Raw genomic sequence first — 241,342 nt, forward strand, 5'->3', positions numbered from 1 at the left:
GCACGTTTTATCAGGGAGCGGGCTGGTGGACGGCGCTACCGCAGAGGGAGAGGTGGAAGGTTGCTGGGCTTATTAACTCTGCCACATTGGTACTGGAGTCCTGCAGCAGGCAGCGAGGCTCTTGTCCTGAGCCAGGTTATGCTTAGGAACACCGCTGTGCTGGCCAGGACCAGAGGCGGGACTGTCTTTTCCTTAAAATATGGCCTCTGAACAGCTGGACGGTGACAGTGCCTAGATTCCTGGGCAGCCAAGAAACCCTATGCCTGTCTTCCCGCAAAGCCTCCAACTCCTGCTTTCAGGATGCCTGGAGCAGGTGGCCTAGGTGGCGCACCTCCCCACACACACGTGCACACACGCCAAGTTTCAGGGTCAGGGCCTTCTTGCCTGGCGTGAGATCTCCCACGGAGCCGGGGATGTGGCTGAGTTTTCAGAGACGGTGGGTTCTCCAGTGCGCACGGGCATGGGTTGGACCACAGTGAGAGCCCATGTGGCCGCAGCCCCAGCGAAGGGCGCCCTCTGTCCTGGCCCGAGCGTTCAGCACCCGCTGCGTGGACAGCGCCAGCTCTGTACAGGGCGGGGACAGGGACCAGGGCGCTGTGCGCGAAGATCCCCGCCGCCAGAGGCTCTGGGACTCCCGGCTATCTGTCCTCCGCGTCCCCGTGGCCTATTGGAGGCAGCAGGACCCCGAGGAGGCATTGCACGCCGACCTGATGCCCCAGGTCCAGCCCGAGCTCGGCGGCGTTTTCCGCTGCCTGGAGGCCGCCGAGAGCTAGACGATCCTTGGTTGGTGAACCCTGCAGCCGGCCACGCAGCCGCTCGGAGGAATCAGCAGAGACGTCCTGGAGGCAGAGGCAAGTCCCGAGGGCGGCCCTTCGTAGCCCAGGTCCGTGGCCCACAGCAGGCGGTGGCCGCAGGGCGGGAGGCTCGAACGGCGCGGCTGGTCCAAGAGGGGCGCGGGTCCCAGGACCCCCGAGACGCCGCTCACCCACGCCGGGGAGACCGCGGGAGCGCGAATCGCCGGCTGGTCGTCTCCCCCGACTTCCCAGCTCCTCAGAGAAGACACGCGGCTGTACGGCGGGGCCTCGCTCTCCCTGACCCTCAGAGTCCCGGCCTTGGACTTCCCACTGCGCCTCGCATCCTCAGGCCCAACCTCGATGACTGCGTTCCTCTTGCCCTTGGCGGGATCCCTCTGTCCTGCCCTGTCTCTGGCTACCCCTCCCCGTTTTGTCTCTCTCTCGTTCTTCATGTCTCTTTCTATGTCTGTCTCTCTCGACGTGTCCCCTCCCTCCTGTCCCTGAGCTTCCCACCACGGCCGTGGAGCAGCCTCGAGCAGAGGCTCTGGGGAGGCTGGAGGGCGTCTCTACGGCCCGGCTTCGCAGCCCAGGACCTGGCCGGCGCTTCTGCAAGACGTCTTCCGGGACGGAAGCGGGGCTCTCGGAACGCCGGGGCCGGGGCAGATTACAAGTCCCCAGGGACTGGGCCGGGCGGAGGCGGAACCTGGCAAGACGCAGGAGACCTTCCTCACCCTCCACCCCGAGTACAGGATCCGCACACCCTGGCCGGACAGGTCGCACACCAGGCCCATCACCAGGACGCATCCCCCATCGGAGTCCGGCCCGAGGCACAGGGATTTGGGCCTGGGGCCGCGAGTGTGGCCCTCCCCAGTGTGCGCGTGTGTGTACAACCAGCGGGGAGGGGGAGAGGGCAGAGCCCACCGGGTCGGCGCAGGTAGGAGGGGCGGTGCGGCGGAGTGGGGGCAGGGGGCGGGGCCGGGGCGGGGCCTAGGGGCGGGGCCAGGGGCGGGGACGAGGACCTCGCGGCCCGGCGCGCTGCACTTGGCCTTCCGCACCCCTACGCGCACGTACTGGCTTCACTCGCCGCGCCCCGGCGGCGAACCCCAGCCCAATCCCGCAGAACCAGGCCGCGAGCTGATCCGAGTGCCGTGGCCGCTCGAGGAGCAGCATGTCTTTCCAAGGCAAGAAGAGCATCCCCCGGATCACGGTGAGCGCCCCCGGGCGGCCTGGCCTCCGGACCACCAGGCCGCTTGCGGTCCCCAGCCCTTCCGACCGGCCCCGGCGTGTCCCAGTCCCGGCCCGACCCTCTCCCCTCCCGGTTTCTTCCCTTGCCGCCGCCGAGGCGGGCTGTCCTTGCGGGTGCCGCGCCAGACCCCTCTACGGAGCTGGGCGCGCAGGCCCGGGGCCTGCTTGTTTCCCGGTGCCCTCGACGCACGGAGGCCTGGACCGGGGAGGCTGCTCCGAGAGCCGACGCGCCCTCCCTCCCGCGGACCCAGGCGGCGGTGGCCCGGCCTTTGTTAGTCCGCGGGCGGCCTGGGGCGCGGAGACGCGGTGCCCGGCGCAGCCCTCGGCCCTCTCTCCCGGGACGTGCCGCGCGCAGGGGTCTTTGTCCGAGACAAAGCAGTGCAGCCGGGCCGCCCAGACCCTCCACGAAGCCGGGGCGCGCAGTCTCCGGGGAGCCGGCGGGGCTAGCGCGCCAGCCAGCCTGTGCACCCAATCTCAGCTCGGGGAGCGGGCACCCAATACCCACCGGCGCGGCCGAACGGACGGTCACCTGCTCTGCAGGAGACAAAGCCACCAGGAGCGAGAGCGGGAGACAGGAGGCACCAGCTCCAGTGGTCCGAATCCGCGCCTGGTCTGGCTGGGGCTACCCTGAGCCTTGGGCTTTTCGGGCTTATTCCGGAGGAAGGAGCCCCCTCCCCGCACAGGAGGGGACCTGCCACAGTGGGACCGGTCACCGCCTTGGCCCGGGGCCTGATGCAGGAGGCCCCAGGCGCTGGCACGAGACAGGGGGCCCCATCCCAGGGTCAGAAAGGAACGAGAATTTGCTAGTGTGAGGAGGGAGCAGCTGGTTTTCCTACTTTCACTCTTATGCTGATGAGCCCCCAAAGGAGGCGTCGACCCATCCCAGCAGCCTGTCCCTCTTGGTTCGAAACCCAGGAATTTTTCCAGGGTCTGAGTCCAGGAGCTGAAAAAATTGGGGAGGTGGGGTAACAGGCAGACCTCAACCAGAAGTCTCTTCCTGCCCCAAGAAGAGCCTGGAGGCCGGGTACCCAGGGACAGGCAAGGGAGGAAGGCCAGGTTGGTAAACATAGGCAGCAGGAGGACCCAGGCCAGCGGTAATTGTGAGAGTCAGAGCTGGGTCAGTTGGGTCCAAGCTGGGCCTGGTACCCAGGGGGTGGGGCAGTGAGGGTGTGCAGGACCCAGGAGAGGTCAGGTGGTGAGTGTCCACAGGATCCCCAGGAGAGGCCCAGCAGCTGCGAACAGCAGTGTTGTAGACCAGGGGCACGCAGATGTCAGAGAACGCAGCAGTAGACAATAAACAAATGTGTTCCAAAAGAACGTTATTGACAGACACTGGGATTTTAATTTCATACAATTTTCACATATCATGAAATATTCTTTTGGTGTCCTTTCAACCAACTTAAAATGTAAAAACCATTCCTTGGTTCGGGGCTGTATCAAAATCATCAGCTGGGCACAGTAGTTTGCCAACCCCTCTGTGGACTGTGGGATGGTAGTTTTACATTTAGTGTACGGAATCTTGAATATTCAGTGCAGTTAGGGATCAGTGAGATTAGTGAAAATGTAACAAGCCTGGTAAATAACTACCTATTCATCCTCTCCATAACCTCCGGAGGCCTGGTGGGGCAGCAGTTAAGAGCTACGGCTGCTAACCAAAAGGTCGGCAGTAAAATCCACCAGCCATTTCTTGCAAACAGTGTGGTGTAGTTCTACCTTGTCCTATAGGGTTGTATGAGTCAGAGTTGACTGGCCAGCGGTGGGTTTGCTTTTTTGGTAGCCTCGTAGAGTCTGCAAGTTATACAGTTTATTCTGTTGACCTCAGTCTGATGATGTAAAGCAGCCAGAAGATTAGGCTGGTGGGTGGCCAGACTTCTCTGGAGTTATCCCTGCCCTGGTCAGTTCACAGGGTCGTGTCCAGGCGCAAACAAGGTACCGAAAGGGGCGTGTTGTGCAGCCTTATGACTTAGACACGTCGTCTATCACTGCCTTTCTGCTTCTCTCTTCCTGTAATTTCTCCCCGTTACCTCCAATGAGGTCATGTCATCCTCCTGACCGCCACTCAGAGCCCCATCGCATCACCTCCTGCTGACTCTTCTCCTTCCCAGCGATTTGGCAGGATTCTTAGGCGAGGTCCTACCTGGCCTGTGGCTGCTGAGCCCGAGCCACCCACGCACTGCCACGGCTCTGTGCTGCACCTGGTGACACACTGTTCACCCACCTGGGGAACCTCCCAACAGAATCAAACCTCGGACAACACTTTGATTCATCCTTGCCCTTCCTCCCCATGGCCTCTCCAGCAGCTCGCCTCCCCAGGATCTCTGGGACCTGTCTCTCATCCACCTCCCATAATCCTGGTTGGAGGCCCATCAGCTCTCACCGGCACACCCCAGAAACCACCTAATGAGGGCTCCATTCCCATTAAACACCACAGGTCACTTTCTACATGGCAGCCAGTGTGATCACGTAAACAGCCTAATGAGGGCCCTGTTCCCATTAAACACCACAATTCACCTTCTACACAGCAGCCAGTGTGATCACAAAAACACCAGCCAGGCCATGCTTCAACTCTGCCTCATCCCCATTCCCCAGAAGGTTCCGCCCCTCAGCCTCCACTGTGTTAAACGTCAGCTCGAGCTCTTTCCTGCCTCAGGACCTTTGCAATGGCTGCTCCCAACCCAGAACATGGCTCCCAGCTGCATCACCTCCAGTATTACCACCTCAGGCCCCTCTCATCCATGCAGCAGTCTGGCCTCCTCTCCCGTCACTCTGTCCTGTCACCTTTCCATGTTCTTCACCCTGTCTGTGACACTCTGTCATCATCTACCTCCCTGGGGACAAGGGACCTGGCTGCTGGGGTTCAGCTCTAGCCCCTTCCGGAGTGGACCATCACAGCCCATGGCCACGCAGGTGTGAGCGGGTCTGTTCCCGGCCCCCTCAGTGCAGGAGATCCAGCCCTTCTGAGGCCAAACAGAGGCAGGAGCTCATGAGCCTCAGGCTGGGGCTTCTAAAATGAAATAAAATAAAAGGAAGATTTAAAACTCTAAAGATAAACTATTTCATTGCTACACTTTCACCAAGCCCAGCTTTGTGTTTACGAAGCGAGAAGCTGTTTCCCCTGTTCAGCCCTCTGGGCTTTGTGCCTGGACAGGTGGCGTGCGGCTGTGGGGCTGGGCAGGGCTCTGGGTGAGGCCGCCGTGTGGGGACAGCTGTCTTCCCGCTCAGTCTGCTCTGTTCTTGAGGAACAGCAAGCACTGCAGGCTTTTGCCCCTTTGAGTCAGAATTGACTTGGCAACGGATTTGATTTTGGCTTTTTGGTTTTATGCACACACATTGTGCCCTGACGTCGCCTTTCGTTCGTAATTCCAGAGGAAGAGGTTGCACTAAAGATGTTGCTGAGTAACTCAGTTTGGAGAAGCATTCTCCATTTTTTGTTTCCCATAGAGTGACCGCCTTCTGATCAGAGGTGGGAAGATTGTGAATGACGACCAGTCATTTTATGCTGATTTGTACGTGGAAGATGGTTTGATAAAGTAAGTTTCTGCCAAAAATATTCTCATGGATCAATCATGTATGCATTGATTATGTATTATCCACGTGGCTTATTTTGGGGTGAAACTCACATAAATATGGTTTTCTTTTCCAAAATCCTGTTTTCTGGAAACACTAACTTGGTTACCACTAATATAGTCCAAGCCTTCAGCAGTACAGAAGCTCAGCAGTTAGACTGTAAGGTCTCAGAAAGCAGGACGATGGTTCCCATATTTCTTTTTGTTCATCACAGTGCCCAGTACATGCTGGGCTCATAACACATAGTATGTGCTTAATATTTATCGACCACGCCTGTTGGCTTCCCTGAGGTCCCTAGGTGGCACAAACCTTTAGGTCAGTGGTTGACTGTAAACCCACCCAGCAGTGCCATGGAACAAAGGCCTAGCAATCTGCTTCAGTGAAGATTACAGCCTAGGAAACTGTACCGAGCGGTTCTACTCTGTAACCTATGGTCGCTACGACTCACATCGCCTCGATGGCAACGGGTTTGGTCTTAGCTTCTCTGGTAGTATCTCTCAAGGAGCTGCAGCCACTAGTCAGTAATTGTCAAGTAGAAACATCATCGGGAAACCAGACGGAATGTACTGTTTGCCACAGGTCAGATCCTCCGTGTTTTCTTTTGTTTTTGTTTTGTTTTGTTTTTATAGGTAATATTTTATTGTGTTTTCTGTGAAAGTTTACACAGCAAATTGGGTTCCCACTTCACAATTTCCACATGAATTGTTCAGTGACATTAGTTACATTTTTTTACAATGTGTCAACGTTTGCTCGCGCTCTGGTTGTTCTGTCTCCAGTGCTCTAGTTTCCCTGCACCCTTATCTTCTCATCTTTGCTTTAGAGTAAATGTTGACTTTTTGGTCTGATATAGGTGGTTTTTTTGGTGACGCGCCATACTCATAGGTAACAACCTTTATTTTGTGTGCCAGTCTGTCATTTCACTAAAAGGTGACCTCAGGGAGTAGTTTCAGTTCAAGGTTTAAAGAGTATCTCAGGGCTATAGTCTCAGGGAGTCGTCTAGTCTCATCTGGTACAGTAAGTCTGGAGTTGTTAAGAATTTGAGTTCAGTTCCATGTTTTTCTCCCATTCTATCAGGGTCCATCTACTATGGCCCTGATCAGAATGGTTGGTAGTTGTAGCCGGGCACCACCTAGTTCTGGCTGGGTCCACCATGTTCACGGTTTGGATGAAACTGGTGTTGACCATCTTGAACAGCCTGGTGGAGGGCTGTGCCCTCTGCAGCCTCATGGTCAGAAGGTCAGGCACATGCTGTCAGCTGTAGCACCCTTTTTCATCTAGGACAGGAGCCCAGATGTAGGCTCACATCTCCACAGGGCTGCCAACAGCGTCGTTCAGGTTCCAATCTGTGCTCTTTATAACCAGTGAAATCTTTCCTTGTTGCTTTCAGACAAATTGGGGAAAACCTCATTGTCCCTGGGGGCATCAGAACTATTGATGCCCATGGCCTGATGGTCCTGCCAGGTGGAATTGACGTCCACACACGGCTGCAGATGCCCGCACTGGGCATGACCCCGGCGGACGACTTCTTCCAGGGCACCAAGGCAGCCTTAGCCGGAGGGACCACCATGATATGTGAGTTTCTCTCTAGGAGGGGGACAGCTCCATTCCTATACCTTGGTCTCCCACCAGGGTGGTGTCTTGCAGGAAGAATTTTACATAGTGGTGTTTTTCTCAGCCATATTTTCCTTTACCTCAATCTAAGGAAACTCTGACTCCCCTTTCTTTATTCCTATTGCTCATTCTGTGGCATTCTTCCATTGGCCAGATGCAAGAATATTCCTGGGTTTCTGTGGAAGCAAATGGGTGTTATGCCTAGCTGATATTTCCTGGAAAACCACTAGCTGGCCAAGGACTGGGGTTTAGAAAACCCAGATGCCTTGGACAAGAGAGGGGCTGTGTCATCTGAAATGTCAGATACAGCTCTGACTCAGCCTCACGCCTCTGAGGCTTGATCTGCAAAGAGTCAGTGCCCATGTCAAGGCAAGTTCAAGCTGGATGCTGTGTTTTTAGAACAAGGATGACAATTCTCATGATTATCACACCAGCACCACTTCCTCAGTGCTGACTGCCAGGCTCGAGCTCCAGCCCAGATGTGCTTTACTCACGTGCACTCACAAAGCCTTTGGAAGTCAGCAGACATGCCCTCTGAATAGAAGATGCTGAAGCTTGTTGACGTGAAGTCCCTTGCCCCCCACGAACTTACACATGGTAAGCTCAGGAGCCAGGGTGAGAAGCCAGCACCCAGCTCCGTCCCTGTCCGTGCTGCCATGAGCGAGCATCATCAGCTCAGCAACATCCAGTGCACACACCTCTGCTATGATGAAGACCTTGCCTGATGAGTCTCATCTGAACTTGGCTCCACCATTTTCTAGCCGTGTGACTTCAGGTAACTCAGCTGACTTCTCTAGGTCACACTTTGCAAACTCCTAGCATAGGAAGAATCATAATGCCCCCCTTACAAGGTGGTTGTGAGGATTAAATGAGTTAACACACGAGTTGCTCTGAGCAGTGCCTGGCACACAGTAAGTGCTCAATAAATGCTGCTGCCACCACCACCAGTGGAAACAACTCTTAGGACTCTGGGCTACATCGCAAGTAACACTTAGCTGTGGCCAAAATGGAGGCATGGCACGGTTTACTCAACTACACAGTGAAGAAAACCAGCTGCATCCATCATTCCTTTTGATGGGAGACTGGTCATGCTTGTTGCTGTGGTGGCCCAGGCAGGGCCTTGGCATCTTTGATGTCACCAAGGCATCAGACAAGCTGTGAGATATCACCATGAAGCTGAAGAAACACCAGCAGGCATGAGGCTGGCCTCTGTCCAGCATCCCTTTTCCTCCACCTGCCCAGCCCTAGGCTGGCACTGTGTCCTCGTGGCAGTCAGCTGCCCGTGGGAGGGTGGGTGGAGGTTCCCACAAGTCCACAGGGCCCTGGGCTCATGATTAGAGGGAGTGGGAAGTTCATCATTTGACAGTGTCCCTGGAGTGGCACCCTTTCCTATTTGGAGCTCTCTCCAGTGCCCCCAGGAGAGGCCACTTGTCCATGTGTTGGACCTGGGTGTGTGGGAAGGATGGCGACACCATGTGCTTACATGCACTCCCAGTTCTGCCAGGGGGGAGCTTGTCACTGCAGGGGATGGTGGTGCTGTTGAAGGCACTTGGGGTCAGTTAGGTACACGGGAAAAGCCAGCCCATGCCAGCTGCTGGGGGTGGGAGAGCAGAGCAGAGCAGGCCGGGCTTCAGCACCGCAGACAGGGCCCTGGCATCTCACTTAGGGTCACCTGTGTTGGAGGTTGGACAAAGGCCCTTAGCTCCCACCCCTGCTTCTTGGGTGGGATGTGCCCACTGGGGGGCGAGAGGTGGTTTGAACCAGACTTTGTCTCCCCTAGTCAGTTCAGAGGGAGGCTGGGCAGGTACCACTTTGGACCAAATGGATGAAGCAGGGTTTGCAGCAGAATCAGTCACCCTTAAGAAGCCCGTGGCCTCACCTTTGTCCTCCTCAAATGTGTTTTCTGATCTCTCGGGAGATGAAACCAAATCTCCTTTGGAGGCAGCGGTGGTACCCAGTGACCAGCAGTGGGGAAAGGACTGCTGGCTGACCGCACTTTCCCCTGCAGTGGACCACGTGTTCCCAGACACGGGCGTGAGCCTGCTGGCGGCCTACGAGCAGTGGCGGGAGCGGGCAGACAGCACGGCTTGCTGTGACTACTCCCTGCACGTGGACATTGCCCGCTGGCACGAGAGCATCAAGGAGGAGCTGGAGGCCCTGGTCAAGGACAAGGGTGAGGGCTGCAGCACCCACGGCCCTGGGGCTGAGGGGCAGCTGGAGAGTATGATGTGGCAGCTGGGTTTCCCTGATCCTGTGCTGCTCCCCGCCTGCACCTGGGGAAGGAAGGGGCTGACCTCTGACCCCCTGTCCATGCTGGACTCTGCCCAGCCTGACCACAGGGCAGTGTCCACGAATTGGGCAGAAGCTGGACAAGAGTCATGGGAGGCCCCTTATACTTCCAGGGAGTCTGGACGAAAAGGCCACCATTTCCTTTGGGCGTGCACATCCTGTGGCCTCCTTACAGAGGACACAAAGGTCACCTGTCATGGGGTCTCCTTGTTTCTTGGAGAAGAAACTGCCCCGGGTGGAGGGAATGCCGTGACCCATGTTCCAAGCATTCTAAGATCTCAGGAGGAGGGTGTTGTAACACCTTCACGTCTCTGTTGTTACCTGTCTTGAAACAGGCCAGCCTATGAACAAGGCTTCATTTTCTCCCGTAAAAAAGCACTGTAGCTAAAACCACAATTTCGGAGAGTGGCGGTGGGTGTGTGGGATGAGGCCCCCTCACCCACACAGCCACTGGGGAGCCACTTGGAGAAGGAGCAGCAGCCAGTGGGAGGCACTGGGGGGTGACCGCACAATCTCCTCTGGTTCTGGCTTGCTGAGGGGGTGCCCACAGGGTGGGCCATGACAGCTCCTGAAGCAGCCATGGGAATCAGCTGCCCCCACCCTCCTGGAGAGCAGGGAGCAGAGGAGGCCCTCAGGGCACCCAGCCAAGCCCTCTGACACACCCCCTCCCCCAGGCGTGAACTCCTTCTTGGTCTTCATGGCATACAAGGACAGGTGTCAGTGCACCGATGGCCAGGTGAGGCGGGGGCAGCCAGATGAGGAAGGGGCTGGCCATGTGAGGCGGGGGGCAGCCAGATGAGGAAGGGGCTGGCTAGGTGAGGCAGGAGCTGCCAAGCGAGGCAGGGGTTGGCCAGGTAGACAGGGGCTGGCCAGGTGAGGCAGGGGCGACCAGGTTAGGTGGGGGTGGCCAGGTGAGGTGGAGATGGGGGAGGGGAGAAGAGGAAGGTGTCCCACAGACATCCGGCAGATGCTGACAGAGGACCCGTTCACCCCCCTCTCCAGATGTACGAGATTTTCAGCATCATCCGAGACCTGGGGGCCCTGGCCCTTGTGCACGCAGAGAACGGGGACATTGTTGAGGAGGTGCTGGGGGCGCCTGCCCAGAGCTGGATGGGGTGGGGGGATGTCCTGGAGCCCCAGCCTCATCTATAAGTGAGGGAGCAGGAGGGCACCCCCTCAGGGCTCTCCTCTCAGCTCTGTGCGGTTGGGTGACTCTGGGGGCTGGCTCAGCTCAAACATGGTGCCTGAAGCCATGGGGCAGGGGGTCCGTGCGGTGGGGGGCTTTAGGGGGTCTGTGAGGCAGGGGCCTGTGAAGCAGAGAGCTGTGGGGGGTACTTCTGGGGCAGGGGTCCATGGGGCAGGTCCCAGGAAAGGGATCCGTGGGGTGGGGGGTCTGTGCGGCAGGAGATTTTGGTGGAGATCCATGGGGTGGGGGTCTGTGTAGGGAGGTCTGTGGGGTGGGGGATTATAGGAGGGATCTGTGGGGCAGGGGTCCATGAGGTGGTGGTCTGTGGGGCAGGGGTCCATGGGATGGGGCAGTGGGGTGGGGTTGGTGGCCTGGCCCTCCTCCACGCGGCTGGAGCGTGGCCTGGTGGTTGGTCTAGGAGCAGAGGCGGGTGCTGGAGCTCGGCATCACAGGGCCGGAGGGCCACGTACTCAGCCGCCCTGAGGAGGTAAGAATCTGCCTAGCAAGGACTCCCCTCCCCCCAACTCCTGGCCCCAGTGAGGCTGTGCTCCCCCCCCATCTGGGGGGTGTGAATCACACGATCCCCCCACCACTGTAGGCATGTGTCCTCCACAGTCACCCTCAAGACTGGACAGCCCTGGGTGTCACAAAGCCCCAGTTCCCAGTGGGCTCTCATGATCCAGGGTGCCCCCTCTCCTGTGCTCCCGTCCACCCAAGCGGGCAGGAATTGGGGTCCTCTCGAAGCCTGAGTGCTGGTTCCCCAGGTGGAGGCCGAGGCTGCCTACCGTGCGGTCACCATCGCCAAGCAGGCCAACTGTCCGCTGTATGTCACCAAGGTGATGAGCAAGGGTGCCGCAGACGTGGTCGCCCAGGCCAAGCGGCGAGGTGAGTACAGTGTGCCTGCCTCCTGGAGGTGGAGTCCCTGGGGGGGCACCCAGCCCTGGAGCTCGGGGAGGTGAGGAGGAGACCTGCATCCCTGCTGTCACCTTAGTGGGGAGGCAGGGTGTCGCCCCGAGGTCCCCAAGCCTTGTGGGAGCAGCAGAGAGGTGCTTATTCATGGTATCCCCAGAATGAGTGACATGACAGTGGGTGTGAAACAGGCCCCGAGTCCGGGTGCACAGGCCCTCCCTGACAGGCCTCCTGGAGACCCTCCTTACTACCATCATTGGTGTCTCCTGGGCACCCGGAACAACAGGCTCTCTGCCCTCTGCCGGCCAGGCCAGCTGGAAGGACACGGGTGTCCTGGGGGGGGCAGAGGCGGAGTCTCTGTCAGAGTCTGGGGATGGGGGCAGGTCACAGGGGCTGAGGCCTCTCCCCCAGGCAGAGGCTGCTGTGCTCAGGGGTGGGGCGGTGAGGCTGAGGTGGAGTGGGAGGGGCCGAGGTGGAGTAGGAGGGGCCAAGATGGAACAGGAGGGGCCGAGATGGAGGGGCAGGGCCAAGATGGAGGAGGTAGGGCTGAGATGGAGGGGTGGGCAGGCAAGGCAGAGAGCACACCCTCCCCCCTACCCATCTGTGCTTCCACCTCATTTTCCACATCTTGCTGCCCCCTGAGTGAGCCTTGTGTGAAGACGCCCTGTTTCTGGACCTGTCCCCCCAACTGTGCTGGGTCCTCAGGTGGGAGTGGGCGTTGCCCCTTGGATGCATTTTCTGCGTGAAGGGTTGAAACAAGCTGCCTGTCAGCCGGAAACATTGCTCCTGAGCTGGAGCTGGGGCTACATGGGCTCCACCTGCAGGGACCTGGGCTCCCCCTCTGGCACCTTCTCCTGCAGTGTCTCCCGCCACTGTGGGGAACTCCTGGCTCTCAAGCCAGGTCTCTGCAGGGAGGCTGCTGCCTCCCCACCAGACCAGGCAGGCTGGGGTAGGGAAGCGGGTGTGTCTTGCTGGGGCTGCCCCCATGGTGGCCCAGCTGGACCACCAGGTAGGCCTGACCGCCACTGTCAGCTCCTTCCGACCCTGGACAGAGCTCTGGGGCTATGTCTCCTGGTCTCCTGCTGGGGTCCCCAGGTTGGGGTGGGGAAGGCGTGGCCTGTGCAGGCTGTGGAGTCCCCCAGCTCTCATGGCCTCTTTGCAGGGATTGTCGTGTTTGGAGAGCCTGTCACTGCCAGCCTGGGCACCGACGGATCCCACTACTGGAGCAAGAACTGGGCGAAAGCTGCAGCCTTCGTCACCTCGCCCCCCATCAGCCCAGACCCCAGCACCCCAGACTACCTCACAGCCCTGCTATCCAGGTGAGGGCACCTCACGGTGGCTGGGGCTCAGCCCCCTCATAGACCCACTGTGGGGCCAGGCTCTAGTGCACAAACCTGCCCAGCAGGGCTAAGGGCTGCCTGGGAGCCAGAGCCCCAGCCTTGGGGTCTCCAACTGGGGCTTCCGTGTGGGAGTGTGCTCCCCTCCCTGACACTGGGGTGCCAGCCCAGCCCTGACCGCTCAGACAACCTCTGGGCCCTGGGGGCTGCACTGGCAGGCAGGGCCATGTGAAGCCCACCCAGCCACGTGGCCCCCCATCGGGCTGCCACTGACCCTGGTCTGTCCTTAGTGGGGACCTCCAAGTCACAGGCAGTGCCCACTGCACGTTCAGCACGGCCCAGAAGGCTGTCGGCAAGGACAACTTCACGCTGATCCCCGAGGGCACCAACGGTGTGGAGGAACGCATGGCTGTGGTCTGGGAGCGATGCGTGGTGGGTACGGGGCGGGTCCCCAGAGGCTCCAGGGGAGGGTCCTGCCTGTCTCTGCAGCATCCGGTGGCCCTGGACATGTCTGGTGGTGGCAGCATTGCCCCGTCTTCACGTGGCCATCCCTCCTCCTCTCTTTATGAGGACCCCACTCGTGTAGGGTTAGGGCCACCTGCTGCAGTGTGGCCTTGTGTTAACCTGACAGATTACCACTTCATACACACACACACACGCACACACACACATGCACACACACACACATGCTGCCGGCCGTGTGAAACACCGACAAAGACTTGGCGCCAGGAAGGCTAGCTCCAGGCCACTCAGGCCCGCTCCCTCAGGGTGGCCTTTTCACTTTGCAGGCCTCGGGGAAGATGGATGAGAATGAGTTTGTTGCGGTGACCAGTACAAACGCAGCCAAAGTCTTCAATCTTTACCCAAGGAAGGGCCGAGTGGCTGTGGGTTCTGATGCTGACCTGGTTATATGGAATCCCAAGACCACCAGGATCATCTCTGCCAAGAGCCACAACCTGGTAAAAACGCCTTCTCCCACAACAGGGGCAGGCAGCGGGTGGGCCGGGGTCCCTGCTCAGCTCTCCTGTGTGAGTCTCAGGGGCGGGGCCCACTGGCACCTTGCACACAGCAGCATGGCTGGAACTGTGGCTGGAACATGCTGTCCCCATTCACAGAGGAGGCACTTACACGCTTGCCCCGAGGCACACAGAGGCTCTGCCTGCTCTCCGAACCCACACAAAGTGCCCACCGACTTACCCTTTGTCCTTGAGAGAGGCGTGGGCCTGGGCTAGGGAGGTTGATGTGCCAGGTCCCCCTGAGCTCTGTCAGTGACGGCATGCTTGTCAGGGGTCGGAGGACAGAGCTGGCCGACCCACGGGGTGGCCCTGGGAGTGTTCCGGAGGCTGAACAGGGATGGGGGCTTAGTGGGCAGACACCATGGTGCTGGGCCCTCATTCTCCCCTCAGAACGTGGAGTACAACATTTTTGAAGGCATCGAGTGCCGAGGGGCCCCCACAGTGGTCATTAGTCAGGGCCGGGTTGTGCTGGAGGACGGGAACCTGTTTGTCATCCCTGGGGCCGGCCGCTTCATTCCCCGGAAGACGTTCCCTGACTTTGTCTACAAGAGGATAAAGGCGCGGAACAGGGTGAGAGCCTGCGCCTGTGGAGGGTCTCATACACGCTGACAAAGGTCGGGGAGTGCTAGGGTAGGGCAAGTTTCTACTTCCAGAAAGGAGCCCCCCCATGCAGGGCAGCCCTGCTCGGCCATTCTTCTCTCACTCAGAGCCCTGGGCACCAGAGGCGCCAGGGGAAGGAGGTGTCTGTGCACGCGAGTGTGTGTGCGCACACGTGTGTGCACGTGTGTGCACATATGTAGGTAGGAATACAGGGAAAGAGGTGTCTGCGTGTGTGTGTGTGTACGTGTGTGTATATGTAGGTAGGAATGCAGGGAAGGAGGTGTCTGCATGCGCATGTGTGTGCGTGTGTGCACACATGTAGGTAGGAATGCAGGGAAGTAGGTGTCTGCATGTGTGTGTGTGCGCATATGTGTATGTGCGTGAGCGCACATGTGCATGCGTGTGTGTGTGTGTATGTAGGTAGGAATGCAAGGAAGGTGTCTGCATGCGTGTGTACATGTGTGTATGCGTTTGTAGGTAGGAATGGAGGGAAGGAGGTGCGTGTGGATGTGTGTTAAGTGGAGTGCAGGGAGAGAGGTGTGTGCACACGTGTGGAGACATGGGAGCGTGCACATAGGTGGGGATGTAAGGCAGGTGGTGTCTGTGAGGAGGGTGCCCCACATGGGTGGAAGCGCCCCCAGGGTTCCCGAGTAGGGCAGAGCAGGGGCCCAGTGCCCTTACGCTGCCCCTGCACCTGCAGCTTGCAGAGATCCATGGTGTGCCCCGGGGCCTCTATGACGGGCTGGCCCATGAGGTGATGGTGCCTGCCAAGGCCACAAGTGGTACCCCCGCCCGTGCCTCCTGCCCAGGCAAGATCTCTGTGCCACCTGTGCGCAACCTGCACCAGTCAGGGTTCAGCCTCTCCGGTGAGTTGGGTCTGGGGTTGGGAGGGCCCCGAGGGGTGAGAAGCACTGGGGGCCCCTGGGCCTCAGGGACCATGGCCTGACTGTGCCCCGGGGGTCAGTGAGATCAGCTGAGGGCTGGGTGACCCGTCCACACCTGCTCGCCCCAGACAGAAGGCAGCCAGCGGGTACATCTTCTGGGCAAAGTGGGGACTGTGGGGTACCCTCCTCTTGCCTTCTGAGGGCCCAGGAACAGGACCCCCAGCTGAAAAGCCCCTTCCTGCCCCAGGGCTTGCCCCAGGGCAGTTGTGATAACCCACTTCCCCCTGTCAGCCAGCGGCGGGAGCAGGGCTGGTCACTTTGAGCCCAGAGATGGGCAGAGAAGGGGAGATGGACTCACAAGGAGTCCAGCCCCCACCCAAGCCCCTCTCTGGTCTGCTCAGCCACCCCTGAGCCCTTGGGGAGACAAGCTGGGATGCTTCAGAGGGCCCAGGGGCCCCACTGCAGCACAGCTGTGTCACGTGAGAAGGCTGGCCAAGATGGCTGGGACACTCAAGTGGGCACCAGACGTGGGCATGTGGCCAGTCTCCCCTCCGCTTGCAGCACGGTGTGGAGGGAGGCTCTCCCTGCAGACCGGAGCCAGCCCCTCTGTCCAGCCCTGGGGGCGCAGCCACACCACTAGGTGTCTGGTCTCCTCCTGTGGGAGCTGACCTCCTCTCCGGAGGTGATGACAGTCCCTGCTCACTTCCTGGGGACTTAGCACCAGGGACAGGTCCCCTTGGAAATCCAGCACCACCTTAACAGCTGAGGCACGTGGGTTCCCATGTGCAGCTGAGCCAAGCCTCATTGCAGGAAATCTGGCCTCTCCTGTGCTCATCTTGAGATGGGACGAGCTTCTGGAGGGATAACCTTGAACTCCCAGTCTCCTGCAGAACGCAAACACTGTGGCACCTTCCTGTCCATCAGAGAGGCCTCAGTGCTGGGAGCTCCTGCCCTGGTCTACCTAGTCACCTGGTCTACCCACCAAGGCCCTGAGAGTGTAACTGTCTTGTGGTGCAGGTTGCGTGGACCTCTGTAGTCCTGGCCTTCTGGATGGATAGAGGGGAGCCCCCACCCATATATCCACGCCCCTTTCCTGGCCCACTCTGTCTTTCTTCTCCTCCAGGGTCTCAGGCTGATGACCACATTGCCAGGCGCACAGCTCAGAAGATCATGGCTCCCCCTGGTGGCCGCTCCAACATCACCTCCCTCTCCTAGATGCCTGGCCTCAGATCCCAGCTCCCTTCCTTAGCCTCTCCCTTTCCTGAATGGTGCTCGGCCTTGCCTTCCCATCCCCCAGAGCTCCCCTCTGGGGCCCCTGGTCCTGCCACCCATGGGGAGCCCCAGCGAGGGGAGGGCTGAACTTGGGAGATTTCACTGCCAGGGCAAGGAGGCTGAACGCCCAGTGCTAGGTGCCCTTACACTGCTGAGCGTGAAGGTGAGGCTGCAGCCCGAGGGGCAAGGCCACCACCCAAGGGGCAAGGCCACCACCAGATGCTTCACAGAGTGCAGGGGACAGCTGGTGTGGCTGACAAGGGCTCCAGCTCCAAGCTCGGGAGCCTGGTGAAACTGCGTCCAGGCGACCCTGCCCCCTCCTGGTTTAAGTCACTGGCACCCATGCCTCAGGCTCCACCTGTCCCAGAGCCTTCTCAGCCTCCACTCAGGTGGCCCAGGTCCCCCTCGGGCCCAGGGGAGGGAGCAGCTGGCCCCCGGTGCCCAGAGCTGCTGCGACTTCAGGGATCCACCAGGGCTGCATGCGGCGAGTTTCCGGAGGACTTTGGCAAGGACTCCTTTGTGTTCATTCCCAAGGACCAAACCTCAACCTTCTTAGTAGCCCGACCCCAGGGGGTTTTCAGACCCTTTAGCTATGCTGCTTTCCTTTTTACTACGAGATGTGTGTGTTGTGGGTTTCTTAGACGCAGCGTTTGTACCTGAGGATAGCTGTAGCCAGAGTCTGCATGCCACCCCAGCCCATCTGCACGAGCCAGCATGAGCCGGGTCCATTAAAGACGGGTGGAAGCGGCCAGCGTGTGGACAGCCCACTTCTGTACCCTCAGCCCAGCCCACGAGTGCTTGTGTGGGGACCCTCAGGGACACTGCTGCTTGCCCTACTCCGCACTGTCCTGAAGCTGGGCCTGAAGACCCCCGTGGTGACAACTCACACCCTCAAGGTGGCACCAGGGGCAGGGCTGGGTCCCAATGGCAGGGAGGGGACAGGGACCATGGAGCTGCAACAACCCAAAGTCAGAGGATGCTGGCTGTGACCCCAGGACCAGGCGCTCAGCGGGACAGGGTGGGGGTCCGGAGTACCACTGCCCCACAATCTGAGCAGACGGGCCCAGAGCACCCCAGGAGAAGGTTAGGGGCCATGCAAGGGTCCACATGGAAGACACCCCCAGCAGGCAGCAGAGGACAGGTGGGGCCTGAGGCCGACACCCCATTTGCACAGACATGCCCAGCCTAGGCCCTGACCTCTCGGTGGCAAAGGACCCACAGGTGCTGTCCGGGCCCTCAGGCTCCTTTTCTGGAATCAGCGCCAGAAGCCCCAGAAGACAATTGCTGGTCTGCCCCCTTGGCCCCCAGAGTCCTTGGGGAGGTGCCCAGTGGCCACCTGGCCAGCTTTGGACATGTATGAGGTCAGAACAGTGTGGCTGTGAGCACAACCAGCGGCCCCAGAGCGGGGCAGAGGGAGAAACCAGCCCCAGGTGCACACGGCTGGCCTGCTGGAGCCGGGCGTGGACTGTGGACGGAGGGGCTCTGTTGGCAGCAGACAGTACCCTGCTCCATCTGCACCCCCCAGGGTGCCAGCCCCTTGGTCTGCTCTCACTTCTGTGCCTGCTGACCGGGAGAGAAGCAGTGGTCCTGTCATGCTGAGGACAGGCGGGGCGCTCCCAAAACACCCTGTCAGTGTCAGGGAGACACCCCCTGCATCCCACATCAGCCCCTCAGTGTGCGCAGAAGAGAAGGCAGCCAGGGGATGGGCAGCAAGTGTCAGAGGCAGGAGCTTGGCTATGGGATCCCACGCGCCTGCCCAGAAACCCTATTCTCAGCCCAGGAAGTGCTGGGCATGGAGCCAGGTGCTAGACAGGGGTGAAGAAAGCTGCTCCCACCCTAGGATGGCCACCAGGTGGGGCGGTGTAGCAGTCAGGTGCTGGGAGTGCCCAGGTGTCATTTGTTCACCCATTCATTCATTCACTCAGTCATTCCCCCATTTATCAGTCACAGATGTGCAAAGCACTGCTCCTGCATCCTGGCTCTGGGCCTGGCACTGGGAACCAGGAAGCCCAGTCAGACCCAGATGTCCCTTCCCAGGGGCGGCACTCAGACGTGCAGAAGAGTCAGGCAGTCACAGTGCTGTAATCTGGGGGTCGGGGTTGGGAGCTCAGGCCAGCGGAGTGGATGAGGCGGGCGTCATGGGGGAGGTATCCCCTCACCCAAGCAGGTGTCTAGGGCCTGCCTGCCCCTGCCTCATGCCCACCCAAGTGGTCAGTCCTGGATGGTGACCTCCTGCCAAGCTCGCTGTGGCTCCGGCACCAGGGTCCACCCAGGGATTGCTCTGTGTTGGTCCTCAGGGCTCCCTCTGGCCCAGACACACTCGTCCACCAGCAGGCTATGGTCAGAATACTGGCCTTGGAGCCAGCCCCTGACCTCTGCCGAGGCTGAGGTCTACTGTGCCCCATCCCCAGCCCACCCCTGCTTCCACCGCAGCTGCCCCCTGCTGCCATCCCGAGGGGAAGTGATAGGTGGGTGTCCTCCCTGCCCCTCCCAGGCCTCAAAACCTCACACCTGGATTCAGGCACTTACACAAAATGCCACCCTCAGGGCCCAGACAGACCCAATTCGACACAAGGCATTCGACACAATGTTTCTCGTATCATAATTCCCAGGGGTGAAAACTATACAGGAACAGCAGGAGCAGGTGGTTTCTCTATAAAACATCCTTTCTTTCCCTCCCACCCATGACCCTCCCCAACCCCTTTCCCTGATGTACAAGAAGGAAGCAATACCGGGGCCATGTCCACAATGCCGGGTAGCAAGAAGCCCTTGGGGTTTGTAGAGCCCAGTCACTCACCACAGCCCTGGGCCTTCCATGACCTGCTGCGAGCCAGCCTGAGGGCCCATGGGCGAGGCCAGGGCAGACGGCCCAGGTGGCATCAGCCCTCCTCGCCTGCCATGTCCCGTCTAGATGCCCACAGCACCTGCCCTTCAACACCACCATCCTGAGAAGACCTGAGGTTTGAAGCCCCCTCGCTGTGCCCTCTGAGAGCAAGGGTGGTGCACAGTCCAACATGCTGTGGAGACGGCCACAGCACGCTGCCCTCAGCTCTGCCTGGCCAGAGTGGCTGCCCCATGGGAATGTCCATGCAGCCCCGGCCTGCCACCGCCCCCACTCTGGCTGACACAGAATCTCTGCCACCTGAGTGTCCACGCCTTGCTGGATGCCTAGCTGCTCCCTGCTGAGGGACAGAGAGGGCCGCACATGGGTAGGGTGGACCCCACCACCTCACTGTCCGCCGGTGGCTCTGCCTCATCCCGGGGCTCGGGAACAGGGACTGGTTCGGCCATGGAGTCCTGGCTCCTCTTCAGCCTGGGGGGCACACAGGGAGGGGCTTGACATGCTGGGCCAGCACAGCCATTGGGCTCACTGCATATCGCTGGTGTCTCACCGGGCCCCACAACCTGTATGAGGATTCACAGGTTGCCTGAATGTGCCCCGGAGGAGGGTGAGTGTTGGGCCTCCCCGCCTCAGCCTCACTCCAGAGCAGGAGGGCAGGCAGGGGCCTGAGGGCCAGCATGGGGCAGGGCAGCCCACCTGCACCTCCCTCCAGCTGATGTCAAGCCCCGGGGCTGGGAGTGGTGGGGCTTCCACCCAGAGCTGACAGAGAGCCTGGCCTAGTGCTGTGGGTCCGTCTGCACAAAGCCTTTCAGAGAGCTGAGCCAAGTCTGTCCCTCACCCAGCCTGTTGGCCCTCAGAATGCTGTGTGGTGCCCCAAACCTGCCCCCACACATTTCCTGCCCCCGACATAGGACAGAGCGTTCAGGCCAGGGCTCAAGGCCCCCTCCTCCAGGAAGCCCTCCCTGCCCTCCTGCAAAGGGAGCCCCATAGCAGTTGGCATCCTCCCTCTATGGCCCAGGTGCCATAGCAGCTTGAAGGCTTGTCTAATCTTCCTGCAGGCCAGCTCTGCCCTTTCCTGCCCCACAGGACCTGGCATCAGTAAAGGTTTGCTGAGTGCATGAGTAAGTGTGTGGGTGAGTGAGCAGGTGAATGGCTGGTAGGGTTGACAGGACATCAACAGGCCACTCGCATGGACAAGAGGCCATCAGCCTGATGGGGGCAATCACTGAACGTCTCCCCGGGGATTCTGTCCACCAGTCCCAGTTTACAACCAAAAGGTCCCCAGGAGCCCCCTCCGACCAGAGTCTGCATGGCCCCCCAGTGCCACAGTGTGGACTCCCCCTAAGGCAGGAGGCATCATCTTGACCCATCGGTGCCAGGTGGCTGCTACAGTGTCTGAGGCCCGATTTCCCCACGCTCCCCTTGACCAGCCCATGCCCCACGCTCACGCACTCACTTTTCTCTGTTAAAAATCACAAAGTCCTGCTGGATTGCGTCAAGGCAGTCCTGAAGGTAGTCGTTCTCCTGTCGGACAGACAGACGTCTGCGTGAGCTGGTGCTGAATGTATTCTGGGTTCCAGCACTGCCTGCGCCTGCTCCCATGCCCCCCTGCACACCAGCCACCCTTAGCTCTCCAGCCCTGAGGCACTTTAACCCAGGTGTCTGTGCCTGGGTGACAGCAGGATGACCTGAGCTGCTCTGCACCACCCAGAGCCACGTCATTCCTCACTCGAGCCCCCCTCCCTGTTCATCTCCCCAGACCCATCAGGCTCTCCTGGTCACACTGCTGTGACAGGCCCCTTCCCACGAATTCCCATCCCAGGACCTGCTCCTGGGGACCCTGGCCTGAGAAGCAGACTCTCAGGACAGGCTCCTGGAGCTAGGTCCCCTCTGGCTGATGACAGGGACCCCATATCTGAAGGCCCCAGGCAGCCTAGAGTCTACCGACTAAGACTCTCGACAGGGTGGCTGGAAGGGTGCAGGAGAGAGAGGGGTGGCTGCTACAGTGGCTCTGGGGGTGGGGACATGTGGGGGGAGTTGTAAGGACTGGTGCAGAGGGGGCGGGGACTCTGGCAGCCTCAGGAGGGTGTGGCTGGCTCCAGGTGGGTGTCTAGACCCTCATCCGCAGCCCGAGGGCAGACGCTCACTGGGGCCAGCCACTCACAGAACCTCACAGGAGGCCGAGCTCACAGCCCTGGGCGGATTGTGTGGTCTGTGAATTGTACCTCAATAAAGCTGCTTAAAAAGCCCTCTGAGCCTCAAGTTTCTTAAACTCAAAGTAGAATACTTGGATCTTTCTGGTGGTGGTTACCTCAGAACCTCTCCCGCCTTCCAGCAAAAACATCCCCAACCAGGCCCAAGTACAGCTCTGTTCTTCCGCCTGTGGGTGTCTGACCTCTCCTGTTCCCATCCAAGCCCCATGATGAGGTGCGGTCCAGAGGGTTCCTCACTTGGCCCCTCCCCCACCCCAGACCCATTTTTACCAGAATGGAGAAGGCACCACAGGGCCGTTCTCCAGCAAACGGAACCTAACTCTCTAATTGTGTGGGTGCAGAGGGCGCCATGGAGAACCTCCAGCCCCTCTGGGGCTCTCTGGCAGTGTCCCACCCTGAAGCCAGCTCACCACCTGCACAGCAGTTCCACCTCCAGACAGCAGGGGTCGCCAGCGGCACTCCTGGGCAGGATGAGAACCAACCCGATGGGACTTTGCTCCCTGAGAAACTGGGGCACCCAGGGATGACACCCAACCCTAACCTCTCGTCCCAGTGAGGAGGGCTGTCGCCTACTTCTGCCAGGGCCTCTGTGTCCAGAGCAACATGGGCCTGCCAGGACTGAGGGGACCAGCAACCCCTTCACAAGCGCAGAGGCCCCCCAGAGGGTCCTCCCCAGCAGAGATGGGTCCAAGGCAAGAGGACAGCCATTGCGTCACAGGGTCACCCCGAAATCAACACCCACAGCCATCATCCCCCTTGTGAACATGGCTGTGCTTGGGCACCAGGGTCAGGGCCCCCCGCAGGCACACAGCGCATGTCTAATGGTCACCCCACCCCATTCAGAGAAAGAACCACCTAGAGGGTTTGGGGTGAGAGGGGTCGGGCCGAGAAGGTGGAAGAAGGGTCTGAAGGCCTCTCCCTGAGACTCCAGGAGACTGTCCTCCAGATTTCAGGATGTGTCCCCAGCCAAGGGCCTTACAGGATGCCTTGGGGGACCATTAACACGGGGAGCACAGGTGGTGGCGAGGGCACCTTCCCCCACATTCATGGACTGGGAGCCCCTCCCCCCCATTCACTGACTGAAAACTCTCCATCCCCATCCAGCCCCCTTCCCTGCAGTCACTAACTGGGAGCACCCCAACTCACAGACTGGGAGCACCTCCACCCCCTCCTGCACACTCACGGATGGGGAGCATCCCCTCTCTCACATGGACAGGGAGCACCCCTCCCACACATTCATGGGTGGGGAGCAAACCTCCCACAAACTCCCAAATGGCGAGCACCCCTCCTGCACACTCACTGACTGGGAGCACCCCTCTCGCATACTCGCGGTTGGGGAGCACTCCTCTCACACACTCACAGATGGGGAGCACTCCTCCCACAAACTCACTGAGGGGGGAGCACCCCTCCCGCACACTCACTGGGAGCACCCCTCCCACGAACTCACGGATGGGGAGCATCACTCATGCGTACTTACTGACTGGGAGCACCCCTCCTGCACACTCACGGATGGGGAGCCTTCTCTCACACACTCACGGAGGGGGAGCACCCTCTCACACACTCACAGACTGAGAGCTATCCCTGCTGTTGTCCCGTGACTTGTTCTTGGCCAGCCGCTTCTTCTTCTTGTGCAAGGGCCGAGACTCCAGGATCATCTCCTCCAGCTCAAAGGTGGGGTCGCAGTGCAGGCGGCCTTTCTGTGGAGGATAAGGTCTCAGCAGGGTCTGCAGCCGGTGTGGCCCGCCCTCCCCGGGGATGGCGGGGTCTCACTTACGTTGGGCACGAAGCCCGGCTCCACCTTCTTCTGGCTCAGGTCGTCCCATGGCACGTGGGCCAGCGAGGGGGCTGCCTGCATGTCCTGGAGGCTGGAGACGCGGTGCTCGGGGTTCACCGTGAGGAGCTGGAACAAGGCCCATCAGGCAGGACACCCCAGACCCAGCACTGCACCAGGACGTGCCACCGGGGCCTGAGGTCGGACCTGAGAGGCTCCAGGACCCGTGAGAAGACATGTGCCAAGTGCAGCTAAAGCAACTGGGTCAGCGTAGTGACCAGCCCAAGCCCAGCTTGGTCAAAGCGGGTCAGGCCAAGCCCCTGAGCCAGAGGATGCACCAGAGGCTGGTGCCAGGAGGCAGGCCCGCAGGGACACACTGCTGAGCGTCACTGGTAGGTGGCACCAGAAGCCTGGCACACCGGGTTTCACCTGCTCAGCTCTAAGTCTCCATAAACAAGGCTCATCCTGGGCCCACATCCTTTACTGGCCCATGGATCCCAGGAAAGAGGTGGAGGTGGGGGTTCCTGCTGGGTGCTGATGCTGGGGGATGATCAGGCCCCATTTCAGGGGTCTGGGCATGGGGGTCACTCCTCCCCAGGTCCCTGGGAGCCAAGGCCCACCTCCTGAACCACTTGGGCTAATGTGGGGTCCAGAGGTGTTCTCCTGTCAGCCTGGCTGGGCCCCCAAGAATGCCAGGTTGATCCTGCGTGGGGAGGGTATCCCCCTCCATGGGCAGGACATCCCAGCTCGAGAAGCCAATGTGGGGGTGGGCGTGTGTTGCCCTGGGTGGGGGACATGGACCCACCTTCCGCAGCAGGGCCACCGTGTCCTTGGACCAGGTTGGGGCGTACTGGACACTCACGGTGCTGAAGAGCTGCACCAGAGACTCCACCGCATTGCTTGAGTGGATGTCGTAGGGCCGCTGGGGGCAGGTGTGGCTGGTTAGGGCCATCATTACACCCAGAGCACAGCCAGCCAAGCAGCACCCCACCCCCCATTATACCCAGAGCACAGCCAGGCAGCATTCCCACTCCGCGTTATACCCAGAGGAAAGCCAGGCAGCACCCCTACAGTCATGACACTCAGAGCAGTGCCAGGCAGCACCCCCACCTCCATGGGCAGGCACAGAGTTGAGCACAGCCTGGGGAGAGCTGGGAGGCAGAGTCTGCCCCTGGGCCCCCACACCCAGCACTGTGCCAAGCTGGGCAGCAGGGGGTGGCCATCCTGCCTGCCCTTACCTCAGGGCCCTGTGGATCAGCCCACAGGGCAAAGGGATCTGCCTTCCTAAGGTGCAGGGTCCCACAGGGTGGCTGGGGGTACAGAGCCCAGGGCAGCTGCATTCCCCAGAGAGATGGGAAAGGGCAGTGCACCCCCACCCCTGAGCTCCCAGTCAGGATGGATGGAGGCCCCCAGGGAGAACACTGGGATCAATCCAGGAATCTCCCTGAAAGTTCCGAGGAGGCACGCCCTGCTCAGCTGCACGCAGACCTGCCCTGGCTGTGGGAGACCCAGCCAGCCAAGCGTCATTTACTTGTCAGAATTCTGGCCCGCCCAACAGCATGGTCACCCCTGAGCATGGTGGGTGTCTTGCTCACAGCTCCATACCCATCCACGCAGCAGCTCATAGGCCATCACCCCCACCGACCACCAGTCCACCTCGAAGGAGTAGCCGATCCCACCGCTGACGAAGGATTGGAAGATCTCAGGAGCTTTTGACAGACAGAGAAGGGGTGCTGAGCCAGTAGGGTCCAGCCCCGATCCCCGCCCGGCACTTGTACTCTGCCCTCCCAATGCCCTTCTAGAACCACCATGCGCAGGGCACGGACTCTGCCACTGGAGTACTGGCTCCCATGCATGCTGGTCCTGTGTGAAGTGGGCTCCCTCATGGCACAGCACACAGCTCTCACGGGCGTCACTGAGACTCTTGCCCAGTCCACACGACAGGATCTAGAGCCTGGCCCACCACTTACTGCCAGGCGGCTTTAGGGGAGTTTCAGGAAGTCTGGGGAGACCCATGGGCTGGCAGGAGGGGTGTGAGGGCAGGTGCAGTCCGAGCAGCGGGCACCTACCCATGTAGGGCTTGGTGCCAGCCAGCGCAGTCGCTCTTTCCCCGTCCTTTATGATGGTGGCGATGTTAAAGTCTGTCAGGTGAGCATGTCCTGCAGGAGGAGGAGAGGCTGGACGGCTGCCCCAGAAAGGGAGAGCACCCATGTGGTGAGACAGATGCCTGCCCCTACCTGCCCTCACACTGCCCAGCTCACCTTGCTCATCCAGGAGAATGTTGTCAGGCTTGACATCTCTGCACAAAGAGAGAGAGTGGGGTGAGGATCCCGAAACCACCCCTATTCCCATCTGGAATCCCCCGGCATGGCCTGCATGTCCCCAAGACATGCGCCTCAGCAAACGTATGCACACACCTGTGGATAATGTGCTGGCTGCGCAGGTAGTCGAGGGCCAGCGCCATCTCACAGATGTACAGCCTCACTGTGTCCTCAGAGAACTGAACGTTCTGCTGCAGGTGGTAGCGCAGGTCCCCACCCAGCAGCAGGTCCACCACCATGAACATGTCCTCCTCGTCCTGGAAGGAGTACCTGTGAGCACAGAGGGAGCAGGTGAAGAAGTGGCCACGTGGAGGGATGACGATGATGACAGCGGGGATGGGGATGATGATCATGAGGGAGATGATGATAATGACGTGGATAACTGTGACGTTGGGGATGACGATGATGATGGGAATGACGATGATGGTGGTGATGGGGATTATGAGGAGGAGGATGGTGAGGATGAAGAGGGGACGATGATGATGATGGAAATGGTGGTGGGAATGATGGTGATGATGGGGATGATGATGATGAGGAGGAGGAGGAGGGGATGGTGATGATAGGGATGGGGATGGTGATGGAGATGATGGTGGTAGAGATGATGATGATGGTGATAATGGTGATGACGGGGCTAGCCTTTGCACCTATTTTATGGAGTAAACCCAAAGTCAGGCCCCCAAAGCCTTCCCCATTGATTTTAGTGCCAGAAACACCATGGGTCGCAAGCCTCCTTTGTGGAAAAGCCCTGGGCTTCCTGCAGGCCCAAGGGAGGCACTGCATTAACCCCAGTATGCCCATGGACGCTGAATCCTGGTGCCCCAGGGCACAGAAAGGTCAGTGAATGGCAGGGGTGGGGGGAAGGGAGGGGCTGTAGGTGCCAAGGGGCATCCAGAGGCACGGAGTGCCAGGGAGCAGCCGGGAGGGGCACTCTAGGGGGATGCGAACACAGACTATGGAGCCAGGCTGAAGGAGACAGGCCTTTCCACAGTGAGCCCCTTGCTGGCTCAATCCCCCAACGGGCAAGCTTACCAGAGGTTGACCAGGAAGACGTGTTCAATCTCCTGCAGGATCTCCAGCTCCCGGAACACGTTGCGGACCTCATCACGCTCAATGCACTGCTGCTTGTTCATGTACTTCATGGCGTACATCTTCTCCGTGTCCCGCTTCTGCACAATGCACACCTGAGCAGCACAGACGACGTCTCAGCAAGGACACAGGGCGACACATGCTCCGCTGGCTGCAGCAGAGCTGATGCTGAAATGGCCAGGACTTCAAGTCTACTATGAGTAAGCTTCTTCCACAGAACAAGGACACCTAAGAACTCTCTGTCATGCAGACAGCCTAAGACCACCCCACGTGAGAAAAGAAGCACCTAGTGGGCAGAGCAGTGCAGGGATGGGACGGTGACCACGCTACTCGCCAGCCATGACCTGGGCCGGTCACATTACCTTCCTAACCCAGCATTCGTTCCCGGTCTTGGGGCAAGTGGCTTAGAGGGTTGTTGGGGGAACTGAGAACCCACGAGCACAGATCCTGCACCTAGGAAACCCCCATAAGCAAGAGCTACCATCCTTACCAGGATAACTGAACTTCTGCAACAGTTCAGCCACAGGGCATCCTTCCTGTTACAACAGGGAACCTCTGTGATGACGGATTCCCCACACAGTTCTTTGCAATAGCAATCAATGCCCTCGAGCACTGAAAGGTGGCTGACCTGAGGCAACCTACCAATGCTTGGCAGACAGGATTAGGGTGAGGAGAGGAGTGAGATGAAAGCAACCATGAGAATCATGTACTGGGTGCCCCTTTTGGCCAAAGGAAAATCCATCAGACTCCAGGACAAATGATTTCTGGGGGGGAGCCAGGATTTGATGTACAAAAACATGGGCTGTACAGCTATTCAGGTCACAGAAAACGTCTTGAGGGCAGATAACCCAGAGCTAGCTCTGAGGGGTTCCCACAGGCCTTTGGTCTCCTGGTTTCAAAGGAACAAATGCCCAGAGTCTGGAGAAGTGAAAGATTCCAGAACTCAGGATGGACAGGAGAATATACCAAAGGCATCACCCAAAGGCGGGTGGCCTGGAACTGACCTGACCCCTCAGTGGGCATCAGAGTCTCAAGCCAAACCTGCTGGATTCGGCTCTTGGGAGCATTCTAAGAAATGGAAGGCGCTTTATGTCTGAAGATGTTCATCACAGTGTTATTTATAACAAGAATTTCCAACAACCTTAACATCCAACAATCTTATGGACATGGATAAGTGAGCTCAATGGAATACCATGCAGCCATTGAAATATTTATAAAGAATTTTAATGGTATGTAACAGTTCTTACAACGTTAAGCAAAAGTGTGAAGCTAAACTATGTAATGACAACATAAAGATTAGATGCCCAATGCGGGCAGAAACTGGACTTGAACATGGACAAATGGAAATAGCTACATTTGAGGAGGGGAGTGAGCCTGCTTTGGTTTCTGTAATGATATTGTGGGGGTGTGGTAATAGAAGTTGATGTATCGCCGCAGACCCAGCCTTACTCCAGCAGGGCTGAGGCCATTCCAGCTGCTGAGGCCACATGGGAGGCCCATACCTGTCCAGGGGAGGGCCTTCAGGTGCCTTCACATACCTCATGGCTCATCTCCTGGTCCCTGTCCTCACTCCTAACGAACCTGGCTGCTCTTCACTGGCTATCTGGCTGACCCTCCCAGAGTGCGGGGGTCTGTGATGACCCCACCCACTCTTAGCCAGGCTCCAACTTGATTTCCAGGACCAAGTTACAGCACTGCCTCAGTGAACGCCTGCTGTGCATCGAGGCTCAGCCAAGCACCTCCACGCCTTAGCCCAGGCGCAGACCCTCAGCTTCCCACTGCGTGTTCTCAGCCAAGGGGGCACTCTGGTCCCCTGAGGAGTTCCCTCGGGGTCATCTGGGCCAGAGTTCCCAGAACCTGAACATATGAGTCAGAGAACACACAGGCACTGAGCTTCCTTGACCCATGGAAATGAAGGGCCACCAGGCAGAAAGGCAAAGGTACCTACAGCAGAGGACAGGATGGTAGAGCACCCACAGCAGTGGACAGGAGGGCAGAGGACCCACAACAGTGGACAGGAGGGCGGAGCACCCACAGCAGTGGACGGGAGGGTAGGGCACCCACAGCAGTGGACAGGAGGGTGGAGCACCCACAGCAGAGGACAGGAGGGTAGGGCACCCACAGCAGAGGACAGGAGGGTGAAGCACCCACAGGAGGGTGGAGCACCCACAGCAGTGGGGTCAGGCAGGTGGGGGATGAGTCTCCCATGGCTGCTGTAATTGCCACAAACTCCGTAACTTCAAGCAGCAGAAGCTTATTCTCTTATAGTTCTGAAGGTCAGAATTCCAGACGGGTCTCCCTGGGCTAAAGTCTGAGAAGCCCTGGTGGTGCAGTGGTTAAGAACTCAGCTGCTAACCAAAGTGTTAGCAGTTCAAATCCACCAGCCACTTCTTGGAAACCCTATGGAGCAGTTCTACCTATAGGGTTGCTGTGAGTTGGAATCGACTCAACAGCAATGGGTTTTTTGGATTTGGGCTAAAGTCCAGCTGTTGCAGGGCAGCTTCCTTCTGGAGGCTCCAGGAGAGAGTCCCTTTCCTTGCCTTTTCCAGTTTTTACAGGCCACCCACGTTCTTCGCCCATGGCCCCTTCTTCATCTTCAAAACCAACAGTGTAACTTCTTCAAGTCTCTCTCTCTGACCTCCTCTCTGCCTCTCACTTCCATTTACAAGGACTCTTGTGAGGACACTGAGCCCACCTGGATGACCCAGGATCATCCCCTGATTTCAGGTCAGCTGATTAGCAACCTGAATCCATCTGCAGCCGTAACTCCCTTTTGCCATGTTGCAGAGCAGAGTCACAGGTCCCGGGATTAGGATGGGACGTCTCTAGGAGCATCATTCTACCAGCCTCAGAGGTGCGTGCAGCAGTCAGCGTGTGGCCCTGGAGGCACCTGCCTGGGTTTGACCAAGCTCCATGACTTACTGGTTATGTGGCCTCAGCTTGTCACTGGAGCCCCTCCCTGAGACTTGGTCCTCCTGTGAGGTGAGGGTGATGTCCTCCCTGCCTCCTGGGCATTGGAGACACTCAGCAGGCCAGGGGCTGTCATGCAGCCAGTGCCCAGGCAGCATTTCTGAAGGTCAGATGAGCCCATCGGAGGACATGGCCTCTCCAGTGAGCCAGGCAACACGGTGGCCCCAGCGTCGCCTACCTTCGACGGACAGGGACCTGCAGCCATGGGAGAGAGAGCTGGGCTGGCAGGACAGCAGAGCCTCTGGCCCCCACCCACAGCCACCCAGCTGGCAAACGAGTGGTGACAGGTCCTCCCTGACAGGGACAGGAGCTGCTATAGGCCGAGGGCGGCCTTGCAGAGCAGGAGAAGCCCCAGAGGACAGCTAGATGATGAGTGACCTCTCCTCAACTCTCAGCACTCCCCACAGCAATTCCAAAAATTATTATTTTGCAAGCCAGCTGGAAAAATCAGAAGGAGAATGAGCGTGAGCCTCAGCAGGCGGCCAGCCCACCCACTCGTGCTCCCAGCCCTGCTCGACTGGCATCTCATTAAGCTCCAAACAAGTGTATTTCTGTCCTTCCATCCACAGTGCAGCTCGGAGGGAGGGCGGGGAAGGAGGCAGCCGCCCCTGTCCTGGGGACCCACTCTCTGCTGGGGAGCAGAGAAAGCCGGGGGCTTCAGATGGAAGTCGCAGGTTGTTTATCTGTGCATAGAAATGAAGGAGAAACGGTTTCCAGTGCTCAGCTCAGCCGTCCCCACTCTCCCGCCTTACAGCGCATTGTACACCCAGATGGACGGTGCACCAGGGCCTAACGCTGGGCTCCAAGAAGGTAGGTCCACTCCTGCCCCCAACCAGTGCTTCGGAACACCCTGCTCCCAGATCTCTGGCCAGCACACTAGTCCAGCCTCTGTCCCCACCCTCCACCTGGCCTGCCAAGCCACTTTCAGGCCCCACGGGGCCCCTCTCCCTCCTTCGCCAGTGTCCAAACCCAGGCAGCAGAGAGCACAGCCCAAGGCCAGCCCCGCCACCCTGACCACCTTCGGTGCCAGGCTTCCTTAAAACGGATTTGAGTAAATCATTGATCGGGCACAGAGTGCTCTGTGGAGGCTCCTGAGCAGTCTTCGGTTTGGGGCAGCGTTCCTGCCGGAAAGGCTGAGTAGCTGTCCCGTGGGCCTGCTCCCACCCATCAAAGAGGCTCCACCAGAGGCACCGGGAGCCTGGCTTGGCTGCTGCTCCTCCCAGGGATCTCAGGTGACCACGGTCAAACTGTGCAGCTGTCACACAAAGGAGGTAAGGGCCCGAAGTTGCTGAGATAGAACCTGGGCAGCAAGAGCGAGCTGGTTGGATTCACCCATCTCCCCAAACACAGCTGGCCTCGCTTTCCAAGCGGCTTCCTACGGCAGGCAGCTCCAGCCAGCAGCTCAGGAATCAGTGGGATGGAGCTGGTGAGGAACGGACCTCTGCGCCAGCCAGGAGGGCCTGGGCCTCCCTTCCAATGCCCTCGGCTGGCCAGGAGGGCCTGGGCCTCCATTCCAATGCCATCAGCCAGCCAGGCCCGCAGGAACCGCCCCAAAGAGCCTGGTGACTAACGCTTGTGTCATTGCCGCCTTCTCATGATGTTGTTTGTATATTTTGCAGTTTGAGTGATTCACCCCAAGCCCTTTTTCTTTCCAAGTAATTTCTGTTCCCCAGAAAGAAGAAGCTGACAACAGGTACTTAAGGCCTCCAAGCTGACAAGGAAGCAGCCTCCTAACCCACCTGGGACCTCGAGGGCTCTGGAGGAATCTGGACCTGAGTCGGCCTCTTGGGCAGCTCCGAGGAGTCCAGCACTGAGGCCAGGCTCCATCCAGAGGTTGTGGCTGCTGGCCGGCATGGGGGCAAGGCAGCCTCTCCCAGGGCCCCAGGCACCGAGCTCTGTGCTAGACAGCACAGAGGAGAAGGGGCTGGCGAGACATCTGGGGCAGTGTCCACTGGCAGAGGCAGACGACCTTGCAGGAAGATGGTCGGGTCAGCTCCGGAGCCAAGCAGCAGGGGGTGACCAGGAAAACTGAGGGCCCAAGGCCACCCTGCCGTCCAGACCACCAGTCCAGTGACCCCTCTGCTGTCCCCTCCTCCTGCCCCCCCGGGACAGCTTCCCCCCCCCCCCGCCAAAGGCCCCGAAAGCCCCTTGGGCCCTGTCCCTGGTGAGCTCGTGTGTGTCTTTCTGTAGTGACGACCGCCAGTGGGCGGCCTTGCCCTGCGATGACCGCCAGTGGGCGACCTTGCCCCATCCGGCCTTCAACCTGCACATGACACATTCCTCGTCTTTGCATGGGGGTGGAGGCACTGGGGGAGTCTATGCCCCTCAGCAGACGCCCACTGGAAACACACGGTAGCCCACAGAGAGGACGGAACCTGGGCAATCCTAATGGGGGACGGAAGGGCTGTGGGGAGGCAGGTGGGAGGAACAGGCCGGGGTCTCTGTGGTCCACACTAAGCGGATGCTCCCTGTGTGGGCTGTGCCGGGGGGGCCGCAGGAGCCCTGTGCAGCCATGCCAAGTGGCCCACACTCCTTGGACAGGCATAGTGAGTGGGCTGACCCAGGGACAATGGCCAGAGGTCCTGAGGGCGGTATGGCAGCAGTCACGTGGCCCAAAGCGGAGACTGTGGTCGTCTGTCGACTGATGTTCATGTACTGGGAGCCCCTACCCCAGAGATGCAGAGGGGCACAGGGCTGGCAGTGATGCCAGGAATTGGGAGGAGTGGGCCCCTGGAGTGGGGGTCAGCTGGGCACAGAGGCGGTGCCACAGCCTCAGGCAGCCCCACCCCTACCCCACCATCTGTCCCGACCTGTCGGACACACACTGCGCTGTCCCGTGCCAAGTAAGTCTGGAGGCCTGGGAGGGCATATGCCCGCACCTGGTGCTGGGCAAATGCCCTGTTTACCTAGCCACCCAGTAACACAGCCCACACTCGATCTCTGCTTTTAGTTGATCCTCCCTCTAACTTCGTTGCTTCAGGGGAAAATAATTTCCTGTGCTCAGTTGCACAGTAACTACGCGGTGGAATGGCCATTTCAGAAATGGCTTTCAGATATCACCTTCTTATTGCAGAAAGAGAGCCACCAAGTTCAAAAGCGCATATGGGATGGTGTATATTTCAAGTGTGTGAATATTGTAGGCATACATGGCGTACACATATGTGTGGGGTGGTGAATATCCTGAGTATATGAATGCTGTATATGGGGGGTGTGTATATGCAGGGTGGTATAATTCTGAGCGTGTGAATGTTGCATGTGTGTGTGAGGTGTGTGTGTATACAGGGTGGAGTCGGGTGGTGTATACTCCAAGTACATGGATGTTGTATGTATATGTGGGGTGTGTGTGTATGTGGTGTGGTGTATACTCCAAGTACATGAATGTTGTATATATATGTGGGGCGTGTGTGTATGTGTGATACGGTGTATATTCTGACTTCTCATACCTGTGAATATTTCATTTCCTGATCCACACACAGCACACAAGTTTGATGAGACGTGAAATTCTTTGCTAACAATATTTTTTTCATTGACCCTGGAGACGCTACTTCTTTGAGAGGCTGACGGCATGACATAACACCACTCTCCTCTCTTCTGCGTGATCTGCTTTTCCTGTCACTGGGCCTGGATGCTTACAGGACTTCTTGTCACCTGGCCTAGACACTCACAGGACTTCCTGTCACCTGGCCTAGATGCTCACAGAACTTCCTCTCACCCGGGAAGCCAGGCCTTCCCACAGGACGTGTGTTCACCTCTCCTGTCAACTCTGCCCAGAACTTGAGAGCATTTCCAGGTAGAGGTGAGGCCGGTCTGGTCCCGATGAGCTTCTCCCGCTATCTCTATGATTGTTTCATCCCCCGGATTCACCCAGCGCTCCCCTGAATCCTCCTGTACACCTGCATCAAGTCTCCTGGGCCATACCCTGTCCTGTCTCATCTGCCATGATTCCCATCCATTATTGCTCTGCCCCTCTGAACTCTGGGGAACTGCTCTAGCACAGTGCCCACTTTGGGGTATCTATCATGTCCTTTCTGCTACTCTGGGACTTTAGGAAATATCGGAGGCGGTCAACTTCAGGAACTCTCTTTTATCTATTCTGGTAAATAGACATGTAACATTTGCCATTTCTACAGTTTTCACATGCACAGCTCAGTAACGTTAACCATGTTCAGCATGTTGTCCAACCATCACCATGAACAATTCCCAAATCTTCCCACCACCCTCGACAGAAGCTCAGTGTCGCCTGAGCATTGGATCTTCCTGCCCCCCACCCACCCACCCATCACTGGTAACCACTAATAACTTTGATCTCTCTATACTTGCCTATTCAAAATAGTTCGTATAAGTGGGTTCACGCCATACTTGTCCCTTTGCGTCTGGCTTAGTTCATGCAGCATGATGTTTTCAAGGTCCATCCATGTCGTAGCATGCATCAGAACGTCATCTCTTTTTACGGCTGAGTAATATTCCACTGTATGGATGGACCCAGAGCCAACCCAGCAAACTTGCGCCCTGCTCTGATCATGGTCTGTAGCTCCCAACTCCACAGGGAGGCCCCCGGGCTGCAGGCAGGAAGAGAAAGCGTGCTGGGCAGAGGGCACCATGTGCACTGTGTTGTTGTTGTTGTTAGGTGCTGTTGAGTAAGTTTGGATTCATAGTGGCCCTATGCACAATAGAATGAAACACTGCCAGGTCTTGCACCATCCTCATAATCATTCATATGCTTGAGCCCATTATTGCAGTCACTGTGTCAATCCATCTCGTTGAGACTCTTCCTCTTTTTCGCTGGCCTTCTACTTTACCAAGCATGATGTCTCTCTCCAGGGACTGATCCCTCCTGATAACATGTCCAAAATATGTAAGACACGGTCTCGCCATCTTTGCTTCTAAGGAGCATTTTGGTTGTACTTCCTCCAAGACAGATTTATTTGTCCTTTTGGCAGTCCTTGGAAACCCTGGTGGTGCAGTGGTGAAGTACTACGGCTGCTAACCAAAGGCTCGGCAGTTCGAATCCTCCAGGTGCTCCTTGGAAACTCTGTGGGGCAGTTCTACTCTGTCCTACAGGGTCGCTATGAGTCAGAATCAACTTGACGGCACTGGGTTTGATTTGGGTTTTTTTTTTTTTTTTTGGCAGTCCGTGGTATATTCACTATTCTTTGCCAACACCACAACTCAAAGGCATCATTTCTTCTTTGGTCTTCCTTATTCATCCACATTTCACATGCATATGAGGTGACTGAAAACACCATGGCTTAGGTCAGGCACACCTTAGTCTTCAGGGTGACATCTTTGCTCTTCAACACCTTAAAGAGGTCTTTTGCAGCAGATTTGCCCAATGCAATGCGTCTTTTCATTTTTTTAACTGTTGCTGCCACAGGTGTTGATTGTGGATCCAAGTAAAATGAAATCCTTGACAACCTCAGTCTTTTCTCCGTTCATCATGGTGTTGTTTATTGGCCCAGTTGTGAGGATTTTTGTTTTCTTTATGTTGAGGTGTAACCCATACTGAAGGCTTTGGTCTTTGATCTTCTTCAGTAAGTGCTTCAAGTCCTCTTCACTTTCAGCAAGCAAGGTTGTGTCATCTGCATAACACAGGTTGTTAATGAGTCTTCCTCCAATCCTGATGCCCCTTCTTCGTATAGTCCAGCTTCTCGTATTATTTGCTCAGCATACAGATTGAATAGGTATGGTGATACAACCCTGATGCACACCTTTCCTGACTTTAAACCACACAGTATCCCCTTGTTCTGTTTGAATGACTGCCTATTGATCTATGTACAGGTTCAATAAAGTGTTCACAAGCACAATAAAGCGTTCTGGAATTCCCATTCTTTGCAATGTTAACCATAATTTGTTGTGATCCACACAATAGAATGCCTTTGCATAGTCAATAAAACACAGGTAAACATCTTTCTGGTATTCTCTGATTTCAGCCAGGATCCATGTGACATCAGCAATGCCACATGTGCTGTGGCAGCTGGGAAAGGCCCCCCATCAGGAGATCACCCCGCTCCCATCCTTGCCGCCAGTGTTCTTGCCCCCAGCGCCCTGTAACCTCCAGGCAGCCCTGCCCTCACTGGGATCAGTTTCCCTACTACTGGAAGAAGAGGCCAAGCCCCTGCCCCCATCCTGTCCAGGCTCAGCCCTTCTGGGACACCTTTTCTTCTGACCTTGCTGCCCAGCCCAGCTGCTTAGCACTCCCTCTGGTCCTTTGACCAGTACCCTCTCCCCTACTCCCACCCCCCAGGGCCTAGTCTTCTTAATCAGCATTTCCCTCCACTTCAAAGCCAGCACCCCTCCCCCAGGCCTACCAGCCCAGAGCTTCCTGGAAAAGTTGCCTGCAGGAAGTGGTGAACAACCAGGGAGCTGCCAGCAGCCTGGTGGGGCGGTAGTTCCTCCACAATAAGGAGGACAAGGGCAGCCCCCTGGGGAGGGGGCTTTTGTTACACTTTCCTTCTGCTTTATTCTTAGAAAGGATCACTGACAGAGGCAAGCCCAAGACCATTGGATCACAGTTCCAAGAAAGTTTGGGGGCCCATCACAGGAGCAACAAGTGCTGCCAAAGCTTGAAAGTAAACAATGTAAAACCTTCCTTAAAAGGCCCCAAAGGCTGAGTTCACCCATTAGGAAGCCCAGTCAGAGACACCAGCCTCAGGGGAAGAGGGAAGGAGCCAAGGGACATTAGGGCAAAAGGATCCCTGTCAGGGAATCCTAGGAGAAAAGATGGTGCTTTTTATTTTTATTTTTGATAAATACTGGGAAGCCAGTAGGGTCTGGGCATGGTGCCTGAGATGGAAGTTTCCAAATTCCCTGAAGGCATTGCAGAGGAAACCCTGGGACCTTGGTTTCTGCATCCTGCTGTGGCCAGGTCAGGTTCCAACATCTAAGCTCCTTTTCCTCCAGTGACCTGCAGGGATGCGGCCTCCCCATGGGACACTCCCAGGGGACCACCCCCATGGGACCTTCCCACAGGACCTCCCCGCTGTCGTTCATTCCCTCTGCTGCTGTCTTCCAGCTCGGTGAGGTGGATCCAGCAGAAGGTTCCAGAGAGGAGCCAGGAGATGTGGGAGCATGGGTCAGGACTGACCACAAAGAAGGCTGCCCACCCATCAGACGCTTGGGCTGGACTTTTCAGGAGCAGGAATTGTACTTTCCTGTGTAAGACCGAGGGCTGGGGTCTGTGTGAGAGGTTCACCTGCAATTTCTCAACCCCTCCCCACCATACACCCCCACGTGTCTGTCAGTTTGTCTATTATGCTGGGAATGACAACTTGAAGAGGAATGGTGTTGCATTCATCGTCAAAAAGAACATTTCTAGGTCTATCCTAGAGTACAACGCTGTCAGTGATAGGATAATATCCATACGCCTACAAGGAAGACCAGTTAATACGACTATTATTCAAATTTACACACAACCACTAGGGCCAAAGATGAAGAAATAGAAGATTTTTATCAGCTGCTGAAGTCTGAAATTGATCAAACATGCAATCAAGATGCATTGATAATTACTGGCGATTGGAATGCAAAAGTTGGAAACAAAGAAGAAGGATCAGTAGTTGGAAAACATGGCCTTGGTGACAGAAACAATGCTGGAGATAGAATGACAGAATTTTGCAAGACCAACGACTTCTTCATTGCAAATACCTTCTTTCACCAACATAAACAACGACTATACACATGGACCTTGCCAGATGGAACACACAGAAATCAAACTGACTACATCTGTGGAAAGAGACGATGGAAAAGCTCAATATCATCAGTCAGAACAAGGCCAGGGGCCGACTATTGCTCATATGCAAGTTCAAGCTGAAACTGAAGACAATCAGAGCAAGTCGACGAGAGCCAAAATATGACCTTGAGTATATCCCACCTGAATTTAGAGACCATCTGAAGAATAGATTTGATGCACTGAACACTGGTGACCCAAGACCAGACCAGACGAGTTATACATGACATCAAGGATGTTATACGTGAAGAAAGCAAGAGGTCATTGAAAAGACAGGAAAGAAAGAAAAGACCAAGATGGATGTCAGAGGAGACTCTGAAACTTGCTCTCGAAAGTCAAGCAACTAAAGCAAAAGGAAGAATTGATGAAGTAAAAGAACTGAACAGAAGATTTCAAAGGGCGGCTGGAGAAGACAAAGTACTATAACAACATGTGCAAAGAGCTGGAGATGGAAAACCAAAAGGGAAGAAAACGCTCAGCGTTTCTCAAGCTGAAAGAACTGAAGAAAAAATTCAAGCCTCGAGTTGCAGTAGTAAAGGATTCTATGAGGAAAATATTAGATGATGCAGGAAGCATCAAAAGAAGATGGAAGGAATACACAGAGTCATTATACCAAAAAGAATTAGTCGATGTTCAACCATTTCAAGAGGCAGCATATGATCAGGGACCGATGGTACTAAAGGAAGAAGTCCAAGCTGCTCTGAAGGCACTGGCGAAAAACAAGGCTCCAGGAATTGATGGAATATCAATTGAGATGTTTCAACAAAAGGATGCAGCGCTGGAGGTGCTCACTTGTCTATGCCAAGAATATGGAAGACAGCTTCCTGGCCAACTGACTGGAAGAGATCCATATTTATGCCTGTTCCAACTGAATGTGGAAATTATAGAACAATATCATTAATACCACACGCAAGCAAAATTTTGCTGAAGATCATTCAAAAATGGCTGCAGCAGTATATCGACAGGGAACTGTCAGAAATTCAGGCCGGTTTCAGAAGAGGACGTGGAACCAGGGATATCATTGCTGATGTCAGATGGACCCTGGCTGAAAGCAGAGAATACCAGAAGGATGTTTACCTGTGTTTTATTGACTATGCAAAGGCATTCAACTGTGTGGCTCATAACAAATTATAGATAACATTGTGAAGAATGGGAGTTCCAGAACACTTAATTGTGCTCATGAGGAACATTTACATAGATCAAGAGGCAGTTGCTCGGACAGATCAAGGGGATACTGATTGGTTTAAAGTCAGGAAAGGTGTGCGTCAGGATTGTATTCTTTCACTATACCTATTCAATCTGTATGCTGAGCAAATAATAAAAGAAGCTGGACTTCCTCAGGATTGGAGGAAGACGCATTAACAACCTGCTATATACAGATGACACAACCTTGCTTGCTGAAAGTGAAGAGGACTTGAAGCACTTATTGATGAAGATCAAAGACCACAGCCATCAGTATGGGTTACACCTCAACATAAAGAAAACAAAAATCTTCACAACTGGACCAATGAGCAACATCATGATAAATGGAGAAAAGATTGAAGTTGTGAAGGATTTCATTTTACTTGGATCCACAATCAACAGCCATGGAAGCAGCAGTCAAGAAATCAAAAGATGCATTGCATTGGGTAAACCCGCTGCAAAGGGCCTCTTTAAAGATGTTGAAGAGCAAAGATGTCACCTTGAAAACTAAGGTGTGCCTGACCCAAGCCATGGTATTTTCAATCACATCATATGCATGGGAAAGCTGGACAATGAATAAGGAAGACCGAAGAAGAACTGATGCCTTTGAATTGTGGTGCTGGCGAAGAATATTGAATATACCATGGACTGACAAAAGAATGGACAAATCTGTCTTAGAAGAAGTTACAACCAGAATGCTCCTTAGAAGCAAGGATGGCGAGACTGCGTCTTACATACTTTGAACATGTTGTCAGGAGGGACCAGTCTCTGGAGAAGGACATCATGCTTGGCAAAGTACAGGGTCAGCGGAAAAGAGGAAGACCCTCAACGAGGTGGATTGACAGTGGCTGCAATAATGAGCTCAAGCTTAACAACCATTTTAAGTATGGCACAGGAACAGGCACTGTTTCACTCTGTTGTGCATGGGGTCGCTATGAGTCGGAACCGACTCGGTGGCACCTAACAACAACAACAACCCCACCACACACACAACGGAATCAGGTCGCAAGCTTCCTGCCTCCCCAGGAAGAATTTAATGAAGCACTTGCAGAGGGGAAAGCTGGCATGGCCATCAGTACCATGCTGAACTACACACCGCATGCCACCCCATGCTCAAGGCACAATCATGTCTGTTGTCTCCAGAGACACCCAGAACCAGCCTGTGACCACAGAAGGGCATAGCCCATGTTACAGATAGAGACATGGAGGCTCTGAGAGGCTGGGTCCTTGGTACTCCTTCCACAGGAGTCCACCTCTCCATCACGGAACAGTCTAGTGGCTGGAAAGAAACCAGGCAAGCTCCAAAAGAAACAAGGCTGCAGGTAAGTAAACCCTTTTATTAAAATAAAAAGTATGCCTGGCCTCACCCTTGGTGCACTGGTTAAGCCCTCGCCTGCTAACCCACAGGTCAGTGGTTCTAAGCCACCAGCAACTCCGTGGGAGAAAGATGTGGCAGTCTGCTTCCATAAAGGTTTACAGCCCTGGAACCCTTCAGGGCAGTTCTACTCTGTCCTACAAGGTCAGTATGAGTTGGAATTGACTTGACAGCAGTGGATTTGGTTTGGTTTACCCTGACTGGTTCCTGTGTCTCCAGCTGACAGCTTTAGGGCGAGGCTCTGGGGAACGGATGGGTGGGTCTTTGTTGCTGGGAACAAAGACTCACCAGAAAGACTTGCTCTGCTTCAGGTTAAGAGCTCGTTCTATTTTCTATGCTATAATGTAACATCTCACAGAGGGTGTCTTGACCCAGTCGGGGGCCCTGACTGCACTCCCACCCAGTTTCCTTCTGGAGAGGCTGACCAAGTCCCAGCTTCATCACTCCCTTTATCGGTTCCTGGAACACTTTAGACCCACCCTCATGGCCCAGGCCAGGTACCCAATACCCAGGGACAGCCCCTATTTCCGGAGCCCCCACCTCGGCTGATGTCGTCCGAAGACAGCAGCCTCTGGGGGCAGTGACAACGCAGGGCCAGCCCCAAGCTGCAGCTTTGCCTCACCCTGAGGGTGGGACCTATTCATGGAGATTCCCAGAAAGGTCCTGTAGAGGAAGGCCCCGTTGGGGGGGCGGTGGTAGAGACGGAAGGAGGGAAGGTTGAAGGGAGTGGACTCCCCCAGTTGCAGGCTGCTTCGAGGGTGAAGTGGACCTTGGCTCAGACAGCTGCTGGGAAGCCGGGCCTGGGCCTTTTCTGCCCCCACACCCTCCCCACCGCCCCCGCCCCCCCCCACCAATCCTCACCCAGGAGGCCTCTCAGCCTCAGCTGGATCCACCGTGGGGTTCAGACTACTCCTGGGATTGCTGCAAGTGTAAAGCTGGAAGACAGGCCTCTGGGAGCTTGGGTTTTAGTGGACACTCTCTCCCCTTTGAGAGATGCCTGAAGCAGGACAGCGGGGGCAGGTGTGTACTCCAGCGCCAGTGGGAAGCTGTGGTTTAGAACCTGAGACCTGGTTTCCGAGGCTACTGCTATTGTGTAACACAGACCCAGGAGTCTGGACCGAGGTTCCCCACGGGCAGTGTAAGGCCCAGGAGCATCAGCAAACGGTGGTCCTGCCCAGGAGGCTTCCAGAGCATCCCAGGGATTCTCAGGGCTCTGGCTCAGGAGGAGAGCCACGCCATTGGAGGCCTGAGCCCTGAGTCAGGTCCGTGAGCAGCTCCCGCCTGCCTCCCCACACTCCAGGACCCCCAGCAACCTCTTTAGGCACAGTTGCTCCATCTGAAATAAAGCTTAGGCTAGACTGAGACACCATCCCCCTGTCACCCCACTCTGCAGAGCCCATTTCCTGGATGCCTTGCCCCCCCACCCCACACACTTTTCAGAGGTGAGGACTGTACAAAGGCCAAGATCCCTGCAGCTCTGCGGCCACTGGTAGGGGCTGTCCAGCTGTCCTTGTGAGGGGCATGGACAGCCCCCAGGCAGGGAGCAGGAGCCCAGGAGAGGTGGGGGTGGACAGTGGGGGACCCCAGGAGCCAGGGGCAGGTGGGGGAGGCAGGGACCAGGGAAATAGGCCCTGCCATGTGCCATGTCCGACAGCCTCACTCGCCCCACAGACATCCTCCTGGCCCTCTCCAGATGTGCAGATGCCCCTAGAGGCTTCCAGAGCCCCTGTGTGTCTACCTATATGGGTCACCCCCCTCCCCGGAACCCCATCACACTGGCATCTTCCATGCCAGACTCTGCCCCAGCCCCACCCTGCCTGCCCCTCGTCAGTCCCTGAACGCTCTGTGGCCCTGGGGGACAAAACAGACGCCTCATCTGTGAGCAGCCAGGAGAGCAGAGGAAGGCCCAGCACTTCGTCCTCCAGCAGGCTCTCCCAGGCTCTAGCACCAGGCCTTCGCACCCCACCTTTCCCACCGATAAAACCGCCATCAGCCCATCGGCTCTCCCCAACTCCAAGAAACATTAAACATACTGTTCAACGCACAGTGGTTTTCTCAACGAGTTCATGCCAAATGGCTAATTTACTCCGACTTATAATTACTCCCAGGCCTTAGACGGCATCCGCAGCAATCAGCTGGGACACAAAGCCTCGAGGTAATTAACGGCACTCAGGCACTGGGCATGAGGCTCAGGAACAGGGCAATTCCTGTAAAAGGCTGAAAGGGTGTCACAGACACAGTGTCCAGCCGCTGCACAAACAGGATGGCAGCCAGGGCAAAGGCGCCATCCGCTAAGCCAGAAGAAGCTGAAAAGAAGCTGTGCCCATTTAGAAGCAGTTCGTTTACAGCAGAGCCATTGAGGTAGTGCCCCAGGGGCTAATTTGAGCTCTTTATTGGCTCGTTAAGCCCTCTGCTAAGTTATAATTACCCGGTCTCTCTGGACACAGCCAAGAAAGAACAAAGGGGACATGAAGACATCAGCTCCAGTTCCCAAGGCCATGGGGGATTCGGGGAAGCATGAGGGGCTGTCTGGAGGACGGGGAGGCACAGGAGGCTCCTGCACCAGGCACATGGCACCTCCTCCGACCTTACACCGGCACGCCCTTGGAATCGCATGGGCTCCAGTGTCCTGGGTGCTGCCATCGCATCCGACAATGGCTCCAGGTATTTACTCGGCAGCCTGAGGCAGGGACACGGGATATCAGCCCCACCAACCACGGCTCTGGGCTGCCTTCTTCTCAGGCCTAAGAGCACGCTAGGAAAGAAAGCGGCTCCAGGTAAAGTGGCATTGGTGCTGAGGAGCCTTCGTGAACGGTGAGGAAGGCCCCACAGAACGGCGGCTGTTCGGCCCACACCCGCAGCTCCTGCTCAGCTGAGACCCCCAGAGACCTGGACTGTAAAAGGCCTTAGCGGTCGGAAGCTCCAGCTGTCACCCTTTGACCTTCTCCACATCATAGCCTGCTCAGTGCAGCTGCACTATGGGCGATGTACCCACAACCCCCATCCACAGGCTCTGGGTGGGTCCGCTTCCCAGAGAACTGGGCAGGGGGGCACCGCACAGCTTGTCCAACATGCACCATCCTCCACTGCCCTTGCTGGCCCCAGGCCCACAGGCTCCACCTTACCTTGCCAAAGCTGCCCTTCCCAATGGCCCGGAGGATCTGAAAGTGGTCGAAGTTCACTGCGGAGCAAACAGAGGGACGCCAAGTGAGACGGGCACAGTCCTTGGCCTTGGACAAGCCCCTCCACCACGGCAGGAAGCCCCGGTACCCTCCCTGCTGCTCTCCTGCCCTGCACACAGCTCCGTCATGGCCAAAGGCTAAACAAGGCTGCTCCAGGTTGAACTGTGCAACCAAAAATTATGCTTAAGTTCCAATCTCTGTACCTGTGAATGTGACTCTGTCTGGAATTAGGGTCTTTGAGATGTTATCAGTTAGGTTAACATGAGGTCACAGTGGAGTAGGGAGAGTCTTAACGCAATATGAGGCATGTCCTTGTAGCAGAGGAGAGGAGATGCAGACACAGAGGGGAGTCAGCCACGTGACAACAGAGGCCAAGAGTGGAGCAATGCGCCCACAAGCCAAGGAGCGCCCAGAGCCTCCAGAAGTCAGAGACTAGGCAGGATTTTCCCCTAGCATCTTCTGAGAGCACAACCCTGCCGATGCCCCAAATCTGGACTTTTGGCCCCAGAGCTGTGAGGGGATAAATTGCTGCTCTCATAAGCAACTGCTCTGTGGTCCTTGTCACAGCCACCCAGGACACACCCACAGGCTCATGTCACAGCAGGAAGAGCCCTGGCCAAGTCAGGGAGAGCTGGCTCCGGGGCTCTGGGCAGCACCCTCTTTTCAGGCTCATTTTGGGTGCCCACAGACCAGACAGTGCGAGAGCACCTAGATCAGCCAGCTTCAGCCCAGGCGCCTGCCACCCCTGCCTTTCCCCACCCTGGAGACTGAAGAGAGGCAGGACCAGGCCCAGTAGCTCTCAGCGCAGCCCTGGTCCCCTGACAAAGCCCTCTACCTGCCTGTACTGAGTCACCAGAGACAAGTGCTCCCCAGGCAGAAATTCAGGGGACAAGCCTGGGGGCCACATGGATCAACAATGGAGGGAAGGCACAGGACTTTGGGATGGGACACAGCTACAAGGAGGGCGACCTGGACTTGCTACAATGGAAACAGCTGCTCTCACGGCAGCCGAAGGCCTACAGACAACGGTACAGTGACATTCCTACAGCTTTGCCAACAGGCCACGCGAGTTAGCACCTCTGGGAGATGTCACAGAAGTGGCAGCTTTCCTAACTGTCCACCTTCCCTGGGAGACTCTGCCCCTCTGCACACCATGTCCACGCTCATCCACACATGAACAGAAAGAGGTCTGTATGCTTTGTAGGGCTTGCCTGTTGGCCACTGTAACCTGAGACGCTGGGGCTGGAGGGGGGTTTCCCAATGTCAGCGTGTATACTTCCCTCCCACCCTCCAGGTAGGATACCCCACCTCTGCTCTGGCTCAGGCCAAGCCCTCTATCTACCCAGCCCCCAACAGCTGCTGGATCCCAACCCCAGGCCTCCATCCAGCTGACCTCCAGCTGTTGGGTGGCTCAGCCTGTGTCCCGAGAGGGGACATCTTTACTAGGTCTACTGTTTGTGCCTGCAGCACCGGGTCCACAAACGCTGTGAGGGTACGTGCTCTGAAGCGGGACCCAGACACCCGTAGGTTCAGGGCATTTATCTGCATGTCCAGTTACATTTTGTTTACTTGTCCATCCATCCCCAGGAGCACAGGGGAGGAAAGCCCCCGCACCTTAGCAGGAGAGGAGAATCAGCCTAGGCAGCTTCCCTGACCCGCGGACCCCTGGGGACAAGAGTTGCCCAAGGGAGGAGATGGGATGGGGCTGCAGGCAGGGAGCCGGGTCTCCACCACCTCTCCCAGGGCTTTGCCCAGCGTCTGTGGGGTAAACAGCAGCCTCTGCTTTGGGCATAAGGGTGTGGAGGAGGAGAGGGAATGGTTTCTATGAAAACGAGTTCTCTGCCTTTCACTGAAATTACAAGATGCCCACTCCCATCCCCATGGCACTCCGCCACCCTCCAGCCCTCGTGGGCACCAGGGTGTGGGACAGACGTAAGTGGACAATGTGTCTATCCTCGGGGCCCCGAGTGTGCCGCCCAAGGGGACAGATCCACCCAGTCTGTTTCTGCATAAGCCGTGGACACGGGCTTGAAGGATGGGCAGGATGTGGCCAGAGATGTGGCAAAGGAGTCCTGCGGGGTGGAGGGGACACCTGGGCTGACCACTCAGTACCAGCAGGCACCAGCCAGGCCAAGAAACAGGGGAGGGGACCCAGGCATGCTCAAAGGCTGGAGAGAGACCGCCTCCTACCCCACCTCTGAGTCCAGGTGCATGGCTATGCGGGGTTAGCGGAGCGGGGGGGGGGATGTTAGGAAACAAGTCTGGGTGTAGTCCCAGACAGGCCCTGGGGATCTGTGTGCAGGGGAAGACCGTCCTCGTGGGAGTGGGTCCTGCAGGGCTGGGGTGAGGGCTCCATGTTAAACAAGGTGACGAGACAGAGCAGGCTTTGGAAAGGCACCTTCTGTGGCACACGTGCCAGGAGGGGGACAGCCAGGTCGTGGGGGGGCTCATTAGTGCAGGGGCTAGGGGAGTGGGGCGCAGGTTGGAGGAGGGCTGAGTGAAGCCTACAGCAGGGGCCCCAGGTCCACTACCTACAGGGCAATGCTCAAGGTCCCCTGTTACTGTTTTTGACAAGATCACCAGGAAGACATTTCTGAAGCTGACATTTGGGCAGAGTGGCGAGGGCACAGCAATAACTTCATGGATGAGAATCAGCATAAAGCTGGTCCCCAGACAACAAGATCAATCGTATCCTGCTTCCCTGCTTCTCCGCCATTTCTGACACCAGCCACCCACACGGCACTCTCTCTCTCTCTCTGTCCCTAGCCCCCGAGGGCCAGCTGAGTCCTCACTTGTTAAGAGGACACAGCCCTTGAGTGTGTTAATTCACTGGCATGACTCAAGAGAACTCACGAAACATATTACACTTACGGCTATCGGCTTTATTACAGTGAAAGGGTATTCCTCAGGGTCACCAGAAGGAGCTATGCACAAGCAAGCTCTGGGAAGGCGGCGGTTCCCTTGTGGGGACCGCCATGTCTCCGAGACCAGGAAGCTCTCCAAGCCTCCGTGGTGGGCCAGACCTGCATGATGGGCTAACTCATGCCTCCTGAGGCAGTTGACACTGGCTCCCAGGGGAGTCTTTTCTGGTCTGCCCAGCACAAATCCTCAAGTGTAGCCTGGAAGTCCCAGACCAGGGCACCCCCCATCACTCCAAGAGTCACTTTTTCCAGAGCCAAGGACAGAAGCCTCCTTACTTAGGGTAAAACAAGGTCCTTTATCCCACAAGGTATCTCTTAATGTGTTATCTTGTGGTGCCTCGCATGTCGCTGTGATGCTGGAAGCTATGCCACCAGTATTTCAAATACTAGCAGAGTCACCCATGGTGGACAAGTTTCGGTGGAGCTCCAGACTAAGATAGCCTAGGAGGAAAGGCCTGAAGATCTACTACCAAAAATCAGCCAACAAAAACCCTATGGACCACAATGGTCCAATCTGCAACTTATCAAGGGGATGGCACAGCACTGGGCAGTATTTCATTTTGTTGTGCGTGGGGTCTCCATGAGTTGGAGCCAACTCAACGGCAACTCACAACAACAAGTGAGGGCATGAGCCTGGGGTACCTGGGTTCCAGGTGACCAAGACTGATTTGCCACACTCCAAAATGTGGTTTATTGTGCACCTTCATGCTGCAGGTGCATTCTCCCTGTGTTATACACCTCCAAGATTATATAGGAGGAAAGTAGAAAATGCAATTCACCCTATCAGTCCTACCTAACATTCACGTATCTCTTTTCAAGGAATCAAGGTATTGCATTAAGGAAATGTGTATGTCCATCATGCCTTCGAGGAGACAGCAGAGCTGGAAGCTCAGAGCCCACTGGGACTGGATTCGCCTTCCTAGTAAAACCCAGCCAGATGGGTATGGTGCAGACGTTTCCTGTACAAATAAATATTTTAAAATGAAGGGTTCTTAAAATATTCATTCTTCAAGGAAGATTTTTATTGTGCAGAGCTGGCAAGCAGAAGCATGGCTGGCTGTTGCTATAAAAATAGGTCATCTTGATCCAACTGAAAGGCAATAGGTGGGAGGGGAGTTCAATCACAGGAGCAGCTTCTCATTCTGTGTTCACAAGGGTCAAGATGCCAATGCAAGCCTGTGTCATAAAACCAGAAACTTCAAGTGCGGCCTTGACACATTTGAGCCTCACAGGGCCCCAGAGGTCAAACCACCAGTTCCCATGCTCTCACCAGATATGTCCCCCACCCAGCAGAAAAGACTTCCCACCCTCCCAGTTTCCCTAACAGCCAGACCTGCTGCACCCAAGCTGTCCTCAACCTGAGGGGTATTGCCTCCCTGCCGGCCCTGGAATTATTCAGACAATGCAGTCACATCCTCCCATGGCAGCTAGAGAGCACTCCACCCTTTTGTTACTACAATGCCTGCCTCCCACAGCCCCTGCTGGTTCTCTCTGCTCCTGAGTGCGGCTCCTGAGTGTAGCTCCCTGGGTGGGGTGTGGTGTCCTCCTCCCCCAGGCTTTGGGTACCTGAAACCAGTAAACTACCATCTATCTCATCTGTCCAGTGTCCAGCCATTCCCAAAACCCTACAATGCAAATCCTCACTCACCAATGGGATAAAGACGAGGTGGTCAGAACAAAGCCCTCCTGCATATTCCATGACATTCTGACAAGCCCAAGCTGGGGGCTCTCCATGGGCCATTGGCTGGATTCATGGTCACTGAACTGAGTCCAACAATCACTGATGGGTTTACTCACAACTTGTCTGAGCGCTACACCCAGCTGCCCCGAGAGAATTTATGGGTGTCGGCCTCCCCATGGCATTTTAACAATGTTCTCAGGGATTTTCTCATCCAATCCCAAGGCCCCACTGAAGCAAAAAACCACTAAAGAAAAGGCCAGAAGCTCTTTTCCCATAAGAGTAATCAATGCTCCAATGGCCCTGTTTCCAATTGGACTAATGCACATTGCCTCTGCTTTCCCGACAACTAGTGCAGCGATGCTGCTGCAGCTGCCATGGGGCCATGAGGGGCTGTATTTTGAAGCAGGGGCCCACAGCACCATCACATTTGGCTGGTGCATCTGGCGGCCTCCTCCTCCTGCCCAGTCCAGGAGAGAACAGGCCACAGGAGACTCTTGGAGCGAAGATGGGCTCAAGAGAGCAGAGGGAGTGAGTCGCTCCCAAAGCATAGCGTCTGTCAAGGACTGGGGAAAGCAAAGCACACAAAAGCCCAGTGTGTGGACTCTGAGATAATAACCACAAAGCTCAGACCAAAAAAATTTGGTCATGTTTGAAGAAATTTTCCTTAAAAATAAGGCGATGACCTGGCCTCACTGTGTGGCCAATGCACGGGGCCTGGCCTGAGCCTCTTCTAGATGCTGGCCTCCAGTGTGGGAGGACCGCTCGACACTGGCCCTCCAAAGGTAGATGGTGGGCACTTCCCAACAGCAGACCAGCTCAGGGCAGCCTCGTATTTTCGAGAGTCAGGGTTTAAAGAGCAATCCTGCCAGCAATAGGCTTTCCTTAAAACAACCAAAGATGCCCTGATGAGGCGAGCAGGGAGAGAAGAGGGGCAGGAGAGTAAAAATAGACCTGCTCCCAGAGTGTCATGACTCACCCTATTGTCATCAAGACAATGAAGGCTCTGCAGGAGGCTCCCCTGTGCAATGGGGCAGCTCTGCCCCATCTCCCCCCTCCCCGCCCTGTCCCAAGGCCTTCAAGGCCAAGGAGGTGAGTGTAGAAGCCGGGTAGGTGAGCCCTTGCCCACAGGGCATGCTCTGGGTCTGGGCTGCATCAGGAAACCTGGCCAGGATGCTCCCTGCCCACCAATCATTGGACAGTGGCGCATCTAGGGAGACACAGGCCCTGGGTGCGTGGCACCACTGAGCAGTTTCTGTGAACCCAGCAGGGCCCGACGTCCTTCCTCAATCACAGTGGGTTAATTAAAAGATTAATAAGCTTGACCTGTATTTTTGAGTTGATATTATGGTAAAGTTCTCTAAAAAAGGGGTGTCAGATGTTTGGACAGGGGTGCAATTTCAGTGCTTGTCGTAGGCGCCATTTTCTGTAGATACACTGCTGGCCACACCAGGTTGATAGGAACTGCTCAGCGGGGCCACACTCCCAGGGCTGGTATAATATCTGCCACACCCTAGTTATGCCTCTCGAGCCCGGGACCCTGGAGGGTCCTCGGGTAGGACAAGCCCCTCTTCCACAGGAGAACTCCACTCTGGAACAGGAGTTTCTCTGGAAGTGTCATTGAAGTAGAACCCCACAAGTTGCTAAAATCCACACAGATGCCAATTCACCTTTGTGACACTGCCTCTAACCCACAAAACTCTCCTTTTGAAGAGAATCATCAGACCCAGTTCCCAAGGCTCTGCAGAGCTCCTATGGGCCTCTGCTGACAAGCTCTCCCTCCGCTCTTGGGCTGCCTGGCCCTTCACAGCTGCAGCATAGCGCAGAGGAAGGCCTGGGGCAAGCACCCGGCCCAGCAGAATGGGGGCCCGATGTGGCCCTTCTTCCTAAACAGGAGCCGCCCTGTCTTCCCAGGGAGAACTTGCCCAGAAAGTTACCCACTCACAGCGGGGAAGGTAGCCTCCCAGATGCACCCTTGGCCTTGGCCTGTTGGTCACGTGCCTGCCGAGGCCCCAGGTCACCAGTGTAAGAAGACCCAAGGACTGAGAGGCCAGGCGAGCAGGCAGGAAAAGGCACAGCAGGTGCCACAGCCAGCACTCTGCTAGCCTCTGGCAGCCCATGTGGCTTCTAGTTCCCACAGGAATGCCATGAGGGGCTTGTACTCCAGCCCTCCCCACCCCATGCTGCAGGCGCAGGGCCAACTGCAGACTCCTGGTAAGGAAGAGGGCAGAAGACAAACGACTGAGTTTCCTAACAAACACTTGACCCTTGTTATGGCTTGGACTGTGTCCCCCCAAAAAAAGTGCTCAAGTCCTAACCCTGGTACTTGTGAGCATGACCCTATTTGGAAAGGGGGTCTCAGAGACATTATCAGCTCACATGAGGTCATTCTGGTGTAGGGTGGGTCCTAACCCACCTGAGTGGTGTCCTTACAAAAGAGAGGAGACAGGGAGGAAGGATGGCCATGTGAAGATGGAGGCAGAGATGGAGTGATGCGGCCACAAGCCAAGGAACACAAAGGCAGCCACCCGAAGCTAGGAGAGAGGCCTAGAATGGATCCTCCCTCCAAGCCTCAGAACGAACGCCTGATTCAGGACTTCTAACCGCCAGAGCTATGAAGCTATACATTCCTGCTGTTTTAAGTCGCCTAGTTTTTGGCACTTTGGTATGGCAGCCACAGGAAACGAATACAGCCTCATGCGGGTTACAACAGGTTTCCCTGGGCCCTGGGGAAGTCTCAAGACCCCTGGGCAGGAAGACCCAGCCATGAGAAGGAGAGCAGCATTTGCTCTGGCCTCGGGTTCTAGACCCCTCGGCCAGAAGGGGGCGCTGAGTTACACTGCGACATCTGGCCCTCTGGGCAGAGCTGAGGTAGATGTGAGGCCCACAGGTCTCAGAACCTGGTCAGCAGGCCACGTGCTCTGCCTGGAGCACGTCCCCACCCCACTCCCTCCCGGCTACCCCTGCAGGAAGCTGAAGCCCCCAGCCCCAAGCCTGGTCCCCTAACCATGGGGCACCCCAGGGCCCCCTTCCCAACAAGGATGAACTGCCCTTCTCTCTTTTCTGAGAAACAGAAGCCAGGATGTGGCACCAGGTAAGACAGGGCTGAGGCCCTGTGCCCCTGGGTTCTGGAACATTCCTGGACTTTCGTGCCCAGGAACTCACCACCCCTCAGGCTGGGCCTTGTCCAGTGGTCAGACTCTGGGGGGGTCCACATTCTCTGCTGTGCCCTCCCCCACCTCACTCAGAGTAAAAGCGCCAGCCAATAGCTAGTACGCATTAAGTGGCAGCTTCCCAGACTCTACTGCAAGCCGGATGCTGTCTGAACTGCTGTGAGTGCGCTCAGTGTCTCCCATCGACAGCCTCAGCGGCACTGGAAACCTTCATGAATTAGTGATCAGGGCCCAGCCGATCGATAACGCACCTCTAGTCCTGCTGTCGCCAGCTCAGGCAGAGACCTGGTGGGCGGAGGGGGCGGGGGAGGTGGGTGGAGGCTCCAAGGTGCCCCCCTCCCCGCCTCAAGCTCCTGCTGCCTTTGGGCTCCTCAGTGCCTCGCCCCCACTCCAGGGATCCCAGCTGGGGACAGACCTCAAGGACCCTGGGGCTCACAGCCCAAATGTGTGACAGAAATAAGTACGCCAGGCAGAAATCTGAGACTGAGGCAGCCAGAACGGAGAAGGGAGGCGGTGCCACTTTCTATGCCACCCTGGCCAGCTCTGATCACCTCCAGACCAGGGATCCCAGGACAGGGTGCTCAGGGCAGGCAGGGCCTGGGCTGGGGGAGAGCCCACTGCGGGGGAGCAGGCCATATGAAAGGAGCCCCCCTCGCCCACTCCCACCATGGCCCAAACAAGCAGGTGCTGCCCAAACTCGAGCCCCAGCCCCCTCCAACTCCCGGCCTCAAAGCTCTGTAGCCAGGACATGGCAGTGTCCCCCAAGTCACCATACAGGCCCAGGCTAAAGGGCTGGGTCACTGCTACGGCGCCAGGCAGAGGGCAGGCGTCAGAGGCATCTGTGGAGGACGAGTGCATGTGTGCTCCCCATGCACACTCAACAGCGTGCGTGTTTTCATGTGTTCACACTCACACTCTCATATACTTGCACTTGCACACTCACATAACACATACTCAGACACATGCACACACTCATACACACACTCATATACTCACATACTCAGATGCTCACACATTCTTACACACTCACACACCCTCAGGTACTCATACTCAGACACAGATGCTCACACACTCTTACACTCACACACCCTCATATACTCACATAGTCAGATGCCCACACTCTTACATACACACACTCATATACACATACTCAGACACAGATGCCCACACTTACATTCATACACCCTCATATACTCACATACTCAGACACAGATGTTCACACACTCATACACACACACTCTCATATACTCACATACTCAGTCAGATGCCCACACACTCTTACACTCATACACACTCTCATATACTCACATACAGACACAGATGCTCACACACTCTTATACACACACTCATATACTCACATACACAGACACAGATGCTCACACACTCTTATACACACACACTCTCATATACTCACATACTCAGACATAGATGCACACACTCTTATACACACACACTCTCATATACTCACATACTCAGACAGATGCCCACACACTCTTATACACACACATTCTCATATACTCACATAGTCAGATGCCCACACACACACCCTCATATACTCACATACTCAGATACATGCTCACAAACTCTTACACTCATACACCCTCATATACTCACAGTCAGATGCCCACACACTTACACTCATACACACTCTCATATACTCACATACACAGACACAGATGCTCACACACTCTCATATACTCACATACTCAGACAGATGCACACACTCTTATACACACACTCTCATATACTCACATACTCAGATGCCCACACACTCTTATACACACACACTCTCATATACTCACATAGTCAGATGCCCACACACACACCCTCATATACTCACATACTCAGATGCCCACACACTCTTACACACACTCATATACTCGCATACTCAGACACAGATGCTCACACACTCTCACACAAAGACACCCTCATATACTCACATAGTCAGATGCTCACACACTCTTACACACACACACCCTCATATACTCACATACTCAGACACAGATGCTCACACTCTTACACACACACACCGTCATATACTCACATACTCAGACACAGATGCCCACACACTCTTACATTCACACACCCTCATATACTCACATACAGATGCTCACACTCTTACACACACACTCATATACTCACATAGTCAGGTGCTCACACACTCTTACACACACACCCTCATATACTCACATATTCAGACACAGATGCTGTCACACTCACACACACACACTCATACTCACATACTCAGATGCCCACACACTCTTACACACACACACACCCTCATATACTCACGTACTCAGACACAGATGCTCACACACTCTTACACATTCACACAGGCTCTCTCATGCACTTGCATACTCACTCACACACACAGAGGAGCCACAGGGCCTCAGCTCACCCACCTCTCAGATCCGGTCTGAGAAGCTCCCACATCAAACCGATGCAAATTCTGGTGACATGGACATGAACTACTAAAGCTAATAAAGGGGGTCTAGGCACAAGGACCCCAACTGGGCTGGAAGCTCACATGTCAGACTCGAGTCAGCTCTGAGCCACAGCTCCTGGGCCCACTGAAATCTACCAATCATCCTTCCTGTATAAATGGGGACAGTTGACAGAGGGGTGAAAGTGGTCGCAGAATTCTGGGAGCTCATCACATCATTAGATTATCTAAGTTGTTGGTATACGATCGTTTATAGTATTCTCTTATGATCTTTTTTGTTTCTGTAGGGTTGGTAATAATGTCCCCTCTTTCATTTCTGATTTTGTCTCTTTGTGTTTTCTCTCTCTTTTTGGTCAGTTTAGTTGAAGGTTTATTGATTTTATTGATCTTTTCAAAAAACAAATTTTTGTTTTCATTGATTCTCTCTACTGGTATTTATTCTCTATTTCATTTATCTCCATTCTAATCTTTATTATTTTCTTCCTTCTGCCAGCTTTGGCTTAGTTTGCTCTTTCTTTGCTAGTTCCCCGAGGTGTAAAGTTCGGTTATTGATTTGAGATCTTTCTTCTTTTTAATGTAGGTATTTACAACTATAAGCTTCCCTCTGAGCACTGCTTTTACTGCATCCCATAGGTTTTATGCTGTAATTTCATTTCATCTGTAAGTATTTTCTAATTTCCCTTGTGATTCCTTCTTTGACTCACTGGTTATTTAAGAGCATGTTGTTTAATTTCCAATGTTCCTTTTGTTATTCACTCCACTGCGGTGGAATTATCAGGAGGGGACAGGTACTCAGGTGAAGCACATGGGCTCTACCCACCTAGTTTTGGACCAGCTCCTGGGACATGCCCAGCTGAGGCCACCTCAGGCCTCATTCCTGTACCCGCCATCCCCTGTGATGCTCTTCCCTGGGGCTCTCCAAGTCCACTCTTTGAAACTGTCAGGCCCCCCAATCTGAGCAGCAGAGACAGGGGAGCTGTCAGGAGCTAAACGGGGGATGGTCGTCTGCACCAGGACCACCACGACCTGAGTGGTCCACGGTCTGGGTATCCTGAGGGAGGGGAAGGAAAGGGGCCATGAGCAGGGACGGGGCGGGGGCGCCTCTGATGTCAAGAGGAACTTCTGACACCTGCCCACCTGCCCACCAGCTCACCAGGGCCCAGTGGGGGTCTCATCTGGGCCCCCCACTACAGAAAAGCTGACAGCCCTAGCGTTAGCCAGAGTTGGACTAAATCCTGCTTTTGCCCTTTTCCGAGTAGGGACAGCGTCCTCACACCCACACTGGTCAGGAGGAAGTGGAGCCAGTGCGTCTTCCTCCATGAAGGGTACCAGGTCACTGATTATCTCAGTAAGCCACACGACCCATTTCAGGGATGCCCTGTGCCCAGCCTGCTATGTCTCGCCTTGTAAATGCTGACGTACATGTTCGGTCACTGGCGCCTAACAGACAGCTAACTTTAACGAAAGAAGCATGTGTTTTCAGCCAGCCTGATAAACCCCGGTCTCCACATGGCCACTTGTATAATATTAATCCCTCCCTGTGGCTGCTACATGTGAGAATTGCCATGGTTTCCTGGTCACAGATGCCCTGGGCCTCCAGACAGAGGTTCATCACCACGTGTGCTCACAGGCCCAAACGCTGTTAAGTTTGGCTGAGGGTGAAGCTCTCAGGCCAAGCTCGGCCCTGGTGAGGACAGTGCCACAGATTCAGGGTCTGCATCACGGCCATCCCTGGAAACAACCCTCTGATGTGGCACATCCTCTGAGCCTGTGCTGTGAGACCATGCATCTGACCCCAATCAGCTAAGACTGGGCCCAGCTGGTGAGCCAGAGAGAGCACCCAAGTCCCACCCCAGAGGGTCCCATAGGGGCCAAGCAAAGGCACCACTGTGCAGGTGGCAGCTTGAAGACAAGTGCATAGGTCCGCTATGGCTGACCCTGTGGACAGGGCAGGCAGATACCAACTCTGCTCACAGCCAAGCCAGGGCCACCACGAAAACTGCTTCCCCCGCCCCTGACCTCTCAGCCTCGTCAGCTCCTGCATGCAGGTGATAGGTGCCACCCCAAACTCCAACACCCCCCTCACACACACTCCTCCCCAGACACAGCACAGGCTCCGAAAGGCCTGGAGCACAGTCCTGGAAAGAGAAGGGGCTTCTAGGGCCTACACGGTGCTCCTGGGGCTGGCGCTGAGCTGAGCAAGGCAGGATCTGCCATGTGGAAACCCCCAGGTGGTAGGCAGGGCAGCCTTCACTGGGCCTTCTCAGTCTCCCTCTCTTCCCTTTACCCTCTTTTTGTCTCTCTCTCGTCTTCTCGGTCACATTTTTTTCTTGGGGGAAGAGGGGAAGAAACCACATGTGTAGTAAAGGCAGCTCTATCCTGATGCTCACTGCTGAATGTCTGAAGCTCTGCTAACTCCGCAGACACTCAGGCCCCATCCGTCGGACCTGTGCTGTATTTATACTCAGCCTGGTTTCTAAAAAGGACTCGAGGCAGCACTACAATTCCCGAACCACCACCGCGTCAGAGCAGCAGGTTCCACCTGGAGGACGCGGGTGCAGATGGGGCCGAAGTCTGGGCGCAGTGAGGCCCGTGCAGGCGAGCACCGCAGGTGGGCCTGAGGCCATGCTCAGCCCTGCTCGGGAACCTGCTCTCTTCTGACAAGAGCTTCGCTCTCCGTGGATAACCTGCCCCTCAAACAGGCCTGGCCTGGCCCACCAGCACCAAGGTGTCCGTCAGTCAGCCCTGGAGAAGTATCCAAGCCCAGGGGAGCCGCTGGGATGATCACCGCACTCTGGGGAGCTACTGGAGCCAGAAACTGCAGAGGGGACAGTCGGGCTGAGAGATGATGGAGAACACAGCCAGACAGTATCGCTTGGCCCTAGGTGCAGCTGCCTGGATCACGATGCCCCAGAGTCCCCGCTCGCCTGGCTGATGCGTCCCTTCCTACCAAAGCCACTTGGAGTTAGGCCTCCTCCAATCCTGACGCCACGTTCTCCATATAGTCCAGCTTCTTGGATTGTTTGTTCAGCATGCAGATTGAATAAGTAAGGCAAAAAGCAGGCTATGCTTGGGGGCCATTCGACTTGCTTGGGAGCACTGCTCGAGAGGCCAAGAGGCTTCCCAGTTCCCAGCAGAAACTTGGAACAGCCTCAGTCAGCAGCATCTCACTAGTTGCACAATTTCACGTGTGCTTGTGCGTGTGCTGGTTGGGGGAGGCCATATCAGACAGGGCCTGACGTTAGCCAGGTGAGAGCTCAGTGTGGGCAAGGACCCAGTGGCCTGAGGGCCCAAGACGTGCTGGGGAGGCAGTCCAAGGCTTGTGGGCCAGCATGAGCTCTCTACGTGCTGGGGATGTGGCTGGGGGCAGCCCTGTGCAGTGCTCCCACGGACAGCATGGCTCGGAGTCACAAATGAGCACGCTCCACATTTGGATAAACGGGAAGCCGTGTACTATTGCTCAGGAAAAGTTGCTGTTTTAAATTCTAGCTCAGGGTAAGTGCATGGTTTTATTTCAGACTTTTTCTTTTAAAGAAAATTTGCATATGTTTCAGATGGAAAGTCAATATTTAAAGATTAATAAACCACACAGTTGCTTCTTCTGCAGGAAATGTGGGTGGATGAAGCCTTTTATCAGGCCATGGGGGTGGCACCATCAGGTGACATTTACCCAAGCCTTGGAAATCCAGCGGAGCTTGCCCATGGAGCCCTGTGCCCCTCACCTGCACAGCCTCACTTAGCAGCTCCCCACCACCTGGATCTCTCAGGTGCAACCATCTGCAGAATGAGCCGCCCAACGCAGACCACAGCACCGTGGAAGCAGAGTGGAGGGCCTGTGGTCACCTGGTCCGGTACATCCCTCCCCCTGGGTTTCCCATCTCAGAGTCGCCACAGTCAGGACCACTTGGTCACCCTCACCGAGGAACACTGGCTCCGTGGAGCCCCCAGCAGCCCTCTGGAGGGAACCTCAGATCTGTCTGTCCTCCACTTTCTGAGCCTGTGATGTCCTGGGAATCTCAGCTCCAGAGAAGGAGGCCCCCACACTCAGAGGAAGGCAGCCACAAAGATGACGGTGATGACAGAGACCCCAAAGAATCAGTCTCGCCTTCCCCTGCCCTAAGGATCTTGCACCCCAAGCCAACAGGGTCATCTGAGCATCAAAGCTCCCCCAGGGGTGTGGCAGCAGGGGCAGGGGACACCACAGGAGCTTTCATGGTGCACTGGTTGCCGGTACCCCCAGCCTTGGCCCAGCTCCTGCCCCAGCCTTCACGGGCCTAAGCCTAGCATGGGGCTGGGTGGGGGGGTCAGGTTGCATTGCTGCATGTCCCTGGATGATGCACAGTCCCGCCAGGCACCCCACATTCCAGGGTGCTCCCAAAACGCTCACATCTATTTGTACCACAGTCCTTCAGCGTGGAATGGGGGGGTGAGGTGCTGGAACCCCCCAGGGACTGGACAGGCCACCCAGAGAAGACTGTGAAACAGGCACAAGGTTTGACAAGTGCAAAAGGGCACGTGAAGGGGCCCCAGGGGGCTGCAGGGTGAATTTTCTTTCTGCCCTTGAGGAGAGGTATGTCCAACCCTGGCCTTGGAGAAGTCTGACTTGGCGCCATGATCACATGGTAAGACCAAGTCCATTTATCACAAATCTGAGCAAGGGAGAGACCACTGAACTCCATGACTTGACTCCAAAACTGCACCAGAGTCTCAGAGTCCATGCCTTGACTTCCGACTCATTGTCCTTGACCATGTCTCCTCAATAACGCAATTCCACAGAACCAGGTGACCAAGGTCCTCAGCAGTCAGGAGCTCTATTCATCCTCGCCGTGATGACAAACCAGATGGTTTCTGGGCCACCAGACTTCCAGCACATTCTTCTCACTGGGTCAATCGACCCATCTCTTCCCCAGAGAATTTCCTGAGAATGTCTCCATTGCATCAGAGAATGCTGAAATACCAGCCTGCATCCCAAATCTCCTCAGTGGCTTAATTTCATTCCTCCCTCTCTTCCCTCCTTTGAGGAAGCAGATGTTCTAACTTTTGTGGGGAAGGGAGAGTTTATAGGAAATCCCATTTATCTACAAAATTCCATCTCTCTTGCCCACGCCCTTGGTTGTTTGTGACCTTCTCCCTCTAGGTGGAAGCAGTGAAGACCAGGGCCTGTAAGGATGGAAGAAAAACAAACTTCTACACAGCCAAGCAAGGCAGGCCGCCACGCACCAGCGCTCAGGCACACCGCCCCCGGGACGTCTCTTGGTCTTACTCTGATCCCTTTTACCATGAGTCCAGAAGCAATTTTGGATGACCGTCTAGGTCCTCAATTTTCCACAGAAAAGTAGAAGGTGCTGCACAGATAGGAAACAGCAAAAGGACAGCAGGGAAAAAAAAAAAAATCCAAGACAGATGCAAAAAGGTACGTTTTAAGGAGATGTGAGATGCCAAGAAACTCAGCAGGTTGAGATCTGCTTGTGTGAGCGTGCACAGCCCCACAAAACGCACTGTCCCTGCAGGTTTCCTGACGCATGGCACAGGCAGAAGTTCTGGACAGTCGCCCTGAGCTGGTGACCAGGCGTTAAAATTAGGTCCTGTGTGCTCTCGAAGAATGCCAGGAAAATATCCACCGAGTACACTTCAAGTACAAAACATCCTCCCTCCTGAAGAGGTCTCCTTGATGGTTCTGACACCACCAGGACCACCCCCCTCTCCAGAGGAGCCCCTGCAATCCCCAAGTCCCCCCACAGTCCCCTCCTCCCTACCCTCCCTCCTACTAGCTCAAGAGATTAAATTATCCTCACAGGAAAGAGTGGGTCTATTTTTGACCAAACTGAATTGAATTCAAGTGAGGCATTATTTCAAGACTAAGCATAAGACTGCTGTTCTCTTTTATGTATCCAAAAATACACATCAGAAGGACTGAGCAGTGCAGGAGCGCGTGCAGTTGCGGGGGCTCAGGCTGTGTTTCCCAGGACCGGAGTCTTAGCCGGGATATCAACCCCACTGAGGATGGGATGAGGGAGTCAGGGCCCACACACTCCATGAAAGGGGCTGGAAAGAGAGCCCCGGGCACAGCAGCAGTCAGAAACCTCAGGCCAGGGAGGTAGCCAGGCCAGCGGCTTACTGGGACCACACCTAGGGTTCTGACCTGGAGGATCAGGGCGTCCTGTCTTTCCTGCTGGCTCGAGCAGGTTCCCTTCTGCTGAGGAGTTCTCAGGAGCCTGGAAGAGCCAGCCTGGGCCCAGCAGGGGTTCCATGCCCTCTGTCTCTGAGGACAGCAAAAAAGGGGTGCTGCTGAGAAAGCAAAGCATCCCAATTTCCTGCTGGCCCAGTGAGCTCCCAGATGGCCCTGCAAGCCTCCAGGATGGCTCTGCAGGCACATCCCAGGCTTGGAGCCCAGCTGGTCAGGCGCAAAACTATGGAAGGAATAGGTTTCTCCTCCATATCCCTTGAACACCCAAGTGCGCGCGCACACACACACAAACACATGCACGCATTCAAGCATGCGTACACGCGCACACACACACGCACTCCTTTCCAAACCTCTGCCTTCAGACTTGAGCTGGCTTCTCACCCCAGGGACCCAACATGCCCTTCCCTGTCTCCCTCCTCCCTCAAAATTCACCAGCCCATCACCCCAGGGCTGGCCTGTGCTAGGCTGATAAGGATCTTTCTTCACCACTCAAAACACAGTAAAGCCTTAAGCACTCTTCCAGTGGAAGCCATTGCAAAGTGGAGTCTCTGCAACCCTCCTTTCTCCAGGACCAGCTGGGGGTGGTCTCGCTGAGGCAGCTCAGGGGCAGACTCACCTCCCACCACCCACTGCAGACCCCACCCTCTTCATGGTTCTCAACTGTCTTTTAAAGGGGGCCCTCCAATGGAAGCGGTTTGGAACAGGACAAGACAGAGGCAGAGAATCTATAAAGAGACCCAAATGCATTCGGAATTTAGAGTGTGACAGGGGAGGCATCTCAAATCAGGAGTGTAAAGAGGGAAAAAATTAAGTTTGATCCCTACCTCACACCTTACAACATTACCTCAAAGCATGGCAAACATTCACACACACTCTCTGAATCCAAAAAAGTTCGAGGATAAAAATGGGTGAATATGGTGAAGTATGTGTAACTCTGGAGCAAGAAAGGCCCTTCCAAGCAGGAAGCCACAAAGGAAAAGGTTTTATATCAGATGAATGAGCTTAATCATAAAAAAAAAAAAACTAAACAATGTTATAAAAATACCACAAACTGGAAAAAGATATTTGTGATAAATGTGACAAATCAGCAGCTAATTTCCTAAAATTACAAATTAATGAGGAAAAAATGACCCATCAGAGAGAGGTGCAGAGGCCATGACAGGCAGCTTACCAAAAGGCCCATAAGTCAAGCCGTGAGTCTCTGCCCTACCTCGTCCCTAACTTTAAAAATGTAAGTCAAAATAACCAGGAGATATCATCTTCACTTATCAGTCTCGAAAAGTCTGTTCACCCCCAGTACGGACGTGGTATGGGTAGACTGGCTTATCTGTATATATTGATAAATGTGAATGTGGCCAAGCCCTTCTACAAGCTATTGGCCATAGCCACGAGCAGTCAGAGGGGCCCACTCTTTAATGCGATAATGCTGCTGCTATACAGTCCCACAGTGGATAAACTCACAAAACTTCATCAAGATGAATGGGCAGTGACGTTCCTCAAGGCACAATTTACAAGGGCAAAATTTAAAAACCCTAAAATAACCAGTGTCCACCAACCACCCACTGTCCACTGTCATCCAGTCTATTCTCATGGCGACCCTATACAACAGAGTAGAGCTGCCCCGTAGTGTTTCCAAGGCTGTAAATCTTTACGGGAGCAGACTGCCACATCTTTCTCCTGAGGAGCAGCTGGTGGGTTCAGCAGCCTAGCACTTTTGGTCAGCAGCCTAGCACTTTAACCATGCACCACGAGGGCTCCTGTCCAACAGGTTATATTACTGTATCATGGCTATAAAAACTAGAAGACTGCGTAGTGTAAGGTTTCTTAAAATACAGAACCTTGGGTGTTATGATCCTTTCTGTGTAAACTGGAAGCCCTACATAACAAGCACACATGTGTGCACAGACACAAACATGCATGTGATGGGGTGCTTTCACTTTCCATTTTCTACCTTTCTAGCCTCTTGATTTTTGAACCTTGTACGTGAATTACTTTTTTGTGTCAACAGGATAATACAGGTCAAATTATGGGCCATTTCCTATGTTCTTCTTTATGCTTTCCTATTTCGTCATACTGTGGTGGCTTGTATATTGCTGCAATGCTGTGATGCTGGAAGCTATGCCACCAGTATTTCAAATACCAGCAGAGTCACCCATGGTGGCCAGGTTTCACTGTAGCTTCCAGACTAAGATAGCCTAGAAAGAAAAACCTAGTGATCTACTTCCAAAACAGTCAATGAAAATCCTAAGGATCACAACAGAATATTGTCCAATACAGTGTTGGAAAATGAGTCCCCTAGGTTGGAGGGCACTCAAAATACTCAGTGGTCACAACAGTGGACTTGAGCACATCAACAATTGTGAAGATGGTGCAGGAACCAAGCAATGTTTCGGTCTTGCTGTACATGGAGTCACCATGAGTCAGAGCCAGTTCAAGGGCAACTACCAACAAATTTATTAAAAAAGAAAAGCCTGCTAAATATTTATTTATTTTAACAGACCCTCTCCCACTGGATAAGTGGTAAATTATTCCATTTTGCCAACAAATTTCTTCATGGTCTGAGATGAGTGTTCGTTCCTCAAGCTTAATAATGAACGGCTTTTTGTCTTTAAAGAAAAAAAATATATACATTACATATATTCTCACACAGATCCAAGAGCGTGTTCATGGAACCCAGTCTGAAAACTGTCTTAAGAAATTAAAACATGACCATGAGAAAATGTTATTCAACTGAAAATTATCCGTGCAGATGAGAAGTTTCTGCTTTGCAGCTAGTAAGGTGGTTTGTGTGGGACACCACCAAATGAAAACATAAAAGTGCTTGTAGTACTTGGGGGCCCTTCAGAACTGGTTCAAGGACCTGCAGAAGCCTTCAGGCCCTGCAGGAGAATCACTGGTCAGAGATCTGAAATGACACAGAGCATCAGCTGGGGTCCTTCACATGCAGTAAGTACTTAAGACAAATGACAGGAAGGCCTATGTCTGGTCAGGTGAAGAGAGGGTTTTAGCGCTTTCCCTCAACCAGAAGGTGGCTCCTTTGCACCACTGTAAGTGGCCGTCTCCAGGAGAAGCTTCTGCTTGGCTGTCAGCCCTGTAAAGGCAGATCCTGGCCCTGAGGCAGAGCCCTGTAGTGCAGACAGGCGTTCCGTGCAGCCCCAGCGTGCGAGCAGCATCTGCTGGGTGTGGGGAGAAGTGCTAAGGTGGCGTAACACCCCAGTCACTGTGCTTAGAAAGAGTTTGGGCTGTGCTTAAAATATCCGAGAGCAGAACTTCAGAGGTGCCAAATGGTTCCTGCAGTGCTGCTGTATAGGGCTTCGCAGAACCACCCACTGCCAACTCCAGGAGAGAAAATTAAACACATGCAGCCCCCATTCCCCCCAACAGGCCACGTGTCCGCCAGCAGAGCCAGAAAGGCTTCCATGCCACCTTCCCTCTGTAGACAGCTCCTTGGTGGTCTCCTTCATGTAGTCTCTTTGTGGTCAATGAAGGGGTATTGATGCCCAACACGACCACACTTGTCTCCACTGTTAACTTGCACTGTTTATTTAACTGAGCACGCTGAAGCCCTGCTTGAGGTGAAAATAACAGTCAATTTACTGTTAGGATGGGGCCCTGGTGGCACACTGGTTAAGAGCTCGGCTACTAACCAAAAGGTTAGCAGTTCAAATCCACCAGCCACTCCCTGGAAACCCTTTGGGGTTGTTCTACCCTGTCCTGTAGGGGCACTGTGAGTCAGAGTTGACTGGACCGAAACGGGTTACTATAAGGAAAAGCAGCCCAGAGTGGTCTGCTGAGGCACACAGCTGCCCCGAGGAAACCAGAGGCAATCAGTTAAATGATTTGGCCACCAGCTCCCATTCTCTGTGAACTTCAGCCAGCCAAAGTGATGCTGCTGTGTCCTCTTTGCCACCGGGGGCAGGGAGGCGCAATGCCCTTGGAGGAGGTACAGGACAAGCAACTTGGCTGGTTTGTGAGAATGACTCAGGTAAGAGGAGAGCAGGCCTTTTCCAGTCCTGTCCCTGCCCTCTGAGCTGAGGCCTGAAGACTGAAGACTCTGGGTGAAGACTTCACTCTGCTTCAGGGGGTCGCCCCACAGAGGACCACCTAATGCCAATGTTGCTGCCACCGCAAAGACAGTGCTGGAAGGGATCAGATGCTTCTGGAGAGCATCCTGGAGACTGGTGTCCAGTCAAGGCCTGGGCAAGACCACAAGTGGGGCCATGGGGGCTGGGACACAGCCGGCATTGACTAAGGCCCCAAAGATTCCGGGTCACTGGCACATCACAGCCTGGAGACGGCCTGAGAGCTCAGTGGCTGGTAAGCATGGCCTGGAGGAGCCCCAGAAGTGCCTCTGCGCAGTGCTGAGGGGCGTACTGGGTGGCGGCTCCACCAGAGCTGGCACGCGGAAGGCCGGGGAGATCCAAGATGGCGGCGGGGACCCAGATGGTGGAGACTTAAGATGGGGGCGCCTCGGGTCTGACGTGTGAGAGCAAACGTGAGTGCCACCGTTACACTGAAGACCTCACTCTGTGACTGAGGTGTGGCATGGCTCCCCGTGGTGCACTGAAGCAGAGCAGAGGTGGAGAGAACCTAAGGATGCAGGCCTGCTGCTAGGGGGCCCGCTGCTGGGGCCCGAGGCTGCACGGGTGGGTGTGTAGACCCGGTGATGAGCCCAGTGGTGGGCGAGGGAGGGCCGGCCGTGGGAAGGGCTGCCATGCTCCTCCCACACAGGCGGGTGAGGGGCAGCTCTCCACCAGCGGCTCTGATGGGGGCAGGAAGCAGCAGATAGGCACACAGCTGGAAACACTGGAGGCCCTGCTTCCCCTCTGCCTAGAGCGTCTGATGCAGAGCCAGGAAAAGGGGGGCAGCCTCAGAGTGGCCGCCCACGAAGCAACTCTGGAGAGAGGAGATTCAGAAGGCTGTCATGGAGATGACCCCGCAGCTCAGGTTGACAGTGAGGAGCAGCATCGATGGTAGTGCGTAGTCTGGCTCTGCTCCTGGCAGTGACTGTATGAAACATGACCAGCTGTCGCCTCCCACCTCTCCTCCTCCACCCTCCCAGATGGCTTGCTGTGGCTCCCACTTCTTCCCACACTCTGAACAGGGAAAGCCAACCCCCCACTGTTAGGTGAGTCCAGCTAGCCCTGCCTGGCTCCCTCTCCCCCTCCCTGCCCCCACACATCCACAGCCCAGAGGTCCCAGGAAGAAAAGGGATGCAGCCACCACCAGATTGCTGTAGGAACGCTCAGCAAACAGCACAGAACCAGTGCCTGCTTGGCTATAGAATTTTCAAAATTCCTGGACTTGCTGCTGGGGCCATTAAATTTATTGCCTCTGAAGGAACATGCACTGGCCAAATGAAAGGAAGCAGCCCATGGACCACAGGGACAACTGTGAAAGAGGAAACTCTGATCAAAAACAATCCACTCGGATGGTTTTGCTGTTACTGCCAACTCGACCCCATGTGTGCAAAGTAGAACTACTCCATAGGGTTTTCAAGGCTGTGACCTTCCAGAAGCAGACTGTCAAGACTGTCTTCCAAGGCGCCTCTGTGTGGGCTTGAACCACCAACCTTTTTGTTAGTAGTGGAGCTTGTAACCATTTCCACCATGCAGGTGCTCCTTTCTCACCCAAACAGTGTGCCCGATATCAGAAGGGGTCTGCAGGGGGCTTGCTGGGCTATAAGGGGACGTCCCAGGGAGAGACAGCCATCCAGATTGCCATGTGAGGACCCAATCATCTAAAACCAAGGATTGCCAGAGACATCAGAAACTAGGAGAGAGGCCCATAGAAAGAATCAACATGTACCAGACCCTTATTTGGACTTTTAGCCTCCAGAACTGTGAGACAATAAATTTCTGTTCTTTAAAGCCACCCACTTGTGGTATTTCTGATGTGTCAGCACTAGGTAACTAAGACATCAGGTTAACAGCAAAGCCATCCCTTGGGCCAGAGTTGCTCCTTTACAGGGACTCTGAGAACCGTCGACTTCCACAGAGCCACCTTCAGCTGACTATGTGGGCCTCTCCCATCCAGATAATCATCCCGGAGATCTGCAGCCCTGCGGACTGCTTGTCACAGACACCAGGGATAAATTCAGTATATATATCCATAGTTCTGAGGTGTTGGAGTTCACAGTGAACAAAATTCCTCAAGGGGTCTATATTCTAATAAGGGGAGACTGATGATAAACAAAACAAAAACAAAGAACAGATGGTAAAATAGAGAAAATGGCAAAATTATAGATTTAAACCCAACCATATCAATAATTACATTAAATGCAAATGGATTAGACATTCCAGCTAAAAAGCAGATATTATTAGACTGGATAAAAAAGGCAAGACTTAACTGTTAACTGTTTATAAAAGACCCACTTCCTATTTAAAGGCACAGATATGTTAAAAGTAAAATGTCGAAAAATGATATACCATGCAAACACTAATCATAAAGAAGCTGGAGTGTCTCTGTTAATATTAGGCTTTAACACAAGGAATATTCTCAGTGATAAAGAGGGACATTTCATAATGATCAAAGGTTCAATCCATCAAGATGACCCAACAGCCCTAAATGTGTCTGTGTCCCTAGAACAACCCAAAATATATGAAGCAAACACAGTGAGAACTAAAGGAAAACATAGACTAACGGACTTAGCTGGAGGTTTTACCATTCCTCTCTCTATTACTGATAGATGAGAAAAAGAAAACACAAAGTATCAATATCAGGAATAAATGGGAAGTATCAGTACAGATATTAAAAGAAAAATAACAACTCTATGCCAACAGTGTGTTGTAACAATGGGTTCAAACACAGCAAGGATTGTGAGAATGTCACAGGACCAGGCAGTGGTTCATTCGGTTGTATGTAGGGCATCTAACAACAACATACCAAAAGACTCAACAATTTAGGTAAAATGGACAAATTCCATTTATTGAAAGGCACAAATAATCAAAACTAACACAAGAAGGTATATAAAAGATGAATAATCCTGAATCTATTAAGGAAATTAAATTTGTAATTAAAGCCTTCCCACAATGGAAAACTCCAGGCTCAAATGAGTTCATTGGCGAATTCTATCAAACATTTCACAAAGAAATACCACCAGTCTTACATAAACTCTTTCAGAAAATATAGAAGGAAGGGATACCTCCCAACTCATTTTATGAGGACTGTTATAAGCCTGGTACAAAAATCAGACGAAAAGATTACAAGAAAATCTAAACCAATGTTATCCGTGAATATAGACGCAAAAATCATTAATGGAATATTGAGACAGGCAAGAGATCGGGCTGGCTGAATTAAATAGCCTCTGACTCAGTATTCTTGGAATCTAAACCTAAGTGCAGACCACCATATAACTTTTGCTGCTGGCACCTGCAAACTACTTGCTGTTAACAAACTAGGTGCTTAGACAAGATAAGGGGCTGCATTTCAAGGCCCTGTCTGCTTGACCAGCTATAAATTACTGATAATTCTCCTGTGTTGTTTTCCAAGGCCTCACCAGGTGCAGAGCGTGTACAGTAAAGATCAACGTGGACTATGAGTGACCTTCCACGAGAGACAAACATGAAGAGGGACCCCTCACCGGGACTTGAACCAAGGTCCAGAGGCATCACGCATGCACAACATCCCAGAGTAAGTCCTGTTCAACATCCCAGCAGCCTTTGTGACAGACTCCATCTTAGTTCCACCACACTCTGAGAGGAGGTCCATCTTGAATTCTAACTGCACGCTCATTTGATTTTCATAACCCCTCCTCTTCTCCTAGAAATCTCCACCCATTTAATGAATAAAGATAATGCCTTTTTCCCACATAAAAACTTTTATAAACCCTAGAAAATCCTTTGTTTGGGGAGAGACTGGAGGCTAGCATAGGTGGAAGCCCCTCTCCATCCCTCCCTCACAAGCCTTTACTCTGTTTCTGTTGCGTGGAACCTCTGAGCCTCTCCTAGCCATTCTTGGTCAGTAGAAGGCAAGAACCTAGGCAGGGTTTAGTCCCAAGCTGGGAAGCCTTGCCCTGCAACAATATTAGCAAAGTGAATTCAGCAATATATAAAAATTAACCTAGAAATACAAGGTCAGTATGATATTCAAGAGTTGATCAATGTAATTAACCACATTGACAGAATGAAGGAAAAAAATCATATGATCATTTCCACAGATATGGAAAAAGTATCTGACAAAATTCAATGACCATTAATGATTTAAAAAAAAAAAAAAACCCTCAGCAAACTAGGAAAAGGTCATCTTTGAAAAAGTTCAGTTAACATTATATTTAACGGTGAAATATTGAACACTCTCCCCCCTAAGATCAGAAAGAAGGCACAGATGTCTGCTCTCACCACTTCTACTCAACATTGTGCCAGAGGTTCTAGAGAGTGTAGTAACCCACAAAGTTTTAAAAGGAAGAAGTAAAACTGTCTTTATCCCCACATGACATGATCGTGACATAGAAAACTCTTAGGGAATCTATAAATAAGATACTAGAAAGCGTTTAAGTTTAGCAAAGCTAGAGAACATAAAGTCAATATATAACAATTTTATTTCAGAAAAAATATGTAGGGGTAAATTTAGCTAAATGTGCAACACCTGCACACTGAAAGCTACAAGACAATGTGGACAGAAGGAAAACAATGCTGACAAAAGACCAGAGGAAGAGGCTTAATGTGGCATGTTCGTGAATTTGGGGAAAACTCAAAATGTTAAGTCCATTTTCCCCGAATTGGTCTATAGTTAAGTGTAATCTCAATCAATATTCCCCACCCTCATGGCTCACACAGCGCTGGAGAGAGACAAACTGTCTTGCAACAGGTAATTCCTACAGAAGATGTCTGTCCACAGTGTGCATGTGTGTGCGCATGTGTGTGCACTGTGTCTGTGAGGGTGGGTGTGTGTGCACGTGTGTGTGTGTGCATGTGTGCACTGTGTCTGCCAGGGTGGATGTGTGTGCACGTGTGTGTGCATGTGTGTGCACTGTGTCTGTGAGGGTGGATGGGTGTGCACATGTATGTGTGTGCATGTGTGCACTGTGTCTGCGAGGGTGGATGTGTGTGTGCATGCACATGAACACGTTTGTGCATGTGTCCGTGAGGGTGCATGTGTGCCCATGTGAGTGTGCATGTGTGTGCACATGTGTACACACATCTGAGTGTGCATCTACACATGTATGAATGGGTATTGCACGTGTGCATGTGTCTGTGAGGTTGCATGTGTGCACGTGTGTCTGTGTGCATGTATGTGTGCATGTGTGCACGTTTGTGCATGTGTGTCTGCATATGAGCATGTGACTGAGTGCATGTGCGCATGTGTGTCTGAGGGTACATGTGTTTGCATGTGTGCACACACATTTGTGCATGTGTGTCTGAGTATGCATGTGCACGTGTGTATGAAGCACGTGCAGAATAAGATTGTTGCCTCTCAGCAGGAAGCCAAATCCTCTTGCCCAGATCACCTGGCTCTTCTGACATTTGTGAAGATGGCTGCCAAGAGCTCCCTAAGAATCCAAAGCCTCTGGGAGTCCTTAAGCTGCCTGCCCTAGGCCGTGCCCCTGTCCAGCATGCTTTCTCCCCAGGCAGCCTCCTGTCCACAGTCCTGATGCGCTGGGCACAGCTGCTGTTCACGGGGCACTGCCACCCAGGAGCACCCAGGGGCACAGCAGCAGAGACACAGCCTCAGAACCAGCTCCTTCAGCCCCCCCGCCTTCATCCTGGTAACGACTCACTTGTCGTGGGAGCCGCTGTTTGTACATTGACAAAATAAACTCAAGAGAGCAACTGCACTTGGAAGAAGGAACCTGCTAAGTAGTGAGTGTAATTAAAGAAACCTCGGAACCTTTTCAATTAGCTCACGTCTGTAGAGGCACTGGCTTGACTCTCTGGAGCATTGCTTTTTTTTTTTTTTTTTTTCAATTAAAGGGAATTTGAGTTCATTTTGGTAAAGGTCTCCCAAGCACCCCACTGCACTGGTGAAACTGGCCAGGATGACCAGCTGACACTTCCACTCTCAGCCCAGGACACCCCCACTCCTGGTCGCCCATGTTAAGCATGTTATCCCAGCAAGGGGGCAAGCTCCTTTTCCAGGACAGGACACACCCCTTGTCACCCTTGGGGGTAACAACCCACAGTGGAGTCATGTTGAGCAGGGCCCATCACCTAGCCCCAAGGTATAGCAGTGTTGTTACCTAAGGAATGGAGGCCACCTGGCTGAACAGAGGCTGAGCCCCGTGAGGTGTGGGCAGGCCTGGAGCCTTCCAGAAGAGCCCTCTGCAGGCATGCATTTAGAATTACACCAGGCAACAGCACTGTCCTTCGCTCTTCTCGGGCCTCCTAGGGGATGCTGAGGCTGAGCCGTGCTGGGAGCATACTCCTTGCCCTGAGCACAGCAGTACACCTGGAACCAGGATCTGGGCCAGAGTACTTCACACATAGCACCACCTGGCCAGACTTAGGGCCACAGGACTCACTCACCAGCCTCAGGAGAGGGCCTGGATTGGGGGAGTTGCTCCCCAGGACCAGGTGGGGGCAATGCAGCAAGTCAACAGAGGCACCACATGCTTGGGGACCCCTCCCTACCCATGGCCCTGGACTGCACCCGCTGCACTCTTAGCCCCAGCAGCTAGGGGACACAGACACATGGGCTCCATCCCGCCTAGGTGAGAAAACAAGGTCCCAACCACCTGCCCAGCAAGCCTGGCAGGCCTCCACCTCCCTGACAATGGGCAGAGGAGGTTCTGAGGCAGAGCCTCCCAGTGAGGCCACATTAGAGTGGGTCGCTGGCCTCCCTTCCTCTCCCCATCACTAGGCCTCTCTCAGGATCCCAAGGCCTCCCCTGGGGGAGCCTTCCATTGGCAGTGGGGGCATGGGTCCTTGTTCTGTCAAGACCCACTTTGCAGCTAAATGCTACCCTGAGCCTTATTGTCTCATCTGCAGGTTGGGGTCCCCAACTGCACCACCTGGCCCCAGGAGGCTGCAGAACCTGGGAGCCCTGGCTGGGGGTGGGGACCAGCTCCTCGGGCCCTCAGCCACAGCCTCCATGCAGCCCCCAGCCTCAGTGTTCTCACGGTCTTGAGCAGCGGTTCTCACCAGGCAGTTCTGCCCCAGGGACGCTGAGGGATGTCAGGAGACATGGTGGGTTGTTGCTCTGGAGGAAGGAGGGGTCCCACTAGAATCTAGTGGGCTGAGGCCTAGGGTGTTGCTCAATTCCCCACACTGCCCAGGATGGCCCCCACAACAAAGAATGGCCCCACACTCCCACAGTGCCAAGGCTGCGGCAGCTGGGGTGAGAGGTTGCGTGGTGCCCCCGGCACAGGGCAGCCCCCAGCCCCGCAACCCCACCGTGGCTCAGCCTAGGGAAATCCAGGTGTCCTGCAGTTAAAGCCATGGCCAGTGAGGCTCAGAGCCATTGGCCACGCTCATCGGTGACCAACAAAGGGAGGTTTGCTTCCCCGGGAGGCTTCTGGCATGTTCTATCAGTAGGATTCTCAGCTCCCCGTTCAGACATAGGTTTTATAACAAGCCTCCAAAGGCTTTTCAGCCTGATTCATGGAAAGGGTGTTCAGGACGGTGATGCCTGTGCTGCCAAGGCAGGGCCATCACTGTCACCCTGCAGAAGGTGCCGGAAGAACCAGGCAGGCCCCGCACCTCCTGCTAGACTTCCCGGGTGGGTAGCCACCTCCTCCTAGCTCCCGACCTGGCCCCCGGCCAAGCAGCAGCTCCTGGGCCAGCTCCAGGGCCAGCTTTCTGGGCACTTCTCAGAGTGGGGAGGTGGCCCTACTGGTCCCAGCGTCCAGGGACAAGTCACGTCCATCAGAGAGGAAGGGGTAGAGTCGGCACGGCAGGGGGCCAGACTGCCAGCAGGGGGCAAACAGCTCTGCAGCCCTGGCCCTAAGGTAGAGGGCGGGCCCCTCAACTGATCCCCACCACTGGGGCCATTCCCCTCTGGACAGAACACTTTGCTGAAAGGGTGTGTCCCGAGGGCTCACGTCAGCTGAGTTGCCACACCCATCCCATGGGTGGTGAGCACCCCAGGAGGCTCTCTAAGGTCTAGCAACCACTGTCCTCTGCAGCTGGATCTGCTGAAGGAAAAGCAGGCAGGGCCCTGTTCCCTGAACTCTGCACTCCCTCCCCAGGTCAGACCGATGGCTCCCCCAACCCAGAAGCTGCACTGCTTGAGCCCACTGTGCCCAGGAGACGGCCACCCACACCCCTCCTGCCTCCTTCCTCCTCCCCACATGGCTCACCACCCTTCCCGTGTTTCCTGGGGGCTGCCCTGTTCCAGGGCTGTCCATGTCATCACGTGGGACACAAGAGTGGACAAGAGCTACAGATTCCCACCTCCTGGAAGGTGGTAAAGAGACAAACTGCCAGCAACAGATACAATAAATGAACAAAGTCATCATGAATCAGATTTGACTCCAGGGCAACTAACAACAACCCAGCTTGTTAAGAGGAGTCCCTGGGTAGTGCAAAATGGTTAATGTACTCCACCCAGAGGCACCTTGGAAGAAAGGTCTGGTAATCTATTTGCAAAAATTCGGCCATTGGAAACCCAGTGGAGCAAAGTTCTACCCTGATACACATGGGGTCACCATGAGTCAGAGTTGACTCGACAGCAACTGTTGTGTGTGTGTGTGTGTGTGTGTGTGTGTTGGGGGGTTAGATTAGTCATAAAAGTGGTGGTGTCAAGCCGGTGGCTGCAAAGAAAAGTCTAGAATGTGGGAAGTGGTCCCAGCTGGAGATAAGACTCACGAGTCCTTGGCATATAGCTGGTATTTGAAGCCATGAGATCACCAGTGTGTGAGCGTAGTGAGAAAGGCAAGGAGCAAGGGGCCAGCCTGGAGGCGTGCTGGCCTTACAGAGAAGGGGAGAGAGGGAGGATGGACAGGAGACAGGGAAAAAGCGGGCGGGGGTGAGTGCCCCAGGAGCTACAGGGAGAAGGGTATCGAAGAGGGGGGTCAAGAGTGTCAGATTCTGCCACTGGGCCAAGGACGTGAGTGCTGACCCCAAGTAGGCCTATGAGAAACGGAGAGAAGTGGACAGAGCAAGAGCAACAGTGTTCTCGTGGAGTTTTGCTGAATAAGAGTAACGGTGTTTTCATGGAGTTTTGCTGAAATGGGGAGCAAAAAAAAAAAAAAAAAAATGGACATGAAATTGGGGAAGTCTTCTTAACATGGGAAAATACAGCTTACCACTTATTCACTCACAGCCACAATGGAAGGCATTCAGAATGTCTGGCTCATGCCCTACTCTGGGGACTCGGAAGGCACCCTGAGACACTTGCGGACAGCAGGTCAACAGTTACAAACCATGAACTTAGCACAGCACAGGCTGACAGCTCAGCATGGAGCCACGGGGCCTGCAGAGGAGGCAACGACAGCCCCATGAGGAACGGAACAAGGACATTAGGGGAAAGGGAGGGCATCTGCACAAAGCACAGACTTCAGTGACGAACGATGCCCCAGTACTGGCTCATTGGCTGTGACAGCCGTACCATGCTAATGGGCTGCGCGAACGGTTATACCCTCGACTGAAAGTTCAGCTATTCAAACCCACCCGGGAGCGTCTGTCTCGGTCTCAGGATACAGGTCTGGCGATCTGCTTCCGAATGGTCACAGCCTTGGGGCACAGTCCTACTGTGTGCACATGGGGTCACCATGAGTTGGAATTGACTCAGCGACAACTAACGATGTAAGACGTTAACATCAGGGGAAACTTGGTGTAGGTTGGGAGCCCTGGTGGTGTGGTAGTTACAGTGCTTAGCTGCTAACTGTAAGGTCGGTGGTTCAAACCCACCAGCAGCTCCAAGGGAGAAAGATGTGGCTTCTGTAGAGATTTACAGTCTTGGAAACCTTATGGGGTCCCTATGAGTTGGAATCAGCTTCATGGCAGTGGGTTGGGGCACAGGTTATATGAAAGCTCTCTGTACTACCTTCACGACTTTTCTATAAACTCTCCTAAAATAAATTAGAAAAAAGTTTCAGAAAGTAGTATATTATATCCACTCAAGTGTGAACTGGAAAGTAATATGAAAAACTGGAAACGGTTGTTATATTAGTGCTGAGATGACACAAAATAGTGTATTTTTACATATCTTTTTTGTCATTTTTCATTATATAATAAAAACTATAAAGAAAAAACAAAAGGTGACTCTGGCAAGAGGGTCTGACGGTTGGACAGGGTAACCATATCATTTATCATCCAAACCAGGACACTTTATGAGTGAAAGGGGACACTAGTAATAATTAAGTCAGGTCAATAGGCGTGAAGTGGAACGCTCCAGGAACCCACAGAAGTGTGTACCCCACACGGATACGAAACTGCAGGACTGTGCCTTCTGCAAACTTTGAGGGACTGGACCCCAACGCTTTCTTCAACACATAAGTTTTATTCCCTATTCCTTGCACTTTATTTCCTTCCTGTTTTATCTGCTTCTCTCCCATTCTCAGTCCTGTGCTTACTTTACAAATTATCCTTTCCTCCTGTGCAGCTAAAATATGATTTCGGAAAGATGGCCTTGAGAGTTAGAAGAAAAAGAAAATACCTGGGGGCTAAACCGACCAACCAGCCCGAGGCCAGCCACAGGTGGTCCCCACGACATTGCACAGGAGCCCTCAACCAGGGTTTCTGAGCCTTTTCCGCAAAGTCCCCTTAAGGTGGGAATGACAGTGTGTGACTTCAGAGGCTGGATCACAGAATCTGTTGTGGCTTCAGCCTCTCTCTTCACTGGGGAACTAGCCACCATGTTGTGAGGACACTCAAGCAGCCCATAGAGAGGCTCACATGTGAGGGACTGAGGCCTCCTGCCACGAGCCATATGGGACCCTCCAGCCCCAGTCACACCTTCAGAGGACTGCAGCCCCCATTGATATTTAGCCTACCTCTACATGGGAGACCTTGAGCCAAACCACCCAGGTGAGCTGCTCCTGAATCCCTGACTCACAGAAACTAGGGATGGCATTTATTGTTTCAAGCCACTAAGTGTGGGGGCAATTTGTTGAACAGTAATAGATAACACACACTCCAGCCAACAGCAGGAACCGATGCCCTGGGCATCGACCCTGGCGAGCTCCCAGGCCTCTGAGCCATTCTAGCCAAGGCACCATACACGTGCACATGGACACTGACTTGGCAATGTTCTGTCCCCGCAGACATCACACAGAGCAGAGAACCCGTCCCGCTGAGCCCTGTCCAAATTCCCACTCCACAGAGTCATGAGAAACAACGGAAGTGGTTGCTGCCAAACAGTAAACCCTGGGTAGTTTACTACCAGCGATAGATAAAGACAGTGCCCCAGCTTGAGACACAGGCGCTGAGACGTCGGTCTCCCTTATCATGATCAGTGGCTCTGAGGTCAGATGTGGCAAGGACTCAGGGCACCGGGAGCGGGGGGGGGGGGGTAGAGGGGCCCCAAAGAAGGAGGCCCTAAAAGCCATCCCCACACCTGCCTCTGCCACCAGCTCTCTGCAGACAGCCATCCCACCAAGCATTTGTGCATCAGCACACCACGGTCGGGGCAAAACAGAACAACTGTACTTGCAAAGGCCAAAAGGTATGGACCATGCTGGTAAAAAACTCACACAGAAATGCCAACCCCAAACATCATTTATTTCTTGCCTTTGTAACAAGTTGCAACTTTTGCCCATAGTGCAGGAGTCTTGGTGTGAATTCTGAAAGCAGAGAGGGAAACCTTTTAAAGTCAACTTTTCAAACTTCTGTGAGACATGCAATGTGCTCAGCTCCTATTTTTAATGCATTGGGGGTGACTCTGAGTCCCACCTACACCAACTCCTCGGCTTCAGAACTTAAATAACGTCAAGTGAGTCTTCACAGCTCTATCACAGGCCTGAGGCATTGAGCTGAAAGAGCTTAAGAGACTCCTGAGCACTTCCCATACAACATCTGGGGAAACTGAGGACCCGGGATGGGTGACCATCTCACAGCTGGACAGAGCCAGGCAGCACAAGCTCCAAGGACCGCTCTCATAGGTCTCTGTACCCTCAGCCATGCTGATCTCCATCAGCTGCCTTGTTTTTTAAAATAATAGAGTCAATGAGAAAGTCAATGAGAAAAAAATTGATAAAGCAGGTATCCTAGTTTAAGAAAAAACAATAACTTTATTAATTACAGCCTCCCCCAAATTTGCTCCAAGTTGGACTATTAAAATCAATCAACGTGTTGGATGGGTCTGTGTTTGGGAGAAGGAGGGGAGGGAGGTGCTCTGGAGACCAGGACCCCACACCGTGGGTGGAAAAGCCTGCCCAGGCTCCCCCTTCAGAAACGGCGTCCTGAAATCACTTTTCACGTGTTCTGCAGTCTGGCTTCGGCTCCCATGGAGACGTTAATGGCTTCTCCTGGCAAGTTCAGCGCTGTGCGGTGTGTGGGGAGGGGCAGGGTGGGCCAGGGATAGGTGGGGAGGGCCTGGGTGGGCCGCGGATAGGTGGGCAGGGCCAGAGTGGGCGGGGGATAGGTGGGGTGGGCCGGGGATAGGTGGAAGGGCTGGCCCATTGGCACCCACGGTTAGTACCACGGGTCTGGGGTGGGGCTCAGGATGCTCTCAACACAGGCCGAAGGGGAGGCAAGTCTCCAAGACCCCGACAAGGAGCCCCTCCGGCAGCCCCCTCTGGATGGTGGTCTGACTGGACACAGGGAACTGTGACCAAAGGAGGAGGAGCGTCTGTACTCCCAGCAGCTCACCGTCAAAGCGTGGGAGTCAGAAGACAGATGCTAAGTCCCAGCTTAAACAAGTTTCCAGCTGTAGCTTTAAGTGCAAATACAGGATACGGAATGCTAGTTACATGTGGTTACATACATAAAGGGATGTCAGAGAAAACTGAGAGAACAATGAAATAAAAGCAAAACTAGACACAGTAACGACCCCGATGGCAGCTCCCTCGTTCTAACCAGCCAGGTGGCAGGAAGTGCAGCTTCCTGGCGGAACAGCAGACAGTATAAAATTCCAGGTGCCGTCAAGTCGACCCGACCAGGTGCCCCCATGTGTGTCGGAGCAGAACTGCACTCCATAGGCTTTCCAATGGCTGATTTTTCAAAAGCAGATAGCCAGGCCTTTCTTCTGAGACATCTCTGAATGGACCTGAACCTCTAACCTTTCAGCTGGCAGCACAGTGTATGAACCATTTCTACCAACCAGAGACTCCAAACAGCGGATACCAAAAAAACCAAACCCATTGCCGTCAAGTTGATTTCAATTCATAGTGCCCCTACAGGACAGAGTAGGTCTGCTCCGTAGGGTTCTAAGGCTGTAAATCTTTACAGAGAAGCACACTGCCACATCTTTCTCCCGCCGAGCCACTGGTAGGTTCAATTTGCCACCTTTTGATTAGCAGCCAAGCACTTTATCCACTGCACCACCAGGCCTCCTATCAAACAGCAGATAGGAGGTCTGTAATCTCATCACTACCCCCGCCCCAATGTCCACTCCTGGGCAGAGCGTCTCGGCAGGCAGCCAACATGGCCGCTCTGCCCGTGGTCGGGGCCAGCAGTCAGGGAACCATGCCCTTGGGCTTCCTGCCATCACTCAACAGTATACACCTGCTGTATACTCACTAAGCCCTCGCTACGCAGAGCTGGTGGACCAGCAGCATCAGCGTCTCCAGGAGCTGGTTAGAATGTGACATTCAGGCCCTGCCTGGACTGCCGAACCAAAATCTGCATCTCCACAGATCCTGTGACGCAGAGTCATCCGGGCTCCTGAAGCTGCCATGAGCTTTCCGACTCTGCTCCAAATAAATGCCTTCCCGCAGCTCAGACCAGCCTAGAATCTCCGTAGCTTCCTTCTTAGACAGAAGCCCTGGATGAAAATCACCTCCAACAAGGTCTTGGACGATTTCTAACTGGAAAGCTGGATGGTTACATTTTTTAAAGAAAAGCCAGCTTATTTTTAGCACTCTAACTGCACAAGCAGATGGATAACCCGGAAGAGTTGGTATTCGTTACATAAAAATACAACAGGAGGCCCAGGTCCATCCTAGACCAAGCTCAGCAGCCACAGGGAGAGACACACACAGACAGCTAGATGGCGGCCCACAGCCCCCCAAGACTCCCGGAGCTGGGCCGGGACCAGGGCCCAGGAACAAACACGCAGGCGCTGTCCAAAGGGAGAGCTGGCAGGGCCAGAGGACCAGGACCATTCTCCTAGCCCCTTTCACCAATCCCACTGCCCGCAGCAGAAGACACAAGTTCAAGGAAGGAGGCATCTGCCCACAGAAGGCTGCAGGTGGCGGTGCTGAGTGCTGCCCACACGTCCAACACCAGGGTCTTCCGACCATGGAGGCCTAAGCACACCCACACCCCCCCAAACTTCCGGGGGTGGGGCCCAGGCCTCTGGAAAGAGCGCTCAGAGTATCTGGTCCGCAGCCAGAGCTGAGAACTGCTGTTGTAAATTTAGCCATCTACATTAGAAGCCATCTGCAACATATGGTAAGTCAACAGGCAGATCACAACGCAACAGCACACAGAGTGTGATCCTGTTTCTGTTGGTTTTTTTTAAGGTGTGCTTCTATATGGCTGTGTGTGACTGCAGACCTAGAGTGGAGACGCACCAGAAGCCTCTGGAAGCCGACGCGTTGCAGATATCTTTGTTTTCCTGTTTTCAGGAAACAGTCAAGTGTGTTGTTGTTAGGTGCCATAGAGTTGGTTTCGACTTACAGCAACCCTGTGCACGACAGAACTAAACACTGCCAGGTCCTGCACCATCCTCACATCGTTGTTATGCTTGAGCCCATTGTTGCAGTCACGGTGTCAACCCATCTCGTTAAGGGTCTTCCTTTTTCACTCACACTCTACTTTACCAAGCATGATGTCCTTCTCCAGGGACTGATACCCTCCTGATAACATGTCCAAAGTATGTGAGACATAGTCTCACCAGCCTTGCTTCCAAGAAGCATTCTGGTTGTACTTCTTTTGGCAACCCATGATATATTCAATATTCTTCGCCAACACCACAATTAAAAGGCATCAACTCTTCTTTGGTTTTCCTTATTCATCGTCCAGCTTTCTCATGCATAGGAGGCGACTGAAAACATTATGGCTTGGGTCAGGCGTACCCTTCAAGGCGACATCTTCGCTCTTCAACACTTTAAGGAGGTCCTTTGCAGCAGATTTACCCAGTGCAATGCATCTTTTGATTTCTTGACTGCTGCTTCCATGGCTGTTGATTGTGGATCCAAGTAAAATGAAATCCTTGACAACTTCAACCTTTTCTCCGTTTATCATGATGTTGCTCATTGGTCCAGTTGTGAGGATTTTTGTTTTCTTTATGTTGAGGTGCAATCCATACTGAAGGCCGTGGTCTCTGATCTTCATCAGTAAGTGCTTCAAGTCCTCTTCACTTTCAGCAAGCAAGGTTGTGTCATTTACATAATGCAAGTTGTTAATGAGTCTTCCTCCAATCCTGATGCCCTGTTCTTCTTCATATAGTCCGGCTTCTCTGATTATTTGCTCAGCATACACACTGAATACATACGGACATACAGTGAAAGAATACAACCCTGACGCACACCTTTCCTGACTTTAAACCAAACACTATCCCCTTGGTCTGTTCAAACGACTACCCCCTTGATCTATGTACAGGTTCCTCATGTGCACGATGAAATGTTCTGGAATTCCCATTCTTCACAATGTTATCCATAATTTGTTATGATCTACACAGTCAAATGCCTTTGCATACTCAATAAAACACAGGTAAACATCTTTCTAGTATTCTCTGATTTCAGCCAGGATCCATCTGACAATCATATCCTTGGTTAACGTCCTCTTCTGAATCAAGCTTGAATTTCTGGCAGTTCACTGTCAATAAACAGCTGCAGCTGCTTTTAAATGATCTTCAGCAAAATTTTACTTGTGTGTGATATTAACGCAATATTGTTCGCTAATTTCCGCGTTCCATTGGATCACCTTCTTTGGAATGGGCACAGATGAGGATCTCTTCCAGTCAGCTGGCCAGGTAGCTGTCTTCCAGATTTCTTGGCATAGACAAATGAGTGCTTCCAGCATTGTATCTGTTTGCTGAAACATCTCAATTGGTATTCTGTCACCTCCTAGAGTCCTGTTTTTTGCCAAAGCCTTCGGTACACTGGATCCCTGATGACACAGTGGTTAAGAGCTACAGCTGCTAACCAAAAGGTTGGCAGTTCAAATCCACCAGCCACTTCTTGGAAACTATGGGGCAGTCCTACTTGGCAATAGGTTTGTTTGTTTGTTTTTGTACAGCTTGGACTTCTTCCTTCAGTACCATTGGTTCTTGATCATATGCCACCTCCTGAAATGGTTGAACATCAACCAACTCTTTTTGGTGCAGTGACTCTGTGTTCCTTCCATCTTCTTTTGATCCTTCCTGCGTCATTCAGCTTTTTGCCCATAGAAACCTGTAGTATCCCAACTGAGGGCTTGAATTTTTCTTCAGTTCTTTCAGCTTGAGAAATGCCAAGCATATTCTTTCATTTTGGTTTCCTAACTCCAGGTCTTTGCACACTCCCTGATAATACTGTCTTCTTGAGCTTCCCTTTTAATTCTTCTGTTCAGCTCTTTTACTTCCTCATCTCTTCCTTTCACTTTAGCTACATGTTCAACAGCAAGTTTCAGAGTCTCTTCTAACATCCATTTTGGAATTTTATTTTTTCAACTACCAATCCTTCTTCTTATGGATTAAATTGAGTCCACCCAAAATATGTGTTGGAATCCTAATGCCTACACTTGTGGGTGTGATCCTGTTTGGAAACAGGGTTTCTTTCTTACGGTAAGGATATCATACCAGTGTACAGTGGACCCTAAACCTAATCACTCCTGAGTTATAAAAAAAAGCAGAACAGATACAGAGACACACTGAAGAAGACAGACACCATGTGAGGCCCGTCTACAAGGCAAGAAACGCCAAGGAACCAAAGAACGCCCAGGGCTACCAACAAGGAAGGAATCTACATGGCCAAGACCCTGATTTGGACCTTAAATCTCCAGAACTGTGAGAAAATAAATTTCTGCTCTTTAAAGCAGCCCCTTATAGAATTTGTGTTATGGCAGCACTAGAAGACTAAAACAGTGCTCCACCAGGTCACAGAGCTGCTCTGAGGGAGTGTGCTGGAACCCCTCTCAGCACCACTCACCTTTCTCGTTTCACGTGGGGACGCCAAGACCCCGAGAAATGAAGGGGCTTGCCCAACACCACACAGCTCTGGGGCAGAGCAGCTGAGAAATTCTGGCTCCCTAACAAGTCCAATCCTTAACACAAATTTCTCACGGAGGTCAGGGAGGGGTCCGGAAGGGAGGAGGTGCAAGGTGAGGGAGGCAGAGAAGGAGCTCCTTGGTTCTGGTGTGTGGAAGAGGCGCACCAAGAACCTGCCAAATGCAGAAAACTGCTCTAGACTGCACAAGGTTAAAATACAGAAAACGGCTTTAGACTGCACAAGGTTAAAATACAGAAAGCTGCTCCAGACTGCACAAGGTTAAAAGGAACGGAGGGTATTTAAGATCTTATATGTCATGACTATATTTTTTAGTTGAAATTTACCTGGCACTTTGTTAAATTGCCTTCCTAGTTTCTTTTTTACTCTTCCCTGCGTACCAAATTTGATATATTAATTGGGTGTTTTAATCTAAAAAATTCATCAGAAGGTCTCACATCACCATAGCAACCGTGCAGTCCCGGTAAATGAAAGTCACCAGCACAACACAGAGCTTCTTCAAGCCTGCTGTGTGGTGGGCACCCTCTTGGGAGGCACTGATTCACATTGCTAGCCCGATAAAGAGGGGTGGGGTCCAGGAGCCATGCTCCCTCCCTCCTTTCCAAACAGCAGCCTTCCCGAGATGTGCGGGGAATATTCCTTCTGCAAAGACTGTGACTGTCTCCCTGCAATCACAGGCAAAAGTGGAGCAAAGTAGCCACCACCCAGAGGACGTCTGCGCCAGCCAATCTCACAGAACAAAGACAGTTAAGTCACTGCCCTGTGTCCGGTGGGGGGACATAGCCACTTTACCCAGTGATGGGCAAAGAAGGATCACACTTCATAAAGAGCAAGCACCTGGGAGCCTAACCCTGAACAGCTGGCACATACTGGGGCGAGTGGGGGCTGTGTAAACCATTCTTAAATCAGAGTGTAGGGAGCATAAACACGTCCAGCTCTTTCTGCGTTTTAATGATCCGTGAACTCTCAGACATAACACACTGTGAACAAGTAGAAACACTCACCCTTAAAACAATGCTCGCAGCCCCAGTGTTAGTCCACATCTCTGCAGCAGATGCTGTGGAGAGCCTGTAGCTGACAGAGAAGCGTGGCCACCACTCAGTTGACCCCAGCACCTGCCTAATCAGAGCAGCTTCTCAGACACTTTCTCATCCTACAGCCAGAAACGGTGCAAATCTGTTTCCTGATTAGCTCATCATTGACTCTGGGCTTTATTTACTGTGAAGAGCTTTGTTAGAGTACACACATATACACACACATATATGACAGATGGAAAATTCACAGCAAGGAGCTCTGCTAACCCAAAGTTCAGAACACTGTGATGGGCGCCTCAGAACATACTGCGCCATGGGACGAGTCCTGAGAGCCCCTCCATGGAGGTCCACTCCACTGCTGACCATGGCCATGCTCAGCAGCACCTGTGCACCTCCCGGGCAGCCAAAAGGCAGGTTTCCCCAATGTTTCTGTGCAGAATAGGTTGTGCGATCACCAGCACCAGCATTGTAATTTCCTATAACACTTAAATTATTTATTAGAAATAAATAGCTTAGGCTCATCCACTGAGCTGTGATGTAAAACGATAGAAGACGTGTCATACCTCTGCAGTCTGTCTACAAATGAAAATGCATATTTCAACTATTTTTAAAAAATGTCAAAAAGAATTTATCAAATGTGTCATCCCCACACCATTTAAATTATCTGCGGGCATCTGTGGAAAGGAGCTGAAAGTTTGCTTGCAGACTCATCGCAAGGCCCCAAGGCCCCGAGGTACAGCCGCCTTCCCCGAGTCCAAGGTCCCTCCAGGTGTGGCTGCAACCTGCGCCTCTCACCTGCCCTTCCCAACTTCCCACCAGGGCCCACGACACCACCCTCCACGCTGGTAGCTTTACCTGCTGGAGGGCCTGTGAGCAAACTACTTCACAAAGGGCCCGCCTCTCCACCGCACAGGCCAGTATCCAGGTTGGACAAGCCAGTGGGAGACGCATGTTCACACGAAGGGGCCGCGCCCAGCCCGCCCACCTGTGGTGGAGGTATCAGCCTTCTCAAACTCCACCCCGCAAGTGAGCACCTCCAGTACTGCAAAGGACTGACCGAGCAGGCACATCGTCCCGAAAATGAAGATGGCGAAATCAGATCCTCCCCATGGCGGGGGCTCCCGGACCCTCGCCTCAGAGGGCCCCTCAGCCTGCTCCACGCCGCTGCGTCGGCACTTGCCACGGAGGACACGGGTAGGCTCCCAAGACACGCGTGGGGACAACAGCAGCCTTTCGTGGGCCTCCTCGGAAACGGAGATGCCCCGGGACACAGTCCCACCGAGGTGGCCGCGGTGTCCAGGCCAACCGCCCACCGTCCCGCGACTCCCGGGCGCGAGACAATGTCCCGCCGCCCGTCCCTGCGAGAGCGCCGGTTCCCGGGACGGCCCAGCCCAGGCACCCCAGGCCGGCGGGTGGCCCTCGGTCTCACACTGTCCCGAACGGCGCGGGCGCGGCGGCCTCCGAGCGGCGGGGCGCAGGCTCAGCGCCGGCTCGAGCGCACCGGAGGCCGGGGCCGCACTCACCGTCCTCCTTCTCGTCAAACACCGGCCTCCGCGCCGAGGCCGCCGACATGGACGAGCCCACCCTTTTCTTCCACTTGCTCCAGGGGAACAAGGGGCGCGGCGGCCCGCGGGCATCACCGGCGTCCCGGGCCCGGGGCTGGCCAGCGGGCAGCGGGCCGGGGGGCGCGTCGGGGCCGGCGGAGCGCGCGCGGCCGGGGGGCGGCGAGCCCGAGGGCGCCGCGGCGCTGCTGCCCCTGCGCTCAGCGCCGCTTCTCATCGCCGGCCCTGGGTGCGCGCCGCGACCGGGGCCCCGGGCATGGCCGGCCGCGCGAACCGGCGGCAGCGGCGGGAGGGCCCGGCAGCGCGGGCCGTGCGCCCCAGCCTCGGCGCTCCCGGGGCTGCGAGCCGGCCCGGCGGACTGCGAGCGCGCGGGGCGGGGCCGGGGCGGGCGGAGACGGGCCTCGGGGCGGGGCCGGGGCGGAGCCGGGGCGGGGGGGTGGCCTGCGAGGGAGAGGTGCCCGGTGTCCCCGCCCGCTGCCAGCCTGGAGTGGGGCCTGGGCTCGCTGCATGGACTGGGCGGCGGACCAAGAACGAGGGAGACCCCCGCAAAAGACCGGGATTCGGGAACGGGAACACCTCTGCCCGGCCCCAAGGGGGTGGGGGTAGGGGGAATGGGGAGTTATTGCTTAAGGATACTGGATTTCTGTTTTGGAGCAAAAACTGTTCGGAAATGGACGATGGTGACGGTTGCACAATCGCTGAACGTCGCCTAAGACTGGTTCCAACAGCAAATTTTGTGATATATATTTTACTGCAATTAAAACAATTAATTTAGAATAACCTCATCCCCTCGCCCTCCCCCCCCCAAAAAAAAGTGCGTTGTGGTAAGCATCAACGCCAGGTCTTCAGGATGGGCTTGTCCGGCGTTCTGCAAACAGGTCCGCCTGAGACATTGCACAGGCCTGGTGGGCAGGGAGGAACGGGTCCATCCTGGGAAGCTTCTTCAGAAGCAGACACTGATCTAAATGAATCTGTCCACATCTTTTTCCTGGGGCACACCCTAGATTCAGAACTCTCTCAAGTTTGGCAGTTGTTATGGATTGAATTGTGTACCCCTAAGTTGTGCTCCTGAGGAACCTTTACATAGATCAAGAGGCAGTTGTTCAGACAGAACAAGGGGATACTGATTGGTTTAAAGTCAGGAAAGGTGTGCGTCAGGGTTGTACTCTTTCACCATACCTATTCAATCTGTATGCTGAACAAATAATCCGAGAACCTGGACTATATGAAGAAGAACGGAACATCAGGATTGGAGGAAGACTCACTAACAACCTGCATTATGCAGATGACACAACCTTGCTTGCTGAAACTGAAGAGGACTTGAACACTTACTAATGAAGATCGAAGACCACACCCTTCAGTATGGACTGCACCTCAACATAAAGAAAACAAAAATCCTCATAACTGGACCAATGAGCAACATCACGATAAAGGGAGAAAAGATTGAAGTTGTCAAGGAGTTCATTTTTCTTGGATCCACAATCAACAGCCATGGAAGCAGCAGTCAAGAAATCAAAAGACGCGTTGCATTGGGTAAGTCTGCTGCAAAGGACCTCTTTAAAGTGTTGAAGAGCAAAGATGTCACCTTGAAGACTAAGGTGCGCCTGACCCAAGCCATGGTATTTTCAATCGCATCATATGCATATGAAAGCTGGCCAATGAATAAGGAAGACTGAAGAAGAATTGACACCTTTGAGTTGTTGTGTTGGCGAAGTATATTGAATATACCATGGACTGCCAAAAGAACGAACAAATCTGTCTTGGAAGAAGTACAACCAGAATGCTTCTTAGAAGCAAGGATGGCGAGACTGCGTCTTACATACTTTGGACATGTTGTCAGGAGGGATCAGCCCCTGGAGAAGGACATCATGATTGGCGGAGTACAGGGTTAGCGGAAAAGAGGAAGACCCTCAAAGAGGTGGATTGACACAGTGGCTGCAACAATGAGCTCAAGCATAACAGTGATTGTAAGGATGGCTCAGGACTGGGCAGTGTTTCGTTCTGTTGTGCATAGGGTCACTATGAGTCGGAACCAACTCGACGGCACCTAACAACAACAACAACAAAGTGTGTGTTGGAATCCTAACTCCTATACCTGTGGACAGAACCCCTGGGTGGCACAAAGGGTTAAGTTCAAACCCACACAGAAGCTGCTGGGAAGACAGGCCTGGTGATCTGTTCCCGAAAGGTCACAGTCTTGACGACCCTTTGGAGCACAGTTCTACTCTGCACACAATCCATAACAACAGCAAGGTAACGTAATCACTTCCCATTATGTAATCTAATCAACCAATTAGTTGAAGTCAAATCAGCGTTGGGTGGATTCTAAAACTCAATCACTTCTGAGTTACATAAAGCCAGGCATAAACACAGAGATAAGCAAGCACATACTGGGGAAGACAGACAACACTACGTGAGGCTTGTCTAGGAACCCAGGGACCAAGGAAGCCCTGGGATAGCCAGCAAGGAGGAATCCACATGGCTGAGACCCTGACTTGAGCTTTTAGCCTCCAGAACTGTGAGACAATAAATTTCTGTTCTTTAAAGCCGCCCACCTGTGGTATTTCTGTTACAGCAGTACTAGAAAACGAAGACACCAATTTTACCTTTTCCAGCGAGAACATCTCTCCTGAGTGGTTGGGTGAGTGCCTGTCACTGGCCTGTGCTTCCCTCTAACCCTGGGCTGGTTGCGCTGCCCCACCGACCTCTGAGAGCTAGGCAAGTCTCTGACCCCACCCAGGGCAGAGGGGCTGGGTCCACAGCCGCACAGCCATCCACCGAGCAGTCCTCCACATCACTTCCCCATTGAAGCACCCAATGCTGCCTTGAAGCTGAAATGAAACTTCAAAAGCTGCCCCAAGGCTAGACAAGGGACAAGGGCCACTTGGGGAGGAGCGATTTTGGGGGAGAATCCTCCCACCTCCTTGCTTCAGAGGCCATTCTATTTAAGTCCCCTGAAATCTTCAGAAAAAAAAGAGCCAAGCCCATTTCCTGCAACCTTTTTTTTTCTAGTTGCTCTAGACCTCAATCCTCTTTTCAAAATGGGCTTATTACCTTCGTAGCAATTTGGCTCATTTTTGAAGCTATGAAACTAAGGCCAGGTCAGCAGCCCCATATCGGTCTTTTTCAGGTATTGGGAAAGTTTCTTTGGGGAAAATCCACCTGCCTGTGTTGGACGAGCATCAAGCAGAGGTCCCACCTTGCTGCTTAGTCTATCCAAGCAGAGACGCTTGCTGTTGTAATCTTCCCCAGGGAGGGCACCACCATGCTTCCAAGGTCAAGTGTGGGTCAGCTCCTGAGTTTGTGAGCTCGTTAGGCCTGCCCCTCTGTCGAAGTTCCAATGAACGCACCTGGATGGACACACGCAGATGGACACACCTGGCAGCAGTTTGAACCACGTCCTTACCAACTCATGGGTATTATCAGACTTATTAGTTTTTGCCAACTGAGTGAGAACAGTGTCTCATTTTGGATAAACTCATATTTCCTTGGTTGCTGGTAAAATGAGCATCTTTTTAGATTTTTATTGGCCATTTACTTTTCTTCCTGTGAGTTTTAGTTCACATCTTTCGCTTTTTTGTCTAGATTTTTTGACCTTTTTCTTATTAAGCTACAGGAGTCCTTTATATATATTCTGTATATTGAATATATGAATTGCCCATATCTTCTCTCATTTTTTGGCCCAACTTTTAATTTTCTTTATAGTGTTTTTGAAAAACAGAGTTCTTTTAATGTAGTGAATTTATCAATATTTGTTTTTATGGTTGGTGCTTTTATATTTTAAGAAATTCTTTTTCAGCTTAAGGACAAAATTCATGCATATTTCCCCCTAAGAATTTGTAGAGAATAACTCTTTTATTGACGCATAGTATGCATACGGAAAAATGTACAGCTCAAGGAATTTTTCACAAAGTAAACATACCTAGTGGCTCGCTGCAATTTGAAGCCCTTCCTAAGGCTACACCATCCCCACAGACAGAGGGAGGGACGTCCTTCTGCCTCTCTCTCTGGGTGGTCTGGGGTGGCCAGCCCTACATGCCTCAGTCCTGCTCTCTTTGGCTGGGAGTGGACATGCCCTGTGCCTCCGTCTCCTGAACATGGTCCATTAGTTACTGAGCTTGCAAAGAATGCTCTTATGAAACCAAATAGAATAGATTTGCGTTTGTGAAATGCAGAGCCCTCTAAAGGACAGAGCAGGGGCGGGTTATCCAACAAGCAAGGGAAGCCTGGGCTTACGTGTGCTTACTTACTAACCAGTAGTGAACAATTTCACATGGGTTTCACCACACCACATCAAAGTGAAACCCATGTGAAACTGCTCACTACTGGTTAGTAAGTAAGCACAGGTAAGTGTGGCCCTAATACCTCGCAGCATGTTTTCTCCTTTTCAAAATGTGCAGTAGAGAGCTGGACATAACTAACACCATAATGACACTGTAAGTAACCTGTAAGTTTTTTTCTTGGCGTTTTGTACACTCTACACTAAAGGGGTGCAGGGCCTTCTCGGCTCTTTCAGCCTTGTTCTCCCTCCTCTTCCTTGTTCTCTTGGGAGATGGCCTTCAGCCTGCAAGATGGCAGTTAGGAAGGCTGCCTGGCACTTTTGGTCTGCAACTTTCTTTGTTGTTTCCTATCTTGGTCAAAGTAAACTTGGCAGGCCAGTTCCACTAGCCGAGAGAGTTTTGTATAAGGTTTTTGTTTGTTTGTTTTTTGCCTGTTACATACAGATTAAAGCCCAGCTGTTCAGCATGAAGACTTTCTTGTAGTTGTTTTGTGATGTATACTCATCTGACCATCTGTGGGCTACATGCTTGAAAACATTATGCAATCCTTGCAAGAATGATATATAAGCTCTGGTGTAGAAATTGCTTTCGGAACCCCATAAAGACAGCCTGTATTGCTGCTGGACTTCCCATTGATGACACCTCCTAATAACCTTCCCCTCTCTTTCTGACTGGGAGTACGTTTCATTGGCGTGACTGCTCTGGGGCAGGGACCCCAATCGGGTAACGTAAGCCTGTGCTTACCTTGCTTACCGGGTCATCTGCCCCTGTCAGGGATTGTAAATTTGAAGAGGCTTTGATTCTGTAGGAAGGTGCTGTGGGGTTGGGAGAGAGACGGATGCCAGCCTTGCCTGGAAGCAGAATCTTCAATGTGAAAAATGAGAAATTGTTCACTACAGATTAGTAAGTGAGCACAAATAAGCCTTTTGGTGCCTTGCTTATTGGATAATCCACACCTGGGGCAGAGTCCAGGGCAGGAACCCATATGGCCAGGTAGAATGGGTGCACCGCATGAGGCTACTCAGCCTTCATTCTGAGTACTACGATGATTTTCTTTCTCACTTTTTGTCCTCACTGAAAAGAGTAATTGCTTTTTCAGTCGCTTAGCTTTCTTTGAACGTCCTGGCATTCCCGCACACCCTGCGATAGTCTCAGAGTGCAGTTCTGCACCAGGTCCGATCCGCCACCTCAGGGATCTTCTGCTCTAATGGCTATCAACTATCTGTGGAGACATCCCTCCCATCAACTTCCATGTCTCCCTCAGCCCTTCTCTCCAGACAAGCTGCACAGAGCTCCTCTGGGACTCCCCTTTGTTGCCACCCTTGGCGTTTCCTTGTCCTTCTCCTGGGTTGTCTTCTTGTTTTGACAGAGAAACGTTCCGGTATCTTGCATCACAGGCTCAGTCTACCCTGGCTGGCCTGTCCCTTGTGTGCAGCTGGAATCCCACCTTCTCCTTTGCCGTGTCCTGAAGGTTCTTTTTGCTTTACTTGGGGTTGGAGTCCTTTCCCCATACCCCATGTCTGCCTCTTTTCTAGGCTACACCTTTGTTTTGGTGGAGAATATCCTTCACTCACTTCCCACTACAGTACATGGGAGGCCATTATTTTTGAGGCCTTGGATGTCTGAAAATTATTTTTATTCAGGACAGTCAGAGAAGAAGATGTGTCAACCAAAGCAAAGGTTGGAGTGGAAGGGGCCACGAGCCAAGGAATGCATCAACCTGGCAAAGCAAGGAGCTATTCTCTCCTAGAGCCGCCAGAAGAAACGCAGCCCTGTTGGCACCTTGATTTCAGCCCTATGAAACTCATTTTGGACTTCTGACCCTTCAAGCTGTAGAATAGTAAATTCATGTTGTTGCATGCCACTAAGTTTGTGGTAATTTGTTGCAGCAACAATAGGAGACTAAAACAAGATAACGTTATTTTTACCCTACTATTTTTTTTATATGTACTAGTAGAAAAACCACACTTATATGTGTTTGGCACAGTAATGCAAGTCAGTCAGACACTGGCCTCAACCCTCATCTCACAAAGTAAATTTGTTCAAGGAAGAGTTTGTTTTTTGAAAGGTTTTAGCTTGACACTGAAAATAAAAGCACTCAATACACTTTATGGTATCTTAGAAATATTTGTCCTCTGTGTAATTTAGGTTTCTTAAGAAGTAGCTTCATCCGTTGTGCTCTCTCTTCAATGGATGAACGTGCTGTTTATCAGAAATTATTGTAATATGATGAGCTTGTGATGCAGAAGTGGAACAACAAAGAAGAGTTGGGGAGATGGAAAGAGATACTCATTCCTTTGTTAAAGTTTATTGACCTCCCACCTTGACCGACAGGGCACTATGCTGACACAGGGCACAGACTCAGCCCTTAGAAGTCCATGTGGCTCTCTGCTGGCAGAATCGCCAAGAAGACACCCTGAAGGGGGTTCCCACCAGATCCCCCATAGAGCAACACTCTCATTGCACTGATGGGCTTGCAGGAAGAAAGGGGCATCTGTAAGGGGCAAAAGGTAAGTCATGCCTGAGAGGAGAAGGTGGCCCAGATAGAGTCCAGGTCGTATAAGGGCATCACAGGACGCCATAGCCCAATGGGGAGAATGCTTTTCAACCTCAGAAAGGAGAAGAGAGGGGCGCCGAACAAGCAACCAGGAAGGTGAAGAGGGACTGTGGTTTGGGGAGGGAAGGGCCTGTGATGCTCCCTGTAGGATCTACCCTCTGCCTCACTCAAGGCTGTGGCTTTGCTGGGATATACACCCTCCTCCCCCAAACCTTCAGAAGGTCCTGCCATACTCAGGAGCACTGCCTAAGTGTGCTGCATGAGGAACTTGTAAATGGCTGAGTTTCAAGAGGGGTCACCATGGAGTAAGAGATGGGGCTTTGGCAGAAGGCAGAGGGGACCATGGGGAAGTCAGCCTTCCCTCCATGTCTGACCAGAAGCCTGGGGCGGGGGTCACTGAATGCCCACAATTCATGGAATTGGCACAGAGTGGGTCTGAGAGGGTTGCTGAAGTTTTGTACCCAAATCTCATGGCCAGGAAGACCGAGGCCCACAGCTGGGTGAATCCAAGGTCTCTCTGGGTCAGAGACAAGTTCACCACTTAGGCTCAGCTGAAAAGTTCATTACAGATTCATCACGCTTTCCCTCTGAAGTGCCACAGAACAGCTACCCCACCCACAGCTTTCCATGGCAGTCCAAAGGCTGTGGCTTCTTTTGTCTCTGCACACAATTCAGTGTCTTCCCAACAGTCCAACTCTCTAGTTTGTACTTGCAGAGGAAATTACATGAGGAGATGGAGGTCATCTTTTCTTCACAGCCTTAACTTTCTTCAAGGGAGGATTATGTACTTCAAGCTGCCACATTTTTATAAGGACGGCCACAAAAGGCACAGCAAAGCAGAAAATGGAACCAGCTGTTCAGGGGCATTCTGAACATTTTCCAAAAAAAAAAAAATTAGGCCACTGAGAAATTTGTGGAACTTATCTAGAGATGCTTATTGTCCTTATATTCAACTTTCTATAAAGGAGATTTCAAGTTTTGTATGAATTTGGTTGTTTCTTTGCTTTTTTTTGATGGAGAACACTAATTATTGGGAAAGTATCAAACAGTACCTTACAGAAAAAAGTAATAAAATAGAGCAAAATATTTTATTTTCCTTCATTTGAAAAACATGTATTTTCTATGGGCATGATGGTATTTAAGTTCATGCTTAGAGGACCTCCCATGACTCCCTCTACAATTGCCACAATGATCACTTTAAAAAGTTTTAATGAAATTAACATTGTAATGGACCAAAAATGAAACAGAAACACGAAACACATGGAGGACTGAGACATTGGGCCTGTGGGGTTCTGTATCAGAAGCAGTAGAGGTGGCTGGGAACTCTGTCCCTGAGAAGCAATTGTCTTCTAAAATTGCTTCAAGGGCAGTTAAGAACAGCCACCGAGAGCATCGCTTAAAACCTGGGGCTGGTACAAGTCTCCCGCCTTTATGAAGGGAGGCTACGGGAAAAAAAACAAAATTGTTGTGACAGTTATCTGAAGATCATGAAGGGAGGGACGTGAGCCCAGCTCCTTGCTGGCTCTAAACCTGGATCTACGATATTCTCAGTGGCATGGCGAGGCAAGCTCAAGCATCCAATGTAAAACACATCCCTACCTCAGAGCCCCAAGAGGCTGGATGAAGGCACCTGCAAGACCGCAATACATGGGAGGATGAGTAGAAAGGGAAAACTGAATACAAACCCCTCACTTAAGATGAGCCTGCGAGCCTAAATCCCAAAACACATGCCTCTTAAGAAGAAAGATAAAAATATTGGCAACCAGGAGATGAACTCAGCCTAGATGAAACAGAAACAATAGAGCAGTCTGAAGATTAAAATAATAGAGCAGACTAAAATAAGTATGTTTAGGATTCTCATGGTGGATAAAAGAAGGGAAAAAGTCCACAAAGTTAAAAAGCAATTATTAAGCAAAAACTGGAAAAAACAAAATAAGAGCAAGTAGATATATATATGTATATATATATATATATTTAGATATAAAAAAGAGAAATGGAGATAAAAAATATGGCCATAAAAAAATTCAATAGGCTTCTGGACCCCCAACATTCTACTGGCAGGAGGTAGGCTGAGAAAACTACTCGGCTGCAAACATATGCTACTTGTGATGGTTAAAATTATGTGCCAACTTGTCTGGGCCATGATCCTCAGAGTTTATATGTGATCACTGTCATGATTGAATCTGCTGTGAGTAGCCAACCAGCTGAAAGGGAGTTTCCTTGGGGGTATAGCCTGCATCCAAATATAAGCAGATGTTCTGGCTTTTTTGCTCACTCTGGACCCTGTGGCTGTTTCCTGTTCATCTGAACTCCGGTTCTTAGGACTCGAGCTATTAGTTTATCTGCGGGTTTTGGGATTCATCGATCTTCACAGCCTGCGAGCAAGAACCCTGCTTTCAGAACTGTCAGTCTTGGATTCGACAGCTTCTGCAGCTATGTAAATCAAGAGAAGCCTCTATCCTGATCCATGGGCTTGGGATGTTCCAGCATCTACAAATCTCTTGAACCGTTTCTTTGCTATGCATCTCTCTCTATATATATATATTTATAAGCTTTACTAGTTTTGCTTCTCTAAAGAACCCAGGAGTTGTTCTAGAGAAACAAAATTATAAAGATAAGTTTTCTAAATTAATTCTCAAGTCTGGTTAGTCTTAAAGAGCTTCCAGCAGTAAAGAGGACACTGCTAATCCATGGCGTGAGGTGATGATACATATACACAAAATATCACCACCAGTATATCAGGTATTGATGAAAGGTGAGGCTCTGGGTAAACACATGTGTGATATCTTTCTATAGTTTTGTCAGAATGAGAAGTATAAGGAAGCTGGTTGGTTGGTACTACTTTTGCTAGACAAACTGGTCAAAGAAAGAGATGTGCTCAGGGCTTCAGAGTCAAAGCTCAAGTGCTGCATAAACGACCTCAAAGCTTCCACTTGTGCTTTGAAAAAAAGCCTTGTTTCTTGTAGTAACAGAGCTGAAACTGCTGAAAACCAAACCCAGAGTCTTATTGTAAGAGTGGCTGAATTACACCACCAGCTCAATTGCCAAACTCAAGAGGTGTCTGCAGTTAAAGTAAGGGAATTGATTGGGAAGAAATGGGATCCTGAAACTTGGGGTGGGGACATATGGACAGAGAATCAGGAAGCTGGGGACATTGAACCCCTAAATTCTGTTGAATCACTTCTGCCAGCAGAACCATTCCCATCTGAAGAGATTACTTCATGTCTGTCTGCTAAACCATTCTGCCCAGAAAAACCGTTAGCCCCTCCACTCCCATCCAATGGATTAGCCTTAGCCCAGCTGCCTCTAAAGAGCCCTTGCCTGAGTCATTGCCTAAGGCAGAAGCTTTACCAGAAAATGCTGAATGCTCTCAAAACAATTCCACTTTGCTAATTGGAAACCCTGTGGCATGGTGGTTAAGGGCTACAGCTGCTAACCCAAGGGTCGGCAGTTTGAATCCACCAGGTACTCCTTGGAAACTCTACAGGGCAGTTCTACTCTGTCCTATAGGGTCACTATGAGTTGGAATCAACTTGACGGCACTGGGTTTGGTTTTTTTGTTTTGGCTTCTAGAACTATAACTAGACTTACATCCCAGTGAGCCCCAAAAGGTGAAGTACAAAGTGTGACCCAGGAGGAGGTATGCTACACTCCAAAAGAATTGACTTTTCTAATATGTATAATCAGAAACCTGGGGAATATGTATGGGAACGGCTATTAAGGGTGTGTGATAATGGTGCAAGGAACGTAAAGATGGATCAGTCTGAGTTTATTGATATGGGTCCACTAAACACAGATTCCTTATTCAATGTTTCATTCAGCCTGAGAAGTTAGGAAAGGATCTAGTAATTTATTTTTGGGGGGTTGCTGAAGCATGGATTACGAGGTGGTCTACATGAAATCAAGTTGAAGTACCAGACCTGCCTTGGTATACTGTAGAAGAAGGTGTCCAAAGGCTTAGGGAAGTTGGCATGCTGGAGTGGATTTACCAGGTTAGACCCACAGAGCCACACTTGGAGTGCCTAGAGGACACATCTTTTACCACAACTCTGAGGAACAAATTTGTGAAGAGAGCCCCAGCATCCTTGAAGACTGCTGTGATTGCTATTTTATGTAAGTTAGATTTGACAGTGGGAACTGCCCTAACTGAATGAAGAGACCTAACTACAATGGGACTGATTGGACCTTATGGTAGTAGGGGCCAAGTGGCTGCACTCGATCAACAAAGACATGGTGGGCATGGTTACAGTAATGGACAGTGGAGTCAAAGCGGTAATCAGAACAGTCTGACTGGTATGGACTTAGACGGTGTTGGCTACTTAGTCAGGGTGTTCCTAGGAGTGAAATAGATAGAAAATCTACTAAATATTTACTTAATCTGTACAAACGGATGAGTTCTAGGTCATGTGAACAGCAGTCTAACTCAAATTGCCAGAATAGAGGATCAGAGGCCCTCAATCAATTCCCAGATTTGAGCAAGTTTGAAGACCCACAGCCCCTTGAATGAAGGGGAGGCCGGGTCCCCTTGAGGAAGGATTCCAATAAACTGCCAAAAATTTTTACTGTTAGTCTTTCTCCCAGCCTTCTCCCTTTTACGAGAGTGACTGTTCACTGGGGAGAAGGAAATAATCAGACTTTTCAGGGATTACTGGATACTGGCTCTGAACTGACACTGATTCCAGGAGATCCAAAATGTCACTGTGGCCCACCAGCCAGAGTTAGGGGCATGTGGAGGTCAGGTTATTAATGGAGTCTTGCCTCACATCCTTCTCACAGCAGGTCCAGTGGGTCCCCAAACCCATCGTATAGTGGTTTCCCCAGTTCTAGAATGCATAATCAGCAACTGGCAGGACCCCCACATTGGATCTCTGACAAATACAGTAAGGGCTACTATGGTAGGAAAAGCCAAGTGGAGGCTATTAGAACTACCCTTACTTATGAAAACAGTAAACCAAAAGCAATACTGCATCCCTGGAGGGACTGCAAAGATTACTGCTACCATCAAGGACTTGAAGGATGCAAGGGTGGTGATTCCAACCACATCCTCACTCAACTCACCAATTTGACCTGTGCAGAAAATAGATGGATCTTGGAGAATGACGGTAGATTATCGAAAACTTAACCAGGTGGTGGCTTCAATTGCAGCTGCTGTTCCAGATGTAGTTTCATTGCTTGAGAAATTAATCCATCTCCTGGTACCTGGTGTGCAGCTATTGATCTGGCTAATGCCTTTTTCTTCATATCTCTTTTAAAGGACCATCAGAAGCAGTTTGCCTTCAGCTGGCAAGGCCAGCAATACCCTTTCACTTGCCTACCTCAGGGCTACATCAACTATCCAGCCCTATGTCATAATTTAGTTCTCAGGGAGCTTGATCAATTTTCCCTCCCACAAGACGTCACACTGGTCCATCACACTGATGACATTATGCTTACTGGACCTAGTAAGGAAGAAGTGTCAATGACTCTGGACTTATTGGTAAAACATTTGTGTTCTAGGAGGGCGGGAAATTAATCACACAAAAATTAAGGCGTCTTCCACCTCAGTGAAATTTCTGGAGGTCCAGTGGTGTGGAGAATGTCAAGATATTCCTTCTAAAGTGAAGGCTAAGTTATTGCATCTGGCTGCTCCACAACTAAAAAGAGGCACAACACCTAGTGGGTCTCTTTGGATTTTGGAGGCAACATATTCCTCATTTGGGTGTGCTACTCTGGCTTATTTAACAAGTGACTCGAAAAACTGCTAGTTTGGAGTGGGGCCCAGAATAAGAGAAGGCTCTGCAACAGATTCAGGCTGCTGTGCAAACCACTCTGCCACTTGGGCTATATGATCCGGCTGATCAGACGGTGGTTGAAGTGTCAGTGGCAGATGGAGATGCTGTTTGGAGCCTTTGGCAGGCCCCTATTGGTGAATCACAGCTCAGACCCTTAGGATTTTGGAGCAAAGCAATGCCATCCTCTGCAGGTAACTACTCTTCTTTTGAGAAACAGCTTTTGACTCGTTGCTGGGCCTTAGTAGAGACTGAACGCTTAACCATGGGACACCAAGTCACCATGCAACTTGAGCTGCCCATCATGAACTGGGTGTTGTCTGACCCACAGAGTCATAAAGTTGGATGTGCACAGCATCACTCCATCATTAAGTGGAAGTGGTATATACGAGATCGGGCCTGAGCAGGACCTGAAGGCACAAGTAAGTTGCATGAGAAAATGGCCCAAAAGCTTATGGTCTCTACTCCTGTCCATTACCTTCCATCTCCCAGTCTGCATCTATGGCCTCATGGGGAGTTCCTTATGATCAGTTGACTGAGGAAGAGAAAACTTGTGCCTGGTTTACAGATGGTTCTGCACCATATGCAGGCGCCACTTGAAAGTGGACAGTAACAGCACTACAGCCCCTTTCTGGGACCTCCCTGAAGGACAGTGGTGAAAGGAAATCTTTTCAATGGGCAGAGCTTTGAGCAGTGCACCTGGTTGTTCACTTTGCTTATAAGAGAAATGGCCAGATGTGCAACTATACACTGATTCATGGGCAGTGGCCAATGGTTTGCCTGGATATTCAGGGACATGAAAGGAATATGATTGGAAAATTGGAGACAAGGATTTATGGGGAAGAGATACGTGGATAAAGCGCTCTGAATGGTGCAAGGAAGTGAAGATATTCATGCCTCATGTGAATGCTCACCAAAGGGTGACCTCAGCAGAGGATGATTTTAACAATCAATTGGATAGAATGACATTCTGTGGAAACCAGTCATCCTCTTTCCCCAGTTACTCCTGTCATTGCTCAATGGGCTCATGAACAAAGTGGTCATGGTGGCAGGGATGGAGGTTGTGCAAAGGCCCAGCACCACAGGCTTCCACTCACCAAAGCTGACTTGGCTACAGCCACTGCTGAGTGCCCAGGATTAGGCCAGCAGTAGAGACCAATACTGAGTCCCCGATAGCCAGCAATTTGGTGGCAAGTTGATTACACTGGACCACTTCCATCATGGAAAGGACAGCATTTTTGTCTTTACTGGAATAGACACTCACTCTGAATACAGATTTGCCTTCCCTGCATGCAATGCTTCTGCCAAAACTACCACCTGTGGACTTACAGAAAGCCTTATCCACCATCATGGTATCCCACACAACATTGCCTTGGATCAAGAGGCTCACTTCACAGCAAGTGAAGTGTGGCAGTGGGCCCATGCTGATGGAATTCACTGGTCTTACCATGTTCCCCACCATCCTGAAGAAGCTGGCTTGATATAACTATGGAATGGCCTTCTAAAGACACAATTATGGTGCCAGCTAGGTGGCAATACCTTGCAGGGTTGGGCAATGTTCTCTAGGAGGCTGTATATGCTCTAAACCAGCATTCAATATATGGTGCTGTTTTTTCCATAGCCAGGATTCATGGGTCCAGGAATCAATGGGTAGAAATGGGAGTGGCACCACTCACTATTACCTCTAGTGACCCACTTGCAAGATTTTTGCTTCCTGTCCCCACGACCTTATGCTCTGCAGGTCTAGAGGTCCTATTTCCAAAGGGAAGAATGCTCCCACCTAGAGACACATCACTGATTCCATTGAACTGTAAGTGAAGAATGGCCACTTTGGGCTCCTTATGCCTCTGGATCAATAGGCAAAGAAGGGAGTTACCATACTGGTTGGGGTGATCCATTCTGATTACCAAGAGGAAATCAGACGTGTATTACCTAATGGAGGTAAAGAAGAGTATGTCTGGAACGCAGGAGCTCCCTTAGGGCCTCTCTGAGCACTACCATGCCCTGTGATTAAAGTCAATAGAACACTACAGCAACCCAATTCCCACATTACTACTAACGACCCAGGCCCTTCAGGAATGAAAGTTTGGGCTGCCCCACCAGGCACAGAGCTACACCCAGCTGAGGTGCTTGCTGAGGGCAAAGGGAATACGGAATAGGTGGTGGAAGAAGGTAGTTTTAAATGCCAGTTATGGCCACCTGACTAGTTGCAGAAAGGAGGACTGTAATTGTTCTGAGTATTTCTGCTTTGTATGTGTGCATCGAATATTTTTGTTTTCTTCACTTATGAAATATAAGATGTAAATAGGGCTAGTGCATTTTCCGTTGTACGCGTGTTAGTTGTATCATATTAGGCACAAGTATGACTTTATAATTGTCTTTATTCAGAGGTTATGTATGGTTTAAGGAGATGTGTACATACGCCAAGTTGACAAGGGGTGTACGGTGATGGTTAAGATTGTGTGTCAACTTGGCTGGGCCATGATTCTCAGTGTTTATATGGGATCACTCCCATGATTGAATCTGCTGTGAGTAGCCAATCAATTGAAAGGGATTTTCCTTGGGGTTGTAGCCTGCATCCTAATATAAGCAGACATTCCGGCTTTTTTGCTCTCTGGATCCTGTGGCCGTCTCCTCTTCATCTGACCTCTGGTTCTTGGGACTTAAGCTATTAGGTTATCTGCAGATTTTGGGATTCATTGATTTTCACAGCCTGAGAGCAAGAACCCTGCTTTCCGACCTGCTGATCTCGGGTTCGACAGCCCCTGCGCAGCTACGTAAATCAAGAGAAACCCTCTATCCTGATCCACGGACTTGGGACGTTCCAGATCTACAAACCTCGTGAGCCGTTTCCTTGATATAAATCTCTCTCTATATATATTTATCCACTTTACTGGTTTTGCTGCTCCAGAAAACCCAGCCTAAGATGCTACCTTTCAAGAAAAAGGAAAGATGCCTCAGAGGGTGGAACCAGAGGCCAGAAAATAGAGCCAAGAGCCATGGAGAATTATTCCAAGGTTTTGCAATCTAAAAGAACTTTACAACAAATGCCTGGCTAGATTTCAGTGATTCTTTTGTGCTTCCCAGTTTCCCTCTTTTTGAATATAAATATCTATAGCAATAATAGTATACCTGTCCCATCAATGTACGTCACTTGGAAATTGCTTTGAATCTCTCACCTGCCCTTCTATTTAGCCTGCCCTTCTCTTCTTCCTTCCAAATCTTATGCAAGTGCTTCACAGTGGCAAACTCCAACCAGACAGGAATCATTCAGAAAAGTATTCAGAGAAATCATTTCTGACTTCTTTGAAATGCAGATGAGACATTCAAAGGAAGTGCTGGTGTTGCTGAGTTGACCAGAGAGAATCCTGCCACGTGTAAGATTTGTTCACTGGGTCCCCTATGCCAGCTACACTCTGATCTGAATTTTCTAACCATTACCTCTTCTTGCTTTGTGGACATTTTCTTCTGATCTATTTTTCCAATTCACTAATCCTTTCTTCAGTTCTGGGTTATTTGTTAGTAAAACCAATCCAATGAGTTTTAAATTTCACTCATTGTATTTTTCAGTTCTAAAATTTCCATTTCATTCCTTTTTATAGTTTCCAGTATCATTCTTGCCTTTACACCCATGAACATGTTAAGCGTTATTGTTTTAAAGTGCATGGCTGATCACTATTTTAATTTGGACTTCCCATAAGTCAGTTTCTGTTGTTTGTTGTTTCTCTTGGTTTTTGGTGATGTGTCCATGTTGCTTTGTGTGTGACATAACATTATACATAAAAAAAAAAAAAAAAAAAACTTTGGAAATAATTTGAGATCTTAGATGGTATTTTCTTCCCCCAGAAAGGATCGATAACTCCTGGCAGGAAGTCAAGCACACTAACACTCTAGATCACTTTAATGCAATCAGGATTTGATGTCACTGCTGACCTTTAGTCCCTGCAAAGTTTAACCTCGCTTCACCCTTACTGCTAAAGTACAGCATTTTGGAGTCCCAACCCAGAGTGTGGGAATTTGCCCCTCCCCCTTGGTGGTCTCAGGCTAACAATTTTATCCCTTTGGTCATCAATCTGTTGAGAGCTTTGCTCAGTAGGTGAGCCTTCCAATGCCTCTTGCAGATAGGAGACGCCCATTCAGGAGGGGTGACCCCAGCATCCAAGCTCACCTTTCTGGAATTCCTCATCTTTGACCCTAGCCTCCTTATTCTTCACTCCTGTGTTAGCTACAGTGCCTTTGATTTTTGTTTGCCCAGGTTTTCTCGTTTCAGTGAAATGGTTGGCCTGAATGACCTGGATTGCCATTACAGGAGAAGTCCAGAATTACCTTTTTAAAACAAGGTGGATCTTGTTTTTAACACTGTGTAAAACTCTTCGGTGGCTCCTGTAGTTGATACCTTTGGTTGCCTCCTCAACAACCATTCACCCTCTTTCCTCGTTTCTAACAGAACCCCAATTTTTGTTCAAGTATTGTGGTGGCTTTATAATATACCAACTTGGCTAGGCTGAGCTATGTTGCCCGAAACCCCTTTCCTTGTATGTTTCCAGTTAGTGTGGGCCAGTGATGTTGCAGCTCATGCACGTTGTTGTCTAGCTGCTGACTCACCTCACTGGCATGAGATGGCAGCTGGGACGGCAGGTGCACCACCTTCCCCTCTTTCAGCTTCTCCAACTCCTGGGCTAGGTGGTATGTTGTTCTGTGATGAATAGTGCCAAGTTCTGCAGGACATCCACATTGCTAAAGTTGAGTCCTTCCTTGTGGGTTCCAGGTTGTGCTGGTTCTCGTTTGTCCTTGCTTCCTCCAACTTTACATCCAACTTCCGTTTCTGATTGCCTGCCCTGTGCACCTGAGGCTCCAGCCACAGCCTTCAGAGACTGTTTAGCCAGCTCCCGCAATTGCAGAAGGTCAAGACTCTGTAATAATTCCCTTATGAAAAGAATCCCCTAGTCGTTCTACTTCTCTGAATCCTGACTGATACAAGTATCCACAATCTTGTACCTGTGGGCTTGAGGGAGGTAGGCTCAGCCCAGGAGGGTGAGTCATGATTGGTCTAAGCAGATTATGGTGTTCTCATTTCCCTTGCCGAATTTGCTGGGGGTCCTCTGGGAAAGATGTTCCTTGCTGATAAAAGGAGGCAGTCAGGGAGAAACAGGTTCTCTTCTACTGGATAAAGGGTGTCCACATGATAACTGCAACTGGGACACCAATCCTGGGCTGAAAGAGGAGCCAGGTCCACTTGCTGAGGATGGAAAGGTTTAAAAAATGTTAAGAACCCTTGATGATGTTTTTAGACACTGAATCAGTCAACCTGGATCTGCCCCTAACTCCCGACTCCTGGTTATGTGAAGAACTCAGGGTGTCAAAGTCTCCAGACCCTAAAAATGGGCCTGCAATGCCGGTGCTCCTGACCTCTTCCATCTCAGAACCTTCTCGCTAGGCTCCTGCCTGCTTGCTGCAATCTAGTCCACATGCCTTCTGTGTCTCGCAGGTACTCCAGGCACACTCTCTCGCTGAGTCATCAACTGCCTGGCAGAAGGGGTCACAGGTCGGTGGCCAACGCTGCCCGGCCCCGGGCTGGACGTGGAAGACGCCGCTGAGCGCAGGCGCACGACGGCATTGCGTGCAGGCCCCTGCGTGCTCCGTTCGGCGGTGCGTCTCCATGGCAACCGCTTGGGGCCCCGCGGCCTGCTTTGTTGGCGGCTGCGTTGTCTGTTCCAGACCTGGGGCGCCACTGCTCTAGCGGGGCCGGGGCGCCGCAGGTAAGGTGGAGACGCCGGGATGGGGAAGAAGGCGCCAGGACGGGGGCTGGGGGGCGCTGTGATGGGGATCAAGGGGCGCCGGGGCGGAGATGGGGACGCCGGGACGGGAATCGGGGATGCTGCTGAAGGGAGACTGAGCCCCCGGGCCTCTTGGCTCCCCTGTGCCGGGTCCGGTAACTCCAGGGCCCCAGTCGCTGTCCCTCGTCAGGCCTGGAACGCAGGCCCCGAGCGTCTAGTCCAAAGCAGCCTGGCTGGGATGGGAAACTGAGGCAGGGCACGCTGGGGACCCTGGCGTCAGCTCCCTCAACCGCGTGGGGCCCGCACTGCCTGGCTCGTTTTAAGACCCGAACAGGTTTCACTTTTGAGTTAAGACATTTTCCCTGCTGAGAGAGTATAGAAAGTTGGAGCCCCATCCCAGCTCCAACTTCCGAGATTTACAGAAAAGGAGCCTCGAAAAGACCCAGAGGTCTCTGTAAAATGCAGATGGCCTCAGTCGAACCCTGTTTCCAAATCATACAGACCTAGGTTCCAATGTTGCCTCTGGCCCTCGCCCCCATTAATTGTGTGATTTGGGGGCAGTCTGTTAACTAAACTGAGTTTCCTTATCTCCGAAGACATCAGTCATTGGGTTAGCCAGTGGGCTGTGTTAACTGAAGGAGTGCATTTCAGTAAGTAAGCGTTCACATGTTGATTATTATTTCTGGATAAACCGGAAGTTAGGACTTGAAGTGTGCCTGAATGAGATTTTGGTGAGCAACAGTTCTTGAACTTTGTGTTGAGCAGAAGTATTACTGAACAACTAAAATTCAGAATTCCAATTTAACAATTTTTTTTTTAGCACCTAACAGCTAGTCAGACCCCGTGCTTGTCATCAAGTCAAAATGGTAAACAAAGCAGGTGGTGTTCTTGGACCCCTGGCCTCAAGGAGCTCAGAGGGTACTGTGAGTGGCCCAGAACCACAGCGGAAATAAGAAACTGTGCAAACTCAGGGACCCCCTCCATACTTTTTATGAAAGTGATACCATTGGTTTATAGACTTTAAAACGTTCCAATCTGTTTTCATTCTTAAAGTCACCCTATTTTGCATTTTTCAGTTCAGATTTATGATACCATTAATTGCAGAATTGGGTTGGTAAGCACGTTCAGTCACTGCATAGCAGAGCTGTTGCATTCTAGCTCTGTACTGTATGAGCACACTTAGTTGTTACTTTGCCACTCCTTCCCCTGTCCCAGGTGACTGCAGGCCAGGGAGAATGAGCATGAGTCTCTGCAGCACCCCTATCTCGTGGTGGACAGATGGAGAGGAGCTGCACTTACCAAGTTCCCCACAGGGCTGCCGATGACCTAGAGGAAGGTACTGGTAGAGTAAGGACCGAGTCTGCCTTCTCCTCCAGGGATGTGCATGGGAGCACAGCTGAGACGGTCGACTTCTCTTCCTTGCCGGTGTTAGACTTGAGTCAAAGTGGCCTCCACCACGTAGGAGAGGTCCTCAAAGTGCCCAACCTGAAAGTAAGTCAGCTGCTCCTCAGGAGCATAAGTTACACACTCAACCCTAGACCTTTTATGTGCAGGCTTCTCTTTAGGAGAGAGAAGTTCTGGAAACTCTCCTAGGAAGGAGAAAAATGGTTTTAAAAGCTTTGGGACTAGCTTTGGTGTCAGGGTAGGAGAAGTGTGGCGTGCACAGGGCTGGAGCCTGAGTTATTGGGCTGAAAGAGAAGCAGCCTGTCTGCAGGACACCACCTTCTGCTCCAAGTCTGCGCCTGCAGCCGGTGCTTCTCTCCTGGGCCTCAGCCCACTGCTCACACTCTGCATGGTGAAGCCTCATCTTTGTAACTGAGCATATGTGATTCAGTTGCTAGCCGTTCTTAAGGAGATCTTTTTTGGATATATCATGTGTTGAATTGAGTATTCCATGTTGGTTGACAAAACACTCTCTGATTTTCGTTTCTTTCCTCCCAAAGCAATTGCATCTTCAGAGAAATCTCCTCTGTGTGCTTCCTAAAGACTTCTTTCAGCTACTGCCGAACCTGACGTGGCTAGATCTTCGGTTTAATAGAATTAAAGCTCTTCCCTCAGGGATTGGATTGCACAAGTAAGCTTTATGTTGAAAGTCCCAGATTTTTTTTTGAAAAATCATGATTTATTTAAAATGTACAGAATATGTGTTTTTCTGCTGTCTCTACTTGTCATTGAATTTTGACTTCAGCGTAGAAACATTTAATAGTATTTTCAAAGCCAGCTAAGAGGTGCAGTGGCTAAATGTACCACATGCAGATCCTTCGGACATAACTTAGGAGATTAAATGCCACCACGAATGCCAGTAGCTAGGGCACATTTGTCGGGCAGTCCTCATTGGCTCTGGACCAGCTGGTTCCCCTCTGTATTGAACACTCGCACAGCCTCCTGTGAAGCGGCCTGGAGGATGGAGATGCACCTGGTACAGGTGAGTCCAGAAGCTTTACTCCCAAGAACCTGAGTGTGTCTTGTTTCCTGGTAAATCAAGAGAACTTCGTCCCATCGGGAGAAATCTGAACCCCCAGGCAAGTAGCATGTGATCCCTGTCTGCGCTTCTGCTGCTCCAATCCCAGACATTTCCTAGCTCCCCCCATACTAAAAAAAAACCATACTAGAACATACTAATTCCTGGTCACTGACATGCACCGCACCCTTCCTCCCATCACATGGTCCTCCCCAGCAGCCATGGGACTATCACCCCTGTTCTCTCTGAGAACCACACACACCGTGGAGCTGTCACCCCTGACCTTTCCTACGTGGGCCACAGCCTTCCCTTCCAGAGACGGACACACCCACTACTGCTTCTGATAACATTTCAGACCCTTTCTTAAGGTGTGTGAAGCTTAATGCCAGGTGATCGTGTTGGCTGGAAACACAGCAATGGCACAAGTGCTGCTCAGGCTCAGTCTGCCCTACCCCCGGATGAGGGCACAGCCTCCAGGGAGAACGCTACTTTCCTTTCTCCTAGAGCTGTGCGGAATTGTGAGGCAACAGAGGAGTAAAGCATTTGGGAGCCACTGTGGGGACACAGTAACTTATTCTTCTTCGGAAGGGCACCATCCTGTTCCCACTCCTCCACCTTGTCCACCTTCTCACCTGCTCATACCTAGGGTACCGACTCTAAGAGCTGCCTTCCTGCCCTCCACAGCCCCCTTGCTTCTCTGTGGGCTCAGAAACCTCCGATGCCTGGCGCATACTTGATCAAGGGCAGCTTTGTTAGATTCGTAAAAGCATCACCAAGATAAAGAATTCATCACAAATGTTCACTCAGCCAGCGTTGTTGAGCACCTGCTGTGTGCTGGCACTGACCCAGCCTGGGCACATGGAAGCCAAGTTCTTACATTCAGGGAGCTTTACTTCAGTGGGGACATAGAGACAGATGACAAACAAATGCCCAGTGTGTGATGGGTACCAAGAACAGTGGCAGGTTGAGGGCAGGGCAACGCTCCTCAAATAGGGAGGCTGGGGAAGGCCCCTCTCACGAGGTGACCTTTGATCCAGGGCTCAAATGGAAGGAAGGAGTCGTTGGGGGAGCACTGTTCCCGGCAGAGGAAAAGCCTGCACAGAAGCCCAGAGGTGGGAGTGGGCTGGGTAGGTGTGGGGGCTACGAGGAAGCCAATGTGACTGATTGGAGCAAGGTTTAGGGGGTGGTAAGAGACCTCCAGATGGTGGACAGAGCTTGTAGGCCAGGGATGCAACTTTGGATTTTATTTTGAACGAGATGGGAAGTCACAGGGTTTTGTATGGCATGTAATGGAATCACTGTAAGGAGGAGACTATCATGGCAAGGGTAGGGGACCAGCTAGGAGGCCACTGCAGTGGACAGAGGAACGGAGGAGACTGGGAGTGACAGGATGGTGGGGTTCTCAAGCTGGTGGGTGGATGTGGGGCCTGAGAGGAAGAGAGGTGTCCAAGTGTGGCTCCCCAATTCTTAAGCACATATTGTGTCCTCGGAGCCATGGTGGCCACCTTAAAACATCAGGGCAGCTATTGGCAATGTTGGGTATGTAGTGCAGGTTGCTTGCTGTGAGTTTTACCCCTGGTGTACAGGTGTGACAACTTGGAGAGCAGGGTTCTCGGGCTCCTACCAGGTGCCACGGGCATCTGCTGAGCCCTGACCAGCCAGCTAGTGGTGGGATAGGAGGCTAAGCCACCCTGTCCTGGGACTGCTGTGTCCCTTAACAGCTTGACCGGAGTGGTCTTGTGGGTCTTCTGAACTTGAGGCCCGGGGAGAAGGCCCGGAGAAGGCACAGTTCTTCACAAGTTGTGTGCTTAGAATAATGGAGTGTTTTTTGTCCATAAATTGTTTTACCTTAGCACCCAGTTCTGGAAAGTAACTGCTACTCAAAGGGTAAAGGTAAACTAAGGCACAATCCCTAAGTACTATGCGTGTTCCTAAAATAAGCACAGTTCTCAAATTTGGTAATTCTCTGACTTTGCCAGTCAAAGCCAGCTGCTTAATGAGCTTTAAGATATAGTTGTGCATGTGATTTATAACCCGATATATCATTAAATTAGATCGGCATGTGGAGGAGCTGAAACATATTAATTAGGAATTTTAAGTAATTATGGGCTTGTTAAACACCTTAAACTTTTCAAAAAGCATAATTTAAACAATGACAATATTAATATTCTCCCCTTCTCAATGTCTGGGATGTGTAAGCTTGCTAGCAGAGAGAGAACATGAAAAAAAACGTTGCTTCATATGCCTCCCTTGACAAGCAAATCCAATTCGATATATAAATTTGTATGTTCAGCTGAAACTCAGCAAAATGAAATGATCAGTGAGTAAACTTAGATTTACTGATAATTTTTAAGGGGTTAACGTTTATAAGTTTATCATTTAAACTGTACCCAAGAATATCTTACTGTATATAAATATAAAAGACAGGCAAAAAATCCCGTATATGCATTTATGTTAACTGTTGGTGAACATGCCTTCCTCCTTCCTTCCTTCTCGCCCTCTTTCTCTCCGATATATTTTGTGCTAAATTTTATATAAGAAATTAAAATAAGCAAAATGTATAGCCCGTCTTTAAGGACTTTACATTCTTAATTGAGATGTGAAGATATTCTTATACATACACGCACACACAGCCTATAAGATAGTGCCTAGAATTGTGTTACCAGTGTCCAGAGGGAGGAGTTGGTTACAGGTGGGCACTACTCAGTGAGGAGTTGAGAGGAGAATGGGGTGGAGATGAGCTGGAGTGCTCATAAGTGGCTCTACAGAGAGGGTGGAACTTGAGCTAACCCTTAAGAAATGAATGAAAAATAGGAGAATCCATAAAAACAAAAAAGCCAACAAAAATATAGTACTAGAGTCTTCTGATGAACGTACTGCGGAACATTAGTTCCTGGGATGTTAATAGCTGTTAAATGAGAGACAGGCTCTGTGGTCACATTCAGGCAGGAAATGCCACCTTCAGCAGTGCTCTCTGACTTTGAGGCTTTCGGGGTCCTTCCTGTGTGGATTATTAACCAATAAGCAGGCCACGATATTCCAGGCAGCAGGAGTCTCCCAGAGGTTTTCAACCACAGAAAACCTTCTTCACGGAGCATCTATAAAAACTGGACTTCCTCCCACCACATCCTCAGGAAACACTGGTACCTGCTGGGGTACACTAGCCTAGTTCAGGGGTGCTCAGCCAGGGGCAGTTTTGACCCCAAGAGGCTTTTGGCAATATCTGGAGACAGTCGTGGTTGTCACAGCTGGGGAGGTACTACTCACATCTAGTGAATGGAGACTAGGGGTGCTCCTACAAAAAAACCAAACCCAGTGCCGTCAAGTCGATTCTGACTCATAGCGACCCTATAGGACAGAGTAGAACTGCCCCATAAAGTTTCCAAGGAGCGCCTGGCAGATTTGAACTGCTGACTCTTTGGTTAACAGCCATAGCACTTAACCACTATGCCACCAGAGGATGTGTTGGGAGGAAGTCCAGTTTTTATAGATGCTCTGGTGTTGCTAAGCATCTTAAAATTCCCAAGACCACTCCTCCCCCTGCCCACAACTTTTTATTTTCTGGTCCCAAAAGTCAATAGTGCCGAGGTTGGGAAAGCCTGGCTTAGATCATCCAATTTAGGATCATATTTGCAAATGGCAATGGACAGTATATGTGTGTCTATATCTAGAAATATATAAATATATATATCTATGTTAAGATAAATAAGTGTATCTCTGTTAAAGCTGCCTCTTTAAAGAGAAGAAAAATGAAGACATTTCATGGTATATTTTAAGAGTTGTCATTTAATTTTCTGCTTTCAAAATTACATTTTTGTTTTGTTTTAAAGGCATTTGAAAACTTTGCTTTTAGAAAGAAATCCTATCAAAATGTTACCTGTTGAGCTGGGTAAGTATTACAACAAAAAAATAAAAGATGGTTTTTAAATGCTATCATTTGAAGTTACTGGAACCTGCAATGGAAATAATCAGCCATGACACAGAAGTGTAGTCTAAGCGACATTTAAAAATCACTTCTAATTCTGTTCTTCTAGGATTCTAAGATAATACAGCTCTCAAGAGTTGCTAATATTTTATTACAATGTGTACTAAACATGTAGGGGTATGACATAATAAGTGGTCACTGAGAATCAGAATCGACTTAATGGCATTGGGTTTAAGGAAGAATATAGATGAAGATCTTTGTACCCATAACACAGCTTAAGAAAAATTAACAATGTAGGCCTTGTATGAACACAGGAATTGTATTCCTGGAATAAATCCCACTTGGTCATAATGTGTAATTATTTTTTGTATGTTTCTGGATTTAGTTTGCTAGTTTTTTGTCTCTTTTTCAGCTTACATAATCTCTATTGATCTATCTTCAAAATTGTTAATTATTTCTTCTGCCAGTCCAAATCTACTGTTGAGCCCCTCTGGTAAATTTGTTATTTCAGTTTTTATACTTTCTAATTCCAGAATCTCCATTTGTTCTTTTTTTAATAATTTTTTATAGTGGCTACTCTTATTGATACTCTACTTGATATGACATTGTCATCATTCTTTGCTTATTTAATCGTGGTTTCCTTTAGTTCTTTGAACATATTTATAATGGCTATTTTGAAGCTTTTCCTGTTAAATCTAATATCTGGTCTCTCTCACAGGCAGTTCCCATTGCCTGCTTTTTTCCTCTGGTGTAGGGGCCGTACTTTCCTGCTTCTTTGCATGCCTCGTGATTTTTTGTTGGAACCTGGACATTTGTTGGACCTCAGGGCACTGATCTCACCCTTTCCCCCCCGGGTTTTGTTGTTATTGTTTATTTCTTAGCATCTGGTTGGATTATTTTAGTGAAATCCCCCCTCTCCCCCAGCATTAAGCCTCTGGTGTTGCTGCTTAGTGAGACACATCTTTAGATATGCCCGTGGTCACCTGGGATGACAGTGGTACTGGTAGGGCTCTCTTTCTCTCATTCCCTGACCACACACTCAGAAGGTAAACTCCACTAATTGTCAGCTGATTGCTCAGTTGTTTTCAACAATGCCCTGGGGCATAAATTGCTCTGCAGACTAATTCAAATTGTTATTCCTTTGATGGCATAGTTTCTCAGGTCCCTGTTTGACATTTTTTCTGGCCCCAGGAGGGTGCCTCCCAGGGATCTTATTTACTGGTTCTCTCCTGCAAACTAGCTGGCCTACAGTCTAGGCTGTATCTTCATTAAATCCACACATCTCCCAGTTGCCTTTCCCCACAATCCCTGTTGTTGACAGTACCCTGTAATCAAGTGTCTGAGCTCATCTGTATCCATGAGAGTGACAATTAGGATCAGCACAAAGCTGGTTTCTATGAGGTGTAAGTCAAACATACCTGCACTCTCCAACTTTTTCACCATTTCTGACACCAGCCATACCCACCACGGCACCCTGTACTTTTCTTCTGCTTTCGATAATTCATCGCAGTGGTCACACATAACTCACAGACCATACTCACAATTAGGAAGTTTGTTAGGGAAGTAACTCGCTACAACTCAGGATCAGGACCAACTTTGCCAACCAGGACAGCTTCCAACCAGAACAGCTCTCAGCTCCTTCTTGGCTGTGCCCTCTGAGGACCCTTCCTGGCTGGGCCCCTCTAGGCCTGCTTGGGCAAGTATTTCAGCTCTTTTAACTACACCAAGTGCCCACAGGCACCCCATTCCACTAGCAAGCCTCCTGCCCAAAGATGCTCAGCTCTCTTTCTCCAGGGGCTGGCAAGCCCACTGCAGCTGCCTCTCTTCATGGACTGGCAAGCCCACCACAACCATCTGCCAGCCTTGTAGTCCCTGACACTCGTACTGCTGTCGCTGTTTCTCTGCTTCTGGGCTTTTCTGTGCTTGCCACCATTTCTCTCTGTCTTGCACCATCTTCAGTGTTACAGCTCTCTCTTCTGGATCTAAGATTCTCAGCACAGGGACCCTGAGTCACACTTTGCTCCAGACTCTTCTTGATGGTATTGAGATCCCCCTTGAGCCTCTGTGGAATTGGCCCTTATAAAAGCCTAGCAGGATGACAAAACTGATCAAGCCCCTAGCTTAACATGAGTCAGTCAATTCTACTGGGTGGATTTTCAAGCCACCATTTGCCTAGCACACCGACCCAGCCCTGAAAGGGTCATAAAATAGATGAATCATAAGGCAGATTGTGGCCCAACCAATCATTTTTGGCAGAAGTATAAACCCAAGGCCAAAAAGGCCATATATAAAGAGAAACCCATTGCACTGCACACTCTTAAGGTTGAACCTCTCCATGCTCTGTTGCAAATGAAGTCAGTTCTTATGGGAAGCAATGAGGAGCCATTCTTATCAAGAAACCCTCCCAACACCTAAGTTTCCAGATACCAGTCAAGTGCCAATGTTGCAAGCAGGACTTTGTGCAGATAGCAGTTGCAGGCCTGCTCTCTTCTTTCCTTCACATATCATAAGAACTTTTTACTAGTATGTTTCCATTGTCACCCTCCTGGCATTTACATTGGAGCCCTGGTCGCGCGGTGGTTGAGAGCTACTACGGTGAGCTATGGCTGCTAACCAAAATGTTGGCAGTTCAAATCCACCAGCCACTCCTTGGAAACCCTATGGAGCAGTTCTGCTCTGTCCTGTAGGGTCACTGTGAGTCAGAATCAACTCGATGGCAATTTTTTTTGGCATTTATGTTATTGTGTATTTTATTTGTAAATATAAACCAAAAAAAACCCAAACCCAGTGCCGTTGAGTTGATTCCGACTCATATAAAAATGATTCTGACTCATATAAACCCTACCAAAACCAAACTAGTTATTGAGTTGATTCTCCTTCATGGCAACCCCATGTGTGTCAGAGTGGAACTGTGCTCCTAATGGTTTTCAGTGGCTGATTTTTGGGAAGTAGATCACCAGGCCTTCCTTCCAAGGCACCTCTGGGTGGACCTGAATCTCCAACTTTTAGTTAGCAGCTGAGCTCATTAACTGTTTACAGCACCTAGGGACTTCAAAATCCTGCAATGCATTGGTATTATTTTTGCTTTAAATAGTGAATTATATTTTAAAGAGATTTGTAAAATAATAAAATAGTCATTTATGTTCACCCACACATTTGCTGTTTCTGGTGTTCTTCTCTGCTCTATGTGGATCCATATTTCCATTTAGTATCATTTCCTTTTGCTAACAGACTTTAACATTTCTTTTAGTGCAAATCTGGGGTGAATTCTTGCAGCTTTTGTATGTCCGAAAATGTATTATTTCTTCTTTGTATTTGAAAGATATTTTTGCTGGGAATAGAATTCAACATTGACAGTTTTTTTTTTTTTTAATTTCTATTAGTTCTATAGGGGGTCGGCGCCACCATGGCACCTTGGCAACCTTGCACATATCCATGTAGGGAATGTAGGCAAGGCTTAACCAAAGGTGAACTGTGTCTTGGCAGAATGCTTTGTGATCTTCCCAGAACACGAGAGCTTGGGAGGTTTGTGTCCCACTTTCCTTCCTCTTTCTTGGGGAGGCTGTCATGAGACATTTCTCATCATCTCCCAGGTTGTAATGAGGTCTGAGGCTTTCTGCCTCGCCGTCTTGACTTATCTGTAGTCTAGAATCGGCTCCTCAGCAAGCGAGCGGCCCATCATTGGTGTTGCAGTCATCTGGCCCATTACATTTTGGTGTTGCCCTGTGCAAGGACCACAAGGAGCCGGCACTTTTGGCTACTCTTCCTTTCACTATCTATGGAAGTAATAAACTGTCTTAATCTTAAAAGGCATATTGTCTCTTTACTGCTTGAATTTGTCTGGCCTGGTTTTGTTCTTGTGCTTAAAAAGTACTTTAAAGATGTTGCTCCACAGCCTTCTGGCTGGGATTGTTTCGACAAGAAGTCTGCTGTTGTCTACTCTCTGTACATAATGTGTCTCTGCCCCCACCTCCCACCCTATCTGTTGTTAAGGTTTTTTATTTATCACTGTGTGCAAACCATTTCAGGGAGACTAAGATCATCTACTTTTGACGCCAAATTGTGTGGTTGATAACAAAGCCACTCCACATGCCAGCTGCATCCTGTGGAAATCCTTGTTTAGTTCAGATCCCAGCTGCCCATGCAGCTCTTCTCTTTCTCATCCCCATCCACCCAGGGCTAGGTAAAGGGGTACTGGCCACAAGCTCAGGAGTCCACATCACTCCATTCATTTAAGGACAGCTGGCCTTGTCTCTCTTTCATCCTTAGCCACCCAGGGCTAGGTCATCAGGTATCAGCTGCAATCTTGGGAGTCCATATGACTCCCTTCACTTTAGACTAGCTGCCCCCAAATTCAGGATTTTCTTCCACCCCCTCAGTGTACCAACTGCAATCCAAGTAGTCCACATGACTCCGTGTACTTCAGGCTGGCTGGCTCCCTCTGCTCCTTTTGGTCTAGTAATTTGCTGGACTGACGCATGGTGCTGACAGGAGACACCATACCTGCAATAACAACATTAGTATAACAAAAAAGGATAGAAATGAAAAGATGCACAGGGTGAGGTTTGGGATGGGTCACAGCATGAAGCTTCCATGTCCTAAGGGGTCGCACTACCCTCTTCTGTACATAGTCACCAACCAAGAAGCTCGAGTCTTCATCTTCCAAGACCTTATTGGCCTAACCACTTCGCCATGATAGATGGTCATATTTTCCTACTTGTTTATGTGCCTGGTAATTGTTGATCGAATATCAAGTTTGTGAATTATATCCTTGTTGAGTGCTGAATATTTTTGTATTTCTATAAATATGCCTGAGCTCTTATAAAATATTTAAAAAATTTTTTTAAATATATACATTTTAAAATATTCTTCTTCTGGGCTACATTTAAGTTGCTTGGGAACACTTTGGTCCTTTAAAGTCTTGTTTTTAAGCTTTGTTATGAGGGAACAAAGCAGCCTTTAAGCTAGGTCTAATTTTTTCCTACTACTGAGGGAATACTCTTCTGAGTACTTTACCCAATGCCGTAAAAATTATGATTTTTTTCTACTCTTATATCCTTGCAAAACTCATGTTTTTCTAGTATGTGTGTATGTATGTATTCTGTAGGAATTTTCTACATAGAGGATCATGTCACCTGTGAATAAAGACACTTTTACTTCTTATTTTCCAATCTGTACACTTTTTTTGTGTGTGTGTGTGGTCTTATTACACTGGCCAGAACCTCCAGTCTAATGTTGAGCGGAATTAATGAGAGTGGACATCCTTGCATTGTTCCCAGTTGCACTGTCAAGGAGTGTCTCTCTAGCTCACCCTGTGTGCCATGCTAATCATGTCAGACCAGTTCAGATAGGCCAAAATCACCCACTTCTGAAGCCAGATCTGTGGTGGATAACAAATCCCACTCCACATGCCAGTTATGTGCTGTGAGAGCCTCCGCTTCCCTTCCCTGGTCAGTCTAGTTCCCAGCTGCTGCACCAAGCCTTTTCTCTCTCATGCTCAGTCATCCAGGGCTAGGTCAGTGGGTACCAGCCCCTTTTCTCTCTCATCCCCATTCACCCAGGGCCAGGTCAGCAGGTACTGGCCTCTTCTCTGTTTCATAGGTCTAATAATCCATTGAAATGACTCATAAACCACTGAAAGGGCTGTCTTTAATTTAGCAGAAAAAAGGATACAAACACATAGGTGAGGTCCAGGAGGGGTCTCAGTGCAGAGCATCCATGTCCCCAGGGGGTGTGCTTACCCTCCTAAGAGCAGATGTTCACTCACACCACCCAGGAAGCTCCCTGACCTTCTGTCTTCAAGATCTTTTTTGGCCTAACTATGTGGCCAGGATAGATTACATCATGCCTTCTGAGTCTAGAGCCAGCATTGAACCTCTAGGTGATCCCTCTTGGTCTGGCCATCCCCCACTCATGGCCTCAGTTGTAATCTGGCTCTCAGGTACCAGGACCAAAGGCCAAATTGCTTACTGCAAGGAGGTTTCAAACCTCACGTTAATATTTTGGGGAAAGTCTTCAGTCTTTCATCAGTAAGTGTGATATTATCTGTAAGGTTTTTGTAAATACTTTTTATTAGGTTGAGTCTCTCCTATCCCCAATTTGTTGAGAATTGTTATCATGAATGGGTATTGGATTTTGTCAAATGGTTTTTTTAACCTCTATTGGAATGATCATGGGGTTTTTGTCCTTTTTTTCTATTACTACGATGCTTTTCATTAATTGATTCTTGGATGTTGAAATCACCTTTTATTCCTGGAATAAATCTCAATTTGTCACGGTGTGTAATTCTTCTTATATGCCGCTCTATTTGGTTTGTTAATGTTTTGTTAAAGACTGTGGCACTTATTTTCATGAGTGATATTGTCTGTAGTTTTCTTGTGATTATTTTTCTGGCTTTGGTATCCAAGTAATACTGGCCTCATAGAATAAGTTGGGAAGAGTTCCTGCCTTCACTCTTTTCAGGAAGAGTTTGTGTATGATTGATATTTTTCTCCTTTAAATATTTGATAGAATTCAACAGTGAAGCCATCTGAACTTGAAATTTTTGTAGAGGGATTTTAAATGACTAATTCATTTTTTAATTGTTATAGGTCAATTCAGATGGTATATTTCTACTTCTTTCAGTTTTGGCATGTCTACATTTCACCTGTGCTTTTTAAGAGTAGTATTGCTGGTTATAGAAGACTGTTGACAGTGTTTTGTTTTTTTTTTTTCAGCACTTTAAAAGAATATGTCATCCCACTATATTCTGACTACCATTGTTTGTGATGGAAAGTCAGCAGTAAATTGTATTGTTGTTCCCGTCTACAAAACAAATTGTGTGTTTTGATCCCTGCTTTCCAATATTTTTTTCTTTGTCTTTGAGTTGTTCAACTAAAACCAAAAAAAAAAAAAAAAAATTTTTTTTTTTTTTGTTTTAGTTGTACAACTCAAAGACAAAGAAAAAAATATTGGAATTTCTTTACTTTATGCTATTTGGGGCTTGTTGAGCTTCTTAGATTTATAGATTAATATTTATCATCAAATTTGGGATATTTTCATCCACGATATCTTCAGTTTTTTGTTTTGTTTTGCTTTGTTTTTTTTGCTCCTTTCTCTTCTTTATAAAACTCCCAATACTGTATGTTGGCATATTTGATGTTGTCCCACAGGCCTCTGAAGTTCTTTTTCTCTCTGATCTTCAGATTGGATAATTTTTATTGTTGTATCTTCAAGTTCACTTATTGTTTCTCCTGCCATCTCATATCTGCTGTTGTGTGCCCCGCCCCCCACCCATAAGTGAATTTTTCACTTTAGTCATTGTAGTTTTCAACTGTAAGATTGCTGTTTGGTTCTTTTTTAATGGTTTCTATTTCTTTATTGACATTACATATCTCTTCAGTCATTTACATCATCTTTTCCTTTAATTATTTAACCACAGTTTTCTTCAATTCTCTGAACATATTTAAAATGGCTGCTTTGATGTTTTTGTCTGATAAATCCAACACTGGGGCTCACTCAGAGACAGTGCCTGTCGATTGCCTTTTTCCTGAGTATATTTTAATTTTCTTTGTATGTTTTGTTGAAAATTAGACACTTTAGATAATATATTATAGCAGCTTTGTGTTCTGATTTTTACCTGAGGGCTGTTGCTGCCTTTTGTTTTGTTTCGTTTTTTGCTTGCTTTATTTTTTAAACTTATTTTTTGTAACTAGCCTGGCCTTAATCTTTGGAATTTGTCTCCACTGTGGAATTTTTAAAAGTAAGTCTCAGACTTATATTATTTTGACTCAAAATCCTCAGTAGGATTTTTTTTTTTTAATGTAAAAACAGTTATTATCACCTCTTCATTGTTTTCATTCCATAGAAGAATATGTAAAATGCTGATTGATTTTTTTTTTCCTCCCTTGCAGGGAACATAAGTACACTAAAAGCACTGAACTTAAGACACTGCCCTCTGGAATTCCCTCCTCAAATTATTTTGCAGAAAGGATTGGTGGCTATCCTGGCCTTCCTGCGGATCTGTGCAACGGAGAATGCCTCTACTAGGGATTTTACTTCTAAAGGTTTGTAGGACAATTATGAATGACAAATTGCCTTAAAATTGTGGCTTGTGCTTTTTAAACTCAGGAGTCCAGGGAACCTGTCTTCTCTTTAATAATGTCATAAAATATATGGGAGCCTTCCTGTCCTCTGCTGAACTCACACAGCACCTTGTTCCCACACTAACCTCCATGCTGACCACCGCTCTGTGTTGTGTCGCGGTTCTCTGTTCTCAGATTTACATCCCCTGTGCCCATTATAGAGCCCGTCTGGAGCAGATTTTTGATAAAAGCTCATTGGGATAAATTGGATAAAACTTTCATCACCACCATCAGATAACTGAATTAGTTGGTACTCCAATAGACAACTGTTCGAAAATAAGCACAGTGGAACGTCTCTTATTTCTAGTTTGGTATAAAAACCAAACTCATTACCGTCAAGTTGATTCCGACTCATAATGACCCTATAGGACAGAGTAGAGCTGCCCCATAGGGTTTCCAAGGAGCAGTGGATTCAAAATGGGTTTTATAAACATGTTGTGTATTACCACATTTTTGGTGGATTTTCACTAAACAGTTTTATTTTTTCAACATATTGACCAACCAGGCAAATATTTTCAAATGCTCATGATAAGTTCTGATCTCAAATAGGCATCGTAGTTACATTCAGAAGAAGTAACGAATAGATGATAGATGGCTCCATGGAGATTCTGTTATTAATGTGCAAGGCGCCTTTTGTGAACCACAGGCTTCAACTTGACAGTTTTTGTTTTTTTAATCAAGTGAAGCCTTCCATGGATGCCTTTAAAACAGATTCTCCTGTGACTTATTCTGTTTTTCAGTATCCCAAGGGGAAGTGGTTTAGGCTGATAGGGAATTTGAAGATACAGACCCAAGGAGACCACTAGCCCTGAAAGGGAGAGAGGAAAGAGACGCTGCACCTACATCTTTCCTGAGTAACGTTCTGGATTCTGATCCATATGTAAGAGGAATACCTAGTGTTTGTCTTCACTAGTAAGGAAGTTCCTGATTTCATGTAAAAAGTCAGCAGTGGATACAACGCACTGCACGGAGCCCTTAGTGGTACTCCGCCAGCAGGGAGGGAAGAGGAGAGGGAGGAGCATTGTGCTCACCATCCATTTGCTTTGTCCCCTGGGGCCTGTGGGGGACCCTGGAAGTAGGCGGCATCTGGAAGCCCATGATGGGAAGGATCATCCAGCGTGGTCAGGAAGCGATGTGTCAGTTTATCTTCATCCTCACCCCATAACAAAGGCTCCAGGAGGCCTGTTTAAAACATGGATGGTCCTGGTAATGTGTCTTCGTTGGGTCCCCAGGAGCAGCTCCTGAGACAGGGACTCAAGTGTCAGTCGTTGGTTTGGAGGTGAGCCAGGAAGCACCCGTGGAGGTGCGGGAAGGTGAAACAGGGGAGAGCAGGAAGCCTGTAAGGGTGAATTATCAAGCCGGTTAAGTCCTGGGCAACCTCATCATGCTGGGGAACTCTGGGAGACTAAGCCCACAGCCCGGCAGCATTGCTGGTGCCACCTGGTCCCGTGCAGCCCTCTGCCCCTGCCCCACCTCCACTGGGTCAGAATCTGCATCCTAACAAGATCCTGTAGGCACATTAAGTATGAACGCTTAAAAAGCATTGGTGCAGAGCACACCTTCGAGTTACCCAGGGACAAGGGAGCTGGCTGTTGTCCTCCCTGGGGTGGGCATCTTCACTCTCCAGCTCTCAGACCTGCCTTGCATGTGGCGGTGTGCCCTTAGGTAGAGATACAGGTGTTGGTCAGAGTCTGGCCAGCATGCCTGAACCTGAAGGCCAAGGGGCAGGGTGGAGCACGTCTCCCCATGTGGTCTGTGTGTCCACTTGCTGACCCACTGCTGTGAAAGCCAGAGGGAGACTGTCAGCAGGACCCAGTACTGTCCGGGGTGCACGTTGGGGGTGAGGGGCTTGGGACGAAGGGTTAGATTGCTCATTCAGGAAGGGCCATTGATCTCATGAGGGGACAGGTGAGCCTTGTCCTAAAAGCAAGAGCTTGCTGGCAGATGAGACAGCAGGTTCTAAGACCCCCCGATGGGGCCAGGCTGACGTGTGGAGAAGGAGGCTGCTGGACTGCAGCAGAGCAGATGGCGGGGAGGGTGGAAGCCGGTGAGCTGCAGTCAGAGCGTCCCTCCCCAGGACTTTACTCCAGGTGTGATGGGCAGCTTGAGCTGAAGAGGAGAGGATCTGGTTTGTGATGTGGAGAAGATTGATCCAGCTGCTCTGCAAGAAGGGGTCAACGAGGCTGGGGCAGAGGCCACCGGGGGACGGGGGCTCCCAGTCCCTGGGAGGGCTGTGGAGGGTAGACAGAGAGAGGGGCGTGGGGCACCTGTGTTCGGAGGTAGAGCCTGTGACGGGGGGGAGGGAGACTATGTGCGGAGGTAGAGCCAAGGCTTCCTGTGGGCACCACACTCTTTCTGGGGATCCGGCAACCCCGATGACAGTTTGTGTTTCACAAGGAAGGCTGAATCTAACTGTGTAAACATAACAGGTATGTAATTGAATTGAGAAAAGGTACAACATAGCTTAATAAATAAGTTGGCTTGAAAGGCTGGGAAAATGAATTCACTTTTGACAAGAAGGTTGACTGAGAATGGTCAAAACTGTTTTAAAATATGTGCAAGAAAACAAAGGGGTGGTGTGAGCCCCGTGGGCATTGAAGTGTGTGTGATGTGGTTTGAGTCTTCCCTTTCCCTCACCCCCACCCCAAGCAGCCCCTGGAAGCCCTTCTCTGGAACTCAGCTCCTGCCTTCTCTCCCCCTCTGCCAGCACCCCCACCTGCACCACCTCTGGCTCATACCCATCCAGCCCCCCTTCGGCCAGACCCTGTCCCTTGCAGCATGTCCTCTGAGGGCCTTCGAAATGGTCAGTCAGATCAGGTCACTCTGCTTAAAGCACTCGGCTCCCCGTTCCTGTGGCCCAAAGTCCCTGTGTGTCACATTAGCCCCGCGGTCTCCTCAGGCTCACTCTCTGGCCCATTTGCCCAAGTGCAGAGCTGGCCTTGAAGGGTCTGCCCAGCTACCCCCTCCAAGGGGTCTTGCCCGTCCCCGTGGCCTTGGTTCACCCCTCACGACTCTCGTTTCTGTGCATCTGTCTGTCTGTCAACTTGTGTGTGGTCTGTCTCCCTTGCTGGAACGTAAGCTGCCTTGTGCAGGGCTTGGAACCCACCACCTGAGGCACTATCTGGCACAAATATTCACGGAGTGAAAAATCTTTGGCCCGTTTTCTCTCAAATAACTTGCCTAGAGCTAAAGTATTGAAGTCAACAGAAGCATTGCCAAAAAGAAAATCTGGCATAATGGGCCAACAATTAACTAGAATTAAAAATACTAAAAAGTCTGGGGTGGAGGGGAAGCAGTGATGTAGATTAAATGCTGCAAGGTTGTCCCACGTACACACGCAAAAAATTACCCCAAAATGGCAAAAATCTTACAAGAAGGTCAAGTACTTTTCAATCAGTATGCGTTCATTCGGTTCACATCCAGCCTTAAACGTAACCATTGACATGCTTTTTAACTGCGGGGCGTCTGCCAGGGTCTGAGTTAACTCTCTGTTCACAAATAGGCCCTCTGTCTGAGGAGGGGGCACTGGCAGCCCCCTGCCTTGTCCCAGGCTTGTCTGCACATGGGGGTGCAGCGCGGGGCTTGATTTAAATCATTCTTCAGAGAGACAGTGTGTAAGAATAGACTATTAAAATAGCATTTTACTCTAATAGAGACCTCAACAGTTACAATGGCAAACGTACACGAGCCTCCAAATTTACCTGAAGAACGTGTGTCTAACGAAGAAACCCTTAGTTCCGGGGAGCCGAAGGAGACACTGTTGAAAGAAAAGACAGGTTTTTTCCCACCTGTTGAAAAGCTAGACTTGAGTGAACTCAGAAAGTCCAACGACTCCCCAGAAGATTGGCCGAGTGAGGAAGAAATACGGCGCTTCTGGAAGCTGAGGCAGGAGATTGTGGAGAACGAGGAGGCCGAGGTCCTCGCAAACCAACGGTTACAGGTTGAGCTGCCGCCCAACCTCAAGGCCGCACTCAAAACGAAGAGGAAAGAACACCCAAAATCCAGACACACTTTCAGGTAAAATTTAAAAGCAAAAGATACTTTTCTCAATCTTTGCAAGATTGTCATGTTATTTTGTAAAACATTGGGTAGGTGCCCTCATTGTTGTCATTTATTACGGGGTTAATAGCAGCCTTGTGTTCAGTAGGAAAGTTACACAGGTCACAGGTACCTGGGAAAACAAGCCCAGAGAAGGAGCCATGTGAGAAACCCTGTGTGTGCGCGTGTGCATGTACGCACGTGTGTGTGTAAGCTTCTGGGCCTTTCCATAGCAGTTTCCATCAGAGATTTCTATTTTGACTTCTGACAAAGTGACTCATAACTGGAAAGACAAGAGCTGGAAGTTTAAAGAGCCTTTTGGTTCTTAAGTTCTGATCTTATATTTTGCACTTAATGGTTTGTTCTCAACTACTAGTGGAAAGGTTGGTGGCTTGAAAGGCCTGGCAATCTGCTTCCATATAAGATCACAGCCATTGAAAACCCTGTGGAGCACAGTTCTACTCTGACACACATGAGGTCACCATGAGTCAGAATCAACTTGATGGCAACAGGTTTGGTTTTTTTTATAATGGATTTAAGATCTGATGAAAAGCGCCCTTGAAGTATAACTGAAATATAGTACCCAACAACTTCCTCCTCCTGTTAAAAAAAGAAAACCTCCAGCTATTTCTCCAAATCAGAGTGTTGCAGTTAGGTGCTTTTTATAGTCATAGAAAAAATGAATGAGTTTTAAACTGCTTACCTAAAAGTTAGTGGAAATATGAATCCCTTGGTAGTCTACATTTTACAGATGGCAGCCTTTTCGACAGGCCACAGGGTGGAAGGGTAAGTCCTTGCCACCCAACTCTCCTCAGATGTTTTCCTGACCATCCAGACTCTGATGGTAAGGTAGCCACCAGACATGCAGAAGAAGGTGGTGCCCTGGCGACCACAGCCACAGGCACAAGGGCAGAGCTCTCCTGATTAAAAGGCCCAGTGGCCAGAAACAGTGTCCAGACACTCCTGGGGGATGAGGGATTGAGCTGTAAAGACATTCTGAGACAGTTGGGGAAATTTGTGGACCGTATATCAGATGATGTGACTAAATTGAGGCTGATTTTTGTACACGTGATGATGGTTTTGTGGTTATGAAAATGTTCTTTGGATTTGCGTGTGGAAGTATTTAGAGGTGAAATGTCATGACATCTGTAATCTATTATTATCAAATAGTTCAGCTCTGTCAAGTGCAAGGAGTGTGTACATGCACACACACACACACGTGTGTAGAGAGAGCACACAAACATGGCACAGTAGTAACAGGTGGGTCTAGATCATGTGTTGTCAAGGATTCCATTTCTGAGGGGATGAAAGTCAGTTCTTGGGGGGATAAAATCTTAGCTATTAGCCTGTGGCCCTCCACACTCAACCCTGCTGGACAGCCTAAGCAAATGCCAGTGCAACCATGCTGTTGACATCTCACAGAGGGGAGTTAGGAAAAAAAAGTCCAAGAAGGCCCAGGGTGGGGGAAAGTACTGAACGAAAGGCTGAGAAACACTGAGCTAGATGAAGGGTGCTCGGTGTTGATCATGCTATTCTTTGAACTGTTCTGTAGGTTTGAAATTTTTCAAACCAAAAAAAATTTTAAAGTTATTGAAAAATTACAACCTTCGAAGTACTGACAGCATACACCCTAGGTTTCTAGCTGTCACATGTCACCCGAGGCTCTGGAGCTATTATACTATCTGAGTCCATACACTCACGTGTCAGGAACAGGAAGGTTTGAAGCCTGCTGTTTGGAAACCTCCCTCCCTTCCTCCTTCTCTGTTTTTGTTATGAACAATAATAATTTGTCCAGTTAAATTGTGGTGATCTTTTTAACAGAACTTTACAATTTAATTCAGTCTTTGGAATTTAGATGTCAGCCCCTGGCCTTCAGAGGCATGAGTGGCTTTGCTGTTTGTATGGAGAGTGGGGCCTGAAGGCGGCGGCACCCCCTGGTGGCGGGAGGCCCTGCACGTGGGGCCCAGCCCTGCTCCAGCTTTCCCCTCACTGCCTCTGCACCGGTCAGGTAAAGCCACTCTGGGCCTCATTTGCTCTGACTTCATCGGTTCATTTTGGGAATCACATGTATTAAAGAGAATGCTTTCAGGTGCTGGCACGTGGTCAGCACTCAGTGCAGATCAGCCCTTGCTGCTGGGGCCCCAGAAACTGAGGGGCAGGGGTGTCATGGGCACCACAGGTGGGTGCCCTGGCCCCATTTCCGCTCGTATGGTGTGGTGGATAAGTTACAGCAGCTCCAGCTCCTATGTCTCCAAACAGGGACCCCATCCCCGAGGTCCTTGTTAGGGTCACAGGGAGGCACCTGAGAGGTCACAGGTACAGGCTGGCTGAGTAGGCCTGCACCTGGCAGGAGGCACACATAAATGAATGAAATGACAGGCCAAACCTGAGCACCTCCACGCTGTGCCACACCAAATGCCAGACACAGTGGAGCAGCTCAGATAGAGTTTTGGGGGGAAGGTTGTAACCACCAAATTCCTTACCCAGCAGGTGCCATTTATACACAAAGGCAGAGGAGATGTGTCCTCAGATTAGCAGAGACAGAAACAGCATAGTCACAAGGTTTCAGAAAACATTCCTGGAAGATGTATCCCGGGGAATTAGCAGCTAAATCAGGGAACTCAAAAACAGAGCAGCGCATAGAAGAGCTGTCAGGGAACTCAGCTCAACTGGAATAACTGGCAAGAGTGTGCTTATGGAACTGAACGTGTATCTCAGAAGGGCGTGCAAGAAAAGCAATGTAACGTGAACATTTTGAGACTAAGTAATAGTGGTGTGCTCCTAAAATCCGAAATTGGATTGGTGAAGGGGAGGGATTGGAGTGTTGAATCCCCCCTCTGGAGCTGGGGTGGCCGATGCCAGCTCTCCTGCCTGAATCCGGGCTCTCCGACTGCAGAAGAGTGAAGATTTCAGGGCCTGAAGAACCTGCTTCTCCAAATGCTGCATGTTAGAGTTGCTGACCGTCGCTGTGACAGATTGAATGGTGTCCCACAGAAGTACGTATTGTAAACCCTAACCCTGATACCTGTGGACCTAATGCCATCTGGGAATGGGTTTTCTTTGTTGTTAGTGAGACCATATTAGTGTAGGGTGTGTCTTAAGCCAATCACTTCTGAGTTGTAAAAGGAGCAGCTTAGGTACAGAAGCAAGGAAGCACAGATGAGGGAAATAAAGATGCCACAAGATCTCCAAGGAATGCCAGGAAGAGGCTGACACAAGGATTTTCCCCCAGGGTGGAGAGAGAGAGCCTTCGCCTAGAGCCCGCACCCTGAACTCAGACTTCTAGCCTCCAGAACTGTGAGAAAATTAATGTGTTTGTTAAGGCTACCTGCTCGTGGTATTTCCGTGAGGCAGCACTAGAAACTAAGACAGCTGTGCTTTGGTCTCTGGCGCCGCATCGTGGGACACTAGCCACAGACAACTCCACTTCTTGCCCCCCGGGCCTGGGACATGGAGGCCAGTGGGGCCTCGAGGAGGTGCGGTGGCTGACCCTGGACAGAGACATGATTGGGACTCACTCTTAGGGATAAAGGTTTCTGTTACCATAGCCGGCACTTGGCAGCAGCCCTTTGGGGCTCAGGGTACTGCTGCAATCCCATTGATCTTACTGACATGTCCTAAAATTAGCATAGATCAACGCTCGTGATCACTGTGGGGCAGGCCCACATGCCCTGCTTTCACATCTGTGTCTGTCCTGGACCATTGTGTCTCCTGCACACAAGGGTGATGACCATGGCTAGCTGAAACCTTGTCCCATTTCAGAAGGAAGACACTCTCCTTCAAGAGCACATTGCCTGACCTCTCACCGTCGTACGAAACAGCGATTCGAGCAAAAAGAGCTGAAGAGGGTCGCGTAGCAGCCCTCAGAGAACTGAGGGAGAAGCAGACTCTGATGGAACAACGGAGAAGGTGAGGGTGAGCCAGAGCGCAGTGAGGATAGGGCAGGCTAATGTCTGAGGTAGAGGAGGGAGGGGCCGGCCTTCCACGCCTCGAGGGTCCTGTTGTTACTTCATCTGAAAATCAAGGCTGCCCCATCTCACCAGGGACTGCTGCTTCGAGGGTGCCCGATGCCCCTCTGTTGTGCCCCAGGGACAAGTGGCTCTTGTGGTGTGCGAGGCCCTGCTGCTTCGAGGGTCCCTGATGCCCCTCTGTTGTGTCCTGCCTGGCTACTTACCATGTCTGCTCCTTGCCCTCCTCCCGGATGTCTTCCTCTTCCTCACTCCCATCTCCCCTTCCTGTCACATTGACACCAGGAAGGTATGTCAGTGACCCCACTAACACTGTCCTGGCCCCATAGTTTATATTGCGTGCCATGTACCTGTCCTCACGTCTCCTCTTTGCCCCCCAGCTCCACCATCCACTCTTCACCACTCTGCCTGGGGCCCCTGGAGGACAATCGGCTCAGACATCGCCTGGGTTCCGTGCAACTCCTGGTGGGCTTCGGCCAATGGGGGCCTCCCGCCAGAGATTGGAGTGGAGAGGCCAGGGAAAGGCAGGGTGTGGGCCCCCAGGCCCGCCCTGGGAAGGCCGCCTGGGCTGGCTAAACCCCTCCCCTGAGGCTGTGGCCCAAAGGCCTCTCCTGCTTGGATTCCCTACCCACCCTCCCGTGTCCCTGGCCTGGTGCTGCAACCGCCCCTCTATGTCAGCCCAGGCCCTGCCCCACCCACTTTGTTAATAAACCCGCCTCAAACTGCCCCACCTGAGTGCCTGCCGTCTTTCTCTCTGGGCCCTACCTGCCGCCCGACAGGGATGAGGCTGCCAGTTGGAGCTTCAGTAGCAGCTGTGGCCATCCTGACAGCAAGACGTAGATTCCCTTTTACTGCAGGCACAGTGTGGGATCAGGACCTTGGGACCAGTCAGGCCAAGTCCATGTCCCCTACCTGGGGCCTTCGCTTTCACAGCCAGGGCGAGTGTGGCTCACCGCCACATCAGTCTTGCTGGGATGTCGGGGGGGGGGGGGGGGCGGCCACCCTGGGCACTAGTCACGGCTGCCAGGGCAGACCCCCAGGCCCAACTCCCAGACCCCTGCTGGGCTACCCCAGGTGAGAACACATGGTACCCCCGGGGCCCCTCCCCACAGAGCCTTTGGACAAAGTGCCTGTCAGCCGGCAGGGGCCAGGCAGACCTCAGTCACCTGTGAAATGAACACTTGTGGGATGGCCATCTGCGGGTGACCCCGACCCTGAGTGCGCTTAGCCCCTCTTCATGGCCCCCTCCCCCATCTCTGGAGCCAGGGCTGTCCTCCTCCATCTTTCTCCTCTTGCGCTCTTCCCTGGGGCGCTGGCGGCTGCACTGCCGTCCTTGGTTCCTATCCAACCCCATCCTGCCCCCCCAACCCCCTGCCGCCTCCTGTCATGCCCAGGCCATGAATGGGGGGCATCAGCAGGATGCACATCTGTCTGGGGTTGGGAAGTGCAGCCTGGCCAGTGTAGACACCTTTGTGGGAAGAAGGCTTTCAAGATGCAAGGACGTTTCTGCCTTGAGCCCCGAGACTGTTGTGCGGCCTCCATGGGTGACCCCTCCAGCCCCCCGGCCGCTTACCCACACCGGGCTCCTGAGAACCTCTCCCCTTCACTTCCTAAGGAGGGGGTCCCTCCTGCTGCGATTCACCAAGCAGGTAGCCCACACGCCAGCGAGGGGCCAGGGAGATGCAGACAGTCACAGCGAGGTGTGGAGGGGCTGCAGGGCAGGGAGGCCCCGCTCAGCTGGGGGCTGGGACTTCAGGCAGCCCCCCCAGTGACTCAGTGACATTGTGCCGAGGTGTGACGGGCATATCCAAGTAGGCGTGGGGGAAGAACTTACAGGCGGAGAGTGAAGGGCTCAGCCAGCGGGCCGCCCAGGGGCCATCCGAATAGCTGCCTCTAAGCCCGGCCTCCATCTGACTTTGCTGGGAATGCGAGGCTCACCCCCAGGCTCGGGCAGTGGCAAACGCAGGCCCAGCTAGGGTGTGGCTGCTGCGGGCAGAGGGTCGCCTGATATGGTACCGTCAGGCATGGGGACAGTCCGGCAGAGCACGGGAAGACTGGCAACCACCATGCAGATGGAGAGCTGGTGGCTGGGGGGGGGGGGGGGGGATGGGCAGGGGAGTCGGAGTGCTACCCAAGATGGAGAGCTGGCGGCTGGGGTGGCAAAGGAGTTGGGGTGCTGCCCAGGCCTCTGGGTAGGCAGACAAGGAGAGACAAGAAGGCCAGTTGGGGGTAGGCGGGAATTCTGTGAGGATCCTGGAATTGGCAGTTGGAAACATGGGCTGGTGAGGTATCTTGGACCTTGAATATGGGACAGTGGGACCCCCAATGACAGAACAAGGGGTTGGTTTATACCATCCGCTTGGAGACTCCCCGAGTATTAAGGGGCCACAGGCAGTCTGGTCCCTTTGGGCACCCTGTAAGCGAAGTTGTCATTTACTGGTGACCTGGTCCCTATGGTAAGCGTGGTAACAGGTCTGCGTAAAGTGCAGCCATAACACAGGTAAGGGGATTGGGGACTGAGGATCCGAAAGAAGCTGACTTGCCTACATTCTCCCAAATCTCCTTCCCGTGTAGACAAATGCTCCAGGGCTTCTGAGGCCAGCACTGGGTAGCCGCGACCTCAGACTTGGCTCTTCCCTGGAAGGGTTCCCTGGCCCGGAGAGGGACTGAGCCCACTGTTCCTAGCCCTGCCCCAAGGCGGGAAGAGAAAAGATACCAAGTCTAGGACCTCCCTCCCGCCCAGGCCCTGTGTGGTCTCTCCAGCCCTCCCCTCCTGGGACACTGCCTCAGGGGCTGGGGGAAAGGGCTGCTATCTGAAAAAAATCTGAAGCCTTGAAAAATTGCAAGGTAGACTCCACCAGGACTGTGCTTGAAGCTGCTTTTAACTTAGGGCATTAACGTTAGGACATGTTTCTTCCAGAGATAAACAAATACTGCAGGAATGGAGAGAGCAGGCCTGGAAGATGAAGAAGGAGAAGGAAGAACTCAGTAGACTCCAGCCTCCAAGGAGGAATCTGGTAGGAGGGGGTGGAGGGTGAGAGAGACCGTGGGTCCTGCACCGCTGGGTTACGACGGTGATTACAGTGGTAACCGTCCATTCATTCACGAGCTGACACGTCAGGGGAGAGGGTGCCATTGGCACAGGGTGGGGAAGGAGGAAGGAGGAAGGAACACAGTCTCCAGTGTGCTGGGCCAGGAAAGCCATCGTGGTCGTAAGGAGGTGGATGAGGAGTGTGTGCGAAGGTGACAAGGGGCTTTGTGAAGCATGAGCTGTGGACTGTTCGCCCCTCTCACTCCCTCAGGCCTGCCCTCCTACGTGGGGTGGTAGGGCCCCCCCCCCCAGCCTGCCCTGCACCCAGACCCTGTTGACAAAATTACACATCTCAACTTTCAAGCAACGCTTCTGCTGTTTCTCTCACTTCTGTCCTCTTTGATTATGACTAGTGGCGTTTTAAGCTGTATTAAGACCCCTTCCCTGGCGCAGCCTGCGTGCTCTTCTCACTGGGCAGCAGGGGTCGTACTGCCAGACCCTGGAGAGAACCCTGTGACCTGTGCTCCAAGCTCCCAGGGGCTCTGCCCCGTCACCCTATGCCTGTCTGGGGGCATTCACGGGCCACCAGCGAGATCGCCAAGCCCAGCGCCGGGACACAAGGGTGGTGGCTCCTGGGGGGCAGGCATTACCTTTCCTCCCGATTGTCTGCCATCAGTATAATTGTGATAGTTACACAAGCTGAGTTCTTTCCTCCCCGACAGGATCAGATGTTTTTTTTCTGGTTGAAAACACAGTTTCCGTGGTGCTCAACAGGAAGGTTCCTCCCATGGCGTCCGATGTGCACATTACCTGTGAATACTGTCTGCAGTCACCCCAAAGCAGACAACACTGGATTCTGAGGATTTTCATTTCACCTGGAATAGCACAGTGCTTCCTAAATTAGATAAGAAATCCAGAAGCTCCGAAACTAAAAATAGGAAAATTTTACTTCATGAAACTGAAATACGTTGTGTGGCCAAAAAACACTATAATCAAAGTCAAAAGATAGGTAAAAATATTTGTAACATAGCTGTGTGAAAACAAGTTTCTATCTAATATACAATTGATTTTGAAAAACATACAAATTGTTTTTAAAAAGTCAAAGAGTCAACAGGAAAATAGCAAAGGGTGTGAGAGGTTGTTCTGGAAGAGGAAGTGTGAGGGGCCCTTGGTGGGTGAAGAGACCCTCACCTCCTGTGGGGGTGGGCTTTCCAGGTTACCACCCGCTTACCAGTGAGGCTGGCCAGGCAGGTGGCTGTCAGCTTTTTGGACAGTAACTGTTTAAATAAAAAATATGTATTTCTTCAAACACTTTGGGGTGTCTGTCTTACAGAAATAAAAAGAATCCGGTCATTAGCATGTGTATGTGTAAAGCTGTGCTCGGTGTTATCTGTAGAGGCAGAAATAAGTAAGTGAAAACATTTGATATGCCTGTAATAGGAGACCTACCCAAACCTATTGCTGTCACGTGAATTCCAACTCAGAGCGACCCGATAGAACAGAACAGAACTGCCCCATTGGGTTTCCAAGACTAATCTTTACAGAAGCAGACTGCTCCGTCTTTCTCCCACAGAGCGGCTGGTGGATTCGAACCAGCGACCTTTCGATTAGCAGCCAAGCACTTAACCACTTTGCTGCCAGGAGGAGAAGGGACATCAATTGTAGTCTGCCCTCCAGGACTGAGGGTCGGCCCTGCAGTTGGCAGGAAGACACAAGAGGGCGCCATGGCTTTGCAGATGCATGGGGCGGGATTCCCCGGGGGACCCTGGGGGTGTGGCCTGGGGGTCTGCCCTAGGGGTGCGTGTTCCTCTGGGCTAGGCCTGGGGGTGCTGCGGCCTCCGGGGTTCTCCACAGGCCCATCTTTTCCACAGCGCATGGGTGGTGCGACCCGGGGCCCTGCCCCGACTTGCACTGAAATGGCCGCAGCATTGGGCGGAGGCCCCGGGCTGACACCGAGCACAGAAATGCATGTGTCTACTGGGTCTGGACACCGAGGATGAACCGTTTGGTTATCATCAGCTTTTTAAAAAGCCTTGAATGTTTCTGTTCCTGGTTCTCTGATACAGCAGCTCTGCCGTGGATGTGGACTTCTTTTTATCCGCCGGGAGGCTATCACCTGAGCGTATGGTGCCCCGTCATATAGAAGCCTGGAGGGAGAGCATCACCTGAGCACATCGCACCCTATCCTATAGAAGCCTGGAGGGAGAACATCACCTGAGCACATCGCACCCTATCCTATAGAAGCCTGGAGGGAGAAGAGCACACCTGCGGTGCTCGGTGCCTTGTGTTAGAAGCTTGGCTGGAGCCGCTGTGTGTCGTGTCTTGGCTGCTTTCTCACAAGAGAATTAGGTGTTTGGATCAGTTTACCTCCTGGGGAGCCTTCTTTCCAGATAATACACCTGTAACAAGAGTTCCTGAGTTGCAGGACTGGTTAAGCGCTAGGCTACTAGCTGAAAGGTTGGCGGTTCCACCCCACCCGGTGGTGCATCAGAAGACCGGCCTGGCAATCTCCCGAAAGGTCACAGCCTTGAAAAGGTCGCCGTGAGTTGGAGTTGACTTCATGACAACTAACAACTACAATGATTTTTTTTTTTAAATAAAGTTAAAATTCTAGCTTTAAAAGGAAACAAAAACCCCACCTACTAGATCTAGGTTCCTCTTTTTTTTCCATCAGAACAGTCTTAGAAACCCCGATTCACAGGCAGTGTGCCAGCAGCTGGACAGTGGGCAGCGTTTAGTGCTGCTGTGTCCTCAGCCCTGGGCAGGGCACGGGGGTTATAGGAGAGGTGAGTCACTGCTTCCTGCTCCCTCCCCCCCCCCACCCCTTCCGTTAAGCACCTTCTGAGCAGCAGGTGGCACAGTGGTTAAGAGCTATAGCTGCTAACCAAAAGGTCAGGAGTTCAAATCCACCAGCTGCTCCTTGGAAACCCTGTGGGGCAGTTCTACTCTGTCCTGTAGGGTCACTTTGAGTAGGAGTTGACAGCAATGGGTTTTGGTTTCAAGTATCAGACGGGGTGGTGGTGGTTCGGTGGCAGAATTCTTGACTCCCACGCGGAGGCTTGGTGTGATTCCCCACCGATGCACCTCGTGCACAGCCGCCACCCCACCTGTCTGGCAGTGGAGGCTTGCTGGTTGCCGTGATGCTGAACAGGTCTCAGCAGAGCTTACAGACTAGGAAGAAAAGCCTGGGACCTGCTTCCAATGATCAGCCAATGAAAACCCTGTGCATCACAATTGGGGATGGTGCACCATTTTGTTCTGTTGTACATGGGATCACCATGAGTCAGGGGCTGACTCGACGCCAACTAACAAGTGTCAGGCAGTTAACAAGTATCAGTTAATGTGCTCGGCTGTTAACGAAAGGTTGGAGTCCACCTCAAGGTGCCTCAGAAGAAAGACCTGGCAGCCTACTTATGAAAGATCAAACACTGAAAACCCTATGGAGCACGTTTCTACTCTGCCACATACAGAATTGCCAGGAGTTGAGGTCAACTTATCTAAACCAAGGTTTCTCAACAGAGACAGTACTGACTGTTGTGACTTAGACGCTTTAAGGAATTGGGTGTGCTTTCCAAAACAAATGTAAACAGTCTGTGATTCTTACAGAGAGCGTCCAGAAAAGAGATCAGCCTCTATCATGTTCTCTTCCTCTGTGGCCCTTTGCCAGCCCCCTCAGCACACATAACTCCCACTGCCCCTTGCACATCCAGTAAAAACCTGTAAACATCAGCCAGACAGCACTGCCGTGGGAAGGTTTAAGAAAATACCATTTAAGAGATACTTGAAAATAGAAGTGGGCTGTTGACATGTTTTAGATTTGCCATCTGGTCTCTTTGGTGCCTGAACTCTTGGGATCTAGGTTCGAACAGCCAAGTGGCTGCTGCTAATGTTTGTGGGAGGGGTGGGGACAGTTAATGGGATGCAAGGAAACTTGCAGTTGCAGGGCTGAGTGGTCTTTATCCAAAAAATGCTAACTATTCCTTATAAGTTCTCTAAGTTTATTTGTACTCATTCATCACGTCATTGACACAAGACCAGTGAACTGATAATGCAGGCTTTCAAAGTGTCATATTTTCTGCTTTCCTCCTTTGTCTGTGAGGTGTCCCCAGGTGTGTGTTGGTGTGAAAGTCAGTGATTTCGGTACAGTCCGTCTGTGTGAAGGTCTGGGGCTACTTGGGAATCTTTGATTTCACACCTGTTGTATCTACTACAGAGCTTCACACGGGGGTCACCCAGGTTATCTGCCAACCCCCTGTCCCCGGCATGCTGCCTGCCACGTCTCCTTAGCTAGGCCAGGGCCACTGAGGAAGGCGTAGAGTCCAGTCCAACAGCTGGGGTGGACAGAGTCAGCCAGGCCGGTAGTAATGCCCAAGTCAGTGGGGCATGCCCACTCAGGCAGCTGCTCACCAGTGTCACTGATGTCAAAATGCGTGAAAGCCACCTCAAGTGGGCAGGTTAGCTTGATTTCCTTGGGTTCCTGAAAACATCTTGTTGCATTTTCCTAGGTAGAATCAAAGATTCCCTTTGCCACGGATCTGACCAGTGATGAGAAAACACCAGTGAAGCCACCAGGAAAAACGAAACAAAACAAGGAGAAGCCATCACAAGCAAGTAAAGCACTGAGGTTGGTCACCAAGATGTTCGTTCAATTCCTCCAGGGCTTGGTCCTTGCTTGCGGGGCTGGGGGTAACTGGGTGACAGGGCTTGGTCCTGCCGCTCAGGGCTGGGGGTAACCTGGTGGCAGGGCTTGGTCCCACCGCTCAGGGCTGGGGTATCCTGGTGAGCAGAAGGATATTCACTGTTCACAGAGGCTCACACAGCTGACCAAACGCATCCCCTCTACCATCTGGACTGGTGTAGGCCTCCCTGCCAGGTGCTCTGGAGCGCTGGCATGAAGCACAGTGGTTAGCTGCCTCAGCAGCCCCATGGTCCCTCCACGTCCCTCTTCCCAGATGGGCTTGGTTCTGAGCCATTCCCCTGACAGCTCTCCCAGGAGCTCAATGCTTTGGCTGTGGGCTCAGACCCTCTGTTACTTGGCTATCCGCGACAACCTCTGTGTGTGTGCAGGGTGGCTTCTGAGACATTGGGCCTGTGCATCGCAATGTCCTGGGGTCAGTGATCTGCCCCATGCCCGCCTCTCTCCTGCCTCAAGGCCCAGTCCCCTCTGTATCATCGCCAGTCTGTGCCACATGGGGGCTGTGACTTTGGCAGGGCTTTCCCCCACCTGTACCCAGGTGAGATACCCCATGTACTGGGCTAAACCTGTCTCCACGTCCACCCCAGGCAGTCTGAAATGCAGTGACCCAGCTCCAGGTCCCAGCCTGGATCACTGTCTGGGGCCATCTGTCCAAGACCAGAACTTGGGTGTGGGGCAGTCAGAGGAGAGAGGAAGTGGGGTGGGAGGGGCCCTGCCAGGAAGGGTGTGAGAATGAGGGGGCACAGTGGAGCCAGCATGTCCACCGGGCCTCCACAGAGGGGACCCTGACTGAGGGCAGACCCTGGAGTTGTCACTCCCTGGTCCTGGTAGCCTGCTCCGCCCTGACATCTACAAGCCCTGGGATACAGCACTGCAGGGGAAGCAGGTGTGGGGTGCCATCCCCTGGGGTCAGACTCAAGGGACCTCAGGGCAAGGAGGCAGCATCTTCCCCAGCTTTGGGGATTTGCCATCCGACCCGTGAGCTGAGGAAGAGGGGGTGGTCAGGCAAGGCTGGGGAGAAACGGGGGACTTCCGAGACCATTCCAGGCCATTCTATGCCACAGCACCACCAGCCCAGAGAGGAGACAGGGTGTGGATGTCCGTGGGAGTGCTGAGAGCCCAAAAGACTGGACGGGGCATGGCTGCAGCCCCACGTGACACTGAGGAACGAATGTCAGCATGGAAAGATGGTCCTGACCGCAGGGCAGAGAGCAGCCGAGAGGGACAGGGCCGGGGCAGCAAGGCTGGGGCAGTGGGCGCAGGAGACGGCTAGGGTACAAAAATGGCGTGGTGGCGTCAGACCTCATATAACTTCAGGAAGGGAAGGGGAGAATCACCATCTGCATCAGCCCAAGGCTGATTCCTCTGAGGGGGAGGTCAAACACCTTCACCCTCCAACTTTTTACCCATTCTGACACCAGCTGTCCCTCCCATGGCACTCTCTACTTCTCTGCTGGGTTCAGTAATTCATTGCAAGAGCCACACACAACTCACAGACCATACTCATAGTTATGGGGTTTACTAGGGAATTAACAGTTACAATTAAGGATCAGGGATGACTCAGGATACAATTCTTCAGTCAGGACAGCTTCTCCACCATACCCGCAGACAGGCCTCTCTCTTGGCCCCTCAGCTCGGCCTCTGCCCTGCTTGGGCAAGTGTTACAAAGTTCTTTAGCTCACTCAGTTAATGCCCAGAGGCACCCCTCTTTGCCCATAAGCCTTGGCCCAAAGGTGCTCAGCTCTCTCGCTCGTGGATCGGCACACCCACTGTAGCTACTCTGTGGGCCAGGAAACACGCTGGTCTCTCACTGGTCTTCTGGCTCTGCTGGCACCGTTTCTCTGCCTCTGGACTCTGCTGTGCTTGGTGCTGCTTCCTGCCATCTCCAGGGTTACAGCTCTCTCTGTCTCCTGGATCTAGGAGATTCTCAGCTTAAGGACCCCAAAGCATGCTCTCTGCTCCTGGATCTTCTTCCTTGATGGTAGTGACGTCCCCTCCCCACTTCTGGGATTGGCCCATTTTAAGCCTAGAGGGATGGCGAAACTGACTAACCCCCTTGTAGGGTTCCATACACCTTATTTGCATAGTCCTACCCAATCATTTTGTGGGAATCACAAAACCATGAATGACTAGAAGGGCCATATTAAGTAGTTCACTGCACCGCAGCCAGAATTCAGAAGGCTCATAAGGTCAGCTCACCCGGGCTCAGGAGTTAGCAGTGCTGAGTGAGGGAGACAAGGCTCAAGTGGACGGCGTGGGGCCAGGCCACAGGGCAGGGAGGCGGAGGATGGTGGGCACAGGCCTGGAGCAGGAGCACGGGGCGGGGAGCAGGAGCTAGGGGAGACAGCTCCGAGTGTAGTGACCACAGTCAGGCAGTGCAGACGGACAGAGCCTGAGGAGAACCAGCCAGGGTCAGAGGGTGTGAGGACGGGCCAAGGGGAGCCCCCAGAGCAGGGTGCCTGGTGCTGCAGAGAAACTATTTAGCAGAGAGTGGGCGGGTACAGTGAGGGAAGGGGACATGGTGGGCAGGGAGGTGGGTGGAGCAGGTGGAGGAGGGGCAGCACAGCCAGGGCAGATGCTGGTGGGCTGCAAGGCAATTGGTGGATTGGCCAACAAAGCAGGTGGGCACCAAGTGAGGCTGGAGGATTTTGGGATCACAGGGACAAAGGAGAACCTGCCCCACGGGACACCATGCAAAGTGGGGCAGAGCCCAGAGGGGACATTTACGGGGATCAGGGTCGCCTGATCACAGCCGCAATGAGAACTGAGCTGTGAGCTGTGGCCAGCAGGGGGCACCAAGGGGCCTCCACTGGCTCCAAAGAACAGGAACATGGCGGTAATCCCCCATGGCAGCCCCATCCTGGGAGGACCTGGCCCTGGAGCCTGTGGCCACCCAGCCTGCAGCCTCACGCACTGCTCACTGCTACTTCTGCGTGCTCCAGGCCACATGCAACGAGGAAGCCTGGGCAGGGCATCAGGGCCTGAAGACTTGTGGCAGGGGGGTGTTCTGTGCCTGATGAACGTACCCCTCTCTGATGCCCCTCAGATCAACTTATGTCACAGCCACGTGGAAATGGCCAAATGAAAACTGGCAGCACTCAGGGTTTTGTGCCATCCTCCAGGAACTTTGAGGGGTCCTCCCTGGCTTCTAGAACCCCACTGCCTAATGTCCACGATTCCAGAATTCAGGGTCTGGAAGCTTGAGGCCTGCATTCTGAGGGTGAAGGGGTCAACGCTACTTTTCCAGCAAAACCAACCAAACCAGGCCTCTGGGTGGGGGGTAAGTATGGGGGGTCAGAACCGGGTTCTGGTTAGGCATCACTGGCCTCCACAGCTCCCCCTATAACCTGTGACCCCAGGCAGACGGCCGCCTCTTGGCGACCCACGTGGGACCTGAGCAGCAGTCTCTGTCTAGTGTCCCAGGCCATTATGTTTAAAACCAAAGAACACCAATCCTAAAGTCCTGGCCCCAGTACTAGCAGGACTGATGCATTTAAAATTTTAATATAATCGAATTTCCTGTTCCTCTATTTAAGGGTTTCTTAAAACTGTTTTTCTTTTTTCTCTTTTAAAACTGTGTATTTCATATGAAAACAAACACTTGCTTTTCTCCTTCCTGTGGCTCGAAATGTGCCATCTTAAGTATGCAAAATCATAAATGAATTTTAAAGTGTTTGAGAGTGTGTCTGTGTTCGAAGCCTTTAAATTAGTGAACGATTGCGGGAGGGCAGGCCCAACCCACCTGAGTTCGCCTGGAGGGAGCGGGGTCCCTGAAGGGCCCAGGGTGGCCAGCACACTCCTGCTGAGGCCGCCGGGGGCTCTAGGGCCATGGTGGGCCTGGGGAGAGAACTCAACAGACTGAATTCTGTGTGTAAACCCGTCTCCCTCTGCCTTCACCCGCAGGGCCTGCCTGGGACTGAATTCTGTGTGTAAACCCCTCTCCCTCTGCCTTCACCCGCAGGGCCCACCTGGGCGAGGATCTGGAGGAGAAGATCAAGCTGCACATTCAGCAAATCCGTGAGAGAAGGAAGCGCTTTGGAGGCGCAGCACCGCTGGAGGAGCTGCGGGCAGCCGTGCAGGACCTGGAGGTGGTGAGTGTCGTCCATGTTGTTAACATCAGAGGGGCCTCAGTGCCCGCCAGGCGTGTATGGGTGGTTTCCACATCCGCAGGGGGCTTGTGCCACCTCTGGGGACTGGGGCAGGCCAGGAGGGCAAGGCCCCTGTGCCCAGGTCTCCGCGCTGGGAGGAGGGTGTTCACGTGAATCCACACCTTCGCGGAGTCTGTGTCCCTCGTTGGGGCTGGGGGCTGGATTTTAACCATCTTCTCCCCTCAGGCTGATGGTCAGCACCATGACTCCCAGACACTGGTTAGCACCTGCTTCCGGTTCCACCACCCACTACAGGCCCCCTCTCTCCTGGGTGCAGATGGGGGGCCTGCAGAGACCCCTACAGCTCTCATCCGTTTACCCAACTCCTCTCTCCCTTGGTGGGGATGGGGGGCAGCTGTTCCAAAAAGAGACACTAGTTAGAGGGGGACGAATGAAGAGATCACAGGGAGCTTTTCAGAATGGAGTGTTTCCAGACTGGAAAAGCCCGGAAGTGCCCAGCCCGTGACTAAGCATCCTGAGCCAGAAGGCAGAGATCGAGGAGATTCAGAGAAGATGGGCCACACAGGGACCAGGAAGTAAGAGTGGACTTGGAGTCCTCAGTGGCAACTCAAACTAAGAGAGAAGCCAGGGGCCAGAAAGTGTGGGGACTCTACTCAGTTACGTGACAGAGGGTTGTGAGGTAGAATGAGGCATTTTCATGTGGGTGTGTGAGGAACAATGCATTTTCACGAGGGCGTGTGAGGAATAAGGCATTTTCACATGGTTGTGAGGTGGAATGAAGCATTTTCACATGGACATGAAGTAGAATTTAAGGCATTTCCACGCAGGTGTGAGGTAGAATGAGGCGCTTTCACAAGGGCATGTGAGGTAGAATAAAGCATTTTCACACGGGTGTATGAGGAACAATGCATTTTCAGGAGGGCGTGTGAGGTAGAATAAGGCATTTCACCCAGGAGCGAGGTAGAATGAGGCATTTTCACTTGGGTGCGTGGGGTAGAATGAGGTGGTTTTCATGCAGGCCTATGAGGAATAATGAGGCGGTTTCACAAGGGCATGTGAAGTAGAGTAGTGAAGTAGAATAACGCATTTTTCACAAGGGTGTGTGAGGTAGAATGAGGCATTTTCACAAGGGTGTGTGAGGTAGAATGAGGCATTTTCACAAGGGTGTGTGAGGTAGAATGAGGCATTTTCACAAGGGTGTGTGAGGTAGAATGAGGCATTTTCACAAGGGTGTGTGAGGTAGAACAAGGCATTTTCAGACATTTTGCTTCCCATGCACCTTTTCTCTGGAAGCTCTGTGGAATGCATTCTACCCAAACAAGGGAGTAGACCAAGAGAAGGGACAGTGAGGATTTCAGGAAAAGGACCTTGACCCCCCATGGGGCCCAAGGACCTCCAGGACTTCAGCTGTAAGGGTGGGTCTTCCCAGGGGACACAAGTAGTCCAGGGATTCAGCCATATGGGGACTAGAGGGACTTACAGTCTGGAAGGATTTAATGATAGTGATGAAGAAAACAGTTTTTTTTTTAAGGAGGCAGTTAATACCACAAAGAGTACATATTTCTACGGGAAAGAAAATGTAATCCATGAATACTTCTTGGATCAGTGGCAATGACATTTATCTAACTGCAATCATATAAACCCAGAATGTTGCTGTAACCAACAATCGTGTGTGTTAATGCAGAGGGGGAGCTTGTAGAGTCCTGGAGTGCCTGGGTTGGAGTGAGGCCCAGGTTATGCCCCCAGGAGGTATACCTGGGGAGGGGGGCATGGGAATGGAGGGACTGTGGAGAAGGGAGAGCGGAGGACCTGGGCCCCCACCCTTGGGTGCTGTAGAAGCCAGTGTCCTCTGGCTAACTCTTCACCACATCCGAGGCTGCCAGCAACTTGTTCCCATCTGAGGGTGTCACTCTGGTCCCTTTTTCTGGCCCAGGGCATTGGCTGAGGGGGATAGGGTTTGGAACAGAAAGCCTGCACCTGGTTCCCAGCTCTGTCCTGGGCTGTGGCCCCACCCACCTTTCAGGTGCGATGGTGACTGACAGAAGTGGTGCTGGGCTCAGGTGTGTCAGCAGGGCCAGCTCGGGGGGCTCCATGATTGCTCACTAGCCTGATGTTTATGCAGACAGCACACGTGCAAGTACCCTTGGCGGGCCATGTTGGGGACACCAGGTGGTCTGCCTACGTGTCTGCCTCGAGAGTCACTGCCCTTACAGGAGGGTCAGGCAAGCCCAGCGGCCCCTACGCAGGACTGAACCGAGGCCACTGTGGTTGCTGCAGATGGGGGAACATGCGCTGTGATGTGGCCTGAGTGAGCAGCACAGGAGAAGGAAGTGGGTGCTGTCACCTCCACACACAGGGCTGAGAGGTGCAGCACCCTACATCAGATCTGTCCGTCCAGGCAGATACTGACCTTCGAGTCCTGCAGACCTTCCTGACTTTTCTCCCTTCTTCTCCCCGAAGGCCAGAAAGCTACAGGATGAAGTAATGAAACCAAAACTGGGCTTGAACTTGAGCAAAGATCATCAGTTCACAACGTCCACTGGAAACCTTTCACTTCACTCACCGACATCACAGCCTCAGAATATATTTTTTAACATGAAATATTAAGAATCTGAAAATGTTCACAAACACTAATGATGAAGTATCAACTGTATTGGTGAAAACATCAAGTGTGAGGCGTTGGTTCAGCCTTTTTTCTTTCTCAGGTGTCATCTCTTGCGTGATGGAAGGGGAGCCAGGAATTGGACGTTGTTATGATTTATTTCACAGACAGCCGATTGTTTTTTAATATATTTAATGTTGCTTTTTTTGAGGCTGTGAAGGGTTTAAGCTGCATTAAAGGAAAGAGAATACTGTCAACAAGCCATGTCACTGTCATTTCTAGCCTGTCCCCTCCACCAGTCTGACAGTCTGTCTGCCCCTGGCCTGGCCGGCCCTGGTCACTGCTTTGGGGTGTCTTGCAGCTAGAAAAGCACCCCCAGACCAGGCCAAGCAGCACAGGGGCAGTGTTCAGTAGACTCCGCATGGCTGTGGCGTGGCCGAGGGGGCCAGAGGCTTTAGGGGCTTGGTTCAGGTAGTTTTCTGGGGCCAAGCCCAACATCCAAGAGAAGGCCCTTCTCTGCCCCTGGCCATGTTGGCTTTGGCCAGGGTCCCTCCTGAGCCCCTCTCTAGATTCAGCCAGGCAGCCCACAGTCAGCTTAAAGGGGGCCATGACCCAAGCCTGGGGCAGCCAGGTAGTTCTTCCCAGGACAGAGGGTGTGGGACAGCCTTGTTGGAACCAGGTTTGCAGAGCAGGCCTTTGAGGGAGATGCTCAGAGGAGCGAGCTCAGAACGGCACCACTCCTGACCCAGTCAGAAATGGGCAGTCGGTGGGGGGTGGGGGAGGGGACCAGTGGCAGGAGGTACCCAGGGCACTGGCCCACCACATCCTGGCTCATCAAGCCTGATGCATTTTAATCAGGCACTATGGAAACTCCCACAGCCTTGTAGAAAACAGCAGTGGTGGTGGGGAAGCTGGCAGGAGCAGGCAGGTGGGGCTGAGCTGGGTACAGCTGACCCTTATTCATGTTCTACCCTGTAGAGAAGGAGCCCTGGTTGTACAGTGGTTAAGCGCTCGGCTGCTAACCGAAAGGCTGGCAGTTCAAGTCTGCTTCTGTGAAGATTTGCAGCCTTGGAAACACTATGAGGCAATTCTACCCTGTCCTATAGGGTCGCTATGAGTCAGAATCAACTCGACAGCAATGGGAACCCTATAGAGAGGGAGTCCCTGGGTGACGCAAATGGCTGACACACTCTGTGGCTAACAAGAAGGCTGACGGTGCAGGTCTACCCAGAGGTGCTTCAGAAGAACGCCCTGGCCACCTACCTCTGAAAAATCAACCACTGAAGACCCTGTGGAGCACAGTTCCACTCTGACACACACGGGGTCACCATGAGTCAGAGTCCACGGCAACTACTGGGACTGGTTTCCTTGTGGATGACAGGCCATTAAAAAGGGCATCCAAGTTCCTGTAAAAAAAGATAACACATATTACATGGGGAGGAGAGAAAGCAGAGCAGGGCAGAAAGGGTCAATCTGGTGGGGCCTCTCCCACTGTTTGCTTCTGCACCCCAGGAATGGCAGGAGCTGCAGGGTAGGGTTTGGTGAGCTCTGCCCTGGTGCACACACCCAGGTAAACTCATCCACTGCCCATCCAACTTGTGCCCTGCCTCCACCTGCTCCCTCAGAGCTCAGTGAGTCCCTGGATGTATTGTCACCCCCTCCCCAAACTCTTCTTCCACCTGATGACAGGCCAGAGCCTGGGAGTTGCCCCTGAAGCCCCCTGCCCACCATAACACCCCAAACTTTCTGAGCTGCTCCCCCTTCTGTCACCTCACACCTACCACTTCAACCCTCCCCACCCAAAAGACCTGTGCTTCCCAGCCCTGCACTCACGGGGTGCCCCTTGGGGGACTGCAGGCTTCAGCATCCCCACCCTTCGCAGTCTTTGCAGACCACCCCTCCATTCACAGCCGCTGTACATGCTGATGCCCACGCCCACCGGCCTGGGAAGGCTCTGTGGTCTGTGGGGCTGTCCTCAGTGCCCAGCAGGGACCTCCTGTGCAAAGAGATTCTCACCTGGTGCCTGACTTCAGGTGAAACTGCTGCACTGGTGGCTGTCCCTGGCCACTCCCTCCCCCACTCAAGTGCTACCTGAGACAGGGCAGGGACGGGTCCCTGCTGCCTGGTATTTCTGAACCAAAGTCAGCCTCACCCAGCTCCTCCCGGGGCTGCAAGGATGGGCGGGTAGGTCAGAGATCAGGCCCTTCTGGGCGGGGCAGTCACCGAGGCCTCTGGGTGGGGCCCCTCCTGAGGAGGGGGAGGCCGGGCCTGCGGGAAGCCCCCACCACCCAGAGGACTGTCGCTAGCTGCGATCCCCAGGCCCCTTGACACCTGGCACGCACTCTACTCATTGGGCCTCTGTCCTCATCCCTGTAAAATCGGGGCGGTGATGCGCTCCCGGCCGTCCCTGCACAGCGCGGCCCCGGGAGGGCGAGGCGGAGGGTGGCCCAGACAGTCCGGGCGGTGCCTGGGGCAGTGGTCACCGCCGCTGGTCACGGCTGGGCTGGGCGGGGCGGGCGGCGTCCGGGTCGTCAGGACAACCCCCCCGCCAGACTGCTGGGCCTGGTCAACTGCAGCAAGCCGGGCTTAAAGGGGCCGGGCCCGGCTCGGAGCCAAGGTCACGGCCACGGGCAGCCCGTGGGGCGGTTACGGTCCCGAGCCGGGTGGAACGCGCAAGCGCTTCAGGAAGTCGGGAGCTTTTACTCCGCTCAAGGCGCCGGGGATCAGGGTGGGGATCCACGCCCCGCTCACCCACCCCCGCGGGCAGCTGCTGCGCCTGGGGAGCCCCGTTCTGGGGAGCCGGTTCTTTCCCTGTGAACTGGCCGCGAGGCGCCCTGGCGGGGCCGCACGCAACCCGCTCTTTCACCGGCGACTTCAAGCGGGATCACCCTTCCCGGCCCTGGTGCTGGCCAACCCCAGGCCCACAGGGAGGTCCCGAACCGGGCGCCGCCCTCCACGCCCCGCGTCTCCTCGGCCCGGCCTGACCGGCTTCCTGCGCGCGCCCGGGGACTTCCTCCCCGCAGTGCCGGGGAGCCGCCGGCGCCCTGCTTGGGGGCGCTGCCGAACCACGACACCCCTGGACCCCAGGGCGTTGGACCCGGGGCAGGGACCCGGAGGGGAGACCTCAGGGGAGGGGAAGCTGTGGAGGAGGTCCCAGGACAAGGGAGGTGCAGAGGGGCCCCAGAGAAGGAGCCGGGGGGAAGGGAACTGGGGCAGAGGGCCGGGGAGGGTGTCCCCGGCCGACCCTAGGCTCCTCGCTCTCAGACGGGGTCGTCCTCCTCAACCCTGGTGCCGGCTGCCCCAGGCGCACAGGGCGGAGCTGGCCGCCCGCGCAGTCCTAGGGTGGAACGCAGACCCTTCCCCGTCCCGACGGGGGCTCCGCAGTGCATTTGCAAACGGAGTTCTGGAAGCAGGCCGGGCGCGAGTCCGCGTTTGCGCTGCGGGCTTACAGGGGAACGGGTGCAGGCTAGGCGCGGCAGGCCTGGAGACTGGCCCCGCGTCCGCCCGGCGGCCGGCCCGGCCCGGAGCGCTGTGACGTAAGCCCGGCCGCCCGGCGGCGTCACGCGCGGGGCTGACCCGGCGGCGGCGGGCGGGGCGCGGAGGCCGAGCCCGCGCCGGGCCCGGGACGCGGCGGGAGCATGGAGCCGCGCGCCGGCTGCCGGCTGCCGGTGCTGGTGGAGCTGGTGGCCCCCGGCGCACTGGTGGTCACCTGGAGCTGCGGCGAGCGCCGCTTCACCGGGATCTTGCTGGACTGCACGCACAGGTGAGCTGCCCGGGGCCCCCGCGGCGCCGGCCGCTCCCGGGCTCCGAGCTCCGCGTCTAAGGCGCCGGGTTTCCGGGCGCTAGAGCGCAGCCGCCCCTGGGGGCGGGGGTGATGAAAGCGGCTCTCCAAGTGGGTGCGACTCTTCGGGGAGGGAGAACTGGTGCGGGGGGCCGGGCCGCGCCGAGCGCGGCGGGGGGGTGGCTGGGGGTGCCGAGTTGGAGCCTTAGGGCTCAGTGGAGGGGCGCAAGCCTTGGCGCCCCGCTGCGTGTCGCCAGGAGACCTATCTCCCCCACATCTGCCACAATTAGCGCACTTTTCTTTGTTCGCACGCACTGTTAACTCGGCTGTCTTCAGAAGTGTCGTGGCCGTTGTGGGGTGGGGGGGGTCAGGTGCGCGCTGGACCTCACCTGTCACTTGCCCACAAGTGGGAGTGTGGCGCCTAAAGTCACGTCCCCCACGGGGCTCGGAGAAGTGACCGGGGCTGAGGTTTGGATTCAGACAAGCAGTTGTGCCCAGCGTAGGACTAGAAAACAGCGTTTGGGTAAGAGCGTGGCTCTGAGGAGCACCAGGAGACAAGTTACACCAGAGGGGCGGCCACAGCCAGCCGGTCTGTGGGGGGAGTGCAGCACGTTAGGGGAAACCCGTCCAGCGCCCCTCCACACCTGTGCGCTGCTGCAATGGCTCCCTGAGGCAGATAAGTCTCCTGGATACCGGTCACGTGGGAATGAGCTGTCGCCTGGATAAATGATTAGGCATTAATCACACACAAACGGCCCTCCTCTTGCTGGTCTTTATTTTGAAATGGGACACAGTAATGGCCCCCTGGCAGAGGACCCCCCCTTCTCCGAGTGCCCAGGTTCTACCCCATGGGGGATGTGGTGGGGAGGCCCGTCCATGATCCTGCTGACATTATCTCTTCGTTAGATGTGCCAGGAGCCATTTATGCACAAGTCATGTGACTTAACATATGGCCTCCCCTGTGATGCTGCCCTGCTCTGGCAGTGACCACAGGGGGCACTTGGCAGAACAGAGTGGCCCTCAGGGACTACAGTGGAGGACCTGGTACTGGGGCACCATGGTCCCCATCCATCCACCCATGGCCTCAGCCTCCACCAGGCGGGCTTCACTGTGCCTACTCTGGGTGGTCGGCAGCCCCGTTGGGCAACTGTTCCCTCGGCCAGGGCAGCTCGGGCCTGTCCTCCCAGCCCCGCCTGTACAGTTTGCCTGGCCGCTCTTCCCTGGGGAGGGGGCACTTGCAGCAGAGGATTCCCTGTTTTCTGGGGAGGCCCTATGACTCAGGATAAGGAAGGCTGAGGAGCCCCCAACTTGTGGCCGGGGCGTCCGCATGGGCTGGAGGCTCTCCCTCCCCGCCCTCTCTGGGCCCCCAACTGGGCTTCCCTCCCTGAGGATTGCTGCTGGCCTGATCTGGGGATCCCCCACTCCCTCTGCGGGTGGAAGCAGGCCTGGGCCCAGCTGGGTTCCTCCTGTCGTGGGAACAGGCAGCCGTAGCACTTGTGGGTGGCAGCCCTGCCGTGGCCACACTCCACTGTAACCGGAGCAGCCCACAGAGCCAGGAGAGGCCGGGGTGTGTGCAGCCTACTCAGCCTCTGGAACTGACCCTTGTGTCCTTGTAGAGAATCCTGGATGAACCTGGCCCTGCCTGTTCTCCACGGCCCCCTCCCTGCCCCTGCCTGCAGCCACCTGCCCTCTTCCTTTTTGCCTGCCTGACCCTGGTTCTCCACCCACAGTGTTAGGAGTCACAGTGCTGACAGTGCTGGGGTGACAGCCCATTTGCTGGCAGGACCTTGGAGGCCTGGGTGTTCTGGGCAGCGGGAGGTGTCCCTGGGATCTGCTTCTCCTGTTGCCTGGGGGACTGCAGTGCCTGGCGCCTGCCTCGCCCCAGACATGTGGCAGTAGCAGGGCCCTGCAGTGGAGGCCTGGTCCCCGCGTGGGTGCGGGCTGGCACCGGGCAGCTGAAAGCTTAGATCTCATGTCCCCCCACCTCCCTCGGGGGACCGAGCGCCTCCATGTGGGGTGGGCTGAGTCTTTATGGGGCCGATGGTCATGGGGAGGAAGTATCACTGCGTGTCTCCCTCCCGGCTGGACTTAGCTGTCATGCCGTGGGGCCTGGTCACATACGCTGGGTCTCTGCTGGAAGTTGGCCCAGTGTTTGCCGTCGGGCCGGTTTGGGAGATGACTTTAGTCCCTTGGCGCCTTGTTGGCAGACGTCAGAGCTGAGGTCTCGGCATGTGAGCCGACTTGCCATGGCCAAGCCCTGAGTCCTCCACCAGTCCGTGTCTCAGCTTCTTGAGTGTCTGCTTGCTCTGCTCTTTGAGTGCCTGCTGTGTGCCAGGCAGTGGGCTGAGTCCTGGACATACTGCTGAGAGTGGCCTTCCAGTGCCCAGGAGCCCAGGGGTTCCTTCCAGAGCAGTGGATACAGATGACTAGGCCTGGCCAAGCCTGATGACCATCAACTCCCCATGGTGTGGATGTTGTTCTAGGTGATTTGATGGTGTGCCCAAGGACAACCGAGGCCAAGTGGTGAGGGGCTGGTCTCATGGAAGGCAGGTGGGAGGGCTTACAGGGGTCGGTGGATGCCAAGGGAGGGAGCCGGCCACCTTGGGTGGTCTCAGGAGCATCTCCGAGGAGGTGGCATCTGAGCAAGTGGGCAAGGGGGCTGGCCTTGTTGCTGGGGGAGATGTCAGAGAGCTCTTAGAGGGACTGGTTGGGCTGAGCTGACTGAGACGATGATGACGGTTTGTAAACCCTTGAGGCCAGGCCTCTGGGCCAGGTGCACTGGTGTCCGACCTGGGCATCCGCTGCTGTCTGTGGTTCCCTAGCCCCCTGAGCAGAGGTGGACTACCAGAGGCCCTGTCTTCCCTGCAGGGCTGTGCTGGCCCCGCCTGCCCTCTGTCTAGCCCGAGGCTGCCCTGGGAGCGCCCAGCCTGGGGTGCGCAGTGGCCAGCAGGACAGGCCGGGGGCTAGACTCGGGCCTGTTACGGGGCCACACAAAGAGCTTAACATGCCCCACTGGCTAGGCTGCAGACACACCTGAAGTCTCTGTTCCAGGACGCGGTGAGGGGTGGGGGGCCCAGAGGGATCACTGGCTGGAGGGAGGGCAGGCGGCTGTCGTGTGGGTGGGTGCCAGCGGCCTCCAGGACCTGGGTCTGCAGAACCCATGAGCAGACTGGGAGGCTGCAGGAGCCTGACCAGCTCAGGTTGAGGCCTCCAGGGTGGGCGGGGCCTTGGGGTAGGCACACCTGGAGGGTCAGGCAGGGGTGTGGAGGAGACTCCACCACCGTGTCTCACCTGGGTCTGTGGCCCCTTCTTCCTGGGCCTCCACCCTTCCTGGGACACCATGGCCTCTCTTGGGCAGAGGAGTGGCCTCAGTGTCCCTGGGGGTTCTGAGTCCCCAACCCCTTGAGGGGGTAATAGTCTTTGCTTTTGGATCTGTCCCCCCCATAGAGCCTCATCCCTGCCTCAGTTTTCCCAGCCTTTCCCCCCTCTTCCCTGGGGAGGGGGCACTTGCACCCCACCCCACCCCCTGGTCCTGAGTTGAGATTTGCTTCCTGGTCCCCTCAGCTTTCTGGGTAGAGACCTTGTCCAGCCTGGTGCTCTGGCCCTGAGGCTGGATCTGGCCCTAGCCCCACCCTGGGAGGGCCCCATCTCTCATCCTGGGACCCCTCCCACTTGCCTTCTTCCCACCCTGAATTGGGCCTGCCCCCAAGGCTACGGCCACCTCTGTGGGGCCCAGTGAGGTGCATGGGGCGACATGGGCCCCCACTCTGAGTCTGGCAGGGCCACACTTCTCCCCAGAGCCTTCTGAGGTCTGGAGGTCTCTCCTGGGGGGCACTGCTGAGTCGACCAGGGCCTCTGTCCCCAGGGGTGGACAAACATGGGTCTGGCAAGGGAGAGAGAGAACCACACCCTCTGCCCGGGGCCCCTGGGGACTCTGCATGTGTTGGGAGACAGCTGAGTCACCCAGTGAGACGGCAACAAGTCCCCCCAGGAGGCTGAGTGGTCAGAGGTCTGAGTGCCAAATGAAATGGACACTGAGGGCCACTTTGCCTGGGCAAGACCTCTGGCCTCACTTTCCTGTTGGTGAATGGATGTGAGGATAAATACCTTACAGGGTGGTTTCAGCCCCCAACTGCCTGCACTCCCTGTCTGAGACTCACAGAGGGCCTGGGGCTGGGCCACTGGCTTCTGGAAAGAAGTATGGCAGCCTCCTGGTGCCAGCATGGGTCACAGGGCATGCTGTGTCTAGGGCTGTCTCTGTGGAGCAGACGACCCCCTCCCCCACCCCAGAAGGCCACAACCCAGAGGGTCAGGGGGCAAAACCTGCTTCTCCAGGCCAGGGACGGTGCTGGCATAGGGTACGGCGGTGTGGCTCAGGGCTATGAAGGGGACCAGGTAAGGCTGAGGCCGTCCGAATCTGTGTCTGCCAGGACCAGAATGGAAGTCTAGGTCCTGGCCTGTGCCTCAGGGGGTAGGGTGGGGTAGTATAGGCCCCCACATGGCGCTCTGGCTCTGGTCAGGCCCAGGCCTCAGCAGGTGGGCCAGTGGGTGGGCAGGCTCCAACCCATGTCCCCGCCTGGCCACATTCTAGGGGCAGCGCCCCGGCCTTGGCAGCCTTCCTGGTCTGAGGTCTGAGGTGACGGCCACTAAGAGGCCGTCGGCTCCTCTTAGCCCCCCTAGAGTCTTGGGGAATAGAGTAAATGGAGAACTCATTTGGAAATTGAAAAAGCAGAAAAGCCCATTTTAGTTTTCTACTCTCTGACTAAATTAGAAAAGAAAAGTACACAATTCTAAACCTTTTTCACTTGGCTATTTTTTAAACAGAATATTTTTTAGGGCAGGTTTATGTTTACAGAAAAACTTCAGGAAGTGCAGAGCTCCCGTGTGCCCCCTGCGCACTGTCCCTCCCATTAACACCCTGTGTCCATGTGGCATGCTTGTTACCACGGATAGACCAACACTGATACGTTGTTACTAAAGTCTACAGCACACGTGAAGGTTCACTGTTTGTGTTGTTCAGTCCTTTGGGTTTTGTCAAATGCATGTCACATGTCCACCATGACAGTATCACACCGAACAGCTTCACTGCCCTAAAAATGCCTGTTCTCCACCATTCATCCCTCCCCACCAGCCCCTACAAGGACTGACATTCTCACTGCCGAGAAGCCTTCTTTTGGTCGGCAAAAGTAGAACGGGCACTTTTTGTTCATAACAGTGTTTTTAAATTTGTAATCCCGTTCCAGCCCGCTTATCCAATTCATTGTTTTTTAAACCAAGTGGTTCTCAACTGGGGGCCATCCCCCCACTCCCACCCACTCCCAAAGTGTTATTTGGCAAAGTTTGGAGACATTCTTGGTTGTCACAACTGGGAGACGGGTGTCACTGGCATTTAGTGGGCGGGGGCCAGGGTTGCTCCTGAGCATCCTGCAAAGAGTCATCCAGCCCAAAATATCAATGGTGTTAAAAGTCTATTTTTGTGCCTGAAAAATAACTGCTGTTAGCTGAAGCGGTCTTAAAAAGTAAAAGACGCTCACTATGAGTCGTAGGTGCCTGCTATTGAAGAGACAGGTAGAGTGGGGCTGGTTTCTCATTCTGTGACACAGCGTTGTGTCCCTGATTGTTTTTCTGGTGCATGAAGAGCTCACTGCTGGATGGCCTGGGGGACAGCCCTCTCCTGGAATGTAGGCCGCATGCCTGCTTTGGGGACAAATCCTCAGAAGTCGGCAGTGCTTCCAGCCTGCCTGTGGTTTAAGTGGAGGCCACCGGCCTGTGGTTGTAATCACGTTTCTGGGAGCCTTTACCTGGCTTATGTGTCTCGGGCCGGGGGGCCTGGGGGTGCTGGTGCACTGTGAACCCCTCCTGAGAGGGGGTGCTCTGTCTCCTGGTACCCCTTCCCCACCAATCATGTGGCCTTGGTGCCAGCCTGGGCCAGGTGAGGGCCTGTCTCTGCTCCCCAAGTCTGGTGCTGAGGAGCAGGGCCGTGGCTGGTGGGGCTTCCGGGGTCTCAGCCTCCTGCCTGAAGCCCCCTCTGGAGGCCCCTGTGGCAAGAGGCCTGGGGGTGCCAGGCAGGAGGGAGGGTCCTTGCAGGCCTGCTGGTGGGTGGTATGGACAGCACCCTCCCCAAATGTCTCCAAGGGCATGGGGGTGCTGGAAAGTGTTGGGCCACTCAGGATTCTGGGCCTTCGGGCACAGCGGTGCACACCCGCAGGCCAACCTCTGTTCTTGCTGGGCCTGGCCACGTGCAGCCCCTACCCTTGGCACACAGACGCATGTCAGGCCCTGGGTGGGGGCAGATGCCTGCCTGATACTCCCCTCTGGGAGTCTCCCTGGGCCTCCCAGCCCCCAGGAACCATTCCTTGGGATGGGCCTGTGAGCTAGAGGCCTGGGCATGGGACCTAGGGTGTCTTCTGGAAATGCCTCTGGCACACACCTGCTGGGTCAGGCCAAGTGTCTGATGCAGACTCCATGCTCTGGGCTTCCCAGGTCCTCACGCCCCAATTTGATGTCCTAGGAACCCCCCCGCTGTGACCCCATGCCCCCCTTATTGCCAAGGGCTGAGATGCAGGACACCATGTGCCTCTGTCAAAGGAGGGGGGCCTCGGTGTTAGTCACCTAATATAAAGTGCAGGGATTTGCCCGGGATGCCCGACGCTTGCGTGTGTGCACGCGCGCGCACGCACACACACACACACAAGAGGAGAGTCATTTGCATTTGCCTAGAAGCCCAGAAATCCTGCCAGGCACTCTGGGCTACCCTCCACCCAGCGGGGAGAGGGCTGGGCTGGGCGGAGGGAGGCAGGGAGGGCTGGTGGCTCTCTGCCGTCCTGATTCTCTGGTTTCTGTCTCCTACCCCTAGGTCCGGCCTCTCAGGCCTGCCCCCACCGGCTCTGCTGCCCAAGGCTCCGGACCCCCCTGCCAGCAGCCACCATGGCTGGGCCCCTGACGAGGAGGACAGAAAGGCAACACAGCTGGAGACGGACCCCCCGCCTCCCCACAGTGGGGATGGGCCCCCCAAGTTGCCCCCGCCACTGGTGCCGCCACCGCCTACTGGAAGCCTGCCCCCCTATCCACCATACTTTGAAGGTGCCCCCTTCCCGCAGCCCCTCTGGCTGAGACACACATATGGCCAGTGGGTGCCGCAGCCCCCACCCAGGGCCATCAAGCGGACTCGGAGGCGCCTGTCCCGAAACCAAGCCCCAGGACGGCTCATCCTGAGCACCATCCGCCTGCGGCCGCGCCGGGTACTGTGCGAGAAGTGCCAGAGCACGCTGAGCCCGGAGCAGGGCCGCCCCGGCCAGCCAGCCGCCCCAACAGCACCACGCAGGAGGCTGGGCAGTGGCCCTGACCGTGAGCCGCGGAGGCACGAGGTCCCCGTTGCCACTGCAGCCCCAGCAAGGAGGGGCAAGAGGGAGGAGGAGCGGCCACCGGGGGAGCTGGTGCCCCGGAGCCCTGTCATCACCATCTCCTACAGTACACCCCAGGGCACCGGCGAGGTGGTCAAGATCCCCTCCCGTGTGCACGGCTCCCTGAAGCCCTTCTGCCCCCCGCAGTTGCCACCTGGGGGCAGCCAGGACGCAGAGACACGAGATGCTGAGCCCAGGGCTGGTGGGGACAGGCAGCCTGGTGCACCCACAGCCTCTATCCCCAAGCTGAAGCTGACACGGCCAGCACCCCCTGGCCTGGATGCACCCCCTCCCAAGATCCGCCTGAAGCCACACCGCCCAGGGGCCGGTGAGCAGGAGCCTGTGTACAGGGCCGAGCTGGTAGAGGTGCTGAATGGCCACCCAGCCAGCACCCCCACGCTCTTTGCGAATGGCTCTTCCCACGACAGGCTGGCGGACATGTCTTCTGGAAGCTCTGGCGAAGAGGACGACTTCAAGCGGTTTCCCCGAGGTAAACCTGGGCGCGACGGCCTGGCCTTTCTCGCCAACTACCCGACAAGGAAGGCCGATTCCGCGAGTGAGTCCGTGTGCAGCAGCGACAGCCTCGATGAGTCCAAGTCATCCAGCTCAGAGGTGACATCAGCAGACACATGTGAGCTCTCACCTGGTGATGGTGCACCTATGCCTTCCTCCTCCAAAGACGCGCGCCCCACAGTCCCACCCCTAACGGTGAGGCTGCACACACACAGTGTCTCTACGTGCACGACTGAGGACGGCAGGACTGTGGCTGTGGGGGACGTCGTGTGGGGTAAGATTCATGGTTTCCCCTGGTGGCCAGCACGCATTCTTGACATCAGCCTTAGCCAGAAGGAGCACGGGGAGCCTGCTTGGCAAGAAGCGAAAGTCTCGTGGTTTGGTTCTCCAACTACATCATTCTTGCCTCTTTCGAAACTGGCCCCCTTCTCTGAATTTTTCAAGCTGAGGTTTAACCGTAAGAAGAAGGGGATGTATCGGAGAGCTATAACCGAGGCTGCAAACGCCGCAAAACACGTGGCCCCAGAGATCAGGGAGCTCTTGACCCAGTTTGAAACGTAACTCTGGTTCCCAGACCAGGTGAGTGTGTGCAGGTGGGTGGCCCCTTCCCCAAGCCAGCTGAGGTGGCAGAGCGGGTGCCTACATGGTGGTGGCCCTCTGCCTTGTGGCCCAGGGGCCAGTGGGGAGCCAGGGGAGTAGGGGTGCCCTCAGCTTGTTCACAGGGCTCCAGCCATCTGGCTCACTGCTCTGAGCGGGGCCACTGGAAAATTGTCCTTCCCACAGCAATGTCATTGGAGCTGTGTAGCTTAAAAGTGGTGTTCTAGAGCAGGTCAGCTGTCATTGGCTGCTGGTCCAAAGAACAAAGCTAGTTTGTCTTTTGCCACCATTTTTCAAAGGAAGCATAAAAGTTTTCAGTTGTTTTTTGGAAATGGATGTGTTTTAAAGTGCAGTTGGTGTTACAGACGGTGAACATGCTAGGCTGCTAACCAAAAGCTTGGAGGTTCGAGTCCACCCGTAGGCACTTTGGAAGAAAGGTCTGATGACGTACTTCTGAAAAAATCAGCCGTTGAAAACCCTGTGGAGCACAGTTCTACTGCGACACACGTGGGGTCACCATGAGAGGGAGTTGACTTGAGAGCAACTGATTTTGGGGCAAGGAGAACAGAGGGGTTGGCTTCCAGGCCTCTGGCTGAGAGACGCCCCCTCTTCCCAAAGACTTGAGTGGGGGCGGCCGCCACTCTCCGCTTCCAGCTGTGCCCTGCAGAGCCTTGGTGTGGGCATGAAGGGAAAAAGACTCTGCTTTCCTTGGTGAACCCCCCCGGCCTCAGCCCCCACGGGCCACAGACACCTGTCCTGAGCCCCTGGTGTGGCTCCTGGTGCCACGTTCTCTGGTCAAGGCAGCGGGTGCAGTGGCTCCTGGAGCAACACCTGCAGAGGCCATGTGCTCCAGGCTGGAAGGGCCCTGGCCTATCCCCGGGCAGCATCTGGCTCCCAGCCTCTCTCCCAAGGAGCTGCGTTGACCCTGCAGCCAGTGCGTTAGGCTGACTCTCTGAGGGGTTGTAGCAGGGCCGAGTCCCTCCCCTCCTCACCTGGCTGGTCCTGCGCAGTGCCTGGCGGTCTGTCCCTTCACTGCTGTGTCACATGGCATTGAACTCAGCAGGGGAGGGGTGCAGTGGGTGCCTCCGTCTAAGCCAGGTCACTACCAGGTGCTCTTGGATGACCATGTGTTCCTGGCACCCAGGCTATGGCTCTGTCCTGGCCCTCCAGCCCGCACACCTGTGGCCGTCCTGTGAATTTTCTCTTCTGAACCAGGCACAGTCAGCCATTCAGGGCTTTTGTGCTGGCAGGGTGCCTGGTGGGTATGAGTGGGTGTGGGGGTGCTCTGCCTCCAGCCAGCCTCTGTTGAGGTTTGGGGATGATTGTCAGGAGGGAGGGCACCAAGGGGAAAGGAGGGGATGTGGGGAAAGGGATAAGAGCACGGCCAGGAGCCTTGTGGCCCCCGGAGTTCTGCTGTGATCTGGCTTGGCAGGACCACTGGGCTGCAGCCACACAGGGGACCATCCCCTGGTTCCATGTCACCCAGTGTCCTCTCCCCTCTTTTCTCTGTGTCACCCTGGCTCACAGGACCCCATCTTTGCTTTGCCTGGTCCAGAGGCTGGCTTGGGGGCCTGGGCACTGTCCCTATACTCCCCCTCCGTGGGCCTGTGGGCTCTGCTCCTAGGAGAACAAACGGCTGATGCACCTCCAGGTCTTCAGGCGCCAGTTGTGGCGGCTCTGGGGAAGTTGGACAGTTAACAGGGGTGGGGGGGGCAGTGAACCCCATGGCATCAGGTCCAAACAACAACCCAGGGGGCTGGGCTAGTGCGGCCTGGGAGGCTGCAGGGCTGGCTTTGTTTATCAGGAAGCAGAGGGGAAAATCTCACCCAACGGGTTTGCCTGCACAGAGCAGGAGTGCGTGGCTCTGGGCTCAGGGCAGGTGTGGGGTGGGGGTGGGGGGGGAGGGCGGTGAGGGGGTGGGGGTGTTGGGGGTGGCACAGCACTGGGGCTTTCAGCACTGGTCTTTAGTCTTGTCCGTGTCATCAGAGCTGGCTGGAGGGGGCCAGATGCCCCTTCAGTGGGGTCTTGTAGATGTTTGCTCTTAAGAGGGGGACTGGGTGGGGCCTGCTTCTCTTGGGCAGGGGAGTCCCCTCAGTGGAGAGGGCCACCGTGGAGGAGGGCCACCGTGGAGGAGGGACCTGTAGAAGTCATGTGGGATGCTGAAGGGGCGGGGCAAGGATGGATCTGGGTTTGTCCTAGGGTGCACAGCAAGTGAATGCCTCCTGGAGGTGGGATCTGGCATGGCCCCTGGGCCCTAGTCTGGGATGGGACCTGGACCTGGCTGGGCAGGCCTGTGTGGGGAGCTGGCCTGCAGGTCCCGGCTGTCCCAGCCAGTGCCAGGAGCTACTCAAGGTTTGGGGGTGTGAATGCCACCTGCAGGTACATGGCAGGAAGCTAATTTCAAGGGACTTTGTGCAGTGTCTTGTTCCTAAGAGAGGCCAACCACCCCCCACCCCCCGGCCCTGCCTTGTCTTGGCTGCAGACTCAGCTGGTGGCTAGTGGTAGGCTCTGGCCTGGACTATGCCAACTAGGCATTTGTGACAGCACTGAGCACCATCTCCCCACACTCCCCGAAAATCCAGGATAATCTCATCTCAGACCCTTCCCTCAGCATGTCTGTAAAATCTCCCGTGTAAGGTAACCTCAGTCCCCTGCCTCCTCTCACCCATCATGACAGGTGTTGTTCTAGCACCTGCATGCACCTCAGAAGTCTGCTCCAAGCCTCCCATTTTACAGAATGGAAGACTGAGGCTCAGGGTGGCCAGGGGCCTACCTCCCAGTCTCACCTGCCTTGGGCCACTGTGTCACTCGTTGGTCTGAGCCAGCTGGGTTGTGCAGTGATGGAGGGACACACTGTTCCAGAAGGATCTGCCGCCACGTGAGGAAGGCTGGGAGTGGGTCCTCAGAGCATCACTGTCTATTTCCAGTTTCAAAACCTTTTATTTCTCCTGGGAAAATGAAGATATTAATCAGGAAAGCCAACCCTGGAAGCCTCGATATTGGCAATTGCATGAGATTTGGTGGGGTTGGCAGGAGAGATGGCCAGAATGCTGTGCTATCTGGGTGTGCTTGCTGGTGACTCGGGTTCCAGGTCTTGACTTTCTTATTATTTCCTCCTGGAACTGTATTCTTGAGCACCAAGCCCCAACTAGCTTTTCTCTTCCTTCCAACTTTAGGTAAAAAGGTCCTGTTTCTGAAGAAGGTTTTCAGCTGACTTCCCGAGTTGCTTCCAGCAAATTGGGTTCTATGTGAAATGTGTAATTATTTTGTTCTAGAAGGAAACAAGGCCTGTAATTCTGTGCCTGCTGTGGTACTCAGTCCCTGTCCCACCCCCTGATCCAGCGACCGGTCCCTGGGCCATGTTGGAGCGCTGGGTGGTTGAGGTGGGTGCCTGTGGGCACAGTGAGAACAGGGCCAAGGAAACGTGGGTGGGGTTCACTTGCTCTTCCAGGGTATCAGGAGCCTGGAATGGGGGTGTCTCCTAGCACGGTAGAGGGGCTCTGGCTGCCCCGCCCACCTATACCTTCCAGGCTGAGACCCAACCCCTTGCCAGCTGCCTTAACTTCACAGAAAAGCTGGGTGACTCCAGTGCCTACTTCGTCCCCCTCATCCCAAATATTTGTTCCTGACCCTCAGGGCTTTGGCGCTCTTGGATGGACCCAGAGCCAAGCAGACTGGGCAGCTCTCTGGGGTAGGCAGTCTATTAGCCCTCAGGGAGCACCTGAGTTCAGGTGGGCGGAGGACCTGGGTGGGACTTTCCTTCGTTGGTATTGGGTCCCTGGGACCACCTTAACAAAATACCATAGTGGGCGGCCTTAAAGACCAGGAGCAAGCTTCTCTGTGTGTTCTGGGGGCTAGGAGTCAAATTCATGGTGTCGGCTAGCTGTGTCGATTCCTTCTGAGGCTCTGAGAGAGGACAGGCTGCAAGCTTCTCTCCTGGTTTCTGAGGGCTGTCGGCCATCCTTGAAGTTCCACTCCTGCTTGTAGACATGCCTCCATATGGCCTCTTCCCTCTGTGTGTGACTGTCTCCGTGTCTCTTCTCGCTTTTATGAGACGCCACTCAGGAGGGACTAGGACTAGGACCCACCTGACTCCAATGCGACCTCATTAATTTAACTGATGACAAAAGAAAGACCCTCCCAAGGTCACATTACAGGTACAGGGATTAGGACTTATCACATTTTGGGGGGGGCCACAGTCCATAGCACCCCCATGCCTCCCCCGCCTCCAGGCTATTTCGATGTAGATCCACACACTCTGGGCAGTTCTGCCTGGGAAGCCCCAGGAAAATTAAGCCTTCGGAGCAGCCACCAGCAATGGCTGCTGGTGGGGTGGGGCTCTGGGGCTGTCAGGCTGGCCGTGCTCCAGGACAGGGGCCTCAGACCCATAATTAAAGAGGGTGGGGTGTCAGGCTGGCTGGACTGGAGGAGGGAGATGAGGTGGCGCAGAGGCTCTGTCTTATTCTGGGGAACACTTTCCTCCCTGGACAGTCAGCAGGAAAGGGAAGGGACGGTGCCTGTTCATCGTCAGGTTTCTGAGACGCCGGGTGTGCTCGTAGAGTCCAGAGGCTCAGAGCGCTCAGCTCAGGCTCTTCGGGGCCAGCCGGCAGCTCCATGGCAGTGAGGGAGGACCCAGCCTCCTGCCCTCCGTGGTTGTCTGAAAGCGGCATTTCTTTGGGGGCCGGGGGCTGAGTCAAAGGCTGTTGGGTGGACACTCTAGGTGCTCCATCTGTCCTGCTGAGGAAAGGGCCCAGTGCTCCACTGGCCTCTCCAGCTCCCCATGTGTTTGTCTAAGGAGGGGCCGGGCTGCGTTGTTGACGGGGACAGGCAGGGACAGCTTTCCTGGGCTCTGCTTTCTCTGTAGAGAAGCAATGTAGCCTTTGACTGGAACCCCTTTCCCAACCCCAGTTAACAAGGGTGAGATTAGCAGTTACCAGGTGGTGGCTGTTACCTCACTTGTGCCAGCAACACTGAGTTCCCACTAGGAGTGCTGTAGGACCTCCAGGTGGCTCCTCCCCCTGACCTCACTGGGCAGCAGCTCCTAGCAGCTCATCCAGGTTTTGAAGAGGCACCGCAGTAAGCACAGGGCTGCTTGGAGAGGGGGCCCTGCCCAGTGTGGGCAGCCTGCCCTGGACACGGGCTGCGACTGGGTTCTGGGGCCAGACTCTGCCTGGTGTGTGATTTTCGTTCGTATTTTCATTTTGCTCACCTTTAGGGGCTTGGAGAAGCAAGGTTCTCTTGATCTTTGGCTCCTGACTTCAGCCTATTGACCAGTATGCATGAATGTACTCCTGTGCGTGCACACAGACCCACCTGTGCACACACGCACATACAGGCATGCACGTGCACACACGTATGCACTACACCAGATACCCATGCGTGCACATGCACTCATAACGCACACACATCCATGCACGTGCACACACATGTATGCACTACACCAGATATGCATGCATATACAGCAGGTACACACACGTGCACATACACACACACGTGCTACACCAGACATATGCACATACACCCATACGTGCACACACATCCACGCACGTGTGCACACACGTATGCACTATGCCAGATATGCATGCAGATACAGCAGATACACACACGTGCACGTGCACACACGTACTACACCAGACACATGCACACGCACTGATAATGCACACACATGTACATGCACATACACCCATACATGCACACACATCCATGCATGTTTGCACACACGTATGCACTATGCCAGATATGCATGCAGATACAGCAGATACACACACATGCACATGTGCACACACATGCACTACACCAGACACATGCATACATACTGATAATGCACACACGTGTACATGCACACACATATGTATGCATTGCACCAGATACACATGCACATACACCCATACATGCACACACATCCATGCACGTGTGCACACATTTATGCACTATGCCAGATATGCACATATGCATGTGTGTCCATGCAAATGTGCACACTCACACTGCACCACATGCATGTAAATACATGTACACACTACACCAGATGTACGCATGTGCATACACCCACATACCTTGCACACTTACTGCACCACACGTATGCACATGCACACATGTGCACAGTCACACTGCACCACACACACATGCGCTTTCTCGGGGACCAGTTACGGCCTCCCTCTGGCAAGGGTGGGTGCTGGCCCCAGGGTTAGGGTGAGACCACTTGTGGGCACGTGTGGGTGGGATGTCTGCTGCAACCCCTCCCTCTTGCCCCCAGGGGACTGTAGCCCATGTGGAGGCAGCCAGCCCTCCTGGGGGTAGGGGTGGCTGGGCAGCGGAGGGATGGCCACCACCTCAGACACGTCACATCCCGATGCACAGCTCTCTGGGTGCTGTGTGGGAGCCCCTACCTGCAAGGATTTGTGGGATCCATGTCGCACACCCAGGCCACATGCCTGGCCTTTGGGAGCAGGACCTCCCGCAGTGCAGCATCTCATCTACCACAGATGCATAGGGCCCAGGCCGTCCTCTGGGGTGGAGGCCTCCCTGTCCTGCTCTGCCCACACGTGGTGGCCCTGGCTGCCTGCCCAGTGATTGCACCCTCTCTGCAGCCGGACACTGACTCGGGGCCACCCTCTTCTGGTACTGAGTGCACTGTGGGTGAGCGGGGTCTCACCACCCCCACAGCCAGTGCTGTGGCTGGGCTGCATGCCCACCCTGTCCCAGGATAGCTCCAGAGGGAAGACAACTTGGAGTATGTGGAAAGGCCGTCTCCGAGGGGCTGGCATTGACAGCAGGCCCAGGTTTCGTTTCATGGTCTGTGTTTCTCTTTGCAAAGGGCAGACATTGTCCCAGGAAACCACACATCAGCAGACATAGCATGGCCTGCCTGGAGCTGTTTGCCTCAGTGCTGGGGGGAGCAGGGCGGCTGGGTACCACAGGGAGCACCGCACAGCACCCCCACTCCAGGCCCTGGAACGGAACATGTTTCCAAGACCGGGAGGTCCTGAGTCCTGTTTTTCTGGGGTGGTTCCCTAGAGTTAACTTCTGATGGTGGAAGGACATTTCTGGAAGGATCCTTCCCAGGACCTCAGGTCTTGGCGGACAGTAGTGACCTGGCCAGCCCCACCCATAGAGACACTGCCAGGAGGGGCCACTCACCTGTGTCCACCATGTCTAGCTGTCCAGGGCCAGTGCAGCCTCACGTCAAGAATGACTGGGGAAGCTGGTGCCCTGTCTCCTCCCAGGGTTACGTGGACCCCCCTGGCGGGGCAGGCTCACGCCCTGAGTGCCTGTTGGACATGGGGGAGGTTTACGCTCCTGCTACCTACAGTCTGAACACCTCTTGTCTCCCATCATGGGTGCTGGGTGGGTCCCTGGGTATCCCCACCACCCCCTGGGCAGGTGAGATGTAGAAGGGGCTGGCCACTCTGGCTGGTCAGAAGTAACCAGCCCCCACCACCCAGTGTTGGCAGCTGACCAGGTGGGTAAACTGTGGACTTGAGTTTCCCTGTGAAGACAACCTGACTCCTGCGTTTTACTAGATGTAAATAGGAAAGGCCTGGCTTCTTATTTCACATCATAGTAAGATGGTCCTGATGGCATTGCTCTCATTTTCATTTGTATCAACATTATATGTGTTCAGTGTTTTTAAGTCCACTTGTCCTGGAGAGCTGGGGATGAAGGCAGTCTCTCCATATTCCTATGTGACGCACTTACCCTGCTGTTCCCTGATTTTTCGACTTAGACGTTATTTATGACCGTTTTTCTGTGGAAGGTAAAGATTTTATCATTTTATCATCCCCTGTCCCCTGCCATACATATGCATAAACATAAGTTTCAGTAAAATCAAGATCTCATGTTTATATTACTAACTGCAGCTTTTCCATGAAGATGGTAACGAATGTGTTTTGTTTTTGTTCAACTCTGCTTTTGCAGACTTGATATTTGTCCCATTTTTTTCTGCGTAGTTTTCTCTCCACTTACTCATGCTTGGCTCTCTCTCGGTGCCTCAGACACTTTACGTATTTGTTTCTGTTCCCTATTACTGTGTAAACTTCCCCAGAACAGAGTGGCCCAAAACAACACAAATTTATGATTTCTTAGGATTCCGTGTGTGGACTGGGTGGTTTTTCAGCACCACCTGGTCTCGGCCAGGCTGGAGCATCCAAATGCTTTACTCTAGTGACTGACTGGTCCTTGGCTGCGAGCACCAGAACGACCCAATGACCGGCTTCTCTCCCTCCTGGGGGGCCAGGTCTCACCCTCCACACAGCAGCTTGGGCTTCCTCACAGCATGGCAGCCTCCTGGTTGCTTCCTTCCGTGGCTGCTCAGAGCATCCAAGAATGCAAGCATGGAAGCTGCCAGCTGTCATGAGAGCTGGGACCTGCACAGTGTCCCTCTGATGCTCCTGTTGGTCATGGCCGTCCAGGAGAGAGTCTCTGCCTCCTGATGGAGACGTGGGGTAGTGGCCACCCTCAGCAGCCATGACACTGTCGGCTCCTCTTTTTCTCGGAGCCCTCCCTTTCTGCTCCCTAGGCCTGTGGTCCTCCACTCTCTCCTGTCATCCTGGAAATTCCCTGCCTGCCTCCAGCACCCAGTCTAGTTTCCTGTCTCATTTCTTCCCTCCTCCTGGTTTGCGTGGTTCCCCCAAGAGCTGTGACAGGAACCTGTGGTGTCTTCTTGGCCCTCAGCCCTCCTTGCTCTTGGAATGTCTGGTTGGGTGGAGAGTTCTGGTTGAGAACAATGCCTCCCCAGGTGGTTGGCTTCAGAGGCTCTCCCCCTAGGCCTGACTGCTTTCTGTGGAGGAGAGGCTTGGCCTTGAGACTCTGGGTGAAGTGATCTGCTGTCCCCCAGCCCGGTCTGTCCCCCCAGGGTGGCGTTGCAGGCTTGTATGAGCAGTGAGGGAGGGGAGAACATTGACAAGCAGGGCTGAAGACTCAGACTCCATCAGCCTGGGAAAGCATTTGCAGGGTTACCCCATACCCCTGAGGGATGACCTGTGCCAGCAGGGTGCCCTGGTAGGGGGCTCCAGGCTCCACCCCAGACTCAGGCACTGAGGGTGTGTCCTACAGAGGGAGTGTCAGTGCACCCTGAGGTTTCTCTGAGCTGTGATCCTGGGACGTGCACACAGCCACCCCCCAGCCCCACCGTGGGTGTCCCAGAAAAATCCCGAACAGAGGCCTCGGCACCCGTGTATAGCCTGGCCTGACCACTGGGCTTTATGCTCCCTCTCAGGTGGGGCCTGGAGTGCAGGGGTTAGATGGTCCTCCCATGAGGGGCACTGAGGGGCAGAAGACTCCCTAGATGGCCAGGGCCTATGGGGTAGGTTGGGGGTCCCCGACGAGCCACAAGCCTGGAAGGTGTGCTGGGGGACCTGGGTGGGGCCCCCCTCACAGTAACTGCCTGTTTCTGCTTTCTCCCAGGTCCCCAACGCTGAGGGCACAGCTACCTGCCTGTACCCCATCCTGTCTGTGGGATCAGCCACTGTGGAAATCATACAGGGCAGGTCAGCCCAGCAGGAGGCCCCTGGGGGATAAGGGTGAGCCAGGCACAGCTCCTCTCAGCTGAATGTATCTCCTCCTGGGACTCGGACTTTAGCTTTTCTCTCAGTGAACTAGCAGGATCAGTGACGCCTGCTGCTGCTGCTGCTGCTTCACATGTGGGCGCTGGGGGGGGGGGGCCCTCGGCACTCACTTGGCGGCTCGGCTCAGTGCCCCCAGCAGGCAGCACATAAGCCAGATCACATTTGGATTCTCCCTCCCCAAGCCAGGGCAACTGGGAGCCCGCCCACCCTGCCCACCACGTCCCCCTGAGAGCCTGGGTCCCTGGGGTGTCCAGCTGGGCCCCAGAGGCTGCTCCACCCCCAGATGCTGCTGAGTCCCAATGTGGGGTGGGGGTGTCCCTCCAAAACGGACTGAAACATTAACGTAAAGGAAACAGCACACTCTGTCGTCTGCAAGAGCGCATCCCTTTCCCCTTTGGTCTGAAGACCAAAAGGAAGAAATATAGAGAAAACAAATCTTCCACTCTTCCTTTGTTTAAATGTAAAAGAGGATAAATAAAGTCTGTGCTGGAGCTTTACGCTTACTGCTCCTGAGGCCTCACTTTCTGTGCTCCGTGACGGGTAAACTCCAGAGCTGGTGAGGCTACAGAAGGTTCCGGGTCACACGTGTACAGACGGGGGCTCTAAAAGGTGGCCTTGTGGCATATGGCATGTCTGGTTCCACTCTGGGGACGTGTACCTCACAGTCTGGGGCCTCTTGGGGTCTCTGGACAGCTGGGAGGGTGATGGACCAGTGTCCCGTGGTGTCACTGCAGGGGAAGCAGGCTTAGGGTGAGGTCACAACTGGGGGTTGTGGCCCCTCCTCCTGTTCCCCAGGAGTCAGGGTGAGCCCATAGTAGGGGCCAAGGGACGCTATGGCGGCTTTGCACCTGGCCATTTGCCAGCGCCCAGCCTCCACCCCTCTCTGCCTGGGCAGCCAGACAGCAGTGGGGTCCAGAGGCTGGGAGCCCCACCCACTGCACCACAGACTTCCTGGGGTACACCTTGCCCACAGGAGCCTCTGCAGGGTTCCCCCGGTGCGTATTGTGGCCTGGTGGCTTACACAGGTGAACTGCCATGCGGGACAGCCACCTGGAGGGCTGGGCCTAGGGGCATCCCTCCAAGTCAGCCCCCCTCTGCCCATTTCCCCAACTCCCAATACTCTGGCCACCACGAGAGCCTTGGGGTCTGCCACCTCCACCCAGAATGCCCGGCAGCTCCAGGTCCTCTTGGTCTCTGCTCAGCTGTCAGAGGCCTGCCCTGACCCCCTGGGCCTGGGCAGCTCCCTGCCATCAGCTCTGGAATCGCCAGGGGACATACACTTGTCCTTTAACATCTGTATCTGGCTCTCAGCATCTCGTCTGCTTCTTGAGGAAAGACAGCCAAAGGGATGGGGGAAGACGAGGCGGCCGGCCGAGGTGCCTGAGTGTGCAAGGACCAGCTTGCGTTCTGCTACACCTCGTCTTCACCAGCCTGCGAGAAACCATCCCTCCCTGCGCAGGCAGAGGCCATGGGGCAGAGGGCCGGCGGGGCGACGGTCCTCAGGGTGGCAGCAGGCAAGGGGCCACTTGTCCTGCCACCGTCCAAGTCCTGCTGCTTGGCCGAGGTCCTCGAGCCAGGGCTCTTTCTGCTGGCCTGCCCACTTCTGCTTGGAGGCCAGTGGGCAACAGGCAGCTCCAGGTGCCGCGAGGTCCATGGGCATCTGCTGTCTGCAGTGGTGGGGTCCCAAAAGGAAGCAGGCCCTGGGGCAGAGGTGGCTATAGGGAGGGGGTCATCCCTCTGTGGTGGGAGGAAGGGAAAAGGCCTGAGGAGAGGGGACCTGGAGAGACTCCTGCTGGAGATCCAGGTCAGAGCTGGAAGGGCCTGAGACAGTGTGTGGCCCCCCGGCCCCCCAGGGCAGGAGCTGTGGCCCTGGGCCAGGAGAACCGCCTGGGGATCTCACTTGGGGTCTGGAGTGGCCCGGGCTCATGATTCCAATACCACCCAGTGATCTGTAGCAGCAGAGAAGTTTGGGGTGCAGCTGTAGCCCGCAGAGCCGTCAGATAGCCTGGCCCCCTAGGCTCCCCTGGTACCCAGCCCAAGGGAGGAGACTCCGAAGGGGCGGGCAGGGAGCGGGCACAGGCGGAAGGGGCGGGGCTCAGGCGGGAGGAGGGGGCTCCCTCCGATGCAGGCCTGACCAGGTGCTTCTGGCGCCCCAGGAACTGGCACTGTCTAAATATCCTGGTCATGGTCCACCTTCCTGAGGCCGCTCCAGGCCTTCCCGCTGGTCCCTAACCAGCGTGCGGTGGTGGTGAGGGACCCACAGACGCCGGACAGAGGGGAAAGTCTCCCACAGACCAGAGCTGGGTCCACACTGGGGCGTCACGCCACTGACTGGGCCCTGCCTTCTCTACCTTCCCGGTCCAGCCCTCGCTTTGAGGGCCCGTTCTATCCCCATGGGCATCTGGGTGGCATGCCCACGCAGCCCCTGACCTGCTTCTCCGCCCTGTAATTTAATGATGTGTTTCCGGCCGGCTGGCTGTCAACTTTCAGATGGCGGGGCTGGCACTGCTGGGCAGCGTTTCCCAACACCTCTTCCAGGCTTAGTGCTCTGGGCCCTCTGTCTCTGGCACACGTATCGTGCGTTTTTCCCCTAAAACGCTTAATGTGTTAAGTCCCAAAGCTATGTTCTAAAGTGGACTGATCATTTAGCTGGATTTGGCTGAGATTTTAAATGGATAAAAAAAAAAATCATGTAGAACTACGCATCTAAGGCCGACCCAGAGTTGATCTTTTACTAGAAAATATATCGGTTTCTCTAGGGATTTGTGGTCGAGTTGGTATTTACCGGAAGTGGGAATTGTTTTACCTACCCACCAGGGCAGGACCTAGCGTGGTAAGCATGGAAACTGGAACTCCTTTGTGTGAATGTGTGGGTGTACAGGTGCGTGTGTGTGCGTGCCTATGTGTGTGAGTTGTGTTCTTCCTTGTAGGTGACCCGCAAAGATGTACTCTGTCCTGTGGCTGTGACTGGACGTCGAGCAGGGCCCTGTGGTGGTCCCAAGATGGTGCAGCCCTTTCACCACGTGCAGAGGTAAACAGTGCTCCTGCTTAGGTTGGGCATGGTGAAGGGGTCCTGCTGGCGAGGGGACTGGTGGGCCTGAAACAGGGCCAGCGTCTCGGGGCTTCCACAGCTCTCCAAGGAGCCCCTTCGGCAGCCTGGGGATAATTGTTTTTTCATAATAGTAGACTATATTTTAGAGCACTTTTAGGTTTACAGAAAAATTGTGCTGAAAGAACAGAGAGCTCCCTCCTGCCCCCCTCCCCCTGCACACTTCCTACTGGCGTCTGGAGTTCCTGTGGGACACGTTGCAAGGATGAGCCAGTACTGATACACTCTTACCAACTAGTCCACGTTCACACGAGGCTCCGACAGTCCTGTGGGTTTTGACAAAGGCATGATGTCACGTGTGCGCTGCTACAGTGTCCCACAGAATGGCTTCGCTGCCCTAAAAGTGCCCTGGGCTCCACCTATTCGTTAATGCTTTAAATGAATAAAAAATACACAGAATTACAAAGGAAACCACTTACTTTGAAATAGTTACCCAGCTATTAACAAGGCAGGCCTGTGAAATCGACCTGTGTGTGCCCCTCTTTGTACTCAGTATTGAGACGAGCACCCAGTAGTCCCTCCCTGTGTTCCTGAGGTTGAGGTGAGTGCAGACCCAGCCACTGTGGAGTGACATGAAAACACCTGTGCTCTGTTGGAGACAAAGTCCCAAGGACTGCTAACGCTCATAACAGGAGGAAAAGCCAAATTTCAGTTCAAGGTTAATGAAAATAAGGACACCCCAATTCACCACCCCCCTGAATTAAGGACCCCTGCACTAGGAGAACTTAAGCTTGCGAATCAAAAGAACGTAAGCCAGTGTGTTTTCAAACCGAATGTGTTGTTTCTGAAATTCTGCCATTGCCAGCGGCCAAGCAGGCATCTGGAGGCTCCATCTGCCAGCCGGTTAGAAGTGGATTCATGACCTCACATGGACAGAAAGCAGTTAATTAGGAGAAGCTGATTAGGCTTTGCACGAGGGGGTGTGTTTAACGCCCATTGCCATGACAGGCACCGTGGCTGCACTTCTCTAGCCTCCTCAGGACTGGCAGAGACATGTGGAGCTGCTGGGGGACAGGTTCCTCGGGGCCGGCTGCAGGCTGGAGGCCTGGAAAGTTCTCTGCAGGTGCACCTGCACCCCTATCATCTTGATCACCGTCTTCATCGTCATCACTCTCATCACCAGCCTCACCACTATCCATGTGATCATCACCGCCACCACCTGGCTCTGGTCCAAGGGGCCAGCTGGGGCAGGGTGCTGGAGATGCTCCCAGTGGGAAGGCTCAGGGGCTGTCCCCGCCGCTCCCCTACCTCCCATGTTGCTGCTCTGAGCACTGATCTGCCCTTCCCTGATGTCCAGGCCCTCTCAGGCACTGCCCCTGTGAGCCTCAAAGTCAGGCCCCACAGGCTCTGTTGAGCTCTGTCCCGCCTGTCCTCCAGTGTGTCCTGGCCAGCCAGGCTCCCAGGGTAGGGGCTGCCTGGGTGGGGGTCCTTCCCCACCAGGGCTTGGTCTGTGGCACCTCCAGGGTCTGCAGGGACAGTGGCAGGGTGGGGATCTGCCTTACTGGGCATTGTCCTATCCAGGGTCAGGTTCCGGGATGAATTTGCCACGTCCCGGCCGACACCCAACTCCCTGGTTTCTGAGAATCTGTTCAGAGCTAGGAGCTGACCTCTGATCCTCTGGCTGGTGAGGGGCACACGCACAATTGCCTGCTGATTTCGTCCTTGAGGGCCTGCCATCCCCCAGACAAACTGGCCAACCTATGTGGCCACTCCAGGCCCCTCCCCAGGAAGCCTCCCTGGCCCCCTAACCCTCAGCCCTCTGTGCAGAGCCAGGGGACCCACTCTGCGCCGTGAAGGGTGGAGAGCTCTGGAGTCTCCAGATCGGAGGATGGCTAACACGGCCCCAGAACCACAGAACAATCACTTAGACGCGATGTGAGCAGGATGAGGTTCTGAGTCGGCAGTCCCACCACGGCCCTGTGGGGCACAGGGTACTATTGATAATACCCCTATGCTATGCAAGGGGAGACGGAGTCACAAAGAAGTCTAGCATCTTGCTCAAGGATGGTGGGCTGGGTGAAGCTGGGCCACCTCCAGGCAGGCTGGCTCCAGACCTTGGCAGCGGCCCCTGCCCTCTGCCACCCACAGCCTGAACTCACACCGACCTGCTCCTGCCCCTGGCACGGGAAGTGGGTCAGCCAGGCTGCTGCCCCAAGTGGGCCCGCCACTTCACCTCTGCAGCCCAAGGTCATGGAGCAGGGGGCCCTCACCTCTACCCTCTCAAGGCTGGGTCTTGCCCTCCTGGCCCCACCTGGTCTCCATCAGCATGTGGGCACCTAGACCCACACCCCAGTAGGCTTGGGGGATGGGGGTGCTGCCCATGGACAACCTTGGGGCTGGTCCCCCATCTGGGCACACCAGCCTGGCTCCAGCGTGGCCCAACACAAACCCCTTGCCCAGGAAGCAAGGCTCCAGTCTTGACCCCTTGATTGCCAGAGTGACCCCTCCCCGTGGAAGCCAGCTCTTCTTGATGTCACAGGACTCCCTGCTCAGGGTCCCTGTCCCCACCCTTATCCTGGGCCAGCAGGACTCCAGTCTTATGTCCTACCCTGTTCTTTCCCTTCTTCCGGAGACTGTATTTTTCTCCCCAAGAGGCCCCATCCAGTAGGTACTGCTGCCTGAGGAGGCCAGGGCCTCCCAGCTGGTAAAGAGCAGAGAAGGGGCAGGCAGATCCTCTCCCCACATCAGGGTCTGGGCACCAGGTGCTACAATGGCAGAGCCTTGAGCTCACAGGGACAGCCCACCCCTGTCCTTCCCTCAGGGTCTGTCCCTGGTCCCAGCTGCCCCCCAGCCCCACTGGGCACCTCTTCTGTACCCAGATATGCCCACCTGCAGCCTGGACCCCAGGGTGATCTCTGGGGGGAAATGCTGGAGGCCCCAGAGGCTCTGAGATACCACATGGTGACAGGTGACAGCATTTCCTAGGCAACCGCAGCCAGCTGCCAGGCCTGCTTGTTCCCGGGGAGCTGCGTCTCTACGAGCAGGGACACTGGGCAGGAAGGCCGTATCCTGTGTGGAGGTGGGATGCAGTTGTGTGTGTGGGTGACGTGTGTCTGCAAGGGTATCTATGTCCATTTGTGGGGCACAAGTCTACTGCCATGGGTCTGTGTGTTCCAGGGCGTCTGTGTGTGGGTTTGTATGTGTGTGGTATATACCTTGGGTGTGTCTGTGTTGGGGGCGGGGGGGTTACTCACCTACTCAGGACCGAGCTTGCTGCGTCCACTCACCCCATGGCCCCCCACTCCCCATCTACCCAACCTAATCTTCCCCAGTGAACAGCAATGGGACCAGCCTGCCATGGTCCCTGGGACCTAGACTTGGCTTAGAGCCCTGAGGTGGCTGACCCTGAGAGGAGCCAGGCAGGATGGGGGCTGAGCGAGGCCCACTTCACACTGGCTCTCCTGGCCAAGGGATGCCCAGATTGCAAGCCCACTTCCCGTAGCCCAGCTGCCTGCTGGCACCCAACTCCTCCTCCTGCAGCTCTTTTCCCTCCTCCTCCCTAGATCTGCTGCCCCCCTTGTGTCCCCAAGGGGCCCCAGGTCCCCAGCCCTGCACACAGCCCCCACTTGTGTCCCCAAGGGCCCCCGGTCCCCAGCCCCACACAAGCCCCCCTTTGTCCCCAAGGAGCCCCCAGTCCTCAGCCCTACACACAGCTCCCACTTGTGCCCCATGGGGCCCCCAGTCCCCAGCCCCACACAGTCAATGCTTCCAAGCTCTGAGGGGCAGCCTGCTTTAGTCCTGAGATCTCCCCCTGTTTGTTTCTGCGACCCAGGAATTGGAGTGGCTTTGGGGTCATCATGGAGGTCACAGGCTGAGCTGAAGGCCACTGGGTGGGTGCTGGATTCGGGGCGGGGCCCTGAGCCGGCAGCTACCTCTGCTCTCCATCTCTGGGGAAACAGGGGCCCTGCCAGCTGTATGTGCTGTGTGAAGGTGGGGTAGAGGGGAGGTCCCCATCATGCCAGCTTCCCCTCCCCTGGCCACTGCCTCCGAGAGTCTGTCTGTGACTCACAGGAGGCAGTGTGTCACACTTGAAAGCCTGAGGCTGTGGGGAAGAAAAAGGGGAGCTATGAGAGCCGGGCCATCTGACCATCTATCGTCCCTGTCCATGGGGGGACACGGGCTCAAACTCTGTGCTTGTGGGGGATCTGCTGGGGCCTGGTGGGGGACCCCCCGGTGGGCTCTGGTGGTCCCCACATGCCCCCTCTTCCTGATGAAGCTGCTCACTCAGGCCAGCAACTAGGGGTTGTAGAGCCTGTGAAAAGGCCCAGTTGGCTGTGCAGCCCGCAAAGGCCAACTGACAGCAGTGAGCAGACCCTTCCTCAGCTGCAGGCCAGCCAGGGCGGCAACCCTGGGTCCTTGTCCACCAAAGCCCAGCGACCCCCAGGTGCCCTTCCTCTGGGCGGGCCCAAAGCAGTGCTCCCCGGGGCACAGTCTCATGCTGGCCCCACACCTGAGAGCTCCGGCGGTATACCAGGCCCTGGAAACAGACAGAGCCTCATGGGCACTGTCCCCTTGGCCTCTCAGCCTTGCGGGACATGGTGTGAGCAGAGCGGTGAGGGGACATGAGACAGCCCGCCCAGAAAGGACATCAGGAGGACTTCCTGGAGGAGCTGTCTCCGAGCTGATGCAGGAAGCGTGAGTGGGATTTGGCTTGCCGAGGCCAGCGCTAGAGGAGGCGGGGCTTCCTGGACAGGGAGGGCAGAGTTTGCATGGCCAGCCAGGTGCTGGGAGGGAAGGGGCTCTTCCTGTCCAGACATGGGGTCCCGAACTTGGCTCTGTGGTCCTCCTTGACCTGGGCCGCTGCCCCTGCTGCCCGCCCAGGCCCGAGGAGAAGCAGCCTGGCTCGGTCCCATCCCCTGGGACCCATGATGAGGCACAGAGCAAGGAGAGGAGGTCAGGAGAGATGGTGGGTTCAGAGCCCCCAAGGGGCGGGAAGCAGCCATCTGGTGCCAGGGCTGGACCTCAAGCCTGGAGGGGTCCATTATGCTGAGGGGGCAGATATACCCCTCCCTCAGAGAGCAAGGGGGCTGGGCCATGCTCTGCCCCATAGGACTCCAGGATCAGGCCCTGTGTGAGCAGCCCTGTGAGAAACGCAGGTTTCATCCAATATACAGATTTTGCCCTTTGTTAATTGGAAGGCCTGCCTTGGAGGCAATGAAAGAATGAAAACATGCAGGGTCCAGAGTTAACGTGCAGGCGAGAGCGTTCTCCCCTTTGAGATCACCTGCGACTAAAAACAGCAGGGGCTCACCCTGAGGCTGACACGCCCTGAGGCTGACAAAATGTGGCCATTCCAGCCAGGACAACTGTGCAGACGAGAAGGGGCCTGTGGGCGAGGAAAAGGCTTTCTTTGTGGCCCCAAAAGAGGCAAACCAGCACGGTAGGACCGGCAGATGTCTGCTGAAAACATGGACACCCTTTAACAGGCTGAGAGGGCTGAAGATAGAAAATACTGCCTTGGGAGACAGTGAGCACTTCATCACAGGAGACACTGCAGGGTCACCTTCCTGTGGCAGAAAATGTTCACAGGAGACTTCAGCTGACTGACGGAAGTAAGGGCTTGCAAGGTGTTCCACACCTGACTCTCCATGAGTCTACGGTAAGGAGGGGCTGGGCCATACAAATCTCTAGGAGCCCTTCATGAAAAATAATGTAATTTTTAACTGGTGTTTTCATCAGATCACGATGCATTACTCTGAATCCTTTGCTTAGTTCAGCAGAAGGTTAAAGAAATTCTCTTTTCATAGTAAGAAAAAATTATATGCCAAAAAAAAAAAAAGAGAAAGAGAAGAAGGCAGACCTTCCATCGGTCAGGGGCTGGGTGGGGGGCTGCACCCGGGAAGGCCCACCTGGGCAGTGAGGGTGCCGTCTCTAAATCCCTGGGACAGCTGTCTGTGGGTGGCCTGCACCCGCCTGCTCCCTCCCAAAGGGCCTTGTGGTACAGGGCCTGGGAAATCCACCCTCCTGCCACAGAAGGAGGCTCAGGCTTCACTTACGTGGGCATTGTCAGAGGAAGCGGGGAGGGGAGCGTTTTGACGTTGAGTCTAACTTAGCATGCATCCTGCCATCTGAAAGACAGAGGTAGCTGCAGAAAGATCCCTTCGATGGTGGAAACTGGCCTTTGTTGGGCAGAACCACGAAGCCAGGTGGAGGCTGACCAGCAAGGACTTGGGCCCAGAGTGCATGCGGCTCCTCCCAGGGATGGACGCCTGGTGGTGCCCGTGGGGCTGGGCAGGGTGGGGGCTCCCATCCTGGCTAGATCTGTGTTCCAGTACCCGCCTCATCAGGCCACTGCCAGGGGCAGACCCTTGCTCTCCAGCATCTCTGTGTGTTCCACCCCACACTGGCCACCCAAGTGACTGCCTCCGAAGCCTAACTCTGGCCACGTCCCCAAGGGATCGATAGATGGGCATCTCCTGCATGCGGAGTATAAAGGAGCAGGGCAGCCTTCTCTTATGTTGCTAGGACCTGACTTCTCTCCTAACTTCTGCCCTTGAGTCCCTGAAGCCATCCCTGAGATGGGGGGCAGCTGATCCCTACCTGGCAGATTGAGGGACTGGGGCGGGGAGTTGCCCTGTGTGCTGTCCCCCACACACATATTTCGGGGCCTCCGGGGGACTGAGTGAGACCCTGTTTGGGCTCTGTGGCCTGAGAGACTGAAGGGAGGGGACTGGGTGGCTGGCAGGGTATGGAAGCCCTCAGTCAGGCCTGCAGCTGCTGCCAGGGGGCACATGGGGCAGCCTGCCTGGTACCTCCTAGTACTTCTGTCTGATTTTCAGAGTTTTGGAGGTGCCCCACTTTTAATATTTATTGCTAATTCACACTTCTTCAATTTTTTTTTTTTACTTTTTAAATAGCTTCCTGGAGAAGGACATCATGCTTGGTAGAGGGCCTCAATGAGATGGATCGACACAGTGGCTGCAACAATGGGCTCAAGTATAACAATGATTGTGAGGATGGAGCAGGACTGGGCAATGTTTGTTCTGGCGTGCGTAGGGTCACTGTGAGTTGCAGCCGACTCAACAGCACCTAGCAACAACAACATTAAGATATGCAGCACTGGTGGCGCAGTGGTTAAGAGCTCAGCTGCTAACCAAGAGGTCAGCAGTTCGAATCCAGCAGTCACTCCTTGGAAACTCTATGGGGAAATTCTACTCTGTCCTGTAGACTTGCTACGCGTCGGAATCAAATTGACTTGACAGCAGCGGGTTTGGTTTTTTGGTTATTGAGATATAATTCACATTCTGTACCACACACCCATTTAAAGTGTACAATTCAGTGCTCTTAGTGTATTCGCGCAGATGCATCACCATCACCACGGTGTGTTTCAGAACATTGTCATGGCTCCATCCCCGCAGTCGGCTTCAGATCATTGTCAAGGCGCCATCGCCGCAGTTGGTTTTAGAACATTGTCATGGCGCCCTAAAATAACTCTTACGCTCTAGCTGTCACCCCCATCTCCCTGACCACCCCCACCCCTGCCCTAAGCAACCAGTAGTCGACTGTCTCTATAAATCTGGACCTTCCATATGGATTCTCGCAATAGACGGCCTGTGGTATCTGGCGTCTCATGTTTCAAGGTTCATTCAGGTTGTAATATGTTCAGTACTTTATTCCTTTTTATGGCCAAATAATGTTCCGTTGTGAGGATAGGCCACAGTGTGTCTATCCACTTATCCGTCAACCACATTTAGGTTGTTTCCACATTTGGACTATTATGAGTACTGTTGCTATAAATATTCACAAACAAGTTATTGTGTGGACGTATGTCCTCATTTCCCTTAGTGTACTCCCCTGTAGGAGTGAACTGCTGGCTCATACAGTAACTCCATGTTTAGTCATTTCAGGAACTGCCAGGCTGTTTTCCACGGTGGCTGCCATTGCACATTCCCACCAGGAGGGTTTTGCTCTCTCCCCAGCCTGACCTGCCTGAGAGCCTAGCAACACTTGCTGTTTCCTCCCCATGGTGGGAGGAACCCAGTGCTGCTGCAAGTACCAGGAGAGTTGAGACAGGTGAGTGCTCAGCAGGAAGGGATCAGATAAGTTAGCCCAGCAGGCCCAGACACCCAGGCCAGAGGAGGGAATCCAGAAAATGCGGACTGGTGGCTGCAAACATTTGTCTGAACAACTAAAAAGATCGTGGACTATTACCAAAAATTGAGGGCAGTCAGAGCTGGCAGAAACTAAAAATGAAACTGGCTAAAACCCCTAGTCCTCCCAACCCCAGATTTCTTTTTTTAAGCTTATTTTCTTATTACAAAAGCGATCCATGCTTCTGACAGAACATCACGAAATATTTACAGCCCTCCTCATCCTTCCATCCTGAGAGGGTTTCTAGACCCTGGTCTACTCTTCCAGAAATGTTCACGGATGCAGGCACGCGTGTGTGTGCATGTGTGTACACGTTTATGTGTACATGTGTCTGTGTGCGTACATATGTATGTATGTGTGTCTGTGTATGTCTGTGTGTATATGTATGTATTTGCATGTGTATCTGTGTGTATGTACGTATGTGTATATACATGTATGTGTGCCTGTGTGTCTGTACATGTGTATGTCTGTGTGTATGTGTATATACATGTATGTATGTCTGTGTGTCTATACACGTGTATGTCTGTGTGTATGTGTATATACATGTATGTCTCTGTGTATATATGTATGTGTGTGTTATATAGACATGTATGTGTGTCTGTGTGTCTGTACATGTGTATATCTGTACATATCTGTGTGTATCTCTGTGTCTATGTGTATATACATGTCTGTGTGTCTATGTGTTTATGTGTATATACATGTCTGTATCTCTGTGTATATGTGTATATACATGTCTGTGTGTATCTCTGTGTATATGTGTATATACATGTCTGTGTGTATCTCTGTGTATATGTGTATATACATGTCTGTGTGTCTATGTCTGTGTATATGTGTATATACATGTCTGTGTGTCTATGTCTGTGTATATGTGTATATACATGTCTGTGTGTCTGTGTCCGTGTGTCCCTGTATATATGCGTGAATGTATGTTATATGTCTATGTATTTTTTACCAAAATGAGTTCATAATATAACAAACGAGTTGTATCCTGATATTTAGCCAGTACCCGAAGGTTGAACATTCAGATTCTTTCCAAATGTCCCTATTACCGATAGCGCTAAGCAGGAAGAACTGGTGAAGAAGTGGAAATGAAAAAGCAAAGTAGCAGGGAATCTGTTGTCTTTTAGGGAGACATCCTGAAACATCTACGGACACGATGTTGGGGCGTCACAGTGGCCCAGTGGTGGGGGGGGTGGACAAGGTTGGCTGGGGGTGGGGGAAGGTACTGGGTTCCTTCTCTGCCGTGTATGTGATTGAGCGTCTCCTTAACAAACTGCTAAAAAGTGGGAGGGGAGGACTAGGAAAATTCTAGAAGAAAATAATTAAGGGGCTTTAACAAGGTTGCAAAACCACCCAGGGGTGCTCTGGACCTGAGAATGTAGGGCTGGGAATGTCTGGTTCAGCTAGGTTCCTTCTGAACCTTGGTCCTGCTGGGTCACTAGGGAGACCACAGGTCCAGGTGGCCAGGCCCGGGTGGTCACAGAAGCCCTGACCTGTGGCCTTGCCCCCGAGACCTCGCTGCAGACCCGCTGCCTAGGCGCCGGGACGCCCGCTGGCCCCATCCACACTACTTGGGCACCAGACTTCCTGCCTCGGTCCTGTAACTGCGAAATCTTTTCAGTACAAAAATAATGTGCAAGTATCAGCCTCAGTAAGCTCTTCATATGGGGCTTTAATTTTTAATGAATATTTATGAGCCATTGCCAAGTCAGCTGAGCCAGCTTGATGCTGCCTCAGAGCCTAGAAGTTCCCTGCGGCGCTGAGCTGCACAGCGGCCTGGAGATGGCTCCCCACCCCACCCTCACCTCCGAGCTGCAGGGAGCCTTGTTTCCTGGGCACCTGCACCCCACTTCCACCCTTCCCAACCCCAAGCTTGCTCTCCTCTCCTCTTACCCCTCAGCTCTTCCTCGTCACCCCTTGGTCGACTCCAGCCCTCAACAGCCCTTCTCTTCAGGGGTCACGGTTCACCAGTCACACTTCCTGGACCACTGTGTCTGCCTCCCCTGGCCCTCCTGCCCACTGGCTGGCCTGGGCTGAAATTGGCTCCCCCGAGGGAATGGGGATGGAGACATGGCCTGCTGGATTGTGAGAGCCTCCCTGTGGGGGACATGATACCAGGCCCAAGTGTGATCCCGCCTTCCACACTGCCCAGGCTGGGTGCCCCTCCTAGGGAAGGCCCTTTCTTCCAGGGCCTGGGGCTGGGCAGGAAGGATGGGAAGAATGCCCAGAGAGCCCTGGACCCTGTCCTCCTCCTAGCCCCTCTCCCCTCAGTTCTCCCCACGGTCCCCCCACCCACAGCCCATCCAAGGCTGCCCTGGAGCTGGGAGGACACAGATGCCCTGCGGCTCTCCACTTCTGGGAAACACAGGGGACTGGACACAGAAGGGGGCACAGAGCTGGATCTGACCTATGGTGCTGGGACAGGCAGCGTGAGGTGGAGGGCCTTAGGTCCTCTTCTCTGTCCTGCCAGTCCCCTCATCCCTCCCCCCCACCCCACCCAGGGAGGAGCTGAGCCTGCCTCTAGAACCAGCGCAGGGTCTGGAGGGATGGTGGCGGGCAGAGTCCCACACATGGCCGAACACTGAGGAAGTCTGGGGAGCAGAGAGAGCCTTTGGAGGAAGCAGGGACTGTGGGGCTGGCTGGACTGAGAGGCCTAGGGCTCCGTCCCTGCTGACTCACACCAGAGGAAATGCAGACACAGGGGCGGGGGGGGGGGGGGGCGGGTGCTGGAGGAGGCCCAGGGGAGGGGACAGGAGGAGGCCTGGAGGGGACGCTGGAGGGGGCCCAGGGGACAGGGTGTGTGGGGGAGGAGGGTCTGGGGTGGCAGGGGGCCAGCACCTCCCCTGCAGGGCTGGGTAGAGCAGTTCTACCACTTGCAGAGCCTGCCCATGGGAGGCTGGGCCTGAGGGACGACCCAGGGTGGGGGCAGGGCCTCAAGGAGGAGGGAATGGGCTCCTCCTCTGGGTCAGGGCCCCTGGGTCCACCTGACACTGGGGGCGGGGCTGGGGTTGACCCAGAGGTCTCCCTGCAGGTGCTCCAGCAGGATGCCATGGGGAGCTGAGCTGGGGTTCAGCTCTGGGACCTGATCTCAGGGGCACTGAGAAACTGGGCCCAGCCCTCACCAGCAAGTGGGTAACCCTGTGAGCCAGCCCGCCTCCCCCACTTCCCCTTCCTCCCCCTCAATCATCCTTCAATCAATCAATCCCACCTCCCTCCCTCTCTCCCTCCCTCCCCTCCTCCCACCTCTCCCCCTTCTTCTCTTTCTCTTCCTCCCACCCCCCTCAAACAATCTCTGCCCCCTCCCTTCCATCTCCCCTCCCCTCTCTCCCCTCCCCCCCATCCGTAGTTAGGACCCTGGTACCCCAGGGTCACCCCAGGATCACCCCAGGTCTGCAGCCTGGGAAGCAGCCTTGATTCTGGTTCTTACATGAACCACAGACAGGAAGCACATTTCCTATTTCTCTCCAAGGCCAACCCCAAACCAGAAGGACGCCTTCTCCTTGGCAGGCAGCCCCCCTCCTGCCTGCCACCCCCAGTGGACCTGGGGCGGTGGTTCTCCAGGGGCGCTCAGGCCTGGGTGTGGGCGGCAGGACGAGCCGGTTCTGTGGGGCCTGTGTGGACAGGTGGATTTTAATCAGGCCTTCAGGAATGCAACTTTAGAGGTGCCCCTGGAGAGGGAGGGGGCTCCTGGGCTGGGGGGGAACAAAGGGAGGGGAGTTTCTGAGCCTGGGAGAGGTCAGACCCTGAGGGAGGGAGAGGAGGACGTGGAGATGAGACTGGCTGTCACTAGCTCAGAACCAGGGGACCCAGGGGACGGGTGACCTCTGTGCTGGGGCTGCAGGCCTCCTGGGGCAGTCGCCCAGGCCTCAGCTGATCCCAGGCCTCTGGGTGGAGGATGGGCCCCAAGATGGGCTGTGCGGGATGGGGTGGGGGCAGCTGAGAGCCAAGGGAGGTCCCTTATCTCTGCCAGAGGCTGCTAGCCTACTCTCAGCAGAAGGAAACAAATCGCTGTCAGAATTCCTAATTAAAATATAACGTTAGTGATGGCAGGGAGAGGGAGAGAGAGCCAGCCAGGCACCCCAGCCTCTCGGGACTGTTAATTACAGCCCTAAATTAAACATTCTCTTGGGAGAGGTGGTGTTTCTAACCACAAAGGAGAGTGAACACCCTGTGAGAAGGGGGGGACCCCCCCAGATCTCCGTCTTTCCGGGAGCGCCCCTTCTTTTCTTCCTGTTAGGGATGCGGTGCTAGGAGCCGGCTCTCTGGGCCCTCACAGCTGAGAGAGGCTCTGCCACTCACGCTGGCTCCTCACCTGTTACTGACAGCTTCTTTTGGCTTGTGCTTTTTGTTTTTAAAATAAATTATACATTTTAATGAAATAAGGTATTGTAAAAGCTGTTTATTATAGAATATGTGAAAATACAAAAAGAAATGTCCATTTTGGAGGAAAATGGAGACGAGAGCACGGGGTGGCAGAAACTGGTGGAAGGCTACAGAATGTTCTAATTGCCCCCCAAGAGCCAGCTTCCAGTTTGCTCCCAGGAAGTGTGGGGGAGGCACTGAGAAGGCAGGTGCTGGGTGCTGTGGCGTGAGGCACATGGGCCTGTGCCGAGCGCCTGTCTCTACACAGGGAGGGTCAGTGGCTAAAGGCCCTCAGTCTGCGACAACCCAGACACAGGGCCCCCTGGGCCCCCAAGGAGGGAAGGGCGGTCTACCAAGTGGCAGGTGGTGGATGAGGCAGGGTAAGCAGTGGACACCAGGTATGGCCTGGGCAGGGCGGCAGGTCCAGCTGGGGCCCCAGCTTAGGCCTGCACTGCTGGACAGCCTGCCCTGACCCCCGGTGCTTGACCAGGAGGCACTTCCCCCAACTTGGGTTCCCTTTTCAAATGTGGCTGTGCTTCCGTGTATAAAACATTCTCCCTGTTTCTCTAAATGCGTGCGTTATTGGCTGTACCATCCCGGAAGGGTTCACGGTAAGCTTTGGTGAGCAATCCCCAGGCAGGCAGAGTGCAGCACACGAGGCCTTTCCCAGGGGACAGGACAAGCTGTGCTGGGACTGGTGTGCTTAGGAGTTGGTGTCCCACCCAGCTCCAGGACCCACCCCGGGGGTCACCTCAGAGGCCGCCTTCTCTGGTAGGAGCACCGAGTGGGTGGGTGGGCTAGGCAGCAGTGCCCAGGTAGGCCTGAGTGGTGACCACCAGGTCCCCAGGCCCTCCTCCAGCCTCCCACCGCCCAGAGTGGAGGGAGGGGGCATGGCTGAGCTTTTTGCAGGCTCCCTATGCTCAGAGGCAACCTCACCCCACTAGGGGGTTCCCTGCCAGTCGTCCCCTGACTATAGACCCCGAAAAGCACCAAGGAGATGAGAAGGTGCTGAGAGCCCTGGGGAGCGGTGTGAGGGCCCGAGTCCTCGGTTGTGGGAAGGGGTGGTGGCCCAGCAGAGCTGCAGCCTGGCCTTTCCTGTGATACCATGAGGCCGTGGGTGAAGGGAGGGTGTGGCCGGAGGGTCACCTGGGCATTGCTGAGAGGTGTCTATGCCGAGTCACCTGCTAGCCTACAGCCCAGGCCTGCTCCCCCACCTACCAGCCCCCATGCATCTTCCACTGTGGCCTCCACGGACACACACACACAGAGACACACATTCACACAGACACATACCCTCACACAGATACATTCACATAGACACACTCACAGACACATGCATAAAATCACACCACACGCAGACACACTCACACAGACACATATACTCAAACACACACACGCACTCACATAGACACACACATAAAATCACACACAGACACACATATACACATAGGCACACACACATACTTACATTTACACAGATACACACACATGCACATGCACACAAACACACATACACACGCACACCCACACACTCACACAAACACATACAATCACACAGATACACATTCACACATACACACAAACATACACATAAAATCACAGACAGACACATATGTACATATACACAGACTCATGTAGACACACATACACACAGACACACCCACTCACATTCACACACTCACATAGACACACACACACAGACACACACATACGCATAAAATCACACAGACACACATGCACATACACACACTCACACAGACACACTCATTTATACAGACACACACACCCAGAAACACATGCATACACACAGACACACAGTTGTGCACAGACACACACGCACTTTGCAAACATCACCCTCACACTCCCTTGCCTCTGCCCTACCAGGGCACCTCTTCCTCAGAGTCCGCTGCTACGGAACTCACAACCCATGAAGTGATGGTTTGAAGTGGAAGTGTGTGTGTGTGTGTGAGTTTGCACACGTGTGAGCACGTGTGTTGCATTTGCGAGTGCGTGTGTGTGTGGTGTGTGGGTGTGAGTTTCTGTGCATGCATGTGTGAGTGTGTCTGGTGTATGTGTCTCTGCCTGTGTGTGTGTGAATGCTTGTGTGTGTGTGTGTGCATCTGTGGGTGTACTGTAGTGCGTGAGTTTCTGTGAGCATATTTGTGTGTGTGTTTAGTGTATATGTCTCTGTGAGTGTGTGTGTGGTGTGTGTGTATCTGTGTCTGTGTGCCTGTGTCTGTGTCTGTGTGAGTGGATGCATCTGTCTCTGTGTATTCCTGTGTGTGTGCATGTTTGTGTGGTGAGTGTATGTCTGTGTGTGAGTGCCCCCTGCTGCCCACTGAGTGCCCAGCTCTGGGCCCTTCAATTCCCTGGGCAGCACCTGGAGCCTGGAGGGCATGATGCCTTCCGCTGGCTGCTGGGCAGAGGCGCATGGCATGGCCCAGCACTCAGCCCCTGGGCACCCGAAGCCCATGCCACAGCCTGGAGCCCACACCACACCTGGAAGCCCATCCTGCACCTGGACACCCACGCCACACCCAGGTCCTGGGCCACTTAGGCACGTGAACACCCCTCTGTGTCCTTCACAACCTGCTAAGGAAAGGCAGCCCGAAGGTCCCCACAGTTCCTGACAGGTCCTGGGGAGCATGGAAAGGCAGCAGCCTGTGTTGGGGCCTCTAGGAGGCAGTAGGGGTGGGAGATGGGAGGGCAGGTGGCAGGATGGACTGGACATTAGAGGGATCCAAGTGGCCAGCCTGGCTCTGGTTATGCTGGCCCAGGACTAAAGGGGCAGGCAGGAGAGGCCAAGTGGGCCAGTCCTTGAGGCCAGCTCTGAGGCTCCCCCCCCGGCCCCAGACTGACCCCAGCCCCTCACATTTCTCTGCAACAGCTGTGCCTGCCAGGGCCCACTCCCCTCCTCCCCCCCCCACCTCCTGGGGCCCCCACCTAAGACAGTGGCCCTGGCCAGGAGCCCCTGCAGGAGTTTTTTGTGCCCCTCCCTCACCCCTGTAGGCAGGTGCACCCTGTTGTCCAGGAGGCCAAGGACCACCTATGTGAGAGCACCTGGGGCAAGGTGAGCAGGAAAAGAGAGAGGAGGGTCGGAATGCCCTCCAGTAGGCCAGTCCCAAGGCAATGAAGCTCGGTTTCATTGACTGCCTGGGCTTCCTCTTCTGGACTCTGGGATCATATTGCCCTTCTAGGGTGTGCTGAGGATTCCAGGTGGACAAAGCTCCTGCAAACAGCAAGCCTTCAGCACATCTCAAAGGTTGGCACGTCTCCTGCTCTCTCACCGGCCTCTTTGGAGAACATCTCAGTGAGACGCAGCCTGAAACCCCGCACTAAGATTTCACGAGGGGTCACGGGGCCAGGCTCTGAAGGGGTCAGGGCAGTCAGTGGCCCCAGGAGCCCACAGGGTGCTATCAAGGACAGTGCAGCAGCGCCACCTGCTGATGCTTCTCGGCACTGCACCCCTAAGTGGCCTCCAGCTCAGGGGTGAGGTCCAGAGTCGGGATTCAGGAAAAGGAGATGGGCACAGACCTGGCTCATAAAATAAGTCAGAAGAGGTTAGCAGAGATGTGGGAACAATCATTTCTTCCTCAAATAAGCAGATTAAAAGTAAGTAACATCAGCTTACCTGCACAAACATTTGCTAAATGAGTGGCCAGACAAAACCTCACGGTAGGGTGTTCCCTTGGTGGGCTTCCTTCGAGGGGCAGGGTTTCAGAGTTGAAGCTGGAGGTGCTCCAGGCAGAGAAAAAAAGCCATGGGCAAAGACCAGGGTGGGACAGCAGATGACAACTGGGGATGGGGGACAGAGCGAGTGGACACGCCCTCCCCCACCCTGTCTGTCCCGGGTGAAGGGCAGGGTTTGTGTCCTGGATTTTGGCCTGACTTAACTACCATCCCAGACTGAAAACCTAATTCTTACTATTCATCTTGTCCTATTTCTAAGTCTAAAACATGCCAAATGGTCTTTGAACATTTGCCTCCACATACAAACTTACATACCTCCAGATGTTTTAAACTGCATTTAACATTGTTTCCTTTTTAAGTACTTTTTATTGTGTGGGTGAATGACCTCAACTCTGTTAAACGATGAATAATTTGTACAAATCAAGTACATTTGTGAAAGGATCATTTCTCAAAAAAGGTAACATGCAAACTCTCACACAGATATAAAAATCAATGTGTGGTAAAGATTGATTTACTCATTAATCAATGAGGGAACCAAATGGAGGTTTGTTGCTGTTAGGTGCTGTCGAGTCAGTACATAGTGACCCCACATACAACAGAATGAACCCTGCCTGGTCCTGTGCCATCCTCACAATCGTTGCTATGCTTGAGTCCATCTTTGCAGCCACCGTGTCAATCCATCCCGTTGAGGGTCTTCCTCTCTTTCACTGACTCTATACTTAGCCAAGCATGATGTCCTTCTCCAGGGACTGGTTCCTGTTGATAACATGTCCAAAGTATGTGAAATGAAGCCTCACCATCCTCGCTTCTAATAAATACTCTGGCTCTACTTCTTCTAAAACAGATCTGTTCATTCTTCTGGCAGTCCATGGTATATTCAATATTCTTCGCCAAGATCATAACTCAAAAGCATCAATTCTTCTGGGTCTTCCTTACTCATTGTCCAGCTTTTGCATGCATATGAGGTGATTGAAAACACCATGGCTTGGGGCAGGCACACCTTAGCCCTCAAAGTGACATCTCTACTCTTTAACAAGAGGTCTTTTGCAGCAGATTTGCCCAATGCAATACATCATTTGATTTCCTGACTGTTGCTTCCATGGGTGTTGATTGTGGATCCAAGTAAGATGAAATCCTTGACGACTTCAATCTTTTCTCCATTTATCAGTTGTGAGAATTTTTGTTTTCTTTTTATTAAGGTATGTTGCTATGCTTTGGAACTGACTTGATGGCAACGGGTTTGGTTTTTTGGTTTGGTAATCCATAATGAAGGCTGTGTAGTCTTTGCTCTTCATCAGTAAGTGCTTCAAGTCCTCTTCACTTTCAGCAAGCAAGGTTGTGTCATCTGCGTATCGCGGGTTGTTAATGAGTCTTCCTCCAATCTCGACGCCATGTTCTGCATGTAGTCCAGCTACTCAGATTGCTTGCTCAGCGTACGGGCTGAATAAGTATGGTGAAAAGAAACAATTTAGACATACTTCTTTCCTGATTTCAAACCACACAGCATCCCCTTGTTCTGTTCAAACAACTGCCTCTTGGTATACATACACGTTCCTCATGAGCACAATCAAATGCTCTGGATTCTGGTTCTTCCCAACGTTATCCATGATTTGTTACGATCCACAGGGTCAAATGTCTCTGCGTAGTCAATAAAGCACAGGGAAGCATCTTTCTGGTATTCTCTGCTTTCAGCCAGGATCCATAAGACATCGGCAATGATATCCTTGTTCCACATCCTGTTCTGAACCCAGCTCGAATTTCTGGCAGATTGAATTTCAAGCAGGTATTTAAAAAAAAAAAAAAAAAAAACCCATTCCCGCCCTGTTGACTCTGACTCTTAGCAGCCCCGTAGGACAGGGCAGAGCTGCCCCCAGGGTCTCCGAGGAGCGGCCGATGGATGTGAACCAGCCGGTGTTACCGTCAGCAGCTGAACGCTTAACCGCTGCACCGCAAGGGCCCGGCAGAGGTGTTAGAACCCGCTAAAATGCCCGGCAGAGGTGTTAGAACCCGCTAAAAAGAGAAGCGGAAGAACAGAGACGTTTATGGGCAAGGAATACTGAGATGTGCAAATGGCAGGAAAGCTGGCTTTTCCACTGAGTCTCCAGGGGACAGTTCAGAGTTGTGCAATCACCCCCAGACTGGGGGAGGCTATGCTCAGTGGAGGGTCTTAGCATTTGAGTCTCCCGGTGTTGCCATAACACAAATACCACCAGTGGGCAGCTGGAAGTCCACATCAGGACCTGGGCTCTGGGGGAGGATCACTCCTTGCCAGTAGCCCCAGGTGTTCCTTGGTTCCTTGGCTTGTAGCTGGGTCCTCACATGGTGCCTATCTCCCCCCTGTAGTGTCTCTCTGTATCTATTCTGCTGTTTTTGTTAGACACCACTCAGAAAGGAATGAGGGGGTAGCCCGGCGTCTGGTCAGGGGTCCCATGTGGAGCTGGAGAGGGGACTGGGGATCCACCTACTGAGGGCTGTTGGGGAAATGTAATCAAAACAAAAGCTGCTCCCAAACCAGAAAAACCCACGTTGATTCTGACTAATAGCAACCCTATAATGACCCTATAGGACAGAGTAGAACTGCCCCATAGGGACCTCTCCACAGAGGGAGAAGGAAAAAAAACCAGCATAGTACTGAATAAGCATTTGTCCAGAACAGATTGCACCGAGATTGCACAGAAGGGAATCCTGCAAAGGAATCCCGTTCTTATCTGGCTACCCACACACACCCTTCAAGACCTTGCACCTTCAAGGCCCAGGTAGGTCTGCAGTCAGGAGGTGGGACCCATCGCCTCGATTACATTTCAAAAGAGGTGGCTGTCAGGCCCTGGAGGAAACACTATGGCACCTCCCACCCGCCTCAGGCTCCTGGCTGCTTCTGGGCCTGTGTCCCTAGGGGTTGACTCCCTGTGGAGCCCAAGGGGACAGGATGGAGCCCAGAGCCTCCTTCGGAGCCTTGTACCTAGGCTCAGGGCCAGCCTCAGGTCAGGGCCCGTCTCTGTTCTGCTTCTGGCCTCACTCAGGCTTCTTCACCTAGGGCCTGGCTGTGCTGGCTCGGCCTCTCCTGGCCCTTGGAGGTGCCTGGGTGGAAGTAGCTGCACTCCAGTTTCTGGGTACAGGCCGGTGGGCTGTACCCTCTCCCCACGAGGGGTGGGACAAGGGCAGGCTCCTCCCTGATTAAAGCGGAGGCTGAGGCACTGAAGCAGAGTTGTTACCTAAAGCAGGTCCTGCTCGGTGTGGCTTCTCCTCAACAAAGACACACCAAGGTGAGGAGGGAGGAAGAGCGTTTATTGCGTGCGGGGAGGCAAGGAGCAAAGAGGTGTGCACTTCAAATCAAGCCCCCTGAACAAAGAAGGCAGGACCTTTTATACTGTCTCTCCCAGGGCAGTGCATACAGAGATTATGACTACACAGGTTATACACATGGCACCCAGTGGCAGAAAGACAAACTGCGTTTTTTTCTTCAGATGTAGGCTAGCAAACTGGGTTTGATTGGCTGGAGCCACCCTGTGCTTCTAGGACAATGGACAGGAGGGGCAGGTTCCGCTGGGTCTGAGCAACTCCCAGCTGAGCCATACCCAGTGCTATCACTTAAGGTTTTATTTGCTAATGGACAGGGAGCTCCTGGCTGTGTTGGCTATCAGAGTGACTCTTCTGGGGGGCCTGAGTCCTCAGTCAGGCTCCCTACAGGGACACCCTTCCCTGCTGCCCAGAACCCCCAGCCCCCACCCCAGCCCCCAGTACACAGCAACTCCAATACAGGCTCCTGGAAGCCTGGAGTGGGTGGACGGGGAGGCTGGGAGGTTGCTGCCCCTTGGCCCGGCTGTGGGCTCCAGGGGCAGGTGGTTTCATGCCTCGGGCAGCTAAGCAGTGTGGAGGTGTGCTGGTGGCACCCTGGATCCCTAGGCAGGGGTCGGGCTTGCCTGTGCTGCCCTGGGTCCCTAGGCAGGAGGGTGGGCTTGCCTGTGGCGCCTTGGGTCCCCAGGCAGGAGGGGCCATGCAGAGGGAGTGTCTGTGTTTACAAACCTGTATGTAAGCAGCAGCCCGCTTCACACTGGAGTATGATCCATAGGGCACTATGAAGACCTCCTCCACTTGGAGCCAGACCAGGGGCCAGTGGGCAGACTCGCAATCCCCCACCTCCTCCGCACACCTGGTGACAGCCAGCCCAGCCAGCGGGTGTGGCACACATGGGCCCCAGCAGGCCAGAAGTGGGTCTGCCCGGGGAACCTGAGCCACTGATCACAGGCCCCCATGGCTCCCACATCAGATACTCCTAGAAAGCTGTTCACAGTCAGGGCTCTGAGACAGATGAGATCAGCACTAGAAATGCTTCCTGACCCCAGGTGATAATGGCAAGGCCCTACGAATTGTTGGAAGGTGCTGGCAAGAGGGGGCAGCCCCCCAGGGGATAAGAGGGCCCAGGACGCCATGGAGAGTGGCCCTGTGGGGGGCAGAGACCAGTACCCGCAGCTTGTGTCCCTCAGGGTCTGTGGGGTGTGACCTGGGATCATGCAGCTGTCACTAACCTAAAGAAAAACGGGCCAGAAATGTTTGTGTTCTATGCCAAAAGTGCTCCCCACCTTTAAAGCCCCACTTTACCAAAGCCTCTGTGAGGGTCTCCTGCAGCGCCGTGCACAAGCACTGCCAGAGGTGGGCAGCAGAGGGCGCCTGAGCGCCCGCATCCCAGCGTAGCAATGCCCCCTCAGCGTTCCCGCGCCCCCCTCGCCTCCTGCAGAACCCACCCCAGAACCAAGCAGCACCGAACCATTGCTTCAAAAAAGGCCCTTTTGGCTACAAACACAGAGGCTGGTTGCTGAAAACTTGGCAGTTAAAGAAGAAAATAAATGCCACAACCCGAGATAGCAAGATAGCGCTTTCTGGAAAATTTCCTCCCTGGCTTTTTGAAACAAAAGGGCAGGGGTGTTTGTTTGCCTGCTTGCTGTGGGGCATCCAAACCTCTCCCCAAAGAACTCAGGTCCCTGTGGCTGCACTGCAGTGTAACCCGCTCCCTTGTTGGACACTCAGCTGCTGTTCAGTTTCCTCTATACCCGTCACCGTCCCCATCCCCATCTTCATCACCATCATCATCATCAATACCACCATCACTACCATCCCCATCATCACCATCTTCACCCCCGTCATGCCCATCATCACCACCATTACCATCGTCCCATCATCACCATCACCATCATCTTCAAAAGGGCCATCATGCCCTCATTACTGTCACCATCGTCATCAGGCCATTGCCTTTACCACCATCACCTTCATCCCCAGTCACCACCACCCCCACCATCATCACTCCCATCATCGCTCCTCCCAACAAATCCTGGAGCTGGGCTGAGTGTCCGAGGGTGGTGGCCCTTGCTTAGACTCAGGCATGGTGACAGTTCCAGAGGGACTCATCCTCCCTGCACTTGGAGGTGACACTGTTAGCTTTTAAGCAGGAGGGATTTGACCTAGGTGAGTCCCACAGTGCCCACTGTACTGGGTGGCTGGGCAGGTGGGCAGCTGGGCAGCAATAGGAGGGGAGAGGTGCTACCTGGTGACCTTAGCCCCCAGAAGGCCCCCTTGTGACTGCAGACAGGCTGTGCTCTTACTTGGGCTCTGGACTCCTCCTGTAAGGTGGAGCCTGACTCTCTGGTCTCTGAGGGCCAACCAGGCTGAATACCTGTGTTCATGGAAGCACAGGAATGATGGAGCTCAGGCTAAAGCCCAGGGGCTTGGGGGGGAAGCTGCATTGGAGGCACCTGCAGACAGTGCATGCCACCAGGTGAGGTCGGGACTCACACACAGACTTCCGTCTACACCACGGTCTCAGGCCCGATCACAGAGAGTGTGAGCACACTGTGCACGTCTTTGTGTCGGATGGAGCGTATGAGCTTCCTGTGGCTGCTATAACAGCACCACACACCTGTGGCTTACAATAACACCTATTACCTCACAGCTCTGGACATCTGGCATGGGTCTCCCTGGTGTCCTCGCCTTTTCCGTGTTCAAAGGCTGCCGTGCCCTCTAGCTTGTGGCACCTCCACCTTCAAAGCCCGTGATGTTGCGTCCCTCTGCCCTGTGTCTGAGGTCACGTCTTTCTCTGGCTCCAGCCAGGAAAGTGCCCCACTTTCAGGGACCCGTGTGATTACACCGGACCACCCACATGAGCCAGGATCATCTCCCATCTCAAGGGCGGGGACGCAACCACATCTGCAGAGCTCCTCCCACCATGTCAGGTGTCATAGTCCCAGGCCCAGGGATTAGAACATTGGCATCTCTGTTATCTCCACCGAGTGGGAGTCTCTTCCCAGGGGCCCATGTCTCCCAGCACACCCCAGAACAGCCTCGTGAAACCACTAAACCTAGTTCATAGAGTTGGAGTTCAGAGGTGGGCATGACCCGCCAGTCCACAGGCAGCTGGGGGTGATTGGCGTGCAATGGGAGGGCCAGGGGAGACCCACGGTGGGGCGCAGACCTGGGGCTCAGTGGCCGGTTGGCTGAGGAATGTCACCACTGGTGGTGGTTTATTAGGGGGAGCTGTGTGCTCTGCCTCGGGGTGCCAACTCAGGCCCTCTCCTCCCCACAGGAGTGAGGGCTGTGGAGTGCAGGAGCTCGGGGGCGAGCCACATCGCAGGCGGTTCTGCTTGGTGGTTTTGGCTTCATAGATGGTTTGGACCCAGTTCAAACCGCTTTAGTAGATGCTTCATGAGGGACAGGGCAGAACGACTTTTGTTTGGTTTGTGGTTCAGAAAAAACCATTAGTGTCCAGGCTCGCCCACACAGTGTGGCTGGGCTAGGACGTGTCTGTACCTTCCTAGGGGCCCCGGATGCAGGGAGTTGGACAGACAGTTGTGTGGAGGGGGGTTCCTCGCCTGCTGGGGCTATGCTGGCACAGCATGGCGTACAGAGACAGAGCAAACTTGATCTCTTTCTCCTGGTTGTCCTGTCCCCACCCAGCTTAGGAGTGGCTGCCCCACCGATCACATGTCTGGTCAGGCTCTGGGGAAGCGCCCATGATGCCTGCCTTACCTCCTCTACAGCCCTTGGCTGACCGGAAGGAGAACGCGTCCCCGTCCTCAGAGCCTGGGGGTGGGGGGTCCTCCCTAGAGTGGACACTGGAGGGAGGAGTGGGACCCACCAAAGCCCTCGTCCCCAGCCCAGCCTGGCCAACCCTTCATCTGCTCAGAGGGGGTGACCCCCCACCCCCAAATGAAGGGAGACAGTTGAGTCCCCCCCACCTTGGGGCTGCTCCCCAGGTGGCTTGGCTCTGCTCCCGTTGCCCCCTTACCAGGCCATTGTGCCTTCAGCTCAGGCACCCCCTCCCTGGGGAGCCCTCCCAATACCGCCCCCCTCCACTACCCAGAGGCCCCTTCTTGCCCTTTCCTAAGTACCCCAGTCCTCTCCCCTGCCACCTGCCTGGAACTCCCTCACTTGTACCTCCCAGGGGACAGTCCTCTGGGTGCGCACATATGAGCACTCAAAATGTCAAAGGAATGAGTGAGTGAATGAATGAATGAATGAGAGGCAGGGCCACTGCACAGGGAAAGGCCCAATAGGCCACCTGGTTCTGCCCGGATTTCACAGGTGGGGGTCCAAACCCAGAGAGGATGGCAGGCCAGGGGTGGGAGCTAGGCTCCTGAGGAGCAGCCAGCTACCACACAGGCCCTGGGACTCTGGTCTGGGGCCGACCTCTAGGCTCATTGCTGTTGAAAGGGGCTTGCATGAGCCCCTTCCTCCTGTGGCAAGTTGGTGCTGCACAATGCATGGGGAAAGGCCCTCTTCTGATCTCTGTGGGGTGTCTCCATGTCTAGGTCTGCCCTGTGGCTTGACTGCCCCATCAACAGAGGGGCAGCACAGACAGTGTCCCCTCATCACCTGGCATGGGTGGTTTATAGCAGGCTGAGGGGTGAGGAGCCCCACAGCCCTCTGCTCCAACCCCAGTCCGCACCTTACCGGGTGGTTTCTCCTCAGCTGGAACCTCAAAGGCACAACCACCTCTGTGGTGGCCGGTGGCTAGCAGGGCCTTCCTCCTTGGTGAAATCAGGTCAGCTTCAGCCTGGAACCGGGACAGGCAGGCTCCTAGGGGAGAGTGAAGGATGACATTCATTAGGTCGTCTCTAAATTAGAGCAGTAGTCCGGCCTCTCGGGCCAGGAACCACATGGAGTCATTATTCCCGCAGGCCAGGGATGCTTCACGCCTCCTCAGAGGCCACTGCCTGGGTGGGGTTATGTGGCCCCAAATCAGGACCCAAGGGTGGAGTTGGGAGCAGAACCAACTAGGGGGCTGGAGAGGGGCTTCAGGCCAATGCCAGGGGGAGTCGATGGAAGAGGGGGCCAGGGCGGAAAAGAAGGGGGGAGAAGCCTGCCCTCCAGGTGGCAAGGCCCCGTGGGCATGAGCCAGCCCCCCTGAGCCTGTGGGCCCTCAGGGGTGGGTTACCCAGTGACATGGCCAAGTGAACCTGAAGCTACTCTCTACCCAAGGACAAACATGGGCTCTGACCCAGGCAGGTGGAGGAGAGGGTGGGGTACCTGTGCATGTGAGGCAGCCCCTGTCTCTGCTACCAGGCCAAGGAGGGGAGTTGAGGGGAGAGGGCAGTCAGCCCCTACCCCACCAATTAAGGTTATGCCCCAGGCGAGAAGGACATTGAACTGTGGACAGAATGTAACAGCCTCGGGGAGATGGACAAGGGCTGGTGATGGTATGCCTTATTCTGGAGTGTTCCAAGTGCCCCCCATAGGGACACTCAGCATGGCAGGGTCAGCACTTGGACATGCCTGCTGTCCTCCCTAGGACCTCACATTCCTGTCCAGGTGGTCATCGTGTCCAGGTGGTCATCCTGTCCAGAAGATACACTTATGGGGACAGGTGAAGCAGGCTAGTGGACCCAGATCCTCTTGGGAGAAATGTCTGGAACGGGTCCCTGTGGAGGGGCAGACATGTCCATGGTCCTCGGTCACCTATGGCAACAGCAGCATTTACTGCCCAGGTTCCTTAGACGGAGCCCTGAGGAGCCCGCTGAGCCAGAACGCTGAAGTCCAAGGTCGGGAGGCCTAGGTGCCTACCCCATCTGTCTCCTCCTGTCCCCCCAGAACAGCTGTGGAAAGTGAGCAAGAGGGTGAGCAGGGGTCAGGTGAGAGGGGAGGACGGGAGACATGAGCCACTGGCCTGAGCAGGGGGGCCGCCCCCTTCTGTGAGCAAGTGATGGAGCGTTGGGCCTCTGCACAGGGGGCTGTGTGGGGAGACTTGGCTGTGGGGTTCAGGGAGGGCAGGTCTTCCTGCTGTGGTTGCCCACGCTGGGCTGCCAGCCAAGCACCTGAATCATTGCCCACTCTAATGACCCACGTTACAGATGAGGAGAGCAAGCCAGAGAGGCCGAGTTCACCCAGCCATGAATGGAGCTATGGGTCCGAGTGTCTGGGGCCCTGGTCCACCGCCCCACAGCTCCCAGCTCTGTCTCTGGCACTCAGACCCGGTGGCTCAGGTGGACAAGGCCACTGGCTCCCCAAGGAGAGTCGCCGGCCATGCCCTGTGGCCCTCCCTCGCTTCACCCCTGTTGGACGGCCCATGCCACCCAGCAAGCTCTCATGTTTTCTGTCTCTGTTGAACACCTGCTGGTTCCTTTGCAGCTGGGGTAGCCAGGCCTCGGAAGGAGCCAGGGCTCCGCTGCCCTTGGCCAGTCGCCAGCCTCTGCTTGGGCTTGTGTCTCTGGGTAGATGGGGTAGGGGCATCGTTGAGCAGACACAGGGTAGGCAGCTGTGGGCCAACAGGAAGGTCTGGGTAGCCCTTAGTGAGAGCCCCCCCCCAACCCCGCTCCCCCGCTGCTGCGGGAGGTTAGTGCCCGTTGGATGTACAGAGAAACTGAGGCCACGTGAGGTGAGTCCTCCTGGGTGGCCGAGCTAGACACCGGACCCCCTAGCTGTCTCTCCGTAGGCCTTGAGGTTCCAGACAAGCCCACAGCTGTGTTGGGGGGCCTGGAGCTGGGGGGTCGGGGGCGTGACTCTCCCAGAGGGCAGCACAGGCCAGGACAGACAAACTTGTGGTCTGCTCTCTGAGCACAGTGGCAGGTGTTCCCACCCCCCCATTCCTGGCAGCAGGCCCCCCATCCCCCCTCCCTTCCCATCTCAGCAGCAGGCGCCCCCTGGAGGCAGGACACCACAGCAGGTCTTGCTCAGAGTAGTAGCACTCAGGCTGAACTGTGGGAAAGGAAGTGGACGGAGCCAAGCCGGTCTGGAAGCCCATCTGGTTTTCTGGTTTTCTTCTCTGGCCCAGAGTCCAAAAGAGCCTGTGCCTGCCCAGCCCAGAAGCTTCCAGGACACCCTGACGGCCAAGCCAGGCCTTGACTGAGGTCAGAGAAGGTTGCCCACAAGAGGGTGGGCTCAGGACGAGAAATTGCTTCCCAGGTTGGCTGCTGCTTTGTTTTTTATTGTGATAAAAGACACATAACAAAAAATTGCCATTTTAACCATTTTTAAGTCACAATTCAGGGACATTAATTACATTCACCGTGTTGTGCAATTATCACCACTATCCATTTCCAAGTGTTTTTCATCACCCGAAACAGAAACTAAACACCCTTTAAGGCAGTAACTCCCCACTCTTCCCTTTCAGCCCCTAGCAATCACTTGTCTACTTCTGTCTCTATACATTTGTCTGTTCTAGGTGTTTCACGGAAGTGGGATCACACAATACTTGTCTCTTTGTGTCTGGCTGAGTTCACTTGGCATGATGCTTTCAAGGTCCATCCATGTTGTAGCATGTGTCAGAACTTCATCTGTCTTCATGGCTGAGTAATATTGCTCACTGTACGGATGGACCACAACTTGTTACCCATTCATCTGTTGATGAACGTTTAGGTTGTTTCCACATTTTGACTATTGTAAGCAATGCTGCACTGAACACTGGTGGACATGCATCTGTCTGCATCGTTGCTTGCAGTTCTCTTGGGTGCACTCCTAGGAGTGCCGTTGCTGGGTCACATGGTAGTATACGGTCGCTGTGAATCGGAATCGACTTGATGGCAATGGGTTTGCGTTTTTGTTTTTTTTCTTTTAATGGTAGTTCTGGAGCCCTGGTGGTGCAGTGGTTAAAAGCTCGGCTGCTACCCGAAAGGTCAGCAGTTGAAATCCACCAGCTGCTCCTTGGAAACCCTTTGGGGCAGTTCTACTCTGTCCTAATAGGGTTGCTATGACTTGGAATCAACTTGACAGCAACGGGCTTGGTTTTTTTAGGTTTATGGTGGTTCTATGTTTAACTTTTTGAGGAACCATCAAACTGTTTTCCATAGCAACTGCACCATTTCACATTCCCACCAGCAACGCCCGAGGGTTCTTGGGTGCTTCTTTGAAATAACAAATATTAAATCCTTTCCAAAAAGCCCTGCCCTGCTGATGCCCCAAGGACATGCCCAGCCCTGCTCCCCACCCCAGGCAGTTGGCACACCTGCCCCTCCAGGCCCCTCCAGGCCCCTCCAGGCCCCTCACACCCTACATCCTGCCAGGCCCAGGGGAAGAAAGCCTTGCTGGAATAGTGGGCTCATGCCTGGGGAGCCCTTGGGCAGCTTCCAGCTGGGGGTTCAGCGAGATCCTGCTGCCTTCCTCTGGTGCGGTCTCCCCTAGGCAGTAACGATGCCCTGTCTCTAAGGTTCCAGATCCAGACGCCCAGGGAGCCCTTTTGTGAGTAGCCTGTGTGGGCCGTCCCCACACTGAGCCAGGCCTGTGGCCGGATACAGGTCTGCGTGCAGGCCTGAGCCCAGGTCCACTCTGCCAGTCAAAGCCAAGGGGGCATAGTCGGGCCCTCCACTCGGAATGGGACCCACAGATGAGCTGGCGGGCAGAAGCCTGGGGGTGGGCGGCAGGCTCAGTGCCTCATGAAGTCCTGTCTAGAGGGGGCAGGGCTGAGCTAGGGGCTCTGCTGTTGCCTGAGTGGCCGCTGGGGCACAGTGGGTGACACTGCAGTGAAAACTCAGAAAGGGGGCTCCCCAGCACCCAGCCTTTGCCTAGGGACCCGGCAATCTAGGGCATGCTTGTATACTACCTGCAACGGCACAGTGAGCTGCCGGGGACTCTGGGTCAAGGGAGGGTGGAGGGGCCTGCAGGACACTGCCTTGGGGCTGGTCTCCTGGGCTGCTTTGCAGCAGGCCTGGGAAGTAGCTGTGAGTGGGGCTGGGCCAGCTGCAGGCCCCTCCACGAAGACAGCACCCACCAAGGCTGACCTCCCCGCCCACATCCACATGGGGCTGGGTGTTGGCAGGTGGTACTGGGATGCCAGGAGAGGAATGGCCTCAGCCCCCCCACAGCCTGGCCCCCCAACCCCCAGACCCGTGCTTATCACCGTGTCCCAGATTCTGCACCTGGAAATACACTCTCAATTAAATCGGAGCCCAGAGAGCTGCTGGGGAGGAAAGGAAAAACCTTATGCAACACCTCATTACCTGGGTGGGTGGTCCTGGGTAGGGAGGAGTCCTGGGAGGGGAGGGGTCCTGGGAGGGGAGGGGTCCTGAGAGGTGAGGATGGTCCTGGGAGGGGAGGGGTCCTGAGAGGGGAGGATGGTCCTGGGAGGGGAGGGGTCCTGAGAGGGGAGGATGGTCCTGGGAGGGGAGGGGTCCTGAGAGGGGAGGATGGTCCTGGGAGGGGAGGGTTCTTGGGAGGGGAGAGGTCATGGGAGGGGAGGGATCCTGGGAGAGGACAGTCTTGGGAGGGATGGATGGCCCTGGGAGGAATGGATGGTACTGGGAAGGGAAGGCGACCCCAAGGAGGGGAGGACAGTTCCGGGAGGGGAGGGTGCTGGGGAGGAGGACAGTTCTGGGAGGGGAGGATGGCGGGGGCGAGGACACTATGCTCAGTAAGGTGGAAGTTTCAGGGAGGTGGGCTCCACCCCAAGCATCGTCCTGGTTGGAAAGGGGGTGACAAGGCAGCCACAGGGTTGGCAGCTCTGTCCCCTGGCTTGGTCCCCCACCCCCGGCCCCAGCAGGTCTGGGGCCCTCAAGGTATCCCACAGAGGACTAGCACCCTGGCTGGCTGGTTACATTCAGTGAGGTACCTCGCCTGTGAAGCTGTTCTCCCCTTGGTCCTGTGGGTTGTCCATGAGAGCTGGTGGTCAGGAGGGTGGGCTCGGGGCTTAGGGGTAGACCTGGGCTGGAGTTTGAGTTCCCAGAGTCCCGGAATGCTCGGCAGCTCCCTGGGAGATACCTGGGTCTCCAGTGGGGGTAGCACAGAGGTACTTGGGATGCTGGAAAGGGGGGTGCAACCTAGGGAGTCAGGTGTTTGGACCCTCGGTGGGCAGGTGCTGGAGAGGGAGCTGATGTCTTGGTTCAGCTCTATTCCAGAGTTACTTTGTACCCAGTACTTGAAACAGAGTCACACTCCTCAGACTCCAGAAAAGAAAGGAAGGGGCTTGAGGTGGGGGGAGGGAGGGAGAGGAAGAGGAAGGGAGTGAAAAAGGTGGGAAGGTGGGAGGGAAGGAGGAAAAAGGGAGGGAGGGAAGAAGGGAGAGATGGAGAGATGGAGATGGGGGTAGGGGCCCCTGAGAAGTGCAGGTGGGGATATCCTGGCCTGGGGGCCAGAACAGAGGCACCAGCTCCCTCCCATGGTCCTGCTGCCCCTCCTGAGCACTGGAGGGTGTGTGTGTGGGGTGAGGGGACGGGTTGGCCGGCACAAAGCACATCCCAGCCCAGAGCTCTGAGCAGCCAGGGCTGAGCTGGCCTCTTGCCCCGGCAACCGGACGTGTCCTTCCGGCAGGAGGTGTTCATGGCTCCTTGGCCAGAAGGAGCCCAGCCAGGTCCTGCTCTGTGGTCTGAGCCCAGGGCCAGCCCCACTCCCTGCCTGTGAGCTCTCACTGGGAGCCCTCCCCGATCCTCAGCAGGAGGCTGGCTTTGCCTCTGCTGCAGTGGAAACTCGGGGGCTGCAGGGCTGCTTTGGGGTGTTTTCTCTTAAAATACTGCGTCCTGCTGTATTTAATGATGAAAGCAATTTATCAGTTTTGTAGAAAATTTGAGGAGTCCCTGGGTGGTGCAAACAGTGAACATGTCAGCTGCTAACCACAAGGCTGGAGGTTCGAGTCCACCGAGAAGCACCTCGGAAGAAAGACCTAGTGATCTACTTCTAAAAAATCAGCCGTTGACAGCCCTGTGGAGCACAATTGTACTCTAATGCCCATGGGGCACCATGACTCAGGATCTTCTCTGCAGCAACTGGCCTGGATACAGGAGGCAGCAGTATGAGGGTGGGAGACTGCTCCAGGCAGAAGGCAAAGCAAGTGCAAAGGCCCCCGAGACAGGAGTGCACAGAGGAGGCAGGAGGAGAGAGGAGGGGCAGGGTGGCTACTGGTGGAGAACGGAGCGCTGAGTCCAGGCAAGCTTGTGTGTGTGGCGGGCGTGGGGGGGCGGGGAGCTCCACAGGGCCTGGAGGCCTAGCTGTGCAGGGAGTCTGGGGGCTGTGGGAGCAGATGAGCAGGGCTTTGGGGTGGGCAGCAGCTGGAGGGGCAGGCCGAAGGCGAGGACTTCTGCAGCAGGGCAACCTGCTTTTGTCCTTTAACTTCCAGCTCCAGCTCTGACAGGGTTACTGAGTTCATCTCCAGGGGAAACTACTTGTTTGTTTAGGAAAATATGTTAATAGCCCTCTGAGTTCTGAGAGAAAACCCCAGGGCACGGTGTGGAACGTGTGGAAGGGCCAGGCAGAGTCACAGTGCCCCACAGTTAAGGAAGGGGTGCCCACTGGGGGGGCTGGAAACCATGAGGGGTGAACTCTGAGGGGCCCAGGGGGGCGAGGAGGGGGAGGGCTCCTAGAGGAGGGTCTGGGAGCCAAAGAGGGAGCCTACCTAGGAGTCCTGGCCTTGGGACCCCAACACCCAGGCCCCAGCTTTGAGTGGTTTCCTGCTTTGTGCTCAGATTGTTTCAAATTGCCCCCTGTCCACTGCGCAGTCCGAGTTGTCCTCCAGTCGGCTCCGACTCACGGTGACCCCACATACAACAGAATGAAACGCTGCCCAAGCCTGGTGCACCGTCTTCATGTTTGCTGGTATGTGTGAGCCCATTGTGTGGCTTTGTGTCAGTCCATCTCGTTGAGGGTCTCCCTCTTTTTCGTTGGCCTTCCACTAAACCAATGATGATGTCCTTCTCCAGAAGTCAGCCTCTCCTGACATGTGTCCAAAGGAAGCAAGTGCAATATCCTGTGATCCACAGGGTTTTCATTGGCTGATTTTCAGAAGGAGATCTCCAGGCCTTTCTTCCTAGTCGTCTTAGCCTGGAAGCTCTGAGTGAATCTCTGTTGCCACCAGCTGGTCAGCCTTAGGGCCGCTCAGGAGCACATTTGGGCTGAGGCAGGGAGAAGCACCCTGAGAGAACCCCAGAGAGGACTGGGGCAGATGCCCTGCCCAGAACCACCAGGGAGTGGCCTGAAGTCCCCAATCAGACTCAGAGGAGACGAGGTTTCTAGAGCCATGCCCAGACCAGCATCTGGGTCTCAGGTTTGCATGTTCATGTGACAGGTGAGTCCAGAAGAATGAAGAAGTTGGGGACATAAGGTTACCCACATCATAAAGGTGTGTTTGAGTGGCTCTTTTCTCACAAAATTGGAATCCTTGCGGCAAACACAGCATCTCCCATTATCCCTTGACATTGTTTCCATCTATCACCTCTGAATCCAAACAGTGTTTGGTATCGGAAACCACTACCTGACTGCTGAATTTTGGATGCTCTCCAATTTTTGCTCTTATAAGCACGCAATAAAGTTTTCTATGTTTAATTCTGGAGGAGCCCTGGTAGTGCAGTGGTTAAGTGCCTGGCTGCTAACCAAAAGATCTTCAGTTCGAACCTACAGCTGTTCTGCTGGAGAAAGATGTGGCAGTCTGCTTCAGTAAGGATTCACATCCTTGGGAACCCTGTGGGCCTGTTCTACTCTGTCCTGTAGGGTCACAATGAGTTGGAATTGACTCGATGCCAATGGGTGTTTTTGGGTTATGTTTAATTCTTGGTGGACGTATCTAATTAACACTCTAAAACAGAGGTTTCCAAGTTTTCTTGCTACACAGGCGAGCCCTTAGAGCCCCAGTGATTTTTTCATGACAGCCCAGAGTCAAAAAGAAAATCCTGAGCAGCCTGTTTATTAGAAGTCCCTGGGTGCTGCAAAGAGTTAACGTGCTCGGCTCCTAACTGAAGCAAGAATGGCCAGACTACGTCTCACCTACTTTGGGCTTGTTATCAGGAGGCAAAGTAGAGGGTCAGCGAAAAAGAGGAGTCCCTCAACGAGATGGATTGACACAGTGGCTACAACAATGGACTCAAACAGCAACAATTGTGAGGATGGCACAGGACCAGGCAGTGTTTCCTTCTGTTGTGCATGGGGTCACTATGAGTCAGAACCGACTTGACCACACCTGACAACAACAACGCTAACTGAAAGGTCAGAGGTTCAAGTCTACCCAGAGGCACCTTGGAACAAATGCCTGGCTGTCTACTTCTGAAAAACCAGCATTGAAAGCCCTGTGGAGCACAGCTCCGCTCTGACACAGGTGGGGTCACCACGAGTCAGAGTCCACTCCACGGCACCTGGTTCTGTTTATTAAGTAGGTGGGTCCAAATGACTTAACGAGTATTTACGTCCTAGCAATTTAGTGGCCATTTGAAAAAATAATGCACATAAACTGAAACAATATCACGCTTATTTCATTCTTAAATAACCGCATCTGTTGGGATGTGTGTGCTGCTGGAGCCACCCTCATTTACTGCTCCATATTGTTCCCGTTCCTTTACTTGCTTGTGAACACGGCAACCACTGGAACCCCAGCGTCTGGAGACAGGACACACCCAAAATCTAACCTTGACCTGGGAGCTACCCGGAGCCAGTATGTAGTTCACACGGTACCCAACAGATAGTTCTGTGTTTTTCTCAAAAAGTAAGCATCTCAGAGCCCCTGTGAGCTCAGTTTGGGGCCACAGCCTTAGGACAAACTAGAAATGGAATTATTGGCTTGAGGCGTGCAGTTTCCCAGAAGGTCTAGAGAAAGCTTCCCGTCCAGGAAGCTTAGAGCCATTGTCCTTTCTCCACATGCCCTAATCCCACCACCAGTACTGCAGTTTTTAAACATGCTGGCAATTTGGTAAGTGACATATAGTATCTAGTTTTAATTTAATTTCTCTGATTGCTGGAGAAGTTAGCAGTTTTACATTAGACATTTGATTTATGTTATTTAAATAGTTTCATCCTCCTCTTTCCCCATTTTTCATTGGGGCATTTTTTTTTTTTTTCTTATTAGTTTTTGTAGTTTTCATCTGTTAGAAATATTTTTTTCCCGTTTGTCACTTGTCTTTTAATTTCAATTAAGGTATTTTTATATATACAAATTTTAAATCTTTATGCACTCAAACTTACCCATATTTTCCTTTGAGTATTCTTCTTTGGGTTTAAGCTTTGAAAGGTCTTATCAGATTAAAAATTGGTACAATACTTACATATGCATACTTTTAAAAATTATAGTATAATCTTCCATTCGTTTAATTCTCTAATCCCTCTGGAATTCATGGATATGAATAGTTAACTAGGGATATAACTTCATTTTTTCTATAACAACACCTGTTGACTGTTCCACTATGAACAGCCGGAGCTCCAGAGTTTGATAGTTGAATAGAGGTTAACAGAGGGGCTATTCGCAGGTGTGGCAGGGCAGAAGGGAAGCCCAAGAGGACTATGGCATTCCCCAGGGCAAGGGGCTAACAGTGGTGTGGAGCTGTGACCATCCCAGGGCTAAAGGAGCAAGGGGAAGTAGTGGAGTTACAGGAACCCCAGAAGGCAAGCTGTTTATAGAAGACCCTCAGGAGGGCTATGGTCTTGGATTAGAGACACAGCCTACCTAGAGCCACCTGGCAGGAGGGAGTCAAAGAAAGAGGAAGCCTGACCTCCCTCCTCTCACCAGCTCCTGCCAGCAACTCCCTCTGCCAGACCCAATTTGTACATACTTGCATGTGTGCATGTGTGTCCACAAGCCTGTCCACACATTTGACAGTAGTGTGTCTATGTGTGCATGTATGCACCCACATGTTTTCTGTTTGTTCATCTTGGAGTGCCTAGAGGTCCATGCAGACCAGGGGGCTCCAGTCTGGGTTCCCTCACAGCTGACTTGCGTTTCCGGCATGAGCTGAATGCAGTCGGTGCACACAGCTGCGGACTCCTGTCGATGCTGCCAGCCACTGACTTCAGGCACACAAGGAGGAAAGCCACGCTAGATGGCGTGGTGCAGTTCTCTCCTCCCAGGCAGGGTGGACTCACTGGTAAGCAAGGTACGCAGGGGCTAACTTGTACTTACTATTCTGTAGTGTACAACTTCACGATGGGTGAAACTGTGCGCTACAGATCAGTAAGTGAGCACAAGTAAGCCCACACGTACCTTGCTTATGTAGTAATCCGTCCCTGCTCCCAAAGAGAGAGGCTGGAAGCCCTGGGTCAATGCCACCCTTGCTGCCACAAAACTTACAGCCACACTCGAGGCCTGATGCAGAGCACTCCCGTTTCCATGCCTGTCTCCATGGGCCACATCCTGGGGACCCAAGTGCCAGAATGAACAAGGGACTGCCCACTCACAAGGAGACCCAGATGTAGCATCTGCATGGCTCTTTAGAATTCTGCCAGCCTCCAGCCAAATCAATAAGCTGTTTGCAGCTGTAGAGAGAGGCCTGCTCGTATCTGAAGCCCTGTGGCATTTCAGTGAGAAGAACTAATCAGCATCGACCTTCGCGTCTGTCCATCAGCTGCCTGGCCTACAATCTGTTCTGAAAGTCTGGGCTCCTGGCCCATCATCAGAGCCAGCTCTCAGCCCTAGTCGTCCGTGCAGGGTCGGGATGGGGTGAGGTTGCCGTCTGAGTCTCTCCTGTCCCCAAGGACTGGCAGGTGGGTGGGTGGGGTGCTGAAGCCAGCATCAGGGCTGTGCCCAGCTCTGCACTGGATGGTGCTCAGGTCCCCACCACCCACCCTACACACTGCCACAGCAGTTCCCAGGTTGGAGGCAAGGGAGAGTCCAAGGAACAGGCCTGGGACGCTGGGGACTCCAGACCACCAGGTGACGAAGCAGTGGGCACCTGGGAGCCCCTCACATGCTTCTTGGCCCCCTCAGGGCCTGCCTAGCGAGGGGTCAGCTAGCCCTCCAATTGGAGCCCTGTACTCGGTGCTTGGGGTCAAGGGCATGGGGACAGAGGCTTGGAATGGGGCTTCCTTGCCACACCACCTCCACCCTGACCGCCAGCCCTCAAGCCAGAATGAAGGCCAGGCAGGCTGAGGGGCAAATTCACATACCACATTTCTCTCTAGGTTGTTGGAGTCTCCTAACTGTCCCACCCCCCTGCAGACTCGCACACCTGCAGACCCCACACCTGCAAATCTGTTTACCTGCAGAACCCACACCTGCAGAACTGCGTACCTGCAGACACCCATACCTGCAGACCCCATGCATGCAGACCCCACACCTGCAGATTCCACACCTTCAGGCCCCCACACCTGCAGACCACACACCTGCAGACCCCATACCTGCAGACCACACACCTGCAGACCCCATACCTGCAGACCCGCACACCTGTAGACCCCCACACCTGCAGACCCCACATCTTTAGATAAAGCCAGCCTCTAATGAGGGTAAGAGTGATAGAAACAGATGCAGGGAGACGCTTAGGCCTGCCTCCTCTTCCTGAGGAGCAGCGAGGACTCCTGAACCCGGCTGCTGCCCAGGAAGGGTAACGTGTTCAAGAAATGGTCAGGATCTCTTCCCCTGTCCTTTGAAGAATCCAGCTGCCACAGAAAGGTCAGATGACCAGGCCTCTGAGCTTGGTTCTTACAAACCTTCTCTGCACTCACAGGTAAAGAAACAAACCCCTGTCTGTCATTCTTCATACAAACGAGGTCCCATTGTAGCAACTGTTCTGCAACTCTCTCACGTAAAGTGTTCTGAAGCAGTTTCTTTGTCTGCACTTACAGCTCTGCCATATGCTTTTGGATTTCATTAAAAAATGGAAAATGGGGCGGAGCCAAGATGGCCGAATAGACAGCCGCTTCCGCCGGGCCCTCCTTACAACAAAGACCTGAAAAAAACAAGTGAAACGAGTATATTGTGACAAGCAGGGAGCTCTGAACATCAAAGGCAAGCTTAGACAATGAATTGAGTGGCAGGGGAAGAAAGAGACCTTTCAGGAGCGGAGGAGTTACTGGACCTGCATTGCGGGGAGCCCTCGGGCACCATCCCTGGAGCAGCAGCAGCAGCGGGTGGGTCCTAGCATTCCACTGCAGTTTCCTCAGGGAGAAGCAGCCAGCCACACAGCCCACTCACACCTCCGGAACCTGAGCAGAAGGGTGCTCCAGACAAAAGCTAAGTACTTGCATATATTTTACAGTGCCCCCCCCACCCCCAACCCAGCTTCAGCGGCTGAATCCCTAGGCCTGAGATAGACCCTGGTGAGAACCTGGAGCCATCCTCCCAGCCTTGGGGAAGGAAAAAATTTGCAACTGGGGGGAAAAGATACTTTGCTAGCTCCATTAACTGGGGGAGCTCAGGACAGAAGCAGCTGCTGTCCAGGCATAAACCGTCCGTGGACCTTGAGCACCTTTCCCTTCTCCATGGACCTGTGTAGGCCTATTTCAGGACAATAGGCCGTTGTTGGCAAACTCCAACCATTTCAGAGGTGTGGTGGAGAGGTGGATGTTTGACGTTTGACATTGCTTTGCCTATTAAACAAGGTCCTCACCTACCCACAACAGGGACCTAAGGACCGGTGGCTCCACTTGGGTCGCCCAGCCACCCTCGACAGGGGCCCAAGGATAACTGGTACCTCCCAGTCCTTACAACAAAATCTTTGGGTGCCCATGGCCCCTCTGCAGAGCCCACCCACCAGCACACTCTAGGGAACAAAGATGCGTTTTCCTCAGAGACACTTGGGGATTGGTTCTCAGCCCCCTGCCTTGTTCAGAGCGTGACCCCCTGCTACAATCAGATATGGGTATATACGCCAATCACCCCTGCCCCTCTAAGACTGTAGGACAGAGCCTGTACCACACACTTGATATCAGCTACCTGGAAACCTGAGCTGAATTCATACAAGAAAACTGAATGGACTTCTAGACTGATATACCTGATAACAGCTCTAGCCAGCTGGGGACAGGACACCAGAGCTCCAAAGGCAAAAATAATCAAGCTAGCTCACTCGAGCAACCCATAGGGGTATACCAAAACAAAGCAAAGCAAGCAGCTATGACACAGTAAGCAAGCATAAACTAATACAATAACTTATAGGTGGCTTGGAGACAACAGTCAATATCAAGTCACATAAAGAAACAGACCATGATCACCTCAACAAACTCTCAAAACAAAGAATCCAGGGATCTTTTAGATGAAAGTGCATTCCTGGAATTACCAGTGCCAGAATACAAAAGTTTAATGTACAGAACCCTTCAAGACATCAGAAAGGAAATGAGGCAATACACAGAACAAGCCAAGGAACACACAGATAAAGCAACTGAAGAAATTAGAAAGATTATTCAGGAAGATAATGAAAAGCTTAAAAAGCTGGAAAAATCCATAGACAGACAGCAATCAGAAATTCAGAAGATTAACAATAAAATTACACTAGTAGACAACTCAATAGAAAGTCAGAGGAGAAGAATTGAGCATGTAGAAGCTAGAATTTCTGAACTCAAGATAAATCACTTGGCACTAATATATTTGAAGAAAAATCAGATAAAACAGTTTAAAAAAATGATGAAACCTTAAGAATCACGTGGGATTCTATCAAGAGAAATAACCTACGAGTGATTGGAGTACCACAACAGGGAGAGATAACAGAAAATACAGAGAAAATTGTTGAAGATTTGTTGGCAGAAAACTTCCCTGATATTGTGAAAGATAAGAAGATATCTACACAAGATGCTCAATGAACTCCACATAAGGTAGATCTTAAAAGAAAGTAACCCAGACATAATCAAGCTTGCAAAACCAAAGATAAGGAGACAATTTTAAGAGCAGAGAGGGATAAAAGAAAAGTAACCCACAAGAGAGAGCCAATAAGAATAAGCTTGGACTACTCGGCAGAAACCATACAGGCAAGAAGGCAATGGGATGGCATATTTCAAAAATTGAAGGAAAAAAATTGCCTGCCAAGAATCATATATCCATCAAAACTGTCTCCTATATATGAAGGTGAAATTAAGACATCTGCAGATAAACACAAGTTGAGGGAATTTGTAAAAACCAAACCAAAACTACAAGAAATACTAAAGGGAGTTCTTTCGTTAGAAAATCAATAATATCAGGTATCGGCCCAAGACTAGAACACTGGGCAGAGCAACCAGAAGTGAACCCAGACAGGGAAATCCAAAAAAAAAAAAAAAAAAACACACACAAAGCAAGATTTAAAAAAAAAGCCCAACACAGGGTAACGGTGATGTTATTATACAAAAGAAGACAACATTAAAATAATAAAGAGGGACTAAGAAATGTAATCATACACCTTCTACATGGAGAGGAAGATACGGCGACACAAACAAATAAAAGTTAGTTATAAATTTAGAAAAATAGGGGTAAATAATGAGGTAACCACAAAGGGGACAAACTATCCTACTCATCAAAATAAAATACAAGGGAAAAATACAGACTCAGCAGAAACAAAATCAACAACAACAAATACGAGGAAAGGACAATATATAAAGAAAATCTACTCAGCACATAAAATCAAGTGGGAAAAAGAAGCTCTCGACACAAAAAAAAGACATCAAAATGATAGCACTAAATTCATGCCTATCCATAATTACCCTGAATGTAAATGGACTAAATGCACCAATAAAGAGACAGTGGCAGAATGGATTAAAAAACAAGATCCGTCTATATGCTGCCTACAAGAGACACACCTTAGACTTAGAGACACAAACAAACTAAAACTCAAAGGATGGAAAAAATATAACAAGCAAAGAACAATCAAAAAAGAGCAGGAGTGACAATATTAATTTCTGACAAAATAGACTTTGAAGTTAAATCCATCATAAAGGATAAGGAAGGACACTATATAATGATTAAAGGGACAATACACCAAGAAGATATAACCATATTAAATACTTATGCACCCAATGACAGGACTGCAAGTTACATAAAACAAACTATCAGCATTTAAAAGGGAGATAATAATAGTAGGAGACTTCAACACACCACTTTCGGTGAAGGGCAGGACATCCAGAAAGAAGCTGAATAAAGACACGGAAGATCTAAATGCTATAATCAACCAACCTGACCTCGTAGACATATACAGAACACTCCACCCAACAGCATCCAACTATACTTTCTTTTCTAGTGCACATGGAACATTCTCTAGAATAGACCACATATTAGGTCATAAAGCAAGCCTTAGCAGAATCCAAAACACTGAAATATTACAAAGCAGCTTCTCTGACCATAAGGCCATAAAAGTGGAAATTAATAACAGGAAAAGCAGGGAAAAGAAATCAAACACTTGGAAACTGAACAATACCCTGCTCAAAAAAGACTGGATTATAGAAGACATTAAGGATGGAATAAAGAAATTCATAGAATCCAATGAGAATGAAAACACTTCCTATCAGAGCCTTTGGGACACAGCAAAGCAGTGCTCAGAGGCCAATTTATATCAATAAATGCACACATCCAAAAAGAAGAAAGGGCCAAAATCAAAGAACTATCCCTACAACTTGAACAAATAGAAAGAGAACAAGAAAAGAAACCCACAGGCAGCAGAAGAAAACAGACAATAAAAATTAGAGCTGAACTAAATGAAATAGAAAACAGAAAAACAATTGAAAGAATTAACAAGACCAAAAGCAGGTTTTTTGAAAAAATCAACAAAATTGATAAACCACTGGCCAAACTGACAAAAGAAAAACAGGAGAAAAAGCAAATAACCTGAATAAGAAACGATATGGGCGATATTGCAAGAGACCCAACTGAAATTAAAAGAATCATATCAGATTACTATGAAAAACTATACTCAAACAAATTTGAAAACCTAGAAGAAATGCATGAATTCCTAGAAACACACTACTTACCTGAACTAACACAAACAGAGGTAGAAAAACTAAATAGACCCATAACAAAAGAAGAGATTGAAAAGGTAATCAAAAAACTCCCAACAAAAAAAAGCCCTGGTCTGGACAGCTTCACTGCAGAGTTCTACCAAACTTTCAGAGAAGAGTTAACACCACTACTACTGAAGGTATTTCAGAGCATAGAAAAGGATGGAATACTCTCAAACTCATTCTATGAAGCCACTATGTCCCTGATACCAAAACCAGGTAAAGACACCACAAGAAAAGAAAATTGTAGACCTATATCCCTCATGAATGTAGATGCAAAAATCTTCAACAAAATTCTAGCCAATAGAATTCAATAACATATCAAAAATATAATTCACCATGACCAAGTGGGATTCATACCAGGTATGTAGGGATGGTTCAACATTAGAAAAACAATTAATGTAATCCACCACATAAATAAAACAAAAGACAAGAATCACATGATTTTATCAATTGATGCAGAAAAGGCATTTGACAAAGTTCAACACTCATTCATGATAAAAACTCTCAGCAAAATACGAATAGAAGGAACATTTCTCAACATAATAAAGGGCATTTATACAAAGCCAACAGCCAACATCACCCTAAATGGAGAGAGCCTGAAAACATTCCCATGGAGATCGGGAACCAGATAAGGATGCCCTTTATCACCACTCTTATTCAACATCGTGCTGGAAGTCCTAGCCAGGGCAATTAGGCTAGATAAGGAAATAAAGGACATCCAGATTGGCAAGGAAGAAGTAAAAGCATCTCTATTTGCGGATGACATGATCTTATACACAGAAAACCCTAAGGAATCCTCCAGAAAACTGCTGAAACTAATAGAAGACTTCAGCAGAGCATCGGGATGCAAGAGAAACATACAAAAATCAGTTGGATTCCTCTACACCAACAAAAAGAACATCGAAGAGGAAATCACCAAATCAATGCCATTTACAGTAGCCCCAAGAAGATAAAATACTTAGGAATAAATCTTACCAGAGATGTAAAAGACTTATACAAAGAAAACTACAGCACGCTTCTGCAAGAAACAAGAAGAAACTTACATAAGTAGAAGAACATACCTTGCTCATGGATAGGAAGACTTAACATTATAAAAATGTCTATTCTACCAAAGGCGATCTATACATTTAATGCAATTCTGATCCAAACCCCAACGACATTCTTTAATGAGATGGAGAAACAAATCACCAGTTTCATATGGAAGGGAAAGAGGCCCCGGATAAATAAGGCATTACAAAGTTGGAGGCCTTTCTTTACCTGATTTTAGAACCTATTATACCGCCGCAGTAGTCAAAAGAACCTGGTACTGGTACAACAACAGATACATGGACCAATAGAATAGAATTGAGAATCCATACATAAATCCATCCACATATGAGCAGTTGATATTTGACAAAGGCCCCAAAACAGTTAAATGGGGAAAAGACAGTTTTTAACATATGGTGCTGGCATAACTGGATATCCATCTGCAAAAAATTAAACAAGACCCATACCTCACTCCATGCACAAAAACTAACTCAAAATGGATCAAAGACCTAAATATAAAATCTAAAATGATAAAGATCATGGAAGAGAAAATAGGGCAACGTTAGGAGCCCTAATACATGGCATAAACAGTATAGAAAACATTATAAAGAATGTAGAAGAAAAACTAGATAACTGGGAGCTCCTAAAAATCAAACACTTATGCTCATCCAAAGACTTCACCAAAAGAGTGAAAAGACTACCTACAGACTGGGAAAAAGTTTTTAGTTATGACATTTCTGATCAGTGCCTGATCTCTAAAATCTACACAATACTGCAAAAACTCAACTGCAAAAAGACAAATAACCCAATTAAAAAATGGGCACTAAAGAAGACATTCAGGCAGCTAACAGATATATGAGGAAATGTTCACGATCATTAGCCATTAGAGAAATGCAGATCAAAGCTACAATGAGATTTCATCTCACTCCATCAAGGCTGGCATTAATCCAAAAAACACAAAAGAATAAATATTGGAGAGGCTGTGGGCAGATTGGAACACTTCTACACTGCTGGTGGGAATGTCAAATGGTACATCCACTTCGGAAATCGATTTGGCGCTTCCTTAAAAAGCTAGAAATAGAACTACCATATTATCCAGCAATCCCACTCCTTGGAATATATCCTAGAGAAATAAGAGCCTTTACACGAACAGATATATGCACACCCATGTTTATTGCAGCACTGTTTACAATAGCAAAAACATGGAAGCAACCAAGGTGCCCATCAATGGATGAATGGATAAATAAATTATAGTATGTTCACACAATGGAATACTACACATCGATAAAGAACAGTGAGGAACCTGTGAAATATTTCATAACATGGAGGAACCTGGAAGGCATTATGCTGAGTGAGATTAGTTGCAAAAGGGCAAATATTGTATAAGACCACTATTATAAGAACTTGAGAAATAGGTTAAACTGAGAAGAAAACATTCTTTTGTGGTTACAAGAGGGTGGAGGGAGGGAGGGTGGGACAGGGGCATTCACTAATTAAATAGTAGATAAGAACCTCTTTAGGTGAAGGGAAAGACACCACACAGTACAGGGGAAGTCAGCACAATTGGACTAAACCAAAAGCAAATAAGTTTCCTGAATAAACTGAATGCTTCGAAGGCCAGCGTAGCAGGGGCAGAGGTCTGGGGACCATGGTTTCAGGGGACATCTAAGTCAATTGCATAATAAAATCTATTAACAAAACGTTTTGCATCCCACTTTGAAGAGTGGCGTCTGGGGTCTTAAATGCTAGCAAGCAGCCATCTAAGATGCATCAATGAGTCTTAACCCACCTGGGTCAAAGGAGAATGAAGAACACCAAGGACACGAGGTGATTACTAGCCGAAGAGACAGAAAGGGCCACATGAACCAGCGACTACATCATCAGGAGACCAGAAGAACTAGATGGTGCCCGGCTATAACCGATGACTGCCCTGATAGGGAACACAACAGAGAACCCCTGAGGGAGCAGGAGAGCAGTGGGATGCAGACCCCAAATTCTCATAAAAAGACCAGACTTAATGGTCTGACTGAGACGGGAAGGACCCCGGTGGTCATGGCCCCCAGACCTTCTATTGCCGCAGGACAGGAACCATTCCCGAAGCCAACTCTTCAGACATGGATTGGACTGGACAATGGGTTGGAGAGGGATGCTGGTGAGGAGTGAGCTTCCTGGATCAGGTGGACACCTGAGACTATGTTGGCATCTCCTGCCTGGAGGGGAGATGAGAGGGTGGAGGGGGTTAGAAGCTGGCGAAATGGACACGAAAAGAGAGAGTGGAGGGAGAGAGCAGGCTGTCTAATTAGGGGGAGAGTAATTGGGAGTGTGTAGCAAGGTGTATATGGGTTTTTGTGAGAGATTGACTTGATTTGTAAACTTTCACTTAAAGCGCAATAAAAATTATTAAAAAAAAATGGAAAATGGATATTCCAGCCTCGATTTAATCAACCACTTCCCTAATTAATGAATAAGTTGTCTCTGATTTTATAGTGTTGCCGACAACACTGCAGTGGACAACCTTGACCTGCTGCATTGTCATTACGAGCTAGTATTTCCTGTTTTAATCTTTGGATGCACCAGCTCCAGTGTGAAGAAGCCACAAAGGCCACGTGGAGGGCAAGGTGACCACCAAAACGCATGAACGAGAGTGCGTGAAAGCGCACTGGATGTGAGAAGAACGCCTACACTCACACAACAGAAACTATTAAATAGAGATGGCGGGGCAGATAAACCAGCTAACGAGGGTAGAAGGGGGCATTAAAAAAACAAAACAAAACAAAACTAGAAGGGGGCATAGAAATGGAAAAGCCAGCATCTTAGCCATCGTAGTGATGACGGTTCTGCCAAAGCGGAAACCCCAGGGGCTCTGTTGTGCTCTTGGCATCACTCCTCGATGCCCCCACAAAGCAATGGGGTGTAAATCTGACCTCTATTATGTTAATGTGAAATTGTGGTGGCATAGTAGTTAAGAGCTCCGGCTGCTAACCAAGAAGGTCAGCAGTTGGAATCCACCAAGGGCTCCTTGGAAACTCTATGGGGTAGTTCTACTCTGTCCTATAGGGTCGTTATGAGCTGGAATTGACTCATCAGCAATGGGTTTTGTTTTGTTTTTTTATGATGTTGATGAGGCAGGATTAGAGGCACTTATGTTAATGAGAGGGGACTGTATCTACAAGATTAGGTTGTATCTTGAGTCAATTTCTTTTGCGATATAAAAGAGAGAAACAAGCAGAGAGACGTGGGGATCTCATACCACCAAGAAACAAGAGCCAGGAGAATAGCAAGGTGTTTGGACCTGAGGTCCCTAAGCTGATGTCTTAGGCTGGGCTCTCTAGAGAAGCAAAACCAGTAATACATATAAATATATAGAGAGAGATTTATATTAAGGAAACATCTCACAAGATTGTAGGGGTTGGAACGTCCCAAGTCCTTGGATCAGGATAGAGTCCTTTCCCAATTCATGGAGCCACAGAAGCTGGTGAACCCAAGATGAGCAAGTCGGAGAGCAGGGATCCCACCCACAGGTTGTGACAGTCGAGGAATCCCCAAGGTCGGCAGACAAGACTGCAAGGTTTCTCCTGAGTCACTTAGCTGCAGGGGCTGGTGAACCCAAGAAAGACAGGTCGGGAAGCAGGACTCTTTCTCACAGGCCTTGAAGATCGGGGGATCCCAAGATGGACAGGTAAGCTGCTAGCTCAAGTCCCAAAACCAGAGGTCAGACAAGAGGCAGCTGCTGGATCCAGAACAAGCCAACAACCTTTGCAAGACAAGCAGAAAAGGAAGTAGGTGGCAGAAGGCAGAGAGATGAAGGCCGAGGGGGTGGTGACCCACCACAGGCCCCACCCCCGCTGGTACCACTCAGCAGGTTCCATCATGGGGGTGATCACATATCAAATTTCAACAGGAAAGTGATCACAACATTATACAACTGCCAAAACACTGAGAAACATGGCCTAGCCAAGTCGACACACAATCTTAACCATCACAGCTGAGGAGATCCTCGACCGGGGAGGGTTGATGACAAGGACTTTCCCCCAGAGCCGACAGAAGGAGAAAGCCTTCCCCTGGAGCTGGCACCCTGAATTTGAACTTCTAGGCTTTTAAACTGTGAGAGAATAAAATTTTCTTTGTTTAAGTCATCCACTTGTGGTATTTCTGTTATAGCAGCGCTAGATGACTAAGACACTCATCCTGCTCCAATTGTTAAGTTTTAAATGAAAATAACTTCCATTTTAAAATAATGCCAGTTTCTTATAGAATATATAGAAGATATATAAAACAGAAGGAAGAAAACTTTCCCACAGTCCTGTTGTCCTGTGGACACTTTGAAGGATTGCCTTGCAGACGCTTTGAAGCACTTCCTTGCAGTATTTTAAACACATGTGAGTGCTCATCCAGAGGTTATCAAAGGACACAACATCGAATTTACTCATTTAAATGTCCTTTTCTGATTGTGAAGGTAATACATGCTAATTATGGAAAACTTGCATACCCCAGAAAAGTACAAAGAAAGAAACAAAAGTTGCACAAAGTCCTAGAGCCCGCCACTCAGCTACCCCCCTGTTTCCTGGGTCTTCTTGCTTACAGCCTGAGGTTATCCTTAGGTGCTGGTTATAAAGCCAGATCTGTACAAAGGGGCCCATCGTCAGGGTGGAGGAGGAAATTGGGAGGACCTTGGTGTCAGGTAACCTGACCCTTGAGTCCTCTTTTTTTTTTGGTCCAGTTTTTTTTTTTTTTAAAACTTCAGATGAAGATTTACAGAACAAACTAGTTTCTCATTAAACAGTACACACATTGTTGTATGACATTGGTTAACAACCCCACGACATGTCAACACTCTCCTTTGTCAACGCTGGGTTCCCTATTACCAGCTTTCCTGCTCCCTCCTACCTTCCAGGCCCTGCCCCAGGGCTGGTGCGCCCCTTTTTTTCCCATGGGCCTGTTCAATCTTTGGCTAAAGGGTAAACCTCAGGAGTGGTGTCATTACTGAGCTGAAAGGGTGTCTGGGGGCCATACTCTCAGGGTTTCTCTAGTCTCTGTCAGGTCAGCAAGTCTGGTCTTTCTTTTTGAGTTAGAATTTTGTTCTACATTTTTCTCCCGCTCTGTCCGGGACCCTCTATTGAGATCCCTATCAGAGCAGTCAGTGAGGGTAGCCGGGCACCATCTAGTTGTACTGGACTCAGTCTGGTGGAAGCCATGGTAGATGTGATCTATTAGTCCTTTGGACTAATCTTTCCCTTGTGTCTTTAGTTTTCTTCATCCTTCCTTGCCCCTGAAGAGGTGAGACCAGTGGAGTATCCCAGATGGCCATTGACAGGCTTTTAAGAACCCAGATACTACTCACCAAAGTAGCATGTAGAACGTTTTCTTTATAAACTATTAGGCCAATTGAGCTAGATGTTCCCTGAGACCATGGTTACCACAGCCCTCAGCCCAGCAATTTGGTCCTTCAGGGAGCTTGGATATGTCTGTGGAGCTACCATGGCCCTGCCTTGTACAGTCTGTGCTGGCTTCCCCAGTATTGTGTACTGTCTTACCCTTCACCAAAGTTACCACTTATCTATTGTCTGTTAAGTGTTTTTCCATCCCCGCCCTCCCCTTCCTCTTACTATCAAAGATTGTTTTTTTGTGTGTAAACCTTTTCATGAGTTTTTGCCATAGTGGTCTCATACAATATTTGCCCTTTCGTGGTTGACCTATTTCACTCAGCGTAATGTCCTCCAGATGTATCCATGGTATGAGATGCTTCACAGAGTCATCGTTGTTCTTTATCGTTGTATGATACTCCATTGTGTGTACGTAGCACAGTTTGTTTATCCATTCATCTGTTGATGGGCATCTAGGTTGTTTCCATCTTTTTGCTATTGTGAACAATGCTGCAATGAACATGAGTGCGTGTATGTCTATCCGTGTGATGACTCTTATTTCTCTAGGATATATTCCTAGAAGTGGGGTTTCTGGATCATACGGTATTTCTATGTCTAGCTTTCTGAAGAAGCACCATATCGTTTTCCAAAATGGTTGTATCATTTTGCATTCCCACCAACAGTGCATAACAGTTCCAATCTCCCCGAAGTCTCTCCATTGTTATTTCTTATTTTATTGATTTGTGCCAATAATGCAGGGGTTAGATGGTATCTCATTGTGGTTTTGATTTGCATTTCTCTGATGGCTAGAGATCGTGAGCATTTTTTCATGTGTCTGTTGGCCGCTTGAATGTCTTCTTTGGCAAAGTGTCTGTTCATTTCCTTTGCTCATTTTTTTAATTGGATTATTTGTCTTTTTGTTGTAGAGGTGTTGGATTTTCTTGCAGATTTTAGAGATTAAACCTTTGTCTGGTTTGTAATAGCCAAAAATTTTTCCCCCAGTCTATAGGTTCTGTTTTTACTGTTTTGGTGAAGTCCTTTGATGAGCATAAGTGTTTAATTTTTAGAAGATCCCAGTTATCTAGCTTATCCTCTGGAGCTTGTGTGTTGTTGGTTGTGATTTTTATTCTGTTAATAATTCTGTATTAGGGCCTCTAGCGTTGATGCTATTTTTTCTTCTATAAACATAATAGTTTTGGGCTTTATATTTAGGTCTTTGATTCATTTTGAGTTAGTTTTTGTACATGGTGTGAGGTATGGGCCCTGTTTTACTTTTTTGCAGATAGACATCCAGTTTTGCCAGCAGCATTTGTTAAAAAGACTGTCTTTTCCCCATTCAATGGAATTTGGGCCCTTGTCGAAGATCAGGTGACCATAGGTGGATGGATTTACATCTGGGTTCTAAATTCTGTTCCATTGGTCAATGTATCTGTCATTGTACCAGTACCAGGCTGTTTTGACTACCGTAGCTGTATAGTAGGTTCTGAGGTCAGGTAGTGCAAGTCCTCCTACTTTATTCTTCTTCTTCAATAGTGCTTTACTTATTGGGGGCCTCTTTCCTTTCCATATAAAATTAATGATAAGTTTCTCCATCTCTTTAAAGAATGTTGTTGGTATTTGGATCAATATTGCATTGTATTTGTAAATCATTTTGGGTGGAATTGTCATTTTCACAATGTTGAATCTACCTGTCCATGAGCATGATATGTTTTTCCATTTATGTAGATCTCTTTTGGTTTCTTGCAATAGTGTTTTGTAGTTTTCTTTGTATAGGTCTTTTACATCCCTGGTTAGATTTATTCCCAGGTATTTTATTTTTTTAGGGGCTATTATAAATGGTATTGTTTTCCTGATTTCCTTTTCATTGTTCTGTTTGTCGGCGTACAGGAATCCAACTGATTTTTGTATGTTTATCTTGTATCCTGTGACTCTGCTGAATCTTTCTATTAGTTCCAGTAGTTTTCTCGTGGAGGCTTTTGGATTTTCTAAGTATAGTATCATATCATCTGCAAATAGGGACAGTTTAACTTCTTCATTACCAATTTGAATGCCCCTTATTTCTGTTTCTTGCCTTACTGCTGTAGCTATGACTTCCAAAACAACGTTAAACAGGAGTGGTGATAAAGGGCATCCTTCTCTTGTTCCTGTTCTCAAGGGGAACGTTTTCAGCCTCTCTCTTTTGAGAATGATGTTGGCTGTTGGTTTTGCGTAGACAATCTTTATTATGTTGAGAAATTTCCCTTCCATACCTATTTTCTTGAGAGTTTTTGTCATGAATGGCTGTTGGACTTTGTCAAATGCCTTTTCTGCTTCGACTGAGATGATCATGTAATTCTTTTCTTTCCTTTTATTTATGTGGTGGATTACTTTGATTGATTTTCTAATGTTGAACCATCTTTGCATTCCTGGTATGAATCCTGCTTGGTCATGGTGTATTATTTTTTTGATATGCTGCTGAATTCTACTGGCTAGAATTTTGTTGAGAATTTTTGCATCTATATTCATGAGAGATATTGGTCTATAATTTTCTTTTTTTTTTGTGGTGTCTTTTCCTGGTTTTGATATCAGAGTTATACTGGCTTCATAGAATGAATTCAGAAGCATTGCTTCCCTTTTCTATGTTCTGAAATAGTTCGAGTAGTACTGGTGTAAGCTGTTTTCTGAATGTTTGATAGAATTCTCCAGTGAAGCCATCTGGGCCAGGGCTTTTTTTGGTTAGGAGTTTTTTTATTATTACCTTTTCAATCTCTTCTTTCGTTATAGGTCTGTTCAGATTTTCAATGTCATTTTATGTTACTTTGGGTAGGTAGTGTGTCTCTAGAAATTTGTCCATTTCCTCTAGGTTTTCAAATTTGTTGGAGTACAGTTTTTCATAATATTCTGTTATGATCCTTTTTTTACTTCGGTTAGGTCTGTTGTAATGTCCGCCATTTCATCTCTTATTTGGGGTATTGGGATTCTCTCCTGTTTTTCTTTTGTTGATTTGGCCAGCAGTTTGTCGATTTTGTTGATCCTTTCAAAGAACCAACTTTTTGTTTTGCTGATTCTTTCTATTGTTTTTCTATGCTCTATTTCATTTATTTCTGCTCTGATCTTTATTATTTCCTTTCTTCTGGTGGCTGTGGGCTTCTTTTGCCATTCTCTTTCTATTTGTTCAAATTGAGTAACTAATGTTTAGATTATTCCCTTTCTTCTTTTTTGATGTGTGCATCTAGTGCTATAAATTGACCTCTGAGGACTGCCTTTGCTGTGTCCCAAAGGTTTTGGTATGATGTGTTTTCATTCTCGTTTGATTCTAGGAACTTTTTGATTCCATCTTTGATTTCTTCTATTACCCATTGGTTTTTAAGCAGGGTGTTATTCAGTTTCCATGTAACTGTTTTTTTCCCCTTACTCTTTGTGTTGTTAATTTCTACTTTGATGGCATTGTGGTCAGAGAAGATACTTCGTATTATTTCAGTGTTTTGGATTTTGTTGAGGGTTACTCTGTGGCCTAAGATGTGGTCTATTCTGGAGAATGTTCCATGTGCATTGGAAAAGAATGTGCATTTTGCAGCTGTTGCGTGAAGTGTTCTATATATGTCTATGAGATCAAGTTGGCTGATTGTGCTCTTTAGCTCTTCTGTATCTTTGCCAAGTTTCTTTCTAGATGTTCTGTCCTTTACTGAGAGTGATGTGTCGAAGTCTCCTACTATTATTGTGGAGCTGTCAGTTCCTATTTTCAGTGGTGTTAGAGTTTGTTTTATGTATTTTAGAGCCCTGTCATTGGGTGTGTAGATGTTTATTATGATTAAGTCTTCATGATGGATCTTCCCTTTAATCATTATATACTGTCCTTCTTTGTCGTTTATGGTGAGTCTCATTATTCTTTATGAATAAAATAAATAAATGGCTTAAGCCACTCAATATGAATTTTCGTGATGCAGAAAAACATTATTCTAAAACTTGGCAAGGAGAGTAGACTCTTTTGTTCTTTACTCAACTGTGCTTTTAGGAGGAAAATTGCTTCCTCTTCAGTGACTGCCATGGTATCCCAACCATGTGGGAAGTTCTGCCACTGCTGGGCCTGATCACGTCCTCGCACTGAGCAAACGGTCATCTTGGAGGTGTGAGGTACATCTGATGTGGGGGAGGATGTGACCAAAGAAGCAAAGCTCCCAGGGCTGGGGAAGGGCAGAGGGGCCCCACTGAGCAGGGTGCTGCAGGGCTGTGGGATCTGCCTTGTTATGGATTGAATTGTGTCTCCCAAAAAGTGTGTCAACTTTGTCAGGCTATGATTCCCAGTATTGTTTGGTTGTCTGCCATTTTGTCATCTGATGTGATTGTATATCCTCCCTCTGTGATGTTAATGAGACAGGATTAGAGGCAGTTATGTTAATGAGGGTTAGGTTGCATCTTCAGTCAATCTCTTTTGACATATAAAAGAGAGAAGCAAACAGAGTGATGGGGACCTCATTACCACCAAGTAGGAAGAGCCAGGAGCATGCACTCTTTGGGCCTGGGGGGGTCTTTGCACTGAGAAGCTTCTAGACCAAGGAAAAATTGGTGACAAGGACTTTTCCCCAGATCCAACAGACAGAAAGCCTTCCTCTGGAGCTGGCACCCTGAATTCGGACTTCTAGCCTCCTAGACTGTGAGAGAATAAATCTCTCTTTGTTAAAGCCATCCTCTTGTAGTATTTCTCTTATAGTAGCAGTAGATAGCTGAGACATGCCTGAAGCCAACAGATCCCTGATCTGGGGGCTCTTGTACAGTCAATTTTTAGTCATCTTTCAGTTGACCAGAGGAGCCCTGGTGGTGCAGTGGTTAGAGCACACGGCTGCTAACCAAAATGTCTTCTATTTGAACCCACCAGCCACTCCGTGGATGAAAGATGTGGCAGTCTGCTTTCATAAAGATTTACGGCCTTGGAAATCCTATGGGGCAGTTCTACTCAGTCTATAGAGTCTCTGTGTATCGGAATTGACTTGACAGCAGTGGGTTTGGTTTGGTTGTTTCAGTCGGCCAAAGCCATATTACTAAATGATAAGGCACAAAGGAGCAATATTTACAGAATTTTGAGGCAAAAACGTGTGTCAAGAATCTTATACCCAGGTAGATTGTCCACTGTCTTTTTGAGTGAACACAATAAAAAGATGTCATTTCTTCAGAAAGTCTGAGGCTGGCCTGGTTTCGTTGCAAATAACCTATTTTATTTACTTGGATGCTTGCATGTTTATCATTATTCTTGCTCTTTGAAATGTTTGATTCTCTTGTTTAATGCATATTTAGCCCCCCTCTTTATTCCCCCCCCAATATGTCCTTATTACTTACATTGCTGGTTATTGGTCTGGTCCTGTGGTTCCTGAGACCGCGTTGGGAATGCATCGGTCACTCTTGTCTGGACCACCAGTCTCCCACCCTCCCCACCTGACAGCTCCCCACTGGGGGTGGCTTAAATCAGCGTCTCGCCGTGGTTCTATGGTCTGCACATTCTTTCTGGCTTCCCCTGGATATTAGTTCTGTGACACTCATTTCTCTGCAGTAATTCCTTGTCTCATCCACACCCTTTGTCACGTCCCCTGTCCCTCCACCTCAGCTCCGCCTGCCTGTCAATTCACGTCCTCCCCTCTCTGAAAGTTCATCTCCAGAAGTGGTTATTCTCCATGTTGTCAGAATCACATTCCTACTTCTTGTTTTATGCTCTTTTCCTAACCCCATAGATCCCTTGTGCAAGGAAGGGCCATCCATGCAGACCACTGATTGCCAGTCGGTGAATGTGGGTCCTTCAGCCAGTGGGCTCCCTCTTGCCTTGGTGCTGGTCACCCCTCCTCAGTCTCCACCCTACAGATGCACCACTGGGGAGTCCTGTTGTAGGGCTGTAGAAGTATATCCCTGCCCATGCCTGGCAATGCACCCTAGTACACCTGAACAAGGAGAGCCCTGTCCTGTCCCCTGACCTCTTGACCCTGGGTTACCTGGTCTTCAGGATGTTAGATTTCACCGTTTCCTTTCTGGGTTAGGGATTAAAGGACCACACCCCCATGGGTCCCTCTCTGAGTGGGATAATTTCCCCCACCCTGCCCACTCCCCTCTGCACTGGACTATTGAGGCCGGCCTGTACGATGCTCAGTGGGCTTCTGGCCTCTGTCTGCTTGCTGTGTCTGGTCGGCCGGAGTCCCTGGAGGAGAGTGAAGCTGAGGGACACACTCCCAGCACCCTCTCTGCCGCTCTGGGTTGGCTATGCTGGCTCCTCTCACAGAGGCCCTGGTCCCCAGGACACCCTCATGGCTATCTCTTTGTTCTCAGAACCACTGCCCCCTACACCCTTCAGTTCTGGGCAGGTGACAGCCTCCCGCAATGTCTAGCACCCCTGGGTGCTCCCTGTGCCCTGCTCAGCCCTCTGCAACGCCTTCATCAGACCCCCCCACCCCTATGGGAATGTCTATATTTTGCTGGGAGACACAATGGGAAGTTCTGGATCCATAGGTATGGAAGAGCTACTTGTCTGCAGGCAAGAGCTGGAAGACTCTAGAATCAGAACCCTTTCCTATACACTGGTAACAGGAACGGATTACCTAATAAGCAAGCCATGTACGGGCTTACTTGTACTTACTCATTAATCTGTAGTGCACAACTTCATCTGGTTTTGATATGGCGAAATTAATTGAACCAGGTGAAATTGTGCACTACAGATTAGTGAGTAAACACAATTAAGCCCATTTTAAAAAATTTTTTTACCTTGCTTACCGTAAACCGGTACGTATCATGCTTACAGGTTAATCTACCCTTATGCCCTGCCCACCTACCCAACCATCACTCGTCTTGTCAGTTTGTCGTACTGTGATGGTTTGTGTGTTGCTGTGATGCTGGAAGCTATGCCACCAGCATTTCAAATACAGAAGGGACACCCATGGTGGACAGGTTTCAGTGGAGCTTCCAGACTGTCTTAGTTATCTAGTGCTGCTATAACAGAAATACATGAAGTGGATAGCTTTAACAAACAGAATTTTTTTCTCTCACAGTTTAGTAGGCTAGAAATACAAATTCAGGCTGCCAGCTCCAGGGGAAGGACATCTCTTCTCAGTTGGCTTTGAGGAGAAGGTCCTTGTCATCAATCTTCCCCTGGTCTAAGAGCTTCTCAGAGCAGAGACCCCAGGTCCAAACGACGGGCTCCACTCCCGGCACTTCTTTCTTGGTGGTATGAGGTCCCTCTCCTCTCTGCTTGAGTCCCTCTTTTACATCTCAAAAGAGATTGACTTAAGATACAACCTAATCCTGTAGATTGAGTCCTGCTTCAGTAACATAACTGCCTCTAGTCTTGTCTCATTAACATCACGTTGTTGTTGTTAGGTGCGACTCATAGTGACCCTACGCGCTACAGGGTGTAACACTACCCGGTCTTGCACCATGCTCACAATCTTGAGCCCATTGTTGCAGCCACTGTGTGAATCCATGTCATTGAGGGTCTTCCTCTTTTTTGCAGACCCTCTGCCTTACCAAGCATGATGTTTTCTTCCAGGTACTGGTTCCTCCTGATAATATGTCCAAAGTGCGTGAGACAAAGTTTCACCATCTTTGCTTCTGAGGAGCATTCTGGTTGTACTTCTTCCAAGACAAATTTGTTTATTCTCCTGGCAGTCCATGGTACATTCGATGTTCTTTGCCAACACTGTAATTCAAAAGCTTCAATTCTTCTTCAGTCTCCTTTATTCATTGTCCAGCTTTGCATGCATATGAGGTGACATTAACATCATATAGGTTAGGCTTAACAGCACACACACACAAAAAAAAAACAGCACAAACATAGGTTAATCACATCAGATCACAAAATGGCGGACAACCACACGATACTGGGAATCGTGGCCTAGCCAAGTTGGCACACATTTTGGGGGGACACAATTCAATCCATAACACAGACTTAGACAGACCAGGAAGAAAGACCTGGTGGTTTCCTTCTGAAAAAACTGGCCAGTGAAAACCTTATGAACAACAGCAGAACATTGTCTGATATAAAGCTGGACAATGAACAGGGAAGACTGAAGAAGAATTGATGCCTTTGAATTATGGTGTTGGTGAGGAGTAATGAATAGATCACAGACTGCCAGAAAAATGGACAAATCTATCTTGGAAGAAATACAGCCAGAAAGCTGCTTAGAAGCAAGAATGGCAAGACTTTGTCTTGTGTACTTTGGATATGTTATCAGAAGGGACCAATACCTAGAGAAGGACATCTTGCTTGGTAAAGTAGAGGGTCATCAAAAGAGAGGAAGACCCTCAATGAGATGGATTGACACAGTGGCTGCAATGACGGGTTCAAGCATAGCAGTGATTGTAAGGATGGTGCAGGACTGGGCAGTGTTTTGTTCAGTTTTACACGTAGGGTCTCTATGAGTCAGAACTGACTTGATGGCACCTAACAACAACAATGGCAACACTGGTAGCGTAGTGTTTAAGAGCTATGGTCGGCAGTTGGAATCCACCAGGTGCTCCTTGGAAACCCTATAAGGCAGTTCTACTGTGTTCTATAGGGTTACTACGAGTCGGAATTGACTTGATGGCAATGATTTTTTTTTTTTTTTTTTTTTAACAACAACGCCCTCTCCATCCTTCAGCCCCGTTATTCATGGCAGCCCACCCCCCACCAGGTGCCCCAAGGTGGAGCTGGAGTTGCCAGGCATCTGGTTTCCCACCGAGCCTGGGGACCTCTGGGCAGGGCTTCCACAAGTCCTCAGGGAACACTGCTGGGGGAAGGTGGGGAGAACCCAGCCTTCCAGTGGAGGTGAGGCCTGCATTGCCAGGCCTTGAGGAGGCCAGACGTACCTCATGCCCCTGGAACAGGTGCCCAGAATGCTGGCAGGGGAACCTGGGCAGGGCAGAAACATCCAATGGGGCCTTTGTTTCTCCCCTCTGACCAAGAAGTGGGTCATGGCTCACTCTGTCTCCTGGACAGCCTACTTTAAATCCTTCAGAGAGATTCTGAAAGGTATTTCATAGAAAAGAAGCAGGACATTGCATTTTGAACATAAAATGGATACCTCCCTCTGGAACCAAAGGTCATGTTTCATCCAAGTGAAATGCCCTTGAACCAAGTAAAAGGGGGGACTCGTCCAGTCGTGCCTAATTTTAGCCACAGCCTGTACTCTCCTCCCTGAGAGCAGCTGTGCCAAAGCTCCAAGTGACGGGGGGTCCACTTTGCAGATGCTGGGGCTGAACTCAGCGTCTGAGCCAGCAGGGGTGGGCAGGGAGGCGGGTTGGCAGGGCACCTCAGCCACCCTGTCCCTTTCCTCTGGAACAGCTCGGGAGCCAGGCCAGACTCCCACGGTCCCCTGCAGCAGGGTCCTATCAGCTAGGCTGGCTCCTCAGGTGGACTTGGAAGATTTAGGGACCGCAGCCTCGGAAGGCTGAGTGTGTCCCATATGCAGGGGTCGTGTGACCCTCCTCAGGGGCATGGCCTGTGTGTGACCACCTCTGTGGGGGCGGATGACCCAGCAGACCAGCTGCTCAGGCTCAAAGCGCAGAAGCAGCAGCCCCAGCTGGGTTAGCCAGGCGCCCACAGGGCATCACACAGCGTGAAAGAGGGTGGGTAGTGGTCACAGCGCTGTGATTTGCATCATCCTCTCCTGCCTGCAGCAGGACAGACCAGAGTGGAGTGAGTGACTCCTGGAAGCTGGTGGGCTCACCGCATGCACTTCTCCCAGGACTCCATTGCCTCTCCTGAAGGGCCCATCAACTCTGCGGGGTTGAGGATCAGCTTGGAAACTGCTGGGCACACCACACCACATTCTGGAATGTTCACGGTCTCCCCTGGTTGATGGAATGCTGGCTGAGGGGAGACCCTAGTGTTCCAGAACCAGACCCTGCACCCCAGACCTGAACATGGGGGAGTATCTCAGGTCCCTGTGTCCTGCCCTCAGCCATGGGTATGGAGGGAGGCCTCTCTCTGTGCTCTGGTGGTGGTGGTGAGGTATAAAATCCCTGGGCCAGCATCCAGGTGGGAAGCAGCTGGTCACTCACAGAGGGAGATGTGAGAGGGGTCCAGTAGAGGGACCACAAAGGGAGGGGGAATGCAGTAAAGGGGGTGTGAGCAAGGGCTGCCTCAAGTCCCACTGGCTATCGCTCACCTCCCCGCCCAGGGCCAGGACTGGGCAGTGGGGGCACAAGGAGGAGGGCTTCACTGGCTAGGTTGACCGCCTCAGTTCTAATTTCCGTCTGTGTATTCAGATTCTCTCCAGTAATGGCTGCGCATGTGGGCTTATGGCATGGGCTCTTTGAGTCTTCAGCCCACTGAGCCCCAGTCCAGACCTGCTGATTCCTGGGGCCATTTCCACTGATCTCAGGAAGGCTGGGAAAATGTGTCTTTTAAACATTTTAAGCCGGGTAGGATGTAATGCTGTTTAATGTTAAAATCTATGGTTATGTCATCAAACAACTTTCAGATGCGTGAATCTAAGATGGGATGCACTGCTGTGACCCACTTTCCTCTTTTAAAGGTTTCAGAGCTGATTCTGTGTCCACTGTGGGCCGACCCTGGGCTCATCCTGGGCTGAGTTTAGATCCACTGTGGGCTGATTCTGTGTCCATCCTGGGTCAATCCTGGGTCCACTGTGGGCTGATCCTGGGTTCACTCTGGGCTGACCTGGGTCCATCCTGGGCTGAGTCTAGATTCACTGTGGCCTGATCTTGGGTTCATCCTGAACTGAGCTTCGTCTGTCATGGGTCAATCTTGGGTCCATCTAGGCTGAGCCTGAGTTCATTCTAGGCTGATTCTATGTCCATCCTGATTATCCCAGGCCTCTGGAAGAAATATCTCCTTTTCACTTTGGACATTGTGGACTGGTGGATGAATCATTCATCAATCTGTATGTCAGAAACCTGCAAGCTAGTCCGTACTCTGCGTGCTACATGTAAACTTGAGCAGGCCACACTATCTGGGCCTCAGTTTCCCCCTTTGTGAAATGGGGTGTCCCAAGCCGACCCTGACTGTGTCCTTTCCTGCCGCTTCAAGGGTGCTTATAGACACATCTGTCTCCATCGTCACATAGCGTCTGTCTTCCCTGTGTGACTGTTTCCGTCTGTTGTCTTTTATAAAATGCACTCAGGAGGGATTAGGATTAGGTCTCACGCTACTACGCTGATAACAAAAGAAAAGCCCTATTTCTACCCAAGGCCATCTCCACAGATACAGGGGTCAGGCCCTCAACATATTCTTGGGGAGGACACAATTCAAACCATAGCACTCCCTGACCTCCAATCAAGGGGGGATGACACAGGTGGGTGGCTGTTGTTAAAAAAAAGAAAGAGGCAATATTCCAAAAGGAAGGCTTTCCTTGGAAGCAGTTTCCAAAGGCAGACGTGGGAGGGGCTGGCTTTCTGCAAGGGACCAAAGACAGCTCCAGGGCGGGGAAGAAAGGAGAGTTTCACATCTGGGTCTTTCTGGAGTTTGTCACTCCCAGGCCTCTGAAGCCTCATCAGCCTCCGTGCCCCTGAGGGTCTGAGTTCACCCAGCCTGATCTTGTCCTTGGAGAAAACCACCGGCAAGCACACCCACACTCACACTCACATGTAACCACCAGGAGGCACACCCACATTCACATTTACCTGTAACCACCAGGAGGACATCCACCCTCGCCTGTCATCACCTGGAGGCATACTCATACTCACGCTCACCTATAACCAGCAGGAGGTGCACCCACACTCACATTCACCTGTAACCAGCAGGAGGTGCATCCACCCTTGCCTGTCATCACCTGGAAGCACACCCACACTCACACTCACCTGTAACCAGCAGAAGGCACACCCACTCTCACCTGTTATCACCTGGAGACATACTCACACTCACCTGTAACCACTAGCAAGCACATCTAACACCTGTCATCACCTGGAGGCACACCCACACTTACACTCACCTGTAACCAGCAGGAGGCACACAGCCCTGCCTGGCCCTTCCTTTTTTTTCTCATTTCTGAGGCTCTATCTCAGTGCACATTCTGTCCCCACTTGGCATGTCAGATATGAACAGTCATGGAAATTTCCCACGATATTTAGGCCAAGATGAGTCAATGGCAAAGGAAAACTATTTTTAGATTTATCTCTTGTCAGGATGACTTGAAAAGGTCAATGATTAAGGATCTGCCCAGATACTGCTTCTCCAAGCGCCTCCATCATGGTAAATTTATTGCTCAGTGTCACTTAATACACAGCTGAATGTGAGGGTGGGGAGACTTCAATCCCTAATTGTTAAGAAAAAGGAGCAGCATCAGTAAACATTCTGTGACTTCCAGGTTTTCTGCCTGAGTGTGGCCTGCGCCACCTTCCTCCAGCATGGGAGAAGTTACCAGGAAGCAGCCTCGTTAGGGCTGTCCATCTGCCCGTGAACTTCTCTGCAAGGAGGCCAGTGTCCTCTGGGCGCCCCAGGGCAGGAAGAGGGGAGGACGCAGCTCAGAGGGTTCCACAGCCCAGGAACTGCAGAATGTGAGAGTGGGTGCCCAGATGTTTTTCACGGGCCCCCATGGGGGTCCCTCTCTGTAGCCTTGGTGACCTGCACCCTCCAGTGTTTGCTTCGGTTCTCTTCCCCAGGCCCAACCTGAGGTGCTCGGGGGTCCAGGCTGTCTTGCATGCACCCCTCTTGGAAGGGCCCAGTCGCCCCTGCAACACCCCACAGGTCAGATGAGTCACCGAGGGAACTGCTTAGGGCAAAGGCCAGCCGCCATGTACGGTGCCAAAGTACATGGGAAAAGCAGCACCAACACCCTGCATCCCCTGCTTGTCACCTCCTTCCTGTCCCGGCACATGAGGCCTGCGAACGTACCGTGTCCCCATGGGGGACATTCCTGGGGAGCCGTGCCATCCAGACCCCTGGGTCACCACATGCAACAACTGGTCAGGCAGGACACAGTGGCCATCTTGGCCCTGGGACTTCCATGGGCCCAGCCAACGCCTCTGATGATCAGTGTGGCAGGCCAGCCCCTTGACTGCCTGGCCACCACCTCTCTGTGAGAAGTATCGTGGGCCCACCTCAACCATCTGCCCACAGAGTCGAGCCAGGTCTGCCCCTCACAAAGACACAGGGATCCCACCCCTGCTAGCGGGTGGCGGGAGGAGCCAGCGGTCTGTGTCCATTCAGGAATATCCTCAGCCTTTGAAGACTGTGGGAACTTGTTCCTGATAGACCCTGAATCTCAGATGATAAACAATGGCCAGAGTTTTCTGGAACTTTTCCTCCTGTGTGCCCACTTTGCTGGTTGCACCCAGGCTGATGAGCATAGAAGGGGGCAGCTAATGTGCCAGAAAGCTCCCTCACAGGTCCCAGGAAGAACCTCTGGCCTGCTTACTCTCCTGGAATCTAATGGGCCAGCCTGAGGTCCTGCAGGTGCCCCAGGAGAGGACATTACTGGGAAGAAGTCCAGGCTGGGGACAAGCGGAGGTCAGGGACAAGGTAGAAGCTGGGGACAAACGGAGGCCAAGGAACAAGCATGGAAACTGGGGACAAGCTGAGGCCAGGGACAAGCGTGGAAGCTGAGGACAAGTGGAGGCCGGGGACAAGCACGGAGGCTGGGGTGGAGGGTCTCAATGGTGAAGGCAGGCTTGCCCTTCCACTCCCTCAGGCAGGCCAGTTCTGGAAGCATCCCCACACCCCACCTTGCAGCGTACCCCAGGTTGGAGGGACTCAGCCTCAAGCTCATGCCTGTGAGAATTTCCCAGTGAAAACCCTTGGCTGGGTATCCCCCTCAGATTGGGGACGTGTCTGTGAGCAGGGTGCTGGGACAGAGGGAGTCCCAACTCAGTGCTCATGAAAGAGACTTGCCCTCACCCCCCCAGCTCAGTTCTGGGAACCTTTCTAGAACTTTCTGAAGACAGCCTGGGTCTTAGGGCTTTTGGATACCCCCAACACCCCTGGGAAGGGCGGGGCTCCAGGCCAGATCCTGCTATGAGGAGACCCCCCTTCTCTCCTCCTGAGCTGAAAGGCATCTAGGGCCAGGCAGAACAAGGCCAGCTTGGCCATCTGTGACCTGAGCTGCACAAAGGAGAGCCACGGGGGACCTGAAGGACCTCTATCACCTGACTCTGTGGGAAGGGACCCTTTAAAGAAAACGAGTGGTTCCCCTCAGGTGGGAGCTGGTATAGCCTGCTGTGCCAGTTACAGCTCTGTCCCTCCCAGCACCCAGACAGACCACATTGGGACGCAGGAAGTTCAGGGGAGGCGTAGATGATAACGGACTGGCTCCCCATTGGTGGAAGGGCCTCCCAGGCAGGGTGTCTGACTGTAATTAGGCAGCTCACGTTCCAATCCGAAGGATATTAAAAGTGCCCCAGGGGAGGCCAAGGGACAGGAGCTGGAGTAGGAGCCTGAGGTGGAGCAATCTGACTGCTACTTCCAGCAACCTCCCCCGAGGCCTGTGCCAGATTTGCCTTCTTGTCATTGGGCCTCTGCTTCCTCCTGCCAAGCAGGGGAGTCTCCAGGAGCTGCAGGAGCCCTACTCTGTGCCCTGAGAGGATCATGAAGGTCACCTTGGCCACCGCATCCCTGAAAGGGCAACAAGAAAGATGGGAGGGCCCAGCCGGCCTGGGTCTGGCCGTCCACAGGACAGAGAAAACCTCGGGGGGCTGCCCACCCGGATCACCCCCACCCCACACACACCTACCTTGGGAGAAGCTCACCTCCCAGCAGAAGCTTGAGATTCAAGCGTCACTGTAGCGAGGCCCACGTCACGGACCATGGCTGCCCTGCCTTGTGCCAGGACACCCATGGACCTTCCGGCCCAGACCTGCTCCTGAGCCAGCCTCCCGGCCCCTGGAACACCATGAGATGCCATAGACACAGGCCACACCCCACCCACTGACCAGACACTTGGGTGGGGACCCAGCATCCCCAGTGACCCTTGGCATCCTGAGACCCCTGTGCAAACCACATAGGCACACATGCCCACCCATGTGGGGTGCTGCTTGACTTGGGTGTCCAGGCAATGAAACAGCCCCAGATAGCTAGGAGCACATTTTCTCAGGCCCCCACATTCCCTTCTGATAGCTGACAGATGGCTTAGGCCGCCAAGTCCCAGGCCTGGGGCCCTGGGCCCAGCGAGGCGGGTTATTGGGACCATGGCCAGCAGTCCCCCATCCAGCCCGGCCTTGTCAGGGGAGGCAAATGTTCCAACAGTGACCATGGTGCCCGGTGATCAGATCCCAGCTGGGGCCACTTCTCCACTGAGCCCCAGCCTGTGATTGTGTGGTTTGCCATGTGACTGAGAAGGAATTCTCTGCATTACATGGGAAAATCTGATGTACCAAAGTCAGCCCCACGCAGAGCAAGGCCCCAACCCCGCGACCAGGATGCAGGGAGTGAGCACCGGACAGACAGCCACGCTGGGGGAGCAGGAACACCATCGCTCCTCACATAGGCCTCAGGCATCGGATGCAGCCTTCTAGAAAGTGCCCGACTCTTGTTTCTCCAGGAACACCTGCTAGTGTACACCGCAGCCTCAAGGGTGACCTCATGGAAATGGAGGCACAGACCCCGGCAGAAGGAATTCCAACCTTGCTGCTCTCTTCAGGTATCTGGGGGTGTAGGGTGGGAGAGCCTGTGAGCTGTGGGCGCTTGGCCCACGGTAGGGTCCACACGGCCTGTGAGTCTTCAGAGCCCTGAGCTGGCCATAGGCTGGCCCGGTCAGGTAGGGAAAGAGCATCTGCCGCCAGACAGACGGATGCAGATGGGGTCCGGATGGGGTTGGGGAGCCTGAGGGTGAGCAAATGCATGAACAACACCATCTTACCCTGCACAAATATTCTGAAGGAAGAGCGCAGGTGACGGGTGATGAGCTGGTTAGAGCAACCTGAGGGTGTCACTGCTGTGGGGTGGTCAGGGAAAAGTGCTCTTGGCAGAAGGCTGACAGGTGCAAAGGCCCAGTGGCAGGAAGAAGTGGGGAGTTTCTCGGGACAGAGAGGAGGCCTGGGTGGGGCAGGAGAGCAGGAGGGAAGGAGGTGGAGAGGAGAGCAAGGAAAGACCCCACACGGGCCAGTGCTGACCTCATCACACCCAGAGTTGGAGCTAGCCCGCTCCAGCAAGCTGCTTTCAAGCTACGGCTGAGGCTGCTTCACAGTGACCCACTGGGGAAGGGATGGAGTGGAGCTGCCCTCTGTCCAGGACCGGCAGGGCTGGGCAGCAGGACTCCTGATGCTCTAAAGGAAATCATGGCCACCGAGGAGATTCCCAGGAAAGATTTAAGGAAAGGAGGTCTGAAAGCCCAGGTGTAGGGCGGTGCCACGTGGAGCAGAAACCAAGGTCAGTGTGCCCTCTCAAGTGTGGGCCGAGGCACAAGTGTTTCCTGCTGCTCTGGGTCCTGACCAAGCAGAATCTCAGCAGGAGGCTGGGATTCCCCAAGCAGGTAACATCTGTACATCATGGCTTTGGGACTTGGCTTCCCTGTGGCCAAGTCCCACCACGGGCTCCCTTGGCCAGACGCTGCCCAACCAGCCAGGATGCTGGCTGTCCCCACCAGCAGCTCAGGTGACCACCAACCTGTGCCAGGACCTCGACCCTGACCTGGGGCCGCACCCTGCCTTTGGCCACACCCTGCCTGTGGTCCCAAGGCTGGTAGGGCCCTGATCAGGTATTCCTGCCCCATCACCCGGCTTCCTTCAAACGCTGTCTTTCTCTAGGTGTCCTGCCCAGGGCCCCACCCCAGCCCTCCACACAACACCCATGCTGGCTTGTTCCTGCCCTGCATGAGCCTGGGCCCTGCTCCTTAGGTAGGTGGGTTCTGTCAGCCATTCCGCCTCACCCAGGTCCCACCACACCCAGGTCCCACAGCACCCCAGGTCCCACCCCTCCACACCCAGGTCCTATCACACCCAGGTGCCACCACACCCCAGGTCCCGCCGCACGCCAGGTCCCACCACAGCCCAGGCCCTCCCCACACCTTGGGTCCCACCACACCCTGGGTCCCACCACACCCCAGGTCCCACTGCACCCAGGTCCCACCACGCCTCAGGTCCTGCTGCACACAGGTCCCACCACACCTCAGGTCCCGCTGCACCCAGGTCCCACCGCACCTCAGGTCCTGCTGCACCCAGGTCCCTCCACACCCCAGGGCCAGGCAACACCATGGTCCTAACTCTTTAGGCCTGGCTGACTCAGACACAGTAGCCGTCTTGAGCCTGAGCTTGGCTCTGAAGGACAGTTTGCAGTGGCCGAGGGCTGTCAGTTTTCAAACACACCAGGACAGTGCTCGTCCAGAGACGTGTACTGGCCCGGGCCAGCCCTGTGGCGGCCAAGAGGTGGCCAGGGCACTGCAGCCAAAATGGAGTCCCTTGAGAAGCCCCCATAGCCCCGAAGACACCAGTCCTGTGTTTCTCCACAAGGCACTTTGGGCAGAAGCTGAGGGGTCGGGGCTGTAACGCCCATTGCCCTTCTCACGGAGGCTCTGTGTGGGGACCGCCCACTTTCAGTGTCAGTGAAGAGACCCTGAGTGTCCTCAGTCAATAGGGGAATGGTGGACCAGGACCGTGAGAACGTAAAGTGGCGCAACGAAGCTTAATGTGCACTTGCCACATGACCCAGGAAGCCCACTGGGGTATTTATCCAGGACAGGGAACGCAGATGTCCTCAAAGGCATGTGTGCCAGTGTTCTAGCAGCTGCACTCACGATGTCCAATGCCTAACAACAGGGGATACATGAGCTGGTGAGGAAGACCACACGATGGAATGCTGCTCGCATAAACCAGCACAGACGCACGACATGGGAAAGTCTCAGAAACACGACGCTGAGCCTAAGTAGTCAGACATGAAAGACCACGTGCTGCGTGATGCCATTCCGGAGAGTCCAACACAGGCACAACCGATTCAAAGGGAGACAAAGCAGGTCAGTGGCTGCCTAATGGGTTTTTTTTTTTTTTTTTTTTAATTTACTTATTATTATTGCAACTGAAGCCTTTTGGGTATTACCTGTATCCATCTGGATTCTTAGTTACAAAGGACAGGAACCAAAAACCACACCCATAGCTGTCAAGTTGATTCTGACTCAGGGTGACCCCACCTGTTACAGAACAGAACTGTGCTCCATAAGGTTTTCGTGGCTGTAATTTTAACACAAGCAGATTTCCAGGCCTTTCTTCTGCTGTGCCACTGGCTGGCTTCAAATCGTCAACATTTAAGTTAGCAGTAGTGCAAACATTTTGCACTACCTAGGTACCTACTCAACCCAAATTAGCTTCAAGGGGATTTATTCTTTCACACAGCCGTAAGATTCAGGTGTGGATTGACGAAGCATCTGAGCCTAGGTCTGTTGGCCACTCATTCGCTTGCTTTCTAGAAGGCACAGATCCAGAAGGGGCGTAGGGCCTTCGAGGGGTCTGAGCCCCACAGCGGAGCCAGCACTCAGCTCTTGGGATGGCACAGGCCTTGTGTTTCTGGGGAGGCGGCAGCAAGTGGGGTCAACACAGCCCTCCCACCACTCTCTGGCCACAGGCTCCTTCCACAGCCCGTGCACAGCACGGGTGGGCTCCAGTCGCGTTTCCCCTGACTTCTTCCAGTCACAACAGAGTGTGAATCCCTGTGTTCACTGGTGCGGTGGGGGTTTGTTGCCTTCATCTGCAATGAACATCTTTGTGGGAAGCTTAAAGAGAAAGTCTGCCCCAGGGGGAGGCAGCAAGATATTGTAAATGGAAGTCTTTTTCTGAGTGACTTTGAAGTTAATGAAAAACAGCATAATGCTTTCATTCTAGAGAATGGCTTTTATAAATCTTTTTCTTTTTCCTGGCGTCATTAAAGCCAGACTTTGGAGTTTAAGGAAAAGATGCAGAACCAACAAGGTATAATTTACTGTTATTATCCATCTTTAGGAGGCAATTCTCATCCCTAAATATAAAAGCGTCCCAACACTTGAAGCAGAGAAAACAAACACAGACGTTTCCAAACGCCGAGAACCCAAGGTTAACATCGGCGAAGCTGTTTTTCTTAATGACATCCTGGGAAATAAATTGAAATGTAAACCTGACAATGGAAGGCAACTGGACACTTCACGAGAGGGTCAGAAAGACAGAACAACGACGTTAAAGATGTCGCAGCCACTTGGACCAAATAAACCCTGAACTCAGGTCAATCTCCCCGAGCCGGGAGAGGCTGGATGCCCGGCTGCGCCCTCCCTCAGATGTTTCTGTTTGCACAGGAGCCTGGGCCCAGACACATGGAGCTACCAGGAGACAGGAGACCCGGGCTAATAAGGACTGCTCTTTCCCTCCGATTCCAGGCCTCAGATGGTCTAGTCTGGAAAGGGGGCAGTTCATTCAGCCTCTGCCCACTGCAAAGCCCAGCTTGGCCCTGGGGTTCCCAGCACCTACCACCCCTGAGAGGGCAAGAGTGCTGTACCCTCCCTGCCCTCAGGGCCAGCCCTGGGAGCACTGTGAAGTAGCCTCCCGCTTCCCTTCTCTATTCTAGGGGAGTTGGACCCTTCAACCATGCGGGGGTGGGGGGCACTCAAGGGCACAGTGCCTTTGTGTGTGTACACCTGTCTGCAGGTGTGTGTGGAGTAGGATGTGGCTATCGGCGTGAGGGGACTCCGTTCCAGGTGTTTTCATGTGACTGGGAGATGCTGAAGCAGGTCCGTTTTCACCTAGGCATTGAATGTTGGGGGCTCCCAAGGCTGGAAGGTCTCACCCAATCTCCCAGCCATTCCACCAACCTTCCACGTGTCTGCAGAGGCATGGGTGCACACCCACACACATACACAAACATGTGCCATGTGTACACACACATATACACGTGTGCACACACATTCTAGTACACATTCACTCATACAGTATGCACATGGGCACATATGAGCACATGAGTGCACATACATGATGGCCACAGTGGACCTCAGTGTACCAACAATGGTGAAGATGGCCGTCGGGCAAGGTTCTGTTCTGTTGTACACACAGTTGCCATCCATCAGAGCCCAGTCAACTGTACCTCACACACACATGCATGATGGCATGTGCACCCGCATGCTTATACAAGCACACATACACGCATGTGTGTGTACACACATGCACACACATGTACAAGGCATGTTTGTATGTGTGCACACTTGTGCACAGCGGATGACACACGTGCCCTCTGCTGATCCTGCCTCCTTTCCTCCCACACACGGTTCCCTGGTTCCCTGCAGAGTGAGAGGATGGGGCCTTGGCTTGGAGCTGGGACAGGGATGCCCCTCGGCCTTCTTCGAGGATGGAGCACTCACCCTGGTGGTCTGCTCCAAAAACAAAGGTCCTCAAATTGCCAGCAAGCCAGGCACTACCCAGTGAAATGGCCCTCGGGACAGATGGCAGGACATGCTGGGTGGCACGAAGGCCAGCAGGGCCAGGGCCACATGGTAGGGGTGGGGCAGGGAGGGCTAGTGGCCCCTGGCCCTCAGCCTTGGGGCACCCACCCGAAGGGGAAGTTCGGGCCACATTCTTTGTGGAAGAAGGAATTCTGAGGTCAGATTTTCCGTTGCTCCATTGGGGGAGGACCCAGGCTGGCCCAGCAGCCAGGAGAGCGGGATGGGGGGGTGGGGGTGTGGGGGGAGGGAAGCTGCCCAGGCCACCAAGGCCCTGAGGGCCCAGGCCCCGCTGGCCTGACTCCAGCCCCGTTGCCCTCACCTGCCCTGCCCTGCCCTCCACCCTGCTTCCAGGCTTCCCTGCACCTGGACTTTTGGACTTTCTCATCCCAGCACGGGGCTCGCTGACTCACTGGGGGAGCTAAGGGAAACTCTAAAAATAGCCATTGGCGGCAGGAACTATTTTTAGACTGGGAGAGGGCTGCTCTTCAGGGTGGCCTCTCTCCTTTCTGAGCTGCTCTGGAGGAGGGCAGGGCTTGGTGGGGCCGTCCCCAGTTCTGCACACTAACCCGGGCTGTGGGAGGGGACAGACCTCCTCCTACCCAGCCAGGGCTGCATCCCACTTCTCCAGTGGGGCAGCGACAGACCCCTCCTTGGGTCCAGGAGCTGGGGTTCCCTGTGTCCCTGCTTTCTCCCACCCAGATGTCTCTTCATTCCCCCAGGTGTCCCAGGGCCCACACAGGAGCCCTGGCTCTCCATGTGCCCCTGGGGACCCTGCCTGTTACCTTGGGGGACTGTCCTCCTCCCCCAACCCCTGCCCGGGGCTGCCCTGACATCTATGACCTTTTCTTCGACCACCACAGGATGGATGTGAGAACCGGCTATCAAGCCCAGTGTGTGGATTACGGGCTGAGGGCACAATGAAAATGTGGGGCTCCTTGTTCAATACTCAGGACCTTCCTGACGGGGACAGCAAAGGATTGCCTGAGCGCGGACTCTTAGTTGTCATCTTGTTCTCCTGGGAAGAGGGGTCACAGCCGGAGCCTGCAGTCCATCAGGACCTGTCGTCTGTCTCCATGGGATAGGAATCACCAGACCAGCCCCTCTCAGGATGGTTGTCTCTGCTGGCAAAGTAGCCGGTGGAACCCAGAATGCAGCTCTCGTGGGCTGAGACCAATAAAGACCTGCGCTCTAAGGCCCTTTACCCACAAGTCCCCACCGGCTCTGGGCTCTGGACTGGGGCTGACCCTGGAGGGTGTGCTTACGTCTCCTCCGGTGTGCTGGTTGCTGCTCAGCTGGGAGGGTCACCCAGCACCTGACCACTCCCTGTACCTGCTTGGTCAGCCTGTGCCCCGCAGCCATCCCAGACAACAGGGTATCACTGAACCCCATTCCTGAGCAGTAGCCTGACTGGGGCTGTTATAACCTGAGACCCAGAGAAAGCCCCAATTCCAGCCTGCTTAATCTCTAACCCCACCTGCCCCAACCCCAGCCTGCTCAATCTCCAACCACACCTGCCCTAACCCCAGCAGCAGACCTAGGAGGCGGGGTTGCAGGGCCTGGCCCCCACAGAGGCACAGCATTTGGGTTTCTATCCTGAAAACAGCTTTATGCTTTTTGATTACACAAATGCTCCAGGCTCCTTGTAAAAAACAGAAAGGTGGACTCAACACTCAGGTGCCATTTTTGCAGGTGTCTGTGTGTGTGTGTGTCCCAGCAGAGATGTTGGCATGGCTCAGGACTGCTGCCTTCACCTGCCTATTCACCTGCAGGTATCCTAGCTCCCCAGAGCCACCAAACACTAACACCACAGTGGGCATCTTTAAAGAATAGGAAGTGATTTTCTCACCCGTCTGGAAGCCAGAACTCCAAGCCGAGGTCTCAGCTTCTGTCCTTGTGGGTAGCCCTGGGTGTACCTTGGTCCTTTGGCTTGTAGATGATTCTTGAGTGACATCTGTCTTCCCCTGTATGTGTGTGCATGTTCGTGTCCCTTCTGCTCTTCATGTGACTCAGAGGTGGTAAAGTTTAAGGACCTCATCACTAGTATGACCTCAACTGATTGACTACATTTGATTGTCTCATGAGAGATGATTACATCACATCATGCTGCAAAAAAACCAAAAACCCAACCAGACCTGTTGCCATTGAGTTGATCCTGACTCATAGTGACCCTGTAGGACAGAGTAGAACTGCCCCATGTGACTTCGAAGGAGCACCTGGTGAACTGGAGCTGCCCACCTTTAGGTCAGCAGCTGTAGCTCTTAACCACTACGCTGCCAGGATTTCCCTACATCATACTACCAAACCCAGTGCCTTCGAGTCGATTCCGACTCATAGCGACCCTACAGGACAGAGTAGAACTGCCCCACAGAGTTTCCAAGGAGCACCTGGCGGATTCGAACTGCCGACCCTTTGGTTAGCAGCCGTAGCACTTAACCACTACACCACCAGGGTTTCTTACATCATACTAAAAAAACAAATTTTTGTTTTGTTTTGTTTTTACATCATACTAGATTACATTAAATGCACAGGTGTAAGGGTTAGGATTACAGCACATATTTTGGGGAACACATTTTGACCCATAAAACCAATTTGACACAGATGTCTTTCCAGACATTATGTGTGAAAAAACCTGGTTTTAAAAGGTTTTAACAGCCGTGTTTTATCTGACCCATCCTCTGTCGACAGACATTTTTGCTGGTTCCTCTTTTGCTACTGAAGCAAGGCTGCCAGCATGTCTCTGTGAATATGTCTTTGCCTGCTTGGTGACTGTTTTGTTGTGATAACTCCTCGGAAGAAGACATCCAAGTCAAAGGGCACGTGCAGGCAGAGGTGCGGGGAGGGCACGATGTTCTCACTCTCAGGGAACTCTCGTCTCCAGGCGGTGGGCATCAGAGAACAGCTACACTGACCCTCTCCTTCCCCAGCCACAACCAGGCCCATCAACTAGACTTTGGCCTCCCTTTCTCTTTTCTGTAAAGTGGAAGTTTCACCATAATGATGCCTCAGCAACATGGGGGCCATGAAGAGGCTCTGAGCTTTGAGGGGCGCCAGCCACGGGCTGCCCCACAGCCGGGGGGCACGGCTGAACTACTGAGAGCAGGAGGCGGCCCAAGTCTCCCTGGATGCTGACTGGCCTCTGTCTCCTTTGCACCCAAACCCACCTCCTGACCGGTCCAGTGGGGGAGGTGGGGGGGGCAGTCCTTGGGAGAGTCAACAGCTTTGCCATGTCCCTTAGGGCTGCTCAGCACTGGCCTCCGTGGTGCTCCCCACCCCCCGTGTGTCAAAGCTCCTCAAGCATCTTTAGTCCCCAAGACAGAGGTCAGGCCTAGGGGCTGGAACCTCAGGCCCCACTCTGCCTGCCTCTGGTTTCCTGTCCCCAAACTCCCTCCCTGGCCTGGAGGGGACTCTTCCTCTCCTGGCCTGGCCTGCCTGAGGCGTTTACTCCTCTCACGCCAGTGTCTGGGGGCCTAGAGAGTGCAGGAAGCCCTGTCCTGGGAACATGCCAGCCCTGGGCTGCACCCCTCCACTCTGGAAGGAGGAGAGTGAGCTCCAGGCCTCAGCCCACCACCCCCCTCACAGTGGCTCCACTCAGGCTCCACAGGAAGCCCCAAGGGAAACAAGAGCTTCCCTGGGTGGGGAGGCCAGGAGGGTGGCTGTGCCTCACAGACACTAACAAGGATATCCCAGTGCTCAGCATCCAGAGGACAGTCTGAACAAGGCTGATAAACAGTATCCAGAGATGCCAGGGGCCAGGGCTCCGGGGACGTGTGGGATGTGAGCATGCCACGAGCCTCAGTCCTGGGGACAAGAGCAGGCGCCCTGACAAGGACAGCAATCGCCCTTTCCAGGGGCTACAGTCCCAGGCCCTACCCTGGACTTAGGGCAGGACCTTGGGGTAGTCCATAGGCTCCCTCACCGCCCTGAACTCCAGGCAGCGCATTCTGGGGGTATGCATCATTTTCCCCAGGGACCTGCCTGACATGCCCACGCCCTGCCCCCCCCCCCTGGGTGGGGCCTTGAACTCCAGCAGCCCCAAATCAATCTAGGCTCACTTTCCTCTTCCTCGCTTGCCTTTGGAATGTGCCAGGGACGGAGCGCCTCAGATGCTGTAGGAACCCAGACCAGGGCCAGGAAGTCTGCCTGGAGGAGGCAACACTGAAGATAAGCTGTGAAATCTCGTGGGCGTTTTCTAGGCTAGAGGCAGATGGGAGACAGCAGCCCAGCTTCAGGGGGCCCTCCTCATGTGTTTGGGCTGCCCGGCGAGGCACCTGGCTTTCCAAGGCCTTTGCCCCGAGTGGCTGGTTGAGGCATCTGCGGGGCCCAGGCCCTGCCCTCAGGCCCTTGTGGAGGGTCATGGGGCAACCAGGAGGCCTGCTTGGAGGAGGTACCCCCTTCTTATTGCTCTCTGCAGTCCTGCTTTGTTCTAATGGCACATGTTGTGAGCACAGGCCTTCAGGGCTTCGTAAATCAATTTTACACAATTGGATTCAGGAGCCAACTGGATCTATTAAGGATGAGGTCCGGCACTCAGAGGCCACACTATCCTTGGCTCTATTCAGCCAGCACGGTCCGCCTGAAGCAGGACCTGAGACCATGTATAATTCAACACTTTCCCAAAGTTACAAGAAACTGGGGAAATTCATTTTAATACATTTTAATTAACTCACTATATCTGGAGTATATCATTTCAATAGTTGTTGTTAAGTTGCCATCAAGTCAGCTCCAACTCATGATGACCTTACATACAACAGAAAAAACGTTGCCCTGTCCTATGCCATCTTCATGATCCTTGACCTGTTTGAGCCCACTGTTGTAATCACCGTGTCCATCCTTCTCATGGAGGGTCTCCCTCGTTTTTGCTGACCCTCCACTTTGCCAAACGTGATGTCTTTTTCTAGTAATTGGGTTCAATATGTAATTAGTATTAATGCATTATTAGAGATTAAATAGTCAAAGACACACCCCTTTTTGTGGCAGTCTTCAGCATCTGGTATATTTCCCACTCAGCACACTATGCAAACCAGCCACGGGCCAGGGCTGGGTCCACATGTGGGGGTGGCCGCCATATTGTACAGGGTGGCATTCGACAACTATACTCCAGTTTAACGGAAGGGCTACTGACTGACGTCCTAGAGCTCTGTTCTGAAGAGTAAATGAGCTGCTGGAGTCACAGAGCTCCTATTGAAGCTTTCCTGCTGGACACAGGAGTGATAACATCCAAAGGCTTGAGGGTGAGGTGGCACCTGGGTGGGCAGACAGAGGAGATAATTGAGCAGAAGGTAGACTGCCAGTCTCAGTGAGCTTGGGGGGAGAGAAGTGTCACCCCCAAAGAGCACTAGAGGGTGTGGCTCTGATGCCCAGCTCAGGAAGCAGGGCTGCTGGCAGGGAAGTTTCTGTGCAGCAGTGAGGGCCGAGCAGGAGGAGCCCTGGCCACCACAGCTAACTCCGCGACCTCAGCAACGTTCCGGGACCCCTCTCAGCCCCATTTTCCTTACCGAAGGGGACCCCCTTGGTATGCGACATGATGCTGGGGTGAGGCTGTGGTCTGAGCTGTGTGCTGTAGGGCCGCGCGCCTGCGGCTGTCATCAGGGCTGGGAGAGAGATCCGCCTTCACACCCTTGACAGTGATCAGAGCCTTTCTCCTTGCTCAGTTCCTCTTGGGGCCTGGGGTGGATCCCGCAAGCTCTATGCATTGACCTTCGCTCCACCCCTCTGAAGACTTGCTGCTCAGGAACCCAGCCAGGAAAGGGTGGAGCCCCAGGGCCCCGTGGGGCCCCAGGCTGTGTTCCAGGGAGCTGGTGGGATCTCGGGGCGCAGGGCGGAGGTGCAGGAGGTCACGTTGTGCCCTCAGTCCTGGGTCAGCTGGAGAACTGAGCACGCAGCACCCCGCCCCCAGGAGGAGGCTAGGAAGCACTGTTGGAAAACTGGGAGTCCTAGAAAGCCACTCCCTGTGCACTGTGGTTTGGGCAAGGGCCCTGGTCCACAGAGACGCAAGTCCTGCCCAAGAGCCATCAGCTCCCCCTCAACCATGCCTGTCTAGAAGCACAGCACACTAGCAGTTCCTGCAAGAGGAGACCCCGGGCTCCAGAAGACCCCTTCTGCTGCACTCAGGCCCAGCCGCACCCATCTCTGCTGGGAGCCTCGGGGACCCTCCCTCTGTCGTCCTGGCCCAGGCTCTGCCGGCCTTGTGTTACCTGAGGAAGGTGCTGGGCACCGGGCTCACCAGACCAAGGCGGGCAGGAGAGGGAGTGGGCCTGGGACCCCAGAGACAGTCTCTTTGCAGTGAAGATGGAGCGCCTGATGATGGGCTGTGGGGCTGCTCTGGCTTCTTGCTGGGTTCTGGCTGGAAAAGGCAGAGTCGCTGTTCCTAAGCAGGTGTTGAGCTTTGAGTGAATCTTTTAATTACCTTCAGGGTTCCGCTAATGAACCCAGGCTCATTCTCGGGTTGAAAGGTGAGGAAGCGGCTGCCGAGCTGGTAGTTGTACCATTTACCGTCAGCTGCCACATCTTGGGCTATCCACGCCACCTGCGGGAGAGGGCTGTGCTCTTGCAAAGCAGAACATCTCTCTCAGGCTCTCTCAGCCCTCTAGCAGAACCTGGGAGAGGGCTTTTATTAAAAGGAATTGATCGAAATGGTGCATTATTTGGGTACATCATGTTAAAAATCATGATAGTGCATATCGTAAAGTAACTTTTTCACTTGACTCACATGTCACAAAATAAACAGTTTAATTAAATTCATTTGTGGTTCAAAAAAATTAGTCATGCATTTTCTGTTCTTAGTATATATATACATTTAAAATTTTTTTTTGTGCTTTAAGTGAAAGTTTACAAATCAAGTCAGTCTCTCACATAAAAGCTTATATGCACCTTACTACATACTCCCAATTACTCTCCCCCTAATGAGACAGCCCGCTCCCTCCCTCCACTCTCTCTTTTTGTGTCCATTTCACCAGCTTCTAACCACCCCCCACCCTCTCATCTCCCCTCCAGGCAGGAGATGCCAACATAGTCTCGAGCGCCTACCTGATCCAAGAAGCTCACACCTCATCAGCATCCCTCTCCATCCCACTGTCCAGTCCAATCCCTGTCTGAAGAGTTGGCTTTGGGAATGGTTCCTGTCCTGTTCTCAACTATATTTTAATGTAGCTCTAAAGAGTATCAAAACCTTAATTCCAAAGCTGTAAATGGGAATGCCTGCCTGAAAAATCCAAGAGAAAACGAGAAGCAATCTTTTTCAAATCTTAAATGTATCTTTAGATTAGCAGCATTTCTATTTACAAACCACATCCACTTTGAATATGTGACAGAAAACAATCCCATTCCTCATAACAACGCAAAGGGTTAAAATATCTAAGAATGACTTTAAGACAAATGAGTGACTGACGTTAAAAGAATAGCAAACTGTGTTGAAGGAGGTGTAAGAGCTCTCAAATTAATAATAGACCTATTTTTGATATTGACATATATTAATTTTATAACCAATAAAAACTTTCTACCAAAGGAAGAAATGCATTGTATATCAGAATATTACCAATACCACTAGTTATATATGTCTATTTAATCAAGCAGCCAAAAAAAATAAATAGAAAATGCATAAATATGTCTAAAAAGAAAAATGAAATGTCTGACTTCCACTGGTTTTCCTTACCAGACTTGAATTATTCTTAAACCAAAAAAACCCAAACCTGTTGCCGTCCAGTCAATTCCAACTCATAGAGACCCTATAGGACAGGAAAGAACTGCCCCATACAGTTTCCAAGGAGCGCCTGGTGGATTCGAACTGCCAACTTTTTTTTTTTTTTCATTAGCAGCCACAGCACTTAACCACTGATGCCACCAGGGTTTATTCTTAAGTTTTAATAAATGGTAAATTAAAATAGTGCAAACGGGTTACGAGGCATTTCCAAGCCTCTGGATTACAACTCTACCCAAGCCATTCCTGTGTTTAGGAGTGAATGTGTTCCAGTAATTTGTATTTGTTTAAATTGAGGGATTGCAGACTAGAAATAAGTGCGTATTTGAAGCACACTGCTTGTTCAAAGAGGAGGTGGTGCCTAGGGGCCTAGACGGCGTGAGAGGATGGCCCATCTGCGGAATGGAGCTGTGGTGGTGCTCAGCCACTAGCTCACTGGGCTTGCGTTGAGGGCTCCTTTAGGAGTTGTTCCCAGATGTATGAAAAATTTATCTCAGAGATTGCAGTCGTCAAATCTCTGTTCTTCCTGTTTTCCCAATTCAGAAAAATGAGCTCTAAAATATTGTTGGGTGACTTCAGCCTCTATGCAAGAGCGGACGCTCGTGGATGTTACCCACCGTCAAACATGGTGAGATAAGTACAGTGACAATCACGTCTGTCAGTGTGTCCTACTGTGGCGGCTTAGTACATGTCGCTGGGATGCTGGAAGTTACGTCCCCAGTGGTTCAAAGGCCAGCGGGGTCACCTACGGTGTACAGACTGCAGCAGAGCTTCCAGACTAAGGCAGACTGTGAAGAAAGGCCTGGAAATCTACCTCTGAAAATCAGTCGGTGAGAACCCTATAATCACAAAAGAATATTGTCCGATATGGTGCTGACAGATGAGTCCCTGAGGTTGGAAGAACTCAAAACACACAGTGGCCGCAACCATGGAACTGAGCATACGAACGACCGCGAAGATGGTACGGGACTGGACAACATTTGGTTGTGTTGTGCCTGGGGTCACCACGAGTCAGAGCTGACTCAACAGCACTTACCAACAACAGTGACAATACACAAAATGTCCTTCCTAAAATGTCCTCCCACAGTAGTGTGAAGTATTGTGAAGTAGTGACATGGACTTTTCTACTTTTGATACTTGATGCTTGAGGTGTGGTTCAGCTCCATCCTGAAGACGGTGAACAAGTTTCGTGAGTTTGCATGTCTGCTCTCTATGCTTAATGCCTTCCTCGAGGCGTGTGGATGCTTGCTCTCTCATCCCCCGGGCCCCAGTGCTGCCACTACTTTGCAACTCGCCCTGAGTCAACCTCCCAGAATCCTGTGTCCACCTTCCTTCACTGCCGGTGTGAACCTCCGCGGTTCCCTTGTGCTTCCTCCAGAGAATGTGCTGCCCTCTGGGGAGGAAGGGCAGATGACCGCTGGGAGACAGTCCTCTGGGATCCACATGCACACCGTCCAGCTGGCTCCCTCTTCCCGAGACCCCTCCACCACTCCTCACTTTCACTCCTTCAGTGTCAAATTCCGGGAGTGAAGAGTCTGCCGGGAGTCACCATAGCTTCAGTCCCTGCTCGCCCCTTCACCCCACATGGATGTTAACAGTGTTCTCAGCCCAAACAGAAAATGAGCGCCACCTGCCAAAGGTGATGTTGGAAACTCACTACTCAAAGTAAAATGCGAATATAACAAAACAGTGTCTTCTCATTAAGACCCGTCAACTTAGGGGGATCATTTACTCATTTGTTCATATACCCATCCACCCATCCTTCATTGCCAGTTAGGGCTGGAGTCTCCATATGTGCCTGGCAAGACGCTTCATGTTCCCAGTCTGACAAACAGAACAGACTTCGCCCACAGGCAGAATCCAGGGGAAGAGAAGAGACCCACACTCACAAAACAGCAGTGATTGCAGCTTAGATTCTCATGGGGGTTTCTTTTAAAATAATGTTAGGATAGCTTCTGGACACTTCTAGAGATTGGAATAATGCACAGGGGACATGAATCTCTCTGAAGCAGATTTATTAAATACAAAGTTTCAAAACAGAAATTACAGCGGAGCTGAGAATCCTTGGAAAACCGAGCCTGTTGGCTGCCAGCACTGGCAATGCCGATTATTGAAGTAAGAGTTGGCACTTCTTTAAAACTCGGCCATCCAAGGAAAATAGCAGCATTCTGGCTTTTCCCTGAAAATGAGTGGAAACAGCGTTTGCCGCTTGACAACTTCACTGAGCACTGCCAGCTCGGGGCGCGACTCTCCATGGTCTCACAGACTTGGCTTCAGTGCTCATGTGAGATTCTTGGGGATTCTGGAACCTGTTCTGTCTTTGGGCTGAGGCTCAACCTCTCACCGGGAGTGTCTCTTAGTAGGTCTGCTTGGTGGCCAGTGCTCACCTGGGTCACAGGTGTGCCGAGACAGCCTGCACCATTCTGTGGAAATATCTTATCCACCTTTGTGCCGGGGAGGCATTAGCTGCCATCTGTCCACAGGCACTTTGCCTGTATCTGACCTCAGGGGCAAACCTAAGGCTTCACTGTGAGAAAAAAAAAAAAAAAAAAGGACCCACAACACGCGCTCCATCCTGGGACCATAAGAAAATTCCAGAAGGACTCGGGGCTCCAGATTGCAAGGCAGAGCCTGGGCGGGGTCTCCCCAAAACCATGGGGAGCAAATATGACGCCATTAGTTTGCGGAGCAGATTAAGAACAGACCAGAAGAGGAAATGCTGAGGGCCTTGGAAGGCCAGATGGGGGGACTTCATAAACCAAGGGGGTTTGGTCGATAAGAGCTCACGGGAGCTATGCTCTTCGCTGCGTGGAGGTGTTCCTGTCCCTGATTCCCTGCTTTGCAAGTCACTTGCTGGGACGGTTACGGCCCTTTTGGTGGAGCAGGAAGGCACATCTGACCCCTGCAGCTGCCA

General features: G+C 52.7%; 5 protein-coding genes and 1 long non-coding RNA gene across 18 annotated transcripts; 3 read left to right on the forward strand and 3 right to left on the reverse strand.

Annotated features, from left to right (window-relative positions):
- Positions 1-1,812: 1,812 nt before the first annotated feature.
- On the forward strand, positions 1,813-17,675 carry DPYSL4 (dihydropyrimidinase like 4). Of its 4 annotated transcripts, none has more exons than XM_049854761.1 (14): positions 1,813-2,001; positions 5,481-5,569; positions 6,994-7,178; positions 9,226-9,390; positions 10,181-10,242; positions 10,509-10,589; positions 11,111-11,179; positions 11,457-11,577; positions 12,764-12,920; positions 13,229-13,370; positions 13,727-13,897; positions 14,345-14,524; positions 15,255-15,420; positions 16,562-17,675. In XM_049854761.1, exons 1-14 carry the CDS (start codon positions 1,963-1,965, stop codon positions 16,651-16,653), a joined length of 1,719 nt encoding a protein of 572 aa, XP_049710718.1. In that variant the 5' UTR covers positions 1,813-1,962; the 3' UTR covers positions 16,654-17,675. The 4 variants fall into 4 exon arrangements, with proteins under 4 accessions (XP_049710718.1, XP_049710719.1, XP_049710720.1 ...); XM_049854763.1 differs by having other exon boundaries at positions 1,986-2,001; positions 2,580-5,569; XM_049854762.1 differs by lacking the exon at positions 14,345-14,524.
- Positions 17,676-19,406: 1,731 nt separating this feature from the next.
- Positions 19,407-83,835, reverse strand: STK32C (serine/threonine kinase 32C). The gene is made up of 12 exons (XM_049854773.1): positions 83,525-83,835; positions 43,319-43,374; positions 26,887-27,038; positions 25,954-26,127; positions 25,798-25,835; positions 25,606-25,695; positions 25,142-25,245; positions 24,342-24,458; positions 23,540-23,665; positions 23,331-23,462; positions 21,009-21,076; positions 19,407-20,023 (listed from the first exon to the last, which is right to left on the reverse strand). Exons 1-12 carry the CDS (start codon positions 83,778-83,780, stop codon positions 19,879-19,881), a joined length of 1,458 nt encoding a protein of 485 aa, XP_049710730.1. The 5' UTR covers positions 83,781-83,835; the 3' UTR covers positions 19,407-19,878.
- LOC126059211 (uncharacterized) lies at positions 28,215-31,976 on the reverse strand. Its single transcript, XM_049854774.1, has 2 exons — positions 31,653-31,976; positions 28,215-31,168 (listed from the first exon to the last, which is right to left on the reverse strand). Exons 1-2 carry the CDS (start codon positions 31,765-31,767, stop codon positions 30,639-30,641), a joined length of 645 nt encoding a protein of 214 aa, XP_049710731.1. The 5' UTR covers positions 31,768-31,976; the 3' UTR covers positions 28,215-30,638.
- A 17,559-nt stretch (positions 83,836-101,394) lies between the features above and the next one.
- On the forward strand, positions 101,395-138,903 carry LRRC27 (leucine rich repeat containing 27). Of its 8 annotated transcripts, none has more exons than XM_049854765.1 (11): positions 101,733-101,927; positions 103,161-103,436; positions 103,889-104,019; positions 108,237-108,295; positions 116,224-116,376; positions 120,108-120,471; positions 124,255-124,401; positions 127,381-127,477; positions 131,997-132,115; positions 136,149-136,278; positions 138,757-138,903. In XM_049854765.1, the coding sequence occupies exons 2-11, from the start codon at positions 103,224-103,226 to the stop codon at positions 138,901-138,903; spliced, it is 1,560 nt and encodes a 519-aa protein (XP_049710722.1). In that variant the 5' UTR covers positions 101,733-101,927; positions 103,161-103,223. The 8 variants fall into 8 exon arrangements, with proteins under 8 accessions (XP_049710724.1, XP_049710725.1, XP_049710722.1 ...); XM_049854766.1 differs by having other exon boundaries at positions 101,734-101,927; positions 138,762-138,870; XM_049854770.1 differs by lacking the exon at positions 103,161-103,436 and adding an exon at positions 104,327-104,467 and having other exon boundaries at positions 101,737-101,927.
- A 138-nt stretch (positions 138,904-139,041) lies between these two features.
- Positions 139,042-141,228, reverse strand: LOC126059212 (uncharacterized). The gene is made up of 3 exons (XR_007513399.1): positions 140,732-141,228; positions 140,162-140,304; positions 139,042-139,126 (listed from the first exon to the last, which is right to left on the reverse strand). It is a non-coding gene; the product is annotated as an uncharacterized LOC126059212 (long non-coding RNA).
- A 1,265-nt stretch (positions 141,229-142,493) lies between these two features.
- Positions 142,494-161,252, forward strand: PWWP2B (PWWP domain containing 2B). 3 transcript variants are annotated; one of them, XM_049854759.1, is made up of 3 exons: positions 142,494-142,661; positions 149,536-151,174; positions 160,568-161,252. In XM_049854759.1, exons 1-2 carry the CDS (start codon positions 142,537-142,539, stop codon positions 151,154-151,156), a joined length of 1,746 nt encoding a protein of 581 aa, XP_049710716.1. In that variant the 5' UTR covers positions 142,494-142,536; the 3' UTR covers positions 151,157-151,174; positions 160,568-161,252. The 3 variants fall into 3 exon arrangements, with proteins under 3 accessions (XP_049710716.1, XP_049710715.1, XP_049710717.1); XM_049854758.1 differs by having other exon boundaries at positions 160,595-161,252; XM_049854760.1 differs by lacking the exon at positions 142,494-142,661 and adding an exon at positions 144,993-145,202 and having other exon boundaries at positions 160,595-161,252.
- The last annotated feature ends 80,090 nt before the right edge of the window (positions 161,253-241,342 follow it).

This window comes from Elephas maximus, chromosome 16 (assembly GCF_024166365.1).
Source record: "Elephas maximus indicus isolate mEleMax1 chromosome 16, mEleMax1 primary haplotype, whole genome shotgun sequence".
NCBI lineage: Eukaryota > Metazoa > Chordata > Mammalia > Proboscidea > Elephantidae > Elephas > Elephas maximus.

Bases quoted from the DNA above. Each gene is read 5' to 3' on its own strand.
- PWWP2B (XM_049854759.1), top strand. From the start codon at position 142,537: ATGGAGCCGCGCGCCGGCTGCCGGCTGCCGGTGCTGGTGGAGCTGGTG. The intron at 142,662-149,535 runs GTGAGCTGCCCG...TCCTACCCCTAG, and splicing joins TTGCTGGACTGCACGCACAG to GTCCGGCCTCTCAGGCCTGC.
- LOC126059211 (XM_049854774.1), bottom strand. From the start codon at position 31,767: ATGCCGGCCAGCAGCCACAACCTCTGGATGGAGCCTGGCCTCAGTGCT. The intron at 31,169-31,652 runs GTGGGTTAGGAG...TTTGTGTGACAG, and splicing joins CAGAGCCCTCGAGGTCCCAG to CTGCACAGTTTGACCGTGGT.
- DPYSL4 (XM_049854761.1), top strand. From the start codon at position 1,963: ATGTCTTTCCAAGGCAAGAAGAGCATCCCCCGGATCACG. The intron at 7,179-9,225 runs GTGAGTTTCTCT...TTTCCCCTGCAG, and splicing joins CGGAGGGACCACCATGATAT to TGGACCACGTGTTCCCAGAC. The intron at 11,578-12,763 runs GTGAGTACAGTG...GCCTCTTTGCAG, and splicing joins CGCCCAGGCCAAGCGGCGAG to GGATTGTCGTGTTTGGAGAG.
- LRRC27 (XM_049854765.1), top strand. From the start codon at position 103,224: ATGGAGAGGAGCTGCACTTACCAAGTTCCCCACAGGGCTGCCGATGAC. The intron at 103,437-103,888 runs GTAAGTCAGCTG...TTCCTCCCAAAG, and splicing joins TCAAAGTGCCCAACCTGAAA to CAATTGCATCTTCAGAGAAA. The intron at 124,402-127,380 runs GTGAGGGTGAGC...TGTTTCTTCCAG, and splicing joins CTGATGGAACAACGGAGAAG to AGATAAACAAATACTGCAGG.
- STK32C (XM_049854773.1), bottom strand. From the start codon at position 83,780: ATGAGAAGCGGCGCTGAGCGCAGGGGCAGCAGCGCCGCGGCGCCCTCG. The intron at 21,077-23,330 runs GTGAGTGTGTGA...TCTGTCCGACAG, and splicing joins GCAGGGATAGCTCTCAGTCT to GAGAACGACTACCTTCAGGA. The intron at 20,024-21,008 runs GTGAGTGCGTGA...TGTGCCCCCCAG, and splicing joins GTGATTTTTAACAGAGAAAA to GCTGAAGAGGAGCCAGGACT.